The sequence below is a fragment of the Monodelphis domestica genome, chromosome 2, assembly GCF_027887165.1.
Source record: "Monodelphis domestica isolate mMonDom1 chromosome 2, mMonDom1.pri, whole genome shotgun sequence".
Classification (NCBI taxonomy): Eukaryota; Metazoa; Chordata; class Mammalia; order Didelphimorphia; family Didelphidae; genus Monodelphis; species Monodelphis domestica.
In genome coordinates this window covers 161916357-162204714 of record NC_077228.1, presented here as the reverse complement: position 1 = coordinate 162204714, position 288358 = coordinate 161916357, and the positions used below count along the sequence as shown (strand labels likewise).

Genomic DNA, 288358 nt, shown 5'->3' with positions numbered 1-288358 from the left:
CTTAATATAAAGAACTGAAGATATTTTTTGTCATTTAATGTCATGAAGATAGCATTAAAGAAAATGTATTAGGGTGAACTAGGTGGCTCAGTTGATTGATAAAGATGGAAGGACCTAGATTCAAATCTGGTCTCAGATACTTCTTAACTCTGTGATCTTGGAAAAGTCACTTAACCTCCATTGTTCAGCCCTTACCCTTCTTTTGCCTTGGAACCAATACATAGTACTGATTCTAAGATGGAAGGAAAGAGTTTAAACAAAAAAAAAAAGAAGCAGCATCTGTTTTGTTGCCACACTCTAAGCGTTAGGAGATCTTTCCATCTGAATTGTAGCTGAAATTTTCTATGTGTTTTGTCTCCTCCATTAGTATATACGTTCTTTGAAAGCAAGGACTATATCCCTTTTTTTTTGTATCCCTGGCACTTGCACACAGTAAATGCTTAATGATTCATCCATTTTTCCATTCATCCCTCTATTCATTATCTCAACTTTCTTTTTCTTTTATGCCTAACACAATGCTATCTATACAGCAAGAACTCAATCTTTGCTTATTGTGTAGCACATGAAACTCTCTGGAGCTACTCTCCCAACTTTTCATTGGCATTAGCAGACTGAATCACCAGAATAGAGCTGCTACTTCTTCTCTTAGGACTCTAAAGGTAACTCTGAATAGTTATATAGGATAGTTTTCAAATACTAAAGTTCATGATCCCCCACCAGCATACTTCCTCCCTTTGTTTATAGTTATCAACCATCTAGACTTAATTAGCTTTTAAAAATAAGTATTTACTATGGTAGTAAGTACATTTAGTATAGTATAGTTTATTGCTAGTAAGTATATTTACTAGAAAATGCCCTCTTCCCCAATGATATTATATATAATATCCTATTTTTCCACAAGTAGACTCAAGGAAAAGTGTTTTCAAACTTAGGGAGCATATACAGACATAAAATAACTCATAGTTCATGGAATTCCTTTTTGCTGGAGACCCTAAGTTGTTTCCTTTAAATATGGTGCAGATTTTCTGCCTTCTACCTTTTCAAAAAGTAAAATTTTGTGCTGATTATATATGACAATATGTTTGGGAGTGACTAAAACTCTAGACAATCCCAGCTGTGGAAAGTCTGGGCCCTCGCCAAAACAAAATAAAAAAATAAAATTTTAAATTAGGAAGTATCTAAGAATTGTGCATCAAGGATATTGTTGACAATTAGTACATGGTCATAAGAGAGGCAATTAAGAACTGCATCTAACAGACTTCTGTGTCCTCCTGAAAACTGGTGATATGGACAAATGTATCTCAAAGCACCTATTGGACATTTTCTTTTTGCCTTGCAGCAAATGTTAAGCAAAGGGGATTTCTTTCTTTGTCCTCCAACCACCAGCAATGATGATATAGTTCAGCTAAAATCCTACTCACTGAAAGAAGTCTTTCCCAGTCCTCCTTCATCTTCTTGACTTCCTTCTAAGTTTATCTGTATTTATCTTGTATATATCTTGTTTCTACATCATTGTTTGCATGTGGTTTCCTCCACTGGACAGTAAATTTCTTAAGGGTACTTTCTTTGTACCACTAAACCTTAGTACAGTACTTGGCATATAATAGTCACTTAATAAATGTTTTTGGATGACTTGTCTTGACATGTGAATATTCTAGTTCTGAACAGACCAATGATTTTGTTTTTAAATTTTTTTATTTTTAAATTTAATTTTTTTAGGTTGAAAAATATTTTTATTCAAATTTTTCACTCATTAGGAGGAAGCCCCCCTTGTAATAAATATGCAAAGTCAAGCAAAATTATTTTTCACATTGACTGTGAACAATATATATATATATATATATATATTTGCAAGCTGAGTCTACCACTTCTCTCTCAGAGATATTTCATTATGCATTCTCAAAAATGTAGTTGGTATTGTAGCAAACCAAGGCATTGATGTGAAAGTATGTAAATTGTGCTTCACTTTATAGTGTTTATCAGAGCACTTAATAAAATGTAAGGCTGGTATTTATTTGAAGTTGTACAGTATGACTTAATTCACATCTATTGGAATAGAAAATATATTCTGTTGAGTATATATATGTGATGAGGAAATCAGTTCCATTATCACCATTTTCCCAATAAATATAATACTATATATTATATTTACATGGTGAGCTGATCATGTAAGAATAATGAAGGAATGGGCAGCATCAGGCCTAGAGATGTGAGGTCTTGGGTTCAAATCTGGCCTCACACACTTCCTAGCCATTTGACCTCAGGGCAATTCAGTTAACCCTCATTGCCTAGCTCTTACCATTCCTCTGCCTTGGAACCAATATTTAATATTGATTTTAAGATGAAAGGGAAGATTTAAAAAAATTAAATAAACCTGAGACATCAAAAATTGCTATGCTATGCTGGTATTCACAAGAGAAAGGCAGCCTCGGTACATTTCTATCTGCCTCATTGGAAGGAGAAGATGCATGTAAAGAAGAAGCATAAATCCCAGAGGATAGCACAGTGCCTTGCATTTAGGAGATTGTGAAATTAAATCATTTCTTCCAACGGTCCTTCCTACTAGATCTCTGTCACTTTCTCCACTAGCCAGTGGTTGTCATTTCTCCTGAAAAGGACCAGTTGATATCACAGATGATATCTTTTGACAAGGGCATAAATTGGATTTAAATGAGGCAGAATCAAACAAAGTTATTGTCTTCACACTCTCTTCTGTAGTCCTCAGCATCTAGTGGCAGGACAAAAGTCAGGATGAATGTCGATGGCCCAGGATGCAGTGGGTGACCTTAGCTTCTTTGTTGTCTGACCAATCTCCATAGCACCTCTTCAGCCATCTTCATGGCCTTTTGGAACAAAATGTTCTCTTTCACCCATTCAATTCTGCCAGGGAAAATCTTCACATTCCTGGGATAGCTTCCCCTCTAACTTGGGGCCTATAAATTACCCTAAACCTAGTTTAGCTTGTCTGCCTTGATGATTTAACTAGAATGTGGCTGCTACACATGCTACGTGGAACTGCAGGTGAGAGCTGGGTGGCAGGTGAATGCCCAAGGAAGAAAGCAGTCTTGAAAAGGGCTCAGTAAGCCATCACACCAGAAGTAGTAATCTTTCTTGAATACCCCATACACCCTGAATAACCGGTAGCCAGTAGCTAAGCTAAAAAAAACAATAGTTTAGACTATGGATTTGTCATATCCTCTTCCCTAAAAATGTCAGCTGTTATAAAAGATTTTGCCCCTAGGAAAAGCATTTTCATTTCAAAGTAGAACTCTAAAAGGGGGGGAAGGAAACCAAACAAAACAATAAAATAATCATGTGAAGCCCCAAAATAAATTTGAAAGTTAGAATTTTGAGCCTTGCTACTTTTGAACAGAAGGACAGGATCACCAATCCTTTAGGTGACCCTGCCAATCATACTAAAGAAAGGAAGGAAGTCCATTTGTGGTGCTGTGGTCTCTATCATCTCTTTCTGACCGGGAGACAAACTTTAATATCCAGTCTTGTCAATCTGGAATTTTCTCTAAGCACTTAGGTTTAATGGGACAATGAAAGAAGGAAGTGAAGAAAAATGCCAGATGGCTCCACAGAATGTTATGTATTTTATAATAATAATAATAGCTTTCTTTTATACAGTGCTTTATATAAATCAGCTTCTATTATTCATAAAACACATTCAGATAAGTAGTGTATATACCATTCATGCCATTTTTTATTAATTTTTAAAATTTTATTTAATTAATTAATTTAGAATATTTTTCTATCCTTACATGATTCATGTTCTTTTCCTCCCCCCCCCCAACTCCCTCCCTTAGTCAATGCACAATTCCACTGGGTTTTACATGTGTCATTGGTCAAAATCTATTTCCATACATTTATACCATTTTACAAAATTGAGACTCAATGAGTTAGAGTAATTTGCTCATATTCACAGAACTAATAAATGGCAAAACTAAAATTTGAACTAGGTTATCTGTGTACAAAGAATTGTTTTCCTAAGGCGACAATTGTGGGTAAGTTGATGTTTTACTTGTCTAGTTCTATATAGCACATTTGTTCTGTGTAGCAAAGATCCTATATGATTTGGCAACCCCTAATTCAATATGGGCAATATGTTCTGGGAAATCATAATTATGAAAATCCACTTTGAGTTCCAATCACAAAACCATTGCCTAGGCAGGACCCATAAGTCAAATAGCAATGCTTTTAATAAAGACTTAATAATAAATGAAATAATAAAATTATTGAAGCACACATGTAAAGATAATATATAGTGTTATATTTATTGGGGAAATGGGTGGGATTGAAGAACAGGGGATACTGAAGGTTTGTAGCAGGGAATGGAGGAGTTGAAGGGAGTGAGGGAATTTGGCTGCCAATGAGGTAAAAGGAAAGAGATGTCCCCTGCAGGGAGGATATTTTTGAAAAATGGGGTTCCAGAAAAATGGGTCACTTATTATAGCCTGCAGGGATGTCTTCTCTATGGATTGATGCTGAAGATGCCCCAGAGAAGGTAAGCACGGACCCTCCTGAGGGACAAGCCTCCCCCCCCAGACTTAGTCACAGAGCAGGGGCCCCATAAGGACAGCTTTTAGTTGAATGGCTGTCCTGAGGTTCATCTCCCTCTATGTCCCTTGAATTGTTAGTCCTATTATCTGATTGCGATATTCAAATAAAGATAAATTTTAATGACAGATTTTGATTGGGGAGGTATCGGGAAAGAGGGAAGAGGGAAGAGGGATTTCCCTAGATGAGCTTTTGAATTGAGGCCAGGCCTCGCAGTCTGGTGGAGGGTTTTCTTTTATTCCTGTCTATGCTAATCTGTGCTAGCTTTCTTAAATTCAAAGTCTTAGCAGTAGACAGAAAGAGGAAGAAAAATTCTGATCTTCAGAGCTGGTTGGGTCTGTCTCTTCAGGATGATGCCCCTAAAGACTGGCCTTCTAGTCCAAACTGCTTCCCTTAAGTCCCTTTGTCCAATGAACATGATCTCGAGGATCCAGGTAGAGCACACAGTTGGGAAATTCAGGAATAGAGGCACTTCAATCCAGAGACAGGGAGAGGGGTTCCTTCCTGTTCCAGGGACAGGAAGGAAGTCTGCTAATTTGAATGTTCTCTGTTATTGCATTTGCCTCCCCATTGGACCATTCTGTTGTTTGCTAATGTGCTTCAATGAATTCATTTACAGTTTGCTTAGAATCTTTAGAACCCTCTTCTATTTGTGTCTCATACAGTTGTGTTTTTGGTTTTATACTTTCTGTTTTTAAAGCATATTCTTTCCTTTCTGTTAAGTTACTTTTGTTTGTGCCAAGATATGTTGCAATTCACTGTTGCTTGGATCTACTCTTTCATGTTCTTTGCTTTTAAAGTTATAATATTCTAATAAGTTTATGGGTTATGTATTAAAGACTGTTGCATCTGTTCCTTTCCCTTTCTTTGTATTTTGTTCCACTGTTCCAAAAATTTTCTCTTTAATCTCTGTTACATCATGATCTAATTGGATTTCTTCTTCTATCTTCTCTTTAGTTTTATTTTATGCTTTTGGACCCCCAAAAATCTATTTGCATGCAGTCTCCTTCCTTTTTATTTTTCCCCATTTCCTTTCCCATCTTTCCTTTTTGAAGTTACCCCATGCACCTGGCTTCATAACTGACTTTGTTTGGCAGCACCTGAAACTATTTGGAAATAATATGATTTCACTCCTTGTTAGATATATCTCTCCATGGTTTCTAAATTTGGTGCTTGCAATAAGTTCTTGCAATTACACTTACAACATTTTGTATTTGTTTGTGTATTGTTTCTGCTATACTTTGTGTTGTTTTTCCAGAACCTCTGTTTGTTATTAGTTTGGACTAATTGTGCCTTTAAATAACAGTCTCGAAACATGTGACCCATTTGTCCACATAGGAAACATTTGGGTACATTTCTCCTTTGATTGTTTTGGGTGTAGATCCTTGTGGATTTGTATGACTGCAGAGTGGCTAGCTTTTTTATTTCTTCAATTTCTTTATGTTTAATTGTGCTATTTTCCTCCTTGAGCTTGGTTTTAAGCTCTTTTATTATTTCATCCTTTTCCTCTAGGATTTCTTTATGACCTGTGAATATGTAAGTTGCAGTTTTTCTTAAATCTTTCACACTTAGTGTTTCCCAGTCTGGGCATTGAAGTTTAAAATATGATCTAATAGGTGTGTTACTGCCTTTCAAAAATTGTCTCCTTATGTGTTGGAGATTTTGTTCAGTTAAATTTTCAAATCCAAGCACATCCTCTGCTACTTCAATCATGCTATCAAGGAACTTTGATGGATATTCTCCACTTTCCTATCTCAATTTCTCAAATTGTCCCCAAGTATCTGGTCTTTATGAAAAACTTTTCATTATCTCTAATAGATCTTCTCTGACCTTTTTTAGATAACACAGATTTGCATTATTAGATAACTCTAAGTCTGTTCCTTGCTCTGGCTATGATGTTAAATTTGGATTGTTTCTAGTTTCATCAATAAATTGCTTTTTTCCCCCTTTTTGAAAATAATTTTGAGAGAAGAATTTCAGTGTCCTGGAAATTTGGATCATAAAGCCTTATTGCTCTTTTAAATTCTTTCAAACATCTCATCAGTTCTGAAAACCAGGAAGGCATCCATTTTTTCAGACTTTCAAGCTCTGCTACTGTAAATGGCTTATGTGTTTTAATATGAATTATGCCACTGTCTGGTTGTAGGCTTGTTTGATCTCTTAGTGGCAATATTGGTATTCCACCTTCAGCCCCATCTGTTTTTTCTTGCTTAGCTACATTGTTATTTTTAGGTATGTCTTGTGTGTTAATATGTCATTTTGTTTCTCCTCAGTGAGTTGCTTAATAGTTCGCTTTAGTTGTGTCATATCTTCCCTCATGGCTAAAATCATCAAAGCCATTTCATTGTCTTTTGCTTTTTCCCACAAATTAGATGCACACCTTTTTTTTACGGCATAGTATAATTGGATTAAGAAGAATAATGCTCCAGCATATGTGGGAATGAATGAAATCAAGCGATTTACACTTATTTTCAGCCATTGAAAACTTTCATAGATGGTAAGCAGAAAATAAATATAATCTGTAATCTTGACAAAAAAATAAGTTATAAACCATATAAAAGAAATGTCCATTTAAGGCTAGATAACCCATGGCAAATAATAGTTTCTTTGCTGTCTTGTATTTTGAAAGCAATGGAAAAAAATGTTTGTTTGTTTTTTAATCTGGCCCTTTAAGAGTTGCCTCCTCCCTTCAGAAGGAGTGGTTTCTTTTAGCTGTGGTGTTGCTAGGCAGATTAGTTGCACTCAACACTGCTCTCAAAATGGCTGCTTTCCACAGTCACACAGGGTTTTGAAATGTATTAGGCCTGATTTCTCTGAAACTTCTCTGACACCTCCAACTGCCTTCTTTTCCCCAAATTTTTGGCATGTAAATATAATATATTGATATATGTGTATACCTATAACACATACATGTATCTACATATGTATATTTAAAAGAAAAGGAAAAAAATCTGAAATTACTCTCAAACCTATTATATAAATTGGACAACTTTGTTTCTTGGTAGTTTAAAAGGAAGGGTTTTTGTCCTTTATGTATGAATCAAATAAGAGTTTTTGTTTGTTTTTTTGAAAAAATGCTTAAGAAACTGCTTGGGACTTTTGATGTTGCAATTTGAAGGACATTGGGAGCTGTGTCACATGGGCTTTTCTGGGTTTCTAGTACAAGGCACTGGGAAAGCATTTGCAAAAGGATACTTCATCTCTCCCAGGATTTCTTAGACCTTTCTGGAACTAGGAATATGGACAAACAGACCCCATGGCAGTTAGGACTTCATCAGTTAAAAAGTTTAAAAAGAGACAGATTCTCTTCTCCCTCTCCTTCCCTCCCTCCTCCCTCCCTCCCTCCTCCCCCCCCCTTCTGGCTCTTTTATTCTCTTTGTCTTTCCCCACCTTCTCTGTTTCTCCATCTTTATCTCACTCTTTTTCCCTCTGCGTCTCTTTCTCTTCCTTTCTGTCTCTTTCTGTTTCTCCCTCTTTCTCTGTCTCTCTGCATGTCTCTGTTTCCCTCTCTTTGTCTCTCTTTGTCTCTCTCTCTCTTTCTCTCTCTCTCTCTCTCTTTCTCTCTCTCTCTCTCTGTATCTTTGTTACTATCTCTCCCTCCTTTCATCTGTCTCTTTGCCTCTCTGTGTTTCTATGTGTATGTGTGTTTTTCCCTCTCTTTGTCTCTCTCTCTCTTTCTTTCTGTCTCTCCTGTTTCTGTCTCTCCCTCTCTCTATTTCAGTCTCTGCCTCTCTATGCATCCGTCTCTATGTGTGTCTCTCTCCCCAGTTCTCTCTGCCTCCATGAGACAGCTGGGTAAGGGACCTATGCAGAGCTCAAGCCCCATCCAGCCTCCTTAATCCTGGCAAAAATAGTAGAGCATATGTCTGTCAGAGTATCAATGCTGGCCTAACACTATCTCTGGCATTGTGTCTTTGGAGTTTTTTGTTTATTTGTTTGTTTTGTTTTTTGGTTTTGCTTTATGCCTCTTTCTTGAAGTATAGATAAGTGATACTGAGCTGGGCTTGACTAACTTTGAGAAGTCAAGAAAAGTCAAGGAGCTCTTGGGTTCCTATTTGGAGGCTAACTGGAAACAAGAGAAATTTCCTACATTGGAAATGACAATCATGGATAGGAGGAGAGATCCAAACTCTGGTCTGACTGGATAGAATTCCTTTGAATTGCCTGAAAAGTCCTGTGGAGCTATTCCTGTATCAATGCAGTGTCAGGAACACATTGATGTGTGGCACTATGAGCTGTCCTATGAGGAAATGGGGAATAATGCCTGACTCAAGACAGAGTAGGGACAATGGCAGTGTTGAGGGAAAGGGAGCATTGATAGACCTCAGAATAGGGGAGCAAAGCTCAAGGTCTAGCAGAAGAAGCATTTCTATTACTTACCTCTTGCCCAGGTCTAGGGAAGCAATTGCATCATGCAATTAGATTCTATCTATAGATCATCTCTAGGGCTTGGAATAGGGGTGTATTCAGGCCCCATCAGTTCTAGTGCCCAGAGCAAATCTCCAAAACAGCAGGGTAACAATGCTCAGGCTCTGGCAAGGAGGGAGAGGGCAGCAGTTGTCCCCTGCATGGGGAACTAGAGTTAGAGTCTCAAACAATAGAATAATTCTTGGCCTTTGGAGAAGAAGATAGAGTCAAGCAACAATAGCTGACTTGGAGTCAGGCAGATCTAGATTTGACTCCTACCTCAGATTGCAACTAGCCTGGGGACCCTGGACAAGTCATGCAACTTTTCTCTGATCCTGAAAAAGAATCTCCTCCATTATATACTCAAACAGGCCTCCATACTTTCATTGAAGACATCCAGTTGGGAGAGGCTACTACCTGCCTCCTCAGGCAACTCATTCCATTTTTGAATAGTTCAAATTGATATAAAATTTGTCCTCACAATTGAACCTAAATTTGTTTTTTTCCAACTCCTATCCATTGTTTCTAGTTGTGCCTCTGGGACCACACAGAACAAGTCTCATTCCTCTTCCAGGTGACTGTCCTTCATATATTTGCAAACAACTGTCATCCTTAAAAATCTGCCATGTGATTTTCTTTGCTTGGCTAAGAGAACAGAATTAGTAATAATAGGTAGAAGTTTCAGAGCAACAAACTTGGGTTCAGTAGAAGAAAAAAAGAACTTTCCTTATAGCTAAATTTGCAAAAATGCATTTTAGAGTTTAGCAATGGTCTTTTCATTTTGACTCATTTTTAATTTACTATTTAATCAACTTATTAATAAATGATAATATTATAAGCCCTTTAAACTCTCATGCAAGCATAAATATTTTTCACAGTTGGAATCAATATGGATATTATACTTATTCAGTTATTTTCACTTTGTATTCTTTCACAGAGATTCTCCGTCTCTATTTTAAATTTTTTTCATTCTTTTCTACACTAAAATGTTACTTTGAAGCTTTATTAGGCTGTAGAGGAAAACCTTAAATTCTCAAAGCCTATAGGGCATTCCTAATGAAAATCATCCAACCTTTGCTTGAAGACTCTAGTGAGAGTGAACCCAGCTATTAGACAATAACCTTTATTAGAGGAGCATCCAGTAAGAAGTACATGTTTGGTAAAGACTTTGTGGGGTCCAGGTTCAGCGGAAGCATAAAGTTATCAGCACAAGATATAAGTAGCTCTGTAGTGGAGGAGGTATAAAGCATTCTTTCATTAGTGTGTTCTAGCACATGTGTTCTTTATGTCTAATTTCTCTACAGAATATGCATTGACTACTTGGCAGAATGGATGGATGAGAATAATTTGTTCCAATGGTCATGAAGTCAGATGAAGCAGACACTGTTGAGTACTTAGAGTTTGATCAGACATCAAAGATGCCAAGATCACCCACTGCATCCCAGGCCATCACCAGACATCTTGACTACTGGACTTAGATGATTCTAGAAGTGAGAATGAGACTGATGATTTTGTGTAACTCTGCCTACTTAAATCCAAATCAGGTGCAAATCAAGACATGACCCATGTGATGTCATTGGTTATCTCCACATATGAAGGATAAACAACAACACTTTGGCTGCATGTCTTCCCTACCTATATGCCTCTCCACATATATGCCTTGGATACAGATTCCCTATGTAAATAGATGCCTTTTCACACAGATTCCTTACATATATCCACTCTTCTAATTGATGGTCTGTATATTTGTAAGAGAGAATATTTCAGGTTTATGGGGCAAATGTTTGATTGCTATGCTATTTCATTAAATACTGCTGCTTTGAATTAATTATGTCTTTTTCCCAATTGTTAAGTGTAACATCAGTGAGCACTCATGAGCTCCAATTTTTAGTGGACAAACATCCATAATGTACCTTGAGCTTTGTGTAACTTGTTCTGGAGTTTACATATAACTCCATAACTTGGAGGTGTTCCAGAAAGGTAATTACCTCTATGGAAGGCACACCTTAGGACAGCTAATTGGCTAGACATGAACTCAGGAAGACAGGCTTCTGAAGTTCAAATTTGGCCTCAGACACTTATTAATTATTGCGGGGCAAGTCACTTAACACTGTTTGCATCAGTTTCCTTATCTGTAAAATGAGCTGGAGAAGGAAATGGCAAACATCTCCAATGTCTCAGCCATGAAAATCCCAAATGATGTCATGAAAAGTCTGAAATGGGAGTGTGGTGAAGTTGAGTCTTGTAGAGAATGTCTCCTGGAGATAGCCTTTGAGGAAACCTCATTGGAGACTGAAACATGGATCCTGACTTCAACTTGGACTCTGACTCTGGACTATTTGGTTGGACTTCCGGGTAAACATGGCGGCAGTCTAGATGCAGGACTCTTCCTCTCCTCAGCACCTATAGATATAGACTACCTCAAAAGATCAAAAAAACCAAATTCATATGAATGAAGGGACTCTACAGTAGGATATAGCATTGAAGGTACATGGGATTTTGGTGTTTCCACACTATAAGGGGGTGAAAAAGCTCCCACCAAAATGCGAGCTGATCTACCCTCCCTCACACCACCTACAGAGCCAGAGTCAGAGCCAGGGCATGCTAGAATCAGTGAGTGAGCGAGGGGCACCTCTGGAGTGAGCTAGGGGCACCTCTTGGTCCTTGGCAGCTGACTAAACCTACCGAAGACCTACCCCCGAGAGCAGCTAGACCTGAAACCCCAGCAGGCTAAAGAGAGAAGGCCATGGGCACTCATGGGAAGATAGCACAGAGAATGGCAGCAGAGATTCGAGAGCTGGTCACAGGCAAAATCCTTGCTCCTTAAGTCCATATACAGAGAGCCTGTCCATCTCACTCAGATTTCTGACTAAAAAGGGAAGGAAAAACCTCCACAGTGATGGCAAATAGTGCCCAGGAACAATAACTTCCCACCACCAAGAAAAACAAGAAGAGGTTGAACCTGGCTAATTTTTACAGAGGAAAAACCCAGGAAAAACAGAGGAAATAGAAAAGGAAATTCAAATAAATGAACCAAAACCTTCAAAAAAATGGAAATTGTCCACAAGCTCTTAAAGAATTTAAATTGGAGCTTATAAAAAAGATGGAAGCTTTATGGAAAGAAAAGTGGAAAATAGTTCAAAGAGAAAATAACAGTTTAAAGGACAAGAACTTCCAATTGGAGAAATAGCTGGAAGCCACAGAAAGAAGGATAGACCAAACCAAAAAGGAAAACCAGTCTTTAAAATCCAGAATTAGGCAATTGGAAGACAATGATCATGCAAAGCATCAAGAATTAATAAAGCAAAGTCAAAAGACTGACAAAATAGAAGAAAACATAAAAAATTTCTCTGAGAAGATGACAGATCAGGAAAACAGATCATGGAGAGACAATATGAGAATCACTGGTCTACCTGAAAATCCAGAAATAAACAGAAATCTTGACATCATACTACAAGAAATTATCCAAGAAAAATGCCCTGATGTTCTTGAACAAGGGGGCAAAATAGACATTGAAAGAGCTCATAGAACACCTTCTAGGCTAAATCCTCAAAAGACAACTCCCAGGAATGTAATTGCCAAATTCAAGAGCTTTCAAGCTGAGGAGAAAATTCTACAAGAAGCCAAGAGTCTGAAATGACTGAACAAACAACAACAAAATTCCTTCTTATTTTAAAAGTACCAAACTACAGTAGCATAAACTTGAAAAGACAATGGAATATACAAGCATAGGGATCAGAAGATCTGAGTTTATGCGTAGCTCTGCTACTTCCTAATTCTGAGATTGTGAGCAAGTCAAAATCCTCTCTCAAACTTAGTTTCCTTATCTATAAAATAAGGGCATTCACTTAAATGACCCTCATGTTCTTCCAACTCTAAATCTATGATCCTATGAAAACAGCAAATGCTATGGAAAGTATTATGAATCTCCCTAACTCAAATACAGAGCACTTCCCAGGATCATTTTTGGAAGGTCCCAAGAGGTAGTATGGTATAGTGGGTAGAGTGCTGGACTTAGAATCAGGAAGACCTGGATTTGAATCCGAGTTCAGACCATGGTGATGGTGGATAAGTCATTTTCCTTCCTGTTTCTTCATAAATAAAATGAGGATTATTAATCCATGTAGCCTACACTTTATGGGCCTGTTGTGAAAATCAAATGCAGTAACACATTCTGCAAACCTCAAAATTTTTCCATGTTAGTTCTTTTTATTGACAGGCATCCTAGAAGAGTAGATGAAGAGCCACCCTCAGAACTGGGAAAACATTTTAAGTTCAAGTCCAGCTTCTGATACTTGTTGCCTATATATCCTGAAGCAAGCCAACTAACTTCAGTGCTTTAGAAAACTCCTAAAACTGTGAGCTGCAGAGGTCTTGCTTCATAGGAAAAGGGGGTTTCCTCATCTAGGAGTTCCCTATATGAGTTAAATCCCAGGGTCATTCCCTATTCTAATATGGTTTGGCAGTCTTATTCAGTTATTTTGGTCATATCTGACTCTTCATGACCCCATTTGGGGTTTTCGTGGCAAAGGTACTAGAGTGGTTTGCCATTTCCTTCTCCGGATCATTTTACAGATGAGAAAACTGGGGCAAACTGGGTAAAATGACCTGTCTAGGATCGTACAACAATTAAGTGCCTGGGACAGTTTGCAACTCAGATCTTCTAGACGGCAGTCCCTAGAGTTCTATCTCCTGGGCCACCTATCTACCTCTTGCTAAACTAAAGTAATATATATATATTCCTATTTTATATATAAGGAAATAGAAGTAAACAGGGTTAAGTGTCTTTCTCAGGGTCCAACAGCTATTAAGTGTCTGAGGACAGATTTGAACTCGTCTTTCTGACTCAAAGTCAATCACTATATTCATCATGCCATCTAGCTACCTTGAAAAGTCTTACAAAGATGAAAATCTGTATCTATAATGACCCCTCAAAACCAAAGCTCAAGAGCTAAAAATAGCCCACAGCATTTTGAATCTAGCAGTTATTCTCCCTCCAGAGACTAAATGTTGCAGTCACACTCAATTTGAAGAGCCACAAGTTATTCAGCCCCTAATATTGTGAAAACCAAAGTGGATTATACTCATTTGAAATGCAGATGTAATTGAACTCTAATTACAATTGCCCTGGTGGTTTCTTCTTGGAAGCTCAGCCAGTGGAAGGAGAGAAAAAGGTCTAACTGCTCTGGCTAACTCAGCAGGTAGGAAGTGAAGTATTATATCTATCAGCAATGAGCCAAGTTCAAACAGAGAGAGAGAGAGAGACAGAGACAGAGAGACAGAGAGAGACAGAGACAGAGAGAGACAGAGACAGAGACAGAGAGACAGAGAGAGACAGAGAGACAGAAAGAGAGACAGAGAGACAGAGAAGGGGGAACACACATACATACACACACACACACACAACACATGGTATAGTGAAAAGTGCACTGACTCAAAGCAGGGTGTGATTTCCACTTCAGATACTGACTATAAAACCTTGGGCAAATCAAGTCACTTAACCTTTCTTGGCCTCAGTTTCTTCATCTGTAAGTTGAGAGGGCTAGACTGGACAGTTTCTGAGGTCCTTTAGATCTAGGCTTTCTGACTTCCAGGAACTACATGCTTTCTACCATGCCATGGGGGTCAGTCTTTCTAAAGATCCTATGACTATATATTAAATGGGAATGGATAACCATTATGGTAGAGTGGAAAGAGCACTCTAGTCAAAAGACTTGGGTTGAGATACTAATTCCTTTCCTTTCTATGGATGTGATATTCAGGAAATCACTTTAACTTTCTGAGCCTCAGTTTCCTTATCTATAAAATGAAAGGAATGTCATGATAAGAAATGATATTTATATGATATTCTAAGGCTAGTAAAATTAAAAAAAAAACCCTTTACCTTCCATCTTAGGACTAAAACTATGTATTGATTCCAAGGAAAAAGAACAATAAGATCTAGAACAGTGATGGTGAATCTTTTACAGATGGAATACCAGATGTCATCCCCACCTCACCCCCCAGATCAAATGCTGAGCTATGCCCCCCATTTGAATTCCTCCTTCCACCTCTACTAGCCCCCCCCTCCTTATTCCAGACAGTGGAGGGACAAAGCATTCCCATTGAACTGCTGGGCAAAGGCACATGTGGAGAAGAGGAGAGGAGTGGCTTGAGCACTCCACTTCCTTCTGGCTCTAGTCCCCTCCAGCTATATGCCAAGCTATGAGCTATGCTCCCCTCAAACCTAGCTCCTCTCTAACCCCACCATGAGAGTCACCTTTGCCATAGGCTCAACAGGCTGCTATTCCTGCCACACCCTCATGCAATATGTGAACACCCACTTCCCAAGTACTGTCCCCCAGACTAAGGAGGGAGGAAGTATTCCTATTGGGTTTCTGGGCAGAGGGTCAGGTGAAGAGGGAAGATTCTCAGACTTATGGAGAGGAAGAGGAAAGAGCTCCTCCCCAAATCCCTCTGGTTTTCTAGTAATGAACTTTGGCAGATGACTGCAGGGGTGCCCACAGAGAGGGCTTGGCATGCACTTTTGGCACATGTGCCATAGGTTTGCCCTCACTAGTGTAACAGTTAAAAGAGTGGTTGCCATAAACTGTGACCGTGAAAATATAGTTTCAAGACAGTGTCTTGAGTTAAATAAAAAATAAAGTGGTTGCCATGGGAAAATTCCCAAATATTAAATATCCCCAAGTCAATTGGGTTTTATAGAGATTTTAAATTAATACAAATGAGGAATTAAGGAAAGGGAGAGAGAATAAGAGAGGAATAAGTATGAAGGGCATTAGCCAACATGGCCTAAACCTGAGCCTTAAGAGAGAGCTCGGTCCTAGTTTTTAATCCACTCACCACAAGATTTGTCCCAAGCAAGATTCTAGTGTTCAGAGAGACCCTCCAGTTCAGCTCCTCAGCTCAACTAAGTTCAGCCACTCGAGCCCTTCAATTCAGTTTTGGCAAGCTGAACCTCCCCAGAGGCCTTTTCTGGCCCCTTTTTAAGAGAATTTTCTCCTATGTCACCTCCCCTAAGTTCTCACATCTACCAATCACAGTAGATGTTTTCACAGGACTGACCATTCTTAATTCACACCTTCTTTAGTTCTCAACTTCTCTGGGTAGACTAAAACTTCTGAGTAAGTTCATACCTCTTTGTCCTTGGAAGTTTGCAAGTTGCCTGACCTTTATAGGTACTTAGCACCTTTTTGTATTAGATCTAAAATAGACTTAGCTTAAGACTTTTACCTCACTATAAATATGAGTTAAGTACTTTTTCATTGTTCAGTAAGTAGTTTTACAACTTTATCTTCCCCTAAAGTATGCTTAAGTATGGGTGGAGTACCTTCATTGGATCAAGTACCTTCATTGTTTAAAATGGGGAATGATCTTAACCAAATCTTATGAAGTAGGGTATGAGAATTTTTAAGATTCACATTAGTATTGACAATAAGGATATAATGACTTGTCCTGAGGTACACAGCTAAGAAGTATCAGAGGTCTGATTTGAAACCAGAATCTCATGTCTCTAACCTGGTTCTCAATCCACTGATCCATCTAGATGCCCTCCATAAGATCTTGAATTTAAATTCTAATTTTTATCATCAGCAGTAAAGCAAGGAGATAGGTAGATACATTATGACAGCAGACTTAGAGACTCTTTCTAAAGCTTGTAAGGAAGATGATCTTTTTCCAAATAGTCTCAACAATCTTTCTGTAATCACTGAGGCCATCACTTGGCAAATAGATATGTCTCCCATTCTCCATCCATATCCCTAGAGCAAGCATCCACAATTGATTGAATTGATAAATATATTCTGAAATACTGGCCTGGGTGATGTGAACAACAAGATGGAGAACTAATATTGCCTTTGATCATCATAACTTCTCAAAATCTCTCTCAAATAAGAATTATGATCAAGGAAAAAAGCAGGTTCTAAGGTACAGGACAGAGGATCTTAAATAAGGACATCATTCCATAAGCTAACAGAAGAGTGGGCTAAACTCTAACCCTTCCTCTTTTCCCCTACCTACCACACTCTAATAGCAGGGCTGTCCATGGTGACAATATTCAGGCTCCTCTTTCCTCTGCTTTAGTTATTTTCCTCATCTTTGCCAAGAAATGCTCCAGAACATTCACAAAGAATCATATATGACTGAAAATGACAGACTAACAAAATGAGAAGTTCTTCAGGATGGTCAAAAAATGCTAATCATTTTATGCATATGGACTTTTATTTTTTTTTCAATCAGAAGAAATAGACCAGTGCTTTAGCATCTAGTATAAGAGAGAAAGCAGACATTCAGTTTGTATTAGATGTTCTTCTTTATATAAAAAGTATTATCTCTATACCAAAATGGTACAATAAATATGGCTAATGAGGCTAATAGAGATAAAAGCTTTAAATCAGCCAATCTCTCTGGGGTAGAATTTCATTCTTTGGCAGTATATTAGAAGAACCCAGGAAGAAGGGAAGAAAACAGAAGTACCAGAAGGCTAGAAGTGAGCAATGTCCTGATTTTCTAAAACAGTGAAAAATTAGAATTAAAAGCTAATCCTTGTTGAAGACAGCCCAAGTTCCAGCTATATACGCAATATAAAATAAATTAATAGAAAAAATTTTAAAAGGTTTTTCCTAACCATGTGGTTAGTAGACTCGAACCAGTTACAAAATGTCTATGTATTCTCCACCATCTCTACAAAGTACTTCCATTCCATGCCATTACAGTTCCTCCAAAAGAGGCTCCTTAGATTCCACATAGGAGAGATACTGTCAGAGATACTTGGTTTATATGCACCAAGACATCCATCTCAGTTATATGTAATTATATTTTATAAAATGTATTTCTTAGATAATTGGTCAGTAAATAAACATTTATTTAGCTCTTATATGATGTCATGAACTCTACTAAGTACTGGGATACAAAGCAAATAGAATTTCTAAAAATACTAGCAAAAAGAAAGATAGTCCTTTCACTTGAGAAGCTTACATTCTAATGGGGGAAGATAATATATAAAAGAAAACTGAAAAGGAGGAGCTGGGATAAGGGAGAGCCTGATGAGAAATGTGGGCATAGTTGCTTGGACTCTCTCCTTAGGAGTCTCTGAGAGAAGCCATCTAATCAGAGAGAGACTTCAGGGGTAGGGGTACTTATGAGATATTCTGGAGCATCCTTGAATTCCAGGATTGGAGTGATTTTCTAGGATGAAGATGTTTCTAAGGGCACTGGAGAAAAGTCTGACATGCAGCAGCTTAGTGAGAAAGGAAATTGATGATAATATTACTACTGCCTGCCATCAGTAGACCATAAGCTTTGTGTTATTTTTTCAGTGGTAGAAATGGATTCGAGGTTACCTATCCACCTAAAATTCAAGTATCTTTGATATGCCTTAAATCTTAGTTGACCTTGCTAGGATTAATGTTGCTATTCGATCAATCAGATGACTGAACCTGTGACCTTGCTCTCATGAATACTATGCATTAGCCCACTTAATTATCCAGCCATAGAAGAGTCTTTATTTCAATTTCCAAAGAAATTCCAAAGAAAAATATGCAACTGTAATCTCTTTATCCCTTCCAATCCCCCCTTTTCCATGATGTCATTAGGCAACTCTGTAAGATAAAGATGCAGTTTTCTGATCCTCTAGGACAGTAATGGTGAACCTTTTAGAGATGGAGTGTCAGGCCCCACCCCCAGACCCAAGTGCCCTCCCCCCTTGAAGTGCTGGGCATGCCCTTACCCCCCTCACCCTACAAAGCGAAGGGAGAAAGCACTCTCATTAGGCTGCTGGGAGGGGGAGGGGGTAAAGTGAGGAATGTCCTCAGTGAGTGTAGAGAGGTGGAGGGGAGTGGCCTGAGAGCCCCACTCCCCTACAGCTCTGCTGTTTGTGAGCCACCTACCTTACCTCCTGTGCACTCCCATTGGGCTGCTGGACAGAAAGGTGGGGGATGTGAAAAAAAATGTCATCAGGCATGGTAAAGAGGGGGAGGGGAGCAGCTCTACCCAAATCCCTCTGCCTTTCTAGTAACCAACTGTGGATTGAGGTAGGAGAGAGTGACTGCTTGCCCACAGAGAGTGCTCTTCATGCCATCTTTGGCACCTGTGCCATAGGTTTGCCATCACTCCTCTAGGATGTCTGTAACCTATATAGTCTCCACCTTGGACATTTCTTTTTGGGAATAGGTCAAATAACACAAGTGGAATGATCATTTTAAAATGACTATTCTGTATTCCTATTGTCTTTGCTTTCAATAGAAATTTTTGTTAATCAATGTAGATAAAAAGAACCCTCCCCCTACACTCATCCCACATGAGAATGGCACTGTCTGGCTATTAGATTATATTTCAGTTTCAGATATATTAACCCCAATTCCAAAGTCCTGTTTTTCCTAATTGTGTCCCTCTACCATATTCTCTTCTCCCTTTTGCCAGTCTCTTTGGAATTCTGCTTAACAGCTGTTTAATTCAGTGAAGTTCTCAGAGCCTATAGGATTTATATGCATGACTGGAGTGGGGGAAACAAGGCCAGCTATTTTTATCTTTGCACCATAGCTTAAATCTGTTCTCTGATAGAGCCAAATTGTATAATCAGACAGTAGACTTGAACCTCATCCATCACTGCTTTGTGGAACTAGGAAGCTGCAGGACAAATCTAGACCCCTCTTTGACTTAGGAGTTTGACTCTGAAGAGGTCTAAAGGTTTCTTTTTGAAAAACTATTCAATAGAGTAATGACCTTGTTATCTGAATAGTGTAGTGGATAGGGTGCCAGGTCTAGTCAAAACTCAGCTTCCTAAGTTTAAATCAAGTCTCAAATACTTTCTACCTGTTTGACTTGGGCAAGTAATTTCACTCCATTTGCCTCAGTTTCCTCATCTGTAAAATGATGTGGAGAAGGAAATGGCAAAACAATCCAATGTCTTTACCAAGAAAACCCCAAATAGGTCATTATGGATTGGACATGATTGAAAAACAACTGAACAATAGTAGAGTAAATGACCAGTAAATTAGACAGGTTGGTTTATGGAAACATTACTAATCTGTAGGTTTAGAAAAGCTGACAACTTTCCTTTTATTTCTTTTGGATTCTGGATTTGAGGGACAATTAGTGCTCACAGGAAATAGCATAGCTACCAAGGATTCCTTTTGTTCTAATTCTGAGCCATGTCATAGTACTTGTGATGTTTCATATCATCACATTTACATACATATCATATCTTATTTTATCATATACATCCTATCATCATAATCAGCTTACTTCCCCACCCCCTTTCTGGGTAAATTCCTTCTATCTTCTGTACTACTAAGAGTAATTTTTGAAAATTACAGGTATCCTCTTTCCATGTAGACATATAAACATTTTGACCTTAAAATGAGTCCCTTAAATTTTCTCTTTCTTATTTACCTTTTTATGTTCCTTTCAAAATAGTCAGATAAGGATTTAGTTAGTTCACATCAAAGGCATTTGCTGAAATGACATGCAAAAACCCACAATGTTTCCCTTATAAACTGGGGGTATGGAGGGAAATGGGATACACATGGAAGTCACAAGAAAAGATGCATCCAGGTACAAGAAAGCATGCAGCCAGGGCACACACAAGAAATGGCAGTGCATAGCTCGGTTGCTGACAGTTTTCATCTTCATGCTATTCTCCTTGACCTTCATCTTGATTTTACTGTCAGAGTAGTGTCCCATGGCTAAACACTGATCTTCTATGCACTGTTCTGCTAGGCAAGATATTGCTGTACCTATTTAACTAACTCTTTTAGAAGTTGCAGATAACATTGTCATATGAACAACAAAAGCCTTCCATATTTTATTTCCTCAGTCTAGGCCCAGAGTCTTTCCTCTCCCAGCAGGAAATTTCTAGCCCTAGGCATAAATCCTTCTAGAAGAAAGATCAGGGCTTGCCCCAGCAAGCTACTGCCCTTAGGCTTAGTCTCTTTTCCTATAGTCTTTCCTGGTGTGTGTTGGATCCCTTTGGACACCCAACTTATGAACACTTAATTTCTAAATTGGTAATTCTACAATCAAGGCCATAACCTAGGCAATAGTCATTTTTGCAGTTACCTCAAATCAGCCTTGGTGTTCAGGGTTCCCACATTTTTTCTTTCTGAATATCTTCAACTTGTCTATGTAAAGGAGCTGAAAAGGGAAAAGGTGTAAAGACATCCTGTGACCAGGAAACAAGTCCATAATTTTGGTTTGGCTTGAATCAATGAATTCCTGACCATTACATATGAAAATAGTGCCATTTAAAGCCATAAAAGGAAAAAGTCAGTTTGGAGTTCTGCCCCATATCCTAGCAAATAGAATAATTTTTTTCAAGTACTTCTTGTATTTTTTAAAGACTATGGAATATATGTTTCTTGGGAAACGCCTGCCATGTCAAAACAGGAAAGAAGGAAAGAAGGAAGGAAGGAAGGGAAGGATGGAGGGTGGGAGGACAACATCCTGGGCATAGCAAATTTATTTAAGGGCAATACTCCAATGTTATCTACCTTGGCATTTTTGGCAACTAAAAATGCTCCAATAGAGTTAAAGATTTAAGAACAGAGGCTTTTCATATGCATAAGTGTTTGGGACAGCTGTGAAAGCTTCTCCCCAAGACACAGTGGTGATTAAATAGTTGCAGCCTTTAGGTCTCTGCACAGATGTTCCCTCTCTAAGTCAAAACTTTAAAACTTCAAGAATCTGTAATGTCATCAGTATGGAAACTCATTCCATAAAAGATCATCTTCAATAGCACTATGAATGAAAAACAAACGCTATTTCTTGACAGATCTTTTAAACTACTCCAAACTTATCTGTCTTCAGATAATGGTCATAAAGTCTGTCACCAGGTTTACTCACAAAGCCTTTCTGCCATAGTGGTACCCTAGTGAACTTGTGTTTCATTTGCAAAGCCCTTGAAAACCCCAAGTCTCTTCTATGTGTGGAAAGGAAAACTAAAACAAGTTCTGGACTTTCTGCCACTGAGTTGGAACAAACAACAGTGGGAACATTAGAGAGAAGATATTGACAAGAATACCAGTGTGTGGGGAAAGTGGCAACTGGAAGACTCTGGAGGAAAACCTTGGTGAAGCCTATAAGTTGTCATTCAAAGGTGATTATCCTTACAATATTGTTACTGTGCTAATTGTTCTGCTTCTACTTCCTTTACCTTGCATCAGTTCATATAATTCTCATGGATTTTTCTGAAACCATCCACTTTATCATTTCAAACAGCACAGTAATATTTCATCATATTCATATATTCAGCTATTCTCCAATTGGCAGACATCTCCACATTTTTCAGTTCTTTGCTACTGCAAAAATTATAAATATTTTTGTACACATGAATACTGTGTATTGGTTCCAAGGCAAAAGAGTAGTAAGGGCTAGGCAATGGGGGTTAAGTGACTTGCCCAGGGAAACACAGCTAGGAAGCATCTGAGGCCACATTTGAACCTATGAACATCTTGTCTCTTGGCCTGACTTTCAATCCACTGAGCCATACCACTGCTCCTATATATCTCTTTTAAAAACCAAAGTTAGTTGATGAGCTAACTCTCTATGCATCCAAAAAATTTTCTTTAAAAGCTCCCTCTTTTCCTTTGAATTAGAATTTTCTCACAATATGTCTTCAGAATTTTGCTTTAGCAAGCTTCAAAAGTTTTAATATAAAAAGGGGTGGAGTCAAGATGGCAACTTAGGAGCAGCAATAGTTCAGACCTCTGAAAACCTTGTCTTACTGATCACAAACTAAATGATCCTAGGGGACTGAAAATCAAACCTAACAACAAGACAAAGCCAGGGAACCCTCCTGCTGGACTCAATTCAAAAGGTATGCCCCCCAAAAGCCAGAATCTGAGAACACTTGGGTTTAGGGGGAAGGCAGAGGGAAGGTCCCAGGACCTCTCCCCCCCCCCCCACACACACCTAGAGTGCTAAGCCTCCAGTGGCAGCAGGAGCCTCTGGGAAAGCAAAGGCGCTGGTCTGGAGGGTGTACATTGCAGGCAGGGCTGTTCCAGGCTCAAAGCTTTGAACACAGGTGGTGGGGAAAAAGCTGGAGAGGGGAGTGAAGATCTGGCAGCCTGGTCAGAATGGCTGAGACTCTCCACATTACTCTATCCTTCCAAGAGGTTTAGGTCTCAGAGAACATCCAGCCCAACCCAGCTAAACGTAATCCCATCAAAAGTCTTCAGAGCTCAGGGAAGCCCAAGCCCCAACACCCCTCCCTCACTGACTGCTAGACTTTAATCCAATCAAAAGCCTCCAGAAGACAGAGAAGCTCAAACTCCAACACTCCCCACACCCCCCCCCCGAGACTGCACTGAGAGATCTGACAAAACTCCAAGAGGGGAAACTGACAAAGCCCCGAAACCAAAAAAATGAGAGGAGAAAGAGTACAGACAAATATGGGGAGTAAAGAAGGGGTAAATATGAACAAACAACATAAAAAGAAGAAAGAAATTACAATTGACAGCTTCTGCACAGGCAATGAACCAAGAACAAACGAAACACAGGAGGAGACAAGGAATAAAACAGAAATCCCAATGAATTGGATACAGGCTTTGGAAGAACTAAAAATGCAATTCAAAACACAATTAAGAGAGGCTGAAGACAATTGGGAAAAGAATTTTAAAAGTAAGATAAGTCATCTGGAAACAGAAAATAGTGTCTTAAAAGCCAAAATCAATCAGCTCGAAAATGAGGCAAAGGAGATGAAAGATGAGGCAAAGAAGATGAAAGATTAGACAAAGAAGATGAAAGATGAGGCAAAGGAGATGAGAGATGAGGTAAAGAGAATGAAAGATGACCTCCAAAGAAAATCAGACCAGAAGGAGAAGGATGACCAAAAAGCCAGGTATGAAATCCACTCTTTAAAAACCAGAATACAACAACTAGAATTAAGTGGCCTTACAAGGCAGCAGGACACTATAATACAAAACCAAAAGAATGAAAATATATTCACAAAACAGAGGATTTACAAATTGTTCAAGGAGAGACAATTTAAGAATCATTGGTTAAGACCATGACAAAAGAAAAAGCCTGGACACAATACTACAGGAAATTATTCAATAAAACTGCCCTGATATTCTAGAACAAGAGGGAAAAGTGGAGCTTGAAAGAATCCAGAGATCACCTCCTGTACTTAATCCCCAACTGACAACACCCAGGTATGTTATAGCTAAATTCAAGAACTATCAGACCAAAGAAAAGATATTACAAGCTGCCAAGAAGAAATCATTCAGATACCATGGAAACACAGTGAGGATAATGCAGGATCTGGCTGCATCCACTCTGAAGGACCAAAAGGCATAGAATATGATATTATGGAAAGCAAGGGAACTAGGTCTACAATGAAGAATCAACTACCCAGCAAAGCTGACTATATTCTTACAGGGGAAAGTATGGTCATTCAACAAAACAGAAGAATTCTAAGAATTTGTAAAGAAAAGACCAGACCTGAACAGAAAATTTGATGCATAAGCACAGAACTAAAGAGAATCATCAAAGGGTAATTAAAAAAGAGGGGGAAAAAGAAAAACAAAACAAAAAATAACATTTTTAAGAGACTCAATAAGTTAAAATGATATGTATGCCTATAAGAAAAGAGGTCATTGGTAACTCTTAACAATTGTTATTTTCAACTGGGCAGCTAGAAGAATTACACTTACAGGGAACAGTGACAAACTGCATAGGAAGAAATGACAAGACATAAATAGCTATATAGATATATGTATGCATAAATGCACATACATGTATATATATATATGTACAACTAGAGCTAAATAAGAGGTTAATAATAAAAGAAATGGGAAAAAAACAAAAGGGGGTAAATTTATATGTCACAAAGAAGCTCATGGAGAGAGGGGGGAGAACATAAATACACTGGAAGGGTAAAGAGGTTGGAGATAAGAAATACTCAACTCTTATGTGCATTTAAATTGACCCAAAGAGGGAAGAACAATCCAATCCATTGGGGCAGAGAATAGATTTGCACCCTATAGGGTAGTAGAAGGACAACAAATGGACTGGTGGGGAGGGAGGAAGTAAAAAGGAGGGAGAGGGTGGGGGTAGTTTTAGAAAGGCTGCAAGGCAAATAAGGGGGCAATAAGAAGGGAAGGGGGTAGAAAGGGAAGTAAAATATGGGTGGGAACTAGGGGGATTGACTAAAAACAAACATTGGTATAGAAGGAAATAGTGAAATAAGAAAAGGCAGGACCAGGAGTAGAAATCAAAATGCTGAGAAATACACAGCTAGTAATCATTACTCTGAATGCTAATGGAATGAACTCACCCATAAAATGCAAGCGAATTGCAGAGTGGATAAGAATCCAAAACCCTACCATATGCATTCTACAAGAAACACACATGAGGAAGGTAGACATGCATAGGGTGAAAGTAAGAGGATGGAGCCAAATCTATTGGGCATCAACTGATAAAAAGAAGGCAAGAGTAGCAATCATGATATGAGACAAAGCCAAAGTAAAAATAAATCTAATTAAAAGAGATAGGGAAGGTAATTACATCCTGATAAAAGATAGTAGAGACAATGAGGAAATATCAGTACTCAACATGTATGCACCAAATGGCAGAGCATCCAGAATTCTAAAGGAGAAACTAGTGGAGCTCAAGAATGAAATAGATAGAAAAACTATACTAGTGGGAGACCTGAACCTTCCTCTATCAGAACTAGATAAATCAAACAAAAATAAATAAATAAGAAAGAGGTAAGAGAAGTGAATGAAATCTTAGAAAAATTAGTTAGTAGATATATGGAGAAAAATAGATAGGGACAAAAAGGAATATACCTTCTTTTCAGCAGCATATGGTACATTCACAAAAATTGACCCTGTATTAGGGCATAAAAACATTGCAAACAAGTGCAAACGAGCAGAAAGAATAAATGCAACCTTCTCAGATCACAATGTAATGAAAATAATAATTAGTAAGCATACATGGAGAGGTAAATAAAAAATTAATTGCAAATTAAACAATATGATTATCTAAAACTGGTTAGTTAAAAAACGAATCATAGAAACAATTAATAACTTCATTGAAAAAATGACAAAAATGAGAAATCCTTTCAAAACCTATGGGATGCAGTCAAAGAACTAATCAGGAAGAGATTTATATCCTTGAGTTCATATATTAACAAATTAGGGAGGGCAGAGGTCAATGAATTGGGCATGCAAATTAAAAAACTAGAAAGTGAACAAATTAAAAATCCTCAGATGAAGACTAAATTCGAGATCCTAAAAATCAAAGGAGAAATTAATAAAATTGAAAGTCAAAGTACTATTGATTTAATAAATAAGACTAGAAGGTTGTACTTTGAAAAAACAAATAAAATAGACAAAGTACTGGTCAGTCTAATTAAAAAAGGAAAGAAGAAAACCAAATTGACAGTATCCAAGATGAAAAGGGAGACCTCACCTCTAATGAACAGAAAATTATGGCAATCATTAAAAACTATTATGCCCAACTATATGGCAAAAAATATGGCAATCTAGGTGATATGGATGAATACTTATGAAAATATAAATTGCTTAGACTAACAGAAGAAGAAATAGACTACCTAAACAACCCCATATCAGAAAAAGAAATTGAACAAGTCATAAAAGAACTCCCTAAGAAAACATCCCCAGGTCATAATGGATTCAGAAATGAATTCTATCAAGCATTCAAAGAACAACTAATCCCAATATCACACAAACTATTTGACAGAATAAGCAAAGAAGGAGTTCTACCAAATTCATTTTATGACACAAATATGGTACTGATCACAAAGCCAGACAGGTCAAAAACAGAGAAAGAAAACTATAGACCAATCTCCCTAATGAATATAGATGCAAAAATCTTAAATAGGATACTAGCAAAAAGACTCCAGCAAGTCATCACAAGAATTATTCACTATAACCAGGTAGGATTCATACCAGGAATGCAAGAATGGTTCAATATTAGGAAATCCACATAATTGACCATATAAACAAGCAAACCGACAAAAATCACATGATTATCTCAATAGATGCAGAAAAAGCCTTTGACAAAATACAACACCCATTCCTATTGAAAACACTAGAAAGTATAGGAATAGAAGGGCCTTTCCTAAAAATAATGAACAGTATATACCTAAAACCATGAGCAAACATCATCTGCAATGGGGATAAACTAGAAGCCTTTCCAATAATATCAGGAGTGAAACAAGGATGCCCATTATCACCTCTATTATTTAACATTGTACTAGAAGCATTAGCAGTAGTGATTAGAGAAGAAAAGAAATTGAAGGTATTAAAATTGGCAATGAGGAGACCAAGCTATCACTCTTTGCAGATGATATGATGGTCTACTTAAACAATTGTAGAGAATCAACCAAAAAGCTAGTCAGAATAATCAACAACTTCAGCAAAGTCGCAGGATACAAAATAAACCCGCATAAGTTATCAGAATTTCTCTATATCTCTAACCCATTTCAGCAGCAAAAATTAGAAAGAGAAATTCCATTTAAAATCACCCAAGACAATATAAAATACTTAGGAATGTATCTGCTGGGACAAACAAAGGAACTATATGAACATAACTACAAGACACTCTCCACACAATTAAAACTAGATCTAAACAACTGGAAAAACATTGATTGCGCATGGGTGGGACTTAGGGTAAAGGACCTTAGCAAGACAGTCTATGATAAGCCCAAAGACCCCAGTTTTGGGGACCAAAACCCACTATTTGATAAAAACTGCTGGGAAAATTGGAAGACAATATGAGTGAGATTAGCTTTGGATCAATATCTTACACCCTACACCAAGATAAACTCAGAATGGGTGAATTCCCTGAATATAAAGAAGGAAACTATAAGCAAATTAGGAAAACACAGAATAGTATACTTCTCAGATTTTGGGGAAAGCAAAGACTTTAAAACCAAGCAAGAGCTAGAAAAAAAATCACAAAATGCAAAATCAATAATTTTGATTACATCAAATTAAAAACTTTTTGTACAAATAAAACTAATGCATCCAATATTAGATGGGAAGCAACAAATTGGGAAACAATCTTCATTACAAAAACCTCTGACAAAGGTCTAATTTCTCAAATTTATAAAGAGCTAAAATAATTGTACAAAAAATGAAGCCATTCTCCAATTGATAAATGGGCATGGGACCTGAATAGGCAATTTTCAGTTAAAGAAATTAAAACTATTAATAAGCACATGAAAAAGTGTTCTAAATCTCTCATAATCAGAGAAATGCAAATCAAAACAACTCTGAGGTACCACCTCACACCTAGAAGATTGGCTAACATGACAGCAATGGAAAGTAATGAATGCTGGAGGGGATGCGGCAAAGTTGGGATATTAATGTATTGCTGGTGGAGTTGTGAATTGATCCAACCATTCTGGAGGGCAATTTGGAACTATGCCCAAAGGAAGATAAAAGACTGTCTACACTTTGATCCAGCCGTAGCACTGCTGGGTTTTTACCCCAAAGAGATAATAAGGAAAAAGACTTGTACAAGAATATTCATAGCTGCGCTCTTTGTGGTGGAAAAAATTGGAAAATGATAGGATGCCCTTCAATTGGAGAATGGCTGAACCAAGTATATGGTATATGTTGGTGATGGAATTCTATTGTGCTCAAAGGAATAATATATTGGAGGAATTCCATGAGGACTGGAGCAACCTCCAGGAATTGATGCAGAGCGAGAGGAGTAGAACCAGGAAAACATTGTACAGAGAGACTGATACACTGTGGTACAATCAAATGTAATGGAATTCTCCATTACTGGCAATGTAGTGATTCTGAACAACTAGGAGGAATCTAGGAGAAAAACCACTAGCCACATTCAGAGGAAACACTGTGGGAGTAGAAACACTAAAGAAAAACGACTGCTTGAATGCTTGGGTTGAGGGGATATGGGTGGGGATGTAGACTCTGAATGAACATTCTAGTGCAAACATCAACAACATGGAAATAGGTTCTGATCAAGGACACAAGTAATACCTAATGAAATTGCACATGGGCTGTGGGAATGGTGGGTGGAGGGGAGGGAGGGAAACAATTTGATTTTTGTAAGCAAGGAATAATATTCTAAATTGACAAAATAAACTAATTCAAATGGGAAAAAAAAGTTTTAGTATAACAGATTATTTATCTTCTCTTTGAATCCTTTGAAATTTGCTCTCTCCAAATCTAGGGTATATGTTGGATTTTGTCTGGTTTTTGACTCCTCTATCATAAACTCTAAGGATGGAGTGAGTAATCAGTGTGCATGGCTTTGTATGTATGTTGGATATTGTATTTCTTGCCTTTTCAATAATTGTGGGAAGGAAGGGAGAAAATTTAGAATTGAAAATAAAATAAAATTCAATAAAAAATTAAAAAAATAAGATAAGAATTATCACTTCTCTTAAGATTATCCTCATTTCCTCCCAGGCAATTAGTTCTCTGATGGTGAGAATCAAATTCAGAATTAAATTCACCTTTCTTTTTTCTTTAAGTTTTGAAGAGTAAAATTAACATTAGGACAATTTAAGAAATTATTAAGTGCTGTGCTTTGGGCAAAGATAAGGTGATCTCTGAGATCTCTTTAAGTACTAATATTCTTTGCCTATTCAATTCCTCTGGCCTTTCAACTCCACAATTCATTATCTTGGCTCTTGATATTAATATTTACTTATTGATTCATCTTTCTACCTGAGGGAGGATATTTTGGTTTTGAAGCTCTAATTCTCCTATTAGGAAAGTTTGTGAAATATTCTTACATTTAGCATATAATGAGTTCCAACTGAAGGTGTGTTGATAAATATTTAACAACTATTTCTTTGAAGGAAAAAAACTATAAACAAAAAACTTGTTTATCTGTATTTGAAAATAATTTTTATCATTTTCTTCACTCTTGACAATTAACAAAACAATAATCAAGCCCTTATTTGAAGCATTCCAAAAGACTGACCAGCAGTCTCTGGAAGCTCAGGGTCCTTTTCTGTCTAGGTATGATGGTTTAGATGAATAATGATGAGATGGGAGACAACAGAGTGCTCATACCTGGAGCTCAGACATCACAAAGCTGTTCTGCCTGGCTCAGGGTTCATTTTTATTATATGGTTCAGTGGGTACATGCTTTTCTGGCACACAATCATTTTTCAATCACACATGATCTTCTACAGAAAATGGAATATGTCACACACTAACAAATTGTTTAATCAATGTTCTGTGATCATTTAACATGTTGCTACAACAGAGAAATTTGTGATAGAGATAAATGACATAGACAGGGTGATCTGGAGGTTAGTTCCCTCTGATCTGTGGAATGACCATCTAAGAGAATCATTGTTGCTTTTAATCAGCTTTCACAATCAATCAGAATTACTTAGGAGATGGGTAACAAAACATTTCGTAGCTAGGTATGGAATTAAAGGATAATTTAAGACAGACTAAAATCAGTAACATTCTCTATTTCCAAGTTACATTTTTCTCTGTGTTTCATTAAGGCAACTTAACAATGTTGCCTGGTTATCATGCACAAACAGATTCAGTGAAGTGTGTCATAGCAAGGGAATGATTGATGTACCTGTGTGTTTGGCTTGCAATGGGTGTGTTGTAAAAATGGAGACTTGAATCTAGGACTTCAATCCCCAGAAGTCCTTGCTCTACTTCCAGGATGTTTTGTAATCACACTGAATTCTCACCTGGGCCAAGAGCAAATTATTATTTAAAGGGTCTCTGCCTATGGCGGGGTCTCTCTTCTCTTCCTGTCTCCACTGGCAAGCAGACGCATCTCATGATGTGAGTGAAAATTGAATTGGGCCTCTCAGCCCACCTAGCATGTGCCTTTCTTACTTGTATTTTCCTAAATTCCTTATCTTAAATAAACCTCTAAAAATATAATACTCCTTGCAGAGAGAAACTAATTTCTACCTGCCTCAGTTTCCCAAAATTTTAATCTAACAGTTTGGCATAACCACTTCAGGAACATGAAATATCTCAATCTTCTGATTCTTTTCTGATTCTTTTCTCTACTAAGTTCAGCTAGTGCCTAGAATTTTTTTTTGATCCACATTTCTCTGGCTGAGGCTTTTTACCCTTGCAAAGCTGCTGCTCATTCCAGCCATTAGATAGCTCACCCCACCCGGCCTGGTGCGTTTGGCCACTTCTCCCTGCCTGCCTGGTGCATTCCTGCCTGCAGCCATCCACTCCATACCAATTTGCTGTTTGACCCAGATTGCAGCTCACCTGCCCACTCCAGCTGCCTGATCCTGCTCCGGCTGCTGCTCCTGGTCTTTCTTTCGCTCACCTGCTCCCTGTTTGACCCAGATCATGATCACCTGGTGACCTGCCTGCCCAACAAACTCTAGGCTCAGAGCAGATTGCCCCAGGCCCAGGACTCATTTCTACTAGCTGGTAAAGACAAGAAAGACTGGGGGCAAGGTATCGTAGGAGGGGAGAGAGAAAAAGGGAGAGAAGAGACTTTCCAAGCAGGAACTTAAAAGCATGGCTATTTTACAAGGATATCTTTTAATTGCATTGATCCTTTTATTGACTTCACCTGCATGTCAGGGAAAAAATTCAGCTCTGTACAACCTTTTAACTGACTTTGGGGAGGTAGCTGGGTTTCTCAGTGGACTGAGAGCCAGCCCTAGAGATGGGAGGTCTTGGGTTGGAATCTGACCTGAGACATTTCATGGCGGTGTGGCCCTGAGCAGATTGCTTAGCCTTTAGCACTCTGCCTTCCTACAATAGGTATCTAAATGGATAAAAACCTAAGGAACTTTAAAGAAACTGGAGGTTATATATTTTAAGGCATTTCAGACTCCAATGGTTTATATAAATCTCTGTATTCTGTTGCATTTTATTGTTTGCTTTAAGGTTTAACTTTGTGATTTTAAGCTTATTACTAAATTCAATATTATTCTGTTACACAGAATCATTTTAATGTACTGAGCTTTAAATACTGTTAAATTCTGTTGCTTTCCCCCTGATAACCATACTGAACAAATATCATTGTAATTAATCCCATATATGAAAAACAGCCTTTTTTTCTATTTTGCCTTTGTAACTTGTCACATAGAGGATAGATGGACTTAATCAGAACTGGTTATAATTGTATAACAACCTTTGGAAAATTTAATGTGCTAAATATCTCAATTGATTTTAAGGGTTTTTTTTTTAAACATGATTTTTAGAAAAATTTTTTAACAATCTCTGATCATTTTTGCCTTCCCCTACCACGAGGTAAGGCCCATTCTAGTAGCTGAAGTGAAATACATTTTATAACCCCCAACCTTCCCACATTTCTAAATATGTGAATGGAAGTTGGGCAGTTAATCTCAGGGCATTTGTATCCCTAAAAAGCCACCAAAAAAGGAGCACCCCTTATTTATACTCTTTAGCTCACTACTTTACTTCCACCAGAATGATATCTAGATTTCTTGATGATGTTCTAAAACCCAAAAAAAGTTTTACTTTGTTTAAAAATATGTTTATTACCAAGGTTGAAAGATTTGCTATGTCAGTAAAAAATTGTGACAAATATCCATCAGTTCATAGGCTTTTAAAAAATGCCATACAACAACTAATGTGAAATATTATAATGTGTTTGTTTGCTATTGTAATTAATTGGGCTATTGAGCATTTTGGGGATATTGATAACTACATATTTGTAATGCTGTTCTTTATTTTAAAAAAAAACCTTGTAACATTCATTTACTCATACTTACAGTGGATCATGGCCAGATATGAAGAGGAAATGGATCTCATTTTTGGTGAGAAAGCCTTGAATTCTATATTTTCTTAGCTGACACAGTATGTCAATGATTATAAGCTATATTTCTGCATTTTTTAAACTTTTTTATTACATTTTCTTGTATGTGCAATGTACTATTTCAGTTTTTTAAATTTTTTTCTCTCCTTTTTATATTTGAAGCACATATCACCAGTATTAAGATTTTCTTTAACTTTTTTATTTTTCAGTACTATAAGTTTAAAATACATTTGCTAATGCATGCCCTAAAAGCTTGGGACTATAAAAATGATGCCACTAATTATTTAAAAAAATTATGGGACTCTACTTAATGATTCTGTCTTATTCCAGGACAAGATATACACAAAAGAGCCATTGCACAGTGCCAAAGAAGCACAAAGCTAAACTGCATAGTGCCAATCGAGCAAAGGTCAAAGAGACCAACCAATCCTGGTTCGATTGATGTAATTTTGAACCTAGACAAAGAGGACTTGAAAGTGTTTGGGGTTTGAGGTTGAAGCTATTTAACATGTGTTAAAGGCAGGTCTTCCTTGTTCCACATTCTACCAAGTATCTCAACCTTTGCTTCTATAATCTGGTCTCTTTTCTGTCTTTCATAGTGTGGTACCTTTCTGTAGTCCTGGCTATTGACTGGGTAAATGCATCATTGCTTAGATCATTTTAATTGGGCCCTGATTCACTGACCTGTTATAGATTTATTTTTCCTTTACTTAGAATTTTTACACATAAGACTTTGATAGTCTATATTTTCATCCAGAAATTTTTCTTTTTTATTTGGATTTTTCTGATATCTTTTTAATTTCTCTTACCAATTGATTCATATACCTCATACCTCAGCCATGCATCCCTAAGTGATCCTGTGTTTTATTTTTCAATCATCCACAACACAGGGAAATGTAAAAATATCATTATTTAAATTGCAAAGTTTAAATTCCTTTTGAGAAACATTTTAGATAAAGAAACTACAGAGACTACACCAAGAGATCTTCTGTTAAATCTCCAAAAGGGGAGACTGATAGAAGTCCCCAAAAACCAAAAAAATGAGAGGAACAAGAGCACAGACAAATATGGGGAGTAAAGAAGGGGTGAATTTGAGCAAACAACAGAAAAAGAAGAAAGAAACTACAATAGATAGCTACTACTTGGCAAATGGAACAGAGGGGGAGAGATCAGCAAAAGATAAACCAGAAATCCCAGTGAATTGGATACAGGCTGTGGAAGAACTCAAAACACAACTAAGAGAGACTGAAGCCATTGGGGAAGAGAATAGATTTGTGCCCTATAGGGGAGTAGAAGGGTAAAAAACAGACTGGTGGGGAGGGAAGCAGTACAAGGGAGGGAGAGGGTGGGGGGGAATTTTAAAAAGACTACAGGGGAAAATAAGGGAGGGAATAAGAAGGGAGTGGGTAGAAAGGGAAGTAAAATAAGGGGGGGAACTAGGGGGACTGATTATAAACAAACATTGATGTAGAAGGAAATAGTGAAAGAAGAAAAGGCAGGACAAAGAGTAGAAATCAAAATGCCGGAAAATACACAGCTAGTAATCATAACTCTGAACGAGAATGGAATGAACTCACCCATAAAACGCAAGCAAATAGCAGAGTGGATTAGAATCCAAAACCCTACCATATGCTGTCTACAAGAAACACACATGAGGAAGGTAGATACGCATAGGGTGAAAGTAAGAGGATGGAGCCAAATCTATTGGGCATCAACTGATAAAAAGAAGGCAGGAGTAGCAATCATGATATGAGACAAAGCCAAAGTAAAAATAAATCTAGTTAAAAGAGATAGGGAAGGTAATTTCATCCTGATAAAAGGCAGCATAGACAAAGAGGAAATATCTGTACTCAATATATATGCACCAAATGGCAGAGCATCCAAATTTTTAAAGGAGAAACTAGAGGAGCTCAAGGATGAAATAGATTAAAAAAAACTATACTAGTGGGAGATCTGAACCTTCCCCTATGCAAACTAGGTAAATCAAATCAAAAAATAAATAAGAAAGAGGTGAGAGAAGCAAATGAAATCTTAGAAAAATTAGAGTTAGTAGATATATGGAGAAAAATAAATAGGGACAAAAAGGAATACATCTTCTTTTCAGCAGTACATGGTACATTCACAAAAATTGACCCTGTATTAGGTCACAAAATCATTGCAAACAAGTGCAAAAGGGCAGAAATAATAAATGCAGCCTTCTCAGACCACAATGCAATAAAAATAATAATTAGTAAGGGTACATGGAGAGATAAATCAAAAATTAATTGGAAATTAAACATTATGATTCTCCAAAACCAGCTAGTTAAAGAACAAATTGTAGAAACAATTAATAACTTCATTGAAGAAAATGATAATGGTGAGACATTCTTTCAAAACCTATGGGATGCAGCCAAAGCAGTACTCAGGGGGAAATTTATATCCTTGAGTACATATATTAACAAATTAAGAAGTGCAGAGGTCAATGAATTAGGCATGCAAATTAAAAAACTAGAAAGTGAACAAATTAAAACCCCTCAGATGAAGACTAAATTAGAGATCCTAAAAATCAAAGGAGAAATTAATAAAATTGAAAGTCAAAGTACTATTGATTTAATAAATAAGACTAGAAGCTGGTACTTTGAAAAAACAAATAAAATTGACAAAATAGTAGTCAGTCTAAATAAAAAAAGGAAAGAAAAAACCAAATTGATAGTATCCAAGATGAAAAGGGAGACTTCACCTCTAATGAACAGGAAATTAAGGCAATCATTAAAAACTACTATGCCCAATTATATGGCAAAAATATGGCATTCTAAGTGATATGGATGAATATTTACAAAAATATAAACTACCTAGATTAACAGAAGAGGAAATAGAATATTTAAATAATGCCATATCAGAAAAATAAATTGAACAAACCATCAAAGAACTCCCTAAGAAAAAATCCCCAGGTCCAGACAGATTCACAAATGAATTCTATCAAACATTCAAAGAACAGTTAACCCCAATACTATACAAACTATTTGACAGAATAAGCCAAGAAGGGGTTCTACCAAATTCTTTTTAGCACACAACATGGTACTGATCCCAAATCCAGGCAGGTTAAAAACATGGAAAGAAAACTATAGACCAATCTCCCTAATGAATATAGATGCAAAAATCTTAAATAGGATACTAGCAAAAAGACTCCAGCAAGTCATCACAAGGGTTATCCACTACGATCAGGTAGGATTCATACCAGGAATGCAAGAATGGTTCAATATTAGGAAAACCATCCACATAATTGACCATATAAACAAGCAAACCAACAAAAATCACATGATTATCTCAATAGATGCAGAAAAAGCCTTTGATGAAATACAACATCCATTCCTATTGAAAACACTAGAAAGTATAGGAATAGAAGGGCCTTTCCTAAAAATAATAAACAGTATATACCTAAAACCATGAGCAAACATCATCTGCAATGGGGATAAACTAGAAGCCTTTCCAATAATATCAGGAGTGAAACACAGATGCCCATTATCACCTTTATTATTTAATATTGTACTAGAAACACTAGCAGTAGCAATTAGAGAAGAAAAAGAAATTGAAGGTATTAAAATTGGCAATGAGGAGACCAAGCTGTCACTCTTTGCAGATGATATGATGATTTACTTAAAGAATCCTAGGGAATCAACCAAAAAGCTAATCGAAATAATCAACAACTTTAGCAAAGTTGCAGGATACAAAATAAACCCACATAAGTCATCAGCATTTCTATATATCTCCAACCCAGTTCAGCAGCAAGAATTAGAAAGAGAAATTCCATTTAAAGTCACCCGAGACAATATAAAATACTTAGGAATGTATCTGCCGAAACAAACATTGCAACTAGTGGTCAGCAGCTGGTAAGTAGTAGCAAGCTGCTGCCTCAACTACTTCTCTTCCCACTTGGGGTCTTAGGGTAGTGCCTGCCTCACTCATCACCAGGGAAAAGTGCTTAATTTTGTCTCTTCAAATCTCGTGTATGCATAATCACTTCCAGCTCAACAGTCAGTTAAAAGGCTTTTTGTAGCCATGAAGTGAATCTATAGGAAACAATCTTAGGATATCTGCACACACTCTGATTCTGGGAGTTGCCCCTCCAATACACATAATTACAAATTTCTAGACAGTTCACCAAGTCTCCATGAGGTTTGATGGCAGTCACTCTACCCTCATTAGTATATTAAGCTTATTATTTTAATATTTTTAAGAATTGCTCACAAGATTTAAAGCTTTAAACCTCTTTTATTTTATACATGAAATTAGAGGAAATTGTGTCTTAAAGAAGTGATCTGATTTGCTAATAGGTAACAGTTATATTTTCTGATTCATATCATATACCCAACTAGTGAAAAGGAAAGATAAGTGTTCAGTTTCAGGACAGATTAGAATTTGATGACTTTAATCAAGTGAAACAATGACTAATGGCTTAATTGAGTAGGGTGATGGACTTGAAATAAGGATGACTTATGTCAGTGATGGTGAACCTATGGCACAGGTGCCAAAGATGGAATGCAGAGCATTTTCTGTGGGCACACAGTCACTCCTCTGACAAAGGTCTAATTACTCAAATCTATAAAGAGCTAAACCAGTTGTACAAAAAAATCAAGCCATTCTCCAATTGAAAAATGGGCAAGGGACATGAATATGCAATTTTCAGTTAAAGAAATCAAGACTATTAATAAGCACATGAAAAAGTGTGTCCTAGATCTCTTATAATCAGAGAGATGCAAATCAAAACAACTTTGAGGTATCACCTCACACCTAGCAGATTGTTCAACATGACAGCAAAGGAAAGTAATGAATGCTGGAGGGGATGTGGCAGAGTAGGGACATTAATGCATTGCTGGTGGAGTTGTGAATTGATCCAACCATTCTGGAGGGCAATTTGGAACTATGCCCAAAGGGTGATAAAAGACTGTCTGCCCTTCGATCCAGCCATAGCACTGCTGGATTTGTACCCCAAAGAGATAATAAGGAAAAAGACTTGTACTAGAATATTCATAGCTGCGCTCTTTGTGGATATCCAGGCCAAAAATTGGAAAATGAAAGGATGCCCTTCAATTGGAGAATGGCTGAACAAATTGTGGTATATGTTGGTGATGGAATACTATTGTGCTAAAAGGAATAATAAAGTGGAGGAATTCCATGGAGACTGGAACATCGTCCAGGAAGTGATGCAGAATGAGAGGAGCAGAACCAGGAGAACATTGTACACAGAGACTGATACATTGTGGTACAAGAGAACATAATGGACTTCTCCTGTAATGGCTTTACAATGTCCCTGAACAACCTGCAGAGATCTACAAAAAAAAAAAAAAGCTATCCACAAGCAGAGGACAAACTGAGAAACTGAGGGAGTAAAAACACATCAAGCAGACACGTCTCATAATGTGAGTGAAAATTGAATTGGGCCCTTTGGCCCACCTAGCACATGCCTTTCTTACTTGTATTTTCCTAAATTCCTTATTTTAAATAAACCTCTAAAAATATAATACTCCTTGCAGAGAGAAACTAATTTCTACCTGCCTCAGTTTCCCAAAATTTTAATCTAATAGTGGTGAAATTGAATGTAACTCTGCCAAGAGAGAGAAGGGAGGAGGAGGGAAATGATATTTAGGTTTTAATTCTGTGAATATGATCTTTGGGGTATTATTCTAAGGGGATAAAAGTGGGCATATGTTTAGATCCTGTGAGTATTTGCTTTCATATTACTTCTGTAACTGGGGAGAGAACAACAATACTAATCAGTAGTAAGGAAAGTTAGTGAGAGAAGTCACAGAGAGGGGGTTCAGTGGATGCCTCATCTTTCCAGGTCACCTTACAACTCTGGCACTCATATGTGACAATGTCAGACAGTGTGGACTTGATGGCATACCACAGAAGCATTTGCTGATTTCCAAGGTTTAAATGCTAACCCTGAAAATGAATAAGCACAAGCTAGATTCACCATATTCCTTATTCTAACCCTGTACCCAGCAGTGGAGAAAGAATAGATGGAGGAGAGTATTCTCTTCTGACAGAGGAAGACAAAATGAGCACTTTCCTGAATTCCTTTTTCACTTTTTAAAATCAAGACTGCTTTCTTTTTATGCTTCAAGTAAGTAATAGCCTTGAGTAAATACTGATGGAAATCTAGTAACAAATGATCAGTCCATTAGAATTTGTCTCCTAAACAGAAGACACTCTGTAAGTTATGACCCTGACTCTTTCTTTTATAGGGAGATGTGTCCTCTTTCTGATTGACTTGACAGTTTGTCCATTGGACCTCACCTGGCAGTCTGGATGTATTTTTATTTATTTTTTATTTTTTTACTTTGTTTCCTTCTTTATTTTTATTATTATTTTATTTGGTCATTTTCAAACATTATTTTTTGGAAACAAAGATCATTTTCTTTTCTTCCCCCTTCCCCCCCCATAGCCGATGCGTGATTCCACTGGATATCATCACATGTGTCCTTGATTAGAACCCATTTCCATGTTGTTAGTATTTGGATTAGTGTTCATTTAGAGTCTCTCCTTAATCATGTCCCCTCAACCCCTGTAGTCAAACAGTTGCTTTTCCTCAGTGTTTTTACTCCAAAAGTTTGTCCTCTGCTTGTGGATAGTGTTTTTTAGATCCCTGCAGAATGTTCAGGGACATTGCATTGACACTAATGGAAAAGTCCATTACCTTTGATTGTACCACAGTGTATCAGTCTCTGTGTACAATGTTTTCTGGATGTATTTTTTAAAAAGAGGTGGACTTAGAGATCATACCTCCTTTCCCAGTACTTCAACACAGAGGAAGTAGATCTTCTCCCAGCTAGAGAAACTATGGTGAACCTACCCTGTTTTAAAATACCTTAAGGAAGGTGTTCATGTTTAAAGAGAAAGAAGGAGCCTGACTCAGCCCTACTTCTAATAAAAAACAAAAGGGTCCCAGCCCAGTTAGATGCCTTAAGACCTGGGAATAAATTATTTTAGTTTTATAAACTGGACTGTTTTAGTCTAACTTTCAAAACTCAAGACTTTCAAATACAAATATTGCTAATCAATAATACAATTCAACATTAATTTTCCTCAGAAGCTTTCTGAGAATAGTTGGAAGTAGGGGGCAAATCATGCTCAAAAACACAGGATTTTGTAACCACATAAGCAAGCAAGTTCTCATTGTATTCTGATTATTGCTCATAGTGAAGTGCTTGACCAGTGTAGTTTTGAAAGTGAAAAATTCACAGAGGCTCTTTGAGGATACATAGGAACCTTTATTATCAAAAGCTCTCAAACTAGCCCTGGGGAGGGTCCAGTACTTTGCAGGTGGATTTGGGAGAGCTTTTATTGTGGTGCTCAGACTCAAGTAAATAGGTCAGAGTTTTAACAATGAGAAGAACTGAATGCCTTGTAGTCACACCCCTCTACATGCTTGGAGCACAGCCTTGATGCCACAAAAAATACAAAAACAAAAACAAAAATAAAAAATAGGAGATAACTGCTAGAAAAACAGGGTATGGGTTTGCTCCCTTCTGATGTGCTTAGAGCACAGCCTGTGATGGCTGCCAGGCATGGGGGGCAGGGGGCTGTTGGGGGGGGGGGTGGAATGACATACAGTCAATAGTATTTTAGATCTGAAGCTGAAAGGCCATCTTCTCAAAGGCTATTTGATCCAGTCCTTTCCTTCTATAGATTAGGAAACTAAGGAGCCAGAGAGTTGAAGTGACTTAAATAATAGTACCACATATTAGTAACAGAATTTGAACCTAGGTCTGTGATGTTGAACCTTTTAGAGATAGAGCCCCCACCCCACACCCCCTAGACTGAATGTTGTGCTGCGCCCCCCCCCCCATAGATTGAGTACCATGCCACATATATCCCTTACCCAGACAGGGGAGGGAGGGAATGCTCCCATTGGGCTGCTGGGCAGAGGTACAGGTAATGTGAAAAAATGTCATCTGGTGCACTGGAGAAGGGAAGGGGAGCAACTCCACCTGAGTCCCTCTACTTTTTTGGGAATTAACTTTGGGGGGATAGGAGTGACTGTGTGCCTACAGAAAATGCTCTGCATTCCATCTTTGGCACCTGTGCCATAGGTTCACCATCACTGACATAAGTCATCCTTATTTCAAGTCCATCACCCTACTCAATTAAGCCATTAGTCATTGTTTCACTTGATTAAAGTCATCAAATTCTAATCTGTCCTGAAACTGAACACTTATCTTTCCTTTTCACTAGTTGGGTATATGATATGAATCAGAAAATATAACTGTTACCTATTAGCAAATCAGATCACTTCTTTAAGACACAATTTCCTCTAATTTCATGTATAAAATAAAAGAGGTTTAAAGCTTTAAATCTTGTGAGCAATTCTTAAAAATATTAAAATAATAAGCTTAATATACTAATGAGGGTAGAGTGACTGCCATCAAACCTCATGGAGACTTGGTGAACTGTCTAGAAATTTGTAATTATGTGTATTGGAGGGGCAACTCCCAGAATCAGAGTGTGTGCAGATATCCTAAGATTGTTTCCTATAGATTCACTTCATGGCTACAAAAAGCCTTTTAACTGACTGTTGAGCTGGAAGTGATTATGCATACACGAGATTTGAAGAGACAAAATTAAGCACTTTTCCCTGGTGATGAGTGAGGCAGGCACTACCCTAAGACCCCAGGTGGGAAGAGAAGTAGTTGAGGCAGCAGCTTGCTACTACTTACCAGCTGCTGACCACTAGTTACAATATCTCTCCATCTGGGCTGCCAGATGACCACAAGGAAGTCATGGCATTATTTCTTTTTGTCTCTGTTATATTTATTCTTTCCTTATCTTAGATGAATGCATTCCAGGTAGATAAGATTATGAGCTTGTGAGCTCTGAGGCCTCAGAAAAGCTATCAGAGGTCCAATACTTGATATTCATGGCAGAGGCTGCCAGTAGCTCTGGCAGCTAAGACAAGTAAAAAACCAACCTTGAAAAATCGTCTTCTTGACGCAGTTCAGCAATATATTAATCTGGCAGCTAAGATCTGATGTTCAATAAACAAGAGAGCAAATTGTTGATTGGACATGCAACCCCCAGAAGTAAACTTGGTGGGGGGGAATGTTGGTAGTCATCACTTTAAATCTGAGTCCACACTTTTAGGGATTGGGTTGATGTTTATTTAATTTTCTTTTTCTAAATTGTTTCCTTCTGTCTTAGAATCAATACTATGGATTGGTTCCAAGCCAGAAGAGTGTCAAGGAGTAGGCAATGGGGGTTAAGTGACTCATCCAGGATCACATAGCTAGGAAGTATCTGAAGTTAGATTTGAATCCAAGCCCTCCTATCTCTAAGCCTTGCTCTCTAAATGAAATAATTCAAAACAAAAGAAAAAAAATAGACCCAGGAGCCACCTAGCTGCCCCATGGGTAGATGTTAAGAGTTGGGTATCAAGGTTTGGAGAAGGAAGATGTTTTTGTACTTCTGTCCTGGCTATACTTTGTAGTGCTTGGCACTTTTGCCTGGTATATAGCAGACATTTACTAAAGATTTATTGACTAAGTAGGTATACTTTTTCAGTAAATTGTTGTTGTTCTATCATTTCAGTCACATCTGACTCTTTGTGTTCTCATTTGGGGTTTTCTTGGCAGAGATACTGGAGTGGTTTGCATTTTCTTTCTCCAACTCGTTTTACAGATAAAGAAACTGAGGCGAATTGGCTTAAGTGACTTACCCAGGGTCAGACAGCTAGTATCTATGCTTGCAATTATCCAATGGCAATACACTATGTAACTCATCTATATGTATTGAGGCATCATGTAACTGATCAATATGTATTGAGCTCATTTGTATATCAAAGAGAATAAAGGGGACGAGACACAGCCAGCTGGACCACTTGGTTTGCAAAGGAGCAACTTCTCCCCTTTCTCTCTCCTCTCTATATTTCTCCCTGAGGCCTGGCCTTTCAGTCAGGCCTTCCTCTCTCTCTCTCTTCTAATGCTAATACCTAGCATTATCTACCTCCTTTAGTTTCTGATCTCCTTTCCTTCTGAGCTAGCATTATCCTCTGACCAGTGCAGTGTTAAATTGAGATTATTGGGTGGGATAGCCTGGATAGTAACGCCCAGTGGTTGGAGCAGGCTGTGGCTCCCGATCAATAATTGATTACTGACTCGTTTATTTACATCTCTAAAGTCGGCTTGTCCATGCCCTTCGCGGGATCCAAAACTTCTATCCTGTTTCTATTTTCCTTCCTTGAAACCTCTCGTGGGCTAGGAGGTTTTAAGGGGACTCTGAAAATTACAGGTTGTAGAACCTTGATAGTTAACATCCTGATTTTGTTAGCTACATGAAAAAAGAGTAAGGCAACTGCTGCCTTGCTGCCTTTGCAACTCAGTTGCCCTGCCTTAATTGTTGTGCTAATAGTAACTCCCTTCTTGAAGATTTCTATCATTTTTGCTTCTTTCTAGCCTAAGGTTGCTCTTAACTGGCAAAAATATGTTACAATTACTACTCTCACCTTATTTCATTCTTCCTAGATACTTAAGTATCACTACAAATTCAATCTAGAAGCCCTGATAATCTCATTATAGGACTATGTGATTCCATCAGATGAACTCCCCAGATATTGATTTTTTTTAGATCAAAGTAACCATTATAGCATTTAAAATTTAGCTATGAACTTTTGAACAAGCCTAAGTATGATAGTCCCCATTCTTGATGAATACATTGTTATATATATAAAAGTTCCTGAACTTTTAAAGGCATGAAGAATGCCATTGAGTTTGAGCTCTGTTCTGCCCTTCTGCCAGGTAGAAATTATACTTACCCACACTTTTTTTTTTTACTAAATCCTGGATCTTATTGGAGCAGGGTATCCAACTACAGACTTTAACTACCTTCTCCAGGTTTTAAGTCTTCAGTTCTAGGAAAATATTAAATTGACATTTTAATATTCAGTGTGAAACAAGAAACTCTTTGCAAGCACTTTTAAATGGAAATTGGGAATGAGCTCACAATCCATTATTAACTCAGTCCTAACTCACAAATTTGTTTGTTTTATTTTCCATACCATTCTTGGTGAATAGATCACTACTTTAGAATAATACATTTGGTAACATCCAGTAATAGAAATCCATCTCTGGTTTGTTTTGTACTGTGTTATATGTTGTTAAAGCTCTAAATTAAAAAAAAATAGAGTCTTGATGAATCTAAAGTAATTTACTAACTTTTGATTCTTCAGAAGCAACTACTAATAAAAGTTTAAAAGCTTAAAAGAAATATAATATAAAATAAAATATTAGCTGATAAAATATAGCAATGCATTAAGAAAATCATATAGCATGATCTGACAACTTTAATCACACATAAAAGACTGACTTAAAATAAGATAAAATACAAAAAATAGTAACAAATAAGTAAAAATACTAAGAAGAATCTTATAGCATTCCATTAAGTAATACAAAAGTTTTCATAACATCTAATTTTAAATCACATTTTTTAAAAACACCATCAAGAATTGTTATAGAGCAGATGCTATTAATCTTTTTTATGTGATGTATCCCTTTGTCAGTTTGATGGAGCCTATGGACCCTATCTCAGAATAATGTTTTCACATGCCTAAAATAAAATACATAGGATTACAAAGGAAAACAATTTTTTTAAATAAAGTTAACTATATATGCATATAGTATACACATATATATATTTAAGTTCATAGACTCTTAGTCTTAGACCTCCTGTTACCTAGGGATTTTTCTTCAACACAGTAAAAATATCTACCCTAAAGTGAGAGTCAACAAAATACACAATGGAGAAACATGAAAAAATATGTACAAATAAAAATATTCACTAAAAATAACAAAATGAAAATGTCTATTCTCAGTGTTTTTTTGGAAAAAATTGGAAATTCTAGCAATTGCAATAACAGAAAAAAATACATTAGAGGGATCAATTTGAAATGAAAAAAGCCAAAATATTATTATTCACAGATGATGAGATAATGTATCTAAAAAAATCAGCCATCAGTAGAGATAATAGGTTAGTTCATCAAAGTTTATGGCTAGAAGATTTACTCACAAAATCACCGCTTTCTTACTTATGAGCAACTGAGAGCATTTAAACCATGAATATACTGGTAAATGTTTAACAATCTGCTCTCCAGATCTTAAAAAAGCATATGGAATATATTAATCTTCATTATTAAAATTATCTCCATCACTTCTTGTCTAGACAGTTAATAAAATGATAAGGCAAACCCTTAATTGTAGTATTTCTTGATTTCCAAAATGTAAACACTCTCATTGAAAGTTTAACAATTAGCTCTCTCAGAACCAGTACAAGCTGGTTCCAGTATGCCATGGAATAAAATAATATTTTTTTTAAAAACCTCACTTTAATAATAACGACAACAACAAAACAAAACAAAACTATCAAACATTTTAGAACTAACCTAGCTAGGAATGCTAAAGGCAACTATAATGAACAAAACAAACAACTTAAATTACTAGAGAATAGTTGGAGTTAATAGAGAGATTAGATTAATATAGAAAAAAATTACTCTGGAAATTAATTTATATATTTAATGCAATACCAATAAAACACCAAGATTTTAATTTTATTATTAGATAAAATAATAATGAAATATATTTGAGAATTCATATGGGAACACTTATTGAGGGATACACTGAAAAGAAAAAAAACTGATACAGTCTTGAACGCTCAGACTTTAAATAGTTATCTCAACTATTTGGTATTGAGTAAAAAATGGAGAAATGAAATATATTGGTTATATAACATATCCCACAAAATGAATTTAAGAGATTAGTGTTTGACAGGCCAATAGAAAATACCAGCCAAGAAAAGGATTCATTATTTAACAAATATACTTGGAGAAATTGGTTGGCAATCTGAGAGGAAAGGAATTTAGAACTTATTTTATCCTATATGACCCTAGTGAATTCAGGCTTGGTGAGAGACTCAATAAAAATATAACTATAAAAAGATGGAAGATAAATTAAATATTTATCTCAATTTTGTTGAGGAGATGAATTTCTTCTTGATTCAATAAATGGAAGAAATCATTAGGGGAAGACATGTTCTTAAGTACATGAAAATTTAAAAATTCCATTCATCAAGAATGAATATAATTAAAGAGAAAGAAAGGAAAAAGAAAAACAATAATGGCAAATATTGGAAAATGCATCATAATCTAGTATATATAGTATTGCTCTGAAGTCAGAGGATGCTGTTCAGTCATTTTTGTCATGCCCAACTCTTTGTGACCCCCCATTTGGGGTATTCTTGGCAAAGATATTGGAGTGGTTTGTCATTTCCTTTTCTAGCTCCTTTCATAGATGAGGAAATTGAGGCAAATAAGTTTACATGACTTGCCCAAGGTCACCCAGCTATAAGTCAGAGAACCTAGATTAAAATATCACCTCTAATGCTTACTACTTGCATGACTTTGGGTAAGTCATTTGACCTACCTAGGCTTCAGTTTCCTCATTTATAAAAATGAAGGAATTAGACTGAATGGTTTCTGAAGCTCCTTCCAACTCTAGTGCTATGAGCCATTAAAAAGTCACAATGTTGGGGGCAGCTGGGTAGCTCAGTGTGTTGAGAGCTAGGCCTAGAGACGGGAGGTCCTAGGTTCAAATCTGACCTCAGACACTTCCCAGCTGTGTGACCCTGGGCAAGTCACTTGACCCCCATTGCCTAGCCCTTACCACTCTTCTGCCTTGGAGCCAATACACAGTATTGACTCCAAGAAGGAAGGTAAGGGTTTTAAAAAAAAAGGTTAAAAAAAAGTCACAATGGAAATTTTTATTCAACAAACAATAAGTGGCTAAAGAATACAAATAATTTCAAAAAAAGAAACACAAATCAATATAATCATTTAAATAATGTTTAACCTTACTAGTAACCAAAAAGATGTAAATTAAAAGATCCATATGGTAGAACCCCACCTTCATCAAATTGGCAAAAATATTTAAGCCACAAGGCTTAAAGCTGGTCCTTGTGAAACATAAATGAACTCATCCAGTACTTGTGGAATTACAAACTTATAAAATAACTAGTAAAATGACCAAAAGAAAAACCATAACCTTTCCATTGTTTGGAGTATACCCTAAAAGCATTATTAAAATAAACCAAAAAGATCCATCTATTCAATGATTTTTTAAAAGAGCATTATACATATAATTGCAAAAAACTAAAAGCAAATGATATGTTGAACAATAAAAGCCATGTCAAATAATTGTGATACATTAAGATATTGAAGTATATGATGCATTTAGGACAAAAAATATGAGGAAAACAAAGAAATTTGGAATAATCTTTATGAAATAATGCAAAGCAAAAAAATAAAGATAAAGAATTGAGTACACTCTCATTCTGACCATATAAGAAGAAAAATAAATGAGAATACATAAATCAGGTAAGGATTTGGAAGGAGAGTAGAAAAATATTATGATATTTTAAATGGTGACATTCATTTAAATATAAGCTACTCGTTTATTTACATTTAGTTTTATATTGATAATTGTGACAAGGAAATCACTTTAAAAGACTGATATATATTAATTTAAGGTCACCAAGGAATTCAGCTATGTAATTCCTAAATGAAAACTCAAATCAGCAGTCAACTTTTTATGGAGTTTTTTAATTAAAAACAGGAGGAAGAAAGGTTTTAGAGAGAGAGAGAGAGAGAGAGAGAGAGAGAGAGAGAGAGAGAGAGAGAGAGAGAGAGGAGAGAGGGAAAGAGGGAAAGAAGGGAATAGGGCTTAAATACCCCCTCTGTTTAGGCTGGGCCAAAGGTCCAAGCCCTTAGATAGCTGAGGCAAAGAAAAGAGATCAGTCCCTATCACACACGTGACCAAAATGGAGAAACAGTTTCAGGGGCCTCCACCTCCAGCCTCCTTCAGAGCAAGCTTCTCAGAGCACAACCTCTCAGAGCAAAACCTCTCGAACCTCTCCAGTCCTCAGACCTCGCTCTCTTTAAGGAAACCATCTAAGTTCCCTCCCCTCATTTCTCACATCTACCAATCACTGTCCATGTCTTCCCTGTGCCAATGGTGGCTCTAGCTTAACCAGGACCACCCAGAGGTCTGTGGCTTTGCACATGTCTGTTGAAGGTCATATTCTCAAATAATTAAATCTTGATCCTTTGCTCCAGCCCTTCCTAAATCCTTTTACTCTGAGTAGGGTGGAGATTGTATTTTCCAAGACCTGGTTCTGTCATTCCAAGTATCTCTATTGTATTAATTCTAAAATCAATCATGACTCAAAGAACTTCCTGTTCTATGTTTAAGCATAGGTCAAAGCCCTTTCCATTGTTTAGCAAAAGGTTTATGTCCTAAAGTAGTCTTAGGTAGGGAGGAGAAGGACCCTCCCATGCCTAGGGTTTCACATTCCAATAGAGTTTCTTACTATCAGTAGGAAATTTTTCCCAAGTATGAAACTGTCCAATGGTGAAATTTCCAACATTCACAAGTCTAAGAAATTTCAAGGTTTACAATATTCAATGTTAAGTTTTTAATTACACATTTCATTTTAAAAACTAAAAGAGAAAGAAAGATAGGTGATTAAGACTACAAACTACTAGTGGAATAACTATTTCAACAAGAACTACTGGGAAAATTGGAAAGCAGTTTGGCATAAACTAGGTTTAGACTAGCATCTTATACCATTCACCATAATAAGTGCTTATTGAATACTTAGTATCCAAATCAATCTGTGATTTCATGATTTATTTGTTCTGGCCAATAAAGACAATAAAAATGCACCTGTGCTTGTCACTGTGTGACTTTTGTTCATATTCTCCCATAAGTTTGCCAGTGAGGATCCACACAAAACAGTGAAAGTCTATTTTGACTTATCTTGAAATTGAAAAGATATTGCTAAGATATTCTGGCTGTCTATCTGTCATTCTTTGATCTAACTACATGACCAGGCCATTTAGAATTAATTGAGAAAAGTTAAGTTGTTCAATCCTTTTGAGCCAGTAATCTATTTCCTGGAAATATTAGCTAAGGAGATCAAAGATAGAAAAGAAGACCCCATATATACCAGAATATGCATAGCAGCACTTTTGTGTGTGTCTGGTTTCTTTATATGTGATGTTTGGGCAATTTATGAACAAATTATAGTATATGAATATAATGATGAATAAGTATTTTCAAAAATTTCATACAATTGCCATTACTCTATTTCAATGAACTCCAGTGGCTCCTTATTGCACCTAGAATAAAATCTTCTCTGTTTAGCTTCCAAAGCCCTTCACAACCTTACTGCACTGTATCTTTTCAGCTTCATTGGACATGATTACTCCTCCTGTAATCTGTGATTTAGCCAAATTAGTCATACACAGTTTGGCTCCATTTCTCATATTCTTATGTTTGAATTGGCCATCCTCCATGCCTGGAATAATCTCAGTTTCAGCTCAAGCACTACTTTCTGCAGAAAGTTTTCATGAGGGGCAGATAGATGGTTCAATGGCTTAGGAATCAGGCCTGGAGACAGGAGGTCTTGAGGTTCAAATCTGATCTCTGCTACTTCCTAGTTATGTGGCCCTGGCAAGTGATTTAAACCCCATTGCCTCGCTCTTACATTTGTGCTTGTTGTCCTCCATTTGACTGTAAATCAATTGTCAAGGCTGTTCTATAAACTGCAATCTACTCTTTGGTGCTGAAATATAGTCAGTTCTATACTCATATGGGCACGCACACATCATATACACATACCCCTTAACACAATACACAGTATTGATTCTAAGATGGAAGGTAAGGGTTTAAAAAAAAAAAAGGAGCTTTCATGATTTCCTCTATCCAAATCTGCTAGTATCCTCCCTCTTAAACTATCTTGTATTTAATAATTTTTTTACAAATTCATTGCATATGTTCTCTTTATATTTCTTCTATAAATATTTAATGCACAGATTTGCTCTCTCCCTCATCAGAGTATAAGTTACTTACCAGTAGGGAGTTTTTCTCATTGCATTTGTGTCCCCAGGATCTAAGATAGGACTTGTTCCATAGGTTCCTGTTAAATACATGCTGATTGATTGCTTGAAACTAGAAGAATGTAAATGAAAGGATCACTTAAAGGAAGTGAAACCCAGAATAATTTAATTGACTATTCTTGGTCCCAGAGAACAGATGATGTAACATACCTTTCTTCTCTTAGTAAACAGTTATGGGATTATAGGTGCAGAACAGTGTACGCTATCCTGTAAGTCCCAATTAACATTCCATTTTTTATTGGAAACCTTCTCTAATCCCTCTTAATTCTATTGCCTTCTCTTTGCTAATTATTTCCAACTTATTTTGAATATAACTTTTGTATATATTTGTGTGCCTTGTTGTCTCTGTCATCATATTGCAAACTTCTTGAGGGTACAAACTACCTTTTGACTCTTGTATCCCAAGTTTCTGAGAACTGACTCAAATATAGTAGGTGCTTAATAAATGTTTATTGATTTTTTCTTGCTTGCTTTTTAGAATTTTAATTGTTTTTATTTTATATATTTAAATGATTGCTATCATATATGATTACTATGCAGGTTGGTTTTTCTTAACCATTTCCCCCCCTTTTTTACAAGAGTATGACAGAAAGGGAACATATATGGAAATGATCATAATAATCAAAATGTATTAGTTAAACATATTTAAAGTAAAATGGGTATCAAGTCCCTTTTTTACATAGTAATGCTAATTATATTTTCTTAATGATAATATTTAAACCAAAAGCTCTTTGTGGTGGCAAAGAACTGGAAACTGAAAGGATACTCAACAATCAGGTAATGGTTAAACAAGTTGTGGCATAGGTTTGAAGTGGAATACTACAGCACCATAAGAAATGATGAACAGGTTAATTGGGTAAAAAAGCATGGAAAGACCCTCATGAAATTATGAAGAATGAAACAAGTGCAACTAAGACAACATTTCAGACAGCAACAGAAATGCTGTGTGAAGAATGACTTGTATATGTTCACCTTCAAAGAAAGAACTAACAAATAGAAATAGGATATCACTTTATATAGACATATATTTATGTATATATTTCTATTCATTCATATATTTCTATTTATTTTGATGTTTATATATTATCTTTATATACCTATATCCTTTCATAAAACAATGCCTTCTCTGATAGAGGGATAGAAGGGAGTTAAATGGATATGTTAATGTAGCAAACAAATTAATTTTAAAAATAAATCAAAAGAAAGCTAAAGGTGGAAAACTGAATCTATTTACTTGCTATTAAGTAATTAAAGTAATTTTCTATTTCTATTTTTTCTTTTTATAAAGGATTTTGGTTATCTTCTCTTCTTGCTGGAACATTTTTTAAAAGTACCACTTTTGGGAGCATCTTGTAAAATATGAGTCTCAAAAGTGAATCTTAGAGATGAAAGTAACATTGGGGATAATTAATCCCTATCCTTGCATATAATGAGTGAAAAAACTGAAATGAAGACTGATTTGTTCCCGGTCCCTTAGCTAACTACCTGCTGAGCTGGGACAAGATCTAGGTCTCTAGACTAAGGCTATTCTGATTTTAATTACACTATATTCCCTCTTCTGTGATCAAGAAATCAAAATCAGGGGGCAGCTGGGTAGCTCAGTGGATTGAGAGCCAGGCCTAAAGACTGGAGGTCCTAGGTTCAAATCTGACTTCAGATACTTCCTAGCTGTGTGACCCTGGGCAAGTCACTTGACCCCCATTGCCTAGCCTTACCACTCTTCTGCCTTGGATCCAATACACAGAATTGACTCCGAGACAGATGGTAAGGGTTAAAAAAAAAAAGAAATCAAAATCAGATCAAACTGAACTAAAGTTAGAAATCAATTGTCATGGCTATCCCATAAACTGCAATCTGTTCTTTGGTGCTGAAATACTGAAACTTCTATACTCACATACATACACGCATCATACACATACACCCCTTAAGAAGTGTCATTTCATCCCTCAAATTGATGTCTGCTAAAGGTTATGTAGGTTCAGCTAGTGCTACCATTTTATTATCACAGAAAACGAATGAAATTATTACATGACTTTTCTTCATTGCTGGCCCAAGGAGTGATTTTTGTTACTCTGCTGAGAACCGAATTGACTCCAGGAATCTTGTACGGTCATTAGATCTTTGACATGATCTCCTTAACAAGTTTCCCCTAGAGAGATCATGACTTTGTCATGTTAGCATGATATCGACTCTGAGTGAGTCTGTGAGGGTGATGCCCCTCCCCCATTACAAGAGCAACAACAGCACCACAGCTCTGGAAAGGTCCCAGCAGAAGACAGTCAGTCCTTAGGGGCTTCAAAGCCTAAATATGAATGGGGGAGGGAGGTGAGAGAAGATGTCAATAGTAGAGCAGGCTACAGGACCTGAGAAAATGTAGGAACCTGCAATCTAAACGACTTCTTAAGCCTTCTCTCATCAGCTTTGGTGGGTACACATTGAAAGGGCACCCAATCCTCAGACCACTTTTCCAAGATATCACAGAATTATAGATTTAGGGTTCGAAGGGGCCTTAGAGGTCATGTCATCCAACCCCATTATGTTATAAATGAGATGGTTTAAGAATTCCATCTTCCCTAGCAGAAGTCTACATAGTAGTACAATCAGACACTTACCCAGCTTGCAGTCAGAAAATAACCTGCACTTTTCCAGGGAGAATAAGAGGCGTCCAGCCGCTAAACCCCACCTCCAAATCCATTCCTATGGTTACCTCTCACTGTCAACCTTGAGTCAAGGATAATTAGCCTACTTATTTCTTGTCCTTGGGACCTTTATTCTGCCCCATTATGGGGGATTTACTTGGCCTGCTAGACAGAGGTAAGTTACTGCCTTTTCTTTTTCTTCTCTCTTCTGCCACTTTAATCTTATTGAAATTCAGGGAAATTCAAGAATTAAAAGAATGCATTATGAGAATATCTGGAATGCTATACAGAGGTTTTTGTGCCTAGACTCCATTCTTTCAAAAAACTAAAAAAATTTAAAACCCTTGCCTTCCGTCTTTGAATCAATACTGTGTATTAGTTCCAAGGTAGGAGAGTAGTAAAGGCTAAAGCAATGAGAGTTAAGAGGCTTGCCCAGGGTTTCACAGCCAGGAAGAGTCTGAGATAAAATTTGAACCCCAAATCTCACATCTCTGAGTCAGGTTCTCAATCCATTCAGCCACCTAACTGCCTCTGACCTAGCCTCCATTCTTGATCACTCATGCTTATTGAACCCTGCCCTCTCTTTTCAAGAGTCACCCAGAACATCTGAGGGTATTGCCCTAGTTGAGATTCAGTTGGAAATCTTCTCCTTTCTCCTCAACCACACTGGCTCAAATTAGTTACATTTTCATAAGCTCTAAGATTATTTTCTGACAGCTCTCATAGAATCAAATTATTTGAAAGGGAGGAATTAAGATTGTGTTGCCAATAGCCCTAAGGAAATGTAAGATTTAAACTAATATCAATAACTCCAAGTATTAATTTTATAAAGTTTATTAATAATCACTTGAAATAGAAGAAACAAAACAAAAAGAAATAGAAGTTCAAGGCCTAATTTTCTAACTAAAGTAAGACCACGTGTGTAAATTCTCTTCCCTGGCTCAAAGCCAGCTTCAGCAGCCATGTTCTGGGGAAAAGAGAGATGGGGTAAAGTCACACCAAAATTATATCCTCTCTACATTTGCATGTAGCATAAACACGCAAATGGGATACTGGGTAAGAAAGTCCTGGGAAGCAAATTCTATCCACACAGAGGGCACCAAGCTCTCTTCTATTCTCATGTTTCCTTGGACCACACTGAAAATAAGGGAAACTCAGGTTTAGGAAAGACTGTTATACTATAGAGGAAGATCTATGTGTATTGATGAGGGGCATTAAAATAAACAGGCGGCAATACTGGTAAAGCTGTGTGGCTTGGAGGCATAGCATTCCTATGTGACTTTCATCACACCTTTATTCCCCTGTATAGTATATGCCCCTAGGGAAATCTTGTGCATTGAAGCTCTGCTAGGAGACATTTAAGGTTCTTGGAACAGGAAACAAAGACTGAATAATGATGACTCTGTGACTTAAGTTAGGAATAGCTATATTTTTGACCACTTCTATTCTCTTGGGCTCATTTGTGTCAGATGTTGCAGTGCTCTGGAGGTCAGATGTTGTGGGATCCTGATGGCTTTGATGTTTTATTAATCACTTTTTTCAATTATAATATTGGAGATTTTTTTTTCACCTCTTATATATTTTCCTTCAGGGACTAGGTTTATTGGTCTCTGAACACCTTCAGCACAGATCACTTTTTTCTATATCTGATCCAATCTAGCTTCTTTTCTCCTCTCTATTCTCCTTAGTATCATTTCAACTAAACATATCTAGGACCTAAAAGTCCAATCATGGTTGTTCTACTGTCCTTGATAGAAGAAAAAGTTTATTAAAATAATCCTTGGACATCTTTTCCATTTTATTATTTTTTGTAGTCCTTCCTTTTTCATCTTTAAATGAAGAACATTTACTTCAATGACCATGCTTAGTTAAACATCCTGACAAATTTTCTTTAAACAATCTTCCACTACTTCTTTTTGCTTTATGAAATAATACCACTCAATCCCCATATTTCTTTGTATGATTTTACAAATGCATTTGTACTCTAAAGCAGTGCTGCCTTTGTCTTTATTGCTCTAGTAGGTAAGTCAAATGTTTGCTGACTTAGGTGCTTTCCGAATTCTTTTGGTCTGCACATTGTAGCAATGAATTTAAATTGATTAGACTCCAGGATAAAATTATTATAGTTGGGATCAACATCATTTATCCTATCCATTTCTCAGTTTTGATTTTCAATTACTAGTCTTAATAGTTCAGGGTAAAGTTGTACATTGTATATCTTTTCCTAAAACTTTTTATATTAATTCTGATTTTAGTTCTGATAAATTAATGGTCTAACTATGCAGACAATTGACTCAGGAATAACTCCCACAAAAAATACCTTTTCCTTCTTTCTTTTAAAATATATTTTATTCCATTCCTTGTGATTGTATTTGGTGCTCATCATGTGCAATGTTTACTAATTCTTCTGAAAAATGAAATTTTAAAATATTGCATTAAATACGTTACTAAAATCTTGATACTAATTTGGGAGCTCTAGCTTAGTGTCTAGAAAGGGATTGTAGTTATATGAGATGTGTATCTGTTTTAATCCTAGTAGAATGGGAACAGAACATGACTTTCTTTAAGTCTCATTCATGACAAGATTATTCAAAGCCAACTAATGAAATCCCAAGGACTGCTGGGAAGATGTATCAGAAATAGTTTCAAGCTAGACATGGAAAAAAAAAACAATTCATCTCTACTATATACATTCTTTTGCATATATATATATTGTGTATACATATATACATATATATACATTACACATGCATATATATACATGTGTAACTTTAAAAGCTATCATTCATTTCCTTCTGACCTCTTTGTGTTCTCTTTTGTGAATCTCTTCAGTAAATTTTTTCATTGATTCCTTCATTCATTCATTCTTTCTTTTTCTTTTTTCTTCTCTCTATTCCTCCCTCCCTCCCTTCCTTCCTTGCATCTTTTCTTCCTTCCTTCCTTCTCCCCCTCCTTCCCTCCTTTCTTCTTCCTTCTTTCTCTGTCTCTCTGACTCTGTCATTGCCTCTGTCTCTGTCTCTCTTTTTCCATCTGCAATAGGTGTCTTCACTTTCTCTCTATTCACTCTCAACCTCTCACAACTTGGCTTCCAGACTTATTATTTTACCAAAACTGCTCTCTCCAAAGTTACCAATGATCCCTTAGTTATCTAATTCATTTACCTTTTCTCCATCCTTTGTCTCTTGAGGTCTTTGATTACCCCCTCCTCCTTGTTATCCCTTCTTCCTAGTTTTTCAGGACACCACTGTCTCCTGGTTTGCCTGCTACCTATCTGACTGCTCTTTCCCTGTCTCCTTTGCTGGATCATTCTTTAGATCATGTCCACTAATCACAGGTTCCTCAGGGTTCTGTCCTGAGTCTTCTCTTCTCCCACTATACTATTTCTTTTGATGATCTCATCAGGCATCCATGAATTTAATTCCCATTTCTAAGCTGATGATTTTCACAACTACCCTTCCAGTCCCAATCTCTCTGCAGAGCTCTAATCTCACATCTCAGATTGCCTTTCAGACATTTTGAACTAGATATCCAGTAGACATCTTAAATTTAATATTTCCAAAACAGAACATATTATCTTTTCCCCACTGCCATCCATACCCTCTCTATCCTCCTATCTTCTCTTTTACCATAGAGGGCAATACCATCCTCCCAGATCCTCAGCCTCACAATCTAGGAGTCCTCTTGGATTCCTCACTATTTCTCACCTCCCATATCCAATTTATTGCCAAGGTCTGTAGATTTCACCTTTACAGCATCTCCTCAATATACCTTTTCTCCTCTGACACTGCCACCTGTACAGAATAGGCTTTCATTACCTCTTGCTTCAACAGTCTGATAGTGGTCTCTCTAGTCTCTCTCCAGTACAATCCATCTTCCATTTATCCACTAAAGTGATTTTCCTTAAATTCAAGTCTGATCATGGCAACCCCCTATTCAGTACTCTCCAGGCACCATTCAGCCTATAGATAGTCAATGGAAATGAACAGGTAGTTTATAAAAAATTATTTTCCAGATTACATGTTGATACAATTCTTAATAATTCTTTTCTGACATTTTGCCATCCATGGTCTCTCCTTCCTTCTTGTCCCTCCCTCTCCCCAAGAGAGCTGTTAATGTGATATAGATTGTACATGTGTTATCACACAATACATATTCAAACATTCATCATGTGAGTAAGTAGTTTTCAAAGGAAAAATTTCTAGTTATTAAAATCACATTTTAATACTGCTCTAAATCACTGACTATAATAGAAATGCAAATTAAATTAACTCTGAGGTTCCTTCTCACCCTCCTAAGACTAGCAAAGGTGACAGAAGAGAAAAAAAAACACACATTAATGTTCTATTGGTGTAGCTGTGAATCAGTTCAGCCATTCTCAAAATCAATTTGAAACTGTTCCCAGAAAGTTTTTTGATCTGGCTATATTGTTACTTGGACTATACCCAACAGACATCAAAGAAAGATGGAAAGGAACAATATGAACCAAAAAAAAAATGTACAGTAGCTCCTTTCATGGTTACCAACAATTGAAAACTGAGAAGATGACCTTTCATTGGAGATTGGCTAGAAAAATTGTGGGATATGAATATGAAATATATTTGTGCTCTAAGAAATTATGAAATTGACAATTTTAAAGGAATATGGGAGCTATTTTTTAAATCAGTTCATGTAGAATGAAATCAGTAGAACTAGGAGAAAAATTTATATGTTATCTTAGAGAAAAACAGTTTTGAAAGACATTAGATCAATATGATGACAAAACATGAATACAAAAGAATGGAGATGAAATACATCACTCACTCCCTGTCAGAAAGTTGATGAAATTAAAATGCAGAAAGAGACATTTTCAGTCATGGCTAATGTGTGAAGTTGTTTTTGCCAGACTATGTATCTATATAGTGAGAGATAGATTTTTCTTTTATTTTCAGTTGTTCAGTTGGGGGTGGGGAGTGGGAGGAATATATTAATTTAAAAATAAAAACAATTTAAAAATAAAATATTAAGCTATTAAAGGCTAAATAACCTACATATATATTTTACCAAAAAAGATTTTAAAAGTCTAACCACATTTTCTCTTAGTTTTAAAATAAACAAGGTGTCATATCAAAATATTTAACATTTTACTAATCTAATGACAAACAGAAAACAGTTGCATCTTTCAAATAATTTAAAAATATCATATTATGCAGGTATTGTGATTTGTGAAAAGTTAAAATTGTTGATGTTATATTTTTTCATTTGCTGCAATATGAATTCTAAATATGTGATATATGTGACTCATTTTTTAAAAATGTATATTCTCTTTAATAAAATTTCCTCCCAATTCCATGTTTCATTTATATATCAGACAGGAATTTTATAAATACATACATGCATATACACATTCTGTGTAAAGAGTATTAGCTGGACTAATCTGGACCTATCTTTTCTATTCTTTCACTTTCCTCCTCTTCTTTTTCCTCTTTGTCCTTCAGTTCTTTTCTCTTTCAAGTTCTTCCCATATTTTCTTCTACTTTCTTTTCCATCCTTTCTCTGGATCTTGAACCTGTGCTCAGTGATCATTGGAATAGACCTAGTATTGGCATTACCAGAAAAATGGTATTTGCAGTTTTATTTTTATTTGGGGGAGGTGGCATAGTTCCAAATTGTTTTCAAAATGACTGGACCAATTTGGAGCTTGGCTAACTGTGTATTGCTGTCTACTTGAGCAATCCTAAATACTTTCCCACTTGCTCATACTATTCTGGGCTTTACCTCCTGGCATCAGACAGAATCAGATGCTCAGTGATCATCTTCTACTACCAAGAAAGTCTAGGACTATGAGGACTTTTACGTTTGTTAAATTTATAAATGTTATAAAGACCTCAGTGTCCTTACAAAAACCTATGGTTATAAAGTTCAATTTTGACTATAATGGACAGGTAGAGTACAGGAGACAGGTGAAAGGGGGTAATAATAGGCATTGTTTGGATTAAAAATTAATGGGGAAGGAAGTCTATGAAGACTTTTGATGTGGAGATAGATAGACTAATCTTTGAATGGCCTTGAAATTGGAACTTGTGGGGACGTTTTTTCCCTAGAGGTGAGATATATTTGAGGTTGTCACCATGATCTCCACCACACTCACATTTCTTTCAATGAAATGACTTTTGAATCCCAATTAATAATTGTCTGGCCTTCTCAAGTTATTTGATGTTTCTGTAAAATGAAGGACTTTTAATTTTTCTTCCAATTCTGAATCTGATTCTATTGTGAGTTTTCTGGGATTATTATCCCAGAGATAGATTGGTTCCATCTCTAATGGTACCTCTAGTGACACCTTTATATTGCATGAAGGAAATTTATCCTTTCCCCTTCCTGGAGTCACATCACCTATGTCACCTACATAGGCTACATGACCCTGAACTCGATCCGGCCATGATTTTGAATTTGAACCAAATGTGAAAGAGAGGATAAAAGCAACTAACTAGGAAGTGTTCACTCTCTCTGTCTCTGGTGTCCCGTGAAGGAAGCTGCTGCTGCTGGGGGTGCCATTGAACCAACGACATGGAAAGCTAGCCTAGCCCTTAATCTCTCTCTTTCTATTTATTTCTCTTTTTTTACCTATACAAGTTATTCAATAAACCTTATTAAATTCTAAGGACCAGAGTCCTAATTTTAATATTATAGTATTTTTTTCCTACTACTAACTCTAGTGGCACCTCTCTATATTTTTTCTATCACTACAGGGTCTAGTTTCTTTTCTGTTCTGGTTTTCTCTGTGAGTGGCCTTCAGTTACTTGTACCATAATTCCACTTAACCCATCCATTAGCCTTTACAAAAGAGTATTTACTTTGAATATTTAGCAAGAAAAGAAATACAAACATTTTCCTTCCTACACTTTAGAGTAACATTCTTCCCTATACCACCTTGGTCTCTGGGAAGAGTGGGCTCACACTTAGTTTAGTTTCCACATAACATTGGTCTCACCAAGTTCATATCTAAATGCAACATAGTTGCTAGTTGTCAAAGGTTGTTCTTCACTCTTTAGGGTTTCAAAATTAGACCAGCTGACTGAAAAACAGCATAGACTTACTTCATAGACCTCTTCAGTAGTTCATTCTCAATATCCTTTGAAGCTCACAATTTCAATCGTTCTTCACCTAAAATGATAGAAAAATACCAAATCAAAGAAACAATAGTTTTGGATGGGGAGGGCCTAAAGCCTCTTCCTTTATACCAATGTTTCTCACCTTTTACCAGAAGGTTGACAAAAAAATTAACTAAAGAGAAGGGCTAAGGCTCTAACCTTTGAATGTATCTCTCAGTTCCAGTCAATCAAAAAAGACCCCCATTCATGGCAAGATAAGGTGAATAGAACCAATTTTATACATGCTTCAAAGTCTGTAGACAGCATTTTGATTATGTGTCATCATGACTTTCCAGAAGGTGGCTCCCCAACCTCTTCTAGGTAGGGAATCATATCAGACATACTCTCTGAATGCTCAGGAGGACTGGGCTCATTGGCCAATACTTCATTACAATATAATCTCTGCTTTGGGTGCTCTGGGGACACAAAAGAAATAGACAATGTGGATTTGCCTTTAAAGAGAAAGGAGTCATGCTACTAAAACAAGAATTTACAAAAATAAAAGGAATGTTTGTCATTCAGGATTACCAAATAAGGGGAAAATCACTGTGGACTAGGACAATTAGGTGGTGTAGTAGATAGAGTCCTAGACCTAGAGTCAAGAAGAACTAAGAGCTGTGTGACCTTGGACAAATTACTCAACCCTGTTTACCTCAGTTCCTACATTTGTAAAATGGAGCTGGAGAGATAAATGGTACACTACACCAGTATCTTTGCTAAAAAAACCCCAAATGGGGTCACAGAGTCAAACAAGGCTGAACAACAACAACACTGTGAACTATGATTAATTTAGAAAGACTTTAGAAAGAGGTGGTAGATTGTGAGTAACTATCTCTAGAAATTGCATGCTTATAATTTGTCCTTCTTTGAAGATAGGATTAATTCTCCCTTTGTCTATTTTAAAATTAAGAACTTAAAGTACCCTTACTTAACACTAAGTAAGAGAGTTTGCAAGTCACTTACTAGAGTAAGCTCACACCTCCAAAGGTCACTTCCCCTTCTTTCCCCCCCCCCCCACAATGTTAGGCAAATTAGAAGGCTGTGATTGGTTCCTGTAAAGTGGGGGAGCAACAGGAAGTGACATAGAGAAAACTGCTTTAAAAGGCTAGCTCAAGGATTCAGTTACTCACTCTGCACTGGTTAGTCAAACTGGGGGAGGAGACTTTTCCCTTGAGTCCAGCATAGAATTGCTGGGTGAGTAGCTGGCCTTCCTTTCATGGCTTCTGGAGAGATTGGTTCTAGAGATCCCTTCCTTAACTTTGGAGGAGGCCATGTTAGTGGAACTGGGGCTGAGGATACCACCAGAACTTCTGGCTGAGGATTACCAGGAAATCCATGTGGAGACAGAGTCTTAGGGAAACCCTGTTGGGGCTGAGCCTGGCTTCTCAGGAGAAGGGCTAGTAGGCTTATTAGAATCTGTCTATCTATATTTTTCTACTTTCACTCATTCAACTTCTTTGTAAATAAAGCTGGTAAAGTCATTTTGACTTAAGCTATAATATCAGTGACCACAATATTATTTTAGAACTTTCATATTAGCATAAAAGCCTAAACTTAAATTCTTTTTTTAAACCCTTACCTTTTGTCATGGAATCAATACTGTGCATTGGTTCCAAGGCAGAAGAGTGGTAAGGGCTAGGCAATGGGGGTTAAGTGACCTGCCCAGAGTCACACAGTTAGGAAGTATCTGAGGCCAAATTTGAACCCAGGATCTCCCATCTCTGGGCCAGGCTCTCAATCCACTGAGCTACCAAGCTTCCCCCTAAATTTGAATTCTTATACTCCCCAGGTTCTTCACATCCTCACCTCTCTAATGACTGATGTATGGTATGGTATTGTTTGAACCTATCAATGGAAACCAGTCTGATTCAAGAACAACCTCTTTGAAACCACATTTAGAATCACTATAGATGATATAATATATTTTGGACTCTATCTGCCAAGACAAACACAGGAATTATATGAACACAGCTACAAAGCACTTTTCACACAAATAAAAGTAGATTTAAACAATTAGAAAAACATTAATTGCTCATAATTAGGATGAGATAGATAATATAATAAAAATGGCAACTGTACCTAAATTAATTTACTTATTCAGTGTCATACCTATCAAACTATCAAAAACTTTTTTATAGTATTAGAAAAATAATAACAAATTTCATCTGAAAGAACAAAAGAATATCAAGGGAAATAATGAAAAAAATGTGAAGGATGGTGGCCTAATAGTATCAGACCTTACTATAAAGCAATGATCATCAAAACAGTATGGTACTGGCTAAGAGACAGAAAGGTTGATCAATGGAATAGAGTAATGGTAAATGACCTCAGCAATCTAGTGCTTGATAAACTCAAGGATCCCAGCTTTTGGGATAAGAACCCACTAGTTGACAAAAACTGCTGGGAAAATTGGAAAACAGTATGGCAAAAATTAAATTTAGATCAACATCTAACACCATATACCAAGATAAATTCAAAGTGAGAATATGACTTAAATATAAAGAATGATATTATAAGTAAGTTAGGTGAATATAGTCAGATCTATGGAAAGGGGAAGAATTTAAGACCAAGCAAGAGATAGAGGGCATTCCAAGATGTAAAATGAATAATTTTGATTATATTAAATTAAAAAGGGTTTGCACAAACAAAATCAATGCAACCAAAATTAAAAAGGAAGCAATAGGAGGTTGAGTCAAGATGGTGGCTTAGAGGCAGCAAAAGTTCAGACCTCCACAGAACCCTTCCTCACCAATAAAAAATACAATGCTTCGAGGGGACTGAAAACCAAATTTAACAACAGGACAGAGCTAGGGAACCCTCCTTCTGGACTTGACTTAATAAGTACACTCACCAAAAAAGGCTGGAATCTAGAACACATGGATTTAAGGGGAAGGAAGAAGGAAGATCCTCTCCCCCACCTACAGTGCTGAGCCTTCAGAGGTATCAGGAATCTCTGGGCAGGCAAGGACACTAGTCCTGTGGGAGTACTTTGCTGGAATAGCTGTGCCAGGCTCAGGGTGTTGAACACAGGTAGCAGGGACGCACCTGGAGGAGAAGTGTAGGGCAGTCAGCCTAGTCAAGGTCAAGACACTCCATCTTCCCACACCCCCTTCTTGAGGTTTTGGCCTCAGGGCACATCCAGCTCTGCAGATCAACTCCTCCCTAGCTCAATCTTATAAATAGGGCCTAAAAGAAGCCTTCAGAGGGCAGGGAAGTTCAAGCTCCAACACTCCTCCCCCACATTGCTCTGAGAGCCTTGTTGACTAAGCTCTAAGGGCAAAAGGCTGCAATCACTACAGACTACAACCTTGATAACAAGAGCGGGAAGCCCAGCTCCTTTTTAGCTGCTGCTGCCAGCTGGGGAAGATCTGACCTCAGGGCTCATTAATACCATCAACCTAACCTGATCAATCAGCAGAGCAGAGAAAAAATCCCTTCAATACAGAGCAGCCCAAACCCACAAATTCAGCACATAATGAGAGGAGCAAGACTACAGGCAATTACAGTGGGGAAAGAAGGGGGGAAATATGAATAAACAACAAAAAAAGAAATTATAATCAACAGCTTCTATCTAGGAAATGAACAAAGAACAAATGGAACAGAGGAAGACCAAGGAACACCAAAGAAAAACACAGAAACTCCAGTGAACTGACACAGGCTTTGGAAGAACTCAAAATACAATTTTAAAAACAATTAAGAGAGACTGAAGACAACTGGGAAAAGAACTTAAAAAGTAAAATAAGTCATCTAGAAACAGAAAATAGTGTCTCGAAAGCCAAAATTAACCAGCTTGAAAATAAGACAAAGGAGATGAAAGATGAGGCAAAGAAGATGAAAGATGACCTACAAAGAAAATCAGACCATAAGGAGAAGGATGACCAAAAAGCCAGGGATGAAATTCAGACCTTAAAAACTAGAATTCAACATCTAAAAGCAAATGACTTCTGAAGGCAGCAGAAAACTATAAAACAAAATAAAAAGAATGAAAAAATTGAGGAAAATATGAAACACCTCCTCCACAAAATGGAAGACCTAGAAAACAGTTCCCAGAGAGACAATTTAAGAATCATTGGATTACTGGAAGATCATGACAAAAGAAAAAGACTTGACATCATTCTACAGGAAATTATCCAAGAAAACTGCCCCAACATTCTAGAGCAAGAGGGAAAAATGGAGATTGAAAGAATCCACAGATCACCTCCTGTATTTAATACTCAATTGACAACAATATAACAACAATGTTATAGCCAAATTCAAGAACTATCAGACCCAGAAAAAATAGTACAATCTGCTAGAAGAAGTCATTCAGATACCATGGAACCACAGTTAAGATAACACAGGATCTGACTGCATCTACACTGAAGGACCAAAAGGCATGGAATATGATATTCCAGAAAGCAAGGGAACTAGGTCTACAACCAAGAATCAACTACCAAGCAAAACTGACTATATTCTTGCCCAGGAAAGTATGGTCATTTAACAAAATAGAAGAGTTCCAAGCATTCACAAAGAAAAGACCAGATTTGAACAGAAAATTTGGTGCCCAAACACAGAACTCAAGAGATTCATCAAAAGGTAATTAAAAAAGGGAGAAAAAAAGCAAACAAAACAAAACAAAAATTTTTAAGGGACCCAATAAGTTGTAATGATTTGTATCCCTATAAGAAAAGAGGATATTGGTAGCTCTTAAAATTTGTTATCACTTGGGTTGCTAGAAGAATTATTCTTTGAGAGAACAGTGACAAACTGTATAGGATGAAATGCCAAGATATCTATATCTATGTTGTCTCTCGGCCTGCGAGAGGCTGCACAAGGGGGAAAGATAGGATAGAGATAGAGAAGAAGTTTTTAACCCGCGAAGGGCGTGAACGAGCCGACTTTAGAGATGTGAGTAACCGAGTCAGTAGACGAATATTATTTGTATGAGCCACAGCTAAGCTCCGACCACTGGGTGTGAATATTCAGGCTGTAACCACCCAATGATCCCCTTTTAACACCGTACTGGTCAGAGGATAAAGCTAGTGCAGATGGAAAGGAGACTAGGAACTACAAGAGGTAGATAATGCTAGATAGCATTAGGAGAAAGAGAGGAAGTAAGGCAGGCCTGGACTAAGGACCAGGCCTTAGTAAGGCAGGCCTGGTCTAAGGACCAGGCCTTAGTAAGAAAGATAGAGAAGAGAGACAGGGGAGAAGTTGCTACTTGCCAGACCCGGGAATCCTGAACCAGTGGGCGGAGCTTAGTGGAGCTGGTTTATTTATAGTCTTGCCAGCTCAATACATATTGAACAGTTACATGATACCTCAATACATATGGATGAGTTATCTGGGGTACCCCATTGGATAATACAACCTATGACAAGGTGAAGGTGGGGTTTTACTCCTCAGGTGAGTGGGACACAGGAAAGCAAGGTTTCGCGCCTAAACTTCAGCCATGCTGGCAATAATATTCATTGCCATGCACATAATGGCCATGTGCTCACTCACATTCCTGGTTTCCCCATAACGTCTATGGGCTGGGCTGCTACAATCTATATCTATATCTATATCATCTATATCTATATCTATATCACTAGAGGTAAAAAATAAGTTAATACTAAGAGAAATGGGAAAAGAGACAAAATGGGGTAAATTTATATATCATAAAGAAGCGCATGGTGGGAGTGGGAGAGAACACCAATATATTGAAAGGGTAAAGAGGTTGGAGACAGGAAATACTTAATTCTTACATGCATTGAAATTGACTCAAAGAGGGCAGAACAATCAGATAAATTAGGGCATAGAATTGATTCTCACCCCATAGAGAAGTAGAAGGGTAACAAAGGGACTAGGGGGGAGGGAAGTAATACAAGGGAGGGAGAGCATGGGGGTTAGAGCAAAAAGACCCTAAGAAAAATAAGAGGGAAATAAGAAAGGGGAAAGGGAAGCAAAATAAGGGTGGGAAATAAGGGGACTAATTAAAAACAAACATTGGTGTAGAAGGAAATAGTGAAAGAAGAAAATGCAAGACCAGAAGTAGAAATCAAAATGCTGGGAAATACTCAGCTAGTAATCATAACTTTGAATGTGAATGGAATTAACTCACCCATAAAACACAAACGAATAGCAGAGTGGATTAGAATCCAAAACCCTACCATATGCTGTCTACAAGAAACACACGAGGAAGGTAGCTATGCATAGGGTGAATGTAAGAGGATGGAGACAAATCTATTGGGCATCAACTGATAGAAAGAAGGCAGGAGTCTCAATCATGATATTTGGCAAAGCCAAAGTAAAAACAGTTAAAAGAGATAGGGAAGGTAATTACATCCTGATAAAAGACAGTATTGACAATGAGGAAATATCAGTACTCAGCGTGTACTCACCAAATGGTCTAGTTTCCAAATTTCTAAAGGAGAAACTAGTGGAGCTCAAGGATGAAATATATAGTAAAACTATACTAGGGAAACTGAGTCAGGAAGTTAACGATCTTAAGGAAAAATTGGAGAGGACAGAAAATGTTTTGAAACAAAAAGAAATTGAGGAAATTAAAAATCTGAACATGGTTAGGACATACACAAAACCTAGTTCCCAAAAGATACCTAGTCACAAGGCAAGACCAATGCAGAGAGAGACTAAGGAATATTTCTTTTGTCACCAGAAAGGTCACTTGATTAGAAACTGTTTTTTGAAGAAGAAACATGAGAGTAATAACAGAAACAAACAATGCAGAAACTAGGTACAAGTGGTCCACTTGTTCACAGTGAAAATTAAAGTCTTCACAGCATGCACATCCTACATAGCAAAGGAAGATATTTCATGGATTGGGTAAGTACACAACATGCATGACAAAAAGACATATTGATGAAAATTTCTGTAGAAAATTCAAACAGATAAAGAAATTTCTTTTCTGCATGAGTTTGATGAAATCTAGATTGAAATCTAGAATGATGTACATATGTAAATTTGCACAGATCCTATGTACACATGCAAGTACTAATTAACTAACTTGTTGACTATATTAGAGTAAGTTATTAATAGTCTAACTACTAATGATAGTAATAGCCTAGTGAATTTGTTTAAGGCTTAAGAAATTAGAGACATAGAAGTTCTGAAGTATAGAAGTTATATTGTATTATGGTTGTAGGTTAGCATTTGTTAGTATTAGTTAGAATTTTTTTCTTAGCGATTATATAGACATTAGGATATAAGACATTTGCATGTTCAATATGTTATTGACATTGTTGAGATGATTTGAACTTTGTTACTTGATTTGTTGTGATGTGAAACTATGTTCATGTAAATCCCTTACCTAAATCATTTTCCTATCCCACTCTTAGCTCAGCATTTAGGTAGCTAGAATAGCTAAGATGAGTTAGGATTTTGTTATTTGGGGGGATAAGGGTATATTTATAACAGAGCAGAGTTAAGATAGAGAAAATTATTATTAAGGTAAGTATCACTGAAAAAATACAAGTTGTGTTTTTTTCTAATAAAAGGGGGGGATTGTGATAGAGACTTGAAGAGAGAGAGGTTTTTCAGGACAAGCCAAGATGCAAGGAACAAGGCTGGGGACCTGTCTGTCAATCAAAAGGAAGGTTCCAAATGGAATGTTCCCAGGAGGAGAGGCCGTTGAGCTGGCCAGGAGAAACAGAGAGACTTCTGACTCTGTCTAACTGGCTCTGGGAGTTGAAGCTGGCCAGGGGGAAGAAGCTGAACTGATATTATTTAGTTTCTGTCTCAGACTGAAGGACCCTTGTGGGAGGGGCTTCTGAAATTAGGCTGAGAGACCTTGGTGGCTTTATGAAGAAGAAAGAAGATTTTAAACAATTGTCCTCCATCTCTCTAACTGTCCCTCTTTCACAGTTGTGACTCTCCCCAAGCCCTCAAAATCTTCATTTTAGATTAGGGACACCCTCATCCCTCTTACCTCAGTTTCCTTGTCCTGTTATCCCAATAACCCCCCTGACTTGTAAAAGGAAAAGAAAAGAGTATCTTTATAGTTCACTCGGGGGGTGGGGGGGAGGGAAGAAGCCAAAGGCTTCAAGAAGAACTGGGAGGTGAGGGAGGCAGGAAGGAGAGGGCAAAAGAGGGAGGGAGGGAGGGAGGAAGAGTGGAGGAAAGATACCTTGATCAATTAGTCATCAATAGAGATCAGTAGGCAGACCCCAGAGCATTCCCCTGTAGCAGTTTCCCTGTACCAGCATCTCTGTAGCTCCATCCCTCTATCTCTAAAACAGTATCTTTCATCTGTCTCCATTACAAATAAGCAGTCTCCGATTCCCTTTTAGCAGTTCTGTCACAGCCAGCCAGAGTATAGTCATTTACAGCAACAAAGAATAGTTTCCTCAGTTTACATTTCTATTTCACTCCCTCTTGATTAAAGAAACATAAATTAAACCAACTCTGATGTACCATCTGACACCTAGCAGATTGGCCAATATGCCAGTAAAGGAAAATAATAAATGTTGGAGTGGATGTAGCAAAATTGGGACACTAATGCATTGCTAATGGAGTTGTGAATTGATTTAACCATTCTGGAAGGCAATTTGAAATTATTCCCAAAGGGCTTTAAAAGAGTTTTGATTCAGCATGCCAATACCAGGTTGATACCCCAAAGAGATGAAAAAAATGGGAAAGAATTGGTTTGTATGAAAATATTTATAGCTGTACATTTTGTGGTGGCAAAAAAAAAATTGGAAAATGAGAGAGGTTGTCCCCTGATTAAGGAATGGCTAAATAAATTGTGGTATATGAGGGCAATGGAATATTATTGTGCTATAATGAATGATGAATTATTTGATTTGTATAAGAACTGGAAAGACCTCCATGAAATGATGCAGACTGAAATGAGCCGAATTAGGAGAACATTATATGCAGTAACTCCAACATTGTGGGATGATCAAATGTAGTAGACTTTGCTACTAACAACAACACAGTGATCCAGGACTATCCAGAGGGACTTGTGAGAAAGAATGCTATCCACATCCAGAGAAAGAATGTTTGGAGAAAAAAATGCAGAAGAAAACATATAATTTATCACTTGTTTATATGTATATGATTTGGGGTTTTGAATTTAAAAGATTATTCTATTACAAAAATGAAAAATTTGGAAATAGGTATCAAGTGATAAAACATGTATAACCCAGTGAAATTGCTTGTCAGCTCCAGGAGGTGGGAAGGAAGAGGGGAGGGAGAGAATATTAGTCATGTAACCGTGGAAAAATATTTTTAAAAAGAAAATAAATATTATATTTTTAAAAGACCAACTTCTTCCCTTGCAAAATACATATGGGTACCTGTTGCTCAGTATTCTGTGAATTAAAGCTACCTTTTATGAAGCTCCTTTGTAGAGCAATTTAGAATGATTACAATTTGACAAGGTTTTCCAGGTCAATGTTTCTATTTCTGAACAGCCTCAGGTGACAGTGCAATTTCTTAATTTTAAGACAGGTTTTTTTTAAGACAATTTTTTAAATGCTGCAAAGCTTTGCAGGACAATCTTGAAATGCCCCTTTATTAAACTTGCCAACTACAATGGTTTGAAACTGATCCAGTTCTCTGACTCTATCAGTAAATCAGCATATTTTGAAAATTCTTTTCCAGACATTGTAACATAGTAAACATCAGTTTAAGCATAGGGAATTAGGTTAACCCTAGGGGGAGAGCCAGTGGCTTCAAATCCTGACTCATTTTATGGAATAAATAAAAAAAACTCTTGGAAAGGGATTCAAATATTACTTAGCCGAGATTTAAGAATAATTCCATGTCTTCAGTGTCTACTCTATTTGGGATACTGATCTAGATGGTAGTAAGATCATACAGATTTAGAATTGGAGGGAACCAAAGAGGTCATCTAGTTTAAGCTCTTCACTTTACAAATCAGGAAACTGAGATTTTAAATTACTTTCCCAAAGTCATCCACATGCAATAGTGTTTCTCTAGAAGGCCAGAGCTGTTACATTCTTCTTTCCCACTTTTCTGTGATTCCCTGAGGGATAGGGGATCTCTGTCCTTTGCTACAGAACAGAATCCCCATTTATTATGTTCTTCTTTTTAGGAGCCCAGTGACTAATATCCCAGTTTCATTGAGCCAATTAACACCAGATTTACTTATACAAAGAAATATTTACTTCAAAGATCAGGCAAGAACAAACATCCAAATATTTCCTCCAGTATCTTGGAAGCAATATACTCCCTTCACCAACTCAGTCTCTGTAGGAGGGAGAGGGATTAGGTTTACAGCCTGGTTTAGTTCCTATATAACATGGTGTCAAACCTATAGCACATGTGCCAGAAGGGTCACTCAGAGCCCTCTATGTGGGCACATGCACTGTTACCCCCACCCCAATACAGAGTCTGCCAGAGTTCATTACCAGAAGGCCAGAGAGATGCAGGGCCAGGCCCTCTCCACACAGGCCTGAGAACATTTCTCATATCACCAGCCCCTCTAAAATGTTTGTCATCACTGCTATATAGCATGAATCTCATCGAGTTCAAGTTTAAAGTTTTACTAAGGTAACATCTCAGACCCTTTCTTCTCAGGGTTTCTCTGATGAACTAGCTACATCATCTAGCCTGGAAACCCAGATATCCCCATCTTTATGGCTTGAATTCCTGGTTTGGGACTTCTTTCCCTGCACCTAGAATAAAAAGGATAAATAAAACAGATCAAAACCCCATGCCCATTTCCTGGGAACTACTTAGCTTAATGGAAGGTGACTTGTTTTGAGTAAATGATTCTAACCCTAGACATGAATGCCAGAAAGAGAATGACTAAACTTTTGTCAGGTCAGCAGGATAGTGCAATGGAAAGAGAGGCAGGCCTGATGTTAGGAAGATTCCTCACCCCAAGTTCAAGTCTAGCCTCAGACAGTTATTAACAGGGGGAACCTAGCCAAGTCATGTAATATTGTTTGCCTCAGTTTCCTCATCTGTAAAATGAGCTAGAGAAGTAAATGGTAAACTACTCCAGTATTTACCAAGAAAACTCCAAATGGAGGTCACAAAAAGTAAGACAAAACTGAACACAACTGAGCAAAATAAGCTTTAGTCAAGTAGTTTTGAAGGTTGAGGAAATATTGACTACCCAGTAAATGGAAAAAGGTTGCAGCTCTTAATCACATGGTAGGCCAGCAGAATATCCAGGCATTTGCTAATTCTTCTGACTCCAAGAAAAAAGTCTTAAGTTTACCCTTTTAGGTAGTCTGGACATAAGCCAAACTCCATTACGAAGATAAGTAGCAGAGTTGGAATTTGAATCCAAGTCCTCTAGCTTCAAATTGATTTGTATCTTACAAATGAAATAAAACACTCTAATCTCAAGATGTTTAAGATCTATGGTGGAGTATGTATATTTGTGAGTGGTGTGCTTACATGTGACAAGATGTACATTCAAGTAGATATAAAATAAATACAAAGTAATTTTTTAAACCCTTACCTTCCATCTTAGAATCAACAGATTTGGACCTAGGACCTCTCATTTCTAGGCCTGGCTTTCAATCCACTGAGCTAGCTAGCTGACCCCAAAGAAATTTTCAAGGGCAGCTAGGTAGCACAGTGGATAAAGGGCCAGGCCTGGAATCAAAGGTTCAAATCTAGCCTCAAACACTTCCTAGTTGTGTAACCCAGGGCAAGTTTCTTAATTTACCTAGCCCTTGCCACACTTCTATGTTAGAATTGATACTAAAACTGAAGATAAGAATTTTTAAAATAAAGTAATTTCCAGGGGAATGGCATAGGTCCTAAAGGACAGTTGTTAGTAATAAAATAGATGTTCCAGAGAACACAAATGGAGAGGTAGGGAAGAGTGAAATAGAGACTCCAAAGGGTTTGGAGCTGATGTGGATGGGAATTGGTGGTCATAGAAGAAACCTAGTCTACAACTTTGAACCACAAGGATTCTGAGAAGCCATAGGATAGTGCATTATGATGCCCTTCCCCATTCATGGTTGCAAAAGTAATATTAATTGGTGTATGTTATAGATGATATTTTAGGGTGTATATTTGATTGATACTAGATGACTAATGGATCAAATTTTTTCCTACCCTCCTCCCTATACCTCCTGTTTTCCTCCCTCTTCAGAAGCCTTTTAGCTTCTCCTTCCCCCTTTCTTCAGTCTCCCTCAAATCACTCAGGGTGAGCTATGAGATTTCAGAGGAAATACTCTTTTCTCAAGTAAGGGTTTATTTGGGGAAGACAGGACAAGGGTAGAGAATAAGGTAAGAGGAGTGGGGTATCCCTATTCTCCATAGAGAGTGTTAGGAGGATATTAAGGGAAATGGCAATTGTCACAAGCATGAAATAGAGTCAGTCAGAGAGATATATAAGGACCACTGTCTCCTCCTCCTCCTCCTCCTCCTTCTTCTTTGTCTTCTTCTTCATCTTCTTCTTCTTCTTCTTTGTCTTCATCATCATCATCATCATCTTCTTCTTCTCCTCCTTCTTCTCCTTCTTCCTTCTCCTTCTCCTTCTTCTCCTTCTCCTTCTTCTCCTTCTTCCTTCTCCTTCTCCTTCTTCTTCCTTCTTCCTTCTTCCTCTTCTTCTTCTCCTTATCAGCCAGGTCACCTTCAACTTGATTAACTCAAGTCCCAGAGATACAACTTGCTTCTTTCTCCATATCAGCCAGTAAGCCCAAAAGCCTTTCAGCCCAGTCCAGCAGTTGGCTTGACTCCAACTGCTTTTCCTGGTAACATTCCAAATGGAATTTTCATTTGACTGACAGATGATCCATCCTCAGCTTTCTGTCTTGCATGCATGCCTCCTCCACATGTAGCAAAGTGTAGTAGTTGAGTCAGAGGACTTGCATTGACATCTAGCTTCTAACCCTTGCTACCTATGTGACCTTGGCAAGTCATTTAACTCCCTGGGCTTTAGTTCTCTTCTCTGTAAAATGAAGGGATTGAACCAAACAGTCTCTGAGGTCCTTTTTCAATTCTAGGCCCATGACCTTTTGATGACCAATCCTGAAGGCAGAAATAGAAAATGCCCAGAACAGTATTATGATCTTAAGTATGATCTACTCAGTTTATCTACATCTCTGTACTCTGGAATTCAAAGTCTTCCACATTCTGTCCAATATTCTCGTACTGTTCCTCTTTATGTATTCTACATTCCATTCAAATTGGACCATATTCTATACCATTCTATTTTGACCTCTCTCATCTTCATATCTTTGCATATACTGTCTCCATACTTGGAATAGATTTCTCCTTCCTCTCCAACTAATGAAATTCCTCTCATTATTTGAAGGCCAACTCAGGTTCCATTAAGCCATTTAGACCTCTATCTTCTTGCTATCTTCAATGAAATTGACCCCTCCTTCCTACAATTGGTCATCACACTTTTCCCAAATTTCTTCTTTATACTTTTCTCCTGCTGTCTAATATTGTAGTTTTTATGTATTTGTTCTCCCCATCTCCTCCTTGGGGTTTGTGTCATATATTTGTGTGGAACCTGAAGACCCCCTTAGCTATGAACCTCTTTGAAAACTACCCTAGATTGTGGATACTTTGTCGACCATGATTGCAATCCATTCAGTTTGTGATCAAAATGTACCAGCCCATATGTTTGCTTTTTTACTTGTCAGTCATAAGACACAGTTCAAAGTAGAGACATTTATGAAATAGCATAGTAATACAAACAACAATAGAACCTTCCCTCATCATTCCTTGATTCTGCTTTCCTAAAAAATAAATATCCATAGTGGGAAGAATAGACATGCATGGGGATTGCCCCATGAGGTATACACATGTGGAGAACATGTGTGATATATATATATGTGTGTGTGTGTGTGTGTGTGTGTGTGTGTGTGTGTCCAAAATCCACCATGAATGCTATGGTTAATAGGCTCCTCCTCCACACCTCCACGCACCCTCCATACCCTTGCAGGATAGGGCTACAACTTTCCTCATTCATCAAAAGTGAATAATTAATCAATAAACACTGAGTGTTTACTATATGCCAGACACTGTGCTAAGCAATGGGGATACAGCAAGAGTCAAAAGACAGTTCTTGCCCTCAAGGAGCTTACAATCTAATTATTATCATTTCTTTAAGTCAATCATTTTGAAGTTCATCCCCTTAACCAGGATGCTCACAAAAGGACTGGGATAAGGTAAAGTTTGCTCTTTAAACTCCCTTCTCTTTTACTGTCTTCTTTGAGTCTTTCATCTCTCCAGGTCAAAAACCTATATTAGTTCTTAGTTCTAATTCCTCTAACTAAAATACATATTCCTATGCCTTTTTGCCCTCCAAAAAAAGTAGCTAAGTCTAGGTGTGGGCAAAGTAATACAGGAGCAAAGAATTGATTAAAACAGAGGGGAGAACACTATTTTTAGTATCCCCAATATGCTCCTCTGTTCGATATAAATTATGGGGTTGGGCAGGTTGAAAAAGACTGAAGATGCTGGAAGCTTTAGTCAAACTTAAGACAATCATAGTCTAATCTCTCAATCTATCATCAAATGAGATAATATTTGTATAGTTCTTAGCATAGTGCCTGGTACATAGTAGGCACTTAATAAATGTGAGAGAGGTCTACTACATTCAGACTACAGCCACAACTCTATTAGTGTACATAATTAATCTTGCAATCACATGTATCCCAATCACACTATTCAAAGTAATAATTGTGAAAAATATAAGTTTCTGCCTAGTAGAAATATACACTATGAATCTGAATAATGAGGCTATTCCTCATGACTCATTATTGAGACAAATGGAGACCTGGTTGTATTCTTGTCTGCTGAATGAAGATTTAGGGGCCAGTAAAAGTAAATTGACTTGTCTAACGTCACACCACTAATAACTGTCAGAGTCAGGGATACAACCAAGGTTTCTACTGAAAAGGAGGAAGAGACATGTCTAGGGCAGAATCAGGCTGTTACATATGAATGAGCCACTGGATCTCAGAAAACCCTATGAAACCAAAGGTTTTCTCAGACTATTACACTCATGTACTAGACATTTAACAAATGGTTGTTGAACTGAATTCTGACTCCTTCTTCAGGGCTCTTTCTTTCTTTCTTTTTTAAAAATGTTTTATTTTCTTTTTCCAGTTACATGTAGAAATAATTTTTGGTAATTATTTTTTAAATTTCAAAATTCAGATTTTCTTTCTTCTTACTCATGTCCACCTCACTGTGGTGATGAATAGTGATAGTCTGATACAGATTATACTATACTTTCATGTAATATAAATTTCTATGTTGTTCTTGTCACGATAGAAGATACATATCACACATATATTAAAAAATTTATAAAGCATATATAGTGGAAGATGACATATTTTGATCTGCACTTAGATTCCAATAGTTCCTTCTTTGGCTATGAATTGTATTTTCTTCATTAGTCCCTTGTGGTTATCTTGGAGACTTGCTTTGCTGATAATGGATTAGTCCTTCACAGTTAATCATTGTACAATATTTCTGTTACTGTATATATGTTCTCCTGGTACTACTCACCTTGCTTTGCATCAGTTCATGTAAGGTTTTTATGAACTCATCCTCTTCATTGTTCCTTATGGTACAATAGTATTCCAATGCAACCATATACCATAACTTGTTTATCCAATTGCCAAGTAATGGACAACTCCTCAGTTTCTAATTCTTTGTCACTACAAAAAGAGATGCTAAAAATATTTTGGTACAGTTAGTTCCTTTCCCCTTATCTCTGATCTCTTTGGGACACAGGCCAAGTAGTGATATTGCTAGGTCAAAGGGTATGCATAGTTTTGTGGCCCTTTGAGCCTGGTTCCATATTGCTCTCCAAAATGTTTGCATCAATTCACAGTTCCACCAACAGTGTATTAATGTCCCAATTTTCTCACATCCCCTCCAATATTTATCATTTTCTTTTTTGGTCATGTTAGCCAGTCTAGTAGACATGAGGTAGTATCTCAGAGTTGTTTTAATTTGCATTTCTGTAATCAATAGTGATCTGGAACATTGACTATGGATAGTTTTAATCTCTTCCTCTGAGAAACTGTAGGACTTTCCTATATTATGCAGCCTGTGAGATTTAAAATGGTTGAGGTCTTAAACTGTAGTGATGAAAATAGTGGAAGATATAAATTGTGATAGATATAAGAGAGGGTGAGTAAATTTGACCGCAGAAATATGTTTCACTACAGTGTCTTGGGTTTTAAAATCAAATATAAGGTGGTCGCCAGGGAAATATTCCCAATTATTCAAATACCCAAGTAAATTGAGTTTTATAGAGATTTTAATTAACAATACAATGAGTAATCAAAGAAAGAGAGAGAGAGAGTAAGCAAGGAATAAGTATGAAGGGCCTCAAGCCAATATGGCCTAGACCTGAGTCTTAAAAGAGAAATCAGTCAGTTTTTTAACACTCACCACAAGGTCTGACTAAACAAGGATTCTAGTAACACCAGGCCAGTTCCATCTCAGCTGGCTTCACCAGAGAGCCTTCCAGCCAGAGACTGTTCCAAAGGGCCTCTCTCCAGAACCTCCAGAGGCACAGAGTCCCCTTAGAGGAGCTCCAGGGAGACCTCCTTAGAGATTGTCCTACAAGAGTTTCCCTTCTCCAGAGCCTCTCTCAAGAGATTCTTCCCAAGTGGTCCTCATCAGAGATCCTCCAAAAGGAATTCTCCAAAAGGAATATATCCATCAAGAGATTCTGCTTTTTCTTATATAGGGGTTTTTCTCCCATGTCACCTCCCCTAGTCCCTACATCTACCAATCACTGTAGATGCTTTCCAAAGGACTGCCCATCTAAATTCCTGCTAAGTCGACCAAGGTCCTCAGCAAGTCTGAACTAGAGAAAACACAGCTGAGTCAACTAATCTCATCAAGAGAAAACTTGCCTGGCCCTTTTAGGTACCTAGCATCCCAGTGTATCAATTCTAAAAACAGGCCTGGCTCAAAGAACTCCTTGCCTTATTATAAGCATGGATCCAAGTACTTTCTTTGTTTAGCAATGAGTTTTCTCCCCTAAAGCAGTCTTAAGTACGGGTGGAGTAGAGGTCCTCCCATTTCTGATCCTGGCGAGTTCTCACATCAAAATGGGAAATGTTTCTCAGTAGGGAATTTGTTCCAATTAAGAATTCCCTAATGGGGAAATTTTTAACATTCACAAGTCTGAGAGATTTCAAGATTTACAAGCCCCTCCCAAGATCTAAACTGATAGGTGATATGCAGTCATACTGTGTATTGGTTCCAAGGCAGAAGAGTGGCAAGGGTTAAGAAATAGGGGTTAAGTTACTTGCCCAGGGTTACACAGCTGGAAAGTGTCTGAGTTCAGATTTGAACCTAGGACCTCCTGTGTCTAGGTCTGGCTCTCAATTCACTGAGCTTATCCAGCTGCCCCCTCTTGGTTATATTCTTGATTGCATTGTTCCCTTCCTATTCCATATTCCCCACCATGTTATGTATCAAACCTTTTTCTTGTGCATATATCCTTTGGTCTGTCTTTCTAAAAGGGGAAGTCAAAAATCAAAGGAAGAGGTGCTCATTCCCTTCTCTGGCCTCTACCTATGAAATAGGGGTGCTATCAAAATGTCCACACATTTTTTCTACCTTCCTTCAACCATGCATTTCTTGCTTCCTAATCACTTGCTGTACACTCTACTTCTGTAGATTAAAGTTTCCTTGACAGACAGCTATGATCAAACATTTTTGTAAATAATGTATAATTAACAATATAGTAAAATTTAAATTTAACATAATAAAAATTTGTAAATAATACACAATAAGCACACCATGTGCCAGACTCTGTGCACTAAACACTTGGGATACAAAGAAAAGTAAAAGTTGGTCCCGGCTCTCAAGGACTTTACAGTCTAATGAGGAGACAATATGCAGACAACTATGAATAAGCATACTTTATAACAGAATAAACTGGAACTAATCAAGGAAAGGACGGCTTTAGATTTAAGGGGGAATCAGGAAAAAAATTCCTGTAGCAGTGGGATTTTACCTGAGATTTGGTGGGATTTTAACTTGAAGTAAGAAAAAAAAGGTACAGATAAAGAAGTAGAACTTTATAGGTATGAGGGAGCCAGAAAAATGCTTCCAGAATCACAGGTGGATTGTCTTATGTAAGGAACAGTAGGGAGACCAGTGTTATTGGATCACAGAATATATTGGGGTGATTAAAATGTAAGAAGACTGGAAAGATGAGAGGTCAGGTTATGAAGGATTTTGAATGTCAGATGGAGGTTTTTTTTTTTTTTTACTGATCCTGTAGGTGATTGGGATTCCCTGGAGTTTATTGAAAAGGAGGTGTGAAATGGTCCTATCTATGTTTTAGGAAGAGCATTTGACAGCTTAGTGGAGGATGGATTGGAGTGGGGAAAGACTTGTGGTAGAGTCAAACTGAATGAAGTGGAAGAACCCCTAAAACTTACAAAAGAACACTTGAATGCTCTCTCACAACTGAAACAAGCAATTTTGACAGCTCCAGCACTGGGAATTCCAGATCACATCAAGGAATTCCATTTGTTTGTCCATGAAGCAAAGGGGATAGCTTCTGGAGTCCTAGCCCAGCTTCGGACTGCAGATGAGGTCAATTGCATATTATAGTACCCTACTGGACTCTGTAGCTCAAGGCATGATTCATTGCCTGAGATGCATAGCTGTGACCATTCTGATGGTGAAAAAAGCCAATGACCTGGTTCTGGGATGCAGATTGCATGTGTACATTGCCCATTAAATAGAGAAAATACTAAAAATGAGTGGCATGCAAGCATTTACACTTGTCAGATTATCCCAGTATGAAGTCATCCTACTAGGCAATGAAAACCTGTCCCTATGCTGGTGTGCACCATTAAATCCAACAACTCTTATTCCTGACTTACCTTTAGCATAAGAGCCACTACATGACTATGCACAAACAATAGATCTAATACAGAAGTCCAGACAGGATTTAAAAAATACTCCCCTCATAAAACCTGACCTAGAGTTATTTTCCGATGGATCTTCTTACATATACCAAAACAAAAAGGTCACCAGTGCTTTTGTAGTCACCCAAACTGACACGCTCTGACATGCCTCTCTGCCTAACCATGTCAGCATTCAGAGAGCAGAATTAGAAGCTCTTACAATGGCTCTCATCTTAGGGAAAGACAAAAGAGTGAACATTTATTGTGACCCAAATTATACTTTCTCCATTTTGCATGGGGTAGGGGATATATGGAAGAACAGAGGGTTCATTACACAGGCTGGGAAACACAAAGCTTATGGGAAACTTATATCACAACTGTTCTTTTGCCAAGAGAGGTAGCTGTAATACATTGCAAAGATCTCTCCTTTGGCAAAGATAAGATATCTCAAGGGGATAATAGGACTGACATAACAGCAAAATTTGCAGCCAGATTTGGTCACATACATGTGCTGAACTTCTCTCTAGTGGAAAAGCAAGATATCATAGAAGCTTACAACGAACGAGAGGTTCAGTCATGAAAACAACAATTGGGAGCAAAACTAGTGAATGGGATCTGGAGAGCAGAAGGAGGGAAACCCATTTTGCCCAAGATATTGTACTATCATCTCTGCAATGTCATACATTCCAAAGGGCATTATGTCACTATGGCATTGTTAAACAAAATAAACATATTTTGGGCAGCTCCAGGGATATCTACATATGCAATAAGAGTATACCAGGCATGTGATCTTTGTAGGTGATAGAACCAAGGTCATTTTAAGAGAAAAGCATTAGGGGGTAGACCTTTAGCTTTCACACCCTTTGAATGCTTGCAGATAGATTACATCAACATGCCTAGTGACAAAGGATATAAGTATGGATTAGTGATTGTGGACAGATTAACCCAGTGGACAGAAGTATACCCAGCCAAAAAGAATAATACAACCTTTGTTGTCAGGACACTCCTGAAAGAGATCATCCCCAGATATGGCTTTCCAGGCAGCATAGATTCTGATAGAGGGACTCATTTTATATCTAAAATCCTGCAGGAAGTCTATCAGAATCTGGGGATAAAAGGAAATACACATGCAATTTACCATCCAGGCAGTTCAGAACAGGTGGAAAAAATGAATAGAGAACTCAAAACTGCAGTGGGAAAATTATGTGCATAAACATATCTCAAGTGAATATAACTTCTCCTACTTGCACTATTCCACCTAAGGATGAAGTGCAGGGGAGATTTGCACATATCCTCATATGAATTATTGTTTGTACAGACTCTCTGGCATGGAAGGACTATAAAATCAGCTTACATTTCCATGCTGGGAAGAGAATGCCAGTTACATGCTTATCTGACAAATATACAGGATAGGCTGAAAGAACTATGAAATCTAGGCTCAATAGTGCAAAGGGTACCATTAGACTTTGTACTACACAACATCAACTCCAGAGACATGGTGTATGTGAAAAACTTCACAAGAAGCACAGCAACAGATCCAAAGTGGAACAGACCATTCCAAGTTGCGTTCACAACACCTGCTTCAATTCAAGTCATAGGAAAAGAGCCATGGTACCATCCTTCACATGTCAAACACTACTTTCCCCCAACTAGCCCAAAGGAAATTAGATCAGAGAATGCCCCAAACCACACACAAGAAGTACAAATTCAGGGAGAAATTGATTAGAATGAGGAAACACAAGATATGTACCGCCCTGAACAAAGTGATGCTGAGATATGATGACTGAAGAAAGACTGACTATAATCCAAAAAGCAGAAAAATCCATTAATCTCCCTCTTTATCTATTTAACTCTCCATCCTCACTCACCCCCAATCACTCTCATACTTATTATAACAAGAACATTACATATATTCAAAATCATAAAGCAAACAAAGAAAAACTTCACACAAAGTCTTATCCTCATTCACACAATCTTAAACAATCTTACACACACTCATACAAGAGCAACAATAGAGAAGGCTACAAGCAAGGTGAGACAACAGTTAAATATGTTTCCTATATAGAAGAAGACATCAGGAACAGAGAAAAATCCTTCCAGGACATCAGAGGCTTTAAATGGACCAAAAAAATAAAAAACACACACACAGAAAAAAAACCCTAACCTATGAACTATGTAGGAAAAAGGAACTTCAAGAAACATGTCATATAAGGTGAAGCTCCATACATAGTAATATCACATTGAAGACACACATGTAACACACGCACAAACTGGGAATAAAAAGAAGATAGAAACATCAGTTAACATGGAAGAGGATCCATCTGCAAGGAGTAAGTGTGTACATGCCACAAGACATATTTAGGACATGACCATAAAACACACTAATTTAGGGGTCTTGTAGATAAGCAAGGTCTGTGATAATGAAAAATGTATATACTTATAAATAAAGTTCTTGCAAGACTCAAACGGCAAAATTGAACTAGAAAAATCTTTTCTGTCTGGTTGACTCCAAAGCAGAACTCATGTATATATATAATATATATATGTGTATGTATCATATGTAATAATTGTATAATAAAATTACATGCACATTATGTAAATTTTAGAGCACTAACATACTAACATAGGGTAGGAATTAACTAACAATCTTAATATAACTTAGATCAGGGAAAGAGTATAGTCAGGGTCGAAAAGGGAAGTTCAAAGCTTAGAGAGCCAGGGATAGGGAAAGAAGAGAACTAGCATAATACAGGACAGGTAAATATCTTAAAAGTTAAAGAATTGTAATAGCTAGAGAAGTTAAGAAAGCATAAGATAATATAAGGAGTTAGAAAAATATTACTGTAGCTATAGATTATTAAGATATTGTTACTGAAGAGTTGAATTAACATTGTTGCATATTGTTCAGAGATATTGTTAGTCCAAAACCAGATTATTTAATTGCATCAACCTTTGTAACAGAACACACCTACCCCTGACTTTCTTCCCAGAAACTCTATTTTAGCGCAATTTTAGTTAGCCAAGTTAAGCTAAGTTAAGTTAAGAGCAAGACACAGTTAAGGGTCAAGAGATTTTTTTTATTTTGGGAGGGAGATGTAGGATAGGGATAAACAGATAGAAGTTTAGTCCTAAGAAACTAAGGTAAGTAACTTATTCAAAGTCAGTGCAATTGTCAGGGTAACAAGTCTGAACAAAATGAAAAGGGGGAATTTGTAAGAGAGAGAAAACCAGATCCAGCAATGCAAAGGAACAGCCCAAGCGGGGGAAGGGCAAAGAAGATTCAAGATTTCAGAAAGGAACAGAGGAACTGGGTGAAGTTGAAACTGCCAGATCACTTCTTGTCTGCTCTCCTGGAGTGGATGGTCTGAGAAGAGGACCTCTGAGACAGAGGATCCTTCTGAACATTGACTACCTTCCACTAAACCCTTAAATCTCTCTGGTTCCAGCTGAAGACAAAAAAAGTAGACTGGGATTTTATAGAAAGCCATCTACTGAGAAGATCTCCCTGTATCCCCAAAATTGTCCTGAACTTCAACTCTTAGCCCAATTAGCTTAGGAAGAAGGACAAACCCAACAACTGACCAAAGGGAGGGTCAGGCAGACAGCCTAAACCCCTCAGGATTTGGGGGGGAGGCCAGTTGTTAAGTCATAGGGATTCCTATCTCCCACTTTCCTTACCCAACACCCTCATTCTCCCTGCCTTGTGAGTCCCCAAGAATAAAATGTTATTCCTTTAGATCAGATCTGCCTGCTTTCTAACATCAAGAAAGGGAATTGAAGATTTGGGGAGAATCATACCTTTCCCCCCAAGGAAGAGACCTCACTCCAGACCAAGGCTGAGGAGTAATTCGGGTCTCAAAAGGGAAGAGTGGCATTTGGGATATTGGGAGAATCCAGTCAGGAGAGTTACCCTGCCTCTCAGCAACAGCAACAAGAAGGGAGGTTGTGGGTCATCTCACTAAGACCTTCTCCTCCAGTCCTTAACCTCCATATCCCAAACCTGATCTCTGAGGAGACATAGTCTATCTCTCTGGAAGACAATTTGTGCTGTCCTCCCCAAGGGGAAGAGAGGGGAGAATCAATTTCTCCCCCTCTCCATTTCTTTAGCTCTGTCACATCCCTCTCTCTCGTTCCCCAGTGTGAGTGTATGTGACCTCCTTCTGGTCATATATTACACAGGCTATTATATTGGTTTAGCCATGATATGATAAAGGCCTACACTAAAGTAGAGTCAGTGTTAAAGAAGAGAAGGGAGGCATAGTATAAAAATGTTATGAAGGTAAAATTAACCAGCCTTGGAAAAATATTGGCTATAAGGGGTGATAGAGTAAGGAATTGAAAATGACACCTAGGTGGCAAAGAATTGGAAACTAAAGGGATGTCCCTCAAATGGGGAATGGCTGAACAAATTGTGGTATATCATGGTGATGGAATACTATTGTGCTATAAGGAATGATGAACAAGATGACTTTAGAAAGAGCTGGAAAGAACTACATGAACTGAAGCAAAGTGAAATAAGCAGAACCAGGTGAAAATTATACACAGGCACTGCAATATTATGGGATGATCAAATTTGATAAATTTTGCTACTAACAGTAGTACAATGATCCAGGACGATTCTGATTATGAAAAAGAATACTATCCACCTCCAGATAAAGAACTATTGGAGTAGAAATGCAGATGAAAACATATGATTTACTACTTGTTTATTTGGGTAATTATTTGGGGGTTTTGATTTTATAAGCTTATTCACTCACAAAAACAAATAACATAGAAATATATTTTGTGTGATAATACAAATATAACTTGGATTGAATTGCTTGTCAGCTCCAGGAGAGGGGAGTTAAAAGGGAGGGAAACAATATGGATAATATAACTTCAGAAAACGTGTGTAGAAATTTGTCATTAAAATAAAAACATTTTAAAAATAAAAGTGAAATTAAAAAGTAACAATGCAAATATGTACTACATCAAAACACTGACTATAATAAAACTATTCTTAAAAGGAAAAAAAAAGAAAGAAAATGATACCTAGGTGATTGGAAGAATGATGGTACCCTCAACAATCATAGGGAAATTAGGAAGTGTAGAGAGTTTTTTGGGGGGAGATAATGAGTTTAATTGTGAACATATTGACTGTAAGATGTCTATGGGTAATGTGGAAAGGAAAACTAAAGCAAGTTCTGTACTTTCTTCCACTGAATTGGAACCAACAGCAGGTAGAATGTTAGAGAGAAGATATTGACAAGACAGACAGTTGGTGGAAGGGGCAACTGGGAGTGGCAGTTGGTCTTCTGACTAGCATTTTCCTCCTGGCCCTGGAACCATAAGGAGCCTTTCTCCCTGTCTCTGGATAGAAGTGGCTCTATTTTCCTGATTTTCCCAAAAGCATGCTCTTCCTGGATTTCTGTGATCGTGTCATCAACAAAAGGTCTTAAGGGAAGTAGTTTGAACTGTAAGGCTGGTCTTTAGGGGTGTCATCCCAAAGAGACAGGTCTAATGAGCTCTGAAGGTCAGAACTTCTCTTGTTGCTTGCTGTCTACTGCTAACACTTGAAATTAAGAAAGCTAGCACAGATATAGCATAGACAGGAATAAGAGAAACCCTCCACCAGCCTGTGAGGCCTGGCCTCTGCTCAAAGGCTGAGAGAGACTCAAAAACCTCATCTAAGGAAATCCCTCTTCCCTCTTCCCTGATACCTCTCCAATCCAAACTTGTTATTAAAAAGTTATCTTTATTTCAATATCACAGTCAGATAAGAGGACTAACATTTCAGGGGACATAGAGGGAGCTGAACCTCAGGACAACCATTCAACTATAAACGATCCTTATTGGACCCCTGCTGAGTGATCTTGGTCTGGGCAGAGGCTTGTCCCTCAGGAGAGTCTGTGCTTACCTGCTCTGGGGCATCTTCAGCATCAATCCATAGAGAAGACATCCCCATAGGCTATCATAAGTGGCTCATTTCTCGGGAACCCCATTTTTCAAAGATAGCTTCTCGGCAGGGGGCATCTCTCTCCTTTTACCTCACCGACAGTCATATTCCCTCTCTCTCTTCAACTCCTTCATTCCCTGTTATAAAACCTTCAGTATCCCCTGTTCTTCAATGCCACCCATTTTCCTCTATAAATATTACAGTTTCTAGGTGGGGGTAGTGGATAGAGCATTGAGCAAGGAGCTAGGAAGGCTTGAATTTGAATTCAAACTCAGAAACTACCTAGCTGCATGACATTGGACAAGTTATTTCACTTCTGTTTGCCATTGGAGAAGGAAACAACAAACCATCTCAGTATCTTTGCCAAGAAAATCCCATGGACAGAGGTTCACAGGGTCACAAAGAATAAAATATGATTGAAATGACTGAACAACTATAACAAAGGGGCCTCTGGTTTTGTGAAGATGGGGTTAACTGTCCCCTGCCCATTTTTTTAGATTTAATCACCAGAAGCATATAACCCCACTTACACTTGAGTGGGGGAGGTCTATAGCCCACATGTGCTGAAAGTGGGTGACAAATCTGAAGTGACCGACTGCCCTCTGGGCAGTCCTAAGAAAATCTATAGACTATAATTGGTCCACGTAAAGTGGGAGGAAGGCACCGGATGTGATGAAGGGAATGGTTTTTAAAAGTGCTTCCTGTGAAAGTGGTTTTACACTTTCAACTTGACCCTGGAGGAGCTACATCTAAGGACCTTAGACTATTTCCTATTTTCCTTAGAACTACCATGTGGGTGAGTGAAAAAGACTGACTTCTTTCCCTGGCTTTCCTGGAAGTACTAACCTCTAGAGAAGCCCCTTATCTTGGAGGATACCTCTTGGCTAAAACTCTTGTTTAATTTACCTCTGGACCCTGTTTGCTGGGGCCTCTTAAGCCTTGTCTGGTTCTGACATGGTTGGATAAATATTTACTCTCTCTGATTTTCTTACTTTCATTCTTTCTCCTTTTGTAAATAAATTACCATAAAAATAATTTGGAATTAATTAATTGAGTAATAATTCCTGGCAACCATACTCTAAAATAATTTAGTCCAACCCTTTAATTTTAACCCCTTACATTTTTACCCCTTACAGTTTAAGATGTCCAATAGACAGTTGAAGATGCAAGATTAGAACTCAACAGAAGGGTTAGGGCTGGATAAGATTTGAGAATCATGAACATAGATAATAATTGGGGGTTGATAAGATCATTATGTGAAATAGTATAAAGCAGTGATGGTGAACCTTTTAGAGAGAGAGAGTGATGGGTACCACCCCCCTCAACCTCCAGATAGAGTATCATGGCTGCCACCCCAGACCATGTGCCATATGCCTCCCTCCATGCTGGGCATGCCCTGCCCCCCTCTTACCTGATACAAGAGAGGGAGAAAGTGCTTCCATTGGGCTGCCAGATGGAGGGGCATGTGAAATGAGGAATGTCCTTAGTGAATGAAGAGAGGGGAAGGTGAGTGGTCTGAGTGCTCCTCTCCCCTCCAGTTCTGCCACCTGTGAGCCACCCACCTTACTCACTGTGTGCCCCTATTGGGCTGTTAAGTAGTGGGGCAGGGGATGTGAGAAAAATGTCATCAGGCATGGTGGAGAGGGGGAGGGGATCAGTTCTCCCCAAATGACTCTACCTTTCTAGTAACAAACTCTAGGTGAAAGAGGATAGCCGAGTGCCCACAGAGAGCACTCTGCATGCCATCTTTGGCACCCATGCCATAGGTGTGCCATCACTGATTTAGAGAAAGGAGAGAAGATGGCTCAGGACAAGGCCCTATGAGACACCAATAGTTATGGAACATAATCTTAAGAACCAGCAAAGGAGATAAAGAAGAAGTGATCAGAAAGATAGGAAAAAGAACCAAGAGAGTGGTGTTATAGAACCTAGAGAGAAGAGAGTATCAAGTAGAAGCAGATAAGATCAACAATCTCAAATCTAATGCAATAAACATTTTTAAGCTTCTACTATGTCATAAGCACTGTGCAAGTGCAGGAGACAGAATTAATATAAAGAAAAATACTCCCTGCCCATGAGGAATGGCTAACTTGAGAAAGAACTGAAGTTTGAAGCAGAGCTGAGAGAGCATGTTGATTTCAGATGTTGACAGTTATAACCATTTTTCTGTGTCAATTACTCTCTCTGGCAGTTGGGAGTTGGTCTCTGGAAGTTGGCAGAGACACACTCTCAGAGACTCTCTCTCAGGGCTGGAGGAGGTAACATCTTTGCCTCTCTTTCTGAGGGAAAGATCTGAAGGAGTTTAGTGTTTTCCTTTCCCAACTTGGGAAACACTATTGACTATCTATTGCAGTTTATATAGATTGATTAAACTCTGAGAAGACCAAAGAAAAACCTGGTCTTTGGTTAGGACTCTGAGTCTATTAAGACTCAGAGTCCTAACTTGATTCTTGTTGAGACTCAACCAGCTAGCCTTTGCTATTTTATAATTTGAAGGCAAAGTTAAGATTTATAAGGATAGTAGTGGTAGTTTTATTTAGAGAATATAAATTTGGGTTAGTCAGATCAGGGAGGAGTAGTATAGCCTGTGAAACAAAGGAGAAGCAATTCCTTAAGGAACCAGGGAGTTTATTTGGGTGGGTTCACAATCCCTTAGAATTAGAAATCCTTCTTTATCCTTATTTAGTTCAATAACTATTTTATTTTTATAATAAGAGTCTCTTTAGCTTCCTTGTGCCTGGCCCTAAAGGGAAGTTCACATTTGAGCTTCACTTCATCACTGAGGATACTTTTGATTACATCTATCAAAAGTATCTGAACAGTTTTGAACCTATACTGAACAGTGTTTCTACTTATATTTATGTAGCTTGCAATTATCATTTTTAGTTTTACAATATCCATGTTCAGTTCCTGAAGTAGAATTTTATTCTATATCCAAGCTCTACCCTTTTCCACAATCCTGGATGAAATGGGAAAAACCTGCTTGGTCCTATCTTTCCTGTAGTCTATATATTGCTGTTGCTTCTATATCACAGTTCTGGATCAGATGGCCAGAATCAGAAGCCTCCATCCTCTATAAACATTTCCTTAGCACTTATGTGTTCAATTGTTATTCACATAGATTGCTTTTTATACCAGACATATTATTTTATCTATGTAGGGAGCACCCTGATGATTTACTTTTTAAAGTCCCCTGTTTGGGCCTACGGCTTTTCTATTTTCAAAATGACTCCATATCCACTATCTCACTAGAGGGCAGCTGGGTGGTACAGTGGATAGAGTTGCCATAACTATCAAACTGCCAAAAACCTTTTTTATAGAAATAGAAAAAATTATAACAAGGTTCATCTAGAAGAACAAAAGAACCAGGGAACTAATGAAAAAAAAAATGTGAAGGATGGGAGCCTAGCAGTACCAGATCTTAAACTGTACTACAAAGCAGTGATCAGCAAAACAATATGGTACTGACTAAGAGATAGAAGGGTGGATCAGTGGAATAGACTAATGGTAAATGACTTTAGGAATCTAGTGTATGATAAACCCAAAGATCATAGCTTTTGGAATAAAAACTCACTATTTGACAAAAACTGCTGGCAAAATTGGAAAACAGTATGGGAAAAAGTAGTTTTAGATCTACATCTTATGCCCTATACCAAGATAAATTCAAAATGGGTAAAAAGCTTAAATAAAGAGTGAAATCATAAATAAATTAGTTGAACACAGAATAGTATACCTATCAGATCTATGGGAAAGGAAGGAATTTTAGGAAATTTAGATGTATTATTTGATCTACAAAATGTGCTTAATTGACTTTTAAACTAGACACTACCACTATATACACCCTGGCTTTCAACAACCATCTTTGTGCTGGGATTTTCTGATCCTGTTTAGTGTCATCCCAAACAGAATCCATGAACAATGGGATATAAAGTTCGGAAATAATATGGCAAGACAGGAGAAACAAAGTTCCTCCAAGTGTTTAGGAGACCACAGATTTACACCTAACTAAAGGTTCTTCATTTCCTCCTGTAACAGCATTATAAACTTCATCAGGCATCTTAGAATAGGTGGGTATACTGTATGATGTCCCAAAAATGTGTCCAAATCCTTGTTAGTGACCCAACGGTAAATATAGCATAGAAAAAGCAACAGAAATTGATCTTGAGATGATGATAATAAACTTGTAATTTCATTTTGTTTCTCATCATCAGGGAGAAAAAAGCAAACTTTTTATTACAATGATTCAGTACTGTCTTTACAAAATTTTTTACTTGCTCAGATATATCATCTTCAATGTATGAAATGTCATACATTGCAAGAAAGAAACCAAAGCAGGAGCCTTCCTCTGTCTCCTTCATATAGGGTTTTGTGAATCTTAAATTTTCTCAGACTCTGCCTTGAAACATTATCTTAATGTTATGGTTAAGGTTATTCCCCATTTAAACAATGGAGGTACTTGGTCAGGAATGTATTGGTAACTCTAACATTATTCCACCCATACTTAGGCATACTTTAGGGGAAGATAAAGTTGTAAACTCCTTACTGAACAATGAAAAAGTACTTAACCCATACTTATAGTGAGGCAAAATCCCTTAAGCTAGGTCTATTTTTAGATCTAATACAAAAGGGTGCTAAGTACCTATGAAGGTCGAATTAATCACTAAAAGGTCAGACAACTTGCAAGGGGCAAGCTTAACAAAGAGGTATGAAGTACTCAGAAGATATAATCTACCCAGGGAAGGTGAGAACTAAAATCTAAGAATGGGCTGTCCTAAGAAAAGCGTCTACTGTGATTGGTAGACGTGAAAATTTAGGGGAGGTGACACAAGAGAAATTTCTCTTTAAAAGGAGCTGTCTGAACCAGTTCAAGGTAGTTCGATTTAGTTCAGCGTTGGTAGCTGAATTGGAGGTCAGGAGTCAGAGGAGGCTGCTGGGTCTCTAAACACTAGAGTTTTGCTTGGAAAGATCTTGTGGTGAGTGATTAAAGACTGACTTAGTTTCTCTCTTAAAGAGACTATTTCCTCTTACTCTGTCTCTTTCCCTTTCTTTAATTCCAACATTTATATTAATTAAAATCTCCATAAAACCCAGCTGACTTGGGTATTTCATATTTGGGAATTTTTTTCCATGGTGACCACTTATTTTTTATGTAAAATCAAGACGCTAAAAATTATCTTTACAGTTTGGACAATTCACAGTCTTGAAACCCATATTTTCGAGGTCACAGTTTGTAGTAAAAGCTGTAGTGATGAGTAATAGCAGCAAAGAACATCTCAACACCAACAATGTGATCTTGTAGACATGGAGTCATAGCTTCTGCCATCTGCCTTTCCCAGGTATGTTTTTCAGAAATAACTAACTTTTACCAACAAGGCAATAACTGCCACTTGCCAGAAGGAAACAAAAGCAATCATCTTTGTACCAAATAATTTGCTAATAGAGTAAACTGGATTCAGTTCTTTCTTCAGTATTTTATAAAACAGCACAAGGCAATACATAGAAAGCAATTATGTCATGTTGTTGAGTATAATTAAGTCCAAGGATATTTAAAGCTAAAATTTCCTTTATCATATACAACAAGGAATTCACAGATTAAAACAATAATAGTTGTGAATGGTCTGACAATATTATGCTGCAATAACCTAGTTTGTACTTGAACAATAATATTTCTCCCATTGCCCAAGAAGGTAGCAGAAGAAAGGAGACAAATGCTTCTCTTGATTTTGACTTTGAATAGTACCAGACTTGGGTACAAGTTATTTAGATCATTGGAAAGGAATCCCATGAAACTGTATATGGCATAAGCTTCAAAACATTCTCAGCAAGTATCCACATAGTTTTCAATGGTAGGCTATTTCAGAACTACCTGACTAGTTAAGCTGCATGTGAACATTATCCAAAGTGTCCATATTACTGACTTCTGCAGTTCAGGTTGAATGTAAAAAGTGCTACAAAATTCCCCAGAGATATATTGGTATGGTAATTAGTAAAACGATTCCAGCAACAAACTATGCCTTTGTGTGCATCCCAACCTCTAATTTTTGCAGCTTCCATATGCTCAGAGGCAAACAGATGACAAAGGCCACCCGGTAGAGAAATACCACAAAGTTGTGGACCTATCACTTCCAGTTAAGTGCAAGCCATGTTCTTGTCAAAAAAATTAAAAAAACCCAAAAGAATAGAGGAATCATGGAGTAAGAGGAGAAGAAGAGCTAGAGGATCAGAAGAAAAGGAGGAGTAGAAAATGAATAGAGGAGGAGGAAGAAAAAAGGAGAGGAAGAGAAGAGGAGGTAAAAACAAAGAGAGAAGAGGAGGAGAATGAGAATAAAGGAGGGAAAAGAGAAGGAAGAGGAAAATCTTCCTCATCATTTCTTACAGTATAATAACATTTCATCATAATCATATACTACAGCTTAAAACATCTCCCAATTGATGTTCTCATCCCCTCAATTTCCAATTTTTGCCACGATAAAGAGCTGCTATAAATATTTTTATACTAATAAGTCCTTTTCCATTTTCATTAATCTCTTCAGGAACACTCCTGGGTCAAAGGGTAGGCATGGTTTTATAGTCCTTTGAGCATAGTTCCAATAGTTTTCCAGAATGGTTGAATTAATTCACAACTTCACAAACAGTGCATTAGTGTCCCAATTTTTCCACATTCCCTCCAGCATTTGTTATTTCTCTTTTCTGTTATGTTAGCCAATTTAAGAAGTGTGAGGGAGTGCCTCAGAATTGTTTTAATTTGCATTTCTCTAATCAGTAGTAATTTAGAGCATTTTTTTTCATCTGACTATTGATAGCTTTGACATCTTCTGAAAACTGCCTAAACAGGCAGATATTAAACAATATCCTTTGACCATTTATCAGCTAGGAAATGGCTCTTATTTTTGTAAAATTGGTTCAGTTTCCTGTGTATTTGAGAAATATTAGTGTAAATTTCCCCCCTGGTTTTGTTTCCTTCTAATTTTTGGTATATTAGTTTGGTTTGTGCAAAAGATTTTTAATTTTATGGAATCAAAATTATTTTCTATTATCTTTTTATCATATATATATATATTTCCCCATGTTTCCCCAATTTACTTAGGATATTACCCTTTATATTTAAACTGTTTATCCGTTCTGATATTATCTTGGTATATAATGTGAGATGCTGATCTATGCCTCACTTTTGCCAAATTGCTTCCCGGTTTTTCCTATAATGTTTGTCAAATATTTCATTTTTACAATTCAGTGCTTAAATCTTTGGGTTTAACAAACACTAGATTACTAAGGTCATTTACTACTGTGTATTGTGTACATAATCTATTTCACAGATCCACCACTTTATTTCTTAGTCAATACCAGTGTTTTTATTATTGTTTTGCAAAATAGTTTGAAATCCGAAACTGTTGGCCTGTCTTCTGTTGCATTTTTTCATTGATTTCCTTAATATTGTTGATCTCTGGTTCTTCTAGATGCATTTTGCTATTATTTTTTTAGCTTTATAAAATAATTTATTTGTTGTTTGATATGGCACTGAATAAATAACTTAGGTAGAATTGTCATTATTTTAAGTAAGCTTGGCCTACCCATGAGTGATTAACATTTCTCTATTTGTTTAGATCTGCCTTTATTTGTGTGAAGTGTTTTATAATTGTGTTTACACAATTCTCATGTTTATCTAGGTAAGTAGACTCCCATGTATTTTACATTGTCTGCATTTATTTTAAATAGAATTTCTCTTTTTCTTTCTCTTCCTGCTGGGTTTTGTTAGTAGTATATATAAATACTGATGATTTCTGTGGATTTATTTTATATCCTGTAACTCTCTTAAAGTTGTTAATTGTTTCATAGTTTTTTAGATGATTTTCTGGGACTCTCTGAGGATACCATCACATCATCTGCAAAGAGTGATTATTTTGTTTCCTCATTGCCCATTATTATTCCATCAACTTCTTTTTCTTATCTTATTGCTATAGTTAGCATAGTTCCCTAGTACAGTTTTATAGCAAGTACAATATTGAATAACAATGAGAAATGTCCTTGCTTCATCCTGATCTTTTTGGGAAAGATTTGAGTTTATCCTCATTGTAGATAATGCTTACTCTTAGTTACAGATACTATTTATCATTTTAGAGAGGTTCCACTTATTTCTATGCTTTCTAGTGTTTTCAATAGGAACAAGTGTTGTATTTTGTCAATTTTTCTGCATTGATTCATATTATCATCTTATTTTTGTTGTTTTTGTAATCAATATGGTCAATTATGTTGTTAGTTTTCCTAATGTTGAATCAGTTCTTCATTCATGTTATAGATCCTACTTTGTCATAGTATATGATCTTTGTGATATAGTGCTATAAACTCCTTGTAATATTTTGCTTTAAATTGTTGAATCTATATACCTTAAGAAAATTGATCTATAATTTTCTTTCTCTTTACTTACTCTACCTGGCTTTAGGTGTCAAAATCATATCTGTGGCATAAAAAGAATCTGGCACTCCTTTTTAAGAAAATCTATTTTTTCAGATGATTTATATAGTATTGAAGAGAGAGAGATGGGAAAAGAAATGGAATCATTCATGAGACTGCATAGAGTTCCAATATAATTATTAATATATGCCAACCTTGTATCCATGCTTTAAACATCTTATTTTTCCATATTCTTTTCTTTTTCCTCTTTTACAAATCTCTGACCTCACTTCAATATTTTAAGGATTAGAGATTTCATCCTGTCTCTACCAATGCAGATCACAATCACTCCATGCCTTATAAAAGGGATTAATGAGGCAAACTTTAGATGGGGAGGGGATGTTATTGTTATTGTCTATAGTTATTGATATAAAGTGGGCAGACTTCTGTTCTGAAGGTGGGATTTTAAATGACAACCACTTGTTTAGTACGAGTCCTAGATATGGGTCTCTGGATGTATTGCAAGATTATTATCTCTTATATAGATATATCTCTCCTACTTCATCCATTCCCACTCCCTAAATATCTCATGGGATTGTTTCCCCCTCTAAAAAGGTGTCAGGGGCAACATGGAAAGAGGTACTACTTGTTAAAGAACCACCACTTTTACTCTGTCCTCTTCCTTTAATTCTCTGCCTTTTTCACAATGTTTTAATAATGAGCTAACATGTTTCATGTCTTAATCCTTACTATTATGTCTGGGGCTGGCTAAGGTTTTCCCTCAGCCTTAACATTTTGCTCAGTTCTGATTTCCACAATATGGTAATATTTGAAAAGCTGAGGACTTAAGAAGAACTAGCATAAAGAAGTAATGAGACACAATTATATAAAATCAAAAAGTCCTTGTTGAATGAAATTCTACAGCAGAAATCAGTTGACTTTATTCTATTGAGTTCTTTGTATGGGAATGTGTTATTAAAAAACCCCCAACTAAGTATCATTCTATCATGATTTCCAAGAGTATCAAGTAAATATATGATTATATGTACCTTATTTTTAAAAGGATAAAAGTTGGTAGATTGCACAGTGATATTCTATAATTATTAAAGCAATTAGTAATATTTATAAATATTAAAGTAGCTTTGCAAAAAGAATTGGGTAGGATAATCTTGGGGAAATGGGGAATATTTTTTAATGCACAAAATTATTCTTCCCTTTCCCACTGCACCCAAAGGGAGAAACTCTCTCTTTAAAGGTCGTTATGTGTTTACATTATGTTGAACCAATCCATATTTCCTCTAAGACCAGTTTCGTGCTAAATGCTTGATTCTTAGCTGAGATATTCCGGGTAATCTTATTCTGATTTGAAGAGTCCTCCAGAAGCAACATTATTTTTTGCAGCATATTCCTTTTGTTATTATATAATTCTTCCTTTCAACATTGTGTCAGTCAGAGGTATAAACGGGGTACCACAAGAGCATTCAGGTTGTTTTGGGATTGACAAAACACAAATGCATTTTTAATAACAATAAAAATGATATGCCAATTAATATAAACATTTTGTTTATATTATGAATTCCGCAGATAACAGTAGAAATAATTCTTTTAAAGCACATGACTTATCTGCTTACTTTTTTGCTGACAAGCTGCCTTTGAGAATATTGGGTTCCTAAAAACTCCAATATCAGTTTCCATATGGTTATTTTGGATTGATCCTAAAATTTTATCAGAGCCTAATATAATCCTTAATCATGATTGTCTCTATATTGAGGCCCCAGTTTTGAGCCACTATGTTTTTGGTTACACAATATTCTTCCATGCATAGAGTTCAAAATTATCCTTTGTGATAGTCATTTTCCTATATACCATTGTACTCTTCAAAATGTATAAACTAGTTGTCATGGCTCTAGGTAGGGATTCATTAATCCAGTATTCACCTAATAACTTTGGGTTATTAAATGGCTACACCAAAGGCTTGATAAGCAGAGCAGATTTATGCAATATGCATAATGGGAATTCCCATTCTGCTATACATCTCAGTTTTTGTTTTTATGTGGTTTTTATTGTGGTATGCTACAGACAAATTCTATTTTCTGGAATTCTCCTTCCAAAGTACTCCAAATGTTTATCAGATGCCACATTATTTATGACCAAATACATTTAGTGAGTAAAGTTATGTATATATATGTATATATAATTTCTTTTTTTTGTAATGAAAATCTTCATAAGTCACTATAGATGGAGAATATTAAGGCAGAGAAGTAGGCTGTTAGGGAAAAGGGTGATATGAGAGAAAGGTGACTATCAGTAAGAAAAATATTACTTGCTGGCAGTAATGCCATGAAACCTCTATCCTTTCTTCACATTTCTGGGAAGCAACATGACTTTTTCTTATTTTTTAATTGAAAATTTTTATTTCATTAATTAATTTAGAATATTTTTCCATGGTTACATGATTCATGTTCTTTCCTTCCCCTCCCCCCAGCCAATGAGCAATTCTACTGGGTTTTACATATATCATTGATCAAGACCTATTTCCATATTAGAATTAATATTATTTTAGTCCCAGCTGAGTTTCTTTGTGGAGGTTTCACTTTATTGCAATGTGAAAGTGATTTACCAACCCAAATGATTATGACTGTGACCGATTAAAACATTTATTGGGGAGGAGAGAAAGGAAACAAATAGCTTGTCATTAACAAGATGACTGTCATACTCATATGATACAAGACACAGTGGCAGAACATTTTGGTTGCTGTTGTTTATCTGCTAAGCTACACCTGGATGTTACATTATGTATATATATGTATATATCAATATATATAAATCATATGTATCATATATAATTATTTTCTTTATTATTTGATATATTAATGGACAAATGCATGAGGAGATTTGTATTTTTAATTCTAAATATGTATCAAGCTGTGGGAGATGATGAGAAATAATTGTACTCTACTTGACCTGCAAGTAAATTATGGATTTAGCTGGCATCCGACGGTAAAAATGTATTTTTTTCAAAACTAACTCCTACTTTAAATTATCTTAATGAGCCAGACTACCCCTTTATTTATAGAAACATGCGGGCTCAAGCTTCTTTCAGTCTTATTACAGTGAATAATACCAATAGCAATCGGTTTTAACTTTATTACTGCTACTGCTGCTGATGCCGCCACCTCACTATCTTTCTCAAGGCCATTTGTGCTTCAGTAGGTAAGGTTTTCCTTGCCTACTCTGATTCAGAACCACCGAAGGTGGACAGTTCCCTGGTGCCCAGGCACTGATTTAGGAAGGTTGAAAGGCCACCTCTCTCCTCCCAGCTGGATCAGGGTATCAGCAACAAACCAATCTATATTCTCCAACGCCATTACACACACACACACACACGTCCCTCTCTGACTTGGTCCCTTGATGGGTGTCTGAGCCTATCTTTAATGAGAAGGAAAGGGGCCCTATAGCTTGCCTGACCTCCTCCTTCCAGACAAACCTTGACTTCATTTGCCCCGCCTCTTTGACTAAGATGGAGATGGAGGAGGTGTCTTCTGCTCTTGGATCCTCCCAAACCCTCCCCTCTCCTTCTGGGCTCGCAATTCCCATTGGCCAAACCGGCGATTTGGAGGTGCGAGGCGGAATCCGCCCTCTCGGCTGCACACACAAGCAGGGAGGCGGTCGGGTTGGCAGGGGAGAGAGGAACAGAGGGGAGGGGGTGCAGCTTGGAGGAGAAGCAGCAGACAAGCAAGCAAGCAGGCAGGCTGACAAGCAGGGAAAGAGTCAGGAAGACCTCTCCGGAGGAGAAACAGTAACAGCAACAACAGCCTTAGAAGCGGTTGCAGCAGGGTAGCAGCCGCAGCCGCAGAAGCAGCAGCACCTGTCTCTCTTCGCTTCCAGAGTGGTGCACTGATCTCTGAGCGGAGCTTGCCATCTCAGCTGCCCGGGGCCGCCGCCGCCCGTGCTTTAAAAAAAAAAAAAATTTTTTAACCTGGAGTTGGGCCAAAGCCGGGCAAAGACGGCGGACCGGCCGAGGGTGGGGAAGGGGAGGGCGCTTTGCTGTGGGTTGAACTGGTGGGGAGAGACAGCTCGGGGTGCCGGGAGAGGAGGGGGGGTCTGTGGTTGGGAGGTGTTTTGGGGGGCGGGGGGGCAGGGGAGAGAGTGGGGTGCAGCGAAGATGATGGCGGAGTGCGGTGGCGGGGGTGGCGGCGGTGGCGGCGGCGTTGGGGGCCCGAGGAAGAAGGCGCTCTCCCTGCTGGAAGCGGCCCGCTCCCGCTACGAGAGCCTGCAGATCTCGGACGACGTGTTCGGCGAGTCGGGCCAGGACAGCAGCGGGAACCCCTTCTACAGCACCTCGGCCGACTCGCGCTCCTCCTCCGCCGCCTCTTCCGAGGACGAGGACGAGCCCACCACTTCCTCCATCTCCTCCTCCTCTGCCGCCGCCGCCCCGCCGCCTCCGCCGCCGCAGCCCCTGGCCCAAGAGATAGAGACAGCAACCGAAGGGCCCGCCCGCGGGGGAGGCGTCTGCTGTTTTCAGGGAGGAGGGCGCCGCGTCCCGAGGGCTGGAGCCGCGACTGGTGGGCAACAGCAACTGCAATATCAGCTCTCCCGGCCCATGGATGAAGAGGATGAGGAAGAGCGGGGAGGCTGGACCCAGACTTTGCGAGACACACCACCCCCTCGCTTCGAGGATACCAGCGGTAAAAGGGGGTGGGCGGGGCCGCGCTATGGAGTGGAGGGGGGGAGGGGCACAGGGGTTAAGAGCTCGCTGTGGTGGTGTATAGATGCTGGGGGTTGGGGGTGCAGTTGGCATACCAACCTGGTTGCCAAGTCTACTAAAACTAGAAGTCTCGCTTAGGAGGTATTCCAGATGTTTTTTTGGCTGTCTGGGATAGGGCAGAAATTGGGAAGGAGACAAACTCCTAGATGATGTCGAAAATTTGAGGCAAAGATAGATTCAGATGTGTAGAGACATAAATGGGCCCAGTACTGAGGTGGTGAATGCAGGTTCTGTGTACCAAGTCCACTATTGGTAGGAGGGAGATAAAACGGAGGCTGCTGTAGGTACTTTTCCTGTTCAGTCAAGCACAAAAGGACATGGGAGTTCTCACCTTTTAGTTGCAGGGAGCCTTCCAGGGTCCTGCACCAGAAAGTAGTTACACCTGTAGGAGGGCATCTTAGGAGTTAAAAATAATTTTCTGATTGCTAGAATTGTGAAACCCTCAGATGGGTTCCAAGGAATATATTTTCAAGTCCTCGTCTTTGGCAGGCTTTAAAGATAGAAGGGAGAGAGACCTGTTAGTTATCTTCAAATAAGTCTATGACCAGATTAAAACACTGTCCTATTTAGAGATGCCTGAGTCCCAGATGAACTGTCACACACTTTTTCCTGTACTCCATAACTATTCTGGGAATTGAGTTTTACAATATTCCTACATTGAGTTCTACTTTTAAACTTTCTTTATTCTCTTTAGTTTTTTCAATTTATAATATGGCCTCACAAGGACTTAGGCTGCCCTGTCCTTGGAGAGTAGAATCAGTAGAGAGGAAGAGGAAATAGGGGAGGATAATGATGGTGCTTGGTTTGTAAAGGTACCATTAATTTGGGCTGTTGCCACACCAGCAATAACTTCCTTGGATAGGTGTTCTGCATAACACTGTCATACATTAACAATAACAACAATAACAGTAATAATTGATATTATATCATGATCAATTTAAGGTTTATAAAGGAAATTACTTATAACATTTGAAATTTCATTGGCTCTTGCTTTTTGATTGTCATCACCAAATCACTGGTATCTACATGAATTTTTCTTCTTAGTACCTTGTTTTCAGGAAATTAGATTGTAAAGTACTACTGCCTCTTAGCTGGTGCAAGATTAATGTATTCAATATCAGTGTGAACACGCTCTATCTCCTAGTCCTTGTACTACTGTGATGCCTTGTTTTCCATCCTTGAAGCTCTGGAAAATGTAGTGGTTTGTGTGTGTGTGTGTGTGCAGGAAATGATATAGTACCATCATTGAGGGAAGCATAGGGAGTGGCCCAGACCTCAGCATGATATAGTTTTTTTTTTTCTTGTTATTCTTCCTTGGGTCATACTGTACTCCATCATAAGGGCCATAAGAGATTCTCTTGAGAAAAATGACACTTTCCTCCTTCTTGGAGTCAAATTGGAAATCACTCTACAGACTATTTTCAAAACTCTGGTATTAGGTACCAGCAGGTTCTTAATAGACTTGGTCTGTCTCCATTAAGGAAAATGCAGCATCAATGTTCTGTAAGACATCTAGATGTATAAAGAGGTTGACTTAATCCATTTGGTTTAAATAATCTTGATCAGTCAACATATATTAGAGCAACAGATTATAATCTAGGTTTTCTGGTTTGCCATTTATTTAAGATTTCTGAGAGAAACATATTTCCAAAGTCATATTATTTCGTATAATGTCTCTTTTAAAATTACACTATAGCTTCTTGAACACCTCAGTGGTTACATGCCCTAGACAGGTCTATTGTGTATGGTATCTTATGAACTGTAGCAAGCTATGGTTAGTCCTATATTTGGCAGATTATCTACTGTGAATTTATCTCACTTCAATGGCTTCATCTGCAAAATGAGAAAGTTGGAATAGATGATCTTTAAGGTCCCTTTTACTTCCAAGATTCCAAGGTTGGACACTTGGAAGAAGCATTCTGGCAAAGACTGTGCCTAGAAAAATATAGCAAATCTTCCAATTTGAGGCAAAGAGTTTTGTGTCAGGATTGTTAGAGAAACTGTGTTTAAATAAAACCTAATTATGAATAGTGATGCTGCGTGTGTTAGATCTTGTAAAGGGTATAGATTGCACTATACTCAATCTAATACCATGCTAAATTTTAGTCATTTGCAAGTAAGAGAAATCCTGAAACTGGGCACTAAAACTATAACTTTAGTATTCGAATCTTACTGGTGCAACACTCTTGATGTCAAACATCATGTGCTTAAGTCAGAGTTTGTTTAAAAGTCCAAGGTTGTAATTAAACCTTTAATCCAAGAGTTAACCCCTGATGGACAATGTTTATCTTAGAGTCTTGCCCCCTTTTTTGTATAACAACTTTTATTTGTTTTTACTCTAGATAATAAATTTAGAATTTCTTTATCTTTCTATAGTGCTACATACCCTTAAACAAAGTGGGGAAAAGATATTGATGCCTTATTAAATATGAGTTCCTATTTCCTTGGTAACAATAGATTATGATTTATAGAGGCTGAAAATAGACACAGAAGTACAGTGTTGGCAAGGAAAAAATGCCTCCTCCTAGTAATGTAATGACAAAGAGGGTTGCTGTTGGGCATATGAGGGCTACACCTCAGGAGTTGCAATAGTTAGAAATATTGTTAAAAGAGTTTTTGGTTCAATGCAATCAAATTAACATTTTAGAAACTTTAAACAAAGGATTCACTGCAGTCTGTGCCTCTGACATTTACTGCATTCTGAATTGACCCTTCTACCTTACCTCAAATCAACAGATCCAGTTTGCTGAGGTGGGAAGGTGGCAATCTATACATATATTCAGACTTCCTATTTTAAAACCTATATAATCTTTGCTTCTGTGGGCTTATTTTCTGGACATCTTTTCTTTCTATTAAATTTAAGTCTAAATATTTTGTTATTTATTTGACCTGAATCTACCAGGACTGATTGCCAGGGTTCCTCTATAATCTTTTCAAAAAGCTCATATATATGATATACCACCTTTTCTCTGAAATCAAGTCTTCCATTTTGGGGCATTGGAAATAGTGTACACTGTAGAGAGGCACATTGAACTTGACAAAAATAAAAAGGGAAAAGAAAGAGAACACTCCCTTTAAGTCTTCCCAGCCCCATTATGCCTTGAAAATATATTCATGTGTGCATATAAATAACACACCATCTATTATGTGATAAGTACAGTTTCCCTACAGAAATAAATCAAGATTTCGGCGATCTAAAAGTTCTGAAAGATTCTTCCTTTCTATCTTGATTTCCTTTTCAACTCTTGATGGTGCTGAGGTATCGATATTTGTGTTCCCTCAAGATAATTTAAATACAGGCTGTGTGTGTTCTCATAATTGGAGTAGTGCTGGTTAACAAAACAGGTAGAGTCTCCAGAATTTCTTTTAATTCTTCCTTGACTCTAGGGTTACACTTGTAGCAGATGTTTTCTAGAAAGGACCCTTAATTCAACAATTTTAGAGTTCTGAAGCTGGAAGGGATCTTGAACATTATCTAGTCCAATCTTCTTATATTTTGTTGATGAGGAAATTGAGGCCAAGAGAGAATGAAGTAACTTTCCCAAGATGTACAAGATTACCTGATGGATGATTGCATCTCCATGGCAGGGGTACTTGTATCACTAGTGTGGATTTTGAGCACTTTGCATCTTTAGTTTTAGGTAACAAGGTTTTAAGAAGGATGTAGATAAGTATCCAAAAGAATGGTGAAGAGCCTCAAGTCTGTGCTATATGTGGACTGGATGAAAGAACTAGACATGTTTATCTCAGAAAAGGACAGACTCTCGAATGGTGGGGTTGCCAGATTTCTTCAGTATTTGAATCACTATCATATGGAGGAAGGGACTAGACTTTTTCTGTTTGGCCCTCTTTCTAGGAGGAATGGACAAAAATTTTCCCAACAGTTAGAATTGGCCATCTCAAGAGGCAAACAGTTTTCTCTCCTTGGGAGTCTTCAATCAGAAACTGAATAACCACTTGCTGGATATATTATAGTATTTGTGTGTGTGTGTGTGTGTGTGTGTGTGTGTGTGTGTGTGTGTTAGATATAGGGAGATATAGATATATGGATATAATATATCTGGAGTCACAAAATAATATAGCTATATTATAGTGGAAATTTCTTTAATGAACATTATTGTTTAGTCATTTTGAGTCACACCCAATTCTTCATGATAATTTTTGGTGTTTTCTGGCAAAAATACTAGAGTGATTTGCCATTTCTTTCTCCAGCTCATTTTACAGATGAGGAAACTGAAGCAAATAGGGTTAAGTGACTTGCCCAGGATTACATAGTTAGTTAGTATCTGAGGATGGATTTGAACTCAGGTCTTTTGGCTTCAGGCTTGGCATTCTGTCCACTGAACCAACTAGCTTCACATTCATTCTTTAATGACTAGGATGGGCTAAATGGCCACACTAGTAGTTTCCAACTCTCAAATTCTGTTATTCTGTGACCTCTTCATATTGTCCATAGTTTTGCACAAATTCCTTTTATTCTTATTTTTATTGTGATCCAAATTAATAATTTAATGAGTGAGTGGGAAACTCTCAATGTGGGTAAACCTTGTTTACCAATCCAGATCTATCACTTCCCTGTAGTCAGAGTTTGGGGATTTGCCTGGGACACAGAGAGGTTAGCCAATAGTATATATTAGCACTAAAATTTGAACTTGTCTTCCTGACCCTGTGTCAAATACTCTACCCACTATACCTTGCTGAAATAAGAGATTTATTAGCACAAATAACAAAGTATTTATTTATAATTTTTCTTCTTTTTAATACCTAGCCCCTTAAAAAAAGTACCTCTCACCACTGGTGTTTGCATATGATTATTGTTATTTCTTTGGTTCTGCTCCATTCCAGCCATAGGACACACAAAATTCTCTAGAGATCTAAGGTACTTAATTCCATTCAGAACACTGTGCAGTGTACTGGCTATATGCCCATTTGAGCTTTGCAATAGCATGAAGCTGAGACTTGGTTACTTTCTTGGATTGATTTCCTTTTTTTTTTTAACTTTTTGTGCTCTTTATGCTTTACTTCCAATTCAGGAGGAAAAGAAAAACAGAAATATTTGTTTAGGCCAGGGATTTTTGATCTGAGGTCTGTGAACCCCCCCCCCCCCAAGGAAAACAATTATACATACATATATATAATTGTTTTCCTTTGCAATTCTGTGTGTTTTATATATTTAAAAACACCATTCTGAGACTCTAGAAGCCTTGCTTAACAACCCCTGATGTAGGTGCTGCTTTGCTTTGATTTCTTTGCCTATATCATATTTTGCAAACTAATATACAAATGTGAGAAAATGAGATATGGATAAGTCTGGGTGATAGTTTAGCTTTTATATTAGGGGAATATTTTAGACTAGTTTTCTTTGTTTTTGTGGACCATGTCACTCCCTTCATTATCCTTCAGCAGGGTGATGTGACCTTGAAAGGCTGGGTTTGGAGAATACTGTTTATAAACATATTTTTAAAAAGCCTTTATCTGTGTAGGTTTGATTTGGTTCAAGGTCCTTTAGACTGCCAAGTAGTATTCAGTGGCTCAAGGAGAAATGAATCCTACACTCTTCCAAAAACTATCAAACTGAGGCTCAGGTGTTGTGTAATAATTTGGGCACTCAGATGACCAGGAAAGGAAATGAGCATTTACGGCATTGTATTTGATGTGGTTCTGTTAATACATTTTACTATACTTTCAAATTCAGCATATGGTGAAACTCACATGAATATAATAACCCTTTAAATAGGTAAATTGGAACATTTGGCTACAAGTAAGGATTTAATATATGTTGAAATACAAAGACTGGGTTAAAGGAGGAAGTTAAACTGTGGAAAATTGATGAGATGATGTGAATTCTATTTAAGAAGATTAGAAGGTATGGTGAAGCATTAAGGGTAAGAGACAAACTTTCTATTTTATTAAATTTTGTAACTGCTTTGTAGGTAATATAATTTTTTCTCAATTATTGGATTAAATGCATTAACAAGGTGGCACTTTTTATTTTTTGAGAAAAGAGACGATACTTTTTTATTTTGCAAAATTTGTCAAAAATTTATATGAAAAACTATTCAGCAACATCTGTAATGTAGTGCCCTTTCTCAGTAAATGTACTGTATTATAATAGCTTAACTAAAATTCTTCCTTTTCCTATCTTTTTTCTTTTTGGCTTCATGGAAATAATATGTTGTAAGGTAAATAGCACTTCTGAACCCTAGTTCAGAGTAGGGGCTGAACTACTAACTTGCTTTGTTACCTCAGGCCAATCACGTAACCTCATTGGGACCCAATTATAAAATGAAGAAACAGAATTGGGTGTTCTCATTAGGTCTCTTCGAGTGATGAATCTATGATATAAAAAGATCAGAGGAAATGTTCAAACTATATAGGAAGTCTTTACACTGGTTAGGGAGTGGGGGAATTCAAGCAATAAGGAAGAAAAATTGCTTGAATTTGGTCCATTCATGAATAGGAATTGCACTAAGTGTGGGGAGATCACTGTAGAATAGTTATCAGAATATCATTAAATTAAACTCTGATGGGAAAAGTACAAATGAAGAAATTGATCACAGCATTATTCCTCTTTAGAAAGTGAGTTTGTGACACAATTTGCATAAAAGTTCATAGAAACAATTAAAATAAACAATTCAAAGGAAACAGAGAAAATTTGAAAACACTTTATTGGAAGAAAACAAGGAACAGATAAAAGGAAAGTACCAAAGGAAATATAGTATGGCTGGGGGGAAAGAGGAGAGAGTCTGAAAAAAAAAAACTTTCCAAAAAATGGAAGTGTAGCCAAATGAGAAAAAATAGGACAAGTGTAGTAAATGAGTAATAAATTAGGAATCTAGAAGGCCAAAAGAGAAAGTGGAGTGATATGTTTCATGGGACCCCAAGAATAGTAGAAATTTGTTTTAAATGTATCAAAGGGAAGAATCCAGCTAGCATCAGTGGGACCATTCAATGATCCAATAGAATGTATTCAAATTGAAAGGAGGGACAGTTTTCATTTTTACTTTTGTATTCATTAAATAGTGTTTTCCCCATAAATGCTTATTGAATCGATTGTTTCATAAATGGTGTAAAGATGTATTGGGTGGGAGAAAATAGCAGGGAAAATAAAAGAACTCAGTTTAATAAGTTTTTATTAAGTGTCTACTCTGTGCTAGGTATTGTGCTATGCCCTGAAGATACAAAGACAAAAATGGAAATTTCCCTTGTTATCATGGAAGTTACAGTCTATTGAATTATGTGCCTTTCTTGATTCCAAGGTGTCCTTTGCAACAGATTAAAACCAGAGATAGTGGATTATAAAGTTTCAGGTGTGTAAGGTATTCCAAACCCATAAATTACATGTAGATAAATTTCAGAGAAACTCATGACATAGTGGTAAAAATAAATGATTATTATGGTTTTGTACTGACATATTATTGATATGTAACTTCAATCCACAAGAGTTTTTATGGGGACCTTTGAAACAAATTTAGTGTGGAAAGGAATCACTGGCCTAACTGATATAATAACGTTTCTGTATATACATGGTCATCTGTTCATGATAGATCAATCAGTATTTACAATCCCTGAACACTTAAAAATAGTTTATAGGAGAAAGAGAAGCATATTAAAGCATGTCAAGTCATGCCTAATGAATCCATGAGAGTTCTTTGATAAGGCATATTGGTATGTTAATAAAAGGGGAAACTGTATATAATTAGATAACATTTAATTTTCCTTAGACTTTCAAAACTTCTCTAACAAAGTCTTTTATTAAAAGGTTATTTTTAAAAAGACAAGTTCTTTTGGAATTGGTACAGACTGTAGAAGAAGAACAAGGATAAGGAATATTTCTCAAGATGAATGAATTGATACAGGTGTACTCTTCATGGGATTTTTGGATTTGACCAGGCTTAAGAATTTTGTAAAGGAGTGTGGTATATAGTGGACCGTATCTGCATACCATTGGAATCTCATTGAGGACAGGGTCTACATCTTTTTCTTCTTTGTAAACCCACTGCAGTGACTTAGGCAGCACTTTGTCTGTAATTGGCTTGCTGTAAATGAAAGGATGAATGAATTTTCTAAGCTTTTATGGGGATTAAAATGCCAAGATAATGGGGATAAACTGCTAGCAGATCTCCTGAGGGCATGTGAGTGGGCAGAAAAAATGACAGATGGGTCTCAGTGTGGATAACTATAAAGTAATGCATTGGGCAGGAATTGGAAAAGGGGAAGGGATATGGAAGGAAAAGGGAATCTAATCTAAGCTTATAAGATGATCAGCTACAAACTCATCAGTTATTCAACAGAAAAGGGACTTAGGAATTATTACTGACCATTTCTTAAATACTTTTGTTCCAATAAGCTTCAAAGTCCAAAAATGTTCATGAAATTTTGAGGGATTAAAAAACAGAACAAAACAATATATCGACTGGAAACTGTATAAAACCAATGGGAGGTCTGCTTCATACATACTGTACATGGTACTACTCAGGGAAGATACAATGAAAGTAAAACTTGCCTATCCAGGCAACTAAAGTGACCTAGGGGATGAGATGCCTGTCATAAAGGATAGACTAAATATTCTTTGTTTGTCATCTTTTTCTTTTTAATTGATGACTTTTGCTTTTATATCAAATTCATTAAAAAAAAACCCTTACTTTGCATATTAGAATTAATCAAAAGAGTAGTAAGGACTAGGCAATGGGAATGAAGTGACTTGCCCTGGGTCACACAGCTAGGAATAGAGACCAGATTTGAATCCAAGACATCCTGTCTCTAGGTCTGGCTCTTAATCCACTGGGCTGTCCAGCTGCCCTCCTCACATTCAAATTTGTCATTCCCATCCATGGAGACTTTCCTCTTAAAAATTTTTTTAAAAAGGGGTGGTGGTGGAAAGTTAATTGAAATCTACCACTGTCTTAACATCATAGGTAGGTGGCCTTCCACATCCATAGCCCCCTGCCTCTACAATGAAGGAAGGTGCCGTTTTATTTATCAAGATTGAGGTACATAAAGTGAAGAGAAGGGATATGGGGAAATCTTGAAGAGTTCATTGTCCCCCCCCCTCCCCCAGATTATGACTCTTGTATCCTACTTGTGAACCTCTTTCTTTTTACTTTTCTCAGCTAGGTGGAAAAGTAGATAGAGAGCTAGAGTTGGAGTCAAAACCTGAGTTCAAATCTAGCTTTGGATTCTAGTTGTGTAATCCAAAGCAGGTCACTAAGCCTCCATCTGTCTCAGTTTCTTCATATGTCAAATGAAGATAATATAGTACCTATCTCCCTACACTTGTTATAAGGATCAAGTGAGATGATATCTTCAAAGTGCTTTGCTAACTTTTTGCAAAGCTAGCTGTTATTATCTTATATATTTTCTTCTCTCCCTTCCTTCCTCCATTCTTTGTACACCACTCATAGTTCAGTGAGTTCTACCTCAGACAAGCTTTTTATCACATGTGACATGTCTTTCCACATTAACTCCCTGCTTTTCTCTTCCCTTTTTCTTGTGGTTATTTCAGAAAAACTCTCCATACTATCGCCCTTCTTTCCCTTAAGAGCAAAAATAAATAAATAAATAAATGACCTTAGTCATGCGTACCACTTGGTCTTATTTTCATCTCTTATTTCTATCTCTTCTTGCTCTTCTTTTTTTTTTTAACAGAAAACCATAAGTTTTGGAGTGAAATGAGATATAATAAAGAGCCAGTGTTCTAAGCTTCTAGAGTCCTTGAAAAGTATCCTTCAGTATCTCTTCCAAAGCCTACTTCTATCTTTTTATCTTGCTCTCAACTAGCTTTTCTTCAAATACACAAAGTATTTAGGTAAATTCATGTATAAACTATATGTTGGGGCTATTGAGAGAAAGTGAATTTTTTTAGACCATCACCGTAATGTTTTTTAGAATTTCTCCCTGGAAAGATGGTTTTGTGTCCCTCCTCTCCAGATTTCCAATTGCAGACCTGTCTCAGATTCACTGTTTCTTATCTTCCAAAAGAAAATTTTGTAAATGCTACTGTTTTACTTAGCTCCTAGAGAGATATTTTTCATTCATCTGTCTTGACTAAAGTATCAAAAAAAAAAAAACCCTCTTCAAAAAAATTTTAGCCTAAAAAAGGTTGGACTATTTCCAAAAGACCTTTACAGGAAAACCAAAAATTCTAACAAATCGTAGAAATGAGTGATTGCTGATCTCATTTTTATATAGCTAAAGAATAGCTCAGCATTCAGGCAGTGGTGAAGTAGACAGAGTGCTAGACCTGGTGTCAGGAAGACCTTAGTTCAAGTTCAGCTTCAGACATATCCTAGCTGTGTGACCCTGGGCAAGTCACTTTACCTTTATCCATCTCAGTTTCCTCAGCTATAAAGTGGGGATAATAGCACCTCCTTCCAGGACTATTGTGATGATATGATATGAGATACTTGATATGAGATACTTGTAAAACACTTAGCATAGTGCCTAACACATAGTAGGTGCTCAGTAAATGCTTATTCCCACTCACCCCCACCTCCCCACATACAGCTCTAACCTTTGTATCCATTTTCTTGCCTTAATCACATATAGTTTATATGCTGGAGAAGAGGTACCTAAGAAACTTTTCCAGAATTTTAGTCCAAGATAGTGAGGTTGGTGTCTAAAACGTCCTCCTCTATGCTCAAGGATGTCCTACTTTCACCTTCCAAAACATCTTAACTCATTTCCTTGAAGTCTCACTGCTTTTGGGTTCCTGGTAGACCCTTTATGACTCCTGATCCCTTGTTTTGTTTTCACTACCCAAATATTAAGAGTGGTTGCCAGTATTTTTCAGTGAACCTGGTAACTCTAATTGCCATAAACAAATATCTATCTGGGCCTTATTTTGACCAGTTTTCCCTGGAGCCTGTTTACATCATGTTCTTTCCTTTGGGGTCAGTGTGAAAAAAGCACTGGTCTGGGAATTAGGAGACTCCTGGGTTCAAATCCTGCTTCTGTGGGAGTCACTTAACTTCTGTGACCATTGACTGCCTCATCTATAAAATAGGGACAATTATTCCTATAGTGCTAACCCCGTAGGGTTGTTGTTAAGATTAAAAGAGGCATTCAGTTGCCTCAGACACTTCCTAGTTGTGTGACCCTGAGCAAGTCACTTAACCCCAATTGCCTAGCTCTTACTGTTCTTCTGCTTTAGAATAGATACTTAATATTGATTCTAAGAAGGAAGGTTAAAAAAAGAGAGATTTAATCAATCAATAAGTATTTATTAAGTACCTACTTTGTGTCAGGCACTGGAGATACCAAAAGCAGCAAAATAGAGTTCCTGCCCTCAAGGAGCTTACAATTTAATGGGGGAGACCACCTACAAACAAATATGTATACAAAACAAGTTATATACAGGGTAAGTAGGGGATAATTAAAAGAGGGAAGACATTTGAAGTACCAGGGATTAGAGAAAGCATCTTGTGGAAGGTGAGATTTTATTTTTTTTTTGTCATGAATTCTTTATTTTACACATTTGCATCAAAGCAAGAAAACCCATTACATACTGTAACCTGATTTACATATTTTCTCCTGTATCTATTATATAAATACCACACAGTGATCTGTTAAATGATGTTAGGGAAAAAATACTGAAAAATGTCGTTGTGATGAACTGCAAGCTAAAATGAAGAGCAAAGAAATCTTTATTGTCTGAAAGCATCCAGAAATTTGCTCCTGGATTAAACACCCTACCTGGGTTCTTTGGAGGTCACTTAGCTAGGTAAATCCAATTTAGGGCACACAGGCGTTGCCTGAAAGCTGCTTGGAAGGTGGGATTTTTAGTCGGGACTTAAAGGAAGCCAGTAAGGTCAATAGTCAGAATGGTGAAAGGAGATCATATAGTATGTAAACTTTTAAAACTTACTAACTAGGTCAGCTGTTGTTATTAAGTGGCTTCAGATACATTGATTGTTTCCTCCTGCATGAAAATCTTACCCACATTAATACCTTTCTTAGTGCCTCTTTTTCTGTCTGAGGGATGCTTTTAGCTGTCAGCAATTTTGCTGAAAATATAACTGACTTGCCTTCAACCCAATGAATAATCAAACCTTTTAGAAGCTCTACCTATCCCTTGATTATATTTGACAACTAATCCCTTTGATATCCCTTTGGAGGGAGAAGGCTTTTAGAATCTTAACAACTTCAGTTTTATGTCAAAATCCTTCATACATACAATAAAAATAAGGGAGATGGTTTCCATCAAAGAAAGAGGATCAGTCTCAAAGCTATAATCTCTAGAAGAGTAGGAAACTAGGTGTGAGAGATCCTATCTAAGTAAAGTGCAAGCCACACTGAGGATCTAACATAGTTCTCTGTAGACCATAGGCACTTGATAAATATTTATTGAATGAAATATCCAGATATAGGGAAGTACAATTGTTTCTAACCTTCCCACATATTCCTTGGCCATCCTATTGTTATATATGTATAACATCCTACAATGACTGGGTTGATTCAGTGTAGTAAGTCTTAAGTTGTTTCTTATCTACAATTGATCTCTTCAAACTACCTCAATCATTTACACCTTTGTCTGCAAAGCTAAAACTAATGCAGAAAACAAAATTGACATCTTATTGAATCTGTAAGAGGAATAGAATTGAATGTGTAAGAGGAATAGAAGTAGTGAGTATCCCTTTTAAAAATAGTTAAAATTTCCTTGGTACTCTTGAATCTTTTGTGTCCTCTTAAAAAAAGATAAATAGTGAAATATTTGTTGACGATGAGAGCAATTGTTACTATTGAAATTCCTTTCAAGCTCCCTCTGTAGAGTATTATGGAATTAAGAGTAAGAAATAACCTTTTGGGGCAGTTAGGTGATTTAGTGAATAGAGAGCCAGGCCTAGAGTCCTGGAGGACCTGGGTTCAAATCTGAATTTTGATAATTTTTAGTTGTGTGACCCTGGACAAGTCATTTAAACCAAATTGCCTAGTCCTTACCTTTCTTCAGCCTGGGAAATGATATTTAAAATCAATTGTAAGACAGAAGGTAAGGGTTTAAAAAAATGAAAAAGTTTTTTTTGAATTCATTTGGCCAATTCAATGATTTTCCATAGGATAAAATGGAGGCCCATAGAAGGAAAGTAACTCAACTCTGGCCACATAATAAATGGCCAAGGTGGGGATATGAATCTGGGTCCTCTGACTCCACAGCCAGTGTCCTTTCTACTAAACCATGCTGCCTCCCAAGTATAAGGTCATTAATTATTTAGAGATGGAAAGTACCTTCGGCTCTTCTAGTCTAACACCTTCATTTTACAGAGAAAGAAACTGAGATTTAGAAGGATTAAATGACTTTTCCAAAATAGCATACAGATGAGATTTGAATGCAGTGTCTCTGGCTCTAAATTCTGAACTCTTTCCATTATACCACGTTGCCTCTCAATGATTCTAAGAGGATCCCATAGGACATGGCTTTCATTTTTCAGTTTCAATGTTGGGAATTTATAAAAAGCCAGCACAGAAAAAAAAAAGTTTGCATAGTCATGTAATTAGCTGAAAAGGCATTTTCCTAGGTAGTTAAGAAATAATTTTTTTAAAATTCAAACACTAATTTTGAGATCTTGGGTGAGGAAAAACAAGAGATGGCATTTTGATGAATGTCAAAGACTGGTCACAACCTTGGGGAGTTAGCCAGATGGCTTTTGGTTACATTTCCCTCCAGAATAAATAATTTGAGACATGTTAGCTATTTTTACATAGGTTCTTCTTTTCTGCACCAGAGTAGCAAGAGGGAAAAATCCAGGAGTGAGTTTATTTATAGAGGTACATTAAGTATTTTTATTCTGTTACAAATAGCGTATTACTGAACTGGGCTCTCTTGACAGTTAAGACCTGAGTGGTGATAAGAGTAGAAACAACTTAGAGATGAGTTCATCTACTCTGATCATATGGTGGTCATATTTGGACTTTCTATTTTTAAATAGGGGAGAGAGGCTGGGCGGAAGTTCCTTAGCAATTCTGGGGAAGTACAAAGATTCAGCTGAGTCAGGGTATGGTAGAATTTCAGTCAGAAGGAACTTCAATAGCCATTTTGTTCAACTCCAAGAATCTCCCACCACAACATGTCTGACAGGTCACTTTTAGCCTCTACTTGAAGATGTCTAGTAAAGAGAACCAATTGCCTCTGGGGACAGTCCATTCTACTCTTGAATAGTACTGTCTTAGGAAGTTTTTAATATTAAACCTAAATAAACTTCTTTGAAAGTTCCATTGATTGGCCCTCATTCCTTTCTCCTGGGGCAAGTCAATCAGTCCATCAACTAGAATTTATTAACATCTGTTATTTATCAAGTACTGTATGAACCCCTGGAGTTTAAACCTTCTTCAAAAACTTAAACGTGGCTTTCATGTTCTGGCCTAAGCTTTCTTTTCTCTAGGCTAAACATCTACAATTCCTTCAACCAATTCTCATATGGCATTGACCTCAAGCTCTTATCTACTCTAGTAGCCCATGTTGGGACTCGCCAGCTTGTAAATGGAACTATCATACTCAGAACGGACAACAATGCTCCAGATGTGTTGTGGCAGCCAAAAAAAAAACAAACAAACAAAAAACAGGACATAATCTTAGGAAACATTAATAGATGTATAGTGTTTTGAATCAGTGAGGTGATTCTTGCCTGATCAGACCACCTTTGGAGTATTTTATATTCAGTTCTGTGTACCACGTTTTGTTGACAAACTGAAACAAATACATTTGGAGAAGAACAATCAAAATGGTGAAGGGACTGAAAAATACACAATAAATACCGTTGAAAGAGCTCTATGTGTTTAGCTTAGAGAAGATTTCAGGGTTAGGGGCAGGAAAGCTATGCTTACATTTTAGAAGAGGAATTGGAATTGTTTTATATGGTTTTGGAAAGTAACATTTTAGCTGCAATAAAAAGAAACTTCTTAATGGAGCTATCGAAAAGTAGAATGAGACACCTACATAGGTGATAAGTTGCCTGTTTTTTGGCAAAGGTCAAAAGACCACATTTCTGGGATAATTCTTGTGTTGGATGTGGATTAGATTAGAATCAGAGGTGTACCCCATGAACTAGGTGAAAATATAATTGGGAAATGTTTGAAAATAAATAAAAATCCAATAAAACACAAATAATGTTAATTTGTCATTTTCTAAGTCACTTGTGATGTTCTAGGATGAGTTTCTACTTGAATTTAACAGGATAGGACTAGATAACCTCTGAGACCCTTCCCAACTCTGGTTTTTTATTTTTTTTATTTTTTATTCAGTGTAGCATAATGGATAAAAAGTTGGTATCAGAATCAGGAAGACCTAGGTTCAGTACTGTCTCTGAAATATGCTATCTTTGTGACCCTGGGCAGGTTTTTTAACTTTTTGGTGGCCTAGGTTCTTTAGCAAGACTACAAATTGTAGCCAATATGGTCTCCTCTGCCTTGGAGAGAGTGACTTAGCCCTTAATAAATACTTGTTCTCTTAACTTAATAAATGCCTTTTGACTTGGGAATTTCTTACAACATTGTAGTAAAAGAAAGTCAGGACTAAGCCAAGACTCTTTCTTAAGGACTGAGCTTAGAAAAACCTCTTCCTATGGAAATCTTAAGTTGGGAAATTATGGAGACTAAGTATAGGGACAAATATTTATAGAGTATAAGTGTTCAAACTACAAAAGGATGGCACCACGAATCTTCTTATTGCTTATATTCCTAAATCTTGTTATTGTTGTTGAGTTGTTTCAGTTATGTCCGACTCTTCCTGACCCCTGCTTACCAGCTCTATGAACCAGGGCATCTCTTAAGCTGTCTGAGCCTCGGAGTCTTCATTTACAAAATGGGGGCATACACCTGCAGTTCTATTTTATTTTTTTAATTGAAAATTTTAATTTAATTAATTTAAAATATTTTCCCCTGGTTACATGATTCATGTTCTTTCCCTCCATTTCTCCTTCCCCCTCCTGTAGCTGACATGCAATTCCACTGGGTTTTACATGTGTCATTGATCAAGACCTATTTCCATATTATTGATATTATTATTGATATTTTCACTAGGGCGATTGTTTAGAGTCTACATCCCCAATTGTATCCCCATCAAACCATGTGATCAAGCAGTTATTTTTTTTCTGTGTTTCTGCTCCCACAATTCTTCCTCTCAATGTGGATAGTGTTCTTTCTCCTAAGTCCCTCAGAATTGTCCTGGATCATTGCATTGCTTCTAGTAGAGAAGTCTATTATATTTGATTATGCCACAGTGTATCTGTCTCTGTGTATAGAGTTCTTGTTTGCAGTTCTATTTTAAAAAGTCAGGAGCAGCTAGATTGCACATAAAGTATAGTACCTGGATTGCAGATAAAGTATAGTACCTGGAGTCAGGAAGATCTGAGTTCAAATCCAGATTCAGAAACTTCAGAGACTGTGTGACCCTGAGCAAATCATTTAAGCCTATTTGCCTCAGTTTCTAATCTGTTAAATGAACTGGAGAAGGAAATGGCAAACTAATCCGGTATCTTTGGCAAGAAAACCTCAAATGGGGTCAGGAAGAATTGGACCATCTGCAACATGAAACAGAAACAATAACAATTATTTTCCAGAATGAAGGGATGAGGAAGGGAAGAGAACTGATGACTAGTGCTACAGAAGTCTTTGCTAAGCATCTTCATGGCCTCTGGCCCCATGCTCTTCACATGGGTATCCAATCTGGTATTCATTGGCAGACTACTTGCAGCCAACTCCAAGCGCACTCACAACCTAGCTGAGGATTATTTCACTAAGTATTTTAAAACCTTCTTTTGGACTTTATCTCCTCTTTCCCTATAGTTTTCTTAAGTGGGGAAAGAAAGAAAACACCAGACTTCATGGCCAGAGTTGAGTTGGAGCTTGCTCAGATATGTTGTAACCTAAAGCGTTGGAGCTCTTCATGATCACTTCATTTGCCACAATTACTTTTGTGCTGGTGAAGATGAACATGTATGGAATTCAAGTTGCCTTGATTCTGCAGCAGTCATCCTGTAGAAAAGTGTCCCATGGACATGCAGTTTTATGACTGTAGAAATAAAAATAAGTTTGGCCCAGTCACATCTTTTATTAATAAAGGTTTGATGTTTCCCAGACTCAATGAAATTTGAGATTTAAAAGGCTTCCCTAGACCCAAGACAGATTCTTCTTGGCCCCTCCCCTCTTCTCTTCATCATTCTGGACATTGGCTTCAAGGCTTATAGCCCTTCTAGCTTAAAATATAATGCCATTTGGTCATCTTAGTTGTCTTCTCCTTTCTTCATTCTTTTCTCCCCTTCCCCTGTTCATTATTCATGCAGTGCCTATTCAATAATCAAATGCTAATAAATGCAGCTTGTCAATGAAGCCTTCTAGTTTGAGAATAGCAAATATCAGAAATATTTATACATTCTCCTTGGTATGGTTGAAGCATTAAGGCAAAACCCCTTTAGAAAATAGAACTATTGCACTTCGAAATAATTAAACATGGCAGTAGGAACCTAAGCACCAAGAATGGATTCTCACATGGACAAATGGTAGTAGTAAGTAAGTAGATAAGTCTTTATTAATCACCTACTATGTGCCAGGCACCAGACTGTACTTAGTGCAAGGGATATAAAGAAAGACAAAATAATAACAATAATAGTCAACATTTATATAGTGCCTGCTATGTATCAGGTGCTTTGTTAAGCACTTTACAAATGTTGTCTCAATTGATCCTTACAATAACATGAGGAGGTAGGTGCTGTTATTTTCTTCATTTTAAAGATGGGGAAACTGAGGCATACAGGGTTGAAGGCACTTGTCAGGAGTCACAGAACTCAATTAAGATAGAGCATTAAACACCTAAAGACAGAGAGGTTAGATATAGAGGGGCAGATTTAAGAATTATTAGGCTAGAGATAAGTAAATCCATGGTAGCTGATGAGATAACCAAGTGAAATAGTCCAGAGAAGAGGGCTAAGGACAGGCCTGGAGGGCTTTCATGGTGGGTGAGTTTTGACCTGGTTGAAGATCCAGCAAAGGAGGAGAGTGCACTGAATATATAATGCTGGTCTTCCTAGCTCAGCTAAGGCCTAGGTACATTTCATTTGAGAGGTGTTGAATGATAAGGAGGTCTGAGAGCAAAGCACTGAATTCACTGGATGATTTTTTTTTTTAATATGGATTTCTTATGCTCTTGGAAAACAGAAGACATAAGAGATTTCCTACAAATGTTTATTTTTTCCTTCTGGGCCTCAGTGACCTTCAGAGATTTTGGATCAAGAATATATCCTACCTTGAGCTATAGACTTATTGATTTCAAAGTGCCAAATGTAGCAATTATTGTGCATTCTTTTTGGCCTCTGACTAAAAATTCTCTTTTCCTTCAAACTTTTTTTTTTTAAAAACCTTTTCACTCTTTTTTTTTCAGACTTTGTTTTTCCTAGTAGACTTACCACCTACACCCTCACTCCTCTAATTGGCTTCCAAAGCCCTTCCACTTCAGAGCTGATTTCTTATTTGTAAGCCTTGCTCGTTCCCATCTAGCCAGCAACTGGCTCTTCTCTCTTCCATGTAAAGAAGCAAAAGGCATTTTGTTTGGAATTGTTAACATCTGGATTTAAATCCTATCTTCCTAACACATTGGTTAAGTCTTTTAACCTTTGCAAACTTCAGTTTCCTCATCTATAAAATAATCATAATAATGCTTATAACCTCACCTTCATGGGGTTGTGGTGGTTTCCTTTTTTTAAAGTTATTTTTTTCTCAGCTACATATAGAAACCATTTTAAGATATTTTTATTTTCCCAATTACATGTAATAACAATTTTTGACATACATTTTCTGAAATTACAGGATCCAGATTGTCTCTCCTCCTCCCTTTCTTCTCCTCTCCTGGAGATGGAAAGAGTTGTGAATTGATCCAACCATTCTGGAAGGCAATTTGGAGCAATAGAAACCATTTTTGACAATTGTTTTCTGAAACTTTAGGATTGAGTTTTTCCCCCTCCCTCCCTGGATTGGGAAATTACAGAGATGGTAAATAGGACTCTAGGGCAATCAGCTGACACACATGTTCCAGAACTGATTGCTGGTGGTGTTAATATGATTATGGTTCTCAAAGAAAGAAGTAGAAATTATTGGGGATAGGGAAAGGGGTAGGGAATTGTCTAAGCATTATCCCTAAGTGACAGCTCCTCTAAGGCAAACAATCTCTTGAATACTGGTTTGGAGGGTGGAATGGCAGCTAATGGGAGAAAAATATTGGGGGAAGGGAGTAAAGAAATGTGTCCTCAGGGCAGGAGTTGGAGCTAAGTGGCTTAGCTTTTCCCAGTGGGGAGAAAGACCTTGGTTAGAGATATCAGACTTAGAGGTCAGGATCTCATGATGGGGAGACTCTCCAGGACAATACCATATGGAAAGGCAAGTCTTTGGGACTCTTGCTCTTATTATCTCAAGTTCTGGGAAGCTGGTGATGATGCCCATCCATAGGGTGTTTATGGAGAAAAGGGTGAGAAGATCACCTGGGGTACAGCTGCTAGGGGAGGAAACATCCATCTAGTGGCACTATCTCATGAAGATTGATCAAAAGACTTGAGGCATCCATTATTCACTGTGCCTTTGCTCTGGAGCGGACAAGTCTGGAAGTTCATCTTATGTTCACCTTGGATAAACAATAATAGTTCATATTTAAATTAAAGATTTTGTTTTGGGGGTTTGGAGTTGTTTAGTTTCTGTCTGGACCTGTGATTTTATTGGTATAGGAAACTTCTGGTAAGAATGGTGGCAACACTTAAGTTATCTATTTTGTTATTTATTCATTTATTTATTTATTTATTTTTAACCCTTTCTGTCTTAGTAACAATTCTGTAAGACAGAAGACCAAGTACTAGGTAAAGTGACTTACCCAGGGTCACACAACTAGGGGGTATCTGAGGCCAGATTTGAACCCAGGTCCTTCTGACTCCAGTCCTGGCTTTCTCTCCACTGTGCTACCTAGCTGCCCCCTTAACATTTTTTTTTACCCTTTAGTTTTAGAGAGTTAACTGTAAGACCTGAAAGATTAAATAATTTACTCAGAGAGACAAAAGCAGTATGTGAAAGAGGCAGGACTTGAAGTCAAGTATTATTGAGTCTGAATCCCCTATGCCAATCATATAGTCCTCAACAGTTTTCTAAGACACTTTCCTCATAACTACATGAGGTCTATCTCTATTTTATAAGATGAAAAATCTAAGACTCAGGATGATTGTGATCTGACCAGGTATCATAAGCTATTAGTGACAAAGCCAAGTTTTCTGATTCAAGCCAAGGTTCTTCTCATAGGCTGGCGATGCCAAATGAGTGGGATTTCTGCAGGAATGATTATTTGGGAGGTGGATTCAGACAGCTGGTCCTCGTTGTTTTAGCCTCTTCTTCTCAACTGTTCACCTAAAAATGTGAGCTCCCCTATGAATCACCAAGAAAGCGCCAAAATGCTCTCTAGAAGTAGAGCCTATAAGGGAGTAGGTTCTTTTGAGAATTTGCCCAATTTTCATCAACACAGAAGAGAGGGAAGCCTTCTCTAAGCATGTCTAGTGCCAGTGGGTGAATCCCACCCTCCACGTAGATGTGCCAAGAAATCTGCCTAATTTGCCAAGCAATAAGATTTGACCTTCAAGAGATCCCTTTATGGTTTCTGCAAGAAAAAGATTTGTTTAGCAAAGCTGCTAAGCATGGCTGTATTTTCCCATATTTTCAGAGTAAGGAATAGAAGTATATTGGAAATTCAGAGTTTTCAAGCTGGGCTATAAAGTTTATCTGTCTCAGTCTTCTCATTTTATGGAGACCCTGAAATTTAAGTGATTTGCCCAAGGTTGTGCCTCCACTTGGGAGAAAAGCCAGGATTAGACTCTGAAATCTGGGTCCTGTATGCTTTCATGAACCTTGCCTTTCCCTAGACTTTTTCCTTCAGAAGTACTGTTATAATAGGTCTCTAATGCTGGGCCTTTGAGAATTCTGTAATTTTTACATTTATGAGATAGAAATACACAAATGTGACTGGTAGATTTCAATGGGCACACCCTATAAAAACCTAATGCAGGAGAGATTGAGCCTCAGGATCCTTAGCACCATCTGAACCCTCTCTGTGTATAGCATGTTAGAAACTATGGAAAGTCAGATGGCCTGAAGAAGTGGTCCCTATTGTTTAGGGAATTTGGGGACCCTCCAGCCCTCTGTGTAAGACTCCTTCCCTCCTGAAAACAAGATCAGTGACTTTGTTAGAAGGAATATGCCTTCCTCTTTCTAAATGCCTTCTTGTAGTTCCTGACACATAGCAGGCAATAAATAAATAGTTGATTGATTGACTGACATAGTGCATTTCTGAGGAGAGAGCCCTTGCAGCATTGTGGCTAAATAAATAAATAAATCCTTCACCTGGTAGCCAACCTTCTGTTGTCTCCGAATTTATCGGGGCTGGTCCTTGGACAGTAGCCTACAGTCTGTCACCAGGTCTTTCTAAGCCTTTCTAGCTTGGTACCACCTGCCATAATGTGTGTTCCATCTGTTTACCCTTTGAGAACCCAGGCTCACTCCCATGCTACAATGAGGCATTAGAAGGAGACTTTCTAATAGAAACTCATCAGATTCAAATGAATATAGAGATATAGTCAACTGTCAAATAGTTACTGAGAGCCTACTTCTCAGAAATGTAATAGTTGCCAGTTATTATTTAGTCATATCTGAATTTTTGTGATCCCATTTGAGGTTTTCTTAGTAAAGGTACTGGAATGGTTTCTTTCTCCAGTTCATTTTACAGATGAGGAAACTGAGGCCAACAAGGTTAAGTGACTTGCCCAGGGTTACATAGCTAGTGTCTGCAGCTGGATTTGAACTCAGCCTTCCTGATTCCACCGTGCAATGTCCAATAATCCTGAGGGATGAAGTTTATTTATTTTTGAAAGTGAAAATAGTATACTTTGATCTGCATTCTGATTCCAAAAGTTCTTTGGAAGTGTCACTACATTCTTGTCACAGATGGCACTTAGTTAGCACTTTAAGGTTTGCAGTAGGTTTTATATATACACAATCTCATTTCACCCTCATAACAACCTGTAACATAAATTATTTTCCCCATTTTATAGTCAGAAAAGCCGACGTTCAGAGAGTTTGAAGGATTTGTGCTGGGTTACCCATCTAGGAAGGATATAAGGCAAGATTTGAACTCTGCCTTGAACCTCCGTGCCCAATTCTCTATTCCACATTGCCTCTCTGGCTATCCTAAGTGTTATGGGGAGATATGGAATTAGAAGAGAAGTCTCTGTTTATACAAGGTATAGGTCATATTTTTCAGAGAAAGGACTGATTTTCTGCTTCTGATCTCTTGCCAATGTGTATGGTGGCAGAGGACTGTTTCTTCTCCTTAGACCAGGTGTGCTACTTTCAAACTTCAAATGAATTATTGAATTAGTTAAATCTGCTTTTTAAAATCCATCATGGGGGTGAGGAGTGGGGAGAGAGAGATTTCCTGTTAGGGGTGAGAGGATTTATAGGGGCAAAGTTCTTGCATTTAACCTAGATGAGTTGTCTCTCAGGAAAAAAATATAGCCACTGAGCCAGAATAGCACAGACTCTTGTTTGATTCCTCTGAAACAAAACTCATATTGTGTCAATCTGATTGCTTTAGAAGAAAATTTGCCACAATAACATCATGTTTAGGTGCTAGAGGGGGTAGAAACAGGCAAGGAAATAGAATCTTATCTTTTATATAAAGTTTTCTAATCTAATTTACTAATTTTTATTGAAAGTCTGAGTCTAGAATAGGAGACACAATTATTTTGATGAAGAGAGTAGCATTTGGGGAAGTCAGGTTTCTAGGAAAAAGCATGACTCAGAGAAACAAAATTAGTAAAGAAGTCAGGCAGACCATCAATAGAGTCTTGGAATTTTTGGGCTATAGTTCTATTCTTAACCCTGATATTTTCTAGAATGTAATTCTCAGAGATTAAATTGCCTAGTGAAGGTCATAAAACTAGCTAATGTCAGTTGGGGTTAGGACAAAGTCTAGGTTCTAGTCCTCTGCATTTCTCATTAAATTAATCGCACTGCCTCCATGATTCAAAAGCAACAGAAGAAGAGTTAGGAAGCACACTAGAAGGTTCTAGCTATTCTAATGCTTGTGGCTCATTTGTTTTGTGCGGTAGAGTGTATGATTAAAAAGGCACTTTGTTTATCAGTTTGCAAGCATTTCTATGCCAGTGTTGACTGAACAGTTAAGTCTATATTTCAGTCACGTTTTTTCTCCTTACTCAAGGACAGTGTCCAAGGTTTATAAGCTTCAGTATGCCAGAAGTAGAAAGGATGCCTTTCCTCTTACTTTGTCCACCAGTTTCTACCAGAGAACTGTTGTGTTATTTGCCTCTTTCTTAATTTGAAAAGGACCATATATGGTTGGCAGTTTTTCTGGTGTCTCATAAAATATTAATAGACTGGGAAAAAGCATTTTTGACTCCTGTCACCTCTCTCCCAGGCCACTCTCTCCCTTTTGGAATCAAGCTGCTTCATGATAGACAACATGGTGCTAGAACATGGTGTGTGTGTGTGTGTGTGTGTGTGTGTGTGTGTGTGTGTGTGTGTGTGTGTGGTGTTGCAACATCCCTCCCCTGGCACATTCCCTATCCAGCCTCAGAGCATGTGCTGTTCCCTTGTTCCTCCCACATGAACACAAACCAGGAGAGGGTCTCTTCTGTTTTCCCCTGCTGTTCCAGGCTGTTTGTCTGGGCTGGGCTGCCCATCTAGGCACTGTTGTCTCATGTGACTCCAGCTGCCTTTGCCAATGATTCATCCCTCATATGGCTCACCCTTGTGTGGCTCTGCCTCCTACTTTCCTAGTTGTGTATCAGATTGGAATGTTCTAGGAAGAAGATCCATGGGACAATGGGTGATACCACAGTGACTGGGTTAAGTCTTAGCACCTGGAAAATTCCCCTTTGCTTCCAGAGGGAAGATTTTAGAACCTAAAAGGGACTTAGGGCTTCTCTCAACCTTATTACAAACTTAGGCTCTCATTAAACCAGATATAAGCTTGTAGACTGTTGGGGGAAAGAGTGGATAACTAACAACTCCCCACTCTTTTTTCCTGGCAAGTATTCACTTTGGCTAGATTTTAGCTAAGGTGGGGAAGCATTGAGGAAGGAGTTTGTTAATGTCAGGTTAGTAAAGTTTGTAGGGAAGGAATCTAGAAAATTATCCTAGGGGGAAGGAAAGGGAATAAATAACGTATGAATTAAGTACCTACTATGTGCCAGAAACTAAACTAAGTGTTTTACAAATATTATCTTATTTGATCCTTACAACAACCCTGACAGATAGGTGCTATCATTATCCCCATTTTACGGTTGAGGAAATTGAGGCAGACAGCAGCTAAATGACTTGTTTAGTTCACATAGTTACTAGTAAATATCTGAGGCTGGATTTGAACTTAGGTCATTCTGATTCCAGACCAAATGTTCCACTTGAGTGCCTCCTAAGAGCTTAGATCAGGTTATGCTACTGAAGAAGGGACAAGATCTGCAAAATGAAGTCATAGCACTATACAATAAAGTTTAAAGATAAAGACTGGGCTTATGATTTCTTGCTACAGGGGACTCAAAAACTGAGAAACACCTTAGACCAATTCAGATTAGCACCTTCTCTGCAAATAATGATTTTGGTGAGTTACCTAGGGTGCAGAGTAATGGTTTATTATTATTATTGCTAATAATAACATTTATATGACAGTTTACGGTTTGAAAAACTCTTTATATTTTATCTCATTTGTTCCTCATCACTCTGAGAAAAAGGGGGGCCTTTATTAGTCCCATTTTATAGGAAACTGAGACTAAGTGCAGTTAAGAACTTGCCTTGGATCCCACAGCTAAGCATCTGAGGCAGGCTTTGAACTTAGGGATTCCTGGCTCCTGCCTCAGAATCATCTAGTCAGTTAGGTACATGTCAGAGGTGGGATTCCAAACCCAAATCTTCCTGACTCTAAATCTGACTCTCTTGTCATTAGGCAACACTGCATTTTATGAAAAGAAGGATAAAACTAAAAATAAATCCTAAAGAACAGTCCTGGTGAGACTCATATTCTACCTTCTGTAGGGTATCCTTCCCTTTCCATTCTCAGAGCTGCCTTGATAAGCAAGCAATGATAAACCGACAAGTCCTTGGCCTTCTGCTCAATTTTGAAAAGCAGACTGCCTGGAATGAAAGAACATTAGTGCATTTCATTCCAGAAGGAGGTTGGGACTTCAGCCTATTATCAAAGCCTTCTTTCCCCAAAGCCAGACTTAACTCTTATTTAGGTTTAGCTCACAATGGACTTTACACTAAACAACCCGGGCCTTCTTGTCTCCCAAACTGAATGCAACAGAACCTGCATAGGAGATTTTTTCCCCTTTCATTCCTGAAGTAGAATTGAAGGTGACCCAAGAAGTTCCATTAGGAAACTGCATGCTAGAAGAGCTTGACTGTGCAGGTCCCTGACATATTGTGTAGCCACCAGATTAGCCTTTGCTCTATCTTAATGGCATTCTAAAAATTCCTCCGAGGCATCTCCAAGAAAAAATAGAAGTAGTGGGGGAACTAGGGTAGCCAGAGCTCATACCCAGAGAATAATACTGATTTATTAATTCATCTTATATACTTCTTCCTTTTTTGTCTGCAAGCAGAATGGAAAATACTGTAAGTTTTTGATTGTAGAGTGCTTTTTTGGTCTCTCTGGAGGAAAGACAGACCTGGAAATTAGACAATTGCCTTCTTTCTCTTTCAGCTTTCTGAAGGTAGATGCAGGATTAGGAACTGTGGAAGAGAGTTGCAATGAGGTAAATTTAGGATTTATTTAAGGAAAAGCTTCCTAATAATTAGTTGTCCCAAAGTTACAGGGATCTGTAAGGGTAAGAAGCATAGGTCTGCATAGACTTCTGGTGAGAATGTGCTGCACAGACAATCATGATAGTGGTGTAGTGGCAATCCTGTTCCTTGGATGGGAAGTTGTTTGTTATCTTGACAAGTTCTCATTAGTTCTTATTAGTCTAATTAATCTAAGGTGCTTCTTTTCCTTCTCTGCAGTTCAGATTCTGATGTGATTTGAGTCAGGATCAGCATATGATTGCTTGGGATGGGAAAACATGAGTGGAATCTAAAATGGAGCTGACTGTCTTGAGGTTGGAGGAGGAAGAGGAAGAGGAGGCTGTGAGTCATTTAGACTCCAAGCCCTCCCTTTCTTAACCACTAACCAAGAAAGAAGGATTAGAATCAAGGGGTAATGATTATACACTGTGAAGATGAAAAGATTCTTCATTTGATTCTGATCTTGACTCTTAAGACTGGTGTCTTGTTCTTCAGAATGAGACTTCTGTTTCCTGTTCTCCTTTATGATGTAGTAGAAAGAACATTTAACCAGATATGAGTATAAATTCTGGCTTTTCTACTTAATATCTGGGTGGTTTTGAGCAAGCAACTCTACATTTAAAGGCCAGTTTTCTCATCCGTAAAATGATGATGTTGGACAAGATGGTCTTTGAAGTCCCTTCAGGATCTAGATCTATTTTCTAAATTACATTTTTTTTTTTACAGATTACATGTCTATACAATTTTTAACAATCATTTTCTGACATTTTGTAATTCATGTTCTCTCCCTCCTTCCCACAGCTCCTACCTCCTTAAGAGGACAGGCACTTTGTCATAGGTTATATATGTGTTATCATACAATACAAATTTCCATGTTCCTCATATTGTGAAAGAAGACACATATCTCTGTTTCTAGAGAAAAATTCATGGAGGAAATAAAATGAAGAATCCTCTGCTTCAAACTACAACTCCAGTAGTTTCTTCTATGGTAGTGGATAGCCTATGAACTATGATTTCATTACACCCTACTCTCAAGTATATGTGCTCTCGAGCACATGTGTGTGCATACATGCCCATGTGTGCATGCACACACACATCTTATAAAAGAAGCCAATAGCTTGATAAGGTAATTGAGATAAGTCTGTTGTCTTCATAAGTCACCTTGCTCTTTTCTGTAAAGGGTTTTCTTCCCCTAAAGGGAAGGGAAAAAAGCCATCACCATTAAAAAAGAGCAAATACATGTCTTAAGACTAATGTATTTGGGCCCCATTAGAAGCTAAGAGAAACTTTTATCATCTTAGTTGCATTCTGTCTGGTACTGAGTTATGAAGCAGAAGTCGTGGGGTGAAAAGCTTTAATTTTATTATTTTGATTTGTCTAACAGCACAATGAAGATGTATTAGCATGAGGCAGTTACATATCATTTAATAATTATGAGATGCATTATATTTATTGGCTATTAGAAAAGGTAAGGGTGAAGTTTATTTTTCTTAGAAACATGATCATTGCAATGAAAGCTTATCTTAGAGGCAGTGCCTACTGGATGGATAGAATTGCAGTGGGATCTCCGGATAAGCATACTACTAAATGGAGGTTTGTAGTGAAAAGACAAGGAGACTATGTTAGGAGATCTAGGTTTTTGTCTGGCTTGGCTAGATGGGAGTGAGCAAAGCATTTCCACACTTTCTTTGCCTAAACTTAGAGTCAAGAAGACTTTGGCTCAAATTCTGTTTCTAATACTTTTTAGTTAGGAGAAAATGGACAAATCATTTAAGGAATCATCCATAGAATCAGGATGAGAATAGTTGAAATTGATGGGACAGCTAGGTGGCCAAGTGGATAGAACATTGGGCATGGAATCAGAAAGACTCATATTCATTAGTTGAGATCTGGTCTCAGACACTTCCTAGCTGGGTAGGTCCCTTAACCCTGTTTGCCTCAGTTCCTCACCTATAAGATGAACTAGAGAAGGAAGTAGCAAAGTACTCCAGCATGTTTCCCAAGAAAATTCCAAATGGAGTCATGAAGAATCAGACACAACTGAAAACAAAAACAACAGATAATTGAAATACCTACCTGGTAGGGTTGTGGTGAGGTTCAAGTGAGATTAGGTAGGTAATCTGTGGCTCAAAGTACACTGCATAAGACTCTTCTCATTGGTGGTGATCCATTATTCAGTGCTCCTATTTGTAAGAAGTGGGATTGAGAAGAGCATTGGGAGAAGAGACGTTTTAGTTTTCTATCTTTCAACTTCAAAAAAGAAGGCATGTGATTCACTTCTACATAACATGTTCCTGGAATCTTTCTTTTCTATCAGGAACCCAAAGAGAAAACAAACCACTCATCTTCTCTCTTGAAGCTTGGAAGCCAGAAAATTGAGATCTCTCTTCTCTTTCTCTTTTGCCAACTTTTCCTCTCATATAGCTACAGAAAAGAGTCTTATACAAATATACTTGTGAGCCATAGGCTATATTATAAAGAGCTTTGCAAATTTCAAAACACTTTAGAGTCATTATTGTAATTAGCATTAAAGATATGTATATATAAAAATGTCTTATTTTATTTCTATTATATCAGTTCTTTCTCTGGAGGTGAACATATGCAAGTCATTCTTCAAACAGTATTTCTCTTTCTGTATATAATATTCTTCTGGTTCTTCTCATTTCACTTTCATGTGAGTCTTTACATGTTTTTTTAATGAACTTACTCATTTCTTATGGCAGAATAGTATTCCAGCATAATCTTATGCCACAACTTGTTCAGCCATTACCCAACTGATGGATATTCCCTCAATTTCCACTTTGAGACACAAGGAGAGCTGCTTTATGTATTTTAGAACATATAGGTTCCTTTCCTTTTTCCCTGATCACACCAAAAAAAGATATGATGTGATAGAAATGGAACTTGAAACTACATCTTTCTGACCTTGAGGCTGGTTCAGTATCCAGTACTTTACAATTCCTATCATCATTATTGCCATCATCACATCAGTAGTAGTAAGAGGAGAAGATAGAATAGTGGTGGTAGTAGTGGCAGTGGTAGTGGTAGTGATGGTGGTAGTAATGACATGTCATTCTGCTTAGATTTTTTTTTTTACTGATTCAGATAGAAATAGTGTGGTAACACGTTGCTATCCTGCTATTACTCATTTGTATTCACTTTTCTATGGACTGGTGCACAGGTGGATAACATAACTGCTTTTTTGTAACTGTATAGAAATATTAGGATATAAGCTTTTCCTCTCCAAAGTCACCAGAAGCATCAGTACAACTCTAATAGCAGATAAGACCACCAGGATGATGCATACTATACCCTAACCCTAAATTATTTTTATTTTAGTTCTATTTAGGAGAGATGATAATAGATTAAAGGCTAGGCAAAATCATAATGGACTTAAACTGTATGCCTGAAAAAATATTTTCAGTGAATTACTCTTGACATTGTTATGCTGATGGTATGTTTTAAATTTTCTTTTTAATGTTGCCTATGTAGATGTTAAAACACTAATAATTTCACTATGCTTTGGTCTATTTTATTTATTTGCAATATATGAACAAGACATAAATACAGAACTGAGTTAAAGGCTGGCCCTCTGGTAATGCACAAAGGCAATAAATACTTTGTGGTTCTTTCAGGCAGCTTCTTCATTAATTATCATATTAACAACAAACTATTTTTTATACACTGGGAGTTTTGTCCCCAGTCTTTTGCAACTTACCCTTTCTTTTCTTGTGTTTATAGAATTTTTTGATAGCATAAGCTGTGAATGCTTTGTATGAGATACATCAGCACATTATTGGCCCATTTTTAGAGGAGCCATCGATATTCTTCTCTTTTAGTAACAGAGAGGTGATACATTCTGTTAAGGAAGGTAGATGATGTTTATGTATGAAAGGAAGCTCCTAAAATGCCTTGATAGTAATTCAGATTCTTCTCTAGTCTCATGACTTTCATTTTTGCAGAGGCTCACTTTATGTAACTGTTCTGTGATCTTAATTCTGTGTAAACTTCCTGTTTCTCATTTGATCCAATTTGCTTTTTTGTTGTATTTGACCAAAGAGAAAATCAGATGTTTTTCTGAGGCTTCTCTTGCCTCAGATTTCTTTACTTCTCAAGTCTCTATAGAAAAGTTCCTAACTGATAGTAAATTTTTATCTATTTCCTTAACCTTTTTGACTTCTCAAGGGAATCTAGAATGTCTCATATACTTTTGTGTCCTGTAATGCTTTTCATTTTACTTTTTTATTGCCTTTAATTAGGAAATATGGCACTTAAATTTCTATTGTTAATATCACCTCTATATTAAAGTATTCTTCTAATGCCTTGTGCTGTTCTTCAATAGCTCCTTCAAGTTAAGTCTGCTTTGATCTGTTTGACCTCTGAGCTTGAGGGTACCCATTCCTTGACTGTTCTATGTTTACTCCTATGGATCTTACCTTGGCAACAGTCCTCACATTTATTGTTTTGTGAAGGTCCTGCAAACACTGTGGGATAATGTGTCCATCCATGATGCTTACAGAAGAGAATAGCTCTTTTGAATAAGAAGTTGTTCTTTTGGCAAATCTTTTTTTGCTCACCAGCTAATATATTTTATTTTGATAAAATTGGTCTTATTTGTATTCATGATGTCAAAATCAAAAAGGTTGTTTGTTTTTTAATTCCCACTTAAGAGTGCCTGTGTCCCTCTAAAAATCTTTTGAAACTCTGACAATTTCTTAAAAAGCAAAAACCCTTTTTAAAAATTTTTTAATTTTTTTTAAACCCTTTCCATCTTGGAATCAATACTGTATATGGGTTCCAAGGCAGAAGAGCGGTAAGGGCTAGACAATGGGAGTTAAGTGACTTACCCAGGGTCACACAGCTGGGAAGTGTCTGAGGCGAGATTTGAACCTAGGACCTCCTGTCTCAATCCACTGAGCTACCCAGCTGCTCCCATATACTATGTATTGTTTCCAACTATGTATTGGTATGCATAAGAGCAGTAAGAACTAGGTATTTGGGGTTTGGTGACTTGCCCAGGATTGTACAAATAAGAAGTGTCAGAGGTCAGATTTGAACCCAGGATCTCCCATTTCTAGACCTGGCTCTCAATCTACTAAGCCACCTACCTGCCCCTTCGATATAATTTTTTAAAATTAGATATAATTTCTAGAGTTTGCATTGAATTAAAATGTCCAGGGACCTAATTCAGCTTTTCCTTCTTCAGATTTTAATATCACTTCTATTTCATTTTTGTCTAGGCTTAAAATTATAGTTATTTTTATGATTGACCTATAACTGGTTAGCAGTATGTTTTGTGACTTGAAACTGAGGGTACTATTAAAAAAAATGAATATAAAGAGGGGCAGCTTCGGTGGCTCAGTGTATTGAGAGTCAGGTCTAGAGACAGGAGGTCCTGAGCTTAGATCTGGCCTCGGACACTTCCTAGCTGTGTGATTCTGGGTAAATTACTTAACCCTCATTGCCTAGCCCTTGCTGCTCTTCTGCCTTGGAACCATTACTGGATGGTATTGGATTCTAAAATGGAAGGTAAGAATTTTTAAGGAAAGTAATATAAAGCCATAACATCTAACTTGTTAGATTCATTTCTAATTTTGTTTTGAGATAGTACTCATACATAATGAAAACATATTCATGCTGTCTATTTCTTACATAGTCCTGGTTTCCTTCCTTTAGTGATTAGTATCATCTGCATTCAAGCATTTCCAGCAAGTGGGGTATTGGTATTTCTAATTTATTTTGATGCATCTTACCATCTTATTGTGCCACAGAATATGAAAGAATGCACCTCGGTCATTGCTCCTCTATGTAAAGCTTATTTTCATTTCAAAGCATTTTTGAGTAGAACAAACCTGAAAACCCTATACTGTCCCTTCTTTTTCTTTGGCTCTTAGGCACAGTTGTATCTCACTGACTAGGGTATTAATCCAATAAGAGGCACCACTAGAATCTAGTCCACAGCATTTTGGGGTTTCTATCCAGCCTTTATAGCTACCAAAATGGTTTTGGGGCACACACCGAGCGCCACTGCCACATAGCACTCTGGCATGTGTTCTGCTGTTTTGTCATTGACTTCCTTCCCTTTATGGCATAAACAATGAATTGGACTTTGAAGAGGTTCTTATTGTTGTTATTATTACCATGATATTAAAGAGCCAGACTAGATGACACAAGTTTCCTACCATTTGCAACATTCTGAAATCCATAAGATTTAAGTGAACTCAGGCTTCTGAAAACATAACTCCCATGATGTGTAACTCAGCCCAGAAGGCAATGGCTTTACTTTTGTGTAACAATTTGTATTTTCTATAGTATTTTCACATCCATTATTTCACATTCATCTTGCTTCTGGACAGCATCGATAATTATAATTCCTCCCATTTATAGAGCGCTTCAGGGTATCAAATGATTTTGCATATATTATCTCATTTGATGCTGGCAACAGTTCTGTAAAGTAGGTGCTATAATTTCCACTTGACAGTGGAATGAGAGAAATTAATATTGTATTGTATTATTTAATAACCAATATTTCTATGTGATCCATCCTTTCCCTCATTTTGACAGATCTCACTTTCGAAGGGCAGGAAGTTTCTGAAGGTTGTGATTGAGTAAGGAAAGCATTCCTGAACTCCAAGTTATCTGTTCCTTTCACTAGCCTCCTTACCTCAATCTGGACCCTTTCTACAGGATGACTCTTGGGTCTTTGCCCATTCTTACTGAAGTCTGGACTGACCTGGTCTAAAAGGAGAGACCAAACCAGTGAAAACCTGATTGAGAGACAGCTTGTGTTTTTCTATCCAAGATTCTTAAGAGGCAGCTGGGTCTTGTGGGGCAGCCAGCGTTCCTTGAATGTCAGAGAGGGGCATGATCAGCCATGTCTGAGAGCCAGCCCACTTTCTCTAGCTGCAGATGAATCCTGAGGATCGGTCTTGCTACCTCAATGATGAAGTTAGGGAGGAGCTGAAAACTATGAACTCCCCTCAATAAAATGTTTACCAATTGGAATTGCTTTGCATTTGCCAGGAAAGGTTCAAATGCTATATTGTCTCACCAGTCAGAAGGAAGACCCAGCTATGTTTACAAGGTGCCGTTAGTCCTCCCTTTAGGGTCTTTGGCACAAATGGAAGCTAGCCATTGGCCCCTTTGTTACCAGGTTACATGTCCCCACTAATAAAGCATATCTTGTTTGGAGAATTACCTCATTTTTCCCTTTGTTAAATTTTACTTATGACAGAAGGAAACTGAATTTCAGAGGTTTGTCTTGGGTCATATAATTAGTATTTGAGTCAAAATTTGAACCCAGGTCTTTTGGACTCCAAAAACTATACTCTATGCAGTATACTGTGCTGCTCATATAATAGTAATACACATATGTGGTATTTTTGTTAGACTAAATTGTTAAAAATTTACCAGTTATTTGTTGTGGGTTAGCCATATCTGACTCTTCCTGACTCCATTTGGAGTTTTCTTGACAAAAATGCTTTCTTTTCCTTCCCAAGCTCGTGTTACAAATGAGGAAACTGAAGCAATCAGGGTTATGTGACTTGCCTGGAGTGCTTGAGGCTGTATTTGAACCCAGTTCTTCCTGACTCTAGCCCGTCACTGTACCCACTGTGTCACCTAGCTGCCCAAACATTTAAATATATATATGTTTATATATATATATATATATATATATATATATATATATATATATATATATATATATATATACTATGTACAAGGCACTACATCTATCAAATCTAAATTATATTTCTATGAAAGACCTAACTTTTAGATTTTAGTATGAGGGAAGAGACCGAGAACAGAAATTGCCTCAAGATTAAATTATGTGATTACTTGAATAAAGGTTCTTCGAGAGTCATTGCATTGTAATAGGGAAAAAAAAAAAAACCTCTACTGAGATTCAGGACATCTTGATTTTAGTCTCATACCTGTTGCTAATTAGTTCTGTGCCCTTAGGAAAATAACCATCTCACAACCTTATTTGGCTTATCTGCAAAATGAAGGCTTTGCATTAAGTAGATAAGATCCTTTCCAGTTCTAACATTATAGACGAACAGTTCTCCTATATATAAAAGGCTAGGTGGCACAGTGGATATAGTGATGGGCTAGAGCATTTTTGTCAAGAAAACTCCAAACAGGGTAAAGAAGAGTCAGATATGGCTAAACAACAAAAATACTATGACTACCATGACTACCTTATGGAGTTTGGATGAAGATATATATGAAGATAGATAGATAGATAGATAGATAGATAGATAGATAGATAGATAGATAGATAGATAGATATAGAAGAGGAAATTTTGAGGTAAAGTAACTTCCCCAAAGTAGCACAGCTAGTAAACATCAGAATTGAGATTCTAACTCACATCTTCCTGATGCTGAGTGGATTACTCTTTATCCTAGAGTGTTCTAGCTTCTGTGAAAATACTACAAGTCAATAATAGTGAGCAATGATATCATCTTGGACCTTTGCTTTTAACTATTGTGATAATCATTTTAATAACCATCTCTCTTTTTTTTCTCCAAATACCCACTTTGGTTTTGAACTGTTCCCAAACCTTGGCTGTTAGGTGTCTTCTTTAAGTACACCACATTTTCTCTTGGGGAGCTCCTCCTGACTGTTCTGATTTTCTGAGCCTATCTTTATACTTCCTATGTGGCCTTGGCAGCCTTTGAAGTGAGAGCAGTAGTTGGCATTGAGAGACTGCCAAAACCCATGTCCCCTACAATCTCAGGAATTGGTCCCTCAAAATTGTTGCCAAGTGCAAGATCTCTTGCATGTTCATGCTGTAAAGCCAGTCCTACTTCTACCTCAGGTTAATTATGATAAATATGTCTGGAAGCTCCAAGTGTTTGGCATTCTATCCCTGTAGAGTCTCGTGAACATAATTTTTTCCTCTGTGAACACTGGGGAATTGTATAGATAGAAAGCAAAGAAGAGACACCGTGCTCGGAGAACAACCACAATGGAATTTTCCATTTTGCCTCTCTTACTCCTTCTGTCATCACTAATCAAGGAAGCTCTTTTCTCCTGACATATGGACCTTAGCTGAACCCACAACACACAAGAGTGACTTGTGCTTTAGATATGGCTTCTGTCTCGAGGCAATCTCCTGGCCAAATGCTAGCACCAGTTCTGCTCAAGCAAGCCCACAAATATTTTCCTTGACAAGTGGGACAAGCAGTTAAGAGATTCAGATCCTGTTTCCCATTTAGCCCTCCCACCCACCAGACCTCTAGGATTCTAAAATGGTCCTAGTCCTTTCTAAAGAAAGCAGAAGCAGCTCTCGTGGATCATAGCAAGTCTTGTAGGGTGAGGCTCCCACAGACAGCATTTCCTGCTCCCACTTCTGAACAGTGCTGAATGTTGTTTGAGAGAATGAAAAAATCATATGACCAGATCTACAAGCTTAAGCTATCTGACCTCAATGAGGCTGCTACTGCTGCTTAGTGATGCTTTTTATTCATTTCTTTTTAACTCTGTTCAATCCCCTTTCATGATGATTGCAGATATCTTTCAATTTTCTTCAAATACCCAACCTTATATCATCCTGACATTTTCCTCAAATGACCTTCCTTCTTAGTTTATTGAGAAAATCAGGGCCATAAGAAAAAGCTGGCTTTGAACTCAGAAGACTCCTGTGTTAGATTTCTTGCTTTGACACTTGCTACCTCTGTAAGTGTGAGCAAGTATAGATTTCTCTAAGTCTCCGTTTTTTCATCTATAAAATGTGGGTAATCATATCTATAGGACATAGCTCACATTCTTGCTTCAGTGCATAGATTGGGTCAGGAAGACTCATTTTCCAGTTCAAATCTGGCCTCTGACACTAGTTATGTGACCCTGGGTAAATCATTTACCCCTGTTTGTTTCATCTGTAAAATGAGCTGTAGAAGGAAATGGCAAACCATTCTAGTATCTTTGCCAAGAAAATCCCAAATGGAGTCATGAAGTCAGACAAGACTGAAACACAATCACATTGCTTTGTACACTTTGAAATGCTTTAATATTTTTTAACTTTATTGTTATTTGTTATTATTTCATTTCATCTCATTCAACAGAATTCATTCAGGTAGAAACAATCCTGGGACAAGTTGCTATTGCATTTTTATTTTCTTATGTTTAAAGTTTGATGGGCTGTTGCACAGGTAGATAAAATGATTACTTCTTTAGTTTGGAAAAAATACGTATTAGATTGCTAAGTTCATTTTCTACTCACTTGCTAAAAGCCTCTTTGGGACAACTTTCTTTTTTTTTTTAGGTTTTTGAATTTTTTATTTAATTAATTAATTTAGAATATTTTTCCATGGTTACAAGATTCATGCTCTTTCCCAGCCCTCCCCTACGCCCCTCTCATCGCTGATGCTTAATTCCTCTGGGTTTTATATGTGTCATTGATCAGGACCTATTTCCATATTATTGATATTTGCACTAGAGTGATCATTTAGAATCTACATCCCCAATCAGATCCCCATTGAACCATGTGATCAAGCAGTTGTTCTTCTTCCATGTTTCTATTCCCATAGTTCTTCCTCTGAATGTAGATAGTGTTCTTTCTTATAGGTCTGTCAGAATTGTGGGACAACTTTCCTAGCAGATAGAAAGGTGAAGATTATATATGTACATAGTAACTTGCATGCTGCCTTGTCTTTTAGAATCTAAGCTCCTTGGGGGTAAAGATCATGTTTTTGCTTTTCTTGGTATCCTTAGAACTTAGCATGGTGTATGGCACAGAGTGAATGCTTAATAATTGCTTGTCAATAATAATGATGCCCTTCCTTTTTAGCTCAAGTATCACTTTCTACATATGGCTTTTTCCAATCTTCTCAACTACTAGCATTTCCCCCTCAAAGTTTTCTTGTATTTATTTTGTACAAATTCTACATATAATTATATGTACATTTTTTTCATAACAGAATATAAGTTGCTTGTGGGCAGGGACTGTTTCTCTTTTGCCCCATACCCTTAAGCACCTAGCACAATGCCTGGCATATAGCAGGTGTTTACTATCTACTAATTGACTGATCCTATTCCTAAAGGATTTTTATTTCTTCAGTGATACATCTATATTTTTAGAACTTTTCATTTCTTTAAGTTGAAGGCCTTGAGCATTCAATATATCAACAGCAATGCTTTCTTCTTAAATTTTTATGGATCCTGCAATTAGGGGCAACAGTTTTGTCTATGACGATGCTCCGTGTTGAAAACAATTTATTAGTTGAATTTTCAAAGATTTTGTGGTTTGTATTTATAGCATAGAGATTTGTCTTCTGATAGTTTGTGAAGGATAATGAGCTTCTGGTGCATTAACAGTTCTTACCTCCTGATTATGGGTTTTGAAATATTTGGTAGGTAGGTGCTAAAATGTTTAAACCTGTAGTAATATGTTTCACAGTTTAATAATTTCCTTGCAAAATCTTTGCAGTTCCACGTGTCAAGGCCCTTTATAGATGTCCTTTCTGTAATTTCTGATGTCAAGGACTATAATTTTGGTAATTATCATTATAATTTAAATTCCCTTCATTTCACCCAATTTTCCTGTCTTCACACATTATCTCCATCTTTTCTTTTGAGGCTATTTCTACAGTCTTACTTTCCAAACCTAATCTGTATTCTAGATCTTATCTTATTCTCTTTCCTAAAAAAGGTCGTTCCTAATAGGTCTCCAAACAATTGTTTCATAATAGTCTCCTTGACTTAGACCTCTATCCCTTCTATACTTCTGACTACATTGTTTATTTTTCTAAAGCACAGCTCCAATCCTGTCACTCTTCTTTGGAAAAACATTAAATGGCTTCCAAAGACTTACAGAATAACGTACAAATTTCTTAAAATCTTTCTAGACCCTCCATGATCCATATTCAACTGAATTCTTCTCTGCACATAACCTTTAATCCATCCAAATTGAGCTATTAACTATGCCCTAAACTTTACCACCTCAGTTTCTTTTCCTGTGTTGTTCCTTTTTTCTAGAATGCTTCCTTACACTCCATCCCATTTTTGCCTGTGGAAATTCAACCTCTTTCAAGATCCCCCACTCAAATATAGCTTTACCTGGTTTCCTAATTAAAAGAGATACTCTCCAGTGTTCTCTCCCTGTTCTGAATTCACACCATACTTTTTTCAAATCTTATATGGTATATATCACACACTTCCATCCTTTATATTTATGAATTTATGTCTTGTCTCCTTTACTAGACTCTAAGCTTTTTGAGAGCAAGAACCAGACTCCCTCATAGCACATTGCTCATAGTAGGTGCTCAGTAAATATTTGTTCAACAAATGTAAAATAGTACCTTGTTTTTCTCCATTGCTTGAATTTTATTGAACAAACTCAAAAATTCCTGGGATACCAGACTACCATGCAGTTTCTTTGGTGAAGGTCAACAAATCTGAACAGCCATGATGCTGTAAGTACAGGGTATTATATTAAGCAGATATTCAGTTACTCCCTCACCTTGAAGAAGGCAAATGACTCAATTTACCCCAAGGATGATAGAATAAATACCCAGTTCTCTTCTGGAGTCAACTTATTACATGGAAGCATAGATTTAGAGCTAAAAGAGAGGATAGAGTTTGTCTAGTTCAACCCTTTTGTGTTAATCAAGAACAAGATTCACAAGATGTTGATTGTGAGGCAACAAGGTGGCATAGTGAATGGAATGCTGGATGTGGAGTCAAGAAGACCTGAGTGAAGAGTCTGACATGTCTGAAAAAATGACTAAACAACAAAAACAATTATTATTATTATTAATTGACTTGACAATTAATTGATGAATAAACATCAAGGTTACCTACACAGTAAATATTACAAATAAGATTCAAGCCTCATTCCACTACTCTAAACCCTTTGTCCTTTCCATTGCCCCACAATGACTTTGCCTCCATTCATCATCAAATCCAACCATTATTGTCACAGACTCTTTTTCTTTTACAGAAAAAAAAAGAGGCTTACATCTGGAAAGCATCAGATGAAAACCTAGATCAGAGTAACCAGATGTCTCCAGAGGGTGGATATGAATTACTCTCCTTAGAAAGTGGTCAGAGATCTGGGAAATGGAAGTGTTGTATTACCACCTCCAATTTCATTCGCCTTTCATTGGTGCTTTGGATCGGAAAACTCAGACTTTGGGTTCCTTTGTGCTGCAGTGCTAAAACCCTGGCTGGAACCATTTCACAATCCTTTCTCTTGAGTTAATCCCTTCTAATGTGGTATGGCCAGACACAAAAATAAGAAGGGATCAACAAGAATTTGTTGCTGACCTCATTTTAAATGTTGTGATTCTTTAAATTAGATTTTAAAAGACCAAAGAAACTAAGTAGGAGAACTTCATTCTATGAAAATGACCTGCTGTATTTAAGAAATAAGCTAGGTGGTTCAGTGGATAGTCATATGTAGACACAGAAGGTCTTGGGTTCAAATATGACCTCAGATACTTCCAAATGTGTAAGTCTAGGCAAGTCACTTAACCTCAGTTGCCTGGCCCTTACTACTTTTCTGCCTTGGAATTGATGATTCTAAGACAAAAGGTAAGGGGTTAAAAAAAAAAAAGAAGGAATCTCTCATAAAGGGGCAGGTATGTGCCACATTGGATAGAGTACCAGACCTGGAGTTGAGAGGACCTGGGTTCAAATATGGTCTCAGAACACTTTCTAGTTTTGTGGCCTGGAGCAAGTCCCTTAACCCATTTGATTAACCTTATCCTTCTGTTTCAGAGTTGTTACTCAGATAAAAAGTAAATATTTTAAAAAGAAGAAAAACTCTCCATTAAAGTCGAACTCTAATACTTCATAGTGTTATTGAGGTGACATAAAACTATGCCAACAGAGCACAAACGCTGATGGAAAAAGCTTTTTGCATTAATTGGGTGACAAGTGGAAGACCTGCCATTTTAAATTTGGGGAGATTTATCTCCAGATTGGCAACATAGTGCTATTTCAAAGCAATGAAGAGCAGTATGGAATAATGGGCAGAGAGCTAACATGAGAGCCAGAAAGATACAGGCTGTATAATCCTGAACAAGCCAAATGCAGGAATATCAAAGTGGAGAAGTACATGAATCTAAAGAGGTCTGAAATTCAGAATTTTAGCCAGCTCAGGAGTTAAGATCCTAGTCTAGGACAGCCAAGTGGTGAAGGCAGAGTGCTGAGCCTGGAGTCAGTAAGACCTGTGTTCAAATCCAGATTCAGACATTTACTAGCTATATAACCCTGGACAAGTCACTTAACCTAGTTTGCCTGCATTTCCTCATTTGTAAAATAAGTTAAATGCTATGTGTGTGTGAATGAGAGAGAGAGAGAGAGAGAGAGAGAGAGAGAGAGAGAGAGAGAGAGAGAGAGAGAGAGAGTTTTGTAAATTCTGTTCTTCTTATACCATATCAGACCCTTCCTAGCTGTGTGAACTTGGATAAGTCACTTATCCCCTATTGCCTAGCCCTTTCCTCTCTTCTGCCTTGGAACTGATACTTAGTATCAATTTTAAGACAGAAGGTAAGGCTCTAAAAAGAAATAACCGGACTGGAGGGATGAGAAATTTGAGACCAATTAGGAGTTTCTTGTAATAATCAAAATGAGGAATGATAAGGATCAAAAGTAAAACCTTAGCTATGTCAGTGGAGAACAGGGCTCAGATTTGAGAGATATTACAAAAGTTGGAATAATAAGATTTGACAATGGATTGGATATGTGAAATGAAAGAGAATCAGGTGACTGGGAAGAATGATATTGTTTGAGTTGGAAATAGGGAAGGCTGGAAGAAGGGTGGATTTTGGGGGAAAGATAATGATTCTTATTTTGGACATTTGAGTATAAAATAACTCTAGTATAACTGAGGAGGAAGAAGTAAGAAGGCTATGGGATCCAGGCAGAGGTTCTAAGAAACAATCAGGATCCCAAGTCATAGAATGGGCTGTTAACAAAAGAATAATAGGCAGCAGTACAGGTAGATTTTAATAGTGTCAAAGCTTTGATGATCTAGGGGTTCCCAATACATATCTTTTACTCAAGACTATACATAATCTCAGCCTGAGTGAGGCAAGGAAGAAGCAAGGGTGCTTGACTAAAGTTGGGGACTTGGAGGTGTGGTTAAAAAAGAAAGGCAGTTCTTTGCAGTCTCTTTCCTAATACCACAAGAATAAAGGCCAATTCTAACTACAATGAATTCCCATGCTGGGATGGTGGAACAAAAAGATTGATACAGAGGCAAAAACAGTACAAATGGCTAATCTACTCTCTGCATCAATTCTGCATCTTATTATCTATCAGAGAAGCTAATTTTCCAAGCATTCTCTTTCCACTGATTGCTTCTATCTTTTAAAAAAAGACATGGTTAAGAGGCAATAGAAGGGTTTTTTTAAGCTGTTAGACTAAGAACTCCAATTTGCCTGGTTTCCTGAGCTAAGATTTTAGTACTAAAAGTATCTTAGTGCCTTAAAGCTTTCTCTCTACCCCAATGATTTTCAGCTCTGGCTTAATGTTACCCTTGGCTGTCTCTCATTATGTCAAACGATGTTATAAAATTCTAGAAACCGATATTTACTTTAATTTAAGAATTTATGACTGAGGCATTTTTTAGGAATAGTCACAGAATCTTTTCATTTTAGCCCTTGGAAGGTGCCTCAGAGATCAGAGGAGAATTTTTGTAAACTCAGAAAATTAGAGACTGGTACATTTAAAAAAAGGTTTGTCAAATGTCACTGTAGGTGTCTTTGCTTGGGTATATATATCCCAAGGGATCCTTTCAAAAAATGGAGTCATGTCCTAAGTTTATAGTCCTTAAGTCGGCAATGTCTGCTTTGTCTGCCATTAATTAGGAAAGGAAGCATTATATATAAAGCAGTTTTCCAGATAAATAAAATATTCTTTTATGAGCCCTATTTTTTCATGCTTTATTATTTTATGGAAATCTTTCTCAAATATGTCATGTCTTTGCTGCCATCTAAAGCAGAGTATATTGCATGTAATTTAGCCCTTTCTTGATGATCTGGATCATAATTATGAATATCAAGCACTGTGCTCACAGTATTAGAAATACAAGGATGCCCTAACTGCCTCTCCTATAACACTCATACTGCTTTACTTTCTGAATTGTATTACTTTTGTGTATTATTCTTGCCTCCTTCACTGTCAAGCTCTAAGTTGTCATATCTCACTGCCATTTGTCTTTTGCCTCTAGCCATCTTTCCCATGCTTCTCTTGACTTGGTGTTTTTAAAATGTAGTTTGGGAAACCAGATGATCAAGTTAGTTAGAATTGTTGTTCAAAATGGAATCCCAAATGGAAATGCATATTGCATGAAAACAGTGGTATGACCTGTATCAGACTATTTCCCACTTGGAGGAGGATCAGGGAGGGAGAGTGATAATTTGAATTGAAAAATGTCAGAAAACATGTCAAAAATAGTTTCTACATGTAATTGAAAAAATAAAATTCAACAAAATGAAATTGCAAATTTCCAAATAAGAGCCTATATGAAAATAGCTAGTTAGTAACAAAGTTGGAATTAGAATCAAGGTCTCCTGATTCCCCTTGTCTAGTGTTTTTTCACTATATATCATTGTTTCACTGAGCACTTTCATGAATAATGGTCCCAGAACACTTTTATTCCAATTCTATACCTCAGTTTCTCCCTGATAGTTAATACTTGCTTATTCCCTTTCTCTAGGGATAAGCATATCAAGATTTAATAATTAGGAAATTCAGGCCATTACAAATAAGTGCCAAATACACATGTACTCTTGGCTTTAATGCTTGGAATTTGTGATGACTGTTTTCAGATGTTCATAAGAGACATTTTCTTTCTTGGATGGAATAGGAAAGCATTCATTAAATTCTTATTATATGCCCAGTACTGTGCTAAGTACTGATGATACAAAGAGAAAATCAAGATAGTTTCTGTTTTCTAGGAGTTTGCATTCTAATTGTCTGAAGTCAACATGTAAAGAATGACTCATGTTTGGGTTTAACTCCTGGCAAATGGAAAGGCCAAGTACTTAGAATCTGTTAGTAAAGTATCAGGGCATATGGCAATGATCCATGGACCTCAGGCAGCTATAGCAAGGGAGATGTCCTCAGCCAATAAGATAATAGGTTCAAGAGTTAAAGTAAATGTGTGTATGTGTCCAGGGGATCAACAGTGTGACAAGGAAATCACTTTAAAAGACTGATATATATTAATTTAAGGTCACCAAGGAATTCAGCTATGTAATTCCTAAATGAAAACTCAAGTCAGCAGTCAACCTTTTATGGAGTTTAATTACAAACAGGAGGAAGAAAGGTATTAGAGATAGAGAGAGAGAGGGAGAGAGAAAGGGGAGAGAAGGGAACAGGGCTTAAATACCCCTTCTGTTTAGGCTGGGCCAAAAGGCCCAAGCCCTTAGATAGCTGAGGCAAAGAAAAGAGATCAGTCCCTATCACTCATGTGACCAAAATGGAGAAACAGTCTCAGGGGCCTCCACCTCCAGCTTCCTTCAGAGCCGACTCTCAAAGCACCACCTCTCAGAGCCAAAACCTCTCCCACCAACCACCTCAGTCCTCAGACCCCTCTATCTTTAAGGAAACCATCCAAGTTCCCTCCCCTCAGTTCTCACATCTACCAATCACTGTCCATGTCTTCCCTGTGCCAATGGTGGCTCTAGCTTAACCCAGGACCGCCCAGAGGTCTGTGGCTTTGCACATGTATGTTGAAGGTCATATTCTCAAATAATTAAATCTTGATCCTTTGCTGCAGCCCTTCCTAAATCCTGTTAGGACTGAGTGGGGTGGAAATTGTATTTTCCAAGACCTGGTTCTGTCATTCCAAGTGATACAATATCTCTATTGTATCAATTCTAAAATCAATCATGACTCAAAGAACTTCCTGTTCTATGCTTAAGCATAGGTCAAAGCCCTTTCCATTGTTCAGCAAAAGGTTTCTGTCCTAAAGTAATCTTAAGAAGGGAGGGGGAGGAACCTCCCATGCCAATGGGGTTCACATTCCAATAGAGTTCCCACTATCAATAGGAAATTTTTCAAGTATGAAATTTTCCAATGGTGAAATTTCCAACATTTATAAGTCTAAGAAATTTTAAGGTTTACAACAGTCAGATGATAGTGGGCATCATATACCTGGTGAGAAATAGACAGACAATGGAACAATAAGGGTTGGCTAGGGGAGAAAAATGGTCCATGGCTTCCTTCAGTGGCAGCAGATGGTGCTAGTCTATCTTTGGGCTGCCAACTTGACTGGGATAGGAGAGGGGAAGGTCCCTGACTCTTGTTTTGGTAGCAGATGCTAGTGACCAGACTAAATAGTGGGATTAGGGAGAAGAAATACAAAAATTTAAATATATATTCTTTTCAGATTAGAAGTGAAAACTATTAATTCTATACCCCATTAGGTTACTAAAGTTGTGGGACATATAGCCCTTGTATTAAGTTAGATGGTAGAGTACCTTTTATTTTTTTCAAGAAGTATTACAATATAGCAGAAAGATCTCTGGATTTGGAATCAGAGGAGATGGCTCCAAATCATGCTTCTGTCACTACCTATGTATCCTTGGGTAAGTCACTTCACATTTTTAACTTTGTGTTTCTTCATTTGTAAAATGAGGGAGATGGATTAGATGGTCCTTTAAGATTGCTTTCTTTCTCTAAATTTATAATCCTATCATCCTTTACTATGTTGAATAAAATTAAGAAGAAATTATGGAGATTATTCCAAATGATGTTCAAAGTCAGACTAGTTTTGAGAAAGGAAGAGTCACATTCTCTCTCATCTTTCTATTTTGGCCTAAATTGCCTATCACTGTATCTAAATCCCATCAGCAATGGGCTCATCATGTGAGCCTCCCTTCCTCCCAGTACTACCCATTCTTAGATTTAAGTGAATGTCTACTTTTCTGGTAGCACAAAATAATTTTGAGGAATAGAGTTCATGAATACCATATATGTAGACCCAAAAGGCACCCACAAGACCATTTAATCCTACCTTCTTATTTTATAGATGAAGAAACTGAGGTCAAAAAGGAAGAATGACATTTTCCAAGGTCAAACAAATAGTAAGTGGCAAAACCAGGTTTCAAGTCCAAATCCAATAGCTTGTCTGAACTATCTGGCAAAGAGCAGGGTAAAAATGTGTGTCATTCTTTTGCTCCAGGCCAACCCTAAATAAACTGTAAAGTTGGCAGTTTTTGTTGCTGGTTTCTCGCTGTCCAGTGGTATCTCTCAATCAACCAACAAGTATTTTATTAAGCACCTACTAGACACTATGCTAGTATCCAAACATATAAATATGATGAATGAAATAATCTCTACAGGCAAGGAATTTATAATCTAATAGAGGAGGCAAGAAAAAATAGAAAATATCATGCAAAATAAATATAAAGAAAATAAGTGCAAATAAATGCAAAGTAGTTAAGTACAATGTTGTTTGCGGGGGAGAATACTAACATTTTGGGAGATTAGGAAAGAATCTATAGAAGATGGTTCTTAAACTTTATTTTGTGTAATAAAAATATTGAGTTTTTATATTGAGTTTTAAGGTTTGCAAAGCATTTTACACATATTATTTCCTTTGAGGGAATTTCTATTATTATCTCCATTTCCCAGATAAAGAAACTGAGGCTGAGAAAGGTTAGGTAACTTACCCATAGTCTTGTCCTTCAGTCATTTCAATCCTGTCCAACTCTTTGTGACTCCCATTTGGGATTTTCTTGGCAACAATATCAGAATAGGTGGCCATTTCCTTCTTTGGCTCATTTTACAGATGAAGAAACAGAGGAAAGCAGGATTAAGTGACTTGCCCAGGGTCCCACAATTAGTAAATGCCTGAGGCAAGACCTGAACTCTGGTCTTTCTAATAACTTAAAGTCTATCACTCTAAACACCTTACTTTGCTGATCTTGAAAGGATTTCTATTGGTCCTTTTTCCTATCATGCAGATTCTCAGCTAAGCTTCAGATCTGTTGAATCCCATTACATTTGACAATGACAACAATCCTTGTAGGATTTCATTTTACCTGGAGCAAGAAGGAGAAGAGTCCCCAAGGCAGTGATGGTGAATTTTTTTGAGACTGAGTGCCCAAACTTCAATCCTCATGCCTCATGGGAGCCTCCCTCCCTCCCAGCTTACCCAAAGCAGAGGAAGGATGAAGTAGTCCCATTGGGCTGCTGGGCAGGGGACTGAATGATGTGAGAAATTCCTCAGGTGCACATAGAGAGGGAGAAGAGAGTAGCCCCTTCCCATACCTGTGCCATAGATTCACCAACACAGCCCCTAGAACTTCCACTTCCCAAGGGATTAAAACTATAGTGGTATATTTAGACAGGCTCCCTTGATTTAGAACTAGAAAGGGACTTACAGGTCATCTCAAAATAGGGGGTCACTAAACCATGCATAAGGATCCCTACTGACAAGGCATATTTGTTTAGACTTAGAAAAACACATACTGACATGATCTATGTTCTATTACATTTTTATATATCTTGTTAACTATTTGCCAATTAGGTTTTAATTTGGCTCACATTGGACACCTTTAATGAGAAGAATATCCTCCTGTTAATGATGAAGAAAGAAGTCTGGTCTCTTTGTCCAAGGTCCAGTAGCTTAGCCAGAATTTGAATCCAGTTTCTTCAACTCCAAAACTAGCAACCTTTCTATCACAACAGCACTGTTAGAGGCAACAAAGCTAATCCTATAAATGAGAGCTCACTCCACTTAAATAACACATCCTTTTTAGACTAAGGCTTTCCACCCCCCTGGTCCCCCCTCCCCCCCAGATGAGGAACTTGATGATAGTTGCTTTAAATAGGAAAAATCCAGCTTACTAACCATTCGTCCAGATTTACTAAACTTTAAGAGAACTAAACTCACTTCGAAATTGGAGAGATGTACAGTATCTGTCTCAGGGGGACAGATGGACTCTTCAATGAGTCCAAGTGTTCTGTGGTAATAAAATGCTTTAGTCTAGTTTTTTTGGAAATATAATAAACTCCAACACTTGGATAGACAGCGGGTTGTTAACTAGCTTTGTCCTGATTTTTGTCTTTGTTTCAATTTATCTGGCTCCACCAAGAAAACATGTTCTGGGCGGGAGGGACTGTGTGTTCAAGGCCTGAAACATAAGGCTGCTCTCACTGGCAGATTCAACAGAGGAGAAGGAGATCCAATGGAAAGAGAGAAATGAAGTCTAGTGCACTGAAGTCAGTCGTATTGATAACCTCTTTTTCCTACTCAGCTCTAGACTTGTAATCATTGTCCAAAGCTGCCTCAGTGGTCTCTTTTGTCAAAATAAATTGATTTGACTTTGAGCCCAGAACTGATTTGTTCCTCTGTAGTTTCTTTTTTATTTCTGAGGTTAGGTTTTCTGGTTTGTTTCCTAACTGTTTTTTGTTTTGTTTTATTTTTGAGAAGGAAGATGAAAGAACATATATATATATATATATATATATATATATATATATATATATATATATATATATATATATATACATATATATATCCTTTGGTTCCCATGGCATGAAGGGTCCAGGTAAATTCTGAGGAATTTTCTCTCTACTCTTGATTTATCTATCCTAACCAAGGAAAACTGGAGGAAATACATGCATAACACCAATCTCCTGTTACACAGATCACAATATCTATCAATCAACCAATAAGCATTTATGAAATGTTTGCTGTGTGCTGGCACGGTGATAAATTTTAGTGGTACCAAAAGGGCAAAAAAAAGCCTCATCCTCAAAGAACTTATATTGTAATGGGGGTGGGGGGGGTGATTTCTTGACAACATAAATAAATGAGAACATGTAAGATCAATGCAGAGAATGTGGAAGGTGATCTTGAAAGAAAAAGTTTTATCTAAAGTGGGAAAATATAATGGAAATTATAATTATATCATTTATATATGGAATATATTATATTAGAATATGTAGGAATATATAATGGAATATATTTATAATGGATATATTGGATAATGGATATTGGGGAATATAATGGCATATATATATATATATACATATATATATATATATATATATATATAATGGAAACATTTGAACTTGAGTAATGATTAGTCCAAAAGATCTGTAATCCTTAGGAACACAGATTAAAAGCCAAAAGGATCTTGGAAATCATTTAGTCCAAAACTCTCATTTTATAGAAGAGACTGAGCATAAGAAGTTAAATAACTTGCCCAGGGTCATTCATGTATTAAGTGCAGGGATTTAAACCCTCCAAATCTAGTATTCTTTCCACTAAAATACCCAGAGTCAATACTTGTTTGTTTGTTTTTTCAGTTTAGGCATATCCAATTCTTTGTATTGCCATTTGGTGTTTTCTTGGCAAAGATGCCAGAATAGTTTGTTACTTCCTTCTCCAATATATTTTATAAATGAAGAATTGAGGCAAATGGGGTCAAGTGACTTGCCCAGGGTCACTCAGCTAGAAAATCTCTAAGGTCAAATTTGAAGTCAAGTCCCTTTGAGTCCAAGCCCAGAACTCTGTTCACTACACTCCCTAATTACCACAAAGTCATTAACTGTCCTTAACTTGGGGGACTCATCCAAGAAGTCTTATCATCCATCACAGGATGCTCTTGCTGTGAGCAGAGGAATCAATCAGCAAGGTCTTTATTAAATGCATACTGTATGCCAGATACTGAGGGTTCAAATACAGTCTCTCTTTTTTTTTCAATCTTTATTTGTTAATCAAAATAGTCAAAACAAATCAGTTCATATAACAAAGATTCACATAAATACAACATGTCAGGATCTCTCCTCACCTTCTTCTGGTCTTCTCTCCCTAGTTTTTCAAATCTCCTTTCTTCCTCTGGTTTCTAATAGATACTACAAGCTCTGACTGTCTTTTGAACTCTCTCAGGCTTCCATCATTCCCCTGAGAAGAGAGGAAGAAAGGAGTGAGAGAAGATCCCAGCGTCTTATAAATTGTAAAGAAGAACAAATTAGTTCACTGGTTTGAGTATAAACTACATCATGGATGCTACCTGGGATTTTTGACCCACTGAAAATAACACTTCATTGATACCCTCCTCCCAATCCCTTCCCCTTTCTAAAATATTTGAAGAGCTGAAGGGATCCAAGGAAGAAAAAACCACCCTACTGTTGCTATGGTTTGTTTGATAGGGGAGCTTTTGTGTAGTATGACTTAAACTGCTTTGAAAAATGGCCAATGGGGAAACTAGTTCCCTTTCCACTTTTGCAAGTTGGAGGGAGATAGCAGTGGCTCAACAGTGGAGGCCTCATACTATTCTCATAGAAATGGAACTTTGGTTGATAGTATAGTTAGATGTGTTTGAACTGGCCAGTTGGTAAGACCCAGAACAACATTAATGCTCTGATGTCTTATTTATTGGTTTCTTCTCTGCTTCCTGAAAACATGCCCAGATTTTGCCCCATCTTTTACTCCCCCCAACAATTGTTCCTTGACTTCATCTTCTCAAATTACCATCCTATGTCTCCTCCATTGATTCCTAAAAAAAAAACAAAAAAAAACATAATCTAAACAAATCACCATCCCTTCCTTCCTTCCTGCTTAGCTCCTTACATCCTAGCTCTTGACTCAACTAAAACTTATCTCTACAAGGCTGCTAAATAAATCAATAGTTAAACTCAAAGGGCTTTTTTCAGTCTTCATATTGTTCAATAACTACAAAATTTGTCTGTACATTCATTTCCCCTAGATTTACAAGATTCTATCCACTTGCAATTTTACTCCTTTCAGTTCTTTCTCTGCATTCTTGGCTTGATTGTTAGGACTCTCGGTGATTTCATCATCTCTCAAAGATTTAATTATTATTTCCGTATTAATGATTTCCAGATTTGTCTATCTAGTCATCACTCCCACCCAAGCTCTGGTTTTGCATCTCCAATGGGCTACTGGTCTTCTCCACCCGTATATCCCAGAGCTATTTAATATGTCTACAATAAAATTTATTATCTTGCCTTCTAGCCAAGCCATCCTCCAGATTCCTCAATTTCAGACATACTTCCACGTAACAGATTTGCAACCTTATCTCTTCTCCCTCACTTCCCAGATCCTCTCAATTGCCAAGTCCCTTCTCTCTACCCATACAGCCATCACCCTTGGGTTCAGACCCTTGCCACCTCTTTCTTAGGCTATTATAATAGCTTCTTAATTGCTTCTTATCTTTTTTTTCTCATCCAATCTATCATCCACACAGTTACCAACTTTATATTTCTAAATCCCAGATCAGACCAGGTCACTCTCCTAGGCAGAGGAATTCTGTGGGACTTCTGACATATAATACTCCTCAGTTTTTTTTATTTAATTAATTATAAATTTTACATTTTCTTTCAATAACAATTTAATAAGTTTTACAAAGTTATATGATTCATGTTGTCTTCCTCCTCTGTTTCCTCCCCTCTCATGGAGTTGACAAGCAATTTTCCTAGGTTATGCATATATTAAGAAATCTGCCTTGGAGAGAAGGGTCACCTATTTTTTGTGTGTGATTTTTTCCTTTTCTTTTTTCTTTTTTCTTTTTCCTTTTTTTTAACATTATTTTATTTGGTCATTTCCAAACATTTTTCATTGGAAACAAAGATCATTTTCTTTTCTTCCTTCCCCCCCCTCCCACCACCTCTCCCATAGCCGATGCATGATTCCACTGGGTATCACATGTGTTCTTGATTTGAACCCATTTCCATGTTGTTGGTATTTGCATTAGAATGTTCATTTAGAGTCTCTCCTCAGTCATATCCCCTCGACCCCTGTAGTGAAGCAGTTGCTTTTCATTGGTGTTTTTTTGTTTGTTTGTTTGTTTGTTTTGTATTGCATTGATTTATTTCCATTTAGCAGATAAGAAAATTGGTTCCAAAGTCTAGTAATTAGTGTCAGATCTTGAAATGCCTGAATGTCATGCTCCTTAGTTCTTCTTAAACAATACTAAGACTGTGCTCTCAGACCTCTTTGTACTCTTTTTTTAAAATTTTATAATATTTTATTTGATCATTTCCAAGTATTATTCATTAAAGACAAAGATCATTTTCTTTTCCTCCCCCTGTAGTCGACGCGTGATTCCACTGGGTATCACATGTGTTCTTGATTCGAACCCATTGCTAAGTTGTTAATATTTGCATTAGGGTTTCCTTTAGAGTCTCTCCTCTGTCATGTCCCCTCAACCCCTGTAGTCAGGCAGTTGCTTTTCCTCGGTGTTTCTACTCCCACAGTTTATCCTCTGCTTATGAATGGTGTTTTTTCTGCTGGATCCCTGCAGATTGTTCAGGGACATTACACCACCACTAATGGAGAAGTCCATTACGTTCGATTATACCACAGTGTATTAGTTTCTGTGTACAATGTTCTCCTGGTTCTGCTCCTCTCGCTCTGCATCACTTCTTGGAGGTCGTTCCAGTCTCCATGGAACTCCTCCACTTTATTATTCCTTTTAGCACAATAGTATTCCATCACCAACATATACCATAGTTTGTTCAGCCATTCCCCAATTGAGGGGCATCCCCTCGTTTTCCAGTTTTGGGCCACCACAAAGAGTACAGCTATGAATATTTTTGTACAAGTCTTTTTGTCCATTATCTCTTTGGGGTACAGACCCAGCAGTGCTATGGCTGGATCAACACTTCATGTGCTTATTAATAGTTTTGATTTCTTTATCTGATAACTGCCTATCCATGTCCCTTGCCCATTTATCAATTGGAGAATGGCTTGATTTTTTGTACAATTGATTTAGCTCTTTATAAATTTGAGTAATTAAACCTTTGTCAGAGATTTCTATGAAGATTTTTCCCCCAATTTGTTGTTTTCCTTATGATTTTAGTTACATTAGTTTTGTTTGTACAAAAGCTTTTTAATTTGATGTAGTCAAAATTATTTATTTTACATTTTGTGATTCTTTCTATGTCTTGCTTGGTTTTAAAGTCTTTCCCCTCCCAAAGGTCTGACATGTATACTATTCTGTGTTTACCCAATTTACTTATGGTTTCCTTCTTTATGTTTAAGTCATTAACCCATTTTGAATTTATCTTGGTGTAGGGTGTGAGGTGTTGATCCAAACCTAATCTCTCCCACACTGTCTTCCAGTTTTCCCAGCAGTTTTTATTGAATAGTGGATTTTTGTCCCAAAAGCTGGGATCTTTGGGTTTATCGTATACTGTCTTGCTGAGGTCGCTTTCCCCCAGTCTATTCCACTGATCTTCCTTTCTGTCTCTTAGCCTACTAGTACCAAATTGTTTTGATGACTGCTGCTTTGTAATATAGTTTAAGGTCTGGGACTGCAAGGCCCCCATCATATGTGGTTTTTTTCATTATTTCCCTGGATATCCTTGATCTTTTGTTATTCCAGATGAATTTTGTTATGTTTTTTTCTAAATCAGTAAAGAAATATTTTGGGAGTTCAATGGGTATGGCACTAAATAGATAAATAAGTTTGGGTAGGATGGTCATTTTTATTATATTGGCTTGTCCTATCCATGAGCAGTTAATGTTTTTCCATTTGCTCAAGTCTAGTTTTAGTTGTGTGGCGAGTGTTTTGTAGTTGTGTTCATATAGTTCCTGTATTTGTCTCGGGAGATAGATTCCTAGGTATTTTATTTTTTCTAAGGTGATTTTGAATGGGATTTCTCTTTCTAGTTTTTGCTGCTGAGCTGTGTTGGAGATATATAGAAAAGCTGATGACTTATGCGGGTTTATTTTGTATCCTGCAACTTTGCTAAAGTTGTTGATTATTTCAATTAGCTTTTTGTTTGAATCTCTAGGATTCTTTAAGTAGACCATCATGTCATCTGCAAAGAGTGATAACTTGGTCTCCTCCTTGCCTATTTTGATGCCTTCAATTCCTTTATCTTCTCTAATTGCTACTGCTAGTGTTTCTAGTACAATGTCAAATAGTAGAGGTGATAATGGGCATCCTTGTTTCACTCCTGATCTTATTGGGAATGCATCTAGTTTATCCCCATTGCAGATGATATTAGCTGATGGTTTTAGATATATACTGTTTATTATTTTTAGGAACAACCCTTCTATTCCTATGCTTTCTAGTGTTTTTAATAGGAATGGGTGTTGTATTTTATCAAAGGCTTTTTCTGCATCTATTGAAATAATCATGTGGTTCTTGTTGGTTTGCTTGTTGATGTGGTCAATTATGTGGATGGTTTTCCTAATTTTGAACCAGCCCTGCATCCCTGGTATAAATCCTACTTAATCATGGTGAATGATCCTTCTGATCACTTGCTGGAGTCTTTTTGCTAGTATCCTATTTAAGATTTTTGCATCTATATTCATTAGGGAGATTGGTCTATAGTTTTCTTTCTCTGTTTTTGACCTGCCTGGTTTTGGAATCAGTACCATGTTTGTGTCATAAAAGGAGTTTGGTAGAATATATAATATATATATATATATATATATATATATATATATATATATATATATATATATATCTTTTCTTTGGTCTGATAGTTCTTGAATTTGGCTATAACATTCCTGGGTGTTGTCAGTTGGGGATTAAGTACAGGAGGTGATCTGTGGATTCTATCAATCTCCACTTTTCCCTCTTGTTCTAGGATATCAGGGCAGTTTTCTTTAATAATTTCCAGTAATACAATGTCCAGCCTCTTTCTTTTGTCATGGTCTTCTGGTAGGCCAATGATTCTTAAATTGTCTCTCCTTGAACAATTTTCTAAATCCTCTGTTTTGTGAATGAGATGCTTTATATTTTCCTCAATTTTTTCATTCTTTTGGTTTTGTTGTATAGTGTCCTGCTGCCTTGTGAGGTCACTTGATTCTAGTTGTTGTATTCTGGTTCTTAAAGACTGGATTTCATCCTTAGTTTTTTGGTCATCCTTTTCCTTTTGGTCTTATTTTCTTTGGAGGTCATCTTTCATCTCCTTTGCCTCATTTTCCAGCTGGTTGATTTTGGCTTTCAAGACACTATTTTCTTGTTTTAGTTTAAGTGCCTCTGTTTCCAGATGACTTATCTTAGTTTTTAAGTTCTTTTCCCAATTGTCTTCAGCCTCTCTTAATTGTGTTTTGAATTGCATTTTGAGTTCTTCCAAAGCCTGTATCCAATTCACTGGGATTTCTGCTTTTTCCTTTGCTGTTCCCCCCCCCCCCGTTTTGTTTGCTTTTTGCTCATTACCTGTGCAGAAGCTGTCAATTGTAATTTCTTTCTTCTTTTTCCATTGTTTGCTCGAGTTTACCCCTTCTTTGCTCTCCATATTTGTCTGTGTTCTTGCTCCTCTCATTTTTTTTTTGGTTTTGGGGCTGTCAGTCTCCCCTCTTGGAGCTTTGTCAGATCTCTTGGTACAGTCTCTAGGGGAGGAATGTTAGCTTCCCTGTCCTCTGGAGGCTTTTGATCAGATTAATTTCAACTGAGTCGGGCTGTATGTGCTCTGAGGCCCAAGACTCCTGGAATGCTGGGCCGCCCAGGCTCTTTCCAGTTCTCTCCAGCTGCTTCTCTGCTGTCCACAAGGTTCCCCAGTGCCTTTGCCCGCCTCCTTGAGCTCTCAGGGTCACCTCTTAATCAGAGAGTGACCAATCTGAAGAGAAGCTGTCTACGGGGCTCCTCCAAGCTCGAGCTCCAGGATAGAACTCTACTCCACAGTTTTGACATTAATGTCCTTTACAATCTAGCTCCATATTTCCTTATCTTATTTTTCCCTCCCCCCCAACTCAGCCAAGCTTATTTATTATCTGCTCTTTGTGTATGAATTCCCTCTTTGTGCCTCCATATAAGTCATCCACTGGGCTTGGTTTTTTTTTGGGGAAACTCTCAACTTTTCTTAAAATTGATCCCAATTATCACTTCTGTAGCAGTCCAGCCCATAGGTATTATAAAGAGGCAAGGTTTGTGAATGGGCACATGGCCATTCTGCTCATGGCACTCACCTGAGGATAAAAACCCCACCTTCACCTTGTCATAATTTGCAATTATCCAATGGCTATACACTATGTAACTCATCTACAGGTATTCAGGCATTGTGTAACTTATCAATATGTATTGAATTCATTTGCGTATCAAAGACAATAAAGGGAAAAGCCCGTGGCCAGCTCCTCCTTCTTTTTGGATGAGCTACAGGTTTGCTGTCCTTCCACCTTTCTCTCTTCTCTCTATATTTACCTGAGGCCTGGCCTTTGGCCAGGTGTCTCTCTTTCTTTTCCAATGCTAATACCTAGCATTCTCTAATTCTATTAGTCTCTATTCATTCTCCCAGCTGAGCTATATCATCCTCTGAGCAGTGTAGTGTTAAACAGGATCTCTGGGCTGAAAATAGCCTTTCAGTGACATCCATTGATCGGAGCATGGCTGCGGCTCCCAAATATTAATAATAATTGATTACTAACTCATTATTGACATCTCAAAAGCTTGGCTCCTTCACGCCCTTCGCGGGATCGAAAACTTCTATCCCTTTTCTATTTTCCTACCATAAAGCTTCTCGCTGGCGGGGGCTTTAACTTCCAAGGCAGAAGAGCAATGAGGACTAGGCAATTGGGGTTAAGTGACTTGCCCAGGGTCATACAGCTAGGAAGTGTTTGAGGCCGTATTTGAATACAGGACTTCCTGTCCTTAGGCCTGGATCTCTCTCCACTGAGCCACCTAGCTGCTCCCCCTCAAATTTCTTTTAAGAGACTTAACATAGATGCCACCTTCTATTTGAATTTGTCCTAATTCCCCTCCAGCTGTTAATGCTTTTCATTCCACAAAAATTACATTATATTTATTTCTCAGTTTCCTGTTATATCTTCCTAGTAAAATATGAATTCCTCAAGGACAAATATTCTATTTTTTCACCTTTTGTATCTCTCCCTTAGTATAGTTCTGAACACTTTATGACAGATAAAAATTGCTGAAACTTGTTCCCAGAGTAGAGAAGGCACCTATCTCCACCTTTTATGCAGAAGTTGGGGGGAAGATGAGGATTAGAACTATGGGTATGGAATTGTAGTAGTAGATTTTTTTTTCAGAGATTTGTTTGGCTTTGCTGAAAGTTTTTCTTATTATTTTGCTCTTTATTGTAAAGGATGGCTCTAGGAGAGTAAAGAGGAAATTATATAACCTTTATTAGGAAATGTAGGTTATATAAGACCAATGATAGCAACAAATGCATTTAAAAATAAATATTTGCTGAATTGCATTGAACTTGGAAGGTACTCTCCAGTGTAGTGTCCCAGAGATTTGTACTTCGCCCTAATCTCTTCAGTATTTTTTATTTGAAATTTTTTATTTAATTAATTAATTTAGAATATTTTCCCATAGTTACATGATTCATGTTCCTCCCCTCCCCCAAACCCTTCCTCCTCCCATAGCCAACGAGCAAATCCACTGGGCTTTACATATGTCATTTTTCAGCATTTTCAATAAAGCTTTCAATAAAGGCATAGATGGAATGTTTTCCAATTTGTAGATGTCAGGAAGGTGGGACATAGACAACACAGTACATGACAGAGACAGAATCCAAAAAGATCTTAACATTAGGCCAAATCACTGATGATGAAATTTAATAGAAATAAATGTAAAGTCTTATATTTTGGTTTAAAGGGTCAATTTCCCAAATTCAAGATGGGAAAGAAATTGCTAAATAGTAATTCTTCTGACAAAAAAAAATGATTCAGGGATTTTTGTGGATTTCATGCTTAGTAGGACTTACCCAGATGATAGAGAAGCCAAGAGAATTAATATGATCTTGTACTACGTTATTAACAGAAGTAGCAAGGAATAAGGAAGGGATCATTTTGCTATATTTTGTCCTGGACAAGCACATAGGCTTAGTAAAAAGAAAAACTTTCTAATAATAAAATCTATATCAGATTGCTTAGCATCTCAGGGAGGGAAGTAGAGAGAGAGGAAGGAAGGGAGCAGATTAGTAACTCAAAATTGCTTTTAAAATGTTCAAAATTGTTTTAATGTGTAATCGGGGGGGGGGGATATTATTTTTAAAATGCAACAAAAAGATGTGCTGTCCAAAAGGCAAATGGGCAGCCTCCTGAGATATGGCATGAGATCTTCATGCAATTACTGTATGGTCTCTTGGGAAGTCTTTTTAAGGTAAGGATTGGACTAAATGACTACTGACACCCCTTTCAATCGAAATTCTGTCATTCTGTGACTTCGGGCCAAGCTTATAATAGAATGTCAAGAGCCTTCCTTAAAAGTCTTTCTCAGGTTTATTGTTTCTTCTCTGAAAACTAATATGAGGCTGTTGATTTTTAGGGTGGCACGGTTAATTAACATAGACCTTTCTGAGCTAATAAAAGGTTCCTGGTTAAAGGATTATCCCTAAATAAACAGAATACTTTGAACCTTTAATTTTGTTCATAGAGAACAGATCAAAAACTCTTGCCTTTGAGCTTAGCTTCCTAACTTCAAAAACAAAACAACCTTTTTTTTCCTATTCGTTTTGTAACATGTCTGTGTATGGTATTGAAGATTTTAGTCACATACAAGTTATATTTCAAAATTTAGATTCTCACAGATAATACATTCTGTTCTTGTGCTCTGCATGACAATAGGTTTGCTTGTTTTGCGGACCTTGATTTTGAATTGGGAGACAGATGCTTGGCAATTATGTTTTCCCTCATTTACCATAGGGGATTTGTAAAGTAATTGCCTTGTTTTGAAGAAAAAAGTTTAAAATAGCATTTTAAAGGGCCCAAGCCAGTGCTTCTGTGCAAAATAAGAGGGAAAAAAAGGTAAGATGACTAAAAAGACATTTGGGGCTTTCTTCTAATTTTCCCTATTTCAAAAGGGATCTTTTTTGGAAAAAAAAAGAAACCTGATTCTAGTCCTATCTGGATGGTGCCCATGTAAGGACACAGTGCCAATAATGAGAATACTTTTTTGGCCAACAGACTCTAGAAGTTACAAAGGGCAGGGCATTTCTTCACCAAAGTACCCAAGGATTATTCTCTGCAATGGTGGCAGCGTACTGGGTTACTTTAGACAGGGATGATTTCTCTGCTAACCTGAAACCACTGAAGACAACTTCATTGATGCCCTTATTAGACTTAAGAGAAGGTGATCTGGACAGAAAAATTCTTTTGCTTTTAGTAACTGGGTTCTTTTCTATAGATACACATAACATTACATGTCAATTTATTATCATTCTAAGTAAAGAACACACTGAAAAATGACGTAGTATAAAGCTCTGTAGATCTGAATGACATCTATAACCTCTCTTCTAGGCTACCATTCCCCTTTGTGCTCCTGATTGATTGACAAAATTAGCTATTCTGAGTTGATAGCACCCTGGCTTCTCACTCTGATTGGGCCATTTATGAGACAGCAAATGGCACTGTGGCTTATGGTTACTAAACAACGGACAAGTATTGATGTGACCTGTTCTCATGGATTCCTCGCAAGACTGCTGTAATTGGCTTTGGGACACTGGGTCTCAGTTTTTCCATCTGAAAAAAAATGTAAAAGAGATTGCTGGAACAAATGAATAATTGGAAAGCCATTTGTCCATATAAGATCATAAACTTAGTTCTGGAAAGGCCTTGATAAGTCATTTAGTCTAACTCCCTCATTTTATTTTTTTTGTGAGTTTGAAAAAGAATTTTATTTTATTGTATTTTATTTTTCAATTAATTAATTTATTTAAAAAGATTTTTTCCATGGTTACATGATTCATGTTCTCTCCCTCTCTTCATCACTCCCCACTTCTGGAGTTGACAAGAAATTCCACTGGTTATATCTGTGTTATCATTCAATATCTATTTCTATATTATTCATTTTTTGTAATAGAGTAATCTTTTAAAAACCAAAACCCCAAATCATATGCCCATATAAACAAATGATAAATCACATATTTTCCTTCTGTGTTCTTTCTCTGGATGTGGATAGCATTCTTTGTAAAAAGTCCCTCAGGATTGTCCTGGATCATTGCATCTCTCCTAGTAGCCAAGTCTATTACATTTGATCATCCCACAATGTTTCAGTTACTGTTTACAATGTTTTCCTGGTTCTGCTCCTTTCACTCCACATCAGGTTCATGGAGGTCTGTCCAGTTCATCTAGAAATCAAGTAGCTCATCATTCCTTACAGCGCAATAGTATTCCATCCCCACCATATGCCACAATTTGTTCAGCCATTCCCCAATTGATGGACACCCCCTCATTTTCCAGTTTTTTGCCACCACAAAAAGCACAGCTATGAAGATATTTGTACAAACATTTTTAGTATCTCTTTGGGGTACAAACCTAGTAATGGTGACTCTTTTATTTTAAAGGAGGAGAAATATCATCTTTTTGCAGGTCATTCTCAGACCTTCATATCCAACTCCAGTTTCTTGGCTGAGGCATAATCAACACTTCTTGGATATCTTGAATTAGTTGTCTAGTAGGCATCTCAAATTCAAATATCCAAAACAGAACTCATCTTTTCCCACCAACCATCCCTTTTTTAGATTTTTCTTATTAATGTTGAGGGTGCTACCACTCTCCCAGTCACCCAAGCACATCACTTCTGTATCACTCCCAACATTTTAAATTTTGCTCAACCCACTTACTCAACCCTGTAACAAATCTTGTCTCTACTTTCATAATATCTTTTTTGGTTCTACTCAAATAGCCTCATTATTAGTTTAAAATCCCATCACTTCTCACCTGAATGACTGTAGTATTCATTTTTTAAACCTTTACTTTCCATCTTAGAATCAATGCCATGTATTGATTCTAAGGCAGAAGAGCAGTAAGTGTTAGGCAATGGGGGTTGAGTGCCTTGTCCTGAGACACATAACTAGTAAGTTTCTGATGTGAGACTCACATTTAAACTCAGAAAAAGGAATCATCCTGACTCTATGCCTGGCATTCAATACACTGTACCACCTAACTGCCCAGATTGTGACTTACCCAAGGTCAAAGCAGATATTCTTCATCAGAGCTGGTATTCAAGCTTGACTTCCAAATCTAGTGTTCTTTCTGCCATTCCAAACTGCCTCATATAGTTTTATCTAGATCATTCTATATTTTACTTAATGGACATCCTTGGTAATAAATGACACTGAATTAGGGGCCCATCTTAACAAATTAGGATAGTTTCACCTTTGCAAAAAAGAAGTCATGTTCTTGGCTACAAATCATACCTTGTAAGAATCCCTTTTTTCCCTATCAGTAAAGTGAGATTTCCAATGAATGAATAATGTAGTGCTGTCATTTCCAATTCATTGTAACATTTAGACATAAAGAAGAACAGCTTGGTAAAAACTGAGAAGCAATTCTTTCATTTTATTTAATATTTTTGAAAATGTTATTGTGTTTCATCACAAATTTAATTCCAATGCACAAATGTATCTACAATCTTATTTTTTTAGGACTCAAACAGTGCAAATAAAAGTTTATCTATTCCTGCCCCATTTGTGTGACTGTCATCCACATTATCTCATAAGTTTGCCACAGTGGGTTCACCATCATGAGGATACTGGTGGAATGCAGGGAATGACCACAAGCTGTCCCACACTTTTGCCATGTGAAAAATCAATCTCCTTTTTCAATTATATATTTACCTGATATCTTTTACATTGCTTCTCCTTCAGGAAGAAGAGATTGGGCCATATTGCTTTTAGGACATTGCAAAGTTCTTCCACTGACCACAAACTTGTCATTGAAACCAAGGCTTACATGTTAATATTAATATTTTTCCAGAGATGTTTTAGGCTTGCAAAGCTTAGAAGGCTACAATGTCCAAAGAAATGAAGTTGAGGATCTCCTAAAGGAAAATGAAGAAGTAATAGTGCACATGAGCAGGCTACAACACATCATAAACAAAGAATCCTGAAAGTATCCTAACTCTGTATATCATTTAACCTCTTTGATCCTCATTTTCCTCATCTGCAAAATGAGAGAGTTGACCACTGGGTGATATGTACAGTCCTTTCTAACACTAGATTTATGATCCTTTGAGTTTGTAGCAGGGATCCATGATAGTGGCATAGAATTTTGTTATTTTTGTATAGACTCAATATCTCAGAGTTGTCCCTGATCGTATCATTTTACAGAGAAAGAAACTGAGGTTCAGAAGTAATATTAGAGGTAGTATGATATGATAGGTGGGGTGCTGGGCTTTGAGCTGAAAAGCCCTGGGTTTAAAATCTCACCTCAGATATTTGATAGCTGTGTTACCCTGGATGAGTCACTTTACTGGCTCACAACTTCAATTTTCTTAACCTGCCAGTTTGGTTAGATTTTGAGTATAAGGGTCAAGCTAGTGGTCGAAGGGGATAAGCCTGAAATCAGGAAGGCTCATCTTATCCTACCTCTGATATTCACTATTTGTGTGACTGGATAGAGTGCCTCAGTTTCTTCATCTTTGAAATAAATTATCTGGAAAAGGAAATGGCAAACCACTCCAGTGTCTTTATCAAAGAAAACCCAAATGACAAAGAATGCTATCCAGCTCCAGAAAAAGAACTGTTGGATTCAGAGTGTATCTCAAACATACTATGTTTCACTTTAGTTTATTTGTGTTCTTATTTAGGGGTTTTGGTTTTATATGAGTATTCTCTTACAATAATGGCCAGTATGTAATAATACATGATAATACATGTATAATATAGGTCAAATTGCTTGCCATCTCCTGGAGCAGGGAGGGAAGGAAACAATTTGAATCTTATAACTTCAGAAAATATATGTGGAAATTGTTATTACATGTAATTGGGAAAATAAAATATTAAAAAAAGAAAAAGAAAACCCCAATTGGGGTCAAGAGGAGTCAGACATGATTGAAAAGATGGAACAGCAACAAATCAATTTCTACATACAATGCCTCTAATGAGTCGTTTTCTAAGTAGAATTTAATTTACTTCTATATTAGAGCTCTTACTTTTTTGTGCATTTCTAGCCATTTTAACCTTTTCATCCACCAACCATTATGGATCCCAGCCCATGTGATTCAATGGAAAGAATATTGGATTTGGAATAAGAATCTATGTTGAAATCCTTGTTCTTCCATTTATAACTATTGGGTGACTCTAGTCAAATCATTTTAAATGATCTTGGTCCTCAGTTTCCTTATCTGTTAAAGGAGACAATTCAGCAAATGACTTCTAAGGCTCTTTCAAACTTCAAACTTCAAAACTATGATCTTGGGTATGGAAAGAGGGAGGAAGGAGGAAGTAAAAATAATAAAAAATTATTAAACACTTACTATATACCAGGCACTTTGCTAAGTATTGACAATACAATATCAGTCAAAAGAAAGACAATCTCTATTGATAAGAAGGATTTTAGGAAAAGGGTAAATAAAATCCCATCTTACACTGCTCTCAAATTGATTACATTCTAATAGGGGAAGACAATACACAAAAAAAGGAGCTGACAAAAAACTGAATTGGGGGTGAAAAGAAGAAGATGGAGTTTATGGGGCTATATTTTTGAAGTTGGTTCAAATCAGGTACAGGATAGGTTGGCTCAGGCCCCTCCACAAAATGGAGGCTCCAAAACATGCTTTCAAATGAGAGAAGGAGGTGTAGTAACCCTTCCAAAGACATTTTCCATATTGAGTGGACCATAGTAAACTCTTATAAGACTAGGAGACTGTGGGTGCTAAGGAAATTCTAAGATGAGCCAGCAGTAGAAAAGTCATAATTTTGAACTTGGAAGTCAGATATGTTGATTTTATAATGGAAGGCACATTCTGAATGGGGGGGGGGGGGAAGGGAGTTAATTTTTTTTAAAGATCTATCTTTTTACAGCCAGGGTTGAGGATCAACTGTTTTCTTTCAGAAACAGTTTTATTTGTGTTTTCTTTATCTTTCTTTATCTTTCGATGACCATCATTCCCATTTCTTCAATTAACCAGTACCCATTGACTTTCTATTATGTGATAAGTACTGTGTTCGCTTCCCTGGAGAATATTAAATAATAAAAATAACTAGTATTTATATAGTGCTTTAAGATTTATAAGACACTTTATGAATATTTTGTCATTTGATTTTCACAAAAACCTTGCATGATAGGTGCTATTATTATCATCATTTTACAGATGGGGAGACCAAGGCTGAGAGAGGTTAGGTACCTAGTCAAGGGTCACATCTTTAGAATATATCTGAGGCAGGATTTCAACTCAATTCTTACTGATTCCAAGACCAGCCGCTTACTTAAAGGAACGTCCGTTCCTCTCCAGGAACTTAATATTCTAGTTGGCCATCCCCATAAAGTAACTAGAGAAATAATCAAGTGCTAAAATGTATGTTAACACAAGCCACAATTTAATAAGAATTCAGAGCAAGGAGAAATCAGCATGGGCTGGAGAAATTGGAAAAGGCTTCATGGAACTCAATCTGGGAACTGAAGGATGGGTAGGATTCATATTATCAAAGTGGGAAGAATTGGTTATGTTGGCACCCCCATTGGCTTTTGTTAGAATTAACATGGATCTGATGCTCAGGTGTAGAGGAACAGCTCATTAGGACTCAAGCCTATGTTGAATCATTCTTTGGCATATTGTCAAAGATAGTTGATGTCGTTCTGCTCCAAAAAAGGAGCCTGGGGGTGGTGGAAGACACTGCTCTAGTTACGATTTAACTGTCAGCAATGTGTAGGAGGGTAGATGAGCTAGTCAGCTGCTGCATTTGATGCCGAGTTTGCACCATATGGTAAAGAGGTCAAAACTATTTATGTGGTGTGAGATATACCACCACTGGAATCAGTGGGGAAGGTGTTGGTGATCTCATCAGGTGATAGGATCTGGGTAAGAAGAGACCAGAATAATATCATTGGGAAATATTTTTAGCTCCAGACTTAAGGTAGGTAGGTAGACTGCTTCAGTAGCTTGGGAATTTAGTATTTAAGTAACAAAAGATGACTCTTCTTGGTCATCACTACCACTCTGGGAGCCAAGGGAAGCAAGAGGAAGAGATGCAGTCCTGCGTGAGTGTTTGTTCATTCAGCAAACATTCATGGGGTGGCCTAGGAGGACCTCCAGGCCCTGGTGGGATGTGTGTATGATGGAAGGCGAAGGGATAAAGACAAAACAAAAATTCAAAAAGATGGGTCCTGCTGTCAAAGAACCTTTGTAGTCTGGTAGATGAGACATTACCAAATAAGATGCAAAGTATAAGGGCCCCAAGAGAGGTACCCACAAGTTACTATAGTAGTTCAGAGGAGAGAACTTCTGGTGTTGGGCAGAGATCAGGAAACATTGTCTAGAGAAGGGAATGACTGAGCTAGGATTCAAAGGATCAGTAAGGATTCAACATAGAACTGACTAACCAAGTTAATTCAACAAGGTTAAACAGTGCAAGCATTTCATCCTCTCTCTATTGTTTGGGTGTACTCCAGTATATAGGAAAGGACACTAAACCTTGGGAGTCAGAGAAATTGGGTTCAAATTCCACCTTTGATACTACTTTTGTGTCTTTCAGCAAGTCTTGGAACCTCATTATGGCTTAGTTTCCTTATCTATAAAATGAACTGGAGAAGGAAATTGCAAACCATTCCAGGATCTTTGCCAAGAAGACTCAAATAGGGTAACAAAGACTTAATCCTATTTGCCTCAGTTTCCTCATCTGTAAAATGAGCTGGAAAAGAAATGGCAAACCACTCCACCATCTTTGCCAGGAAAATACCAAATGGGATCATGAAGAGTTGGACAATACTGTTAACAAGTGAACAATACACTTTATGGGGCTCTGACGTTCTTTCTCACTCTGGTTCTCTGTTCCTAAGTAGTCAGCTAGATAGCTTCTGTACCACAAAAACCTGCATCCCTCTAATCCAAAGGGATCATTTATCTTTCCAAAGAGTATTCCATCTTTTCCTATTGATTTCAGGCCATGTGTTCCCTAGAGTCTCTCAAGCTGCTCCCTTATATTTTATTCTTGGTTACAGACTCATCTGTTTTATAAATTAATCTTTTTTTTCTTCTAACAAAAGCCTGCAAAACCCCCTTTGTAGACCTGAGACTTATCTCAGAAAAGCAGAGGTCAGTGGCCCACTGGTACTCCTGTGTCCTGCATACAAATGAGGATGTTGACCTCCAAAGCTTTCAGAGTCTCATTATGTGGGGTCACTTGCTTATTGACTTTTACTTATAAATGATAAATTCAGTCTTCTGCTTCTTAGCATGTGTAACACACTACATTTCCCTTCTGCTGCACAACCCCAGGTGGGGAAGGCCTGAATCAGCAGATCCTTGGCAGCAGAAATAAGTGGCTATTGTGTGTGAGAGTTAGCGGAAAGGATGAGATATTGTTTGTCCAGAAGGGAGTGGCGGGAGCCACACAGTCCTCTTAGAATAACTAACCTTCAGGAAGGGTTTCCAGAGGGGATGCTTTTGGAGTCCATCCACTGCTGCCATTTTGGCCCAGAACTCAGTCCACATGGGGTTGCCTGGAGGGCTCAGCTCAGATGCTATAGGATAATAGGGATTATTCGGTTGCTGATTATACTGATTTGATGTCTGAACCAGGAACTCACAACAGGATTAATCTCTCTATGTAATTAAGGAGAAAAAAAGCAGCATTAAAGCACTGCCTGCCTCCTCCAGTCCTCCAGCTCTCCATGCAGGTCTTTGTTTCCCAATCTAAAACTGTATGTGCAGAACCGTAAACCCAGGGTAGGTCATTTAGTTTAATTAACATGGAAGGTTCTGAATGTTTTGCACGCACGGTGAGGATTCCATCCCAGAAGCTCTTTACTTCTAGATTTTGGAGACACCCAGACTTTATGATGGCACCCGGTATCCTGAAAGAAAAGTCTAGGAATATATTTTTCTTCTTTAAAAAATTTTCAGAGAGAAAGTGGTAATCTTTAACTAGTTGTCAAAAACATTTTCTTGTTCAAATTTCTGCTGTTAACAGAAATAATGCCCCTGCATTAGCCAGCCCTCTCCCTGGCAAAATCCATAGCCTTAACAGATGCTTTCTCCTTTGTCCTTTCAAGTGTCCTGTGAAGCAGGGAGCAAGTGGGAGTTGGTTATATCCTTTTGTCTCAATTTGAAGAGGATATAAGGAGAGTTAATAGTTACTTGGCCATAGTTACTTAGCAAAGGCAGCTAGATGGTGAAGTGGATAGAGTGCTGAGCCTAGAGTCAGATAGACTTGTCTTCCTGAGTTCAATTCCAGCCTCAGATACTTTATAGCTATGTGACCCTAGGCAAGTCACTTAACCCTGTTGGCTTCAGTTTCCTTATCTAGTATCTCTGCCAAGAAAACCCCAAATGGGGTCATGGACTAAACTAACTGAACATGGCAAAGTTGAACAACAAAAAGTCACTTAGCAAATTCCTGTTTAAGAATACACCATATGTCTTCTACTAATTAGCTCTTTTACATAGAAGTACATTGGAAATATGTTGCATATTTTCCTAAATATACACCAATTCAGTAACTATCCAATAGACATCTCCTGAAAGGGATGGTATTATAGTGTTTGATGCCAAGGATATATGGATGAAATAAGATACTTCAGGGGATAAAGCATGCACAAAATTGACTGATGTGAGGCAGAATGTGATAGTGGCAGAGACCATAGACCTGAGAAATGTGAGAAGGAAAAATTTCCTTTCAGCCAGGCAAAACCAAAGAAAGCTTTAAGGAGAGAGTGGAGCTAATTTAAGTCTTAAAAGAAGGAATGAATTTCGATAGGCAGTTTATAGGATCATAGATTTAAAGCTTCAGGGAACCTTAGAGATGACATTGGAAGCAGCATGTTGTAATGATGCTAGATTTGAAGTCAAAGGATCTGGGTTCAAATCCTACCTCTGACATTTACTAACTGTGTGACCCTAGGCAAGTCACCTAACCTCCATTGCCTAGCCTTTACAACTCTTACACCTTGGAACCAATACACAATATTGATTCTAAGACAGATCATAAGGATTAAAACAAAGTCCATTCCAGACATGGGAATGGATATGACATGATCAAAGGTACATAGAAAAGAGAGCAATATTGGAAGGAATATTTTATTCAATTCAGAAAACATTTATGAAGCACCTACCATTTTCCAGTCATTGTGCCAAGCACTGGGAATAAAAAAAGGGCAAAAGATGGCCCCTGCCCTCGAGAAACTTATAATCCAATGGGGGAGAAAATTGCAAACCATTCCATACAAAGCAAACTATACAGGATAGAGATGCAATAATTGAGAGAACATATGATGATGAGTAACACAGAATGACTGGACCATGGTTCATTGAATTTGTGAAATAAGGAGTAGTGAGAAATAAAGATGGAAAAATTGTAGAGGGTTCTTGAATGTCAGACATTCAGGCAGAGGTTCTTAACTTTTTTCATCATGGACCCCTTTGGTGATCTTGTCTTGTCTTTGGATCCTTTCTCAGAATGACATTTTTAAGTGTTTAAAGTGCATTATTTACAAAGACAATAACATATTGAAATAGTTTTCTATATGCAAATACATGTATAAATGCACATGTAAACACATATATATGTATGAACATATATGTGTATATAAGTACATGCATTGTGCACATGTATACATTTCATTTTGATAAGCAGCAACTATTCAGAATGGAACTGAAAAAAGTCATACACAGAGCTGTGTGTTTAACTATAGCTGTGAGACTGTGGACAAGTCACTTAGTCTTGTTTGCCTCAGTTTCCTCATCTGTAAAAATTATCTGAAGAAGGAAATAGCAAACCACTCCAGTATCTTTGCCAAGAAAACCCTAGAAATCACAAAGCATTAGATATGACTGAAAATGACTGAATAAAAAATCCCTTACACTCCTGGATTTACCCCTGCTTTCTGAGCATGTTTATATAGCTCAGCTCCTGGCACTGTTCCTATGTGCAAACCCTATGTCACACTTTGAACTAGAATCTTAGCCTTCAAGATCATCTAGTGTAGCCTTTTCATTTTACAGATGTAGAAACTGAGAAACCGAGGTCAAAGTAACTTGTATAAAGTCACATAGGTAGTTAATGGCAGAGCCAGAATTTCAACACAGGTGCTCTCCATTTCTGCTGTACCATGTTGTCTTTTATGTTTGGTTTTTTAAAATCCCTACCTTCATCTTAGAATCAGTACTGGGGGGGAGGATAAACTGGGTAGCTCAGTAGATTGAGAGCCAGGCCCAGAAATGGGAGGTTCTGGGTTCAAATGTGGCCTCAGACACTTCCTAGCTGTGTGACCCTGGGCAAGTCACTTAACCCCCATTGTCTAGCCCTTACCTCTCTTCTATCAATTGGTTCCAAAGCCGAAGGTAAGGGTTAAAAAAAAAGGGGGTGGGGGGAGAATCAACACTGTGATACTAAGGCAGAAGACCAGGACCTTCTTTCTCTAGGCCTGGCTCTCAATCCACTGAACTACCTAGCTGCTTCCTCTCTTAGGATTTTTAAAGATAGAGCCTTCCTTTTCTTCAATCTGAGAAAGAAACTTAAAGCATTTCTATTTTGAGGTAAATTTTGAAGGAAGGAGAACTGAACTTATTGTCATGGCCAGTTTCAGAGGTATCTTCCATCTCTGTCTCTTTCTTTCTGACTTTCTGTTTCTCTTCTGTACATCTCTGTCTATTTGATTCTGGCGCTTTCAGTCTTTGTGCCTCTCAAATTTTTTTATTGTTTTAAAGTCTTTCCCAGGATCAGTAAGTATAAGAGAGAAAAGCGACATCAGTGTCAAGCAAAATATTCTGAAAACAGGTAGCTGGTAGATGAAAAAAAAACAGGACCAGAGCCAGGGGTCCAGTAGCCCTGGGTCCTAGGGCAAACGTCTCACCTCTGTCATTCAAGAAAAGGGAATGAGCTCTGGTCTAGAACCTCCTGCTGGAATTAGCATGGCGGAGCTTACCTGGAAAGGGGAACCTTGGAAGCTTGGCTATGTGAATCTAGTCCAACAGGTCCAAGTGCCAGTTTAGGATGAAACTTGAGAAGAAAACCTCACCAAAAAGGACTGAGCCAACCATTACAATCCAAATGGGGGACTAGCTTCAGGCTGAACCACCAAGATCAAAAGATATGGAAAGGAAATTTCTAGGGGCTTCATTGATGGACTTGAAGTCAGGAAGAACTGGGTTCAAATCATGGACCAGCTTCATGATGGTGGCCTAACCCCCATCACATAATTTCCCTCACTGTCAATTTCCCCATCTTTCAAATGGGATAATAATGGCACCTGTCTTACAGTGTTATTATGATAGCCAAATAAGATAACATATGTACATGCTGTGCAAACCTTAAAATGCAATGCTAGTGCTAGATTTTTTTCTTATACCCTTACCTTCAGTCTTAGAATCAATGTTGTGTGATAAACCCAGTAGAATTGCTCTTTGGCTCTGGGAGGGGGAGAAAGAAGGAGAGAGAAATAACATGAATCAAGTAACCATGGAAAAATATTCTTAAATAAATAAATAAATGAACAAGTGAATGAATAAAAAAATGAATAAATAAATAACAATTTTAAAAAATGATCTATATTGTGTATTGTTCCAAGCAGAAGAGTAGTAATGGCTAGACGATGAAGTTAAGGGACTTGTCCTGGATAACACAACTAGAAAGAATCTGAGACTAGATTTGAACTCAAGACTGCCCATCAATAAGCCACCGAGTTTCCCCCTAGATATTATTTTGAAGCAGCCTTTTCAGGCACTTCAAATCACAGTTAGGTGATCCTCTGTCTAATCCCATTTTGTACAAGGATAGTTTATTTTCTTAGGCATCCTCTCAGACAACAAATCTCAGTCAAAGCACCTGAGTCTCCAAGCCTTATCCTTCCATTTCTGTTCAGAAGAAACAGATAGGCAGATGTAGTAGCTCTGGGTAGATTGATTGCACAAGGGAATATTCATCAGTCACAGTGCCTTCTTCCTCAGTACCTTTCATTCAGTTCATCTTAGATAGATTCTGACAGAAGACTTGCCTGACATGTCCTTCTGTCTTGAGTGTTAGCCTGCCTTGGGTTCCCTGTAATGGAACTCCAATCACTTACTCACATGCCAGGCTGAGAGCTGGCAGTCACTTCCTTATTGCTTGGGATGTATTATGGAGACTTGTTCTTTGGAGAGCTCTTAAGGATGGGGCCACAATCCATTGATTATATAGACTCAGTTTCATAAAATACGTTAGCTAGTGGGGCAATGCCTTCCTAAGCTTGAGGAAACCCAAATGGTGGTGTATTTATGGGATACACAACATGGAAGGGTTCAGAATCTTTAAGCAGGAGTATTTAAAGCACCAAGGACCACTGGGAGGAACCTTAGAGATGCTCTAACCCAGGGGCTCTTAATGTAAACACTGAAGATACAAAGAAGGGCAAAAGATAGCCTCTGCCCTCAAGGAGCTCATAGTCTAATAAGGGCGACAACATGCAAACAAGAAGTCTACTGGATAATTTGGGGATAATCAAGAGAGGAAAATTGTCATGAACTCCACTGGCAGTACAATAAAGCCTATGGATTCTTTAGAATTATGTTTTTAAATACATAAAATGAAATACATAGGATTACAAAGAAAACAATTATTTTGAAGTTGAGATTTTTACCATCCAAGTTCATGGAATCCTAGATTAAAAATATGCTTCTCTCTTCCTTCAATATAATTGTGTTTATTGTTGTTCAGTCACTTTTCAGTCATGTCCTACTCTTTGTGACCCTTTTGGGGTTTTCTTGTCAAAATTACTGGAGTAGGTTGCCATTTCCTTTTCCATATCATTTTATAAGTAAGGAAATTGAGGAAAACAGGGTTAAGTGACTTGCCCAGGGTAATAGCTAACAAATGCCTATGACTGGATTTGAACTCAGTAAGAGGAGCCTTCCTGACTCCAGACCTGGTACTCTATTCACCATGCAACCTTGCTGCCCCTAACAACAACAAAGATGAGATTTTTCCCATGTAAATTCATGGACCCCTAGGTTAAGAATATCCTTGTCTACTTTACATTCTCCCTCCCCATTTTATATATGAGGAAAATAAAGGTCTGGGAAGCAATGTGATATAATGGAAGGAGTGCTGGTTCAAGTCAGAGGATCTGTGGATCTGTATTTAATCAATTGCTACCTTGTGACCTTGAGCAAGTCTCTTAATTCCCTGGGGCCTTAGATCCCTCAGCTGACCACACAACAGCCTGTAGCAGGGCTGAACCAGCTTAAAATGTGATTGGAGAAAAGTTAACAAAATAAATAAAAATATAATAGAATACAGATAATAATAATATGTTATAGACACAAAAATCCTAACATATGGGTTGGTGGTTCCCATATTTTATTTGAGTCTGATACTACTACTCCAGAAGATACAAAAAGTAGAGGATGCAGTGTGTTAGAAAGAGGGAAGGAAATAAACATTCATTTAGTCCTTTTTTTGTGCCAGGAATTGTACTAAGTATTTTCTTACAAATATTAATTTACTTGATCTTCACAACTCAATGAGATAGGTGCTATTAACTATTTTACATTTGAGGAAAGTAAGGAAAACAGGAGTTAAGGAACTTGTTCAGGTATTTGAGGCAAATTTGAACTCAGGTCTTACTGAATATAGCCATAGTCATCACCAGGTGTATCATCTCTATCAGAGAAGAAATAATGATGCTTCTTCTGCTCCAAGTTTACTTCTGTCAAGTGTTGAATTTCACTTGTTATTCTAGTTGGGTAAATTAGGACTGGAAGGAACCTTACAGATCAATGAGTTTAAATCCCTCATTTTACAGGTTAGGAGACAAGCCTTGGACAGTAAAGTGACTTGTCCAATATTCCAAAGCTGGCAAGTAGGTGAGGCAGGTGTGGAAAGGAAACTGAGGCTAAGGAACCATTTTAGAAAGTTGGCATGAGGAAGAATGGCAGTTAGAGGAGCAGAAAGGGCTTGTGGGATTGAGAGCTTTGAAAGGAGATTTTTGCCTTGTGAACTTGTGAGAGACAGGAGCTAAGGACCAGAGCTCAGGACCCCAAACCTGTGGTGCCAGAGCCTTGCCTCCATTTCTCCTTGTCCTGGAAGACAGAAAATCCCTGACATCTTTGGATAATTGATTAATGAAAGCCAAAAGAACAGCAACTGCTGCTGAGAGGTGCTGAACCCTTGAACCTCACAGGGGTCACCCCGAAGACTTGTCCTATCCCATTGCCTTCCCAAGAAGGATGCTTGCCACCTCCTCCATCCCTGCTCCTCCGTACATCTATCTCCCTTTAAGATCATAACATAGGATTAGGAGCCCGTGTCTTTCTGACTCTGGAGTCCAGCGCTCTACCCATTGCACACAGCACCTCTCATTCTTGATAGGTTAGTGTGAAGATTCCCCAGAGATGGTACTGCTGGTGCCTGAGAGTATTGAAGATGATAGCTTTAAAAAGTCAGGGTAATCATGTGCAGAAACTGGACCCTCTGGCTTACTATCCCCGTTCCTTCTCTCTACTGACAATGGAAGAGTGTTGATTTCAAGACAGGTACCAATGGGACCTTTAGGGATTGGCCAACCCTGTTGCACTCTAACTTTCCAATGCTATACTCATTTCCCAAGGAGTATTTAGCCGTGATCGTGGCTTAGACAGAGACATCATCCTATGTCATGGATTTGACTTGGTAGACCTGTGATAGGAGCCATCTTCTTACTGTGTTATGGTATTGGTAGAGGAAGGCCAATGGAACATTGCTGATAAATTTTAGCTAGATCTCAGGAATAAAAGGCCACTTCTCCCTCCTCCTCCCCATTACTGACTGAATCTAAGTAGAGGCCATTTGGTCCATACTCTGACCTTGTATAAAAGAACATTTGATTCTATTATTCTCCCATAGTTCACTCTGGTAGTTGTGGCCAACCTAAGACTCCCAACCTAAGGTGATCTGCTTCCTTGAAAGGGGTTTGGTTTCTTTGTAGCCTGGAAAGAAAGTTTTCTCTCATCTTATTAAAACTACTCATGTTAGAATCCTTCTTGTTTGCATTTTTTATTTTTCTCCCTTGGAGGCAGGATGGTCATGGAATGTATTTTCTTTCTCTTCCCCCAAGAAGTCCGATTCAATATACATTGCCGAAGGAGGCTGTATTCTTTTTTTTTTTTTTTTCAGCATCTAAACAGGTTCTATCTTGGTCAAACTGCATATCCTGAGACTAAAGTCCTTGGTACAGCAATAGTCTAAAAGGGTTTCAGTATGCGCTTTGGGGCTATAGAGTGATGTTTTTAGGCACTGGAAGGGATCATATCTATAATCCATTTTGACTCTCACCAGTACCCCCATTTTTAAAATAAGGAAGCTACAGCCCCAAAAGGTTGTGAAATTCTTAAGTTTATTCAAGTGAAAGGGCAACTAGGTGACCCAGTGGATAGATTGCTGGGCTTAGAGTCAGGGCAACTCATCCTCTTGAATTCAAATCAAGCCATAGAAACTATATTAGCTGTGTGACTCTGGGGCAGGTCACCCCTGTTAGCCTCAGTTTCCCTATCTGTAAAATGAGCTGGAGAAGGAAATGGCAAATCAGTTCAGTATCTTTGCCAAGAGAATCCAAAATGTAGTCATGAAGAGTTAGACATTACCAAAATGACTGAATAGCACACAATTGAAGTAAAAGACCCAGGAAGAGAGCTCAGATCTCCTGTTCCCAAGTCTCATGATCTTTCTTTTTCTTTTTTTTTTTTAAGCCATTACCTTCCATCTTAGACTCAATAGTTTGTCTTGTTTCCAAGGCAACAGAGCAGTAAGGGGGCATTGGGGATTAAGCAACTTGCCCAGAATTACACAACTAAAATATTTGAAGCTATATTTGAACCCAGGACCTCCAATCTCAATGCATTGTGTCATCTAGCTGCTGCCATCTCCTGGTCTTTTAATCAAACCACTTTGCCCCAACATATTTCTTTGACTTTTCCTCCCCACCACCTTCATGTGAATTTTTTTTTTTTAAACATAGGTACTAAGAAGTTTGGCATACAGAAGTGATAGGTTTTATTTTCATCTATCTGAGAGGGCAGTGGGACAAATTCCCTTTGGTAAGGTCTTAAAAAAACATCATTTTGGATGAATAGAAATACAATTGAGGCCCATAGCCCTGTAGCTTCAGTGTGGATTGGTGTTTCATGGGGAATGAAACCAACTTACAAATAAGCAAGGAAAAGAGAATCTTTCCTTTTTGATCCTCTTTTCTTTTTCGTATTTGCTCCATGCTCCTTGAGACCAACCACCTGCTCATTAGTATACATACGCCTTCTGATTTGGGCTCTTATTGAACTCATTTTTCACCACATAAACATCTGCTAACTGCTACTTTTCTTTCTCTGCCTCATGACAAACAATACACTTGGTTTCAGAGAAGAATTATAAAAGGGACTTGATAATTGATATTCTTGGATTTATAAGTTCGGAGGGAACAGCATCCCCTCTTCGTCTTCTCATAGCTATTTTTTTAAACCATTATGCCTTTGGAGCCAGAAGGGGTATTTGAGTCACACCTGTAAGTTTTAATAGAGGTACACATAACCTGCAAGGCAACAGACTGAAAGGGAGATGTGAGAATAAATTATTTCCCATCCTCATCTTTAATGGGACAAGCTGCAAGATATTGCAGCAGATGGGCAACAACTGACAGAAAATGAAAGGAGAAATTATAAGAAAGATGGAGTTGCAGTTGAAAGGTAAGAGATTGAGATAGACCATAGCCCTCTGCAGGAATCTGAGCAAAGAGAAATTGGGTTGAAGCTACTAGTTTGGTTCAATCTCTTCAAGGACTAAAGTAAGTTTAAAAAAAAAAAACACAGGTCTTCACTTTGCCTGGATTGGGCAGCTAGGTGGTATAATGGACAGAGTGCCAGGCTTAGAGTCAGAAGACATCTTCCTGAGTTCAAATCTGGGCTCAGATCTTACAAACTGTGTGACCCTGGGTAAGTTACTTAATCCTGTTTGTCTCTATTTCCTCATCTGTAAAATCATCAGGAAAAGGAAACGGTATGCCACTCTAGTATTTTTGCCAAGAAAACCCAAAATAGGGTCATGAAGAGTCAGCTATGACTAAAACAGTTAAATAAAAACAACAACTTTCCTTAGATTCCAGTCTCCTCATTTGTTTAGTAACAAACAGTAGTGTTGCTTCATTTGTTTAAGTGTCCTGATATCCTAATCTTATCTCAGATATACAAAGTGGAGAGAAATATACAAACTTCTGAATGTTAGGAATTTTCCTAACTGGGGGCTCTAAGGTATTCTGACTGTCCTACTAACTTTGATTTGATATGAATGAATACGACCGCAATGGAGGGGAGCATGTGGACCCAAGAGTAATCATATTGCTCCTATGTTCAAAACAAAAATAAATTCATTGTTGTAATGTGGTGAGGTTAACCATCCTTAGAGAGAAGGAGAGGATAGTAGGCAAAGTCTGGAAGAATTCTGCTCCATCCTTACCTAGCAGGAAGGAAAGAGCAGAAAGGATTGATTATTCTCTAGTCAACTCTGCACTTTATAATGACATTTAACTGTTGATAATTTTTATGATGGATAAAGAGTATGAGTGTGCATTTGACCATCAGATTAAAATGTCAGATCTTTATGTTTTAGAGCTTATTTTCATTTGTTCTTACACAATCCCTGGAACTTTTCAAACATTGCATATTGGTTTGTTTGTTTAGACTGACAAAACATTGGAGTGGAAAGAAGTTCTTTCTGTTATAGAAACATTTTAACTTCTTGAATTTCTTCTTTGGGTTCTATTTGAATCCAATTTCCATAACAATCATTTTTATGATGGATGCAATAAATTTGTAAGCAAATTTGTAAGTAAATTTTAAAGTACATATTATGTCTAGGCACTTCCCTCAAGAACTTACATTCTACTAGGGGGTACTCAATGTAAACATATCCACACACATACACACACAAATAATCTCAGACACAACTTCTTTTTTCACACTCATGATTGGAGAAAGTTTTACCTAGTAGAATATAAAATTGCCACTGGATCCTGACTGGTTTCAACTTCCTTCCCTGTCCCTCTGATTGATAGGAGGTGGGTCCAGAACAAAGCTGTTCCTGACACTTGGTTGGCCCCAGTTTCCCTGAAATAACTTCTTTGTTATTTAGGAGCACAAAACATCCCAGCCATGTATAATCTAGATCTCTTAGTCTTTGGAGTCTAAGACCATGCCAGTTACCATAGCCTGCTGACCTGCTGACTAGATGAGTTCCAAGTTAGAGATGAAGGAGGTCATCTCCAGTGAAGCTAAGCATCACTATATCCTTGTAGGGAAAAGTAAACCTCCTTGAGTTAAATGTGAAATGACTTATGAGGGCCTCATTTTATCCCAACATTAAACAGAACTAAGAGGATGCTGACTGATGTCAGAGTTGCACCTCCAACAATACAAAATAAAAACTATATGATATTGAGAGGAAGGTGTGTGGGAGAGAGAAGCCTCTGCGGGAAGCAGGAAAAGCTTCACAAAGAAGAGGCAATTATGCCCAGTCTTGAAGGAAACTAGGGATGTTAAGAAGGCAAGGCAAAGAAAGAGGCAGACTGTGCAAAGGTGGAGAGATGTGTGTAGTGGAATGAGAAGAATGTGAAGTTTTGAGAAGGTCAGCCTGATTAGAATATAGAGTACATGGTGGGGAGTAAAGTCTGATAAGCCTGAAAAGTTCTTTTGGGGAAAGGTTATGAATGTCTTTAAATGTCAAGTGGAAAAGCTTATATTTATTTCTAGGAGCAATAAGAAGCAATTAAAGTATATTGAATGAAGGAAAGTGAGACAATCAGACCCTATGATTTTGGAATATCACTTTGGAAACTTCATGAAGGTTAGATTGGAGTGGGGTAGGGAGAGACTTAAAGCAGGGAGATTGAATAGGAGATAATTGCAATGGTTCAGATGAGAAGAGTTAGTGACCTAATCTAATGTGTTAGTTTTCTGAGTAGTGAGGAGACAAAAGCAAGAAATGTGAAGGTAGAAATAACTAGATATGACCACTGATTAGATACGTGCAGTAAGGGAAAGGGAGAAGTTGAAGATGCCACTAAGATTGTGCACCTAGATAATTGGAAGGAAGGTAGGACCCTTGACAGAAACAGGGAAGTTTAGAAAAAGGGTAAATTGGGGTTGGGATAGGGAATTAATTTTATAATTTAAGGTACTTATGAGAATATAATTCAAAATAAATATTAGGTATTTGGTGATGTAAGAGTAGATTTTAGAAGAGAGACTAGAGCTGGATATATATGTGTGTGTGTGTATGATATATACATACATATGTATATAGTCATATATATCTGAGAATAATTTTTTTTCCAAGACAGAAGATAAGTTTTTTTTTTTAATGATGATCATTCAGAAAAGAAGACTAAGAAGAGGCTAGAGGAATAGAGGGAAAGCCAGGAGACAGCAATATCCTGAAAAAAAAATAGAGAGAGAGATGAGATTATCCTGAAGGAAATGATAGTAAATAGCATCAAGTGCTGCAGAGAAGTTAAGAATGATGAAGATTTTAAAAACATAATTGAATTTGGCAGTAAAGAGATCGCTGGTAACTTTGGAGAGAGCAGTTTTGGTTAAATGATGAGGTCCAGAAATGAGTAAAAGGAAGGGAAGTAAAGTGGAGTCTGTCTGAGAATGAAAGGGCAAAAGTTAAAAGCTATGGTAGTGTCTGATTATGATTTTTTAAGCATCTTTTCTTATAAAAGATGAGTTAGTCATTAGAGGAAAATTAAAGACTGGCCTGGGGGATATTCTGTTTGAGGGAATAATCTGTTGGACAAGGGAGGAGACAGAATCAATCATATGAAGAAAAGTTGATGAGAAAGTCTACCTTCTACTGAGAAATGGGATTAAGGAGGAAGGAATTGAGGAGAGTGATGTCAAGGAACATGAGCTGTAGAAAAGGGGAGAAGAGAGAGCTCACAGTAAATGGTCTCTATTTTCTCAGTAAAATATGCGGCAACGTCCTCAACTTGGTATAGGAGGTTTGAAGAGAAAAGATGTATAACAGGTGTGGCAAATGTGATAGAAGATCATTTGGAGAGTAATAAGAGGATTACCTTGCTTTCAGTGAGATCTCAACTTATATTAGGTAACACAAATTTGTTCTGGACCTACTGACTTTGACTATGTGATTTCCTTCAGTTCCATTTAATGGCTCTTGACTAAGATGGTGGTATCAAGAGGTGAGATTTGCTAACTTGAAGAGAAGAGGGAACATTAGATGCTTACCAGCTAAATGTTTTGATACACTGAAAGGTACCTTGCAAGAATCTTTGAAGAAGTTTGGTGTATCTCAATGACCTGGACTCATAGGTAGCTGGAAAATCATCTAGTCTATCCCTCCCTCATTTTAGAGATGGTTCTTAGATGAGACCTGGAATGAGGAAGTTACCTGCCTAATGTAATATGGCTATCAAGTACAGAGCTGAGAATTGTATCAAGGTCTCCTAGCAACCAATCTAGTCTTATTTCCAGAAAACAGACTGAGTGACTGGGTTGAAGGGCTCCATCTGACATGAATATAAAATTGCCACTTTCCCTTTTGCTTGTAGCCACACACTTCATCATTTTTCTGTCTCCCTACACACACACACACACACACACACACACACACACACACACATCACCATCTACATTTCAAAAATTAAGAAAACAATTTTCCATGATTCCATGATTCTTGTTGTCTCCCTCCCTTCTTCCTCCCCCCTCCCAGAGTTACAAGGTAGAAAAAGAGGAAGATATTAAGAAATAAAAGAATTATAATTTTGAAGATAAACACTATTTTAAAACAAATGCCAAATTCTTGTCACTTTTCTGATGTCGCTTATCATGTCACCATTTATTCATATTCTGAGGTGAGTGACTGTTTACATGGGGGTCATTGAAACCACCCAGGAAGGATATTTCTCTGAGTACCAAAGGCTGAGTCCCTTGCCCCCAGAAACACCAATCCTATGACCAGCAATTCTACTTCGTATAGCATTGTTCTTTTGAGCCTTGAAGACTTTCTGGTTTCTTGAAATTTCACTCTGAGTTCTTCTCACCTAACATCTTAGTCATCAGGAAAGCTCAGAAAAGACAAATGATGAAGCAGTGCATAAATGTATTCCTTATAATCACCCCCGGTACTGTTCTCACTTTGTAGAGGGGAAAATAGAGGTTCAGGAAATTGAAATGATTTATCTAAGGTCACACAACTAGTATGCTTGGAGCTAGCACTCAAGGCAGCAAGGGAACTGAAAAGAGCTTGAAGTCAGAAAGATCTGAGTTAAAAGCTTGCCTTATTAGCTGTGTGACAGACTTATTTCTTAAACCATTCTCTGCTTCAGTTTCTTTATTTGAAAAATAACAATAATACCTCCCTAACCGTTTTTGTGAGGATCAAATGAAATCACTTTTGCAAACCTATAGTGCTATATAAATGCTAAGTAGTATTAAATTTAATTCTTCTGACCCTGTCCTTTTTCTACTAGGCACTTCTGCTGTTCATAGGGCAAGCATTTTTAAAAATTTTATTTTATTTAAAAATTTTTTTCCATGATTCCATGATTCTTATTGTCTCCCTCCCTTTTTCTTCCCCCCTCCCAGAGTTACAAGCAATTCACTGGGTTATACATACATTATCACTCAAAACCTATTTTTATATTATTCATTTTTATAATAGAGAAATCTTTTAAAATGGCAGGCATTTTTGAGGAAGAAGGGAAAGATGAATCTGGAAGAATGACAGGACCTGGGGCAGCTAAGTGGCTCCATGGATAGAAATCCAGGCTTAGAGATGGGAGGTCCCGGGTTCAAACATGGTCTCAGACACTTCCTAGCTGTGGGATCCACAAGCCACTTAGCCCCAAATGTCTACCCCTTACCACTCTTTTGCCATGGAGTCAATACTTACTATTGATTCTAAGACAGAAGATAAGGGTTTTATTTATTTAAAAGTACATTTTAAAAAAGAATGACAAGACTTTGTTAGGGGAGTTGAGAGTAGGTATGTGTGTGTGTGTCTGTGTGTGCGTGTGTAGCCAAAGACAAGCTTCCTGCTACACAGCTTTGCTAAAGGCCCACTCTAGTAGTTTATTTCTTCCCCCACCCCACCCCCACCCCAGTCTCTGCTTTGGGACTGCTTAAAAAATAGCAAAGGATCCCATCGAAATAGTGAGAGTTGGGGGAATAAAATATTTACCATTTTCTCTGTCTTTTAACCAGTGTTAACAGAGAGCAACTCCATTCTCTGAGAAATGTGTTAAATGATTAGAATTTAATAGGTGACTTCCTTGCATTATGAAATCTTATGTTCACCAGTTTGGAGAATTCCTCTTTGAGGTAGGAGACAATGGAGAGAGGACTGTCTCTGGTGTGATAATACCTAGTGCTTAGACGGTGCCTTTCCTCCAAGAAGCAAACAAGTTATTTGTTATGAAATCAGAGCACATTAGTGAGTCACTGGTGAGGAAGGCGTTTATCATGCATTTGTTAGGTATGATTTGCAGAGTTTTGTGTCTTATAATAGCTTTCGATTTTGATTAGTCACTTCTGTTTACAGGCTTTATGTGTGCAGATCATGAATAGTCGTGTATGTGTGTGTTGCAATTGACCTTTCTAGCTGGGTAACACATTAATAGGAAGGGAATCTAGAGGGAAAGAAAACAGAAATGCAAGCGCTTTCTAAACATGTCCACAATCCAATCTAACCTGGATAATTAGATTTGTCGGAAGGAAGTGGAATGCCAAGTGGTGGGCCTTTTTCAATAGTGATGTCTTTCTGCTCACTGCTCTCTAGACTGTCATCAGAGAAATGCAGTGGCCAAGCTTGCCAGATACAGTTCGCTTGCAATAATGCAACACCTGAATTGGGAGAGTCTTATTGCTTGTTACTTACGGTGCTGGACTGTATCAGTTGAGAACAGTTCACTGTGATGGCAGTATGCTGAGTACTCCTACAGAATGGAAAGCTTTCTCCAAGTTGGGTCATAGGATCATAGATTTAGAGCTGTAAAAGGATCTCAGAGGCCATCTAGTAAACTCCCCTTCATTTACAGATAAAGAAACCAAGCCAGAGAGGTTGAGGGACTAGTCTGAAGTCACATAGGCTTTGAGACCAGGGTCTTTTTTGAATACACCTTGCTGCTTCAGTCCTTTCTTGCCACAATCCTGGGCCAATTTAACAGGAACAAAGACAGTAGGGTAAGAACTGGGTCTCCATTGAAGGTCTGTGAACTTTAAAAAAAAAGACTGTATTTCAGTATAATTGGTTTCCTTGACAATTCTGTTATTTTATAAATTTTAAAACATTATTCTTGGGGGCAGCTGGGTAGCTCAGTGGATTAAGAGCCAATCCTAGAGACGGGAGGTCCTAGGTTCAAATCTGACCTCAGCCACTTCCTAGCTGTGTGACCCTGGGCAAGTCACTTGACCCCCATTGCCTAGCCCTTACCACTCTTCTGCCTTGGAGCCAATACACAGTATTGACTCCAAGACGGAAGGTAAGGGTTTTAAATAAAAAAAAAAACATTATTCTCCCAAAAAGCCCATGATAGACAAAAAAAGACTGAGTACCTCTGCGTTAGGTTTTTCATTCTTTTAAAGCACCAGGTGGTTGCTTTATCAATTTATTATCAAATTATAGGAAAGGTACTGTTATTATAGTTCGAAGGTTTGGGTTCTATTTTCCATCTGGGTGACTTTGGGTCAATTACTTAAACCTCTTTGGGCCTCAGTTTCCAGTAAGATTAGTATTGCTCATGTTGCCTGCTTCCCACAGTTATTATGAGACACAAGCATTTTCACTGTTTTCTGAGCTCTTCCTTGGTGACTATCTAGATCTAAGCATTTTATTTGGTGACTATTATTTGCAAGGTATCATGTCATGACTCATAATACAAAGCAGACCAAAAGGGAGACCATTTCTAACTTATCACTTGTCATAAAGATGGTTTTTAAACATGGATGTGGGTTCTTGATATATTTTGGGACTCAAGGAAATACTGCCCAGTGTAGCATTAGTATTGAATGAAGAAGTCTAAATCATGATTGTTAGTTGTCTTATTAATATCTTTGTTATGGTAAAAACAGTAAAAAAAAACCTCATCATGTTGAAACTTCAACTAAAGACTTAAACAAAGCCATGTTACAATGAGATGATAGAAAACTGAATGACTTTTGTATTAGTGAAAATAATAAATTGTTATCTTTTTAATTTTAAACATTATTTTATTTAGTCATTTCCAAACATTATTCACTGGAAACAAAGATCATTTTCTTTTCCTCCCCGCCCCCCCTCCCACCACCTTTCCCTCTCCCATAGCCGACGCACGATTCCACTGGTTATCACATGTGTTCTTGACTCGAACCCATTTCCCTGTTGTTGATATTTGCATTAGAGTGTTCATTTAGAGTCTCTCCTCAGTCATATCCCCTCAACCCCTGTAGTCAAGCAGTTGCTTTTCATTGGTGTTTTTACTCCCACTGTTTATCCTCTGCTTGTGGATAGTATTTTTTAGATCCCTGCAGATTTTTCAGGGACATTGCATTGATACTAATGGAGAAGTCCATCACCTTCGATTGTACCACAATGTATCAGTCTCTGTGTATAATGTTTTCCTGGTTCTGCTCCTTTCGCTCTGCATCACTTCCTGGAGGTTGTTCCAGTCTCCATGGAACTCCTCCACTTTATTATTCCTTTTAGCACAATAGTATTCCATCACCAACATATACCACAATTTGTTCAGCCATTCCCCAATTGAAGGGCATCTCCTCGTTTTCCAATTTTTGGCCACCACAAAGAGCGCAGCTATGAATATTTTTGTACAAGTCTTTTTGTCCATTATCTCTTTGGGGTACAAGCCCAGCAGTGCTATGGCTGGATCAAAGGGTATACAATCTTTTATTGCCCTTTGGGCATAGTTCCAAATTGCCCTCCAGAATGGTTGGATCAATTCACAACTCCACCAGCAATAAATTAATGTCCCCACTTTGCCGCATCCCCTCCAGCATTCATTACTTTCCATAGCTGTCATGTTAGCCAATCTGCTAGGCGTGAGGTGATACCTCAGAGTTGTTTTGATTTGCATCTCTCTGATTATAAGAGATGTAGAGCACTTTTTCATGTGCTTATTAATAGTTCTTTGGCTGAGAACTGCCTGTTCATGTCCCTTGCCCATTTATCAATTGGAGAATGGCTTGATTTTTTGTACAATTGATTTAGTTCTTTGTAAATTTGAGTAATTAAACCTTTGTCAGAGGTTTTTATGAAGATTGTTTCCCAATTTGTTGCTACCCTTCTGATTTTGGTTACATTGGTTTTGTTTGTACAAAACCTTTTTAATTTGATGTATTCCAGATTATTTATTTTGCATTTTGTAACTCTTTCTAAGTCTTGCTTGGTTTTGAAGTCTTTCCCTTCCCAAAGGTCTGACATATATGCTATTCTGTGTTTGCCTAATTTACTTATAGTTTCCTTCTTTATGTTCAAGTCATTCACCCATTTTGAATTTATCTTGGTGTAGGGTGTGAGGTGTTGATCTAAACCTAATCTTTCCCACACTGTCCTCCAATTTTCCCAGCAGTTTTTATGAAATAGTGGATTTTTGTCCCAAAAGCTGGGATCGTTGGGTTTGTCATATACTGTCTTGCTGAGGTCGCTTGCCCCCAGTCTATTCTACTGATCCTCCTTTCTGTCTCTTAGCCAGTACCAGATTGTTTTGGTGACCGCTGCTTTATAATATAGTCTGAGATCTGGGACTGCAAGGCCCCCTTCCTTTGTATTTTTTTTTCATTATTTCCCTGGATATCCTTGATCTTTTGTTCTTCCAAATGAACTTTGTTATGGTTTTTTCTAAATTAGTAAAAAAAATTTTTGGAAGTTCCATGGGTATGGCACTAAATAGATAAATGAGTTTGGGTAGGATGGTCATTTTTATTATATTGGCTCGTCCTACCTATGAGCAGTTAATTAAATTGTTATTTTTAAAACTGTACCCACTAACTCTCAATAAAAGATTTGAAAAATCAGGATTTTTTTAGTCTGATGTGATTCAAGACAGATGAAATAGAATTTCACTTTAGAAGTTATAGAATCCAGTATCAGGGTCTGAAAGGGGCTGCTAGGTTGAGTGACTGGAAAGATGATAATATCTTCATGAAAACTAGGGGAGTAATAAAGAAGGATGAGCTTGGGAGGAAAGACAATGGATTCTAGTGAAATGTATATAAAACATTCTAGTGGTGGTATCTAACAGACCAAGTGAAAAATGGATAGAACAGATAGACGTTGACATGGATTGTCACCATTTCCTATGAAGGTTTAACAATGTAAATCAAATGCCAAAACAAGGAGGCCAGAAGAGCCTAGAAATCACTTTAATCTATCAATCAATCAATAAGCATTTATTAAGCACCCAATATGTACCAAGTCGTGGGATAAGTAATTAGACAAAAAAAAAATAGACAAAAGATAGTCTCTGCCCTCAAGCAGCTTACAATCTAAAGGGTGACACAATAAATATAGACAAAACAAGGTACATAAAGGAGAAATAGGAAATAATTAAAAGAGGGAAGACACTGGAATTAAGAGGGGCTAGGGAAGGCTTCCTGTAGAAACTGGGAGAGACTTGAGAAAGGGAGAGCCATCAGCAAATTAGTGATTTTCTTGAGAACATGCAGCAATTTTGAGAGAGGTAGTGATAAGAGAAAGCACTGGTTTAGCAAATAAGCATATTTATTAAAAAAAAAATTTCCCCTAGACCCTTATTCCTGTCTTAGAATTGAAACTGTGTATTGGTTCCATGGCAGAAGAGCAGTAAGGGCTAAGCAATTGGGCTTAAATGACTTGCCCAGGGTCACACAGCTAAGAGGTCTCTAATGCCAGATTTGAACCTGGGACTTCCCATCTTTAGGGCTAGCTCTCTAACCACTGAGAAACCTACCTTCCCTACATTTATAAAATCTTAAAGGCAATGTTTTATAGAGGATAAAGAGCTGGCCTTAAAGCCAGGAAGATCTAGTTGCAAGTCCTGCTCTTACTGTGTGACCCTGGACAGGTCTATTTTTTGATGCTCTAGGTAACTCTCTAAGACTAAAAGTATCAGAGAAGGTTTCAATTTGCATGGTTAGAGAGAGTTTCCTCATCCGGGAGTTCCCTATTACTAATGAAATTACAAGTTCACTTTCATCAAACATTATATACAGCCACAGAATTAATGTTAGAAAAGGTTTTTTAACTTAATCAAGAAATTAATGAATTAAAATATCAAGCCCATTTCCCTGGTTAACTCTTATAGAGAATAATGGTACACATTTATAAACAGTATCTTCTTATAAAGCATCAATGGTGAGAGTGAGGGAGCCAGAGGGGAGTGTAGGAGAGAAAGTACTAGGGCTAAGGGGGCAGTTAGGTGACTCTGAATAGAACACCCCACCTGGAGTTGGGAGGACCTGGTTAAAATATAACCTCAGACACTTCCTAGCTGTGTGACCCTAAGTAAGTCACTTAACCCCATTTGTCTAGCCCTTGCACTTCAGTTTTAGAGTTGTTATTAAGACAGAAAGTAAGGGTTATTTGGGGGAGAAATGTAGGTTTGACTCTGAAACCTAGAGGGATATGAGGGAAACTGAGACAGAATCTGGCCTCAGACACTTTCTAGTTGTGTAACCTTGAGCAAATGGTTCTGTCTTAGAACTGATACTTAGATAGTAAGAGTTGTTTTGTTGTTTTCAAGGGGGAAAAAAAAGGAATAATATGGTAGGAACAAGGAAACAAGCCTGGAGGTTAGAGCTTACAGTTTAAAACACCTTATATTTGTTTAGGAATTTATAGTTTCTATTTCTTCAAAGTTCATTCAAATATCATCTCCTCCTGTTGAAATATTTCCCAATTTCCCTTTTCCAGCCCTTTTATTTTACTCCATTTCATTTCATCTGTGCATTTACCTCATTTTAATTTGTATTTTGGTTGTGTACATGCATAGGCACTTAGCACCATGCCTTGAACATAGCAGCCTCATTCAATATTTGTCAATTGACTATTGACAATTCCTTTATGTACCTTATTTTATGTGCCCCAACACTGAGGTTTTTGTTGTTTAGATATTTCAAACCTCTCCAACTCTTCATAATCCCATTTGAAGTAGAATGGTTTACCATTTTCTTCTCCAGCTCATTTTATAGATGAAGAAACTGAGGCAAACAGGGTGAAGTGACTTCTCCAAGGTTACATAGTTAGAATGTGTCTGAGACCAAATTGGAACCCAGGCTCTTCCAGCCCCAGGCCTGGTGCTCCATCTATTGCAACACCTAACTGCACAAATAGTGATGTTTTAAAAATAATTTAGGGGAGCAGCGGGGTGACTCAGTGGATTGAGAATCAAGCCAAGAGATGGGAAGTCCTGGGTCCAAATTTGGCCTCAGAAACTTCTTAGCTGTGTGACTCTGGGCAAGTTATTTAACCCCTATTGCCTAACCTTTACTGCTCTTCTACTTTGGAACCATATACAGTATTGATTCTAAGATAGGAGGTAAAAGTTTTTAAAAATTAAAAAAAGTTGTTGTTTTTATTAATTAGATCTGCCAGGTACATTGGAAAAGAACTGGCTCTGGTTTTAGAGGAACTGTGTCTAAATCTTGCTTCTGATGATACCTATATAATCTTGGGCTTGTCATTTAATCTCTTGCCTCAGTTTCTTCATCTGTAAAATGAGGGAAGTGGACTCAATGTGTTCTTAAGTTTCTTCCAGTTCTATCCCTAAGCTGTGAAGTACTAAGATCTTATGAAGGTGTGGGAGATAATTACTCTGTGAGAACTATCCAAACATGTCACACTGAATGAAATGATGGCTGTTTAATAAAGGTCACCTACTAGGTGCCCATTGCAACAGTCTTTCTTTTTTATACTTTTATATATATATAAGTACACACAAAGCATAGTTACCTACGTACTCTATTCTGTATCAGAAACAGTAGCTTTGAAAGAATAATATACATTTCTTCAAAATAATAATAATAATACCAAATCATTTCTCTGAAACAAAGTATAATCACTGAAGTTTCTATTTCATAACTGGCCATCTGGTTCACTGGTGATACAGAAGAAGGACAGATACTCACGTTGGAGCTTTTAATAGTGCTTCTTTCCAACCTATTTCATGTTTTCCATGGGAACACATTTTCCACTTTATAATGGTATCAGTAGGAAATTATGATTTGCATTTTTAATTGTCAACTTGCTTTTATTGTGTCTATCTTTTCCATAGTGATAATGTGGTACTTTAGATGGTATTTTTAGCTTTTTATCCAATTATTTTCTCATTTTATTCTCATAAATGCATCATGCTATAGATAGGGAAGATATTTTCACCATTTGAAAGATGAGGAAATTGAGGCTTGAGGAGATTGTGATTTAAGTAACTAGACAAGAACAGAGCTAAGAATAGGACTAGGTTGCCTCAGTTGAATTACTCTGCTTCTCATAGTGATGGATGCCTATATATTATACCCTACTTTTTAGGTGGGTGATGAGAATAAATTAAATCAATAGTTCTATATATATTTTTTTTATTTCTGAACAGAAAATGTGGATGCTCAATGAATTAGGAACTTAGTTATATATTAGGGGTGGGTAACACATTGATATATAACAAAAATAGATGTTTAAGTGGTTCAGTAGATTGAGAGCCAGGCCTAGAAATGGAAGGTCCTAGGTTTGAATCTGACCTCAGATCCTTCCTAGCTGTGTGACCCTGGGCAAGTAATTTAACCCCCATTTGCCCAGCTCTTACCACTCTTCTGCCTTGGAACCAATACATACTATTGATTCTAAGATGGGAGGTAAAGTTTAAAAAAAAAAAGAAGAAATATAATATCTCTCTCTCATGTGTTATCTCAGTGATCTGGAAGACATCTTAAACAGTAAAAGAAGAGGGCAACTGGGTGGCTCAGTGGATAGAAAGCCAGGACTAGAGACAGAAGGTCCTGGCTTCAAACCTGGCTTCAGATACTTCCTTGCTGTGTCCTTGGGCAAGTCACTTAACTCCCACTGCTTTGCCCATATTGCTCTTCTGCTGTGAAATTAATACACGGTATTGATATTTAGATGAAATGTAAGAGTTTTAAAAAGAAGCCATCAAATAAGTTTGTATTTCCTGTCTTAAAGCATCTAATAATAATAATACCAACAATAAAATAAAATTCATTTTTATTATGGGTAATTAAGGGGAAGAGAATGGTGTATACACAGAACATAAAGATTCAGGAAGAAAATAGATATAAAAGCACCCGTCTGCACTAAATAAGAGTGAGATACAAAATAATGGAAGCTGTTAGATATCACAATGGAGAGAGTGCTGGACCAGGAATCAGAAGACCTGAGTTTAAATGTGACCTCAAACTGTTAACTAACTGTGTTATCTCAGACAAGTCACATAACCTTTTTCTGCTTCATTTTCCTCCACTATAAAATGTTAATAATTGTAGTATTTACCTCCTAAGGTTGTTCGGTGGATAAGATGAGATAATGCTTATAAAGTGACTTACCAACCTTAAAGTGATTATTATTATTATTATTATTAGCTAGTATGATGAACTATTATTAGCCTTTGGGTACCTAGGCTGAACAGTGGATAGAGAACTAGGCCTAGAGTCAACACCTGAATTCAGATTCAGACTCAGACACTTCTTATCTGTGTGATCCTGGGCAAGTCACTTAACTCTGTTTGCCTCAGTTTCCTAAACTGTAAAATGAATGGAAGAAAGAAATAGCAAACTACAAGAAAACCCCAAGTGGAACCACAGAGTCAGACACAACCAAAACAACTAAATAATAACAACAAATTATTATGGTAATGTATAATTATAATACATTATATATTATTCACAGTATGCGTAATAATATAAAATAGCTATAATTAGCTATTATGATTAATTATTAATTGATCTTTTTGAAAAAAAGAGAAAATTTTATATTCCCTTCTTGTAGCATATCTCCAACTCAAGATAGTAAATTTTATTATGTTTATTATATTCATATTTGTTACTGTTGGCATAAGTTGGCATGCCACCTAAGAACCTAAAAATTCAAATCAGAAGTTGAATTCAGGCTGTAGATGTAAAGTTGCCTCGCCTGTTTTTTTTTTTTAACATGCATTAGCATAATCCTATCTCTTTTCAATAACAAAGTCCAAAGGGCAGCTTCTCTATATAACCAAAAGCAAATAGTGTCTTCCTAAATAGAGGCAGAAATCATAGGAAATGGGTTTAGATTGCTGAGAGGGTTTCTTCTGAGTGCTGAAATAATGGAGAATGGGGCGCCCACCACAGGACTAATGATGAGTGAAGACATGTAGTATTTATGTAGCACTTTGGCACAGTCTTCTGCAGTCATTAATTTATGATGTTGCTCCCATCAGCAACCCTGTATTAGGAATGTGGGCAGCACTAACTCTGATAATCTGCTCTTCCCCAAATTCTTCTGGGAACGTCATTATATGTATTTGACAGGAACTGGAATTGGATGTCTCACATGAAATACAAACTGCTGAGTGAAATAAACTGTCTATTTTCGTAGGTCTGAATTTTTTAGGATCTTTGGATTCATATGGATGTGCTTGCAAAATGATCTATTTCTTTTTTTAAAAAGCAGGTTCTTTTATGGCATGTCATGCATTTTCAATCATTTTTCAGTTGTGTTTGACTCTCTGTGACCCCATTTGGGGTTTTCTAGGCAAAAATACTGGAGTGGTTTGCCATTTCCTTCTCCAGCTCATTTTGTAGATAAGAAAACTGAGGCACACAGAGTTGAGGTACTTACCCAGTGTCCTATGACTAAATATGTGTCTGAGGCTGAATTTGTACCCAGGAAGAAAAGTCTTCCTGACTCCAAAGGTGACCTCTATCCATTGTGCCACCTACCTGCCCCATGTCAGATCCATGCATATAAAGATTAATGCTTCTGTGTGTGTGTGTGTGAGTGCATGCTTCTGTTGAATAGAATAAGCCAAAGTTGGATATTCAGTTCCTGGAGAAGTTAATTCACCTTACAATATTCGTTGGTCACTGAGTCCTGTAGTTCACTTGAATAATTTAGCTTGTAGCAGCAGCAGCATGGTGTAGTGGATCAAGAGCCAATGTTAAAGACAGAAAAAGCTGAGTTCTAGTCCTGATTCTGACTCATACTGGCTGTATGGCCCTGTATAAGCCAATTTATGTCTGTGCTTTAGGTTCCAAGTTACCTAGAACCTGCAGATCTGCTTTGGTGGAAGGGATTTCTTTCATGAGGATCTCCCTACATGGATAAAAGTATGCATCTGGCAAAAGAAATGAAAAAGCCCCCATTGTTAGCAGATTCCATGATGATTTGCTCATTTTCTCTGTCTTCTTTGTCAAATCCTAACTTATAATGTTGTGCAGTCACATCCAATTCTTTGTAACTCCAAGGTCTATATAGTATGCCAAAAGTTCCCATGGGGTTTTTTGGGGCAAAGATACTGGAATTTGCCTCTCTAGTGATTTAAGACAAACAAAAGTTAAGTGATTTGCCTGGAGTCACATGGCTAATAAATATCTGGGATCAGATTTGAACTCAGGTGTTCCTGAGGTCAAGCCCAGCACCTACCCACCTTGGTGTCAGAATTGGGATGTAAACTAGCTGCTTTTTAGTAGCCATCTGTCTTACTGATTATAGACTCTAGTTCAGTGCCTTCAAAGAAACTGAGTCACCTAGCTGAGAACACTTATATAAATAGCAGCAGAATGGTTCAGATAACTGGATTAGAGAGGAGTAATCAAGCTAAATGCAATATCACTGCCAGAAAAAAATAACTCAAAGTATTCACCCTATTGATAATGGAATCATCTTCCTACATGAATACATAGAATGTATATTCTTTGCCTGAATACATTGTCCCTGTGACATTATTAGATTATTAGAATGCAAGCTACCTGAGGACAAGAAACTATTTGTTGGGTTTGCCCTTGCATCTCTACTAGCTAGTGTAATGCCTCACATGCAATTGGTGTTCAAGAAGTGCTTGTTGCATGGAAGGATTGTATCTGATACCTTTAGCTATTGCTCACATCATGATTAGAGTCTTTAAGCAAAACCTCATCATTTACTTCCCAAGGAACAAAAGACCTGTGGAGTTTCTGAAAGCTTCAGATATTGCCAGTGGAAAGATGGTGTGAGAGCAGAGTTAACCTAGACTTTGTTTTGTTTTTTAGACTTTGTTATTTTTATGAAAAAGAATATCACAGATAGGAAGCAGGTATGTAGAGGAGGTGAATAAAATGTCAGAATTAGCCTTTATTATAAAGAACCTTGTGCCCTGTGCATCATACTCAGCATGGTGTTTTAGGACACATATATTTGAAGTAGATGGTGTATGGAGAGTTCAGCAAGGACCGGCACCTCTGGAGTGAGGGCTTGCTGAGTCCTTTTCAGGGCTGCTCATCCACATTTCTTGTCCATGACTCACCCAACAGTCATCTGTGACTCCAAGAAGCTGTATATTCACAATGGCCACATCCAGTAAAACAATGCCAGCAGATGGGCTAACCCAGGTTAAAACTAACTAACTTGTTGGGGAATTAGGAGGATGCCTACCCCAAGCATGTGAAGACTTCACCTGGTAGAATGGGTGGATGACAACAATGTGTTCCAATGGCCTGGAGGTGGCTGAGGCAGACACTGAAATGCCTAGAGCTTGGTTCAGACTGTGAATACACCCAGGTGATTCGCTACATCCCAGGCCATGGCCAGTCATCCCAACTTTTGTTTTGCCACTGGACTTGGATGACACTGCAAGAGAGGGTGAGGCTGATAACTTTGTGCAACTCTGCCTCACTTAAATCCAATTAATGTGCAAATCAAGATGTCATCCTGTGAGCTCACTGGTTCTTTTAAAAAAACAGTATATCTTGGGTAATATTTTCCCCAATGCTGAGACCCAGTTGCTAAACATTTAACAGGGGATGCCTGCCTGTAATCTTTGTTTTAATTTGAAAATGACTCTCAATATAATCAGTAATCCAATGCAAATGACAGTATGAAACAGTAGTACCATGTGGTGATGGATTTGGAAGCAAAGGGCCTGGATTCAAATCTCACTTCTATTCCATATTCCCTTTCTGACATTAGGAAAATTATTTACCCCACATGGGTCTTGGGTTTTTTCATTTGCAAAATGAAGATATTAGACCAGATGATGCCTGAGGTCTCTCTATATCTGTAATCCATGGTCCCTTATGTTACTTCTTACTTAGTCACTGGCAATGAAGTTGGAAATGAGAAGGCAGTGTCTAAAGCAATTGATTAGCTCATTCGCCAATGCTGCCAACAAAACACAGGCCTCAGGTGTTCCACAAAGAGGTAACTTGTTCTCCCTCAACAACCATCCAGAAGAAGAGGGGGATGGGAGTGGAAGGGAAATGTTGATTGGTTTATAGCTGACGATAAAGAGCAGCTGCAGCTGACTCTCAGAACATTTTAATAAGCTATTTTCCCCATAACCCTTTTATGGAAAGTGATTGGAGGTGTTCAGATGGAGAAGAGCATTTCTGTTGTGATGCAGAGTGTTCTAGTACTCATTATTATCCTTGCTCTGATTTAGCCTAGAGCTGAATAACTCATTTAAAAGCCCCTCATTTTTTCATGCTTGATTGTTACAAGGTGAATACCAACATATGCCAACACCCTGCTAGTTTAGACTGAATGGCACATTCATTCAGCACATCTTTTAGTCAATGGCTGGGGTCCTGAGAGAGGCCTGGCTGCTCTCAGAGGATAAAGCAATTGATTTGCTCATTCCCAAATGGGGGCAAATATTAAGATATATAACATAAATATCTTATAATATGGACTAACTGGATCTCTAGGGCTTTGGGGCTTTTGGTAACAGCTTCCTTCACAACTCCTACTTCAGTGTATCTTCTTTTTAAGCTAGGAGTTGAGGATGAAAGGGGAGCAGAAGGAGAGGCTTGAGGTAGCTGAGTGCTTTTTTTGTATGCCCAGCTCTTAGCACAATGCCTGGCACATACTTGTTATTTCTTTTTCAGTCATCTACAACTCTTCATGACCCCATTTGGGGATTTCTTGGCAAAGATGCTGGAACTGTCTGTCATTTCCTTCTCTAGCTCATTTTATAGATGAGAAAACTGAGGCCTGCCATGTAATAGAACTTAATAAATGATTGCATCAAAGGATATGAGGGAAAATACTACAACATTCCAGAATTTTCTGTTCTTGCATAAGAAATGGGGGATCAGAACTAAAGCCATCCAAACAAGAACTAGATCCTAGTTGTTGGGTCTTACTCCTTTGCTTACTTCTCCTTGTCTTTAAGCTCTATATTCCTGCCAGGGAAGAGGAGTATATCACTAGCTTCTAAGGAAAAAGCCAAATTCTTTTGAGGTTTCTCTCATTTCACAAGGGAAGAAACTGAGTCACAGAGAGGTAAAGTGATATATTTAAGATTATTTATAAATTTTTATATTTATATTTATATAAATTATAAATATATATATACATATATATATAAAAGACATTTATAAATGGCAAAACAAGGATCCATATTCATGTCTCTGAGTGAAAATCCAGTTTGAATTCCACATATACCCAGCTCCTCTACTTCTTCAAGGCTGCTTGTTAATTGTTGTGAATCCCCTTTTTCCCTCTGAAGTAGCCTTGGATGTCCTTTGTGCAGATTTTAGGTGTATAAATATGTAGGGGATATAGAGAGAAGAGAAGGGGAGAAGAATGTATCATTTACCTTGGCTTCTGCATCTTTTTTAAAGGATAAACCCATGCCAAATCTCTTTAATGTTAAAGAATGGCCAAGGAAGATTGCATCCTTGGAATTACTGGTTCTTTTTTCCTCTTAAAGAAATTGATTTGTATCCACACATATCTGGGACCCTTGACTGATTGAAACCTTGGGTGGTGCTGCCAAGTGATTTCTGCAAATCAGTGTGCGTTAATTCATTTTGAAATGGTCAGAGAATCAAAATTTCTTTCATCACAAATATTTATTCTCTGTTCTGTTTTGCTAGCTCAGCATGACATAGCAGTAAAAATTCTGTTTTTCCCTCTTCTTTAAAAGCTAGCCCTAAATAATGTATGATTTCAACTGCCTGTGATTTGATGCTTTAGGAAGACCTCAGGATATAGCAAAAGTATAGATGACTTCAGCTAAAGGAAGCAGGGATCCCTGTTTTAGCCCAGGGCAAGAGGCAGATCTTTTCATATTACTTTATAAGTTTCCTAATAACCCACCAGTAAGACTTTTAACCAGATCGGAGCTGTTGTTGCCATTATCCTTGTTTTTTTAATGTAATTTTGTATTTTGGGAACCAATTCTTCCTTAGACAAGATATTGCTCATTTTAGCCTGAACTTGGTAGAAGTGAAGAAGGTGCTTCCATATTATGTGGAATAGGACAAATTTGGACTTTCCTTGTTTGAGAAATGGAAAGACTATTGGATTTGACTATCTGGATTTTAATCTTGGCTCTGCTTTTTCACTACCCAAGTGATACTTACTACCATGGACAAGGAACTTGACCTCTCTAGGCTTTAGTTTCTTCATCTATAAAATGGGTTGGAGATGGGGCTTGAATTGGGTTAGGTGATTTCTAAAGTCCCTTCCAGCTCTAAAACTATCATCCTATAATCTGTGAGTTAGAAATGAGGGGCTGAAATTTCTCTTTGCTTAGCAAAACTTTTCTTGAGAGATATTAGAAATGAACAGCAAATAAAATGTTCATAACACAAAGATTCAAATTTTTCCAGCCTTTAAGAGAGCCTGATTTAGGACTCTGCTGGAAAATGTTTAACAACCAGCTCTATAAAGGACAATGTGTTTACAACACACTTTTAGGTTTAATCTACATTATTAACATTTTCCCACCGCTTCCTTACATATAGATAACCAACAAAACAATAAATCAAACCTCAGTTTGTAGTTTGCTAATTCCCAAGGTGTAAATTCTCTCACTGAAAATATAACAGTCAACTTTCATGGCTCCAGAACACTCCTGGACTGATTTATGTAGAAGCTATGAGGGTCTACTAGTCCATGCTTTGTTAAACTAATTTGAATCACTTTATGAACTTGAGAAATTGCATTTATTTAAAGATGGTCTTGAACAAGGAGATCCCCCATAAAGATTGAGTAAATCAGTAATTATTAGACATTAAATGTGACTAGAAAATCATTTGGTGATAAACTTTTTTCCTTGGTACACAGGAAAATATATTCATCTGCCTAATTTAACCTAGGGGAGATTTTAAGGGAGAGGATCTGGGAAAACAGGAGCTTACTGGGAAAAGTCTGTATCCTTTAATAGGCAAAGTAATAAGATCAACCAATAAGCTTTTATTAAATGCCTACCATGTACTAGGCATTGGAAATATAGAGAAAAAAGAATTAAATGCTCTCTGATCTCAAGGAGTTTATAGTCCTTAAAGAAACCCCTAACTTCTGTCTTAGAATCAATATTGTGTATTGGTTCCAAGGCAGAAGAGTGGTCAGGGCTAGGCAGTGGGTCTGAGTGACTTGCCCAGGGTCACATGAGTTTATAGTTTCTTGAGAGAGACAATGTGCACACATAGAAGTATAGGCAAATAAATACATGGAAATTTGGTGTGGGGAAGGTACTTGCAGCTGAGGGGCTCAGGAGAGGCCTCAGTAAGAGAGGGCATTGAAACTGAGCTTTGATTTAAAAAAACATTAACAGGTCCCTGAGAATCAAGTCGAATAGTTAAGCAGGCTCATTGTCTGCCTTCTGCACCTCCTTCTTTTTGTGGCCTTCCCCCATCCCCAATCATGAATATATGACTTATTCTTTTCACTCTGGATCAATATTGCTACCATTTCCCCAATTAATGGAGATGATAGGATTAGGTGCATCAAGAGATTGGCTGAAAGATAGAGGCTATCTTATCTCACAGGAAGGATCTAGGCTTTGGAATATTCCAGGTCCTTAACAGAATCGTGGCATCCACACACCTGATGTCCTCAAATGAACCTGTACACATATAATGCCCCCATAATGCAATTTAGATGGGAAGATTTTCTTCCCTATAGTCCCATTTCTATAAAGCCTGGCATGACTTCTTAGTTTACATAAGAGTTCAGATGTGTTCTGTTTAATATCTATTCAACAGATGTTTGTTTTAGCCTTTATTATGGGTTCAGCACAACACTGGTTGCTCTGGGGAGATAGCAATGGAAAAAGAGTGATGTTATCCCTCCCCTCCATGGGCTTAGAGTTCTATTTTGACAAGACAGCAGTGCCTATGTGCTATTACTGCTGCAGAGATAATCTTCTGACTACCTTGCTCAAAAACTTTCAAATCCCTGCTGCCTACCAAATAAGAGACACTTCTTAACTGGACTTTATGGTCCCTCATAGTCTGGCTAAAATCTCTCTTTCTACTCTGACTTCATAGAATTCTTATTTGCATACTTTTCTAAAGCCAAACTGGACTACTTGTCTCTCCAGTCTCTCCCTTATTATTACTAAGTATTGGTTCCAAGGTCTCCAAGGCAAAAGAGCCACAAGGGTTAGGCAATGGGGGTTAAGTGACTTGCCCAGGGTCACACAGCTAGGAAAATCTGAATCCAAATTTGAACCCAAGTCCTCCCAGTTCCAGGCCTGGAGCTCCTAGCTGCTCTCCCCACTTTAAAAAAAATTTTTTCGTACTTTTAAGTGGAGTTTCAATGACTACTTGTCATTCAGAAAGAAATTTTTTAAATGTAGCTTTTCTAGAATGTTGTGACTCATCATTATTTTCTAGTATATTTCAGTTGGAAGACCTCATGGCACATGTGGCATAGAGGGCCAGCTTTGAAGGTGAGAAGGGCCTGGATACAAGTCTTATTTCTGATAGATTGTGTGACTCTGGATAAGTCATATAACCTCTCAGTGCCCTAGGCAACTCTCTGAGATTTAAAATTACAGATAAATTGTTGGTCTGAATTGGCAGAAGGAGTTTCTATACTGGGAGTTTACTACACAGATGAAATTACAGGTCCTGACCCCACACTCACCCCCCCCCAAAAAAAAATTGACCTTGTTTATATGTCGATCTACCCTGATAGATTGTAGATTTCTTAAATTGAAACTTGTAAATCTCAACTAAAATCTCACCTACAGGAAGCCTGTGCAGAAATAGTAGTTTTCCATATTTGTATCATTCAGTACCTTGTACATAATAGACATTAAATAACTATTTGGATTGAATTAAACTGAGGGTGATCAACAGAGTTGGGATGAATTTCTCAGAAGAGAGTCCTTAGGCTAGGATTTGAAAGAAGCAATGGATATCAATTAAGAGAAAAACAGAAATCATTGAATTTGGGAAGGAAAGAAGAAAATGGAATGAAGCAAAGAGTATCATAATAATGAATGAATGAACCTTTAACACAAAATATTTGATTTTGAGTCTGTTGACTTTCAAGTATGTTATATGTGATATGTTACATAGTTTTATTTTCTACAATGATAAACCAGGTATCTGAGACTCTGTTACTCTTTACTTTTGGCTAAGAAGCTGAGTGGAAGGGACAAGTTGGAGTATTTCTGGCTTTTTACTTTTGCAAAACTATTATCTTCCCAGTTTGGGCTCACTTGGAGTCAACCTGGATTCCTTATTATATTTCACCCCTTATATTTAAGCTTTTTCCAAGGCCTGTTGATTTCACTTTTGCTGCATCTTTTGAATATACCCCTTTTTCTCCTCTGGCTGCCATCACTCTATACCTGGTAGGTCTGCAGCCTCAAGACTTTTCTCTTTCCAACCCATCCTCTGGCCACCAAAATAGTTTTCTTGAAGTGCAGATCCAATCATGTCACTTGACCCCCTACTCCCAATGGAAAGCCCAGTGGCTTCCTATTAAATACTCATTTTGGCATTCAAAGACCTTCATGGTCTAGCCCCCTCCTATCTTTCAGTGTTTTAATATTTTACTCATCACTACATACTCTTACATTCAGTGACATTGGTCTCCTGACTATTCTATAAACAAGACACTCTTTTTCTCAGCTCTGGGTATTTCTTCTGGTTGTCCCCCATGTCTAGAACATTCTCCTTTCTTCAGACCAACTAATGTCCTACGTGGTTTCCTAAGTCCCAACTAAAATCCCACCTTCTACAGGAAACTTTTCTTAACCCTTCTTACTTCTAGTGCTCTTCCTCTCCTATTTATTTCACCTAATCTATTCATCCTGCATATTTGCTGCTTTGTCTACAGTTGTTTTCATGTTGTTTCCCTCAGACTGTGAGCAACTTGAGGGCAATGAGTACGTCTTGCCTCTTTTTTGTATCTCTAGCACCTAGCCCAGTGCCTGGAATATAGTAGGTACTTGATACGTATTTTGTGATTGATTGATTATGAACTGGTCTCAATTAACCATCCAGATGAAGCCTTTAGTCCAGGGTTTTAATAAAGTAGGCTAGTAAAAATAGATGGTACAAAATATTTCTCCTATCACCACTACCATCAAAATTGGTGCCTTAATCTTCCAAAAGTATATTTAGGGTATATGGGAAAATGAGTTCAAGATTAGAGGATATGAGGTAAACTCAACTCCTACAAGTCCTTTTTTCTGATCTTCCCAATATTACCTTTAGTTATGGTGTGTCTTTCTGTTTAGCTCCTTCTCAGGGCCTAAAGCTGCCTTTACTTCAGTAAATGTATTTTGTCCTTGTGGCTCCTGATGCCAGGGACACTGCCCCCAATCATTGCTATTCTGAGGATACTACTAGGATGCTGATGAGAAGTCTAAATCTTCCAACATTCTTAAAGCTCACATGATCATGTTCTGGTCAAGATAGAGGAGAAGATAGTAGTTTTTTTTTTTTCCTTCCTCCCTTCACCCAAGCCATTCCCTCTCAAGGGCTGACTATTTTGTTTTTTTTTTTTTTTTAGGGGAACCACAGGTTATGTGACAGGGTAAAAATGTATTTGATGAATTTCATAGCAATGTTCTCCCTTGACAAGATTATCAAGAATAGAGTATCTTATTAGCTACTTCAGTGTTGGGTAGAGTGATTAACTTAGTCCACTCCAATTCTTATGTGTAAAATGAGAGAGTTGAATTAAATGATCTTTTAAGTCCCTTCTGAATTAAAAGCTTATGATCCTTTGAATGCTAGGGTTTCCAATTTGTTATGGTTGTTTTAAAGAAGTAAACAGATGGAGGTAATAAGTATTCCTCTTCTTTTTTCTGGGTTCAGGTCCAACCAGAAAGATGCCCCCCAATTCCAGTGCCATGGACTTCTTCCAGCTCTTTGTCCCTGACAATGTTCTTAAAAACATGGTGGTGCAGACAAACATGTATGCCAAGAAGTACCAGGAGAGGTTTGGGAGTGATGGGGCCTGGACAGAGGTGACCCTGACTGAGATGAAGGCTTTCCTGGGCTACATGATCTCCACGAGCATCTATCACTGCGAATCTGTTCTCAGCATCTGGAGCAGCGGCTTCTACAGTAACAAAAGCATTGCCCTCGTCATGAGCCAGTCCCGCTTTGAGAAGATCCTTAAGTACTTTCATGTGGTGGCTTTCCGATCCAGCCAGACAACACATGGCCTCTACAAGATCCAGCCCTTCCTAGATTCCCTACAGTATGGCTTTGACTCTGCTTTTAGGCCTTCCCAAACCCAGGTAAGTGGACCCCTTGCCTCAGAAACTCAGAAGATTTCCTAGCCTGCTGCTTCCTTTATAGTCCCATGCTCCCCCAACTTTGTGTAAAGTTTTTAGATTAGGCTGTGTTCAGTCTGTCCTGGAAGAAGCTCAGATGGTTGTGGCAGGTAGTGGTGAGGTGGACACAGCATTGGACATGGGGTCAGAGAGACCAGAGCCACAGCACTAATAAGAATCTAAGACAATATTAGAACTCTGGTTATTCTAACTTGAAATCCAGCACTCAATTGACTGTGCCACTTGGTTGCTTCTCAGAATAGAAATCTCCTACTAACAGACCACAACTCCTAGGGAGCTTCCTAAGGCACATAGGAGTCAAGTGACTTGTCCTAGGTCACACAGTCAGTAAGTTTCAAAGATACCATTTGAACCCTGACTTTAAATCCATTACTCTATTTGCTATACCATGCTGTCTTATTCTGAAAGCAATAAAAAAATTTTTTTAAATTATTTATATTCAACTTTGGAATTCACTGTGACTTATTTTGCAGAGCAGGTGATAGGGAACAGCAGACTTACCTTCCTAATTATGTTTTTCTCAGTCTAAATTTAGCATTGTTTTGCATTCTTTGAGCACACACCAACTTGCCATTTGGGGATGACAACTCAGAAACTTCTGGGATTGAAGAGGGAAGTCATATTTGGATTAGAAATATACTTTAAAAAGTGACTAAGAGTTGAGTATATGATGTATTTGCCCAGGGCCACAAGCAGAAAACAATGAATCTGGTAGTCACAGTTCACATCATATAAATGCTAACAAGTACACATGGGAACACAGGGTTGATTCAGAAACACTCTTCTGTTTTCCAACTCTGTCTTTTCACTGGAAGACCTTCATATGCAAAATCCTTTCCCTCTCACCTCCACTTCCTGACTTCCCTGGCTTCTTTAAGCCTCAGCTCAAATCCCATCTTCTATAAGAGACCTTTCCCAGCATCTCTCTTCCCCTTCTCCCCAACCTCACAGCTAGGGCCTTGCCTCTGAGATTATTGTTATTGTTATTTAGTTGTTTCAGTCATGTCTGACTCTTCATGACCCCATTTGGGGTTTTCTTACAAACATATGAGAGTGGTTTGTCTTTTTCTTCTCCAGATCATTTTTTTTTTACAGATGAGAAAACTGAGGCCAACAGGATTAAATGACTTGCCCATAGTCACACAGTTAGTAAGTATCTGAGGCCAGATTTAAATTCAGAAAAATGAATCATCTTTACTACAGGCCTGGCAGTCTACCCATTGTACTACCTAGCCGCCTTTGCCTCTAAGATTATCTTCCAATTATTATAAGAAGACAGACAGCTCCCATTACATGGTTTTATCATGTATATAGGTAGTTGTTTGCATGTTCTTTCCCTCATTAGAATAGAATGTATGTATGTATACAAATATATGTATAATAAATGAATATGTAAGAAGAAATTAGACAGCTCCCATTACATGGTTCTATTTCATACATATGTAATTGTTTGCATGTTCTTTCCTTCATTAATATAAGTTTCTTGAGGACAGAGACCCATTTTTGTCTTTCTTTATAACCCCAGTGCTTAATAAATTACCTGATATTACTAAGCACTTAATGACTGGTTGACACATTTTAAATTCAGTGCCTACCTTACAGAGATCTTTTTGTTGTGAGTTTGCATTTGGGATTCTTCTCCTTAGTATAGACCAGCTGTTACTGCTATTGATCATACTGCAAGGGCAAAACAATAGATGGCATAATGAGTTGGATTTTTGGTGTATGTCTTCAGTTATCAGAAAATCAGGATTGGAAAAGAGGGAGCTCATTCATCCCGCTGCCTCAAGGCAAGATAGATACTTAGCATCCTAGGAATCAAGCTGTTTATTTTCTTTTTACTTATCCAGAGAGTATATGATACAGAGTCTCTTGATGATGCTTCCCACTGTTTAGAGTTAGGAAATTTTTGTTTAATTAAAAGCCCGTTCTCCCTTATTTTGCCTTTGTTTTGATGGGAACAGGAAATACAGGTCAAGATGGAAACTAACATCACTTGGGATCTTTTAGCTTTTCTTTTATAAAGCATATTTATTGATCAATTAAGTTTTATTATGCACATACTTGTGCTAAGTTCTAGGGATATAAAGAAAAATATGAAACAATCCTCATCCTCTAGGAGTTTACATTCTACTTGAATTTAAATTATATTTGGTGTTCTCTTCTTAGCCTGTGTAATTTCTCTATTCTCTAATGCTTTACTTTGAATGATCTGTGATTTCTTTATCAATGTGGATACTTTGTTCACTTAGTACAAATCACCAATTTTGGAGTGTTTAGGAAGGCCTCTCAATCTTTTATGAGTTGTCCTGGTCCAAAAGTTCATTGATTCATAACCATTCTTCTGGTGATGAGCCTCTCTGCACTTATCCACTCCTAGGGCATTTGATATGTAGACCTGTTTCAGCTTGTTTGGACCTATTAGGACTTGTGCTCTGCTAGTACTGCCTCTGAGAACCAAAGGCCACCTCCTCTATTGGGCATGTTTAAGACACAATGGAATTCATAAGCCTTCAAGGACTTAGTAGTATTTGTTCTTACTGACATTTATTTGTAGCCAGCTATTACTGCTAGTGTTAGGAGAGAGAGCATTCCTTGCTTTTTCTTCCTGGAAATCCAAAGGGAAGAAAATTCTAGAAAAGAGTCCCATCAGAGAAAGGCCCCAGAAAGACTCTTTCTTCTTGACTCCTTTATAAACCATAGAGTGGGCGGTTGCTCCTGACTTAAGCATTAGTCATTTTTGATATAATCATCCAGTCATGGGAACTAATCAGGCATTTCTGGGTCTTCTCAACTAGAGAACAGTGTCTCTTCAACAAAAGGTCCCAATCACTCCTGCTATACTATGATCTTGTGTAGTAGTTTTTGCAGAGCCCTAAGTGGCCATTTTGATGTCAGGGACAGTTCAGTTGAATAAAATGGGCGAGATTTCTGGGTCTCCATCCCAGGGGTTCAGAGAGAATCGCCCAAGGTCATATAGCCAGTATGTGCCAGAAACAGGACTTAAACCCAGGTCTTACTAACTCTAAGGCCAACTCTTTATCCAAGATACAATATTGCCTTTTTGCTTACCTAATATTTATGAAGCTCAGTGATACCTGAATAGGTCAAGGATCAATAAAACATGGTCTTTGACCTTATGGGGTTTACAGTCTATTTCCTAGTAGTAACAAGTTCAAAACTCTGGACATGCTGTCTTCAGGAGAAGATGGCAGTGTTATGTTAGAGCCAGCCTAGGAAGGAATGTGATGAAGATTGTATGAGAGCATTCTCTATTTTGCCTTGGGTCCTTGGAGTGGATGTGTGTGTGTGCATGTGTGTGTGTGCACACATGTGTGTATATATGTGTGTGTGTTTTAGAGAGGAGGGAAGGGAAGAAACATTTGTTTATTTAATGTCTAGTATGCACCTTGCTAAGTACTTTAAAAACATTCTCTTAGGAAGAGTGGGAGAATAGTGTGCTGGGAAGTTGTTGGGTTTGTCTACTGTCTTTCATCTTCCTTTCTCATTCTGTATTTTTGTATGACTTTGAGGAAAAAATGTACTATGGAAAAGGAAATGTTTGACAAGTCATTCTTATTTAAATAAAAACAGTTCAGGTTGTCAAATGTTTCCTTTCTATTTGTATCGTCTATTTCTTTTTAAAAAATATATATTTTATTGTATCTTTTGTTTGCTCATCATCTATACTTTCCCTTTAATGCTCCCACTCCCCAGGATGCCTATTTCTGCCTTGTCTATAGTGTTATAGCCTTGATTTTTAGTGTTGTGTTGAAGAAGTTAGGTGATATAAACTCTACTTAACAGATGACGGAACTTCAACGAAGGCTGTTAAAGGACCCACCATGCAGACCACTGACAATTTTTCAATGAGGTTAACATTTCCTTAGGTTTTCAATATTGACATATGTATGTCAGCTCTGGGAAGTGTGAGGGAAGAAAGGAAGGAAAGGACATGAATCTTATTACCATGGAAAAATATTCTAAATAAATTTAAAGTAAATAAATAAAAGAATGAGCCTGGCATTTCTTAAACTACTAATATATGCAAAGAGCTGAAGAAAAAGTGATTAAAAAGAAAAAAAAGTGATTAAAAAGAAATGGCATCATAATAGTAGAATATAATATGAGGTATAATTGTTGTTTGGGTTTTTTTTTTTAATCCTTACTTTAGAAATAGAAACAACTTTAAGAGAGAAGGACTGGGGCTAGGCAAGTGGAGTTAAATGACTTGCCCAGGGTGACACAACTAGGAAGTGTCTTTGGCCAAATTTGAACCTAGTTCTCTTGACTGATGCTCATCTACTGTGCAACCTAATTGTCCCAATATATAATTAAATTAAATATTTGCAGATCTAGAGAAGAGTTGGAGAAAGGTAGAGCATCAGAAGAGACTTCACAGAAAAGGTAGAATCTGAGCTGAGCTTTGAAGGAAGATAAGGAGTTGGAAAGGCAGCCATCAGCTGAAGAGCAGAAGAGTGAAGGAATTCTAGTCATGGAGGATTATGTTAGTCATGGGGCTGAATCAGTGTGGAAAGGCATGATGGCATCTTAGATAGCTTATCTTGTCATTAGAAAGACACGACTAAAAGTCCTGCTGTTAGCACACACATAATTATACTACAAAAAAGAACAAGATAAATTCATAATAAAGATATAAAGAAAGTGCAACTTAAAGTTCAAAGAAGGATAATTTTTCACTTGCTAAGAAGAGGGAAGGAGTCAGGACTTCATGGAGAAGTTGTTACTTAAATTGCATCTCAAAGGATGAAAAACCAGTCTGGTTTTTGCATTATTTTCTCTTGCATATTTTCTCCATTAGATTGTAATCTCCTTGGGAGCAGGGAATGTCTTTTGTTTTTCATTGTATCCCTAGCCCTAAGCACTGTGCTTGGTGTACAGTAAGTAGGTAGGCACTTGAGAAATACTAGTTGACTAAGAATGGAGAAGAGTTTAAGATAGGGGTAAACTTAAGGCAAAAGAGGCTGGAACCAAAGAACCTTTTAGCACTCTCACACCAGTAAGCCTTGGGTAGTGGATGGAGAGCTCTTCTCACAGTCAAGAAGGCCTAAGTCCAGGTCTTGCCTCTCATATATGCTGGCCTAAGAGAGTTAATCATTCAGTGCAACCCTCTAAGACTATAAATTAAAGAATAGTTATTGACCCACATTGACAGAAAATGCCTTTAGCAGGCATTCCCTATATCAATGAAATCATAAGTCTAGTCCAAAAAGTAATAATACCATTCGAACTCTTTTTCCTTCCCCAATTAATTGGGAGTTGGCTATATTTACCCTACAAAATATAGGTCTTTCACATATGGAAACAAGCTCTTAAGTGTTTTAAGAATGAATTTGGCAATGCAGTATTTCCTTTCGTTTCTAGGAATAGTTATCTCTAATTCTTTCTTTTTTTTTCTTTTTAGCTTTCCTAAAAGGCTTCCCTGGAGCCAAGATTAGAGAAGAGAGGGGGGTTTTATATGCTTCTCCTTTGGAGACAGTCAGAAGTTCTCTTCCTTCTTGATTGTCTGACAGTCTTTTATATGCTTCTGTGTTAATTCAAATTTAAGTGAAAGTTGAGCAGAATTAGATCCTGGTTCTAATTGCATTGAATAATGCCAAGGATGACCACAGCTGTGGTCCTCTCAATATCAATAATGCTTCACTATTTAGGGCCCAGCCTAGTATTCTTCTCATCCACAAAATAAAGGGTCAAAACTAAATAATCCAACATTCTTTCCAGCTTAAGAATTTTATAATTCTATTAATTCACACCTATTTTTATTACAAAAATTTACAAAGCAACATATAGGGTGCTCTTATATGTCCCCAAGTAGATTGTGAAGTCCTTGTCATCTTCTTTATTTGTGCAGTTCTTCATCCCTTTGGATCATATGTATGAATAAATTGGGCAGTTAGGTGGCATATGACCAAAAGTGCACTTCTGGGCCTGGAGTCAGGAAGATTCATCTTCCTGAATTCAAATCTGGCCTCAGACACTTATGGACGATGTAAACATGGACAGGTCATTTAACCCTGTTTGTCTCAGTTTCCTCATCTATAAAATGGACTGGAGAAAAAAATGGTAAACCAGCTTCTGCCAAATAGGTCAGGAGGAGTTGGACACAAGTGAAAAACTGAACAATTAATAAATTGCCTACCCATTGGTAGACTGTTAGGAATCTTGCAGGGACTATTAATTCCTCTTCTGGCAGTTGCTGGAGTATTCATAAAGCTAGCTGAAGAGATGAAACTGTGTTTAATTATTTTCTTTTAATGTCAAAATTTTAAATACCTTTCACTTTCAAATACTGAATCCATACCATGTCAACTTTGGACAGAATCCAAGGTTGCCCAGTTCATTTCTGGACATTTGTGTTGAGACGTTGTTACCTCCTACGTTGGGACAAAATCTGCCTCTATGTAGCTTTTATCCATTAAATCTGCCTCTCAGACTCAAGCAAAATAAATATAATCCCTTTTCCAACAACACTTCAGTTATGGAAAGGGAAAAAATTACCTTTCCACTTTCAAAACTGGAAGCAGAGGAGGAAAGATTCATGAGGCAGAAATAAAACAGAAAAAAATAGGTCCTTTTTTTTTTTTAGTTTCCCACTCACTCTGCAAACGTGTACACATTGTGTACTCATGAAATGTAGTAGATCAACAGGGAAAAGTTGGTGGATCTCAGTCCAGAATGGGAAGAAAGTGATCTTCCTGGCATTTAAAGTTTTAGGACAATCTGTGGGAACATATTGAACTGTGGCTGCTTTTAGTAATGAGCCATTAAAAATTCATTAAATGATTATAGAAAGGAAAAAATCATTATAGGTCAGTACTTGCTGACTCCCAATCTTTGATGTAACATGGATTAAATATAAATATGTGTCTGATTATGTGTTTAATGCAAATGGATTATAGGTACATTCTCTTTTTGAAGATGAAAGTGAATAGGTTCATTTAGTGTGGCCTCAAAGGAGGAAGATGATTCATTCCTGTAGAAAGCATAATTGGACAGTGAATACTTTAGAACCTTGTGATATATTTTTAAAAACTTTTTGCTCACTCTCAGAACTTATCATTCCCTGCTTCTTAGCACTCACCAACCAATGGATCACTCTGTGTGTAACTTGTCCATTTTGTTTGAGTGGTTCCAAATGGGGCTATAAATGGTTTATGAGTCAGGAAGGGCTGAAGAGTATGTGAAGGTAGGTGTGAGAGAAGCTAGCTGGGTGCTGTCAGGCTATACCAGGGCTTGCTATTCCCTTGCCTTTTGCAAATATGGAATGAAAAAGAAGGTCTTGAATATAGTTTATGTGAAAAGGACTCGTGATGGCTTAGCTAAGTACAAGGGCCTATAGTGTCAGTGGGGCTGCTCAAAAAAAGAAGGATCCTAAAACTAGTATAACTGAACTTCAGTACTTACTGAATCCTTTGTTTTTAATCAATGGAGGTGTAGAAGTTGTTTAGCGATGCAGAATTGCAAAATCCTCCACTTAAAAAAAATTTAAAAATAATTTTACAAATAAACATTTTGATATGTAAAAAACAACATAATATGGTATAATATAAATAATAAAATATAAAATATATAGGATAATATACAATATAAAGAACAAATTAAGTATTGTTATATGCATATAATACATAATGATATATCTAAGCTCTATTATTGTTATTATTTTTAAACCCTAACCCACTGTCTTAGAATAAATTGATTGTAAGGCAGAAGAAGAGCAGTAAGATCTAGGAAACTGGGATTAAGTGACTTGCCCAGGATCCTACAGCTAGGATGTATCTGAGGCCAGATTTGAACCCAGGTCCTCTCAAATCTGGGCCTGGCTGAATTCTATATTATTAACAAAAAAGATTTTACATGCAACTGTGGACTTCTATTACAGAGTCTTTTTTAAAATTTATATAAATTTAATATGAAAGTGACAAAACTGAGTGACTTGTCTATATCTCCTTTGAACATCCCTTTGTTCTCTTCCATTTTTCTTTTTAATGCTTCATTGGTGTTACCTCTATTTTTTTTGGTATCACTATCACTACTAACCATCTCCCTGCCTCACCTCCTCCTAACATACACTTCAAAAGAAGCCTTCCCTTATAACCAATAAATGTAGTCAAGCAAAACAATTCCACATGTTGGCTGTGCCTGAAAATGTCTGTCTTGTTTCATGCCTCCTCTTCCACTTGTGTAGGCAGTGTTCACAAGTTGTTGTTTTTAGAAAAATGAATCACTTGGTGACCAGCCTTCTGGTGATAAGTCTCTCAGAACCCAACGAGGCTAGTCCACCTAACCAGGATGGTTCTTGGATGATAAATATCCAGGCTGTTTCTGGGACTTTACTTAGTCTTTTCACTCTGCTAGGGTCTGCTAGAGCTTTGTCCTGATAGCACAATATTTGTGATCTCAGGGCCCTTTCCATGACACAATGAGGCATCAGATAGGACATGAGTCAAGAAATACAATCTTAGGGAATACAATTCCAGTATAAGAAAGAAAACAAATAAGAGTCAAAAAAACAACAACAAATAAACATGGAAAGAAGGGCAGGTTGTTGTTCAGTGGATTGAGAGCCTGGTCTGGAAAGGTGAGGTTCTGGGTTCAAATGTGACCTCAGACACTTCCCAGATGTGTAACCCTGGGCAAGTCATTTAACCCCCATTGCCTAGCCCTTACCACTCTTCTGGCTTGGAGCCAATACACCGTATTGACTCCAAGACAGAAGGCAAGGATTTTTTAAAAAGTGAGCAATATGATATTCATTATACATGTCAAATCATTCCAAAATATTTTCATATTAGTCGTGGGGGATGGGGAAGGAGGCAAAAAACAAAAATAGTGAAATAAAATATGTTTCAATCTGCATTCAGAATTCATCAGTCCTTTCTCTGAGGATAGATAGTATTTTTAAAAATCAAAAATCCATTGGAATTATTATTAATCATTGTTTTAATCAGAGAAGCTAAGTCTTTCATGTTGATCATCACTATAAAATCGCTTACTGTATACAGTATTCTTGTTCTGCTTACTTCACTATGTATCAGTTCATTTAAGTCTTTCCAGGTTTTTCCAAAACCACCCTGTGTATCATTTCTTACAGCACAATAGTATTCCAAAATGAGATATTTGCTTTAAAAAATAGCCTTACAAACCATATAGTGGCATATAATTTCTAGCTATTGTTATTATTACATTGTAGGATTTAGTTTTTGAGTATGAGTTGATCTAGAAGTTCCTATCCACTTTTAAAACTCTGATCCTGTGAAGATTTGAGGAGGACTTATTAGCTGCCTTCATGTGTATGGTATACTCTAATGATAAAGGATCAGATTGATTGTATTCATCTTTAGAGGACAGAACTAGAGAGAAATTATAGGGCAATAGATAAAAGCTTAATCTGAGAAGAGACTCTCTTAAGACAGTCAAATTTGCTCTAAGTGGAGGTATTCATGCAGAGTTTTGTCAGGGAGGCTCTGATGGAGACTATTGTATGGGATGTTTCCAGAGATCTTTTTGCTCTTAAAGATTCTATGATTCCTCTTTTCATTGTGTTGGCAGGTGCTACATGAACCCCTGATTGACGAGGACCCTGTGTTCATCGCTACATGCACAGAGCGAGAGCTGCGCAAGAGAAAAAAGAGGAAATTTAGTCTTTGGGTCAGGCAGTGTTCCTCCACAGGCTTCATCAGTCAGGTGAGCACAGGAAGAATGGCCAGTTGGGAGGAGAGAATGAAAAGAGGACTTGATTTCCTTGCTCTCATTTGGCCTTTCCTATTTCTACTCTTGGTATTGCTTTTCCTAAACCTTTGACTAGAGCTCAGTGAAATGTCTGGGAAGCCCAGTACTGTCCTTTCTTTATTGAGTGGGATGGCTTGGTTGGTAGAAGAAAAATCCTAGCTGGTCTGCTATTTAGCCTGCTGCTGTCACCTCCCCAAGACTTTTCTCTTTCTACTGAAAACTCCCATCCCAGCATCAATGGCATTAATAAGTAGCTTCTTTGGCTTTAGCAATGTGAAATCTCTAAAGGCTCTGAGTGAGGGGCAGCTGGGTAGCTCAGTGGCCTGAGAGCAAGGCCTAGAGATGGGAGGTCCTGGATTCAAATATGGCCTCAGAAACTTCCCAGCTGTGTGACCCTGGGCAAGTCACTTAACCCCCATTGCCTAGCCCTTACCACTCTTCTGCCTTGGAACTAATACACAGTACTGATTCCAAGATGGAAGGTAAGGGTTAAAAAGAAAAAATATGGGCTGCCCTTTGGCATTATTCTACACTGGGAGCTCTTTAGAAGAAATTATAGGGGGCAGCTGGGTAGCTCAGTGGATTGAGAACCAGGCCTAGAGACGGGAGGTCCTAGGTTCAAATCTGGCCTCAGCCACTTCCTAGCTGTGTGACCCTGGGCAAGTCACTTAACCCCCATTGCCTAGCCCTTACCACTCTTCTGCCTTGGAGCCAATACACAGTATTGACTCCAAGATGGAAGGTAAGGGTTTAAAAAAAAAAAGAAGAAGAAATTATAGTTCTAAATAAAAAAATAAAATAAAATAAAATAAAGGCTCTGAGTGAGATTAGTCCTGAAAGGTTTAACCAGTGACTGCTTTGTAAGAGGCAAACTCTACATTTCAGCAAAACTGGCCTTCCATCTTCTTTTTTGTCCTTATTTAGCTCTCTTTCCCTCTGAACTCCATCCAATGTTTGAATATCTCCTCTTCATCTCCATATGACCTACCTCCCTTTAGGTCTCATACTCAAGGTCTTTCTTGATCTAATCTCCTTCAGCTGCTGACTCCCTACTTCCTATCGAAATTACTTGGTATTTATTTTTTCAGTATTTTATATTAATACTTCTGTGAACATGTTCTTCCTCCTTAGTAGAATGTAAGTTCCTTGATAGCAGAGACTTGGTCATTTTCTTTTTGTCTTGATATCCCTAGGACTTAATATGATGTCTTATTCGCTTCAATGTTCACTGAATGAAAAATAAATTGAATTCTTGCCCTATCCAGAAAGCATTGCTTAATCCTTTGAAAAGCTGTTTTTTAAAGGCTGCCTTCACAATGGTATTATCCATGTAGATAAGACCTTGCAAGTCAGATGTCTTCCCCACCTTCCTCCTCCAAAGGCATATCCCCAAGGGCAGTGGGTTAGATGAGGACTCTTCAGTTTCCAGCATTTTCTCCTTTTGCCCACAGAATTTCCTGGCACACTGAGCCAGGATAACCCTCTGATTTAAATCCCAATTCAATTTTTCAACAAATATTTGATGGATACTTTTCATTTACAAAGTATATTGGAAAGCATCAAGAAAAAATGTCAGTCTTTACCTTCGCAATGCTTACAGTTTAAGGGAGAGATAACATAAATACACACACATACCAAACTACACAAGTCAACATGGAAAAGTGCATGGAGAAATAGAATACACAAAGTTCTATGTGATGCATTGTTTTTTAAATTACATTTTGTTTTTTCAATTAGCAAGCATTTAATTTCTTTCCCTTCTACCTCTCCCTCACTGAAAAAGGAAAAAAAAAAGAAACCTTATAACAATTATACATAATCAAGAAAAACAGACTCCCAAGATTCAAATTATACTTATAAAGTATCTATTATGTGCTGGACACTGCAGCTAAGACCAGGTCCTCAGAGGGTTTTTGGTCTAAAAGGAAGAGGAAAACAAAAGCACACAAATAAGTATCATCATACAAAGGAGTATGAGATGAGTACAAGGGAGAAGGACAAGCCAAATAATGTGAAAAATGGAGGAAGAAGTTATTTTCACCTGGAATGGTAAATGAAGGAATAATGGAGAGATGACACATGAACTGGTCATTAAAGAAAAGAAAGGATTTGGAGATATAGAAATGGGAGGACAAGTTTGTGCAAAATGGTTAGAATGAGAATGGAGGCTAGAGAATGAGCCAGTTTCGCTACTTTATGGAGTAATCAAAGGGCAATTAGTCATATGGTAAGAAGGATGGAAGGATAGCTTGGAATCAGGCTGTAGAAGACCTTAAATATTATGGTTTATACTTGGTAGATGATAGGAGCTATTGAAATGTTAATAGAGCAGCAACATTAAAGTATTGAATTAGGAAGATTACCTAGGCTACTGTGTGAAGGGCAAAATTAGAGGAAACACCACCAGGAGGCAGAAAGAAAGACCAGTTAAGTGTCTACCACACTAATTGAGGTCAGAAAACATGAGGGCCTGAAGAAAGCTGTGGCAGTGGGAATTGAAAGGAGGAGATAGTCGTGAGAATTGTTGCAGAGTTAAAAAGGGTAGGAAAATGGGAACGTGGATGTGAATGGTAAGGTGGCAGCAAGCAAAGATAACTTTGAGTTTTCAGTTCTGAATAAATGAGAGTACAACATAGCCACCAACAAAAATAGAGCATTTAAAGAGAATAAATATAGAAGAATTGAACACCTAGCTGGGAAAATTTTAAAAAAGGGAAAATACCTTTAATGCTGTTAGTTAAAGCAGATAAAACCTGTGCTCTGGTTTTGGTCACATCTCTTTTCTTGTCTCTCAGGGGAAAATTCAGTGTAGAATAACCAATTATGACATGCCACCTGTGCTCTCAGGGTCTAGGATGGTTTACTGGGCTCTTCCACTGAGTTCCAGCTGCTTCCTCTAACCACAGTTAAGGTCATGATGTCTCTGAGAACATCATGGTGAGAAACCTCATTTAAAGTTTGCCTCCTGATTAGTGACCATATGAGGACTTATCTAGGGATTATTGAGGTAAAGGGCCTTGGTGTACTAAAATGTACAATTCCTGTTTGCCTGTGTGGCTCAGAGACCGGTCTGATCCATTCTGGCCCTGATGCTTTCTATTTATTTGTATCCTCCCATGTGGGCAGTTTTGGAAGAACACTACAATCTAAATAATGGAATGGGATGGAATTATACACTGTGGGACCAGTGCTCAAGTATCTTGCCCTATGGGGTGAAATAGTTTTACATCTATTACTCTGCTGTCACTGATGGCCATTTTATATTAAAGTAGGTAAGGATGATAAAACACCTCAAAGGCTGATTGTCCTTCTTATCAGTCATTTTTTTAAGATTAAAAATTTTCCTCTTCTCATCTGACAATAGCTAGCCTGATTGTCTAAGCTTCCTAACAAGTGATTTTTGAGGCATCTAGTGGTTTTGTGCCTTGAGTGCTAAATTTGGAAGCCAGACAATCTGAGTTCAAATCTTTCCTCAAAATCTTTATAACTGTTATTCCCGAAATATATTATTAATTTTTTTAATTAATTTTAATTTATTTAATTATTTATTCATTTAATTATTTAATTATTATTTTATTATTGATTTAATTATTTAATTATTTGATTTGATTGATTTATTAATTATTTTTCTTCATCTGTAAAGTTGAGATTATAGTAGCACCTATCTAACAGGTTGATGTAAGAATCAAATGAAATAATCTAAGCAAAGTGCTTTGTAAGCCTTTAAGTGCTATATAAATGTTGATTAGCATCATCATCATCATTATTGATTCAGACATCTAAAACTGTTCTGGAAAAGCAAAAGGAGTCACATGAAGAACAGAGATAGGATTTCCACACCAAAGTTTGGACCATCAATCAATTAATGGTATTTATTAAGCATTTATAATATACCAGGTATTACTGTCAATGAGAATACAAAAGATAAGAATGAAAATGGTCCCTGCAGCAAAAGACTTTTACATTCTGTCAGGAAAGGCAACATATAAACACATATGCTTAAATAAAATCAATACTAAGTGATGTGGGGTGGAGGGTAAGAGGACTAATAGCTGATGGGATCTAGAAAGGCTTTTTCTGGAAGTTGGTACTTAATAGCTATCATTTATATAGTGCCTTAAGGTTTGCAAAGACCTTCACATATGTTAAGCTGATTTTTGAAAGAAATTAGGAATTTTAAGAGGTGGACATAAGGAAGAATGCATTCTATCTATGGGTTGAGAAATTTTGTTGTATATAACAAATTTAAAAGAAGTCCAGTTCCATTAGACTGTAGAGTAAATGAAAAGGGATAATGTTCATTAAGGTGCATCTAGATAGAACAAAGAATAGAATTCCTGGCCCAGAGTTAGGAAGACCTGAGTTTAAATCTGACCTCATACATTAACTAGCTGTGTTTTGGGGCAAGTCATTTAATCCTGTTTGCCTCAGTTTTCTCATTTATTAAATGAGCTGGAGAAGGAAATGGCAAACCACTCTAGTATCTGCCAAGAAAACCCCAAGTAGGGTCACAAAGAGTCAGACAAGACTGAACAACCATACAATGTATATTAAGACTTAAAAGGTAGGTTGGAATCGGGTTTTGGAGCACTTTAAATGCCAAAGAGAAGAGTTATATTTGTTCCCAAGTGAGTTTATTGAATGGAAAAAAAAAACATAGTTAGACCTACACTTAAGGACCACAGTTTGGCAAAAGTGTCTTGGGTAGATTGGAGAAGGGAAATACTGAAGGCAGTAGACCAATTAGTAGGTTATTGTAAGAGTCCAAGCTGGAAGAAATCAGTGTCTGAACTAAGGTGATGGCCATGTGAGAGGTGAGAAGTTGGAAGCTAGCGATGTTGTGGAGTGAAAAACAAGATGAGTAAATGAGTGAGTGAGGATAAAGAATCAAGGCTGACCTGAGAGTTTTGAACCTGAATAACTAGGAAGAGGGTGGTAGCCTCAACAGTAATGAGAGGGCTTTGTGGAAGGAAAGAAATTAGTTCTCTTTTGGACATGTTGATTTTGAGATGATTATAGGACATCTAGAATGAAATGTCCTATAGATAGTCTTTTGAGCTCAGAAGAAAGAGAAGGACTTGATTTTTAGATTTGCGAATCATTTGCTTGGAGATGACAACTAAACCATATGCCAACTTTGTAGAGAGAGGGCTGAAGCATGGGAGAAATGCTGATTGTCTTTGTCCAATATGGTCTCCATGGAGTGTGATAGCACTTTTGGGTAGACCTGGCAGAATCTGTTTCCAAGGTTGGAATTGTGTTGGCCTCCCACTCTTGTGTGGGCACATTGGGTTGTTGCCTGGGTAAAGGTCACCAGTTAGTTTTTCACATTCTTTTCCTACCCTGAGACATTCAAGCTCAAAAGTCACTCCTGCTGAGCTGGAAAAGATTCTCATCATGATGAATAGGGTCTGTCCACAGCTCAACAGAATAGTATAACAGAAAAAGGGCTCAATTTGGAATTAGGGAAGACCCTGTATATCACCTTCTGACCATGGGCAGCAAATGACTTGACCTCTCTAAGTTTTAGTTCCCTCATGTGTAAAATGGGAATAATGTCTATTACCATGAAGGATTATAGGGAGGAATATTATCTGGAAAGTGCCAGCTCATAGCATCAAATTGAGAAAACTGCTTTCAATTGCCCTCAACTGCCTGTAAATAGGATGATTGAGTTAAAGCTAGAAGGAACATTAAAGGTCATCTAATCCAACTCCTTCATTTTAAGGATTTTAAAGTCATTTAAAACTGAGGTCTATTGTGATAAGTAGCTTTCCCAACGTCACACAGTAAGTAGCAAAGCCAGAATTTTCACGTAGTCCTCTATTCTCTTCACAGCACCATGATGCCTGTGCACCATCTGACCCTCCTCATTTATAGGCTACATCCCAGGCCTCAAGGATTTGGTTCCAGGTTAGGGGTGGGTCTGAGATCCAGCCCAGCCTTGGGGTTTAGGTCTAAAGAATATGCCTTAGAGACATCCATGTATCTGAACTAGAATACCAAATTCATCTTAGAGGAGACATTGAGTTTTCAAGTAAACTCTAATAACCCTATGAAAGAAATGAGAGAAATATAATCAAACAAATCTTGTCAGCATTCAACTAATGCTGGTTTCTTCAACACCAGTGACTGCAAGCAGGAGGGCACTCAGTGTGTTATGTTGTGCTCTTGGGAAAATGGTGTCCAAAATTTTTCCATGTCCTCAATGGGGATGGATGGATGCACGGGACTTAACAATATCAAAGAATAAATAGGGTTATAAAGACTAGTCTAGTTCCCAGGCCAGTAGCTTGGCAGATAACAGTGTATAATCCCAATATTTGATTTGCATGAGTGAAATTCTAGAGTTAGAAAGAATCGCAGAAGTCATCTAATCCAATGTCCTTATTTTACAGATAAGGAAATCAAGGCCCATAAAGGCTGTAACTTGCTCAATGTTTTTTAAGTAGAGTCAGAGGCTGAGTTTAAGCTTATAGGGTTATGGATTTAGAACTGAAAGAGACCCCAAAGCCCATCCAGGCTAACCCCTTTCATTTTACAGATGAGAAAACTGAGACCTAGAGAATGTAAGTGACCTACCCAAAGTCACACATGTAGTAAGCATCAGAAGTAGGCATTGAACCCTCTGACTCCAAATCCTCTGAATTCCAATCCTGTGTCATCTGTATCATGATGATACAGTTGTGGGGTGTTGTTACCCCTGAATTTGGCCATACAGTTCTCCAAAGAGCCATACTATGCTTTAATGTACCCTGCTTTCAGTAAGTCAGTCAGTCAACAAGAATATATTAAGCACCTACTATGTGCCAAGTACTGGGCTAAGTGATTAGAATTCAAAGAAAAGCTAAACATATTTCCTGCTTTCAAGGAGTTCGGGGGAGAAAATATGTACAAATAATACATATACAGGATCAACTGGAGATAATCAGTAGAATGAAGGCACTAACATCAAAGAGTATCAGGAAAGGCTTCTGATAGAAGGTAGAATTTTGACTGAGATCTCAAGGAAACCAGGAGATGGAGATAAAAAGGAAGAGATTTTTAGCCATGGAGGGCAATCAGGGAAAATGCCCCATATCCGGGGAACAGCAAGAAGGTCAATGTCACTAAATAGAAGAATACATGGTAAGAAGGGAGGAAAGAAGAAGAGTGAAAAGGTAGGAAGGGGCTTGGTTATGAAAAACTTTGAATGCAATGGAAATTTCTATTTGATTTTGGAGGTGATGAGGAGCCTGGAGCTTTGTACCTTTCTGTAGTTCAGAAACTCGCTATTTTTTCCCCTCTCTGTAATTACATCATTCCATGAGGAGAACTCTTCTTGTTGTCTTGTCTCTCCTTTTTGTGGTCCAGTCCTGATACCTGGAATATGGGGATTGTTCCAACACTTCTCAAGTCTCCTACTAACTAGCTTGTTCCTTTCTCTGCCTCCCATTGTTATATATGAGTTTAGCCTATCAATTGTGCCTCCAGCTACTAGGAATAGTGCATAATTCCATAATCACTGTTTCTTTTTTTTTTTTTTAAGAATCATTTCTTAATTCCCCAAGCCCTAAAATCTGTTTTTGGATATTTTCCCCCACACTGAAACTGTCCCTTTCAAAGTCTCCAATGACTTCCTATGCCACTAAATGCATAAATGCAAGTAACCTTTACTTACTTCCACTCTCCTTGGCTTTTCTGCAGCATTTGATTCTGTTATTTTCCTCTTCAGAAGATATTCTTCCCTCAAGGGAGAGGACTGTGCCATTTTTCATCATTGTGTCTCCCAGCATCCATGAATCAATAAGCATTTGTTAAGTACCTACTGTATATTAGATACAGGGGAAAGAAATTTTAAAAATGAAACATAACCCACTCTTCAAGAAATTTCTATCTATCAGAGGAAACAATATTTATGTATATATGTATATGTATGGACTTATGTATATGTATGGACTACATGCATATCTAGATATATACATATATATATATACACATCTATATATGTATCTACCTATAATATCTATAATGCATACCTATTATATATCTATAATATATATCTACAATAAACACAAAATCTATATCAATAAACACAAATATCTATAATATATATCTACAATAAACACAAAATAGTTTGATGCAAGGTAATTAGGGAGGCAAGAGATTTAACAGTTGGGCAGGAAAAGTTCTGTATAGATGGTGCCTGATATGTGGGGAGAGGCAAATGGAGGAATCAAGGATAATGCCAGTTTACAAACTGGAAAGTTCAGAAGAATAGTAGAGCTCTTCCCAAAAATTGGAAAGAGGGGTAGGAAGTTTTGGGAGAAGGAGAAGTGAGCCCAATGCTTTAAGAAAGAAGGCACTTAATAATGTTTGCTAAGTTGAGGGAATATATACTTTAGGGCCAGTTATAATGCTTCGAAGTTAAGGGCAAGAAGGAGAGAGGAAGAGTCCAGCATGGTGAGTAACAAAGAGATAGTCACTGAGCATGTCAATGGGAAAGTCCAAAGTAAAGCTTTCACCTTCATATGGGTGAGACGCTGTTTAATTGTTCCCATTTGGAATGTTGGCTAACTGGTAGAGAAAGCTGGAAACATTTTGTAAAAATATTGTGTTAAAAGCTATAGTGATTTTTATTATTTATTATTTTATAATAATATTGCTTAATTATTCAAAGTAGTGGTCACGGTGGTAGGAAGGCCTCTGATCTTTTACTGTCTGAAGTTCCCATGGATTAGTGCCCTTGAATTCATTTCTGGAGAGATGACCTTTGATCTTAGAGGCACATAAAGACAGTTAAGTCTCCTGTGTTTTTGGCCTTGTAATCTGCTGAGAGAGCATGAAGTGAGAGGATTAAGTCAGCATGATGGCTCTGAAAAATAATGAATTAATGTCTTTAGTTTCTGAGAGTTAAAAAATATGGCCACATTATGCTTTGGTACTTCGAAGAAGCAATCTTTGATTTTTTTTGATGCTTAGTAAAAGACATTGATTATTCCTGGGCATTCCTTCTGTATAGAGGCAGCTCATGTCTATTCCACACTTATGTAGATCTGTCAATCATTAAAAACTGATTTAGCCCCTTCTATGTATCAGGCACTGTCCTAGCACAAAGACAAAATAGATCCTGTCCTCAAGGAGCTTATATTCTATTGGCAAAATAGTGTGCACTCACATAAGAAGAGCTACAGTATGTATAAAGTAATTTCTGGGGGAGAGGGAATTACAATAACAATAACTAACATTGATATAGTACTTTAAGGTTTGCAAAAATACTATCTCATTTTATTCTCATAACAGCCCCAGGAATTATGTGCTGTTACTATCCTCATTTTATGCATGAGGATGTTGAGGCAGACAGAGGTCAAGTGTCTTGTCCAGTGATTCAAATTCAGGTCTTTCTGATTCCAGGCCAAGTGTTCTATTCACTTTGCCACAAAGATGCCTAATATCAAAGTGGGGATGAGAAAAGGTTCCATTCAGAAGTTAGCTCTGGAGCTGAGCTTTGAATAGAGATTAGGCATTCTAAGAACTAAAGATGAGGATAGAGAGAACTGTAAGTTTAAGAAATGGGCTGTGTTAAGACACTAAAATGGAATATTGAATGTTAGTCACATCAGGTCATACCTAGACTATTTGAAAGGAAGATGGTTTCAGTGATTTACTGAAATAAAAAAAAATCATCAGCTGTTTATTAGCCTTTCTGTATGTATGTGAATTTTTTTAGGTTAGCAGAGCTCCCAGAGGCAGTACTCCCACTGCCTTAATGTTTGAAAACCTAGGATCACCTGGGACCCATACCAATAAAAAAAGGATGACTTTAGAAGATGATGACAAAGTAATCAAAAGTTTAAAAAAAGAATTAGATAGGAGGCCATGAAATTAATTTATATCGGAGTCGTGAGTTCCAAAAATGTTAGTGTGCTTTTCTATAACCAGTCTTTTAAAATATATGGTTTCCTTGTCCTCCCAAAAGTTTCTTTTTTTAAACCCTTACCTTCTGTCTTAGAATCAATTCTGAGTTTCTGTTCCAAGGCAGAGATGTGGTTAGGGCTAGGCAAGTGGGGTTAGGAGTTAAGTGGTTAAGCTAGGAAATGTCTGAGATCAGATTTGAACTCAGGACCTTCCACCTCCAGATCTGAGCCCCCTAACTACCTCCTTTTACAAAAATTTCTCCCAAGAATCTCTAAAAGAAAAAAAAATTGGCTTGTATACTCTGACATCCATTCCTTTGTATAGCATTATCTCATTCGTTATTTACCCATGCCAAGTATTAGGGTATAGATCTTAATGAATCAGGTGGCATTTAACCCAGTCCATGTTAAGACCATGAATATGTAGCTGTAAGGAGTTCTCAATAAGGAACCTCATGCCATCTAAAGAGGCAGTGATTAATAGATAGGGAACTGAGCTTAAGTCTCTCCTCTAAGTACTGGTAGTGAGATACTAGATAAATCACTTAAACTTTCAGAATTACCTCAAGGTAATTCTCTAAGACTACAGGTGGAATTATTAATTATTAATTTTAATGGTGATTACTATTAAAGGAAGTTCCTCACTGAGATCTTCCTAAACCAACAAAAATCACAGATATCATTTTGGGGGGACTTTTTAAAAAAATTATGTTGGTTACAATACTTTATTTCCCACCCTTCCCTCAGCCGACATGCAGTTTCATTGGATATTACTTGTGACCTTGATCAGAACCTATTTCCATGTTGTTTATACTAGGATGTTCATTCAGAGTCTACATCCCCAACCATTTCCCTTTGATCCATGTATTCAAGCAATTGTTTTTCTTCGCTGTTTTTACTCCCACAGTGTTTCCTCTGAATATGGATAGTGGTTTTTCTCGTAGATTCCTCCAAGTTGTTCAGGATCACTGCATTGCCACTAATGGAGAAGTCCAACATTCGATGGTACCACAGTGTATCAGTCTCTGTGTACAATGTTTTCCTGGTTCTGCTCCTCTCACTCTGCATCAATTCCTGGAGGTTATTCCAGTCCCCATGGAATTCCTCCACTTTATTATTCCTTTGAGCAAAATAATATTCCATCACCAATGTATACCACAATTTGTTCAGCAATTCCCCAATTGAAGGGCATCCCCTCATTTTCCAATTTTTTGCCACCACAAAGAGTGCAACTATGAATATTCTTGACCAAGTCTTTTTCCTTATTATCTCTTTGGGGTACAAACCCAGCAGTGTTATGACTAGATCAAAGGGCAAACATTCTTTTAGAGCCCTTTGGGCATAGTTCCAAATTGCCCTCCAGAATGGTTGGATCAATTCACAACTCCACCAGCAATGCATTAATGTCCCAACTTTGCCACACCCCCTCAAGAATTCATTATTTTCCTTTGCTGTCATGTTAGTCAATCTGCTAAGTGTGAGGTTATACCTCAGAGTTGTTTTTATTTGCATTTTTCTGATTATAAGAGATTTAGAACACTTTTTCATGTGCTTATTAATAATTTTGATTTCTTTAACTGAAAATTGCCTATTCATGTCCCTTGTCCATTTATCAATTGGAGAATGGGTTGATTTTTTTGTACAACTGGTTTAGCTCTTTATAAATTTGAGTAATTAGACCTTAGTCAGAGGTTTTTGTAATGAAGATTGTTTCCCAATTTGTTGCTTCCCTTCTCATTTTGGATGCATTCATTTTGTTTGTACAAAAACTTTTTAATTGGATGTAATCAAAATTATTCATTTTATATTTTGTGATTTTTTTCAAGCTCTTGCTTGGTTTTAAAGTCTTTCCTTTCCCAAAGATCTGACATATATACTATTCTGTGTTCACCTAATTTGCTTATAGTTTCCTTCTTTATATTCAGGGAATTCACCCATTCTGAGTTTATCATGGTATAGTGTGTGAGATGTTGATCCAAACCTAATCTCTCCCATAGTGTCATCCAATGTTCCCAGCAATTTTTATCAAATACTGGGTTTTTGTCTCAAAAGCTGGGATTTCTGGGTTTATCATAGATTGTCCTGCTGAAGTCATTTACTCCAAGTCTATTCTACTGATTCTCCTTGCTTTCTGTCTCTTAGCCAGTACCAAATTGTTTTGATGACCACTGCTTTATAGTATAGTTTGAGATCTGGGACTGCAAGGCCTCCTTCCTTTGCAATTTTTTTTTCATGATTTCCCTGGATATCCTTGATCTTTTGTTCTTCCAAATGAACTTTGTTATGTTTTTTTTTCTAATTCAATAAAAAAAGGTTTTTGGTAGTTCAATAGGTATGGCACTAAATAAGTAAATTAATTTGGGCAGGATTGTCATTTTTATTATGTTAGCTTGTCCTACCCATAAGCAATCAACGTTTTTCCAATTATTTAGATCTAGTTTTAATTGTGTGGAAAGTTTTTTGTAGTTGTATTCATATAGTTCCTGTGTTTGTCTCAGCAGATAGATTCCTAAGTATTTTATATTGTCTAGGGTGATTTTAAATGGAATTTCTATTTCTAATTCTTGCTGCTGAAATGGGTTGGAGATATATAGAAATGCTGAAGCCTTATGCAGGTTTATTTTGTATCCTGCAACTTTGCTAAAGTTGTTGATTATTTTGACTAGATTTTTGGTTGATTCTCTAGGATTCTTTAAGTAGAACCATTATATCATTCATAAAGAGTGATAGCTTGGTCTCCTCATTGCCAATTTTAATACCTTCAATTTCTTTTTCTTCTCTAATTGCTACTGCTAGTTTTTCTAGTGCAATGTTAAATAATAGAGGTAATAATGGGCATCCTTGTTTCACTCCTGATCTTATTGGGAAGGCTTCTAGTTTATCCCCATTGCAGATGATGTTTGCTGATGTTTTAGATATATACTGTTTATTATTTTTAGGAAATTCCCTTCTATTCCTATACTTTCTAGTGTTTTTAATAGGAATGAGTGTTGTATTTTATAAAAGACTTTTTCTGCATCTATTGAGATAATCATGTGGTTTTTGTCAGTTTGCTTGTTAATATGGTCAATTATGTGGATGGTTTTCTTTATATTGAACCATCCTTGCATTCCTGGTATGAATCCTACCTAGTCATAGTGAATAACCCTTGTGATGACTTTATGGAGTCTTTTTGCTAGTATCCTATTTAACATTTTTGCATCTATAGTCATTAGGGAGATTGGTCTATAATTTTCTTTCTCTGTTTTTGACCTGCCTGGTTTGGGGATCAGTACCATATTTGTGTTGTAAAATGAATTTGGTAGAACTCCATCTTTCCTTTTTCTGTCAAATAGTTTGTATAATATTGGGATTAGTTGTTCTTTGATAGAATTCAATTGTGAATCCATCTGGACCTGGGGATTTTTTTCTTAGGGAGTTCTTTGATGGCTTGTTCAATTTCTTTTTCTGATATGGGGTTGTTTAGGTAATCTATTTCTTCCTCTGTTAGTCTAGGCAATTTATATTTTTGTAAGTATTCATCCTTATCACCTAGATTGCCATATTTGTTGCCATATAATTGGGCATAATAATTTTAAATGATTGCTTTATTTTCCTCTTCATTAGAGGTGAGGTCTCCCTTTTCATCTTGGATACTGTCAATTTGGTTTTCTTCTTTCCTTTTTTTAATTAGACTGACCAGTATTTTGTCTATTTTATTTGTTTTTTTCAAAGTACCAGCTTCTAGTCTTATTTATTAAATCAATAGTTCTTTGACTTTCAATTTTATTCATTTATCCTTTGATTTTTAGAATCTCTAATTTAGACTTCATCTGAGGATTTTTAATTTGTTCACTTTCTAGTTTTTTTAATTTGTATGCCCAATTCATTGGCCTGTGCCCTCCCTAATTTGTTAATATATGAACTCAAGGATATAAATTTCCCCCTGAGTACTTCTTTGACTGCATCCCATAGGTTTGGAAAGGATGTCTCATCATTGTCATTTTCTGCAATGAAATTATTAATTGTTTCTATGATTTGTTCTTTAACCAATATTGGAGAATCATATTGTTTAATTTCCAATTTTTGATTTACCTCTCCATGTACCCTTACTAATTATTATTTTCATTGTGTTGTGATCTGTGATCTGCATTTATTATTTCTGCTCTTTTGCACTTGTTTGCAATGTTTTTATGCCCTAATACATGGTCAATTTTTGTGAATGTACCATGTGCTGCTGAAAAGAAGGTGTATTCCTTTTTGTCCCTATATATTTTTCTCCACAAAGCTACTAACTCTAATTTTTCTAAGATTTCATTCACTTCTCTTACCTCTTTCTTATTTATTTTTTGTTTGATTTATCTAGTTCGGATAGAGGAAGGTTCAGATCTCCCACTAATATAGTTTTTTTTTTTATGTATTTCATCTGTGAGCTCCACTAGTTTATCCTTTAGAAATTTGGATGCTATGCCATTTGGTGCATACATGTTGAGTACTGATATTTCCTCATTTGTCTATAGACCTCATTGTCTATACTGCCTTTCATCAGGATGTAATGACCTTCCCTTTCTCTTTTAACTAGATTTATTTTTACTTTGGCTTTGTCAGATATCATGATTGCGACTCCTGCCTTCATTTTATCAGTTGATGCCCAATAGATTTGGCTCCATCCTCTTACTTTCACCCTATGCATATCTACCTTCCTCATGTGTGTTTCTTGTAGACATCATATGGTAGGGTTTTGAATTCTAATCCACTCTGCTATTCACTTGCATTTTATGGGTGAGTTCATTCTGTTCACATTCAGAGTTATGATTACCAGCTTTGTATTTCCCAGCATTTTGATTTCTACTTCTGGTCTTGCCTTTTCTTCTTTCACTATTTCCTTCTACACCAATGTTTGTTTTTAATCTGGCCCCCTAGTTCCCACCCTTATTTTACTTCCTTTTCTACTCCCCTCACTTCTTATTCCCCCCTTATTTTCTATGCAGTCTTTTTAGAAACTACCCCACTCACCCTCTCCCTCCATTGTACTGCTTCCCTCCCCACCAGTTCATTTGTTACCCTTCTACTCCTCTATAGGGCACAAATTTATTCTCTTCCCCAATGGATTGAATTGTTCTTCCCTCTTTGGGTCAATTTCAATGCACATAAGAGTTGAGTATTTCCTATCTCCAAACTCTTTACCCTTCCAGTGTATTGATGTTCTCCCCCCTCCCGTCATGAGCTTCTTTGTGACATATAAATTTACCCCCTTTTGTTTCTTTTCCCATTTTTTTAGTATTAACCTCTTTTTTAGCTCTAGTTGCATATATATGTATATATATATATATACATGTATATGTATTTATGCATACATATATCTATATAGCTATTTATGTCTTGTCATTTCATCCTATACAGTTTATCACTGTTCCCTCTAAGTGTAATTCTTCTAGCTGCCCAGATGATAACAACAATTTTTAAGAGTTACCAATGACCTCTTTTCTTATAGGGATACATATCATTTTGACTTCTTGAGTCTCTTAAAAAAGTTGTTTCTTTTTGTTTGTTTTGTTTTGTTTTTCTTTTTTCCACGTTTTTAATTACCTTTTGATGATTCTCTTGAGTTCTGTGCTTGGACATCAAATTTTCTGTTCAGGTCTGGTCTTTTCTTTACAAATTCTTAGAATTCTTCTGTTTTGTTGAATGACCATACTTTCCCCTGTAAGAATATAGTCAGTTTTGCTGGGTAGTTGATTCTTGGTTGTAGACCTAGTTATCTTGTTTCCTGGAATATCATATTCCATGCCTTTTGGTCCTTCAGTGTAGATGCAGCCCGATCCTGTGTTATCCTCTCTGTGGTTCTATGGTATCTGAATGACTTGTTCTTGGCAGCTTGAAATATTTTTTCTTTGGTCTGATAGTTCTTGAATTTGGCTATAACATTCCTGGGTGTTGTCAGTTGGGGATTAAGTACAGGAGGTGATCTCTGGATTCTTTCAATCTCCACTTTTCCCTTTTGTTCTAGAATATCAGGGCAGTTTTCTTGAATAATTTCCTATAATATAATGTCCAGGCTTTTTCTTTTGTCATGGTCTTCTGGTAGACCAATGATTCTTAAATTGTGTCTCCTCAAACAATTTTCTAAATCTTCTGTTTTGTGAATGAGATGCTTCATATTTTCCTGAATTTTTTCATTCTTTTGGTTTTGTTTTGTAGTGTCCTGCTGTCTTGTGACGTCACTTCATTCTAGTTGTTGTATTCTGGTTCTTAAAGAATGGATTTCATCCCTGGCTTTTTGGTCATCTTTCTCCTTCTGGTCTGATTTTCTTTGGAGGTCATCTTTCATCCTCTTTACCTCATCTCTCATCTCCTTTGCCTCATCTTTCATCTTCTTTGCCTCATCTTTCATCTCCTTTTCCTCATTTTCAAGCTGGTTGATTTTCACTTTCAAGACACTATTTTCTGTTTCCAGATGACTTATCTTTTTTAAGTTTTTAAGTTTTGTTCCCAATTGTCTTCAGCCTCTCTTAATTGTGTTTTGAATTGCATTTTGAGTTCTTCCAAAGCCTATATCCAATTCGCTGGGATTTCTGATTTGTTGTTTTATGATCCCTCCTCCTCTGTTCCATTTGCTCTTTGTTCGTTGCCTGTATAGAAGCTGTCCATTGTAATTTCTCCTTTTTCTGTTCTTTGCTCATATTTACTCCTTCTATCCTCCCTGTATTTGTCTGTGCTCTTGCTTCTCTCATTTTTTTGGTTTTGGGGTTTTCTGTCAGTGTTTCATCTTGGAGCTTTGACAGAATATTTCTCCTTGCAGTCTGTGGGGGTGGGGTGTTGGATCTTGGGATTCCCTGACCTCTGAAGATGTTTTATGGGATTAAGTTCAGCTGGGTTGAGCTGGATGTGCTCAAGGCCAACATCTCCTGGAAGGCTTGAGCAATATGGAGAGTCTCAGCCTCTGTGACCAGGCTGCCTGCTCTGTGCTCCCTATCCAGCTCCTTCCCCATCACCTGTGTTTGATGCTCTGAGCCTGGCACAGCCTTGCCCGCAAGGTACACACTCCAGACTTTAGAAGCCTTTCCCCTCCCAGAGGTTCCTGCTAGTCCTGGAGGTTTAGCACTCTAGGTCAGTAGGGAGGAGTCCTGGGACCTTCCTTCTGCCTTCCCCTTAAACCCGAGAGTTCTCAAATTCCAGCTTTTGGGGGGTGTACCTTTTGGATTCAGTCTAGCAGGAGGGTTCCTTGGCTCTGTCTTATTGTTAGGTTTGATTTTCCTTCCCCTAGGAGCATTTAGTTTGTGATCAGTAAGGAAGGGCATTCAGAGGTCTGAACTTTTGCTGCTTCTACACCGCCATCTTGACTCCACCTCTAGGGGACTTTTTTGATTAAACTGTGCTGATGCTTTTGACGAAGAAAGAGCCTAGTCTTCATTTCTGTTCAGTAAAGTCTGGTAGCATTTCTGTTTAGGAAAGAGGAAGAAAAAAAGCAGACATATTGTTCAATCATATACTATTATAGATTAAAATGAATATATGTTGAACCCCTGAAGAAATACTAAAATAGAGAAATTGACTTCAAGGAGTTTATAATCCAGGGAGGGGAAGATGAATACACATAACAGATACACAAAAGCAAGACTCTGGACTTGGTTTCTCATCTCACACTCAAAAGTAGCAGCTTGAGACCTGACAGTACAGTTGGTTAAATCTCCCCCTTCTAAGGTTTTAGGAGTACACCCCAGGTACTGTGCTGGCAAACCTATGGCACACATGTCAAAGCCTGCCAGAGGGGACTGCTCTCTTCCCCTCTCCATGTGCATCTGGCATTCCTCTCATTATCTGCCCCTCTGCCCAGCAGCCCAATGGGAGCATTTCCTCCCTCCCCTGTCTGGGGTAAGGCTAGGGACTCACATGTGGCATAAGGATTGTTATTTGGGCAGTCAGTCTCTAAAGTCTCTAAAAGGCTCATTTTTACTGTTTTAAGCTATTAGCTCTAGCTCCCATTCTCCTCAATATCAGTTGCCAGTACCAGTTATTATTTTCCCAGTATAACAAGAACCAAAGTACATAAATACTTCCCCTGAAATGGGGCTACTTTATGTTCTGTTCTCTCAGTTCCTAGGGAGAGTGGGCTCAAATATAAAAGATTTACTAATAAAAAATTTGTTCCAGCAAAATGTTAATTCCTGATATTACACAACCCTCGATTACAACATATGATTATCAAGTTAATCCACTGTTGGGTTGGGCTCTCCTTAGAATTATCTCCTTTCTGGATGCAGTCAGTATGGCCATGGCAATCTTTTTCCTATCATGGAGCTTTTGCTTGCTCCTCCATCTTTTCAAAACTCACAAGGTAGAAGTTAGGTCTGCTCTGGTGGGGGAGCACTTAAACTTTTAATGCCCCCCAAGTATTTTTTAAGAATATAAATTGAATTACTAGCAGAAGTTCCTCACTGAGATCTCCCCAAATCAATAAAATTTCAAATCCATTTTTAAAAAGTATTTTACTGTTTTTGGTAGTGGAAAAGCCTTGTTTTGATTTCTGATTAATAAAATTTGATAGCACTTCTCTTTAAGGAAGAGGAAGGATAAATGAAGGATAAAGGCAGAGATTAAAATGGCCAAAACATCTGCATGTACCCCACTCAGAGGATTACAAAAGCTCTTTCTTGCTCACTATCAGGAATAAGAATGATCTGGTTTCTCCTCTGGACTTTTTTGCATGAACTCTTAGTTCCACTTTAGAAGCCAATTAAAAGACTTAAAATGGTATGAAATAGTTATAGAACACCTGTACTGTACATGCTCAGAATGAGAGTTGGGGGTGACCCTCATCATTCATTTCCAGAATTAGTCTTTCCAAACCTCCCACCCAGGTTAGTATCAGGCAGAAACTCCTAAATGTATTCTGATGACTGCTGGCCACACTCCACATTACAGTCATAAGCCAAATAGTTAACAGTACAAGAATCAGTGTAACGTTATCAATAAAAAGAGGAAGCAATGGCGTAGTGGTTGGAATGCTAGATTTGGAGTCAACATGAAGCTGGCTTCGAATTCCTTTTTTTTTTTTCAGGTTTCCATTGACCAATCAATTCTTCTGTAGAAATAAGCACCTATATATTTAGCTTTTAGAGTACTTGAGCCCATCTGTCATAATGCAGCTTTTAGTTCTGGCAGCTTTCTTTTTTTCTCTTGCAGTTTGACCTGAGATTTCTGGCTTTGCTGCTCTTGTGCTGGAAACATGCTTGGGTGATTTTGATGGGGTGGGAGGGATATGGGTGAAGAAACAAACTTTGGAGAGCCTGAATTGCTGATTTTAGTGCTGCTGTTGACCCCCTTGAATGCTTACTGTTCCTAGAGCTCTTGGTTTTTATTATGTATCAGTATTCAGTATTATTGTACTTGGTCATGACCAATTTGAAGCAATGGGGTATTGGGATCTCCATCCTCATGAGAGTTAAAAACACCTCTTTGTCCACAATTATATGTCAGGAGACAGCTGGGTGTCTTAGCGGATTGAAAGCCAGGCCCAGAGACAGAAGGTTCTGGCTTCGAATTTGGTTTCAGATACTTCCTAGCTATGTGACCCTGGCCAAGTCACTTAACTTCCACTGCCTAGCCCTTAACACTCTTCTGTCTTGGAACCAATACACAGTATTGATTATAATATGAAAAGTAAGAGTTTCATGGTTTTTTAATCATATTTTATCAGAGCTTAAATATGCATTTGTATATGCCATTATATATATGTGTATATTTGTATATATGTATAAATATACAGATTCCAGCTCTGATAATACATATATATATATATATTCACATATATATATGAAATTATATAAAATTATTTTTAATTGCCCAAACATACATGGAAAAGGTTTTTTTAACCTCACCTTCCATCTTAGAATCAGTACTGTGTATTGGTTTCAAGGCAGAAGAGTGGTAAGGGCTAAGCAAAGGGGGTTAAGTGACTTGTCCAGGGTCACACAGCTGGGAAGTGTCTGAGGCCATATTTGAACCCAGAACCTCCTGTCTCTATGCATGACTCTCAATCCACTAAGGCGCCTAGCTACCCACCATTGCAAGGAATATTGTCTGTTGTTCAAAGGAGTCACATTGGAAGGTTATATACTTAATCCAATGGCTCTGCTATTACTCAAATCCTTTCTGAAGCAAATCTATTGAAATTGCTTCCTGATATTGTAGCAGAGACTTTTTAATATCCTTAATGGCAACTGATCTTTGTCCACCAAGGGTGGATTTGATTTTTTGAAAGAACTTGGAGCCATGTCAGTGGCTGTGATCTGTCCCAATTAATCCTTTGTGTCTCCCCGTTGCCATTTTCCTCCTAGCTCCTGTGTCTAAAACCACTGTGACTTCAGTTCACTTCCAGATTCCCTAGGAAGAACATGCAACCCTTTGATTAAAACCCTTTCTCTCCTGTGATGCTGAGACATGCTGTTTGCTTACCTCTTTGTAATAGGCTGGCTGGAACCTGGAAACATGCCAGTGTTCAGAATAAATACATCCTGAGACAGCAGCAGGATTATCTAGCACAGTGGTCTCCAAGCCTTTTTGATCACAACCCTTATCAGTAATCATATCTATGTATGTATGTGTATATCTCATGCACCTCCAGCATGTGTGTATTTACATGTTTATATATTAAAATATTATAATATTTAATTATATGATAATATAAATAATAATTATATGCATTTTAAAACTTACACAAATATAAATTAAAAAGAATGAAATAAAGGTTGGATTATATTTGATTCTATAGTCAATAGGGAGCCACTAAAATTTATTAAGTAGGAGAGAGACACAGTTAGACACACAACTTAGGAAAATCACTTGGGTTGCCTCAACTACTCCACTTCCTCACCTCTATCTCTTGGTTTCTCTGGCTTCCTTTAAGACCCACTACCACCCATTTGGCTTCTAGCATCTTCCCCTTTGAGATCACCTTCTATTCTTTATAGGCTTGGTATGTTTCTAGTTATTTACTCTCTCCCATTAGACTACAAGTTCCCCAAAGATAGGGACAAAACAGTCCTTTTCTTTCTATACACGGTACTCAGCATGTTGCCTGATATGTATTAAGAATATATGTTTATTCATGGAAGAAAAACAACTGCTTGGTCTCATGGGTTGATGGGGATCTTATTGGGGATGTAGACTATAAATGACCACCCTAGTGCAAATATTAATACTATGGAAATAGGTCTTGATCAATGACACATGTAAAATCCAATGGAATTGCACATCAGCTATGGGGGAGGGGGTGGGGCTGGGGAGGGAAAGAACATGAATCTTGTAACCATGGGGGGAAAAAACATTCTAAATTAATTTATTAAATAAAAATTTTCAAATTTTAAAAAATTTTAAAAATTAAAAAAAGAACATATGTTTATTGATTGAGAGACATGAAGCAGAAAAACCAGTGGAGAGGCTATTTCAGCAGTCTAGGAGAGTGATGATAAGGTCCTGAAGTTAACATCTGATTGAACATGACACTGTTGGGGTTAGGGGGGATTCTATATGCCTGGGGTGAGGGGGAATGAGGAGTTTAGGATAGTAAGAAAGTTGTGAGCCTAAGTGACTGGAAAGATAGTAGTGTCCTTCACAAAAATGTTATTTTTGTTCTTCAACTGTCTCTTGGCAAAGATACTGGAATGGTCTCCCATTTTCCTCTTCATTTTATATATGAGGAAATGGAGACCAACAGGGTTAAGTGACTTGTCTAGAGTCAGGCTGAGGCCAGATTTGAACTCAGGAAGATGAGTTTTCCTGACTCCAAGCCTGACACTCTGTCCACTGCTCCAGCTAGTTTTCCTTAACAGTAATAAAGAAATTCATAAAGACGGATGAGTTTTGAAGAAAAGAAAATGTAATGAGATCTCCAGTATAGTTCATAACCAAACTATACCTGCTCATCCTGTGGTTCTTACTCTGTCCCACTAAAAAAACAAAAAAGTGGGATCAAAGATCTTATCATCCATGACCTAAAGTGCAGAGCCCAATAATACCACAACCATGAGGTGATGGGGAGGTAGAGTGGGACCAGTTTGGAGGCAGCCTTGGGTGGAGAATTTTATATCTCTGCAGGTCATGGGTAGATTATATTGTCCTGAGGTGGTACGAAATAGCATGGAGGTAGGAGGTGGGAAGAGGGATCTGTGTTGAAAAATCATGAGTGAAGCTTGTGAAGAAGTTGTTGGAAAGAAGTCCATGACTGGTTATTGTTAGGAAGAAACCCATCTTGCTATTTCCTGATTAAATTCTCACATACCCTTTGAAACCATATCACAGTCTTCCACTTTGGAGACCACAGACCTACCATCCAACTGAAAACAAGTATGAGATGCCCTTCATATCCTGAGGATCACTGATTATTTCATGCTAATGCACTCTTCTCCTAAGAGGGAGAATTTGCCCAAAGTCCCTGGCATCCCTGAGAAAGCACTTTACAATATGTATATTTCAGCATATTTGAGTGAATCAGGGATAGCTGAGGGAATCAATTAACAAGGTTTGCAGCTGCCAGAAATTCCAAAGCTGCCTGGGTCATTCCCACTAGGGAAGTTTTTGCTATCAGTTGGCTTCTCTAAACTTGAGTTGATGTTGGTTTGTTTCCCAGAAACCAGATATTCACAACATCACTTCTCTGGTGAATCTTAATTGATTGGGGCTAATTAGACTTCTAAGTTTAATGGTCTGAGAGTACTGTGGTGAATTTAGCCTTTGTCCCTTCCCTAGAAGCCAATTGATAATCATCCCAGAATCATAGACTTTTAGCAGGGGAAGAGATCTTAGAAATAATCTATTTATATGCTTGTAGTAAGACAGACCTAAGGTGGGAAAAAGCTCAGAGATCTTCTAGTCTATTTAGGCAGCTAAGCAGGGGTTGTGCTGGATAGAGTGCTGGACTTGGAGCCAAAAAGATCTGATTTCAAATCCTGTTTCAGATGTTGACAAGCTATGTGCAAGGTGCTCTCTCAAGGTGCTCTCTAAATGTGGGCAGTTAGCATTATAGCCCAAGGTCCCCCAGCTAGCTCTTTAATGAGAGTGATTGAATCCCAAACCATTATTCCAAGGCCATTCATTGCCTTTTGTTTTCATCAGCATAAATAAGTTTGCATTTTAAAATGTCTTTGCTCAGTGTTTATTGTCTGAGAGTACTGTGCTTCTCTGGGTTATTGGAACAGGAGATTCCAAGCCGTATCTCCCAGAATCTTAGGGCTCCCCAGAAGTTTGCTTGGGCCCTGGGAGGGATTTCATAAGTGAAGCTGAGCTTTCTGTTTTTATGAAGTTTAACCGAATTTCTCCATTTTCAAATTTTGTAGGAGGCTGTCATTTCTGAGTCAGCTTTTCTTCTCTGATATCCAAATTGCAGTCTTTCCCTTACCCACTGCAGCCTGCGCCCATGCACATCCATAGACACCCCCAGCTGCTGCCTCCTACAAGCCAAAAATGTTCTACACTTGTTGTACTGGAACCCAGGAAAGAAACTTAACAAAAAGAGCAAATTTCATCTTCTCACTCAGGATACTTCTCTCTTCAGTCTCTCTCCATTGGTTCTTTCTCACCTGGCTGCAGACATGCTCAGTTTATCCCAATCCAACAAAAAGCCTTTTTGATACTTTCAATTTTTCATCTACTATCTTATTGCTCCTTTTTGAATTAAAATCTTCTAAATTAATATTTTACACACACACACACACACACACACACACATGCACGTGCAAAACCACTGAGTACTTCCAAAGATCTATGATTTCATCCATATAGGTACTCCCTGCATATACATATGTGACACAATAACTCATTACATATATTATATATATGCATATATAAATGTGTGTATATGGATAAAGCACTTAGTGGTCAAATGTCCATTGATAAGAATCCCTGAGATTGCCAAGGCTGGTCCCAGACAGTAGGCACAGAGCTAGTAGCCAGGCCTGAATCAAGGTCATTCACAGCCAGGGCCATCCCCAGTTGTCCTGATTTTTGTCTTGCTATTATACTTCCATGAGGGAGAAAGTGCTTGCTTTGGGGTGGCTGGACAAAGGGGTGGGAAATGCAAAAAATGGGGAACAGAGCAGCTCCCTGAGTGCCAGCTCTGCATCGGTGCCACATCTTAGCCAACACTGATAGTCTATAAGACCTCTTGTTTACCTCCATGCCACAGTGAGTGATTAGAGTCATAAGAAAATAAGAAAGATGGAGAAATGGAAAGAAGTGCAATATGATTTGGCAATAAAAATAGAGTGAATGAGGAAAGAGGAAGAATCCAAAATGGCTCTAAGGTTTTGTGCCTGGGTAATTGGGATGACTTCATATGAAATAGGTTAATTGGGAGGAAGTACAGATTTTGGAGAGAAGAATTCCATTTGGATCACATTGAGTTTGAGATGTCGGTGGAATGTTTATGCAGAAATGTCTTTCAGGATTGGGATTCAAGAGAAAGATTAAAACTAAATAAATAGGGTTGAGTCATCAATGTAAAAGTGGTAACTGAATCCATGGGAGCAGGTAAAATGAACAAAAGGATATTATAGAAACAAAGGGAAGAGGTCCTGGGACACAACCCCTGAGGAGACCCATACTTAGAGAATGAGAGGACAATAAAACCAGCAAAAGAAATGAAGGAAGGAATGGGGCAGGAAGTAAAGAAAAAAGAGAAAGCAGTGCAGAGACCACAGAAGAAAAAATCATTATAAGGATGGAGTGATTAATAGTGCCAAATGCTACTGAAAGTTCATGGGAGATGAGAACTCAGAAAAGGCTATTAGATTTCCAGATTACTAGAGCACTGGTGACCTTCAAGAAAAGTTTCAGGAGAGTGGTATGATCAGAATTCAGTTCACAAAGAATTGAAGTAGATAAATGGTGAGGATTTTTAAATTGTCCTTTCTAGGAATTTTAACACAAATAAGAGAACATAAGGGACATAAACCCATGGAAATGATCAGCCCTAGGGTAGTGAAGCAAAACCCCCAACTTTGTCTTTTGTTATTATTATGAGTTATTCAAACAATGCAGGCCTTAGCAAATCCAAATTTAGTTTCCATCCAATGGAAATCCAAGACTTTAATATCTTAACGTTGTGATAACATAAGGCTACAGGACTAGAGAAACCTGGACAACTTGGAGCTGATTATTAAACTTTAAGTGTGAACATTTATAACTCAGAAATCAACAAACAACACAAAGCCAAGGCTTGAATTATTGTTTGATTGTCTAGACTTGTGAAAGTGATAGGAAATATATAATTAATAAAAATTAAACTTAAAAATGTATTCAATATTTTTAGAGAGCCAGTTGTTAAACATTTAAAAGTTAATCTCTGTCTATGTGTCTCTGGGGGAAAATGAGATCCCAGAATTTGGGGGGTTAGGATTACCCCCCAGTCACTCCAAGTTCATTTCCTTTCCAAGGAAAAACGAAACCACAAGGTAGTAGTTGTGAGTCTTGGGATTGTATAGGGCCATGGTGGAGAAATGAAGATGAACCAGGAAAGGGTAAGAATTGTATTGATTGTTTATGGGCTACTCTAAATTCTTTCTATATTTTCTGCTTGTGGTGATAAATAAAGCTATGTAATAAAGTCTGTATCTGACATGCACTTTTAAAGTGGCTTACAAAGGGACTAGAGACCTTTTACATACATCTGTGAAAACCTAGACATGTGCTTGCTGTATACAAGCTATAGTCTAAGGTTCCCAGGGAGGGGGACACCAAAACAAAAAACAAAAAACCTCAGGAAAGTGAGCCAAAGAGATAAGACTCTCAGCTACTGCCAAGATTTTTTTTTCCTGGTCAAAGCCTTTATTGATTTAACTAGCAACAACCATTGCTAAGAATTTTGCTAAGTTTCTAACTACTTGTTGGTTTTAAAGGACCATTTAAAAAAAAACAAAAAGAAAGCAAGAAAACATCCCACACAACATAATGGAATTACATAGATTTTCCCAAAGGATGTGTCAGGCAGCTCCTGCATTCCATCAACAATGATGGATAATGAAAAGAAGGAGAGTAGGAGGCAGGAGTAAGTGAGGTCACTAGACATAGGGGAGATGGTGTGTTGCCAAGATTTTTGGCTGCTGCCAAGATTATGCCTGGTCAGTGTAAGTCCATCAGCTGTTTATCCTGTATATAGCTTATTTCTCTATATTTGCTTTTTGTCTCTCCCATTATACTATAAGCTCCACAAGAGCAGGGAATGTCTTTTACCTCCTTAGCATAGTGCTAAATGCCAAATGGCACACAGTAGGCACTTAATAAATGTTTATTAACTTACTACCTAATTGTTCTGAGCCACTGGTTATAATCTACCTAAGGAAATGGCAGGATCAAGGGAAGGCTATTGAAAAATATGTGTGCACATGTGGTGTGTGTGTGTGTGTGTGTGTGTGTGTGTGTGTGTGTGTGTGTGTGTGTAGATAGGTGAAACCTATTTTTAAACAGAGACAAAGGAGACAGTAGGTAAGGAGAGATTCGTTATCGGTATCCAGGAAAGTATGGAATTGGTGGTGCAAGTAGAAAAGTGAACCTTGGCAAGGAAGTACACCACCTCATTTCATGAGACTAAATGGAAAGGGAAAAGGGTATGTGAAGATATACAGAGTTTCTCATGTGTAGAGGAAGAGAATTCACCATAGAGAATCTCAGGCTTCTCAATAAAACAAGAGATGAGGTCATCTGCTGAAGGAATAAAGTAAAATTGGGAGTTCAGGAAGGAGCTTGAAAGAGACACTTTGAAGAGTATGATATGGAGTCAACTTGAAAGAATAAATAGATTGTCCTGCAATGATGAGGACCCATTTAATATTAGATAATGTCAATTTGTAGTGAATTTGGCCCTTATTATTTTGTGACTTCGTAGAAATGAGAGCAGAGAGAAGATATTAAGGGTGACCCAGGGTTGAACTTTTAGTGGAGTATGAAGAACCAAAAAGCAAGAAAATTAAAAATGGGAAATTGTACCTTTTCTTGTTAATACTCCCTAATTAATATTAGGTCTAAGACTGAAGGAATAAAAGTGACAAGAGTAATGTGCTGAGAGAATTGGGAGTGATGATAGGATAGGATTGTGTTGAGGATGAAGACAGATTGAGAAAGAGGGGTTGCAGCAAGAAAAGAAGAAGGGCAGGAGATTTTGAGAAGGGAATTCCAGAGTTCAACATCTTGGAAGTAATGAAGTCTAAGGTATGATGAAGGTGGAGGTCATAGGACTCGAGGAGGTTGATAAACTTAGAAAACTAGAGTGTTTCAAAAATCATCAACATTAATCACCAAAGATGAGTGTATAGGTTTCAATGGAGAGGAAGATGATGAGCTAAGAACTCTCTGAGAAGAGAGAGAGTGACTTGTAGTTCTATAGATGATCTTAAAAATTAGCAGTACATACTGATATAAAGAGATGGAGTAAACTTCAGAAGAGAAGTTGATGAATGGGAGGTGAGAGTGGGAAGGTCAATAAGTTTGGATTAAGCTACAGAGTATGCTGATTCCTCCTCTTGTCCCCTATGGGGAGCATGGTGAGTAGTGAGGGAGAGAGAGACAGTTAGTTCATACAACATTGGAGTATAAGAGATAAATCTTCAGGATCATAAATCTACATCTGAAAAGGATATTTAGAATCCATATAGTCTAACACTTTCTTTTACAGGTGAGAAAACTGAGACCATAAGAAGTTGTAACTTGGAAAAGAAACTTTGTAACTCTCCCATGGTCATACAAAACAATATGTAACAGAAGTAGGATTTGAACTCAGATCTCCAACTTCAGAGTCAGTGCTCTTTTTGCTGTAGCATGCAAACATGTAAGCATGTAGCCATACCCAATCCAGGTTGCCAGTGAGCTTAAGAAGATGAAAGGTACAGAATGAGTTTAGAAAAAGAAGAAAAATGAGGGGAGAAGAGCATATTAATAAAATATTTACTTTTAACAAGTAAAATTTTTAAATAAAAAATAAAACCTTATAACCATCTCTTACAGTGGAAAAGGAAGTTTTGCAAGTGGAAGAAATCTCAATCAGAAGACCTAAAGAGGATAGAAATGAGAGTATGAGGAGAAGGTGAAGATGAAAGGTTGCTTATCTAGGCAGAAGGTATTTTGAATCATAAAAATTAGTGTAGCATGAGATAAGAATTTGCTAGCTGGAGAGTCAGAGGAATATCAGGTACAGAGACAATTGTAGATTTAATTGGCTCCAAATTAGGTATTGACATGAGATTGTCTCTGCAGATCTCCTAGTCCATGTGGATGCTCCCTCATCTGCTTACTGAGGGGGAGGGGAGGATCAGTCCAAGGCTTTTGTCTATAATCTGTTATGCATGTTGCCCTATTATTGTGTGATTTTTATGCCATTAAATTTTGATCCTAGTATCATAAATGTTTGTTTAATATAAAGACTTTGTTACTGTAGCAACTCTGAAAAGCTCTGTGCTTTTTCTGGCTTTGATTAAATTCAGTGCCTTTTATAAGTTTTAAAATAACCTATGATAATTCAATATCAACAATTATTTATTAAATATCTGCCATGTGTTCAGCCCTTGTTTAGGGCTTAGAAGAAAGAACTTTTTAACCATCTAAATATATGATATTTGAATGGAATGCTCTAATTATCCTCAAAAAGAGAAAAGGTCATTATCTATCTCAGAGGGATTAGAGATTCCTTTGAAACAAGAGGGATGGACCCAGTGATCCTCTCCCCAGCCCTCAGACATTCACTCTTTTACTCTTTAAAAATAATAATAATGTTAGATTTGCTCCTAAAAATTGATGTTTTTCTTAATAGGCATTTAGAATCAATGGCTTTAAACACTTTTAATCAGACTAGCTAAATCAGGGAATGGAGTGGGATGAGCTCTCGTGCAGTTGTGAAATATGCCTGACTTTCTGTGCAAATGGAAAAGTTAGAAGTTAATAAATAGTAAATGAATTCATGGACTGCCCTATCTGGAAGCTCACTTGTCTCTTAATATTGATCCAGTGGCATTAACCCCTTCTCCCCAGAACTAGCCATTATATTCGAATTGGTTTGAATGCTTTTAAAGTCTTGGGGAACAAGGAAGGGAGAGAAGTTACTTTTGATATGACTTTCATCAATGCCTTTTGATTAGAGTTCTGGAGATTTGCACAAAGAGTTTATCATCTGAAACTTGGATTTCCCCATATTCCAATTACTTATCTAATTACTTTGATAAATGCTTAAAAGGCACCTAAGAGAGGAAGCAGTAGAATAGGGTAATTCTTTCATCTTTATTAATAAATCTGATGTTTACAGATAGCTTTAAGGATCACAGAGTGCTTTCCTCACAATTATTCAGTTGAGCAGGCAGTGCAAGTATAATTAGCCTCACTTTATAGATGGAGAATTGGAACTCAAGGAAGTAAATGGTTCCCCTATGACCAAATAGCTAATATTGGAGCCAGGTTCCAAACCCATTTCTCCTGACTCCAGGTCCCACTGCCATCTGCTGCCTCTCAGAGAAAGTTCCCATTGATTTAAATTAAATAAAGGTGATTTTACCATGTGGGGTCAGTTATTTAATATATTCAGGGAATTGGGGTATCATTCAGTAAATTACAATCAGTAGATTCTCTATAGAGAGCTCACCTTCATGTAACTCTCATGGAGGAATCATACTGTGGAAGAAGGTTGCCCTTTGTGATCAAGTACACAAATTTGGAAGGGTTGCACAGGGGCTGGTGAGAGGGAACATCCTTATAACCAGATAACTCAGATCTCAATTTTGGAAGGGACTTAAATCATGCATTTCAATTAATGCCTAAATCAAAATCTCCTGACACATGGTTCAACCTCATTTTGAACATCTCCCTTTAGAAAAGGGGAAACCATCTACCACCAAGGCAGTCCCGTCTATTTGGGAAATCACTAATTAGTAGGAAATTTTGCCTTGCACTGAGCCCACATTTTCTCCTCCAGAATTTCCCACCATTGCTCCTAGCTTTATCTTCAAGGGCAAAATAGAACAAATTATCTCCTTGGTGGTTTGGAAGGAATACAAAACTTGCAACAAAAGAGATCTTGGTTTGAATTCTGCCTCTGATATTCATTGTGAATGTGACAAGTCACTTAAGTTCTCTTAAGCCTTATTTTCTTCATGTGTAAAATGGAGATAATGATGGTTACAGTATCACAGGGGTGTTGTAAGATTCAAGTGAGATACAATATAAAGCATTTTGCAAACTTTAATGTGCTATAGAAATGTTAACTATAGAAAAGAGCTATTATGTTCCTCTAAGTCTTCTATTCTCCAGGCTAAACACCATTCCTTCCCTCCTTCCACTGATTCTTGTATGGTATGATTTTTCAGTCCCATCACCATTCTGGTCTTCCTCCACTAAATGCTATCCAAATTGTCAATGCTTTTCCTAAAGTGGCGCTCAGAAATTAACCCAAATTTCCAGATGTCTAAACAGACTATGGTACACTGGAGCTATGACAAATCTTATTCTGAATGAAGCCTAAAATATTTATTTTTTAGCTATTATGTCATACTATGTTATTTTTCAATTAATGTATTTATGCCTTTTACATGACAATTATTTCCCTATACACTGCCCTTCCCTTGTTGCAGAAAAAAAAAAGTCAAGCAAAACTAACACAGAAACTACACCTGGCAACATGTATCATATTCTACATCGTTAGTCATTTAACATCTAGAATTGTTTTAGTGATTGCTTTTATTCTGTGTTGTGTGTTCTTTTGAGTGAATTTTTAAAAATCAAATTATCATAGTCATATATATTCTCTGACTTCCTTTATTCAAGGACAGCTAGGTGGTGCCATGCATAGAAAGCCAGGCCTGGAGTAAGGAAAACCTAAGTTCAAATATGACCATAGACCTTTAATAGCTGTCCCTCTGGGCAAGTCATTTAACCCTGTTTGCCTCAGTTTTCTTATCCGTAAAATTAATTGAAGAAACAAAAGGCAAACCACTCCAGCATCTTTGCTAAGAAAACCTCAAATGGGGTCACAAACTAAATAACATCAGTTTATACAATTCTTTCCATGTTTTTCTATCATTTCTTGTGGAATAATAATATTCCATGTGGAATAAAATACAGAATGTTTTGTTCACTTGTTTCCTATTTGATGGGCACTTGCTTTTTTCCATTCTTGATTTTTGCTACCACAAAATAATTTCCATTAATATTTTTGTATATATGGGGATTTTCTTTTTTCCTACTTCTGGAGTTTCTGAGTCAAAAATATTAAAAATTTAATAACTTTTTGATCATTTCAAATTGTTTTTCAGAACATTTGAACTGATTCAAAAATTCAGTTGGAACTAGAAGGGAAGTGGCTTGATTGCTGGGCCTGGAGCCAGGAATCCTTGAATTAAAAATCTGACCAAAGATACTCATTAACTGTGTGACCCTGGGAAATCACTTAACTTCTATCTGTCTCAATTTCCTCAACAATAAAATGGGGATAATAACAGCATTTACTTACCTAGTAGGCTCTTGTGAGTACCAAATGAGATTACATTTTCTTAGCACAGTGTTTAGTAGATAGTAGGTGCTATATAAATGCTTATTCCCTTCCCCTTAATATCCAAGGTACTCCAATGGCCTTCAGGTGAATACAACCCCCCCCCCAAAAAAAAACTTACCCAGGAACAATATATATATACACTGAGAAACTCCTTTTGAACCTATGTCATTGCTAGGAAATTTAATGGAAAGAGAACTATTTGATTGCTAAATATATAATTAAAAGTTTCTCTATCTCTTCCTATTTATTTTCATAAGTAAATAGTACAGGGAGAGATAGTGAATGTTGCCTCAATTTAGGTTCAAGAATTGCTTGCAGTTTACATTAGGAAAAGTTGAATCAGAACAGAGCACTCAAATGCATCATTCCATATTTTCTTACTTCATATCTTTTATTCTTCTAAGGTCTGAGCAAATGTACACAGATTGATCATGATTTCATTTCCAATTTTTTTCTCTACCCCATCTCCCTTTTTTTCAAACATTTATCTGGAGTTAGGATGTTAGAATTTAGAGTCCAGGCCCTCATTTGATGATGATGATGAAGATGAGAACAATGAGGCCAGGAGAAGACAATGAGATTTGTCCTAGTTCATCCAATTGGAGAGTAGCAAAACTGGGATTTGATCCTAAGTATTCTGATTTTCAATTCAATGCTCATTCTAGGATCTCATACCTCCTTTTTCTCTTTACTTGCTAATTGAAAAACAAAACAACCTCTAAAGATTTTTAAAGGCATAATAATTGATAGAGTCTTGGAACTGGAATCAAGAAGACCCAAGTTTAGATTCAGTCTCAAATACTTACCTGCTGAATGACCCTCTTTAGATCACTTCAGTGACTAAGTTCAATTAAAATCAGTAACTAAATGAACCAATTTAGCCAATTGGTTTGGGGATGGATATGCTTTGTATACCTTGCTCTCGTGCTAGTCAGTTCTATTGTCTAAAACCATGAGAGTCCTGGCAGCTGAAGGACCCTACTGAACTCAATGCAAGATGCCTCTGTCCAGCAGTGACTTCTGCAGTATGCCAATTAATGCCAGTTATAGAAAAGCCTTGAAACTAGTACACATATTCTTAGGAAATAATACTGAGCCAGTTCAGCAGCTCAGTTCTTATCAGCCAACCTAGCTTGAGGTTTTTGATGGTGTAACAAACAAAATCTAATATAATCATTGCCTTTAATCTAACTCTTCCGGTACTTGGCACCACAAGTAAGTGTTACTGGCTTCCAGATCCATGGAGCTCATGAGTTAAGAGTTAGCATTTGATATAATAATTCCTCCTCTGCAATTTCCTCCAAGATGGTAGAAAGAGGACAAAACTTAAAACTTAGTCTTGAGTCTTAAGTCTTAAGAGATAATTAATTTTTGCCACTGACTTATTATATGATCTGTGACAAATTGTTATAGGATCATAGATCTACATCTGGAAGAAACTAGTCTAATTCTCATTTTACAGATGAAGAAACTGAATCTGAGAGAAATTATTTGTTCCAGGTCACACAGATAGCACATATCAGTGGTGGAATTTAAGATCATAGATAGAAGCCTATAGATAGAAAAGTATTCCTTTCCTTCTGCCCTTTGTCCCTCCCTCCTTCCCTCCTTCCTTTCTTCCTTCCCTCCCTCTCTCCTTCCTTCCTTCACTCCTTCCTTTCCTCCTTCCCTCCTTCCTTCCCTCCTTTGTTCCTTTCCTCCCTACCTCTCTCCTTCCCTCCCTCCCTTCTTCCCTCCTTCCTTTCTTCCTTCCCTCCTTCCTTTCTTCCCTCCCTCCCTCCTTCCTTTCCTACTTTCTTCCTTCTTTCCCTCCCCTTTTCCTTCCCTTCCTCCTTCTCTCCTTCATTTCTTCCTTCCTTTCCTCCCTCCTTCCTTTTCTCCTTCCCTCCCTCCTTCCTTCCTTCCTGCCTTCCTTCCCTCTTTCCTTCCTTTCTTCTTCCTTTCTTCCCTTCCTTCCTTCTTTCCCTCCCTCCCTCCCTTCTTCCTTCCTTCCCTTCCTTTCTTCCTTCCTTCCCTCCCTCCTTTCCTCTGTTCTTCCTTCCTTCTTTCCCTCACTCCCTCCTTCCTTCCTTCCTTCCTTCCTTCCTTCCTTCCTTCCTTCCTTCCTTCCTTCCTTCCTTCCTTCCTTCCTTCCTTCCTTCCTTTCCTCCATCTTCAGTAAAATGAAGGTAATGATTCAAATAGAAGATCATAGGATTTGGGAATGGGAGGAACTTTAAGAAATCTACTTATGTGACCCCCTTTGAGGGACCAACTTCACACAGCTATTCAGACCTACCTTGTGACTACTGTAAAGAAATATTTACTCTGACCACACTCAGCATATTATCCAATGACCAATTCATTATTACCAAATTATTGTAATCACAAATGTATTTTGTCTAAGAGTCAGGGACAGTTTCCTAGGACTCTTTCTATCTTAATTTTGTATTTACTTGGGATGGTGCCAGTCTTTGAAATGTTAATTTACCTTTCTCTTGTTTCAACCATTTTCTCCTTACTACCTTTTCAAACCTCAGGGTTCATGGCACCAAAGCTCATTTCCCCTGCCATGATGAACCTGAACCTTGGAAACAGTTTCACTGCAAAAGTATATAGAGATATAAGAACCATCTTAGTATGTCAGATGCATGGTCCATTCACTTGACATTCTATTAGCAATATAGAGAAATGAGAAATAACATGGGTGGACATGGATATCCTGTTTTATGGCTGCCTTTAAGGTTAAGCTCTTCTAGCCACCTTAGTCATTTATGGCTGTATCATTAATTTGTCCAAACCCTTTAAGAATCCATTTCTGTTTCCCCCCAGGACTATATTTTATAATGGATGTTATAAGTATGTTGTCCACTGTATGAAATAGTACCATACTTCTATTTCTCTTTAAATTATTTTATTTGAGTTTTAAAGTATGTCCCCTTCCCCAAATCTTAGTATTTCAGAATTATGTAAATGAGTCTCTAGCTCTAGTCTCTGTTTTATAGATTTCACTCTGAAATAACTAGGGGTGGGGGGATACCATGTTATTTAAGCCAGTATCAGAAGAGTAATCTGGTTTGGGGAAGGCCACCCAAGCTCAGGACAGGCAGAGCCAGACCCTGAAATGAGATACACACAGAGAACCCTATGTTATTTAGTTGTTTAATAAAATAGGGACAGGTTAGAAGGGATTTGGTATAACTTACTCTAATAATAACTAACTACACCTCCCCAGATCTATAAATCTCTTCACAGAGAATGCTTCTGAGTGTTTCTCTACTCTACTCCTATACTTTCTCTATAACCCCAAATTACTATACTCAGCTAAGCTAACACTAAACCCCTTTTTGATAATCTAAGGAAAGGGGTATGTGTGCAAGTCTAACAAGGCCTAATGATGGACCAAGACCCAAAGGTCTAGGCCATGTCTCACAATCAGCTGTCAGTTGTCACAAGAGCAGTACAGGAACTCAGCAGGTGTCAAATGACCAACAGGGTACAGGATAATCCAAAGGGCAGGTAGGATGCGAAGAACAAGTCAAATGCCACAGGGAAAAAGCTAATCTCCTCAGGTCCACCCAGAGAGAGAAAAGCCATAGCCCCCAGGTTCAACTGTCTCTTTCCAATAAATAACATCTGCTCTACCCCAGAATTCCAGAACTCTTCACTCTGCTGTCCTTCTACAAACACACACCTTACTTAACTTTTCCTATAACAACTCAGATCCCCTAATGAAAATTAGAATAGTACTTACCTTTCAGCGTTGTTTTGGGGATAAAACAAGATAATATTTGTAAAATGCTTTGCAAAATTTAAAATGATATAACATATAATAAATAAGTAAATATATAACATGATATATAAATAATTTATATAAAAATGCTATACTCTTATCCTTAAAAATGGTTTCCCATGGTCATACAATTACTGAGTAACTAAACTGGGATTCAAACCTAGGGATCACCTGATTTTAAGATAGATATTTGTTCCACTACAGCATTCCCCCTGTCTGGTATAGAGTCAAAATTCTAAGACTCATAAAGTCTAGAACAACTTTTTGCTGTTCTTCTAGAAGCTTGGCATTTCTACAATTAAATATGAGGAAATTAGATATTTCTGTACTGAAGGACCATGGAAATGAACTCTCCCATGGGAAACATGGCTTTTTTTTTTCTTCAGAAAAATAGAAGTACCCAATTTGCTATAATCAGTAATTTATAATTACTTCACCTCTTCCTCAAAACATCTCCAAATGTTATGCCTCAGTGATTCCACTTTCTGTGACTCCATTATCATTTATACTTGTATACCTCTATTAATTTCTCACCTTTGCACATATCTATTCATCTTGTGTAAGACTCTCATTTGATTTCATTACATTAGAGTGTAAAATTGTTAAACCTTAAATAGTGACAAGTAAATCTCTTGCACAGCATTTGTTTATATGAGAGGATCTTCCCTTATGACCTCAGCTATAAGTAATGCTAACTACACCCTGATTAAGCAGGAAATTACCATGATGTAGATTAATCCTTCAACTCTACCTTGACGTGTGTCTTTCTAAACTGAAGCAGCACATTCTGAATCGTGGACTTCCTGTGTTGAATGAGTGTGATGTCTACACTATCTTGAAGATCAGAGTTTTTTTTTTTTTTATCAAAAGCAGACCTCCATGAGATAGGCCAAGAGATGGTGAGAAAAGGAAGAACTTAAGCCTTAGGAATAATTTACCCAAGGTCATAATTCACTTGGTAGTAGATTCAGGGATCAGGAACCCAGTCTTCTTATTACCTAACCACTCTCTTAGGCTAAACTGTGATTCATTTAGCTTTATCTCTTTTTCTTTGTATGTTTCTTTCTCTTAAAGATTTATGTCCATCTGAAAGAAGGCAGTGGGGCAGATGGTCTCGATACTCTGAAGAATAAGCCCCAACTCCACAGCATGGTGGCCAAGAGTCTCTGTCGAAATGCAGCAGGCAAGAATTGCATCATCTTCACGGGGCCCAGCATCACCAGCCTGCCCCTGTTTGAAGAGTTTGAGAAACAAGGTTTGAGTTGGCATGATCTGTTCCTCATGTGGATTTTCCCTGAAAGTAGTTGCTTAGAAATTATTGAATGAAATCTCTGGGAAGATATATGGTCAGACATAGATATGGTCCTACATTGAAAACTTATAGTATCAGAGGCTACCTTGAGGACCCTGTCAATAAAACTCTGTTCAAGATTCTGGTGCTATTTCTTCATGTGTATGTTCTATTCTTAGTGAATTTGACCTCCAAATAATTAGCTTCTAAGAATAGTTGATCAGGGGCTCATAATTATTTTTTACAGTTATACTTCTTTAGTTAGTGCTTTGGGCAAATGTCCATAAGCTTTCACCAGGTTGCCATCATAATCCTTCCCAAAAATAGTGTTGTTTCACAGAAGAATGCAGGTTAGCTCAGGTAACAGTGAAACTGCCTTCACAAAAGTTTGGAAAGATGGCTGGCTTTTATCCATTGTTGTAGTGGCTGAGAAAAAGACTACCATGGTCTGCTGGGGGTGAAGAAGAGAGGAGAGAACTAGTGATGCAAGGAGCTCTCTGACCAGCTGGGAAATCTGATGCCATTCTAAAGTTTGGCACACATTTCAGGATCACAGTCCTCTCAATCACAATACAAGGAATCTCCATTCATCCTATGTCAGGTATTAAAATATTAGACATAGTAGGGTCAAGAATCAGGCATCAAGGTGGTTCAGTGGATTGGGTGCCCAATCTACTAACCTTGTGATCCTAGGGAAATCACTTAATCCTGTTTGCCTCAGTTTTCTCCTCTGTAAAATGAACTAGAGAAGAAAATAGCAAACCGCTCTAGTTTCTTTTGCAAAGAAAACTGCAAATGGAGTTGTAAAGGACTGGGCATGACTGAAAGACAAGTATAAAACCTTCCAAGGTGAGGAAGCTCACTCCTATTGCAGGTCTGCATATTTTCAGCAACACATAGTCTTACAGGGTTGCTTAAAGTATTGAGAAATAAATGATTAGTCTTGGGTCACACAACCAGTATATGTCAGGGGCAAGACTTTAACTCAAATTGGGTCTCTGTCCACTGTTCTGTGTCACTCCTCTCAGGAATAATGATTGGCTAGAAATCTTTAAGCCCTTCTAGGGGGCTGAGTTTGCCAGCCCCAAAAGACTCACATATCCAGAATTTCAAAAAAATTGCAACTCACTAGAAGGGCATTAAAGGCAAGAATTTGGTGGGAGTATTAAGAGCAAAAGCAAACACACAGAGTTCAGAAGATCAGTAAAAGCTAGGCAACTGGAATTAAGTGACTTATCCAGAGTCACATAGCTATAAAGTGTCTAAGATCAGATTTGAATCCAGGACCTCCTGACTCTGTCTACTGAGTCACCTAGCTGCCCCCCGCCCCCAAATCCTCAATTCTATGTTTCTTTTGTCAGTTCCTCAAAGATCTTTTATTTTTATCAGTGTATATATTTGACATGAATGGCAACCTCTTGTTATTTTATTAGTCCATAAATTGTAATGGCCAAAAGAATTCATTACCTGAATACCAAACTTCTGATGATATCTCTCAGATCTTAACTAGGCTTGTCCTTTTCAGTATAGGATTATAGGTCAACATAGAAACATGAGTTTAAAGCTGGAAGAGACTTTAGACCCCAGCCAACCCAGGATTTTTTAACTTGGGGGTCCAAGAATTTGTGTTTGTAATCCAGTATGTCCCCAAAATCTTCATGTAGTTTTAAAATTATTTAAGCTTAGGGACTACATGAAGACTTTTGGAATACCCTGTATATTTTGATAAATTATATGACTGGTTTCCTGCATAATTTTATATACTTTACTTAATGTGTTTTTAAAACATTATTCTGAGAAGGTATTTATAGAAGGCTTCAGTAGATTGCCAAAGGGGTTCACACACACACACAAAAGATAAACCCCTTAATCTAGTCCAACCCCTTCATTTTATAAATGAAGTAATTGAAATCCAAAGAGATTAAGAAATATTGCTATGGTCACAGAAGTGTTAAGGAAAAGACCAATGGTCTCTATCCAGGGACTCTTTTTGAAATAGTTATTTCCAGTGCTTCCATCAAAGTTTTTTAACTTGGCAGAACCTAATAGTTCAGCCATCCATTGGCATAGGGTTTGAAGTCCAGGGTCATTTCTTTGTCAAGATGAGGCATTGGAATAGGAAGACTTTCCAAAATGTACATGATATACTTCCTTAACTAATACAAATGTAGATTATCTGAAAGTCTTGTTTTAAATAAAAGGTAAAGGTATCTTCTTTTTGATCACTTCCCTTTGCACCCCTTCTTTCACCAGTTTCAACTATGGATCGGGAGCCAAAGATTATTTTAAATGGAAAATTGCCCACTTAATTAGTTGGATGTGTGATTCAGCTTCAGACTTTTTGCAGAGAAGGTCCAGTTGAGATATTACGGAAATGTCATCTTCTGTGGAGTAGTCATGGAATAATCTCATGAGCCAGTTTCAAAAACAAAGCCTCCATTGATGCAAATGAGTAGGCTGAATTGCCATGCAGCTGCCTGTCTTCCAGAAGGCTTATGCTATAGTTGCCCTAGTTCTAGGAAAGGAAAGAAATTTTACTGAGGATTTAGGGTATCTTGAGTTAAGTTTGTATCCTTAATTTACTCAATAACCCAGAAATGACAGTAAGTGATGACTGATCCCCTAGCAGACCACCTCTGCCCTCAGCTGTTTCCATATGTGACCTTTGTCCTTTTTTTTTTTTACAAGTTTTGGTGGGGAAAATACTGATTTTGAAGTCAAAGGACCTAAGTTTGAATCCTGGTTTTATCACTGATAGTCTATATGAAGTAATTTAAACTAATTTAGGGTTCTAGGATCTAGGTTCTAGAGTTGGAAGTCACCTTGAAGGCCAAGAAGAGTATTTAGAGCTCTCCAAGTCTCTTTTTTCTCATCTGAAAATGAGGTGGATCCTAGATATAAGGTTGGAAGGAATACAGCGGCCATCGAATCTGACTCCTCCTTTTACATATGCCTAAACTGAGACCCAAGGAGAATAAATGACTTGCCCAAATCACCTATGTAAGAACCTCAGGAATAGGACTTTCACTAAAATCCTCTGATTCCAGTATCCCAAACTGCTTTCAAGGTTCAATGAGAAGATATCTGAGGTCTCTTTTAACTAAATTGATGGCCCAGTAGTCTAATTTCAGTAATTTAGGTAGGATACATAGGGTTTCCCTCAATGAAAGAAATTATGAGATTTAAAATTTGATTTTCTAAAAGACTGAATTACAAGTGAAAATATCTCAGGCCTCTTTTTAGAAGCCACTAAAACTGTTCAGTCCTTTGCTGAGACATGACGTGACTCTGTATCGATTCGATGTACCACCTCTGTGATGTATGAAAGAAAAATGTGTACCTGATAGTTTTATTCCTGTTGGGGTACAAATCAGACCCCTTTAAAATAGAATGGACCAACTTGCCAACACTTATCTATATAAAAGATTACAGAGGTGTGAACATAGTCTCTGCTAGACTGGGCTTTTGCCTTTCCTCTAGAATGAGCATGAACTCCAGTTCTACCATGTTTGAACATTTTTCAAATTGCTCCTAACTGCAATATTTGCAAGAATCAGACAGTGAAGCATTTTTTAGTAGAGAAGAATAATAGACTCTCATCTCCTGGATGCTTTAAGTCATTTTTAAAAGCAGAATTTTAACTCTTATCATGCATCTCCTTTTCCCCCTCTTTTAACAGATATTTTCCTACTCTGGGGGTAGGAAGAGAAATTATTCTGGATAAATTGCTCTGGCTGCTGTTGTATATAAGGGAGTATCCTGGATTCATTCCCACTCTGGGGGCTTGGTAAGAGTGGTTGAAGAGGTATGAGCAATGAGTAAGCATTCATTCACTCTTACTTTTAGCAAAAGGCTCATTCATACCTCTTTTTCTACTTTTATCAGACACCTACAGCATCTGACAAATTTGGTGTTGGAGTGTGGGAGCATTTATGAGAATAAGAACAAGAAAAAAATCTCTTTTTTTGGCCTCAGAAATAGTTGGAGGAAGGAAAGATTCTTGAGTGAATTAAAAAATATATATATTTTTTAAAACTACTGACCCATCAACTAGTGAGCCTAAAATGATGATGTATCTTCAGTAATCTAAGGAGAAAAGAGGGATGGGAAAATAAAATAGCTAATATTTACGCAGCATTTACAATCTGCCAGACACTACACTAAGCACTTTATAATTATTATCTCATTGTGACAAGAGAAAACTTTCCATAAAATCTGGTTGGTAGGCCAATTTGAAGTCCCAAAGGAGAGATTATAATAATTATAATTATAGTAAAGAGGAAGACGTAGAAATCGAGAAACTTGTCTGATCCTCTAGAGAATATAAGTTCAATTTCATAAAAGTTGTTTTCAGTATTAATTTCTCTTTACAAGGTAGGTTGGTATTCTCTTCTCACAGCTGGGCCAAGTAAAATCTGGAGAGAATACAATATGCTTGTGGTGAAATAACCTGGACTAATTCACAACAGTGACTAAACAATCTGTGCAACCTTAGCTACTAATTCCACTGGCTTTTTTCAATTACTTAAATAGATTCTTAATAAATATTTGTCCTATTTAAATGAATTTTGAAGAAGAAATTCACTTCTCTCATATTTATTTACTTATATTCCATTGTTAAATCAAATTCCTCATGTCTAAGACCAACCTCATAATGTTTCCTTATGACCCTCACCCACTAGACTTTGCTATTTCTTTTTCTTTTCTTTTTTAAACTTTTACCTTCTTTGAACCAATACTATATATTGGTTCCAAGGCAGAAGAGTGGTAAGGGTCAGCCAATGGGAATTAAGTGACTTGCCCAAGTTAAAATATATAGGAAGTGTGTGACACCATATTCGAACCCAGATCCACCCATCCTCAGGACTGTCTCTCAATCCCCTGAGTCACTTAGCTGCCCCCTACCCTATATTTTTAATGTACATACTGAAGCACCTGGCTGCCCCATAGGCTTTGTTATTTCTATGAATGGATCCAGCATTTTCTCAGAATTCTCATTTGACTTTTAATTTTATTCTGTCTCACATTGTTATTTCACTTTTTCTTGTTTAAGTGAGTCAGTCTTGTATAATAGCTAGAGAGCTGGCCTCAGAGTCAGAAATACCTCCTTTCAAGTCCTGTATCTGACACATTTTGCTTCACCTGGAGCAAGTTTCTTAACTCCCAAGGCTCCAGGCAAGGAGCTGTCCAGCCTGGGTAAAGGGAGTTTCATTGGGGAATTCTCTAGATCAAAGGTGTCAAACATAGCCCATTGAGTTCCCACAGCACCTCTGAGAGTAAAAGTAGCACAAATCAGTACATTTCCCAAAGGTACGTGGGAAATATTTAACAAAATAAATAAAAATTCAATCGAAAATAAATAGTTAATATGTGGGGTGTTTTTTAAGTCAGTATATACCCAGGGATCCTTATGTTCTGATTAGTGTTCCCCCTTCTATTTAAGTGTGATGTAACTATTCTAGATCATTAAAATCACAGCTGTAATCCCTATCCCTATGTTTAAGTGGAATAATTTCACATTGCAGGTAAGAGTTGGGCTTCCTGACTCTTCAGTGTCTTTTCCACCACTATAGTTATATCTCTGAGTACAAATCCTGTCTCAATAGAGCTGTCAGTTCACTGAAGGACAGGAACTGTCTTTTACCTCTATTTTGTCCTTCTCAGTGCCCACCTCATTTCTCTGCATGCAAATGACTTTACTTATAAAATTATAAATGTTCATTGAATGAATATGATTCTATTCCCAGTAGCCACCTTGATATCATCCCCTTACTCTTCCCTGTTCCTTCACATCCAATCACTGGATGCTTTTTCCTTCCCTTTTTTTTGGAAATTCCCATAGTTACCATCCTGGACCAGACAATCATCTCATTCTATCCATTCAATAAGCATTTATTAAGTATCTGTAGGGGCAATGCACTGAGCTAGGCCCTGGGATTCAAAGACAGAAATAAAATAACCCACTTTCAAAGAGTTCTTATTCTGTATAACTACTGTATTAGTAGTGGCACAGTAGAGGCACTTGAATTCAAATCTGGTCTCACACACTTAGTAGCTATATGACTCTAGGCAAGCCACTTAATCCCATTTTCCTCAGTTTCCTCATCTGTAAAATGAGCTAGAGAAGGAAATGGCAAGCCATGAACCTTTGCCAAGAAAATCCCAGATGAAGTCATAAAGAGTTGAACCTGACAAACAAATGAACAACAACAAAATTATATTCATCTCCCAACCTGTCTACCTGCCCCTTCTTTTTTTCCTCTCTCTAGTTCACATTATATGCTACTTTGATGTTTATTTAATCTTCTAAAAATAATGATTGGCATGTCCAATTTCTCTGATGATGTCCTATCCCTTCCTTCTCAGCATATAAACAATCACTACCTCACTATTTCCATAAATAAAACCTGAATCACTCTGATACAAATGGACATTCATAAGGAAATAAAAAGAATAAGTATTAATTAAATATTTACTATGTGCCAGGCTCTGTGCTAGGTAATTTATGGTTAGCTCACTTGATCCTCATAACAGCTCTGAAAAGTAGGTGCCATTATGATCCTCATATTATATGTTGAAGAAACTAAGCCAGATAAAAGTTAAATAACTTGATAACTAATTAGCTTAAGGCAAATCACTTAATCTCTATGTGCCTCAGTTTCTTCATCTGTAAACAGATGTGAACTATAAGGTACTATATTGTGTGTACATATATATATACATACACACAGATATCCCTTTCACATCATGACTTTCACCATTGTGTTTTCAATATATTGTAGTCAGTGTAAGAAATTAAATGAGAATTTTGAGGAAGTTTTCTGGAAGCTGCAGATGATACACAAAGACTAGTGGATGACAGAAAAAGTTTAGAAACTTGGAAATTGATAGAATATATGTATAATATTGAACATATCAACATATTTTGTCTTTTAACAACATAAATAAACAAAAAATTAGAAATTAAAATAAGTTAGTTTTTGAAAAGGACACAAAAGCCAGAAGAGAACACACAAAGGCTAGAAATGTAGAGCTATCCTAATATTGATCTACATATAACCTGTGACCAAATACTTAAATCAGATTTTATAATAAGGTATCCTAAAAGAAAAAGAAAAAAACTTGACTTCTTCTTTGATACAGAGGGCCAGAAAATTTTACTAGAATTTCCCAGATCACAGGGTGCTATGCATCTAACCCCCTCAATGTGGAAAGGATGCCAATATATATATTCTTAACTATTTTTTCCTCCTAACCAACACAGATATTTACTGCTGTGGACTGCTGAGTTCCCGAAAAAGTGACTGCACTGGCCTACCTCTGTCTATGCTGAATAATTCGGAAGTCCCTCAGATTCGGGGACAGTATCGAATAAAGATGAAAGGAAATATGTCTCTGATCTGCTGGTACAACAAAGGGCACTTTCGTTTTCTGACTAATGCCTATTCACCAGTTCAACAAGGTAAGGGGGACAAATCATCTCACTCTTCGTAACTGGAGTGGGCCAAGGAGTTAAATGGGGAGTGAAGGAGATTTTGATGATCTAAGGGCAAACTCTTAAAAAGTGAATTTGGAGGCCATTAGATGAGGTACAATTCCATCTTTTCTATAATCTTTATAAGCTCTAGGTTTGGAATTCATGAACCAAAATTTTCTATCTCTTTTTGATAGAAATTTCAAATTAGGAGGTCTAGGAGGCACTTGCTGAGAAGACAGAACCCATTCTCATTATATTATATCTTAAAACTTCCAGGAAAAGAAAGGATGATGGGAAATTTTCCAGGTGAACTAAGTCCTCATTAAAATCTCCATATTTCACATGGATGTATCTAACAATCACAGAATGACATGTTGGCATGATTTCTTCAACATATTGAAATCTGTCAAAATCTTTCCTAATTTTAGGCAACTAAGTGACTCAATGGATAGAAAGCTAGTACTGGAGATTTTATGTGCTGGGTTTAAATCTTGTCTCAGATATTTCCTGTCTTTGTGACCCTGGGCAAATCACTTAGCCCCAATTGCTGAGCCCTTGCCACTCTTCTGCCTTAGTATCAAGTCTTTGATGGAAGGTAAGGGTTTTTTTTTAATATATCATAATTTAAAAAAAAAGAAAAGAAAAAAATCAATACTCTAAACTTTCCTGTTTCTCCTTTAGAACTAAATACCTGCTTTGAGTTCAGAACAAATTTGAAACCACTTTCTCCACTGAATTTTATTTTGGATTCAAAAATAATCAACTCATACTAGAGGAAATTCTTGAGAGAAAAGTCAGTTATTTTCAAGCCTTCCTACAGATCAAGTTTTAGGAAGATACCTTAATGAACAGTGAAAAATGAAAGATATGTGCAAAATATTTACTTTTCTTTAGTAGCATAAGAAAAATACTTTAAGTTCTCTTGTTCTGAGTCCATTCCTTTCCCAAAGATCAAGAAATGCTTTCAAGAAATATTTGTCTGAGTTTAAGCTTAAAGCATATATAGTACATCAATAAACAGCAAGCATTTATTAATATCTACTGTGTCAGGCATTGTACTAAGCCCTAGAGATGCAAAGAGGTAAAAGAGAGTTCCTTGTCTTCAAGGAGTTCACAATCTAATGGGGGAGACAACATGCAAACAAATATATATATAGCAAGCTTTATCCAGGATAAATAGGAAATAATTATATGAGGAAAAGCAATGGAATTAAGAATCATTAAGGAAAACTTCTAGAACATGAGGTTTTAGGTGAGGCTTTCATGCTTTTGTGTGTGTGTGTGTGTGTGTGTGTGTTTGTGTTTGTGTTTGTGTTTCCTTAGCTATCATACTGTTGTACTGTATATAGCTTTGCAATGTAGTGACTATAGACTCTGGATATAGTTACAGGACTATAGGATTTACAACATAGAGGCCAAAATGGACTAGTCTAAATGCCCCATCCACATTCTATTTCAGTATCATAGATGTAGAACTTGAAAGATCTTAGAAACATCCAGTCCAACTCCATTATTTCATAAATGCAAAAACTAAGTTTGAAATAGGTGAAGGGAATTACCAAACCTCTTAAACAGGAAGTGACAGAGTCAGGATTCAAACTCAGCTCCATTAACTACAAATTCAGTATGCTTTTTCTTCTACCAGGTGAATATAGAAAGGACTATAGAGTCATCTCTCAAGAGCTGTAGCCAGAAAAATTAGATGAAATATTACCAGTTAAAGGAGGAAGAGATGAAGATGTTTGCAGCTTTGGGTGTAGCCACCACCCATGTATTTTGGGTTCCCACAAATTGTACAGCATTCTAAGTATATATGATAAAGAAGTTTATGTAGTTTGAGACAGAGATGGTTGGAAATTAAACATGGCAGTGGGAGAAAGAGGCTATGTTCTTTTTCTATATATCTGACTCTTTGTGACCCCATTTGGGTTTTTTTTTTTTTTTTGGCAAAGGTACTGAGTGTTTTGTCATTTCCCTCTCCAGCTCATTTTACAGACAAAGCAAACAAGGTTAAGTGACTCACTCAAGGTCACATAGCTAGTAAGTGTCTGAGGTCAAATTTGAAGACTGAGGAAGATGAGTCTTTCTGACTCCAGCCTGGGAGCTCTATCCACTGTATCACTTAGCTGCCTGACAACTGGAGAAGTAAAAAATGAGGATGTTGTAGCTTCATAGGTAACCAGGGTTATATTAGAAAAGAGAAACAAGAGCTATACCTCTGTGGCTACTTAAGTAAATGAACTGGAAAAAAGGAGCATCGGGACATGAAAAAAAGAGAAGTGTCACTTACAAGTGTGCCTCTCCCCATCCCAGAAACAAGAATATTGGCATAGGAGGAGGAAAAAGCTCATAGGGTGGTTTTTAAAATGCTCAGATTCATGTGTGCTTGAGGTTTGGTGTTGAGGCACACATATGCTTCACAAAATCATCTTTCATTTTGACAGATTCCCGTATGTGTGTGCATGGTTAGTTATAGCTCATAAAATCCCAAACCCAGGATTCTTATTCAATTCTAAGAAGAATGACCATGAAATAGCTCCATAATTAATTTGCAGCAGGAACCAAGATGAAAGAGTTACACCAGAGTACTAGCAGATGCAGACAAGTCATTAGTGTGAATATACCAAATTTGCTGTTAGCAAAAGACACCATTATTTTATGTGATGTTTCTGTTGTAGAGGGTAGCTAGGTGGCTCAGTAGGTAAGAGTGCTAAGACCGAAGTCAGGGAAACTCATCTTCCTGAGTTTAAATCTGACCTCACACACTTACTAGCCATGTGACCCTGAGCAAGTCAACCCTGTTTGCCTCAGTTTCCTTATCTGTAAAATGAACTGGAGAAGGAAGTGGCAAACCACTCGAGGATCTTTGCCAAGAATCCCAATTGGGGTCACAAAAGTCAGACATGACTGAAAAATAACTAACAACCTGATTTATATCAAATCTCTACAATGCTAATGCAAATAAAGAAGAAGGGAATAAGCATTTATTAAACACCTTCTGTGTGCCAGACACTGTGCTAAGGGCTTTACAATTAGATCTTCACAATGACCTGAGAGGTTGGTGCTATTATAATCTATAATTCTATAACTGAGAAATCTTGTCTAGGGTCACACATCTAGTAAGCATCTGAGGCTCAATTTGAAATCTGGTCTTTCTGACTGTACCCAGTATCTTCCAGCATTCTACCCACTGAGTCACCTACCTGCCTCCTATGCAAGCAGAAGTTAAGGGACTTGCCCAAAGTAGCAAGTACTTGAGGCTGGATTTGAACCCAGGTCTTCCTGACTCCAGGTCTGGTGCTCTATCCATGCCTCTTGACAAAAACTCCTAGATTATTTATGCTCAAAATTAACTAACTTAATGGGAAGAAAAATAGTCAAGTCAGTTTTGTAGAGTATAGACAAAACTCTCCACTGTTGAATTTTTCATCCTTCACTCCTTTTGGAATTTGTAATGTGCTTTGGGTATAGACAGAGGCAGGAGGGTGAGGAGGCTAGACCTCAAATCCCCTCTGCTACTATCTATCACTGTAATTTGAAACAACTCATTTAACTTCCTTGCAAATCCACCAGAACTTATCTAAAAAGTATCAAGGCACAGTGTAGGAAACTGTGGTTCTGGAGTCAGAGAACCTGAGTTCAAATTCTGAAGCTGCTGCATGTTACTTGTTTGACTCTGGGCAAGTCATGCCAACTACCAGGACCCCATCCCTGACTGTAAATGAGGATTGGACTGGATCTCTTCCAAGGTCCCTTCCAGCTCTAGATCAATGATCCTGAAAGAAACTAATAGTGTGGTATTTGATACATAAAATCACAAATGCTTTGATGGTTAGGGGAAGGGAATTCCATGCTATGTAGCCAGAAATTAAAACCCAAGTTGTCTTCTAGTGAACAGGTCAAAATGGTTGTTGTTTTTTTTTTCCAAAGGAGGAGAGACATTTAAAAGGATAGACCAGGGAAGAGAGAGGGCTATCTTTTGACAAGCCCTGAATCAAAAAAACAACTAAAGGAAAGGAAAGATCTAGAAATAGAAACTGCATGAGAGAAGCCACATGATCTAAGTGTTCCAAACGAAAGCAAAAAAGGAACTTCGCTGTTGCTATGAACACCAAGGAAGGAAATGAGTCCTAAGAGACAGAGCAAAAACCCAAAGGGATTTAAAAATAAATAAATGGGGCAGGATCAGGTGAAGACAGTTTTTAATTTGAAACTTACAGGCAGAAGAAGCTGCAGTTGATTCTCTAAATTCATGGTTTTTGTTGTGGTAGGACCAAGAGGTCCCGTGGTGAGACTGTCCTCCACATTAAGAAGGTCAAAGAGGGAGAAACATTAGTTTTTGTAGAAAGAGAGATCAGAAAGATCAGAAAGAACCCAAGAAGTGATCCAGACCACACGACTTATTTCAGAGTTATATGATATTTATGTAGTGCTTTAAGATTTCCTGAGTGCTTTATAAATGCTGTACACATTTAAAATATTGAGCCTCTCAACATTCCTGGCTATGATTTTATCCCCATTTCACAGATGAGGAAACTAAGACTAAATGAAGTTAAAGGAGTTTCCAAGGGCCAATAACTAGTGTCTGATATAGGTTTCAAAGTCAAATCTTCCTGACTCCAGGTCCAGCTGTGTATTAATAATAATGCCTAATTATATAATATATATAATTTATATGTACTATATAATGCCTAAAATTTACATAGCACTTACAATATGCCAGATATTGTGTTAAGTGCTTTATAATTAATATCTCATTTGATCTTCACAACAACCCTGTGAGGTAGGTATTATTATTTTCCCCATTTTACATATAAAGAAACTATGGAAAACAGAGGTAAAGTGACTTTGCCCAGGATCACACAGCTAGTAAGTGTCTGAGGTCAGATTTGAATTCCAAGCTCTGCACTTTGTACTCTTTGACACCCAGTTGGCACTAATGATGAGGAAAATTACTTATTAGAGTGGAAAGATTTGCTGAACTTCAATTTGGAGGACCTGGGTTCAAATTCTGTTTTTCCCACTTCTGGCCCTCTTTGCCTGAGCAAGTCTCTTTACCAATTTGGGCTTCCATTTCATCATCTCTACAAATGTAAGAGATAGACTAAATAAAGTTTAAAGAACCTTATAGTCTAAAATTATAATACTATGGTATATACAACCTTTTTTAGCAGGGATCACAAAGTGAGTTAGTGACCAACAGGAATCTGGGTCTTCTCCACCCCAAGCTAATGTTCCTCCCACCCAAACAACCCTTTGTCCCACTCAGTAAGAAGTGATGATGGGGAAAATATGAAGTCTATCTCAGTATCATTTTCAGTTTACTCTGAGCTGGAACCAACACATAGGAAAAAAATCTTTCTAAATTCCATTCAAACTTCTGGAAAGGCCACATATTGAACACAGACACAAAACACCCAGAGATGTCTACAGTATACCTCAGAGATATCACAGGTTCAGTTCCAGACCACTGTAATAAAAGAAATATTACAGTAAAGCAAATCACATGGAATTTTTGTTTCCCAGTGCATATAAAAGTTTTATTTATGTTATATAGTAGTCTGTTGTGCACAATAGTATTATGTCTTTTTAAAAGTATGTACTTTGTTTAGTAAAAAGATTTATTGCTAAAAATCATTCACCATTATCAGATCCTCAGGAAGTCTTAATCCTTTTTCTGGGGAGGGTCTTACCTGGATGTCGATGGTTGCTGACTCAGGCATCAGGTGGTAGTTGTAGAAAGTTGGGGTGACTGTGGCAATCTCTTAAACTAAATCCACAATGAAGTTTGTCACATCAATTAATCCTTCCTTTCACAAAAGATTTCTCTGTTGCACACAATGCTATTTGATAGCATTTTCCCCACAGTAGAGCTTCCTTCAAAATTGGAGTCAATCCTTTCAAATCTTGCTGCTGCTTTATCAGCTAAGTTGCTGTAATATTCTTCAATATTGTTGTGTCTCATGGAATAGGAAAGGCCAAGAAGTTGGAGAGAAATGGGGTTTGTGGAACATTCAGAATGCACAACATTTATCAATAAAGTTCCCAGTCTTGTATGGGCACAGTTCATGGCACCCCAAAACAATTACAATAGTAAAATCAAAATCACTGATCACAGATCACTATAACAGATAGAATAATGATGAAAAAATTTGAAATATTATCAGAATTACCAAAGAGTGATGCAGAGACAGGATGTGACCACATCCTTTTGGAAAAATGGCGCCAATAGGCTTACTCGACACAAGGTTGCCATCATTGTTAATTAATTAAAAAAAAGACAAAAAACGCAATTATCTGCAAAGAGCAATAAAACAAGGTATACCTATACTTAGCTTCAACTTTCAGTGATCTTCTTTGGTGAAGGATCAGCAGCACATTTTAAATCTCAGGCTGTTCAGCGCCTTCATGTCCCAAACTCTGAAACGAACTCACATTCAGCATCATTGGTGTATATTTAGCACTGGAAAGCTTATTTTCAGGGGTATATGAGTAGCACATTGGTTTGAGTACTAAGCTTGGAGTAAGGAAGACATCAGGAAGAAGCTTCCTATACTTAGTATATGTGTGACCCTGAGCAAGTCACTTCACCTATTTGCCTAAATTTCTTCATATGTAAAATAGAGATAATAACAGCACCTACCTCCCACGGATATTGTGAGGCTGAAACGAGGTAATATTTGTGAAGCACTTAGCACAGTGTCTGATACATAGTAAGCACTATACAAATATTAGCTATTATTATTACTACTATAGTTATTTTAGCATATTTCACAATTCTATCACACAATAATATTATACAATGTAATAAAATAAAATTCAAATTTCAAAAAAAGTCTAAGTCAAACATAGAGAAAATAATCTAACTGGCTATGAATATTTAAAGAGCTATGCTGCCACTTGGGGAATAATTCAGGGTGGTAGAGAAGGAGGAACCCCCCCTACCCCTAGCCCCATGCAACTGTAGAACATTCTAAAACATTTTTTGCTGATAAATGTCATGACATCCCTATCAAGAGCAAAATCTTTTTTGCTTTGTTTCTAGTTCCCATTTTGTGGTCAGTATTTCCCCATCAAAGCCTCAGTACATTTAAACTTTACAGAATTATGAAGCTAATGAAAATGCAAAGTATTTTTCTATAAAACTTCCCTAGAGCTATTCAGAAATCTATGGAATCCAATGGTAAAGATATGAGCCAAGTAAGTAAAGCAAGGAGATGGGAGACATAAGGGGTTCTGAGTATTATTTGGTCATTTTGCAGTCATGTCTCACTCTTTGTGACCCTGTTTTGGGGTTTCTTGGCAAAGATACTGAAGTGGTTTGCCTTTCCTTCTCTGGTCTATTTTACAGATAAAGAAACTGAGGCAAACAAGAATAAGTGTCATATAGGGTCACATTAGGGTCACAAAGCTAGTAAGTGCTTGAGATCAGATTTGAACTCCCAGTTATTAGTAAACTCCAATAACCCTCCCCTTTCCCAGTTAATAGTAGTCTCTCCCTGCTTAAATTATCTTTTATTTAGTTGTGTATATGTTGTCCATCTCCCTTCTTCTCTCCATGGTACCTTGCTCATAGTAAGTGCTTAATAAATTTTTGTTCAATTAAATTGAAGCATTTAAGGATAGCGGAACTAAATGGAGCAAAACATTAATAAATCTTGTTTATTTTTTAAAGTGATATTAAGGGGGCAGCTAGGTGGCTCAGTGGATAGAGAGCCAGGCCAAGAGACAGAAGACCTTTGGTTGAAAAATCTGGTCTCGCATATTTCCTGGCTATGTTGACCCTGGGCAAGTCCCTTAGTCTCCATCGCCTACCCCTTATCACTCTTCTGCTTTAGAACCAATTGTATCAATTAGAACATAATATTGATTCTAAGAAAGATAAAGGTTTGGGGTTTTTTAAGTGATATTAACACTATATGTCCGCCTCTAAACAGATGTCATCTTTATTGTCTCTAGTATCTTCAGAATTCCAAATGCAATGGCTTTTTTGAAGACCTATATGGGATGTATGGTAAAAAGCAGAGAGGAAGAGCCCTTGTTATTACTGGAAAAGGGGCAGGGATGGAATTAGGCAGATAAGGGAGACATTTCTGTTTATCTGTCTTTCTCTGCTTCTCCCTCTCCCTCTCTTTGTCTCTCTCTGTCTTTCTCACTCCCTCTCTTCCTCTCCCTCTTTTTCTGTCACTCCCTCTCCCTCCTTCTCCCCCCCTCTCTATCTCTCTCTCTCCATCTTCTTCCCCCTCTTTCTCTCCCCACCTCTCCCTTTCTCTTTTTCTTCCTCCCCCCTTTCTTCCTTCCCCTCCCTCCCCCCATAAACACATAAACACACACACATACAAACACCACTAAATCCTTTATAAGGGAATACATCATACTCCCAAATACTATTTAAAGTACATTTGATACCTCTCCAAACCCGACTATGTCCTTATGTCACTATGTTACCATGTACCTAATGATTAATCCAAATTTTCTGTTCTAGTTTGCTTCTACGTGTATATTCAAACGACTTTCATTTTTCTCCTCTCTACAGAACTCTTTAGTGATGAATTTTTTCTTTAAATATTTTTCTTTTCTTTTCTGGGAACTGTTATTTTTAAGCCCTGTTTATGACAATCTGGCCAGACTTAGGCTCTTCTATAGATGATTTCCACCTCCCTTTCCAACTTGGAAAGTAAGGCAAAATTAAGAAACGGAATTATTCTCTTTTCCATACAGGAGTGATCATCAAGAGGAAAAGTGGAGAGATCCCCTGCCCTCTGGCTGTGGAAGCTTTTGCTGCTCACCTTAGCTATATCTGCAAATATGACGACAAATACAGCAAGTAAGCAAAAAGGGGAATTCTTGACTGCCGTAATTGTAAATGAAGCTTCAACTCTAAAAGGGAGATAAATGCTCACTCATTTTCTCACCACCACTTATTCAGCAGGTTTATGGGTACCCAGCTGCCACCCAGCTCTCTGTGCCTTGCGTTAGGAAAGTCCATTTTAACCTTTTGGAGATTTAGTTTCCTCATCTGTAAAATTTGGGGGTTTGGAGCTGAGCACCTGTAAGATCTCTTCCAGCTGTCAGTGTTGATCCCTATGCAAGTCATTATGCCTCTCTATTTATGAAATGGGAAGAGTGAAACTCAGAGAAGTGTGCTTCTATTACCTCCAAATTCTTTAATTTGGCATTTGTGGCTTCTCATAAGCTTCTCCTACCTGCCCAACCTTGCCTCCCTCTATTGCCAAGAATAAGCCCTTTACTACAGCCTGGTATGTATCTTCATTCTACACCATTCACATCATGCTCATTCTCAATTCCAACATTGTTCTGTGCCCCCTCCAACTGGGCAAAGCTCCATTATACCCAATTCCATTGCCTTTCCTCTCCTTTTAGCTAAATCCTAGCCATTTTAAGACCCAATAAGTATTCCTCTTTCCCCATGAAGATTTTCTGACTTCTTTAGCCCACATCCAAACACCAATTCCACTTGACTTCTCTTAGTCATTGTCTAGACCAGTAGCCCTCAAATTTTTTATTACCAGGACTCCTTTATATTCTTAAAAATGACTGAGGACTTCCAGAAGACTTTTTGTTTATATGGGCTATATCCATTGATAACTATTGCACTAGAAAATCAAGTGTGTTAGTATTATGCTAAAAATAATACTAATTTAAATAATATCATTTTAAAATAAATGAAAAAAGTATTAAATAATAAAAATTGGAATAAAATAATTTAATCTTGTGGACCCTCTGATAAAAGGTCTTTGGGAGCCCCAGGAGATCCCTGGGCCACAGTTGGAGAACTGCTGGTCTAAACTGTTCATCTTTGTACTTCATCCCCACAGTGCTGTCCATTGTCATTCCACATGTTATGTTCTTCCAGTCAAATTGTAAATTAATGGAAGTCATTTCTCTTGCACCAACCCCTCCTCCCCAATAGACACATGCCATCTCTAGCACTCAGAACTATACTTGGATATTAAAGGAGCTTTTTGTTATTTTGTTGTTTAATTATTTCAGTCATGTATTACTCTTCATGACCTCCTTTGGGGTTTTCCTGACAAAGATACTAGAGTGGTTTGCCATTTCCTTCTCTGGATCATTTTACAGATGAGAAAACTGGAGCAAACAGGGTTAAGTGACTTGCCCAGGGGCACACAGCTAGTAAGTGTCTGAGGCTGGATTTGAACTTAAATGTTCCTGATTCCAGGCCTTCATCCCATGGATATGCTACACCACCTTGCTAATAGAGCTAAATAAATATTATTTCTTGAATTGTAAAATCATAACAAATTACTATGAATATGATTCTAAGCTTTGCTCAAGGGCGGACTGCCTCAAAAGATTTTTGAACATTCACTCAACTATCTAGGGTAATTTTCTGTCCTTTTTCTGGATGATCAAGGACTGGTAAGTCCTTGGTAAGAACCCTGGCTAGGGATATGAGCATATGGGAATTTCCCAGACTCACTTGGTGAATATAAACATTAACCATAGATGAGAATCCACATTCATCTGGGTAAAAGCTAATAAACTGGGACTCATAACTAAGTCAGAGAAGGTATATCTTCTTGTTTGAATGATTCACTCAGTGAGCATTTATAGAACACTTGCTATGTACCCCATATTATGCAAGGTGTTTGAGAAACTACTATCAGTCAATAAGCATTTATTAAGGGGCTACTAATATGCCAGGCACCAGACTCAGGATCCTTGCCTTCATAAAGCTTATATTTTTTAAACCCATACCTTCAGCCTTAGAATCAATATTGTGTATTGGTTCCAAGACAGAAGAGTGGTAAGGGCGGGGAGGGGGCAGCTGGGTGGCTTAGTGGATTGAGAGCCAGGCCTAGAGAACTGGAGGTCCTGGATTCAAATCTGACCTCAGACATTGTACAAATTGCCGCACCTGAGCTACATTTCCAGCATCCTTTTAAGTTAAATCCTCATTTTACATAAGGATGCTTGGGAGATAAATTTGGCTGAGACCCATGCTGTCGAGCTCTGTTTTTCAGAGCTTGTGCTTTTGGTAAAGTGCTGCAGGTGTGAGTCTCTGGCTCTCTTTGCTTTGCTCACTTGACTGAAAGAACTTTTTTTTTCTTTTACCTCTTTTGATTTATTATTAAAAATCATATATATATATTTTTTTAAGTAAAGGTAAGGGTTTATAAAAAAAAAAAAGGAAGAGCAGTAAGGGCTAGGCAATGGGGGTTAAGTGACTTGCCCAGGTTCATAGAGCTAGGAAGTGTCTGAGACTAAATTTGAACCCAGCACCTCCCTTCCTCAAGACCTGGCTCTCAGTTCACTGAGCTACCCAGCTGCCTCCCTTATATTCCTATTGGGAAAAATTTAAGACAGTTCAAAGGATATAATGCTTATAAAGCACTTTGCAGAATATGAAACACTATATAAATGCTAGTTATTATTAGAAACCAAAATTTCCATCCTAGAGAAACTTAGACTCTCTTTGGACACTCCTTTCTTGATGATGTGACCCAACTCATCCATCTATGACTCAACTTGTCTTATCTGCCTTCTCAGGTATTTCATTTCTCATAAACCAAACAAGACCTGGCAACAGGTATTCTGGTTTGCCATCAGCATTGCGATCAATAATGCCTACATCCTATATAAAATGTCTGACGCCTACCACGTGAAGAGATACAGTCGGGCACAGTTTGGGGAAAGACTTGTAAAGGAGCTGTTGGGCTTGGAGGACGCCTCACCGTCTCATTGATGCATCATTCCCCCTCCTCGAGGCCTTGGGAAGGGACCCACGTCCAAGAAGAGGGAATCAGAATTGGAAGAAGAGAATCGACAGCTCTGGATGTCCAGTCAGGGAACTGGGAATGTCTCCCTGCTTGGAAAAAATGACACTGAGAGGCCTTTCTAGGGATAGAATAGAGACTTAGTGAAGAGAAGTAGCTGGTGATCTGGGGCTTCCATGAAAGAAGAGTGTCCCCCCCCCTTCAAGAAGCTGCCCCACAGCTACATTGTGCCAGTCCTTCGTGCACCAGACCTGAGTTTTTTTGGTTGCTAGCCATTTATGCTGTCAGTTATATCTGTTCAATAGGGTGTAAGGCTCCTTAGGACACCCACTTGAATCTAGCAAGTGAGCTCAGGCTCCAAATAGAGGAGACTTGACAGACAAGGGGCCCCCCACTAATACTAAGTGCTACCCATTGTGGGGCATGTTGTAACATCACGTTGGAAAATGGGGAGACGTTAAGACAAGACTGTGACATCTTTTGACATCATGGCATGCCATCTGATGAGGGTAAAACCAGCAAGAATGTGTGTTCATTCTTAAAACCATTTAGATCTTAATGGAAGACCCTTGGGTTTTCTCCAGTTTGTCCAGGCCAGCTTAAGCCTGGCCATTTAGGAAGTGGCTAACACAGGAAAAAGAAAAAAAGAAAAGCTAAACCAGTTGCTATTGAGACAAAGTGATGGAATGAGCTATGGTTGAAAATGGTTTGCATAGTCTAATTAATAAATGAGGTATTATTGATGACTTTGGAGTCTTTGGCCTCATGTGAAGGGGAAGAGGGAGAACACACCGATTTAACTTGAAGTGGAGTGTAACCACTGTATTTTTCTCTCCTTATTTTCAAATGTATCTTTAGCTTTTTCTACATGTTGCTTAAGATATAGAATAATGGGTGATGTTTGCCTCCATTTCTTTCCCCTCTTCCTCACCCCCTGCCCTGGCTCTGCATCTTGGTAAACAACTTTGTGACTGTACCCAACACAGGAAAGAAAGTTCACTTTGAGAAGAAACACATATTGCACTTGCCAAGTACCATAGGAATGCCTTTTAGAATTTAAGCTTGGTCACTCCCATTGTCCTTTTGCAAAAATCACAAGTTTAACTAGAGATCTATCTATATGTATGCACATAAGTAAACATGTAGCATTGTTTAAACAGACAAATCTCTTAAAGGTGAAGATGACCATGAGCTGAATCTGTTCCACAGACTTGGAATCCCACCAGTCCTATCTCTTTTATTCTACGTGGCCCCTCTGTCTCTTATCATTGTCTTCAGCAAGACCCTAAGAAGAGAGAGTGAAGAGCTCCCCAGACAACATTTTTGAACATAGTGCAGAATTTAATAAAAGAAAGATTTCATTACTGAAATCAGGCCATGGAATAAGGCAAGCCTACAGCATGAAACCAGCATAGGGGCACCATTAGAACAAGGGACCTAGTACATTTAAGCATAGTTGGCATACTTCCATGCAGGGTGGGTATATTTCAACACCCACTTCCTGTATCAACCTCCAGAAGGCTTTGGAATAAGAAAAGAGGGTTGTTCTGTTCACCATCTTTCCAGACCAAGAGCAAATAAGTGCTGGATTTAAAATGTTCTTCTTCCATTTGACCTTTAATTTTGTCATTTTTTTCCTTCTTCCATAAACCCCTCATTTAAAAAAAATACAGAATCAATTTAACTCAGGCTTTCAAGATATTGTTTTTTTCTTCCTGGTTTCACATTCTCCAAAACAGAAATATCCCTAAAAGTGTGCTCATGAAAATTTAATCAGTTCTATATTCTCAAAAATGGATTACTAGAATCTTCTAGGATGGTTCGAATTTTAGACCCAAATTTACATTGTCTTTTTTTAAACCTCTGCCCTATTCTTGTGAAACCATTGAAATAGCTATTAGTATAGGTTTACTGCATGGGAAAGATGGATTTTTAATTTGTCATCTTTTTGTTTTAGGCCTTCTATTTCTGAAATGAATATGTTTTCAGGACTTACTAAGGAAAACTGGTTAATATCTCTTTTTTTTGTCTAAGCAAAAAGAGAATCAATTTCTAAAGTTTTATTTTTGCTATGATTAGAAAGATGGGGTGGGAGGAGATAGGGCAAGAAATTAAAGAACTAAAATTCATATTATTAATGTATTTTCAAAAGCCAATTAAAGAGTTGATTTATAGGTGCATTATCTAGTCTTCATGACTTCAATTAATTGTCCAAAGACTAGTGAGGTTCTGAGAAACTCTTTTTTTTAATTTTTCAAGAGCAAATTCATCAAACTCCCATCCCTGCCTTAGTCTAGGTGGATTCAGGTGCCTATATCGTCTGAGGTATAAATATATGTCTTCCTTCTAAACCCATGATTTTCTAATTACTTTTACTTCATATCTTGTGTCATTCCGTATTACTGTGAAGTTGTATGTGCTATTAAATTACCAGATAATTAGAGAGTAATTAGATGATATTAGTGCCCTATAACTGAAGTGGTAGACAACTGATTTCTGATGAACTGATAGTTAAAAAAAAAATCAGGCAGTATGACCTCTTTTGCATCCCCTCTAACAGAGATTTTATGTAATCTAGCCAGTTTCATCAAGGGACTAGAGATCAAGAGGTTCCTTCATTGGATGCCCTGCCACAGGACTCATCTCTAAGAAAGTAAATCCCACACGTACTCTTGCCATATGGGTATGTGGGGTAGCTTCTAGAATTTCTCTAGCCAAATATATATCTGTCTCTTCTGCTCCCTAGGGCCAACAACAGTCAGGATGTCACTTGAATTTGCTTGTGGCAAAGTCTGAAAGAATAGTGGATGATTATTTGTGACAGGGAAACAACCTGGTGACTGATTTTTATAACAATGAGCAAGGATGTTTGGTTGGAAAGGGGCAAGAGATAGACACACTCTATTACATTTCATAACAGTGAGTTCCTATGCTCTGGTTGGGTGTGGCCGCCATGTTGTCCTGATTTCCTTTGGGATGGTTTTGCCATTTGTTTTAAAAAAGATTGACTCACAAGCTTCCCAACCAAATGTCCACCCAGAAAAGTCAACAAAAAGAAATGTCAACAAAGTCCACCCCCCCTGGAAATTTCTACTAAATCACAATAGGCAAGAACTACACTGAATTATGCTTTAATATTAATTTGCTTTAAATGAATAAATTCCTAATTAAGTTTTGTCTCCTTTGTTGTGCTATTGCTTATTAGATTTGTGTATGCTTCCCATTACCAACTAAAATTCTTTATCCTAGTCAAGTGGAATGCTACAGTAATCTTTCAAAGTTTCTGTTTTAGAAGAAAGTGTTGGTGACTGAGCATTTTGAGCAGCTCAGCAGTGATTCCAAACTGGGTGCAAGGCCAGGCTAGCAAAATAGGCCCAGCTTTGCCATGTGCAAGAAGAAAAAAGAAAAGTCAGTACAAGTTGGAAAAGGTAGCAGTGAATCAGGAGAGGAAAAGGTCTGTATATGTACGATGGGTTCTGTTGTTACCTACTTCATCCTGAGAAATTGTTTCACAGATGTCAAAGAATCAGGCTGTGGTTCCCCCTAGCTTGAGAAGAATCCATATCCTGTCCTTCTCTCCTTTCCTGAGGCAGTTATTGTTAAGTTGTGTGTCTTGACCAATCCAGGCATACAAGGAATATTCAGGTTTCATTGAGTTGGAAATATGGATTATTCACTATTCATATACTAATGAGGTCAAGAAAAAAAGGCCATAAATACTACTCATTCTTAGCCCTGTAATTTTTCTTGGGAATGAGTAATTTGAGGAGTCCAAAATTAGTTTCAAAGAGATTGTGATATCTCATAATTTATTTAAAGCCTCTGAAGTTTTCCCAATTTTGGAATAAGGTAGAATAGAGAACAAGAATAATTTGTTTGGCCCCAGTACTCAAAACCAGCCTGTTGTTAACCAAAAGTAGCACTACTCACCTTTTTTCCCTTTTATTTACTGTATGTGTGTGTGTGTGTGTGTGTGTGTGTGTGTGTGTGTAAATGTGTTTTCATCCACTCCCACCTCAAAGTTTACCTGATAAGATTTTCTCCTGGATTTATCTATTGTGCCCTATTACTAGCTAACTGACCACAGGGAGAAATATATATTGCTTTAAGGTAAACATTTATTAAAAATACTCAATTATAAATGATATTATTTTTACTCATGAAAAATTCTATAGAACCAACAATTTAGCTAAATGTAATTTTTAAAATAATTAACAGCTAAACTTTAGTTTTAAAAATGATATACAAAACATTACATTTTTTTGTCTGTGACATTTGGGTGATCCTTGTGGTGGAATGGTTGGAGTATGGGGGGAGAGAGAGAAAGAGACAGACAGAAACAAACAGAATGAGAGAGTGATAGAGAAACAGAGACAGAATGAGAGAGATAGACAAAAACAGAAAGACAGAGACAGAATGAGAGACAGAGAGACAGACAGAAGAGAGAAACAGGCAGAAACAGAGAAACAGACAGAATGAGAGAGACAGAAATAGACCTAATGAGAAAGAGACAGAGTCAAAGAAACAGAGACAGAGTTAGAATAAACAGACAGAGAGACAGAGTCAAAGAAACAGGCAGAGACAGAGATAGAATGAGAGAAAGAAACAGAGAGAGACACAGAGAGAGAGAGAGAGAGACAGAGAGAGAGAGAGAGAGAGAGAGACAGAGAGAGACAGAGAGACAGAGAGAGAGCACTGAAAGAATACTATTTATTACAAATAACTTTAGGAAGGATAAGATACAGCAGTAGGATTTTCATCCAGTCACTGAGACCTGTTTCCCACAAGGACAAAGATGTTGTGGAATGTTTTTCTGTTGCCTAAGGTTCAGAGATGAGAGAAAACTTAACTTCATTAGCCCTAAACTACCATAATTCAAATCACCCTTCCCTCTTCTACTAGCCATCTTTTTCTCTCCCTGTGGAGTTGCTCTATCTAATACTCCTCCACCAAAGAAAGGCTTGTCAAAGTGTTAAGTATGAACAGCTGTAGCTTTAAGAATCCGTGTTACCAAAATAAGAAGAGAGAACCAGAGAAACTTGCAAAAAAACAAAAAACAAAAACAAGCAGCTACTCTAGTATGCATGTGTGTGTCTGTGTATCTGTATATACACACATAGCTGCCTAAGATACATATGGGTATGTGTATATATATAGTACATATATATATGTATATGTATGTCTATCTGTCTAGATAGATAAACAACTGGTCTTTGTAGATTGCTTTGGAATTGGAAAAACTCTCTTATAAATCTCACATAATTCTGGCCTTTTTTTTTTTTTTCAGTTTAGCTTTGGCTATTGTTCTCTCCCATAGCTGCTATCTTTGCCAGTCATTAATACACTCTAGGACTCCTCACTCCTATCTTTATTGTAATTGGTTTTGGATTTTGAGGGTTCAGATTCTTTTTCTCCTCCTCTCCCTCCTTTTTCTCTTGCTCCATAACATTCCTTTCTCTCCCCTCCACACCTTTTCTTCTTCCAGAATACTATACTATGTTGTTGTTCAGTCATTTTTTTCATTTGTGTCTGACAAAGCAGGGTGGTTTGCCATTTTCTTTTTTCAGTTCCTTTTACACATGAGGAAATAAAGCAGACAGTTAAGTGACATGCCCATGTTCACACACTTATTACTAAATGTCTGAGGCCAGATTTGAACTCAGAAAGAGGAGTCTTTCCGACTCCAGATCTGGCACTCTATCCATGACACCACCTAGCTGCCAAGAATCCTTTACCTCTTCTCAATTTATGGGGAAAAAAACTACATTATCATATACAAAGACTGTTGGATTAAGGGTTATTATAAAACATTGCTATAAAACAAAAGCATACTAGTAGTGCCATCAATAGGTTCTCTGGCCACCATGGCATCTCCAAGGGTTACCACCTTTTCTGTGTATATTCATCTTACCCCACATACACACAGCTTCTCAAGCCCCTTCTCTTTGCAGTTAAGTCTTCCATTGGTGCTAATTTCTCCCTTAATAGGGATCTGATAACACGTTTGGGTGATATATGCTCTGCAGCTAGGTGCCATATTTGAAACCTTATTTCTATCATCTTAGTGGTACCATACAGAAACAAAGCATGCCCATGTACATGTATAGTGTACATGTAAAGAGATACATTTTTAAAAAAGTAGTTCCTATTAGCTGTTGACTTTGCAAGGAGAAAACCTTGTGGAATTTCTTAATGTTGCATGGAGCCATCACTCTTTATGTATATGCATAGGGATATGGTTGCCTCGGTATTTAAGTAAGTTGATGAGTTGTTCAATAGAGGTACTTATCCTCATACTGTAGAAAACAATTAGGCAACTCTTTTACATGTCCTTCTGTATATCTTCCACAGGGGACGCCCCAACATTTTGGAAACCTTCTACTTAATATCTTCACCTTGCACAGATACCAGTGGAGCACATGGTAGCCCAACTGTTTTTCTTCTCTCTTGCAACACAGTCTACCCATTCTTTTCTAATCACATATTTCTTGATCCTATTTCTCCTGCACAATTCTTCAGTGATCATGTGTTACAGACTACTGGTGTCCACCATATGTCCTTTGAATGGTCTTCAATTTTAATTTTTGGATGATAATAGTATTCCATGACTCAGACATAAAGTGTCACCAGAAGAATAATGTTTTTTTTTTAAGATGTACCCACCCTCTTTTTTTTCTTCAAAAGAAGTTTGAAGTTATTACAAGTACTGAGAAAATTACCCAAGACAATTCAGCTTGCCACCCTCTGATTCAATCCTTGGCCTCAGTCTGTGTCTATGAGCAGTGTTTGCCCAAGAAATATACTGATTGACTAGCTCTATGGGTTAGCCATGTAACTATATCTCATAGCCTAGGTGCATTCTTCATTTATTTGGCTTTTCCAGTATATGTAGTCTGAACTCTTGTGGGCAATTACAGATCTGATTTGGGAAGCCCTGCAGCATTCAGGAACTTGATACAATCAGCACAATGCCATCTGAAAATAAGAGCATCTAGATGGCATCACTATTTATAAGGAAGCTCTCTTTCATTTGACTCTGAGCTAGTTATCTTCCACAACAGAGGCAGACACCCTAGTTGAATATACATTGATGTTAAGAATTTGAGGGTTGCAGAAAAAAATTATCTCTAATATATATTTCATGGAGTCTTATATGATATTGAGGAGACATAAGAGACATCATGTTGGAGAGAAGAGCCTTTTTTCCTTTACTGAATTTTCCTTTGCTTTTTATAGTCAACTCACAATAAACATTGTGGGTTCTTTTCATAGCTTTTTCCCATCAATTGTAGACTGAAACTGTAAGAATATTAAGCTAGTTTTTCCCATCTTGTATTTTCATCAAAGATGCCTTTGATCTATCTGTGTTCAGGTTATTCCCAATCTTTTTGGTAGAGATGAAAAAGTAGCCATTGATAGCCAGGAGTTATTAATATTTTCTCATTTGCCTTCTTGACAGTGGTAAGATTTAAGATATCTTTTTCCAAAAAATTTTATCTCCTTTCATACATCTTGAGAATAGGTGCTTTGATGCTCTTAAAATTAGATTTCTTCTAGTACAAACCTCCCTCCACTCTTTGTACTCAGTCTACACTCATTGCTTTCTTTAATTCCATTTCCATTTCCCTATGAAATACACCAAGAATCGTGATATGTAAATCCCAAAATGGTATTCCACTATCACTGATGGAAAAAAAAAGTTTGTTATAGAGATCCTGACAGAAATTCCATTTTTCATTTGTTTATTGTCTTTCCAATTTAGTCTTTAAATGCCCTAATGCTGAGGCTAGAGATACATAGTGGGAAAGAAGAGGGTCTGTAGTTATCTGTACTTGAATTGTCTAAACTCATATTCCATGTTTACCTAATGGAATATGTAAAGAATGAACATGTGGCAAGAAAAATAAAATGTTTATTAGAAGCTAGGAGTATTCAGCTAGTGTTAAAGCAAAGAGAAGAGTCAAGTTCTGCCTACTTATCCTGATCATTAACATTGGCCTTCGGTTTGGGTCACTGAGAGATAGTTTCATCAAAGTCCAAGCCATCAAGAGCACCTTCAGCAACCTCAGCCTTGAAGAAAAGAATGTGGGCTGGGCTGATAGTATATCTAGTAGGAGAGGAGGATTTATAGCTGGTTGAATAACTATTCTGAAATAATATTAATTACTCATTTGATAATCAAGAAGAAGCTTTCTAGTAGTGTGCGACAGGGCTCTGCTCTTGGTCCTGTCTTTGAAAACATTTTTATGAATGACTTTATGAAAGATATAAAAGGCATATATGACTATCAAGTTGATGAATTGAATAAAATTGGGATAGATAGCTAATATGTTGAATGCCCAAATTAAAGTTTTAAAAGCCATAACCTTTTAGGCTGCCATAATTCTCTGACACTCTGACTCTAATAATCAACAGGGATAACAAGTTTTATATTTAGGCTAAAAAGCTCAGTCCTGCTATCATGATAGCAAGACCAGGCTTGATATCAGTTTCTGTTTAAAAAAAAAACACACAGCCTGGGAGTTAAAGATGTCCAGAGACAGCATAAACTAATGGAAGGGAAGAGAGAGAAAGGAAAATGAATGGAAGGGAAAAGAAAAGAGTGAATGTAATCTGTTTGAAATACTTTGATTAATGATCTTAGTGTGTGAGTGTGTCTGCTTCTAACATAAACTGAAATGCCTCCAATAACTTTTCATCACATGTGAATTTTGTCTTTGTTTTCTCTAAACCACAGTGCAGGGAAATTATCAAAAGCATTAGATGCCTTCTGCTTGTTTGTACTGTATCTGTAGGGCACTATATTGCACTACATGAGCTGACCATATTATCTTCCATTTATCCATTATCATTATGCGACTAGTTCACCTTCACTTCTAATCGTACATATTGTCTATAGTGTCTTTCATCCCAATTTTGCTGGAAAATAAAAATAATGATTGGTAATATTCTATAATCTACTTATATCTGCCATATATTTTTCCATTGGCCTGATGGTTATTTTTAATTTTGATTCTTCTGAGATCATTGTATTTCATAAATCATAGCATTATAGGATCTCTTTGAGAACCTGAAGAAATGTCCAGTTTGAAGTCACTGAAAATGCCATCCTATTTAATAAAAGTGATCTCATCTGATGTCCTCCCTATTAAGTCAGTTCTGAGCCTTTGATCTCTGTTTGGGTTATTCTAAATTTTTTTTGACAGATGGGGAAAGTAGGCATTGATGGGGAATGGCTACTAATGTTTTCTCAATTACCTTCCTGGCAATGATAAGAGCTGAGATGTTTTTATTTTTTTGCCAAAAACTTTATCCCTTTTCAAACATTTTGAGAATAGATCCCTCAATGCTCTCAAAATTTAATTACTTCTAGCACAGGTTTACTTTCTTTTTACTTGGTCTATACTAACTGCTTTCTTTAGTTCCATTTCCATTTCCTTATGAAATATACCTAGTGAGAATTTTTATCTATCTGCTTTAGCTCTGCTATATTGATGGATTAATTCCATGGGCTGCCTCTCCCATGTGCATTTCTACAATGCACATTCTTTTCCACTTTCTTTTTCAAGTCCAAATGTTTAGATAAATTTCTCTTGTATTCCTGTGTATTTCCCTAAGGAAGCTTTTATATATATATATATATATATACACACTAAGAATGAATTTTGGAGAAGTTTGTCATTAATATGATTTTTTTTCATTTGAATCTCATGTAGTATCTCCTCTTTTACACTCAGTGAAATCTCAGACTACATTAATAGAAATATGATATCTAGATCATAGGAGGTACATTCTGTTCTGTGATGGTTTACAATGATCATTCCTGAGGGTGACCACAATGGTAAAAGGTCTGAAAACTCTGTCATATAGGGGAAAGTCTAGGAAACAAGAGATATACACAGTACCTTGCACAGATCATATATTCAATAAATATTTGCTTAATGGGTGAATAGTAATAATAATAATAATGCTAAACCTGAAGAGAATATTTAAAGAGAAAATATCTTTAGATGTTTTAACATATCTGGTTTCCTTCTAAAGAGTAAAACTAGGACCAATGATTAGAAGCTATGAGAAAGCAGATTTGAATGTACTCTGAAGAAAACATTTTTTCTATCAATTAAGGTATCAAAAAATGTAAAAGGAGTTCTATGTGATAGGGCAGGGTTCCTGTCTTTGAACAACTATCAGATATGTCAGAGAGGGGAATTTAGGAATTAAAGGGGCTAGATTACATGGCCTCTAAGTTCCCTTTCCACACTAAGATTCTATTATTTTAGCTGTTCTGGCAACTTGTGATTCCCCCCATCCCATCCTCAAATCCTTCCACCCCAGGAGCTAAAAAGAGCTGTAAGGCAAGGCCTATAAGTGATTCTCACTAGTAACATGACTGTGCTAATTAGATAAAGAAGAGAGTAAAACTTTGAATAGTTGCCATTCTCCAGGGGAAATCCTATACATTCCAGTTGCTTACATTTTCCCCCTTGGAGCTCATTTTTATTCAAAGGAAGATATTTACATCAGTGGAATACAGGGTTAAGAAAGTGGAAGAACAGACACCATCTTTATCAATGGACCTTTGCAGGAAACACAACTAACTGTTTATTTAGTTGCAGACACCCATTTTCATCCAGGAAGATATTACATGGAAATATATGAATAAAGTTGTTTTCAGTTTCTAATGGATTTTTCTTCTCCTCTCATTTCCATTTTGAAGCCTTTAGGAGAATTGTCTATACACAAGTCTAATCAGGAACCATGCATACACACACCCAATTGCATTTCCAAGCTGGTGCCATAGAACATATCTCTGTGAAGCTTTGATTTTACACTAAGGCACGCTTGCAATAAATTTTTATGAATTTTGTATACCATGAGCTAAATTCTGAGTTTGTGAAGTGTGGCCAAAAAAAAAAAAAGATTTATAGTGTCACTCAGATATCTTGTCATGTGGTTTTATTTCTTCAACAAAGTTTGTTTACAGTCAACAACTTTGAAATACAGTTAAATATATTACCACTTGCTTCTCTCCAGTGTCATCTTTTGGGGGTAGATTGGGTTTGTGACGAGAAATTCATACAACCTAAGGTGAGATGAATTGCCAATGTCATGAACAAGAGGAGAGGTTGAGGTAGACCTGGGAAATACATTTAAGCAGATACCAATTGGGAGGGGGGAAAAGAGCAAGGTAAAAGGGTGCTAGAGCCTTTGTAAGATGACCACCCTCCCCTCCTGTGATATTCCAGTATTCTGACCTTTCACACTTTTACAGCTCAGCTTCACCAGATGGAGATTGGAGTCAACCATGACCAGAGGCATTAGGGGAGCACAACCTCTCTCCTCTATTGTCCACTTTTTGGATGGTCAATACTGTTCCAAAGACCCCTACATTGAGGTAAATGGGATACAGAGTTTGGGAATAATGGCAAATATCTGGTATTAGAAGACCCTTCTGCTGTTTTGACTACCATTTGGTAAAGACAGAGGGCAGCTTAAAAAAAGATTCCCAGTAAGAAAAAGAAAGCTCTTGAAAGTAAAAATTTTTAAGAATGATCATGTAACTATGGTATGCATACATAGCTGCCACTGAGAAAATACGTATGGGATTATTTATGTCAGTGTCCATGTAGAGACTGTACAGTTTCTCACACCTAATAGCATTGCTCCTTTAAGAAACAGATTAAAATATAGTCAGCACCTACAATCATCCTTTCTCTGACTGGTAGTTCCTGGATCCTGGTGGCTTTCCTAATTTCCCATCTATTCTCATCCACAATACATTAAACACAGGAGTGAAAGAACCAAAGCATTTCCTAAGGAAGATTAGTTTTCTGTCTCCTTAGAAGTGGGAGAAAGAGGCAGAAGAGTCAACAAAGGAATCAGAGGAAAGAACAAAGCAAATTGAAGGGGTAAATGGAGAACCATTTTCACAGAATTAGGGGAAGAGAGAACAAGCCATTGAATCAAATGCCACAGAGACCTCAGGGAAGATGAAGACAGAAAATAGGCCACTGGATTTAGCCATACAAAGTTGACCTTAGAGCAATTTCAGTAGAGTGGTAAGATGGGAAGGTATATTGCAGTGCCTGAAGAGTGAGAACAGGAAGCCATTATTTTATTTAGAAGTCTGGAGGTGAAAAGGAATAGAAAGATAAGGCAAAAGGCTGAGAGAATAACAAGAAGAGAAATTCAGACATATGGATACCTAGAAAAAAGGTGACAAGAGGAGAGGGAGATAGTGGAAGGATGGTCATTAACTTTAAGGACATATATTAAGTGCTTGGTCTGAAAGCATACAGATCTGATGTCTTTATAGTGGTGAAAGCAAAGCCATCATTTGTCAAAACTCAAAAAGAATCCTGCTTTCCACTCTGTCTTTCTTGGTGATCTCATCCACTCCATGATTTCAAAGATCACCTCTATGAAGACAACTCCTCAATCAACACATCTAGCCCCAGCATCTCTTCAGATGCCCAGACCTACATTTTCAATAATCTGCTGGATGTCCTACCAACACCTCTGCCTCAAATGGATCCCTCCTCTTCCCATTCAAACTTGTCTGTCTGTGCCTCTGTCTTTTTTGTTTCTGTTTGGTGTCTCTGTCTCTGCTCTGTGTCTAAATGCGTTTCTCTCTCTCTGTCTCTCTGTTTCTCTTTCTCTCTCTCTCTCCCCTATGGTTTTACCTCTGTAGGGAACCCACAGTATGGAAATCCCTACTGATCATATCAGCAATTCCTCTGCAACTTACAATTTTAGAGGATTTCTTGTGGGAACTGAGAGGTTCTGTCATTCCTTGTAGTCTCAGATAAGAGGCAGTATTTAAATCAAGACTTGACTCCCAGGCCAGGCCTTTATCGTGCCCCTTGTTTTAACTTCTTTATTTGTGTTAATGGCACCTCTCACTTAACTAAGACTCATGATGGTGGAGTATTTGACAACCATCAATTAATTGTCAAATCTTATTGCATCTAATTCCATCCTTTCCTTTCTATTTCACCTACAATTGCTTTGATTCATACTCTAGTCTCTTCCCCTAGAAGCACTGGAATACACTGGATAGGGCAATGGCTTTAGAGTCAGGAATACCTGGATTTAAATCTATCCTCAGACACTTGCCAGATGTGGGAACCTGAGCAAGTCACTTAACCACTCTTTTCCTCAGTTTCCTGTTCTATGAAACAAGGATAATAATAGCAACTACCTCATATGGTTGTGAGAATTAAAATGTTTTGCACATCTTAAACAGCTAGATCAATGTGATTTAACAACATTCTTAACTAGAGTATTATAATAATTTCCTAACCAGTCTTCCTATCTGTTCTCCATCTGTTCCATGTTCTTGGTTTTTCTTTTTATCATCAATACTTTGCACAATGCCTAGAACATAGTATGCTCTTTAAAAAAAAAGAGAGAGAGATCGGTTGGCTGGCTGACATTATATATATATATATATATATATATATATATATATATGACTTCTAATGTATTGCTCAGATCATCACTCCTATACTCAAAAGCCTCCCATGGTTCCCTATTGTTTATAGAATAAAGTATCAATTACAGGCATTCATGGTTCTCCACAATCTGGTTCTGATTTACCTTTATAGCCCTATCTCATGTGATTCTTTTTCACACGTTCTCTATGCCAGTCAAACAATACTGCTTTATGTCCCCTCTTATGAGGCTTTCACCCATTTCCATGCTGTCTCCCCATGTTGTCTCCCCATGTCTGAAAAGGATCCACAACCTGTCTAAATCTTTTCATGAAAGTCCACCCCATGAAACCCTCCCTGATCTTCTCAAGGTCTAAATTGTGTTTATCCCAGGTATCTAGAATACTCCCTTGCACACAAGCACTTAATACATGTTTATTGAACGAATGACCAAATGTGTAGTCTTCTCATATCTACTTGTGTCTCTTTCCCCCCTTCAGAATGCAAATGAGCCTAACTCCAGACTCTTCCCTATAACCTACTAGTGATACTTTTGCTTCCTATGGTGTTCCTCGAGGAGTCTATAAACAGGATCGATGGGCCAGTGACTGTTTCCTTTTAAATCTGGATGGAGAAAAAATAAATGGGGAGTGACAAGAACAAACTTAAGCTTCAACAATGAAGACCTAGCATAAAGATATAGCCACACACAAGTTAATCAAACAATGATATTCCTCCATGATGTTTTGCAAATATTTACAATATAGAGAATTATACCTTGCTCTGGCTGCTGGAGTGGGGGTGGAAATTACATCAAAGTTAGATAGGACACTGTCCCTCCCCTCAGAGAGAAAGAGCAAGAGAGACAAAATGCCAGTGCAATTATGTACAGTATAAGTGCTATAGAGAGTTATAAAACTGAGAGGTCCATATGAGTGGAAAGAGGGGACAAATGCAAAAGATATGAGAATAGAATCAACAAGACTTAGCAATTAATTAGATCTGTGAGTGAAAAAGAATAAGTGAAGGAGACTGCCAGAGCTGAGAACTTGGGAGACTAAAAGAATGGCAGTGTCTTTAGCAGAAAGAGCATAGTTCCAAATTGGGATAGATTTTGAAAGGAAGATAATGAGTTGTGCTGGGGACATGTTTGAGGTGCTTATGGAGCATCCAACTTGAAAAGTTCAATACATAGTTTCTGATGCAGAACTGGAGCCCAGGAAAGATACCAAGGAATGAATATATAGATCTGGGCTTCACTTGCTTAGATATGATCACTGACTACCATGGGAGCTATTGAATTTGATCAATCAATGAATATTGAATGAGTTTATATGCCAATCACTTTGCTAAACATTAGGAATACAAAAAGAGGCAAAAGATAGTTCCTTTCTTTTAGGAGTTTACAATGTAATGTTGTAAGAAGTGTAGACTGAGAAAAGAGCCCAGGATGGAGCTTTGTGATATAATCATGGTTAGGATAATGGATAGTTGGCTAAAAAGAAGATTGAGGAGTAGTCAAAGAGGTAGTCATAGATGAGAGAGACAGACAGACAGACAGACAGACAGAGAGGGGGGGGGAGAGGGACAGAGACAGAGAGAGGAGAGAAATAGAGGGACAGAGAGGTAGACGGAGACAGAGCGGGAGGGAGAGAGAAAAGCAATATTATAAAAATTCACAATGGAGAGAACAGAATATATCAAGGAGATGACAGCCCATACTGTAAAGTACTGCAAAGGGGTGAAGAAGGAAGGGAAGGTACAGCAAGGTGGCTCAGAGGATTGAGAGCCAGCCCTAGAGATAGGAGATCCTGGATTCAAATCTGAACTCAGATACTTCCTAGTTATATGAACCTGGGCAAGTCACTTAACCCCCTTTGCCTAGCTCTTGCTACTCTTCTGCCTTGGAACCAATACACAGTATTGATTCTGAGACAGGAGGCAAGGGTTTAAAAAAAAGGGTGAGGGCAAAGATCATCGGATTTGGCAAATGGGAAATACTGGTGACTCTGGAGGTGACTCAACATTGAATGATGAGGTCAGAAGCCAACTTGTAAGAGATGAGGAATGAAAGGAAAAAAAAGTGGAAATGGTAATTATAAAACCTTCTTTCCTCCACTCTTAGGATCACTAGCTCTCTTCAAGGATCACATCAAGAACTGCTTTCTTTACTCTTTTCTTGATTCCCCAGTTATTCATATCACACCCTCTTCCTCAAAATCACTGCACAAATATTTTGTGTATATTCTGCAATTACTTTTCCATAGGCATATTATTACCCCATCACCAATAGAATGTAAGTTTCTTGAGGGCAGAGACTCATTTTTTAATTCCTATCATCTACACTCATCACAGTTCCTGGCACGTAGTAGAGACTTAATAAATGCTTAATGATTAATTTAAAGAAAGAAAATTTAAACAATGAGGTTCTTGCCTTAATGGACTTAAAATCTTGAAGGAAGAATTGCCACATGCCCAAAAAATAGTCTTCAGTGATGCATAATTTCATCAGCATGAATACTCTCTTTATCCATACAAATATAACCTCCCCTACATTATAACAGATGTATACAATAGATGCATTTCATTGGCCTAAAAGTGCATTATGGTCCAGCTTTCATATGATTTCCCCCATATACAGCTAAGATTGGCTTATAAATAACCAATATTCAATGCTAAGCTAAGTCTTTGCTTGAATATTTCTGACTTTAATAGAATATACCAGAACTTATATTCTGCTCATATAGCCTTGAGGACCCAGCCAAAGTCACAGAATAATGGAATTTCCAAGATGGAAGGAACCTTAGTTACCATAAAATCTAACCTATCTTTAGGAAAAAACCCTGCTGCAATACCATATACCTGAGAAGTGGTCATCTTGTCTTTGTTTAAAAATCCACAATTAAGGAGGACCCAATACCTCTAGGCATTGGGAAGTTTTTCTTAACTTGAAACCTAAACTTGCCTTTTTGTAACTTTCATCATTTCCTCTTGAGTTCAACCAAACCAGTCTAATCCCCTTTTTTACATTACGGTCTTCCTTGATGGCAGAAGTGTCATGTCCCTCTAAACCTTTCCTTTTCCAGGCTAAACACAAAATCATGAGTTCTTTCTATGGATCTTCACAAGGGATGACCTAGAGGTCATTGGCTATCCTGGCTGCCATGCTCTGGATGCCCTCCAGCCTGTCAAAGTCCCTCCTCATATGTGGCACCCAGAATGAAACACAGAACTCAAGAGGTGGTCTGGCTATATACTACAATCAGACATTCCACTTAGATTTGGATGTATGATACCTTTTCTCTCTAGTCGGTCAATAAGCATTCATTAAATTCCTACTGTGTGCTAGACATTTTAGGGGTACAAACCAGATTTTCCAAGAGGGAGGAGATTATTAAGAGAAAGTTCAATAGGATCTCCAGCCCCTCCCTCTTTACTAAAGTCTGAATTTCCTTAAATAGGAATAAACACCTCTGATTCTAAACCAGACATTCCCACTCCTTTGCAATTAGCAACTGTACACACATAATATCAGGTATTCCTTTTGATAATGACTAAGATTTAGAGAATGGGGAGGAAATGGGCTCCCCAGGATGAGGTTTGGAAAGAAATATAGGAATCCCTTCCACATCACAGGGATTAGAGGTACATGATCTGGAAAATCCACATAAAATATTTTGGCCTTCCCTTCATACCAGAAAAGTCTGATGTTTTGTTTTGTTTTTCTCTTTTATCCAGTATTTCTAGTACCTTATTGAAAAATTGGGGTTAAATATTTGGTCACGTGTGATAGTTTCTAAATCTTTTCTTTGTTGTCTGCTGGCCTTCACGTGTTGTCTGGGCTTCCTTAAAACTCCCCACAAATTCCCATTTCCTTTCTTACGCTGACCTACATATATTGAAACCATGATAGGGAAAGTGGGGATGTAGAGGAGTATACAGAAGACAAATACAGCTAGGTTTTGCCCAAGGTCAATCCCTTTTACCTCCATTGTTCCTGGGACATAGACAAATGGAAAATATGAAAATATGCATTTTTGTTTGGGGTTCCCAGGACAACCTGTTCTGATCTCAGATCATTCACCTGCAGGGCCCATTAACTCAAATTCTTCCCTTACCCTCTTCCCTTCACCACCCTGCTCTACATTTGGAAAAGGCCAGGCAACGTTTATCCATTCAATCCAGCAGATGGCAGCAGAGTACACCTTATGGACCCTCGATGCTCCACAGGAGAATGTTCGCCTTAGAGGTCAGCCTAGATCAACCCTTCAACTCCCCCACCCCCATTCCTTCCTCGCTGTATAGAGGACAGAATTGAGTTCTGGAGACTTAAAATGATTTGTTTAAGTCACATTGTCCAGGAATATCCCCAAATGGGTTTAGCACTTGCCAAAGGCTTCTCCTTGACGTGCCCTTCCATTCCCCATACATGTCAGTCTATTATTGACTGAAACACATGCCTCACACACCCTTTTGGCACACTCCAAAAGAGCTAGTCACACTTGTGGTTCCTTGTGCCTGAAATCCCTGATGCTAGAGTTAATCCTTTGGCACTGGCATGGATGCATGGGTCAGCGGAGTTCTGAAGAGGAGAGGCAGAGTTAGGAAAGGTTCAGAGAGAGCATGGGATTGGGGGGCACTGAGGAGCTGAAGGGTAATGCCAATGAGGGAGGCACGTGTTCATGGGAGAAGTGAAGAGCAGAGCTTGTGCTGAGGTGCCACAGAAAGAGGCAAGGACAGAGGAAAGGCCACAGAGGACGAGTCTCTCCTGGTTTTAGCTAGGTGCTGACCCTCTCCCAAAAGGTGCCCACCTTGATCTGAAATCTCTCTTTTAAAATTTACAGTCTTTGTGTTCCTAAAAGGGAAAACCGAAACATCACTGCAGCAAGACAGCAAGCTCAGGAGTTCTGTGCTCTGTTTACAGGCTGTTCCAATCTGTTTCTTACACATGTCACCCCTATTAGCCCAGAAAAGGCTTGAAAGTAATAAATTAATCTCCCAATTAAGCTTTGCTTAATTGAAAGAAAAGAATTGCCTGTTTGGATTGAAGGTCTATAACAAGAACCCTGTCTGCTCATCCAATTTGTAATTTTGCTTTCTTCTTTTTGCTGGTTTTACTCTCTGTTCTTCCACATCCTCCTTCTCTCTCTCTCTCTCTCTCTCTCTCTCTCTCTCTCTCTCTCTCTCTCTCTCTCTCTCTCTCTCTCTCTCTCTCTCTCTCTCTCACACACACACACACACACACACACACACACACACTCACACACTCACTCACACATACACACACACACACAGAGGGGAAGCCACAAAAAAATAAAAATCACAACTACCAGAACAGCTCAAGGAAATGACAATAGAATGTTAGCACTAGCAAGGATACAAATGATCCTAAGGTCAGCTGACTGCCTTGCTAAGGAGAAATCAGTGAATGAATGACTGAATGAATGAAAAAGCATTTATTGAGTGCTTACTATGTGCATCAGAGGCAGAATGGAGTAGTATCTAGAAAGTCAGAGGTAAAGTCACCTAAAAATCACACAGATTCTAACAGAGACTTGAAGGCTTATATAATACACACACACACACACACACACACACACACACACACACATTATACTATTCTAGTTTGCTTAAAACTTATTATGGAGGTAAGTAATGTTTCAAATGACCCCACATTGTACTAAATCCTGATAGAATTTATTACCTTCCCGATATATAACTTTATTTCCCTGGTATAGCATCAGATTTGCCTTCTAGACTGTCTTACTTGGGTTGATGTTCCAATTACTTCATTCCCTGAGGACTCCATAACTGAAAGAATTGAGGAAGATATCCCAGAAGTTTACTGAATAACAGGGAAAATCAGTTGGAGTTGGAAATTTATTCTGAACAGATTATAAGGTAGATGCAGGCATGCAGATGATTAAAAGTTAATTTTATGTGCCACGGACTGTCTGTGTTTATAAAAAAATTGTCTCAAAATCCAGGGGGAAATACTTAATTTAGAAATGAAGATATACATATGTATGATGGGTATCATATTTCTTGCTTTCTCAATAGGTGGAGAAAGACCCAGAGGGAGGGAGGGCTCTCTAATTTGGAACTAACAATAAAATTTAAATTAAAAAAAAGAAATTAGAAAGAATTTGCTGATTATAAGATTGTTACCCACATCTGGCTCACAACTGGTTTTAAATTAGAAAGCAGAAATGGATTGAAAGCTAGGCCTAGAGATGAGGTCCTGGGTTCAGACCCTTCCTAGCTGTGTGACCCTGGGCAAGCCACTTAACTCCAATTACCTACCCCTTACCACTCTTCTGCCTTAGGACCAATATACAATATTGATCCTAAGACCAAAGGTAAAGCTTTTTTAAACTTTTTTTTTGGTGATTTTGTCTATAAAATACCTATCCATCAGACAGAACTGATGATTGACTTTTGACTCAGTGGTGGGATCAACCTGGTAGGAAATTCGAACATTTCTCCAGTAGGAGATTATGGATTGTTTTTCCCTATATGGGGATGAGAAATGCTTTTCCTGGAATGTGATTTGAGGTAATTCCTCTTCTACAAACAATTCAGCATGCCTATTATCTCTGTGGGGATCTTCCAGCTTTTGGCCAATCTCTGGCAGAAATCCATTCCCAATCCATTTTCTCTTTCATACACTTGACTTTTGGATCATCTCCCTACTTCATCCCCTCCAGATGATGTGTGTTCACTAAAGTGCCAACTTGTCCAGAGATAGGTGAATAACTTCAAAGGTCTCTTAAAATCCTTTTATTCAATGAAACTGTTCCCTCACCAGCTCACTTAAGAATATTCATTCTTGCTGTCTTGCAAATAGGGTGACAGAAAGGCTATAAAATTAGCTTCTGACAAGGTGAGTCAGTAATCCAAAATGGATTGCAAGCAGGACTCACTTTGGTTGTGACTTAAAAATCCCCCCCAAAAGTTCATTGCCCAAGAAAATATCTCCCTATGCCTGAAACTCCATCATTAGGAATAATAGGGTCATGAAATCTTTGAGTTAGAAAAGACCTTCAAGGCTTTGGAGTACAACTCATACCTAAACAGGAATTCTCTATAAAATATCCCTACATACTTTCATGGCTCTTGATTGAAGATGTCTAATGAAGAAAACCCCATTGCCAACCAAGCATTGAACTCTACTGTGGATAGCTCTCATTGTTAGAGAGTTTCTCCTCTTATATCTAAAGCTGCCTTTCTGAAAATTGTCCTCTAAAGCTAAGCAGAACAAACCTAATCTTGCTCCTATACAGTTAAATCATGTTGGATTTGGCTTTTTATTCCCCTATAGTCTACTTATAGAAAGAGCTGAAAACTTGAACCTTCTCATTTTCTATATGAGGAAGTTGGGGCCCAGAGAAGATGACTTGTTCAAAGTTATGACTATCATAGGTAGAATGTGAATCTAGATCCTCTGACTCCAGAGTCAGGTCATGTTTTATGCCACTCTGCCATCCCCATCTTGATAATGTTCATCTAATATGATCTCTTGACTCCTCACCACTGATGGTCCGCAACTTGTCAATATCTTTCCTAAAATGTGTTCTTTAAGAGTTCTCTATCAAAATGCAGATACTCCTAAGGTTGGGGTAATACTATAAACTAGTTCCAACTGACTATCTTGCCTAGGAGGAAATAAAAACCCAAATAGAATTCTCATTTTAGAAGAAAAATGAGAAGCCATCCAACTTCCCACCCCCTGCACACAGCTCAATTCCTTGCACATAATAGATACTTCATAAAATATCTGTTGGTTGAGTGTAGCTAGGATCTTTTCTCTTTTGTGGTCCCTTTCCCATTTGAATTAATATTTTCTTATTTGGAACAGAGGGTATTCTCACCTGAAGGTGGGACTGGTAAATGATGGAGGCCAAAGGAGGAGATAAGCAAAAAACAATTTTTAAAAAGAGAGAAAGTGTGTGTGTGTGTCTGTGTGTGTGTGTGTGTGTGTGTGTGAGAGAGAGAGAGAGAGAGAGAGAGAGAGAGAGAGAGAGAGAGAGAGAGAGAATAATCCACAAAGATTAGAAAGAGCAGATGCTAATAGAATCTCCCACTAGAGAAGTATATATATGACTATACATGATAATTGGACATCTTTGGAGCTAATGATTACTCATTCAAAAGACTTTTATTTTCTTTCTTCTTTTAATAAACCCTTTCTCCTTAACACTATGAATTTTATTCTTAGAAGTAGGAAGTTAGGATTGGTTTACTAGGGGGTGCAATGCAGACATTGTCCAAGATTTTCTGTGATGGGGAGGTTTAAATCAAAAAGTGTGACTCTAACACAAATATTTCTTGAGTGCCTCTATATTCTTTCCTCTCATCCCCACCCCCAGAACTGTACTCTGGATTATGGGAGATAAAGACGATATGTAAGATCTGCCCTCAATGAACAGAAAATCTAGTTAGAAAAGCAAACATATGTACATGAAGCAATTAGAGAACAACACAAAATAGAATGCCATTAAATATATGAATACATAAGTCAGAATTAGATCATGTGTCTTGTAAGAAGATCAGAAAAGAGAAAAGATAAAAACAAACCTTTTCATTTTAAAAAGTTGTTACAAAGTCTGGGATTCTTCTTTAGGAGCAAGTAAACAGGTGGCATCTAACAGTCTGATTTCTACTAATCAGGACGATTTCTCTTCCTGGAGATCTCCAAGTTCCAGAAAAAAAAAATGCATTCAAGACAAATTCTATAGTAGGTGTAAAACCTTCAATTTGAGCCACAGGACACTAATTTCTGTGCCTCTCTTCTCCATACCCTTGTAGCAAATAAGAACAATTAGTGAAGTGATAAGTTATGATTCTGCTTATACAATTGTTCCAAAATTAATGGTTGGTGAGCAACTTCTTTCTTAATAGTAAATAAAAATGTATTTCTACACATTCATGTTGGCTTGATTTTTACATCTTGTATTTACTTAAAAGCTAAATAAAACTATTTCTACACACGCATTTGCTTGATTTTTTTTAAGTGTCTTGTATTTCATACCCCAGGAAGCCAGACAAGCAGCTCTTTCATTTGCTAATACCTCAAGTTAGAAGATCTTACAACTACAAAGAAATAATTAACATTAAAATGTGAAGTAAAATAGAATCCTAATTCATATATATTTTAATTGTTCTTCCCTGTCATACTTATAAACCAGATTCATGAAAATAAACTCCAGGTTAAAAAAAATTCCTAAACAGACAATTTTAAAGGAATAATTTTTAAAATGACTTTATCTTTCTTTGACATAAAGCACACTCTACTGCCCTCTATAGTTTATTAAGGCATGACCATGAGTCCAAACAAAGACATCTGCCATTGGTTCCCCAGACACTTGGATTTAGTTTGCTTTGTTCTTCTAACAGGTGTTTTAGTGTTTTAGTCAACCCTTCTCCTCCCTAACATCTTATATCTCCCTTTCCTGAAGAGTAGGTCACCTCAGAGTGAACTATAATAATTGTTTCACTGCCTATTTAACCCAAAGTGAGAAATTAAGGAATCAAAGACACCACAACCAGTTCATTGATTTCTTTGGAGCCAGAAAGGGAAGAGGTTTAATTAACTTCAGAGAAAACTGAGGAGAACCTTGAGGAAGTTCTTTTCTTCTATCTAATAGAGAGAGGATCCAGAGTAAGTCTAATTCATTTATATGTTAATTTATTTAATTACCCTATCACATTTGTGGAGATATCTGGTGGTAGTTTTACCACCTTATCTGCCCCTCCAAGAAGATTTCATAGTTTCACAGATTTAGGATCAGAAGGGACCCCAGAAGTCAGTTAGCCCCAAACTCTCATTTTACAGGTGAGGAAACTGAAAACCTAGGAGGAAAGTGATGTCCTTACATGACTTGCCCATAGCACGCAGGATTTGTACCCAGGTCCTCCTCCTCCTCCAAGTTTGGAGTTCTTTCTTTTTTTATAACTGGATGATTTAAAAAAAAAATAACTTAATTTAGAATATTTTTCCATGGTTATATAGATCACATTCTTCCCCTCCTCTCCTCCCACTTGCTCCCATAGCCAATGAACAATTTTGAGGTTCTTTCTACTGTACTGTATTGGTTTCCCCATTCTTGGCTCTCATTTCTCTCTCTGTCTTGCCTTTTTTTTAATCTACTATTTCTTCTATTCATCTTTACCTTTTAGTTTTTCCTTTAACTAGTTCATTCTGATGATAGAAGTTGAGTAAAAGTTTGAAATTTTCTGTTTTACAACTTAGAGCTCTGTTTCTTCCTAGTTTGGGATTCTCTGAGCCTTTCCTATATATGAAATGGCAAAAATATTGCCATGCCTAATTCAAGGTGTTGATAGGGGAATTATTTTGTTAACTGTTAAATGCTACACAAAAGTGTAAATTACATGTATCATTATCACCATTAGCATTAATGCTCCTCCTGTGGATCCAATTGTCAGCAAAAATAGAGCACTGTATTTACACTACATTCAGAACTGGGGCCACTAGGGGATCATAATAATAACAAAATCTTTGCCCACTCTTTAAAGGCTTAGCACAATGGATCTAGCACATAGTGAATGCTTAATAAATACTTATTGATTGATTGATTACTTGATTGAATATCCTCTAACTAACCAGGTTCCTAACCTTTTATCCTGTCAGACATCTTTGCCAGTTTGAGGAAACCTATGAATCCTGTCTCAGAATCATGCTTTGAAATAGAGAAAATTGGTTGGTTGTTGTCTTTCATGCTCGAAGAGGATCAAAATGATATTCCTGGTGATGGTTTTTGACTCACAAATAAAATGGATTTAAGTGAGGCAGAGTTGTACAATATCATTAGCCTGACTCTCTCAAAAGACATTAAACTCTAGTGACAAGATAAGAGTCAGGATGCTTGGTGATGGCCCAGGATGCAGTGGATGACCTTGGCTTCTTTGATATCTGGCATAGCTCTAAGAGCTCCACAGTACCAACATCTGTTGACTTCATGGTCATTGAAACAAATTGTTCTCATCCAACCAGAGTCGACACCACCCTTAACTCACTTATGGGTTTGATGCCTGCCAATGCCCCTCAATCTGGTTTAGCTAGCTTGCTGAATGGTTTTACTAGGGTATGACCATTACCCATGTTATGGCTTCTTGGAATCACACAGGGTATTCAGGGAAGGCTAGGACTTCTGGTGTGAGGGTTTGCCAACCCCTTTTCAGGGCTTATGTCCTCCTTTGGTGTCCACCTGCCACCCAGCTCTCACCTAGGTCACCAATATGGAAAATAAAACATGTAGGATTAACAGGAAATCCAATAATATTGAAACATAATTATCAAAATATATATTTTTTAAAGTTTATAGATCCCAGATCACAAATCCCTGAGTTAGAGAATACAAGAAACCTCATCCAGCTGTTTGAGGCATAGGTAAAGAATGTTTACTAATGATACTAGTGGTCACAGCTGGAGTAAATGACTTCTTCCCTCAGAGTTAGTCATTAGAGAATATGGCTCACCTGCTCCCCTCCCAAGGGAGTTCCCATTATAGCCTTCTTTCCCTTGCCTTTGTTACTTCTCTCTCTCTCTCTCTCTCTCTCTCTCTCTCTCTCTCTCTCTCTCTCTCTCTCTCTCTCTCTCTCTCTCTCTCTCTCTCTCTCTCTCTCTCTCTCTCTCTCTCTCTCTCTCTCTCTCTCTCTCTCTCTCTCTCTCTCTCTCTCTCTCTCTCTCTCTCTCTCTCTCTCTCTCTCTCTCTCTCTCTCTCTCTCTCTCTCTCTCTCTCTCTCTCCCCCCCCCCCCCAATTCATGCCATCCATATTGGCACTGTGGGGGGAGAGTATTCTAATTTCTCTTATCTAGCTTTTTCCCCACACCCTGCACAAGTTCTTAGAACCTTTTTTGTTTGTTTTTTAGTGTTTTTTGGGGCCTGAATATGGATATGATCAAAGAACTGAGAGCTTCTAGTCGATCAGATCTAAGTATTAAGTTGCCCACCAAGTTAACAAAAACTGGCAAATAAATAAATAAACCAAAAAACACAAATAAATAAAAAAAAACATTGGAAAGTAAAATATTTTTATTGGAATGGAATGTAAAATAACAAAAAACATACACATTTCTGATGATTCTCCTTCCCTTTCCAGAGAATTTGAGAAATTTTTAATCTCTGAGACGGAAAGGTTAAGACTCTCAATGAATATAGACAGCTTTGCTTCAACTAGTAGATATCCATTATTTCATTCTGGGTCTCCATTCAGTTCTTGTCTTGACTGACCTCTAGAATTCCTTTCCAGTATTGGCTGCCCTACTCATCTCTGTGCTCAGACTTGAGTCCTCACCATTAATAGCTCCTACCATTACCTCCTCCCCCTCATGTTTCAATCACCCTGTATCAAACTACTTAGTTTCATAGGTATTAGAGTCTTAGGAACCTCAGTCACTACTCCCTTGAGGCCTAGACCCTCATAAGAAAGGCAGTCTTCTTTCCATTAGACAGACTTCTGCTACATGTTCTCAAACTATTTTTTTCACTGATGAGAGTTATTTCAGTTCCTACCATTAAAGTCATTTTTTGGGTTAAGGCATTATAAGTTTAGAAGTCCATTAAGATGTAAATTATGTTACTTGGGAGAACGAGGACATTCATTCATCAGCAGTCATACACATGAGTTTATCAAATTGTAGTGAGAGGGAATGGGACCCAGGACAATTATGTAATTATGGCAGTAGGATTTAAATTTAATTCATCAAGGATTTATTAAAATAATTATTATATACAAGGAG

The 288358-nt window shown here is 37.5% G+C and overlaps 1 protein-coding gene across 1 annotated transcript; it reads left to right on the top strand.

The window, feature by feature from the left end:
- Positions 1-96236: 96236 nt before the first annotated feature.
- PGBD5 (piggyBac transposable element derived 5) lies at positions 96237-262908 on the top strand. The gene is made up of 7 exons (XM_056816139.1): positions 96237-97291; positions 196225-196652; positions 206280-206414; positions 242707-242887; positions 250188-250385; positions 259122-259227; positions 261936-262908. Exons 1-7 carry the CDS (start codon positions 96769-96771, stop codon positions 262129-262131), a joined length of 1767 nt encoding a protein of 588 aa, XP_056672117.1. The 5' UTR covers positions 96237-96768; the 3' UTR covers positions 262132-262908.
- The last annotated feature ends 25450 nt before the right edge of the window (positions 262909-288358 follow it).

Coding starts and splice junctions, on each gene's coding strand:
- PGBD5 (XM_056816139.1), top strand. CDS start 96,769: ATGATGGCGGAGTGCGGTGGCGGGGGTGGCGGCGGTGGCGGCGGCGTT. Junction 196,653..206,279: donor TTAGGCCTTCCCAAACCCAG/GTAAGTGGACCC, acceptor TTGTGTTGGCAG/GTGCTACATGAACCCCTGAT. Junction 206,415..242,706: donor CCACAGGCTTCATCAGTCAG/GTGAGCACAGGA, acceptor TTTCTCTTAAAG/ATTTATGTCCATCTGAAAGA.